The sequence below is a fragment of the Amblyomma mixtum genome, chromosome 10, assembly GCF_055824585.1.
Source record: "Amblyomma mixtum isolate Tamu chromosome 10, ASM5582458v1, whole genome shotgun sequence".
Taxonomy (NCBI): Eukaryota; Metazoa; Arthropoda; class Arachnida; order Ixodida; family Ixodidae; genus Amblyomma; species Amblyomma mixtum.
In genome coordinates this window covers 31,599,352-31,865,502 of record NC_143021.1, presented here as the reverse complement: position 1 = coordinate 31,865,502, position 266,151 = coordinate 31,599,352, and the positions used below count along the sequence as shown (strand labels likewise).

At 47.7% G+C, this 266,151-nt stretch overlaps 3 protein-coding genes and 1 pseudogene across 3 annotated transcripts; 1 reads left to right on the top strand and 3 right to left on the bottom strand.

Moving 5' to 3' along the window:
* Positions 1–32,803: 32,803 nt before the first annotated feature.
* On the bottom strand, positions 32,804–40,096 carry LOC149325539 (uncharacterized). Its single transcript, XM_089562700.1, has 5 exons — positions 39,995–40,096; positions 37,435–37,583; positions 36,670–36,737; positions 34,669–34,752; positions 32,804–33,180 (listed from the first exon to the last, which is right to left on the bottom strand). Exons 1-5 carry the CDS (start codon positions 40,049–40,051, stop codon positions 33,035–33,037), a joined length of 504 nt encoding a protein of 167 aa, XP_089418826.1. The 5' UTR covers positions 40,052–40,096; the 3' UTR covers positions 32,804–33,034.
* Positions 40,097–74,566: 34,470 nt separating this feature from the next.
* On the bottom strand, positions 74,567–76,630 carry LOC149325538 (uncharacterized). Its single transcript, XM_089563454.1, has 3 exons — positions 76,207–76,630; positions 75,930–76,092; positions 74,567–75,063 (listed from the first exon to the last, which is right to left on the bottom strand). The coding sequence occupies exons 1-3, from the start codon at positions 76,418–76,420 to the stop codon at positions 74,655–74,657; spliced, it is 786 nt and encodes a 261-aa protein (XP_089419580.1). The 5' UTR covers positions 76,421–76,630; the 3' UTR covers positions 74,567–74,654.
* Positions 76,631–88,151: 11,521 nt separating this feature from the next.
* LOC149325536 (uncharacterized) lies at positions 88,152–239,082 on the top strand. The gene is made up of 7 exons (XM_089564327.1): positions 88,152–88,187; positions 136,033–136,378; positions 174,301–174,404; positions 177,328–177,393; positions 179,302–179,376; positions 215,641–215,694; positions 238,935–239,082. The coding sequence occupies exons 1-7, from the start codon at positions 88,152–88,154 to the stop codon at positions 239,016–239,018; spliced, it is 765 nt and encodes a 254-aa protein (XP_089420453.1). The 3' UTR covers positions 239,019–239,082.
* LOC149325537 (U6 spliceosomal RNA) lies at positions 227,991–228,050 on the bottom strand (annotated as a pseudogene).
* Positions 239,083–266,151: the final 27,069 nt, after the last annotated feature.

Sequence of the window (266,151 nt, the reverse complement as noted above, 5' to 3'; positions counted from 1 at the left end):
TAATTACTGATTAATAACTAAATAGTAATTGACTGCTGAATTAAGGACGCTTAAGCTCCGCCTTTAGGAGCGGAACGCGACAGCGTGTTGTAGCGCTGCCAGGGAGTCCACGAACGCCACCACCCGTTCGGCATGATGCCTTGCTCTTTGAACGCAACGCTTTTTGCGGGAAGGAAATGGCGCAGTAATTCTTTTTCATCTCGGTGGACACCCGAACCACACCGTACAGGAAGGAAATGAGAGTGAAAGAAGGAAAAGAAAGAGAGGGCGTAATGAAGAAAATGAAAATTGCATTTGAGGAAAGGAAATTACGCAGTAACTGTCTTGCATATCTCGGTGGACACCCGTCATCGTCGACGAGTCACCCTAGGGGGTGAATGTAACTCCGTACGGACGGATGGGAGTACGAGCCATTAAAGGCTTTCGCCTTAAATATCACATGGAGGCTAGCTTATGCCCTCCATTCTGTACGAGACACTGGACGGATGGAAACAACTTTATTACACACAAAAAAAAAATCTTCCAGGGTGGTCCCCTACTGGTCCAGGAGTCCACGGGCTTGTGCTTCACGTAAAGCCCGATCCACTAGCCATTTCTGGCCGGCGGGCTGAGCGGTCCGTAAAGCAGCCTCCCAGGAAGAATGAGTGGGACTGGGGATGGTGGGTTCTGCCTTTGGGGAAGGACATTCCCAAAGGTAGTGGAAAAGTGTGGATTTGGGCACGCCACAGGTGTTACAATCAGGAGGAAAGGTGGGGTGAAAGAATGAGAGACGGTGGGGTGAACTAAAGCAACCTGTCTGTAACTGCCGCCATGTGGCGCTGGATAAGGGCGACAAGGTACTGTGGGGTGGTGGCAGTGTCATGCGGCAGAATTTGTAAAATGTGGTGATTTGGTGATATGTAGAGAGGGCCGATGGGGCTTCTTGCGCAGGGTTGGGTGCCTGATCCTCCGGGGTCCGGGAGGAGAGTTCTCGGGCCAGCGCATGAACGCGCTCATTACCGGGGATCGAGGCATGCCCAGGGACCCACGACAGAGTAACCGTTCGGTCGAGAGAGGTGGCCGTGGTAAGAATACGGTGTGTTGCCGGAGTCGCCACGCCCTTTAGGTAGTGGCGGTACGCGGCCTGTGAATCTGTGGAAATTTCGGTTATGTTTTTGTCAATGATGGAGTGGTCCATAGCAAGTGCGATGGCGGCTCCTTCCGCCTCTGCAGGCGAATTAGTTTGGATAGTAGCGGCGGCCCCCACTGTGCCGTCTTCATAGGCTGCGACTGCCGTGAAATATCCTGGTTTAGAATTTTGTGCCGCGTCGACATATAGGATATTGGAGCGGTTGCTGTATGTTTTGGTGTAATAGCTCGCTCGTGCCTGCCGCCTACCGTGATGGAGACTAGCACTCATATTGCGCGGTAGGGGCTTCTGATATATGTGATCCTGCGTGCGCGGAGAAATCATGTAAGGTGTAGGACTTGTTGGGGTGGGAATTGGTGGATTGAGACGTAGCTGTCGCAGTAGGCATTGTCCTGTTTCCGTGCGACTCAGGCGGACTAATTGGTTGGTGCGTTGAGCCTCTATTAATTCGATCACTGTATTGTGGGTACCAGTGGCCAGGAGACGTTTCGTGCTAACCGTCTGTGGAAGACGTAAGGCAGAGGTGAAAGCCGTGCGTATAAGGATGTCTGCCTGTTGTTTCCCGCTGAGTGAGTATGTGGTATGGAAGGTGGTATGTAATGACTGAGGCTAATGATTAGTGCATTTGTCATATTGAGGGTCTCGCGTTCCGACAGCACATGATTGCGTGCTGCCACCCGCCTGATAAGTGCAGCGACCTGTTTGGTCTGTCTCTGCAAGAGCTGAAGGGTGGCGGTTGCATCGAGTGTGTTGTTAATTAGAAGGCTGAGAATCTTCACTTGAGGCACAATGGGCACTGGATTCCCGTATATGTGCAGTTCAATCGGGGGGTCACTAGGGAGGGGTTTCAGCTGCAGGAGTTCCGATTTATTTGGAGAGCAACGGAGGCCTGTGTTTGCTAAATGAGTGGTCGTGATGTCTATGGCAGATTGCAGGATATCCTGGGCTGTTCCAAGGGATCCTCCCATTGTCCAGGGGGTTATATCATCTGCGTATATGGCTGTGTGGAGCCCTGGGACAGCAGCAAGGGCCTTTGCCAGTGGCGCTAGGGCAATGCTAAATAGTAAAGGTGATAGAACCGCCCCTTTTGGGGTTCCCCGGTTAGGAAGGGAGAAGGGCTGGGAGGCAATATCCCCAAGGTGGAGTTCTGCCGTGCGCCCCTGAAGGAAGGCCCGAATATATTGCCATATGCGGGTGCCACACCCCGTGGTGGCTAATGTCGTGAGGATATGGTCATGGCTTATTGTGTCGAAAGCGTTATGGATATCCAGGGCCAGTATGGCTCGCGTAGAGGCTGTACGACGCTTAGTGCAAAAGATGGACTCTTTAAGCGCGAGAAGTACGTCTTGCGCCGAGATGTTTGGGCGGAAGCCGAATTGAACGTTTGAGAGAAATCCTGTTGTTTCTAGGAACGGTTGCAGGCGATTGAGAATGACATGCTCGAAGAGCTTGCCGACACAGCTCGTTAAGGAGATGGGGCGCAAATTTTGAATAGTGAGGGCTTTGCCCGGTTTGGGTATGAATCGCATGCTGGCATGGGTCCAGGCTGATGGGAGCGTCCCAGCTTGCCAGTGGTTATTAAAGAGCTCAGTGAGTTCCTGGAGGGAGACTTCGTCCAGATTGAGTGGTGCCTTGTACGTTATGCCATCCGGCCCCGGCGCCGTAGAGCGGCGAATACTAAAGAGTGCTCGGCGGACTTCTTTTAAGCTGACGTCGGCATCAAGTTCTGGGTTAGGTGGAGGTAGATTGGGTGGATCTGCCGACTGAAGAGATGTGGGTATATAAGTGTCCCGTAGTTGGCCAATTACGTCGGTGCCCTTTTGTAGCTCTAGTTGTATTAGACGTGACACCCGCTGTGGTGGCTGAGGGGTTAGGGCGCTTGGCGATTGAGCCGGAGGACTCGAGTTCAATTCCGACCGCGGCGGCCGCGTTGCGATGGAAGCGAAACGCAAAAGGCACCCGTCTGCTGTGCGATGTTAGCGCATATTGAAGAACACGAGGTGGCCTAAAATTAATGCGCATCGCTCCCCTATGGCATCCATCACAGCCCATGTGTCAATTTGGAACGTAAAACCCCGCAGTTATTTGAGTAATTAAAGACATTGACTAAGGCAATTGCTGCTATAGTTAAGGTAAGACTAGATTTCAACCAGCCTAAAGAGCAGCTATGTAGGTTTTCGGTCGGGGTACTCGGCAATAGCACTCATGCTATCATGCTCACGCTATCGGCGATAGCATTCATGCTGTCGATCAAACTAGTGAGATATTCGCGGCATACATTTCCCGCTTATGGCATACATAGGCTACGAGGAAGTATTCGATTCAGTATAAACATCAGTGGCTACGCAGATGTTGCGGAACCAAAGTGTCGGGAGAGCATATGTCTCGTAAATTGTTAATTGTGGTGTTCAACAGAACGCTACGGACAATTTGAAATTGGCCTGTTTCGATAGATTACGGCACTCTAACAACAAATAGTCCACTCTCACCGCAAAAGGATGTTTTCCAAGCTAGAAAAGATCCAAAACCTACGCACAAGTGTCGCCATCATTGGCCGATTTCGCAGGCAAAGCGCGTCCGTTACATCGAATTGTGGTCGCGGATCTCAATGTTACATCGCTATTCACTTCACAACGGTGGCGACCAGTCCTGCTCGATGTAGACGTCACAACTTTGAAACGGATAGCGGTAAAATGTCGGAATTCTATTTCCTCAGCCATAATGCGTCTTTTGCTGCCAGAATGAGAAGGGTTCCTGATTACTTTAGACCGCTTCGGGCTCTTTGACGTGCATTGACATCGCACAGCGCACGGGCGTTTTATGCGATAGCGCGTAGAAGCCTCACCAGAGCAAAACGCCGGCGACGACCGTACAGTGTCGTCCAGAAAAGTCCTGATTTGCTGGTGGACAGTGACGTCATAAGAAACGTCACGAGAGTGGAGAAATCCCATTGATTGAAGGGATGTGACGTCACTAGACCAAAGAATGCCCGTTTGCAGGAGGGAAGCGACGTCACTAGACAAGATTCGTGAGTGTGAAGCCTCCGCATGCAGGAATATCTCGACAAGAGAAAGCTGATGGCATTGCCTTGCTAAGTCACTCACAAACTACAAATCATGATCAATGAGTTAGACAGGCGGAGCAGAACGTTGGGACTAAAAATTAACTTGCAGAATACTAAAGTAATGTTCAACAGTCTAGCAAAGCCGCCGCGGTGGCTCAGTGGCTATGGTACTCGGCTGCTGGCCCGAATGACGCGGGTTCGATCCCGGCCGCGGCGGTTGAATTTCTTTGGAGGAGAAATTCCAGGCCCGTGTACTGTGCGATGTCAGTGCACGTTAAAGAACCCCAGGTGGTCGAAACTTCCGGAGCCCTCCACTACGGCGTCTCTCATAGCCTCAGTCGCTTTGGGACGTTAAACCCCATAAACTAAACTAAACTAAACAGTCTAGCAAGGGAACAGCAGTTCGCAAGTGGTAGCGAGGTGCTGGAGTAGTAAGAGACCGCGTGTGCTCTAAATCCGATGACAAAGCCATCATCGCTCTCTTCATATGTCGCGATAAGAAAACGGACTTCATCAAGAAAGCTCGCAAGGCGCGCGTACAGACTACCCAGATTGATTTTCCCCCAGACAAAGCATCACATGTGTATGTGAATGACCATTTAACCTTTGAAAAGAAGAAGCTGTTCTCTAAAGCGCGCGCCCTAAAGAAAGAACATGGCTGGCAGTTTTTGTGGACTGACCACTGCACAATCAGGGAAAGGCAAACTGTCGACAGCACGGTTTATCGCATATCCTCGGAGTCTGACCTAAGTTTCTTCTCTTTTTCTTGACGCCCTTCTTCTATCTACCCATCTTTCCCGGTCACAATGCTCTCTCCTCCTGAGCTGAAAAGTTTACTAGATAAAAATCAACTTTCGCTGATTCATTTCAATGCGCGGAGCCTCCGCAAAAATAACGATGGCATTAGTAACTTTATTGCTTCGCTGCATCACTCGTTTTCTTTCTTTTGCATATCTGAAACTTGGCTCGCAGTTGACTCCAATTTATACGTTTTTCAATCTTATCAAGCTGAATATTGTCATCGCCCTTATAACAGTCATGGTGGCTCTGCCATTTTCATTTAACCACGTGTCACATATACTCGTAGACATGACTTACCAATTAATGCTGTCTACTGCGAAGCTGTCTGGATTGAAACTGATTCATCATTTCCTGGTAATCATAACAATAAACTAGTCATAGGCTGCATTTATCGATCTCATTCATCTTCTGAGTCCGATTTTATTGATTCACTTGATGCAATCCTTCGTAAGCTATCCAGCGAAATAAACAAGTATTAATTATGGGAGACATAAATATCAATCTTCTCGACACCAGCTCCTCAACATACAAAGCTTATACGGATTGTTCTTCTGGCTACGGTTTTGAATGCCTAATTGAGTCTCCTACAAGAATTGCCTCTCATGGCACTAATTCGCTCATCGACCATGGACTTTCAAACTTATCGCTTCCCCTCATTTCGGAAGTAGTAGGCGTCGAAATTACTGACCATTTTCCTATTTTCGCATCCATTAACTCCACAGCATCCTACCCCAACCCTTCGTACTTTACGTCTGTATTTAATGACACAACTTTTATTGAATCGCTATCTGCTACCGATTGGTCAGTTGTTTACAACCTTCGCGACCATGTGCTGGCACTTGAGTACTTTTGCACGTCTTTCCTTCAGGCCGTTTCCTCTAGGACTTCTACTGTCAAATGTAAAAAGAAATACAAATTCGCATTTAACCCTTGGATGACTAGTGCACTTCTGGAGAGCATTCGCAAAGAAAATAATCTGTATAAAAAAAATTAAAAAACAGCCTTTTAACCTTACGCTTGCAGCCCGCTATAGAAAATACCGCAACATTTTGAGTTCTCTATTAAGCCTTGCAAAAAAACGTTCTTATGAGCGAGCGTTCATCTCAAACAAAAATGATTCCAAGAAACAGTGGAAACTATTCAACGAATTTTTAAACACGCGTTCTCTGAAAGGCCATATATCTAAAATTACTTTCAATGGCATATCATACAACCAACCTAAAGATATTGCTAATGCCTTCTGCAATCACTTTTTATCATTCTACAATCATCCACACCCCACTTCAGAGATAAGCGTGCCCCGCACACCGCATTCATTCTATCTCTTTCAGTTACCCCTGAAGAAGTACACCGCACTATTTCCGAACTAAAAAATACGAGCCCTGGCTTGAACGGCATTTATGTGCGCCATTTGAAATTAGCAGCTCCTCTTCTATCTAATGTAATCAGCTATATAATCAACCTGGTCTTCAAGACTGGAATTTTTCCTGATATTCTCAAAAAAGCAAAAATCATTCCAGTGTTTAAAAAAGGTGACAAAGAGCTTGTAAATAATTATCGACCCATCTCTATACTCTCATCGCTTAGTAAAGTTAATGAAAAGTTGTTTACCCTAAGAATAAATAATTACTTAAGTAAGTTTAACTTACTAAAAAATTGTCAATTCGGTTTTCGATCGCTAATTTCTACCAATCTGGCGTTGCTTTGCCTAACTGACTATATTAAACGATCACTGGACAGTGGTAAACGTGTTGGCTCTGTATTTTTAGACTTTACTAAAGCTTTCGATACGATTAATCACAATATTCTATTTACCAAACTTGAAGATTATGGCCTAACTGGTCCCGCCCTAGCCTTTTTAAAAACTTATTTATTAGATAGACATAACGTGGTGTTCGTGGCTAATGCATTTTCTGATTTTAAGGTTACTAACATAGGCGTCCCTCAGGGATCGATTCTTCCTGACGCACTTGCTGACACCCACTGTGTATTATACGCGGACGACACTACAATTTCGTCTTTTTATCAATCTATAATCTCGCTATCTGCCAAATTAAATGCATCTTTGGTTAGCATTATGTCCTGGTGCCATGATAATCACCTAATTATAAACCCTGTGAAAACTAAGTTTATGCTTCTTCGAACTAAACAAAAAATCACAACACACTTGCCTTCATTATCGCTTGGTCATACTTCTATTTCCCCTTGCGACAACATGGCTTTCCTGGGTATTCAACTCGATTCTCAACTGAAATTTCATCATCATTTGGGCCATGTGAAGAAAAAAACTGCATTTGGAATTCGTGCATTAATAAAGGCTCGTCATTTTTTTCCATCATCAGCACTCTTATCACTTTACTTTGCTTGTATTCACGCTCACATTAATTACGGCATTGTAGTATGGGGGAACACTTACAACTGTCATTTGCACTCTATCCAGCACATTCAAAATCAGGCTATTCGTATCATTACCCGCAGTTCACACCTTGTTACTGCTAGCCCTTTGCTTCGTCAGTATAATATTTTATCTGTTAGAAATTTATTTTATTACAACCTAGCCATCATATTTTTTATATTAATTAACAACGCACTTTCTTTTGAATTTATTGACAAATGTTTTTTGAAAAATTGTAACCCTACGTTACGAGATTTGCAGGTCAAAAAAATTTCTTGCTTCCCCAAGTTTTTACTAATTATGGAAAACGTCATTCTCATTTGGCATGCATTTCCCTGTGGAATAAATTTCCCCTGAGTTTAAAATCGGCTATGTCTTTGTCTATGTTTAAATCGAATTTAAAAAGTTTTCTTTTGCAGCAAAATGTGAAGTGAACTGCTTCTATTCGCTTTAGAAAATTCTTGTCCTTAATTATTTGCTAGAAATTTCTACCTTGTTTTTGTTTCTTGACAACTGTATCCTTGTATTCTCAATTGTTTCTTTATATGTCTTTTCACAACGCTGTATTTTGTACAATATTATTTATAGTGGGTTGTTATTCTTGTTTTGCTTGTCTGTTTGTTGTTGCCCTGCTAATCTAATTCATTCTCATTATATAAATGTTACTTATTTAAAATACCATTGTTATTACTGCTAATTGTAAATGTCTGTGATGCTGCTTGTTTTTCATTCAATTTAGTATTAATCTACCGGGGGTCCCGTGACACTCGCTTGACTTTGGGACCCTTGCCTGTATACTGAATTTATTCAACCAATTTGTACACAATAAATTCTTATCTTAAAAAAAAATATGTCTACTTGGGGCAGGCATATTGACCACTGAACCAGATCATGAGAGGGAAATAACTAGAAGAGTAAGAAGAGTGTGGAGCGCATATTGCAGGTTTTGTAAGGTAATGAATGGCAGTTTCCCATTATCCCCCAAGCGAAAAGTATACAACAGCTGTATCTTACCGGTACTCACCTATTGGCCAGAAACGTGGAGGCTAACAAAGAGTGTTCAGTTTAAGTTAAGGACAACGCAGCGAGCTGTGGAAACAAAAATTGTTGGTGTAACGCTAAGAGATCGGAAGCAGTCGGAGTGGGTGAGGGAACAAACGCGGGTTAATGACATCCTTCTCTAAATCAAGAGGAAGAAGTGGGCTTGGGCAGGGCATGTAATGAGAAGGCAAGATAACCGCTGGTCCTTAAGGGTAACGGAGTGTATTCCAAGAGAAGGAAAGCGTGGTAAGGGGCGGCAGAAAGTTAGGTGGGTGGATCAGATTAAGAATTTTGCGTGGATACGGTGGCCGCAACCGGCAAAGGACAGGGTTAATTGGAGAGACATAGGAAAGGCCTTTGCCCTACAGTGGGCGTAGTCAGGCTGATGATGATGATGATGGTTTCCTTGATTTCTGTATTCAGGCTCCATCGATATGCGGCAGTCGCACCCGGGATCGACCTCATGACCCAAGGATCAGACATGGCAGCAATTGAGTTACTTTAATAAAATTACAGTAATAAATTGCTTTTTTCGGTATGTATGATGAAATGGAGGGATTTTCTATTTGTTTGCCTGTTCGCGGCGAGAAGTTTACACTATGTATTCATTCAATATGGCTTAAGTTTACGACTTTTGCCCTTCAGAGGACCCCCTTCCAGCCAATGGAATCGGCCGATTCACATGAACCTGCTAGAGTGAGTAACGTGACAATGCAGCGAAGGGGCTATCCCCTTTCATCTGCCAATCCCAGCATTGTTACGGTAGCAGGTTCATGAGAAACTGCCGACTCCATTGGCTGGAAAGGAGTCATCTTACGGGGAAAATCCGCTTTTTCTTGAATTTTTTCCGACTAAAGCTCTGCCGAACTGATAATTAGTCTTCTTTAGAGGCTTCAAACGGCGAAAACAGCTCTCGGTAGCGAGGCGTTGGATTCACCAAAGTTTCTTTCCTGAGGGGTGTGAGAGCGACTTCTTTGGCCTTGCATCATGTTTTCTTCATTTTGTTTACATTGTCCTATTCTTCATCCAGGTTGTTTCTAATCTGAGATCCAGGAAGAATGTCAGAGTATACATCACAGGTGAAGTCAGCAACGCTGAAAATCATTTAGCGACAACAGGCAGAACTATATTCAGCAGAACTGCGACTGACCAAATCTTACTTCTACAAAAGATGGAACGTCTGACAGTGAAGCGAGAGGGTACCACGTGATCGCATAATGAGACTCATTTATATGACGCATGAACTAATTCAATATTTTATACGTGCAGTGTTAGCACAAAACTTTATTCCGCAAAATGGGACGGGGTTTAGGGGTTGGGGTCTTGAGCAGTAGGTGGTGTTCCTAGGTACAGGATCCCATTGGTTCTTGCTGCCTCCTCGGTCCGCTCAACCAGCAATAAAAAAAAATGTGATGTTGGTCGGAAGACGGAAGGTGGGCGTTGGAGTTAAAAAAAGGAACATCATTTGCTGAAGAGCATAGGTCTTTGTCGTCGTTGTGCCTCTCTTTGTAAGGGTGGGCGTTTTGAGAGATCCCATGAAGGTGAACCCGCCGCGCGCAGTGGTGGCTCAGTGGTTAGCGCTTTCGACTACTGAACCGGAGTTCCCGGGTTTGAACCCTACCGCAGCCGACACATTTCTGTCTTTCTTTTTTTCCTTGTGGTATGGTTCAGGTATCCATCGAGTTGTGGGACAGTTACTGCGCCATTTACTTTCCCCAAAAACCATTTTTCTTTTTCCCAGGAAGGTGAGGAAATGGAAGTTTGGAGCGATACATTTTAAATAGCGTTGCAGAGCTTCGCAGCAATGGTCGTTAGCAGAAACCTTTAGAGGTTGTTGCGCTGACATCGATGTACACGTAATGATGGCTGTGTCCATCATTAGGCCTCTATGAAAAAAAAACGTAGAAAAAAAAGCATATCTACGCAGCTGCACAAAATTTCAAAATGACACACAGCTGCCGGGCGGATGGAGTATGCCTCGCTGTCAAACTTTTCAAGCCATTTTACGAAGATGGAACGTCACATGGGACGTGCGCGCATCAGCAGTTAGCGTCGAGGTATCTATGACATGCCGAACTGCTTGGCTTGCTCGCAGGGCTTCGACAAGCGCGGCATCTAAAGGGCGGAAAGAAGGGATTTCTTAGATTTCTTCCACGGACACCATTGTCCTGACGATTAGGAGGAAATGTTCGAACCCTGTCTACGCACTGACGACCATTGAAGCGGAGCTCATATCCTTCGCTGCGTCAGATGCGTTTGAGAAAATATATTGTTTGACCCATATATGTACAGGAAGCATAAGAGAGATAATAAGCAGTCTGCTACAGACTACTGAATTTCCTTTTAAGTTTTATGTATACTTCAAAACGAGTGCAAATTTTATGGGATCAGAATGCTTTCGCGTGGTGTATTGTGAGCTCGATTGATGATTCGCTTTCGTACAGCAGGGCACCGTCCTTGTTGGAACGTATGTAACAGGAACAGGCGGGCTAAGTGCTTGTTCGAGCTAGAATGCATAAAGGAACAGTGCAAATGAAAAGAGGGACGTAAGAAGGAAACAAAACAGGACAGTGCGCGGAACTTCAACGGAGTTTTATTTCAGAGAAACGTCACATTTATACAAGTCTGGTAATCGCACCTGAAAGAATGACGAACAATACATCACGTCACTCTGGTATGTTGGCGTACGGGGCGTAAATTGCCGTCCAGATAGGTGAAATGTTTTTAATGCGTAACCATTACTTGCCTCATGCGTGGCCTGGACCGAAAGTGTCCACCGGAAGTGCCCACTTTCGGTAGACAGCTGCTCGAGCTTACACAAGTTACTCGGGCAAGCTCGGGTAGTAACTCGGCTAAGCTTGGGTAAGTTCGGAGGAGCGTCGCGCCAGCTGCGCGAGAGGTTGCTCGGGAAGAGCAACATGGGTCGCAGAATCCCTACCGGTGGCTGTGATAGATACACCCACCTGCCAGTGCAGTGGCGCATCGCTTAACAACCAGTGCGCGAATGCGAAGTGGTATGAGGACTCTCCGCCACCTATGAATGTTAAGTATCGAATGATCAGTCCTGCATATATGGGCATTAACCCACGGAGCTCCGAATGGTGTGCTATGGATGTTTTGGCATGCAGAGCACGTCAGGAGACTTTAAGCACCTCCGGTAGTTTTGTGGTCAGCATGACTGTTGTTTTCGTTACTCAGCCGCCAATTTCTTTCTTTATGCAATAAATACTCCTCGTAAATCTCTATGCTGCGTTGGGATGCAAACTTTTTGCAAGATTCGCGTGTTGCGAAGCCGAGGCGTGCAGTTACGGCAGCGGCGACAATGGCCTACCAGATGCACATCTTGTGCCAATGTGTGTACTACTGCGTGATGCTCCTGTAGTCCTACGCTCATGCGACGTTCGGACTGTCCTATGTAGCATTTGCCACGGTAAACTACCCCACTTTTGCACGGGACAAACCTGTCCACGTGCTTAATGCTGCGACCCTTCTTTTTATCTTCCTTGCATCATATCTACCTGGTCGTACGCTCGATCCTCAGTATTCCAGAGCACCTTGCTGGAGCCCTACGAGGCATATAATACTGATCCTGTGTTGCTGCTCATCGAACTTTATTTGTGGCTGGCTCGGTGTTGTCGGATGACCTATTCTAGTTAGCGATAATGTGTTGAATCAACGAAGATGTAAACAAAAATCTGTCTTGGACAATAAGTTTTCAGGATTTGAATCTAAATCCCGCAGTGAAGTAAGATTTTCTGTTTGTGGAGCATAAGAGACTTGCTCCGTATCGCCGATTAGAACACGCCGTAATTGATATTCCTGCTTCTGCGACAAAACGGGCAGAAGAGCATCAATTACGACTATATCTCTGTGTTCTCCTACATCACACAGCTATCGTCACTCGCGGCGCGACGACATCATCAGCACTTATCGCGACCTGGCTTGAAATGCATGCTTCAGTTAGCAGCATCGCACTTAGCAGCAGGGATTGTAGCCGCAACTTTGCGCGATTTCCGTCGTTTTGCGACGGAATCGCGCGTCGGTGCCGTCGCAAACCCTTTGCGGCAGAATTCCAACGAGTTGATCGCAATGCTGCACCGTCGGTGAATTATCGATGCGATCGCTGCGAACGGCCCAACCAAGGAGTAAGGAAAACTCAGGAGAGGCCCTCGCTATCCCAGCTGCACGGCAAAAATTTTGCCGGAATTCACGCGCTTTCTCAAGGGCTACTTGGAGTCTTTGGCCGAAGGCGCAGCCAATAATAGCGCCGGCCGCAGCGTCGTAGTCTGCTGCAATGCCTGCTGCGCATGGACAGGGGGAGCCGGCTTCAAAAAATGTGACCTAACCGCCTCTCCCGGGCGCAGCCGTCAACCAAAAGGATTTCAAGGGTGATAGGCTGCTCGGAGTTGCGTATCTGTTGACAAGCGCAAAAACGCTGAAATGTTTCATCGAACGTAAAGATGCAAGACAGCTCAGTGGAATTAGGCACGATTATAAAATAAACGTATAATAAGGTGTTTAACATTTATATTTGCCAAAGCCTTTCTTGCCCATGAAAGCTAGCCGCTCGCGCCGCACCGACTGAAATTGTTAGCGTGTGAAATAGCTGCTGCGAATTGCGCCGCAACGGGCTGTCGCAACGGGCTGGGCTGTATTTTTTCGTGCGCGTCGCACCATGTGAAACAGCCTTTACTCCCCTCGTCATTTTCAGGCTCGATTGCAGTTCTCTCAGGTGACAGCGTAGCGCTATATAAACGTGTTCACGAAGCAGACGCACAAGACAACGAGTTCCTTACTTCGTGAATGTTCTAGTGTTGCGTTAACTTGGTACCTTGGAAAATGAGGCGCCAATTAGCCCAGTAACAAGTTTTTCTGGGTCGCAGAGCTTCCTGTTCCGTTTGCGAAACTCAGGGAAGCTGGCATGTGTCACGAGGAATCGTTATCAATCAACGGAGTGTGCACTAGAGTTCCGTTTTCAAAACTTATTCAATATTCATGCTGCTTGTTCTTGATGGCGATGTCTGCATTTGTCTGTGAGGCACTTTTTATAAGTTGGTATCTGGAGACCGCCGGAAGAAGACTAAAAGTGCAGTCAGGACTCGAGCTCCTTACCAGCGAGGGCGCATTTCCTTCTTTGTGACTGACAGTAATGTATGTATGATGTGATCATTTAATATAGCGACGCGACGTGCCGCCATCTGCAAAAAATCATTCTGAACATCAGGGACAACAGTCTCAACAGTGTCGATATGATACAGCAGAAATAAAAAAACATCCACATACCCTCTCATGAGAAACTCGAGAAGTAAATGAAAGTTTGTTCTGTCCGGTTTCTATTCCCTCAATTTAAACCTACTGCTTGAGGCTAGTCAAATAGTCTGAAGCCAAAAATTGTGACACCGTAGGAATGCCGATGGAAGTAAGTTTTAGATATAATTAATAATGACGAGCTTTATCGAAAGCTTTAGTGAAATTCGGAAATATTAAATTGATTTGACCGATACTGTGAAAGGGCAATGCAAGTGGATGAATAATTGTTACTAATTGAGTCGCTGTCAAATAGTCGTTACGAAAGCTGTTTTGTAATTTAGATATGATGGAGTGCAAGTTTAAGAATTCACTCATGCAATTAGCAACAATGTGTTCGATCAGTTTACACCATGTTCATATGCGAGAGATTTTTCAACAGTTTTCCTAGGAGTAAACGATCGCCTTTCTTAAGTGCAGAAATTAATCGGCTGGTCTTCTAGTCATTTGGCAATATTTCAGTTCCAGAGGATGCTCGAAACATGATAATCAAAGCCTTTGCATGTGATTCAGCATACAGTCTAAAAAGGACGTCGTAATATTATCCGGACCACATATCTATTTAGTTTTCAAGTTCGCCATAGCGTAGAGAGTACCTCCGAGAAAGAAACAAAATTAACTTCTGAGTAATGGAACTCTGGGAATAGAAGCGTGTGTACTATTGCTTGAAAAAAAAAACGCTTTGAAAATGGCCAATAAAATGTTTCAAAATGGCTCTCTGATTAGTAACTGTTGAGTCGAAAACTGATATCTCGGACACAACCTTCTTTTTTCCGCTTATGTAATTCCAGAACATTATGGTGCATTCTTTTTCAAATATGGCAATGATCAGTTGAAGTGCACTGAATGGACAAAACTTTACTGCAGGTTCTTAGGGCTGCGTGCGGAAAATGCATTTTTAACGTTTTATTTTGCTCTTCTGGTTCATATAATGTCAGGCATCATCCAGGACACCTGTTTGCTAACTTTCTTGCGCTTGTTAGGCACGAAGTTATTAATGCAGTAATAGCGAATTTGCTTAAAAATGTCCCACACGATGCGGAAAGCAGTCTCAACAAAACTATAGAGAGAAAACTTTTCATATATTCTATTATGCAGGCATCACAGGAACGCGACTAACCTTTAAAACACTGAATCCAGCAATTCTTAGTTCCTAAGCGGTGAAAGAAGAACGGAAACACTTACCAGATGGAGGTCAGTGAGCTCCTGCTGAATATGCACTAATATTCAGTGAAATCATGACTCATGAGTACCAAATGTAAAACAGAACTACAAGATCTATGCACACGAGTTGGCTTGTCACCCGCTAGGATCATGTCATGCGCGAGCATTATATCAAACCTATTATCGATGTTTTGACTATGGCAAGAACATGCTTGAAGTGGTCCCCAGTTTACACCAGTAAAGTAAAATCAGTTTGAGTTTATGGGGTTTAACGTCCCAAAGCGACTCAGGCTATGAGGGACGCCGTAGGGAAGGGCTCCGGAAATTTCAACGGCCTGGGGTTCTTTAACTTGCACTGATATCACACAGAACAGGGGCCTCTAGAATTTCGCCTCCATCCAAATTCGACCACCGCGGCCGGGGTCGAACCCGCGTCTTTCGGGTCAGCAGCCGAGCGCCATAACCGCTGAGCCACAGCGGCGGACAAAGTAAAATCACCAGTTATTAGAATTACGCTTCATCAAAATAGCGACATATGTACTATCTCTTCAGAAGTTAACGAACCTGCATTGTTTGCTCCTCAGTCGTATAGTGGAGCACTTATGCCGCCCCTAAGCTGTACATCTATGGGGAGTAAGGAGAAACCTTGTCTTCACCTCCCAAGACGTTTTAATCATTAGGGCAGCCGAAGGCTCTACTACACACTTCAAACACACATAGAACTCTATCGGAGTAAAAAGAGATTAAGGTGTTTTCCAACGCAATACCTTTTGTAAAAAGATAGTGCGCTAGATGACCGCTTACTCCCTTTATACTCCTTTCTGTTTTGAGTGTACAAGTGAGAAGCAAAGCATGCCGCGTAGTTACTTTTGGGTAACACGGTACGTGTAGTTTCCTTCAGCAGCCTGTTGTGGAATCGGATGCCGTGCATAAAGAATAGAGCTATAAACCCAGCAAGATAGTTTTAAGGCACAAGCATTCAGGGCCAGTAATGTCGTCCGGCATCGCATCATCTGCATCATATAAACACGCATTATGCCAAAAAATGTTGACCCTTCTCAAGGCTTTTCAAGCAGTTTATTAAAGGGAAGGTGAGATAGTTTTTGAAAATTCGAGATTATTGAAAATTTGACTCTATGCACAGTAGTTGCTAACGTTTAAAACAGTGATGTAGTCATCGATTAAAACCACGACATTGATCAGGGTTCTCCTCACTTCGTCGGAGGAGTGCGGGGAAACTCGTGGTGACGTCATAGCTGCCAAAATTTCAGATGTCCTTTGCCTTCGTATACATGCTGCCATGCGTCTTCCGATGACACCAAGGAATGCTTCGTGAGCTTCACTTTCGACGACATTCCTTCTCTTGGTTCAAACAACCGCTTCTTCGCTGAAAATGTGACGCCGCCGTAAGTGACCTCATCATTGCGGCCCCCACCTGTCGCTGTGCAGGGAAGAGAATCCTGAACATCGACGACGCTTTAGTCTGCGATTACGTCTTCATTTCAAATGCCAGCGCGAAAATATTTCGCATGCTTTACCTGCAAGTTTCACTCATTCGGCTCATTTAAACTCATAGAATTCTAAAACCTCTTCAGTTTCCCTTTAATTGTGTGCGTGCTCTTCCAAACAGTGCTCTGTGGGACTTAGACAACGACAACAGTGCGGTCCTGGCTGCATTTGCCGGCCCAAGAAAATAGCTACTGCTTATGGACGCCTAAACTGCGTCGCTACTGGCTGGCTACTCCCGCGCGGCTTCGAGAGGACGTGACTTATTACATGGCAACGTCATGAGCAAGTTTAGCGGCAGTTGGGGAGTGCATTGAAGTTCAATAAAGCTACACAAATCACACCGAAACTGTTGCACTGGTGTGATGTAGGGACAGCTCCTGCATGTTCATAACGTGATATAAGCGCGAACAACACATTTACAAGAAGTAAGAGATGGTCATTGGTCCGAGTAGAACGCGAAAAAGGCGCTATTGATCCCTAGTCATCATCATAATCATCAGCCTAACTACAACCACTGTTGGGCAAAGGCATCTGCCATGTCTCCCCATTAACACTTCCTTTGCCAGTGGCCACCGTATCCCTGCAAACCTCTGAGTCTCATACGCCCACCTAACTTCCTGCCTACCCCTGCTACACTTGCCTTCTCTTGGAATCCACTCCGTTGCCCTTAAGGACTAGCGCTTATCTTGCCTTCGCATTACAAGCGCTACCCAAGCCCATCACTGTCTCTCTTATTCATTCTAGGATGTCCTACACGCGTTTGTTCTCCGACCGACTCTGCCCGCTTCCGGTCTCTTATGCTTATGTTGTTGGCGCTCGCTTCAGGTTTCTATGCTTTAGCACGAACACATGAGAGTGTATTCCAGAAACACGAACAGACAAAGAACAGACACACACCACAGTCTCCTGTGGTGTGTGTCTGTTCTTTGTTCGTGTGACAGCCGCGCGCCTTGGGGATTCCCCTAAGAATTGGACCAACACTGTTCCCACTTCGAGTTATTGATCCATTCGCTCGCGCTCTATCATATGCTAGCCGTCCCGGTTTGCAAAGTTGTATAGAGTGACTGTCCCGTTGAGGCGATGATCCCGGGTTTGAACATCGGACCAGGTTAACTACGAGGTTTCTGTGGAACCTGTATAGTTTTCCAATGTTGGCTGCGCTTGGGTGGATGCCAATGATTAATTCCTCCGTTATATAGAAATCTGCTCCACCTTGAGGGATTCCGGTAAACATTGGACCCCTCTAAAAGCATGACTTGCGCTGCAAAAGGCGCCGGCCGTCAGTCGCACTGAGGTCTGTCGTGACAGCAAACTCCCACGTTCTGCTTACGACCAAAGAAAGTGTTATCCACGTGGCCCGAGCTATAACTGTCATCTTGACATGAGGACGGTCGCCCATGAGTACTTGCGTGACTAAAGCGGTCCAGGTTTCGGAGCTCTGATGAGGAGGAGAAGGCAGCGACACCGTAACTGTGGTGCCGTACCACAGCTTCCCTCCAGCAGGACTTCAAAAGACCCAAGCAGCATTGGCCGATAGCCAATGATCGGTCACGGTTGGGAATCAGATTGGTTTCCAGTGTACTTGGATAAGAACCAACCTGTGTGTCAAAATAGGGTTCGACTACCGAGCAGAATTCCAGCGAAATTATACATATTGCTGTTTTACATTCGGAATGTAAAACAGTCACAGGAGTGTTTCACATTCGGTTGAGCCTTACCCTTTCCAGAATGGAAGATTAGCTTTCGCAATTCGACAGAATATAGGGAGGGTGAGAGCACATTCCATTAGTGAAGTTAGCGGGTGTTATGCTCTGTTTGCCACCTCTGGCAAATGCAATTTTTTTTATATGGAAAACATTAGATTGCTCGTCGACACGAAAACCGTTACAAAACTCATGGTTGGTCAAAACGACGGGATGTCATCAACGGCGGGAAAGTACGAAATGTTAGCCAGTACTAGTGATTACGTTTGCATCAAGTACAAAAGAATAGAATTAGACTAGAATTGAAAGATAAAAAAGAATTAGAATGGAATTGTAATAAAATTTCAATTCTTTCGCATTATGCGCATGTGAGCTCCTTAAGTGCCCCGTATTTATTTTTGTCTGTTTAAAGTGTGGCGTCGATGTTAAATCATCCCGGAGACCTGTGCATCCTTGCAGACAGACCAAATTCTAGTTACTGCTTTGTGCTCCGATTGACCCTATTAGCTCAGGAAAAGGACTGAAGTCCTGGTAACCAATGTGTGGCACTTATGAATCTGAAAGAAATAGAGTCGTCTCCGCAACCGCACTATAAAATCCCTTCGATGTCGCAAACCCGGCGCGAAATTCATTGCACAGGTCATGACGGCACTCAGCGTCAAACGTTCATAGCAGGCGACTCTTACCAAGAAATTGAAATTTTTTCGGTGCACAGTGTGGATCGCACAATGAAAATTAGGCTGTAGATGCTGTGGGCTGCTAAAGCAGATCCCCCGTTTATTTTATTTTCCCACTTTTCGGGTGGCAAAACTGAAAATTGCTCTAGGGCTTCCTCTTGTATTCAATGAGCTTAATTCTGTTATGCCTGCGTGGTGCAGGCAGATGCTATTGTTTTTATTCTGTTTGGTTGCCCCAACCTACTGAATATAGGTATATCTTACGGGATCTATTCCAAGACGGCGATGAAATGGAATAATTCCTTCCATAAACTTTTCACTGCGGGTTAACATGGGGACTTTAAAATAAGCGTGAACACTAAACAGCCACATGAAGATATCCTTTTCGAGAATGCATTAAGAATTTCTAGGAAGTTATTTCATCTTCGCGTAAGCTCTTGTTGGCGGCGCCATTCATGCATGAATTTTTATTTGGTTACAGATGCAGGGCTAGATACATCCTTATGGAATCTTTTTGCATATTACATCTATTTGCAGAACTTTTATCTTGCCAGCATATCAAAGTGAACATTATTACAAAGCTGTGCCCGTTCATTCGGCTACATAAATTAATGAAAGAATCGTAATACGCGCTTATAAAGGTTGCATTTTGTCGCGAAAAAAAAAAACACGACCACGAGAACTGCTGCTGGCGCAAGAAATCTGTCTCGTCGTCAGAGGCACAATCTCTTCGAGGCACCGTGGAAGCGAAACAAATGAAGTCGGTCACGCTGTACCTCCTCGTCGCTGGCGTTTCATTTATGCTCTCTGAGTAAGTGCAAAAGACTAAAGAGTTCCACCATAAGAGTTTTTCAGCAGAGAGAGCTTATCTTCTTCTTAAGGCAGAGTATGCGCAGGTGCATATGTACAATCACGTCCAACATTCTTGGTAAAAAATATTGAATAGTGGAAAATTGTTATGTACTGTTATGGAAATATTGAAGGTAATGGCCCATTCTTCCGATGCGTAGCAAAATCTTTCTTTTTTTCATCACTCCCATGGAGCAGTTCAGACTGCCGCAGAAAACCAATGCGTAGCGCTTCTTACGATATCAAAAACGTCAACAGCAAGAAAATGCAAGCCTGCCGACGAGAGATCTGCCGATATATTGGTTTTTATAGCGAAGTCCTACAGTATTTGAAAAAAATGCCATTCATAAACTCTTTCCCGTTCAAAATTGCTTTTGTCCAGAACAGTTGGGTATGCAGTGTTGGTGTCCGGAATGGACACTCCTTGTCAAAAGTGTACGGCCAAGGGGTTTGCTTGTGAGGCCTGCTTCACGCCCCGTAGTGCATCCTCAGCTGACGTAACCTCTCGAAAGAGGAATGGCTTTGCGTCTTCAATCCTCTCAGATCCTCTTAGACTGCTAGGTGTGCTAGGGAGTTCCGCTAAACATCATCATCATCATCATCAGCCTGACTACGCCCACTGCAGGGCAAATGCCTCTCCCATGTCTCTCCTTTAACCCTGTCCTTCGCCAGTTGCGGCCACCGTATTCCCACGAACTTCTTAATCTCATCCGCCCACTTAACTTTCTGCCGTCCCCTGCTACGCTTGCCTTCTCTTGGAATCGACTCCGTTACCCTTAAGGACCAGCGGTTATCTTACCTTCGCATTACATGCCCTGCACGAGCCCAGTTCTTCCTCTTGATTTCGACTAGGATGTCATTAACCCACCTTTGTTCTCTCACCCACTATGCCCGCTTGCGGTCTCTTAACGTTACACCTATCATTTTTCTTTCCATAGCTCGCTGCGTTGTCCTTAGCTCTAAGCTGAACCCGCTAAACAGCTTAGAGGCAAACCCCTTGGGAGCAAAGTGAGGCCATCTCTTTCCAATATTGGGCTGATTGCCTGTGCTGCTTGCGTGGTTAATTCGGTACGCGCTCTTACCGAATCTTCGCGGGTCTAGCACACCCAGAACGTGTCGCAGGCCGCGCAGCTGATGTGGCTGCGCTTCCTCGTCTTCGATGCTTCTCGGCGACGCAGCTTTGCGCGCAAAAAGGTGACCGCGGAAGTGCCGTTGACAGAAACGTCATCTTGCTGGCGAGTGGTGCTCTTTTCGATAAACTGAATGGCTCCGCTGAGCGGCAGTTCGATATACGCGCGCGTAAGTGCGACGATTTTGCATGAGGTATTCAATGGGACGCGTTCACTGTTTGACAGGGGCAATAATTTCATATTTATAGAACCGACTATATGTGCTTTTTTTTTCTGCCGTTAACATTCCTGATTGCACTCTTTGACACAGAGCTGGAGTCCCTCTGTCCCCTGGAGACTCTTTCAGACCAGCGTGTCCTGCTCATGTACGTGCTTGCCAATTTGAATGAAAGAAAAAAAAAAGGAACTAAGAAGGTGCGCCCAATTTCATTTCATTTTCATTTCATTCTTTATTTCCCATTCTCGCGGATGGAGGAAGCCGAGGTAAATTCTGCATGCAAGCAGCTTGAGAAATCCTCGACTCTCGTGCAAGCAACAGCAGCAGAAGCCATGCACACGCTTTATGTGGCACTTTTACAGGGTGAAAGGTCATAATTGGTATAATACAATAAAAAAATGTATATAACGCGAGGATCAAAAGACATGATTGCTTTAAAAAAAAGACAGAGATAATGTTGCAGCGTAAAATGTATAACAAGTGGCGAACATATTGATTAGAGGTAACATTTCATGAGAAACTTGAATTCTGGCACAGTTTAATTGAAAATTTTTATGCCTCTATTGTGAAAACTAGAAGTTTGGATAGGTGACACTGAAGCGTTTGATCGCCATTATTAGTACGGCACCTGGGAACTGTCCACACATCTGTATGATGAGTTGTACACATCTTTAAGCAATGTTTTCGAGAACTTTGTGCTCTTTATCTAATAAAGAATAGATAACAAAGAATTTAATAAAGATAGTGCGGTTTGGTATGAAAGACTCAACTGGTATTTTTGGATGCTGGAGTAGACATCGCGAATTGAATTTCCCTGAATTTCTTCTTTTAGCGTGGTTGATTACCTGAAGCATATACCCCTGTCTGAACACGGTAGTTGGATTTGCATTCTGTCCGTGGCAAGGTATATGATCTGGCTTTAGCTCCACCTGCGGTAGCCGATACGCATGGGCAGTGCCGCTTTGGAAGCTGGGGTCAAATGTATTTTTTTTTTCCGTATACCAGTGCGGTAGTTTCAGGTGGTGCCGGTTTCATCTAACTCGCACACTGCACTGTCGGCCGTATTGAGGTCGTTTTACATATTGCAACTATACGGGACGAAAGAAATTAGCACACTCGTACAGGCCACCATGCTATTATCGCGCAACGATAATCTCATGATGTCCTACTGAGCTGTCGGGCGATTCAGTCAGTTTCCTTTTCAGCTGCGCTCTTTGTCACCGCACTACGCGCCTCCGGTTATTCGTGCAGTTGCTTTTACTTTGCTGATACATTCGTAGCTGGCAAAATAACCAGCGCCATCCATACTAAAGCAAGTTTTTATAACCTGTCTGCACATTATTTCGCGGAAACATTGTTCTAATACAGCATACAACAGCTTGCTGGTCGCCATCCGGTTATCGGTTGCCCTTGTGAAAGCGATAGCTTCCGCAGCAACGAGGGAACAGAAGTGCAAACGATGTGTCTGGTAGTTGTTCAGGCATCTTTGTGGGAGCGAAAAGGAATAGGGCACAAAATCCAGTTAACTGCTGTCCTATCTGAAATCAAGAAGAATGAATAAACATGGGCAAGGCCTGTAATCAGAAAGGAAGGTTACCAATGGTTCCGCAAGGTAACACAGGGGAGTCGTTTGTGTATGGAACTTAGTTCTATATACAAAAGATTACACAAGAAATTAAGTGCAGCAGGAGGCGGCAGACGGTAGGCTGTGCAGGTTAGATCAAAGAAGTCTGCGTGGATAAGGTGGGTCAATTTCACGTAGAACTTGGTTGAGCTCATCTGATTGTAGAAATAGTTCCACCTCCCCTCAAACATAATGTGATCATTACCACTAGCACATTGTTAAGTTGCTACCGTCCACGTATGTGAAGGCATTAAATACAGACAGACAGCAAACTCCAATGTCAACGGCTTTGAAGAACTAGGAAAGTAACAAACAGGAAACTATGCTTGCACGCGATGTCCCAGTTTTTAAGCCCTGAAGAGCCCTTTGTCCTCCGGGAGAGCACAGTTTTCTTCAACCGTGTTAACCCCGAACTTAAATCCAATTTCTGCTCCAAATGCGGTTTTAAAAATAGTTATAAATGGTTACGCTAGTACGATAACATGGCTTACACCAGCGAAAAGCTGGCGCGGTTCCCCGGGTGCGCATCTAGCGGCTACTGTGACGCTCCCCCATTGGTTACCATGGCCGTCGACAGGTCAAGCGCGGTCTTTACCCGCTATCGCTGCCGAAGTTCTCGGTCATAGAAGGATTCCACCTGGCGCCGATGCTCGGTCCGGTCCCAGCGAAGAGCAGGTGCCCGTTCGGCTCTGCTTTGCCTGCGGCGAAGCTGCCTTTTAAAGGGGCTCTAAAGCAACTTCTCAGGAGAGGGAATAAACTCGACGAATCCGTACATTGTGTTGTCATGAACACTTGAGCCGAATAATACATTTCTATATGCAGCAAAGCCGCCGCAGTGGCTCAGTGGTTATGGCGCTCGGCTGTTGACCCGAAGGACGCGGGTTCAATCCCGGCCGCGACGGTCGAATTTCGATGGAGGCGAAATTCTAGAGGCCCGTGTGCTGTGCGATGTCAGTGCACGTTAAAGAACCCCAGGTGGTCGAAATTTCCGGAGCCCTCCACTACGGCATCCCTCATAGCCTGAATCGCTTTGGGACATTAAACCCCCATAAAACAACCAACAAGCAGCAAAGAACCTGTTACAACCGTTACTTCTGTTACAACTGTCTATATTACTACGGGGGAAAAAAGATACAGAAACCACCACAGGCGTGGGTCGGCTTTCCTTTTGCTGCGGCAGAGAAGTAGATCTAGGCAGTACACATGCATGTGATCGTGTAATTCTGGAAAGAAAAGGTAAGCGGGAGAAAAGAATGAAACGAGAGTTCCCCACTTTATTTTACCTAACTTTTTACTCCTTACGACAAAATCCTACCCTACTCCCCTCTAGAAAGAAAGAAATTCTCTATTTTTTGTTCGTTCTTTCGCTCTATTCGTAAACACGTATTTCGTCTTTCCAACAGTGTCGTGGCGGACAAAGACGAGGACAACCGTGCGGACGTGGATGCGTTTGCCGACCTCCGAGAGGAGCTCCCTTCTACGGACGGCTATGCCGCGTGGCGGACCGCTAAATGGCCCAGACTTCCTCCAGTCAGCAACGGGCCGTCAACATCGGTGGCTTTCATACGGAAGCCGGAATGGGTCGGAATTAAAAAAAAAAAAACTCGATAAAACTTCTTAATATACACCTAGAAACTGTTGTGGCAGAGCCTTTTGTCTTAGCTGTTACAATAAAAATTCCGCCGTCTAAGTTACACAGCGATCCCTAAATGATGAAGTAGGTAGAATAGTCACACTGAACTTCTTTCAAAGCACACTTTTTTGAGGCTACTGCTCGCGTTCCTCTTATCTCTTTCTGACGAGTGATCTAGGCATGTTGAGGCAAAAAGCTTCTAGGATAGCAAAAAAGCATTGAAGGTCCTCTTTACATGAACCTGTGTCTCATCACACTTTTCCTGTGAAAAATAGGCTGATAAAAAACGTTAAAAGACCATTAACGGTTCTGATTCAATTAATTCTCGGCATGATCAGTCATGCACGTAAACGTACGTTCAAATCTTAAGCAATTTATTTCTTCACGTAGCCTGAATAATTTGGCTGCTATGAACTGTACAAGCGTTTTTTTAGAAAGCTTTCATCAGCGGCGTGCACAAACTTGCAATATTAAAAATTGCATTTTACGCCACAGCAATTTAATTCGTGACGTCAAGAGGGGCGTTACGAATCCCCGGACTGTTGTTGACGGGTGCTTATAGGGACACCACAATGAAGCCTTAATTTTTTCGCTTTGGCATTTTTTCTTGTTTGAATCTTTGAAATAACTATAAACAGAAGTAATGTTCCAGTCAAACTTCGAAGCACTGTAACTTGAAGAAAGCCAATGTAATTTATCTGCTTTTGCCGTTCTTTGAGTGGCATTACATAAAAATGTCGTCGTGAGTCTCTGCGTGACCGCCGAGTGAAGCCTTCGGCGCCTACAGCGAGCCGAGCGTGAGAATTGCCCTCTCCCCCATATGAGAGGCGAGGGGAAAATCCACAATGGCAGAGGCGGAGAGGTGCAGAGAGGTTTGCCCAGCAACGCCCTCAAAGCGAGCGGCGAGTGCGGACAGATGGAAGGCGGCGCCGAAAGTCAGCGTGCATTAGCAGATTACGCCAGCGCGCGCGTATCATCGGCTGATCCAACACAGCGCGCCTAGTAAGGCGAAATGCGTATCATATAACTAATGTAAACGCTTAAAAAATCATTCACGAGCTATAAAAGCCAGGAGAAGTAAAGTGAAATTAACTGGCGCTACTTTTGCAATGCGGCAGAAGGCAAATGCGTCAAATGGATAAGCATCCAATACAAAAGCATCAAATGGAAAAGTATTACCTTAAAAGCGCATTCTGCTCCTCCATTTCATTGCACCAGACTATCTGCGCGTCTGTTAATTTTTCTTTCCTGCAAAAGGTTTAGAAGGGGCAGCCGTCAACTTTCTTTCGGTAGAGTAATAATCACTTGCATTACGTAAAAGCTCCACGTGAAAGCCTTTACATCAGCGCTTCATCAGGGCCGCTAACAGTGATAGAAATGTGTAGGAGTAGCGATGATGCGCGCTCTCTAATATTTTCGAAGCGGGCGACTGGGGCTCTAGCGGCCGCTTTCTTACGGAACGTGTTACTCGCATCAATCCGTGAAAGAGGAACGAGGAAAGAGGAAGCACCTGGGATACTTTAACGTGCACTGACATCGCACAGTGCACGGGCCTCTGGAATTTAGCCTTCATCGAAATTCGAACGCTGCGGCCGGGATCGAACCCGCGTCTTTCGGGTCAGCAGCCGAGTGCCATAACCACTCAGCCACCGCAGCGTGGTAAAGGTTCAAGAAAATCCATACAAGGACAACGGCTTTTATTATATGATGCGCAGTTCAAGTGATGTTTATGACATCATGCGTGATAACTGGGATGTCCCTTGCCTCTTCGGATGCAGCATGTCAAAAACAAATAAAAAACCCTCTAATTTTGATATGATTCAGAAGGTCAGCATTTTTGACGTAAACATTTCATGTAAACGTTGACGAATCCGATGGCACTCACAGCTCGCCATTTGTCAAATTAAGTGACATTTTTGTACCATATTATTTTAGCATAATAACGCAGCGATTAAATCGTCCCCTGCCATCATTTATCATACTCACGAAGGCAGCATAAGAGGGAAAATATTTTCTCACGGTTGTGGTCCGCGCATTAAGCGTTAGAGGCGTGGGTATATTTGAAGCGACAAATTACTGCCTAACGACGGGTCGAATAATTTTTCGACCATCAGCATTAGGAAGCACAATAGGTCGCTTAAGCAGTAGTCATGATGAAAGAGCAGAACTGTGCGCGGTTGTGCGCAGCCTAGCAACAGCTTCCTTCGAAGTGTACGAACGCATCGCCATGGCCATCGCTACTTCTAGACTGCATTGAGAGCTGAACACGTGACGAACCATCGCTGTAACCGCATTTTTCAGTCTTTAATTTGCGTAATGCTGGGTTTTCTTATGTTCAGCCATTTGAATCTGCGGATGTGTATTGAAATCACGATGAATATGTGTTCAAACGAAAGATTTGTTTTTTCTAATTTTGCCGGAAAACAATTGCGGCAGTGTTGATCTTTGCGGACCATCGTCATATTACGCGGCTTAAATATCAGCGGGACAAAGAAATGAACCAGGAAGTGATACTTACTGAGGCTAAGTAAAGAAGACAATCGATAGGTAATCCATCACTCGTCCCCCCACCGCAAAAGTAATTAACTTCAGTAATAATCAAGATCATCATCATCATAATCATCATCATCATCAGACCGACTACGCCCGCTGCCGAACAAATGCCTCTCCCATATCTCTAATTAATCCTGTCCTGCGCCAACTGTGACCCCTTTATTTTTGCAGAATTCTTAACGTAATTCACCCACATAACTTTCTGCCGACCCCTGCTACGCTTGACTTCTCTTGGAATGCACTCTCTTGCCATTAAGGACCAGCGGTTGTCATGCCTTTGCATTACATGTCCTGCCCAAGACAATTTCTTCTTGATTTCGGCTAGGATATCTTTAACCTGAGTTTGTTCCATGACTCTGTCCTTTTCCTGGCCCTTAACGTTTCACCTATCATTTTCCTTTCCATATCTCGCTGCGTTGTCCTTAACTTAAGCTGCATCCTTTTCGTCAGCATCCACGTTTCTGCCCCGTAGGTGAGTGCAGTCGTCCTGATTTTTAATAATATAGCGCGAGCGTCGGCCGAACTGCTGGTCAGCGCCTTATAACAGCGATAAACGTGCAACAAGGCGAGAGTTCGCGCACGCGCACGAAGGCAGAGCATCGTCTGCTACGCTCTTCCGAGCACGAGGCCACACGCGCTGCCTGCCTGCCTGCCGCCCTGCGATGCGTTTTTGTGCCTCTGATACACTGCAAGGGTGATTAAAGAGCTGTTTGGAACCCCGTTTATCGCGATCCAGGCAATGGTTTCAATGTCCTGCTATATTTCTTTCGTTTTGTTTTTGTTATCATAACTTTGCATCGCCAGGCTGGCCTGCCGTAATAGGCAAAAAAAGAAAGAAATCACGTCTCATGCAGTCTCACATATTAATCATGCGCATGCTCTCTACGACTTGGCGCGATCTTGCGAACTGACATTGTGGCAGGGCGTGTGTCCTCGTGCTCGGAACAGCGTAGCAGACGACGCTCTGCCTTCGTGCGCGTGCGCGAACTCTCGCCTTGTTGCACGCTTATTGCCGTTATAAGGCGCTGACCAGCAGTTCGGTCTACGCTCGCGCTATATTATTAAAAATCAGAGCGGCTGTACCGGTAAGATACAGCTGTTGCATACTTTTCTCTTGAGGGGTATTAGTATACTGCCATTCACGATCTTAAGAATCTGCCAAATGAGCTCCAACCAATTCTTATTCTTTTAGTTATTTCAATCTCGCGTTCCGGATCAGTGGTGACTACATGCTCGAAGTAGTCGTATTCTCTTACCACTTCAAGCACCTCGCTGCCAATAGTTAACTGATGTCCCCTTGCAAGACTTTTAAGCATTACTTTGGTCTTCTGCACGCTAATTTTAGGCCCACCATTCTGCTTTGCCTGTATAACTGATTGATCATGCTTTGCAGCTCATATCCTGAGTGACTTAGCAAGGCAGTGACATCAGCGAATCACAGATTACTTAGTTATTCTCGGTTAACTCTTATCCCCAACTGTGCCCAATCTAGGCCTCGGAACACCTCCTGTAAACAGGCGGCAAGTAGCACTGGCGAGATCGTTTTTCCCTACCTGACACCCTTCTTTATTAAAATTTTATTGTTGACCTTTAGAGTAGCTGTGCAGCCGTTGTAGGTATCATCCAGTATCTTTACACACCGCTCATTTACGCCATAATTCTGTACTTCCTGCATGACTGCTGAGGTTTCGACTGAGTCAAATGGTTTGTCTTAATCTATAAAGGCTATATCCAGGGTGTCCCACCTAAGACTACAAATTTTTAAAAACAGGCTTTTTCAGTTACAAGAGCGATTTTTTCGGCACAGTACGGCCAGCGACGTAGTGCATCAGAATACAGCTTAGACGTGCTAATTATGAGGCTGGTTAGTTATCTTTTCAACTATTACTGTTAGTCACCTTGGTTAATAAGAAGTTATTAGTCCAGCCTATGTATTACCCATATTATTTCAGAATTTCAATAACGTGGTTACCCTCGGTGCTGTCGCGCATCAAATTTTGGTTGCATCGTGCCAAAATACATGACATTTCTTGAAGCTTGCAGGCGAAGCAATCTTTCAAGTGTATGTAACTCGTCAAAATATCCAAAACCTATTGGGCCACTGCGCCGAGAGTAACCGCGTTTTCTAAATTCTAAGCACTGATACGGATATTACATACTTTCGGCTACATGTTTCTTAATAATTAAGGAGCGTAACGATCAATGTTAAAAGCTAAGTTAAAAGTTAGCACCTTCTAGCTCTATTCTGATGCGCAACACCGCCCACAATGCTATGCCTTAAATAGCACGCTAACTCAAAAAACCTAGTTTCAAAAAATTGTGTAAAGTCATAGGTGAAACACCTTGTTAATGGGTTGGTTATATACTTGGCGTTTCTCTATCCCCTGATTGATAGTGTGAACATGGTCGATTGTCTAGTAGCCCTTTAGAAAGCTTGTTTGATCATTTGGTTGACTGAGGTCTATGGTTGTCCTCAAACAACATCCGGTTAAGCTTTCTTGTGCTCTCGCCACATCCTCCACCTTCCATGGTAGCCCCCTTCCGGTTGGGGATCCCTCCGCTCTCTTTATATCCACCCCCTTCCGCGGTTAGCACCTTCCGGAGCTTCCCCGTGGTAACCACTCTTCGGTTAAGCCTTCCTACGCTTTCGGCATGTATTCCCTATTCTATGGCAAATCTACTCCTTCTTACAGGATAACTACCATCTGTGCGGTCCCCGTGACAAGCACCAGCCGGTTGCTCCTTCTTACGCTCTCGCCTTACTTACTCCTCCTTCCATGATGACTCTTCTTTCATAGATGATTCAATTCAATTCAATTTATTCTCCAGTTATACACTGGAACGTTCTCCGGGCTAAAAGGTCAAGCCAGGATCAATATTTGCTATGTGGCGCATAATTTTCTTTTGAAGGACACTGATTTTGTTTATGTTGGTTTGTGTTGTGGTAGCCCAAACTAGGTTGCAATAGTTTATTTGAGAGAAAAATAAGCCATAATATACTTGAAGCCTAGCTTTTACAGGAAGTAACATTCGACAGCGGGATAGCGCGCCAGCAACGACAGAAAGTTTCTTACAGATGTGACCGATATGAATGTTCGAGCTCAAATCGCTGTGAAACGTTACGCCTAGAATTTTATGTTGTTCTACAAGTTCTATAGGTTGGCCTTGATATTGTAGTGCGCTGTTCATCTTAAAAATATTATTTCCGGCGCGAAATAATATTGCTTTGGTTTTGGTAGCATTCCTCCACTCTAGCCATACCCTGCTCGTTCAACAGTTTAACAGTAACCACTCTCCTGATGATTACCATGACAAGGCACCCACCGCTTGCGCCGACTACTACGACATACCACTGCTACTACTACTACTACTACTACTACTACTACTACTACTACTACTAATGCTAATACTACTACTGTTTCCACTACTACTGCTACTGCACCCCTCTTCCTCCTACTACTAATATTGCTACTACTACTACTACTACTGCTACTGCACTACTACTACTACTACTGCTACTGCACTACTACTACTACTACTACTACTACTGCTACTGCACTCTTCCTACTCCTCCTCCTCCTACTACTATTGCTACTACTACAACTACTACTACTACTACTACTACTACTACTGCTACTGCACTACTACTACTACTACTACTACTACTACTACTACTACTACTGCACCACCACTACTATTACTCCTCCTCCTCCTCCTACTACTACTACTACTACTACTACTACTACTACTACTACTACTACGACGAAGATGCGAAACCAGGAACGGGTGCCTGATAGCTGTCGTAAAACCTTTCTAAAAAAATAGCGCTTAAGTAGCTCTTTGTATCGTCCCTGACCGATGTCTTAGAAATTTGTGCCATAAAACCTTCGTAAATTTTCCTAACTTGATTTTGTCCGTTCAGTGAAGTTATCCTTCCTGAAAGCCACTCATAAGCAGCTATAATTCGCCAAATCAGCAATTATTTGTAGATAGATTAATTTTCTTTAAAATTTCTTCAGAAGGCCAACCGATTTGCAGAAGCTGAACCTCACAGTCGTATATTACAAGAGGAGAAAAAATCGTGTTCAGTGCAATTTTACAGAATGCTGCAAAGAGATTAATTTAGCCTTTTTCCAGTGCTTAAAATTATAACTTGCGGCAAGCTTCGATCGCTGAGGCGAATACCCGCGTCTCCGCCGCCGCTTTGACCACAGCTTTGTGTCCTCATCGGCGAAGGCGCTTCGCGCTATCGCTGACTGCGAAGAATTACTCCGCCGGGGAGCAGGCGGCAGTATTGGATTGGAGCCACATAAATAAACCAATAAATGTGTATTGTCATCGCGCTGGCTGCCTGTGTGCGAAGGCTGCAACGGTGTTTTCAATATATTTTGGTACGAACAAACCGATCAAGGTCATTTTGACGGCGTGTGAGAAGACCCACTTTTTAAACAGACCCTGAGCATGATTGAATCTAGTTTTGTATTTAGTAAAAATCAATTGTGGCTTTCTTCAGCAGGAAACTGTTATACTTACGTTTTGCGATGCTCAACTGAGCACTTGGCTTCAGCGGCTGCACCTGAAGCCAAGCTGTAGCTCAAGTTTATATTCTCTCGCTGGTCGACCACCTGATACCGGAGACTTTAAAGTAGACAGAGGGGAGGAGGTTGGGTGATGGGCCACTACATGACCTCGTGTTCGTGCGAAGTCGTCTTCTGAGCGTCTGCGTGATGCTGAGTCACGCAGAGTGAATGCTCAGTAGTCCCCTCAGCCTTAATCCGTAGTAGTCACAGTAACAGCCAAACCGTGCCACGACCAAACTGCAATACGAGTTACATAATTGCACTTCAGACGATTTTTGTCTGGCAGCAAAAGCCGAATTTATTGCAGAGAAAATTGGATTTATTTATTTATTTATTTATTTATTTATTTATTTATTTATTTATTTATTTATTTATTTATTTATTTATTTATTTATTTATTTATTTATTTATTTATTTATTTATTTACAGAATACTGCAGACCCTAAGATGGGTCCAAGCAGGAGAGGCAGAAATTTTTTTCCGCCAGTCCATTAAAAATCTCGACATACGCAGCAAAAAAAAAAACTGACTGATTGGCGTTTGGAAGTAAATTGCGAGCTGTTTAGCCCTCTGGAATTCCTGACAAAAAAATTAGTCTTGCTGCATACCGTTTGCTTGGGGAAACGGCCGACGTGGTATTTATTTCGATTTTTGGCCTTGTCTAAGCTTGGTTTCCAGTAAAAGGAGCCTTCTGATTGTTAGAACGGGGTAATTAGTTAATACAGACGAAGTACAATTTACCATCGGTGTCCGTTTAACTGCATCCCAGGGTGCAAGACAATTGCCTGACCGTACAGAAGAGAAAAGAAACGACAGGGTGACTGCATATGCAGCAGTAAAAATGAACAGGCATCTAGCGGCCCATTTAATTTTTTCCGCTGAGCACCGAGAACATCGTATACCTGCTGCACACCACATAGATTGTGACTTCTGAAAGTCTGCTAACCTCTATCCTTCACAACTTAGTTATTATGACATTCTGGTCTTTCGCAGGAGTTTTCAGTTTCTTTCCGGCAACCGCAGTACTCTTGAGGAGTTTGAGAAAGTTTGTCTGCCGAGATTCCGGTACAGAGATTCCGGAGATTCGAAAGCCGAAGCGGTCACGAAGGAGTTTGCCAAACAATTCTGGGACTTTTCTTGCATTTGCTCTGTGTGTTGTCGTCTGTGCTTTCTTCATCGACCGCATGGAAGTAGGATCTGCTTGCCATTCTAAGCTGGAAGAGGCGTTTCCGACTGCCAGCCTCACTACATTATAGTTAGACACCACACACAGCTATTGTCGAATTTCGCTTTAGAATGCTGTGACCATAGTGTAGTTTTTTTTTCTTGCGTTGTTGCCGCCACGTTCGATGCAGGAATTACCGGCACACTACCAATGCATTTAACCAAGAATGTAAGAAAAGTTCCTTCTTCTTGCCTGTTTCGCACCACACCGTTGCCAGGCGCTCCGGTTCAGGGTTGAGACGGCCGACCCGCCTTACCTGATGTAGGAGACATGCAGCTATTCTACACTGCAGCGTTAGAGAAACTCATTCAATAGAAACATGGGGAACAGTGAGCAACGCAATGTATTCAACACAAAGCCTCCAAGGTGTTACCACGTAAGCGGACGACGTCTGGTACAGCAACTCCGCTAACCAGGGCGAACATCGTAGCGCCTAATAGTCCTCGGTATCGACTTCGTCATCCACGCAGAGGTCGCTGTCATGAAGCGGCACAATCACACCGCAAATGTCGTGAAACTGCTCAAGGCAGTGGACTGGTACCCGGTTTTCGACGGCCTTCGAAACCCAGAGTGTGCACTCTGCGAGGAAGAGAACGTGTGCGCGGCAAAAACGAACTTAAAAACAAAATGCACATTCTTTACAGCCAATATAAACAAGGACAGATCGAAGTAAGGACAAGAAGACTGATACCAAGAGCATTGCGCAGAAGAATACACAAAGCGCGATGTCCCAACTTCTTTCCGTCCGTGTCGCCACGCGTTTCCATTTAATACATAGTAAGATGCAGCACTAACCACTGAAGATGTATTCCTGGAAAACTAGACAAAAAGCTTCGTTTCTTTCACTGTTAGATCTAAGTACTCGGTTTGTTATTTCAACCTTAAACCTTAACCGTCAAAAAATGCGTTGGTGCTTCTTATATAGCTGAAAGCGATGCAGAGGTGCAAGAAATTATAATGCTTAGTTACACTGGTTGCTGACACACAGTAGAAAGGCGTTCGCTTGCGTTTAACGATTTTATATAGATGACCTCAAATTTGTCTGACGGCTAAAGCTTCCATATGCATCTAGCAAAATCCAGAAACTAACCTCAAACTTTTCGCCTGATCTACAAGATTTTTTTCGTTTTCTGGCTTGTTCTTCAGATGATCTATCTGTCGTGACGTAAAGCCATCCACACGCAAAGCACGGCCGAATAGGTGACACACTATGACGCTGCAACGTCGTCTATCTGAATTGAAATATTATGAATGCCTTTCATAAACAACTCTTAATTTACTTGTTGTTTACTGTTATAACTTTTGAAAATAAAAAAGCACTTTTTGCCAACTTTCCATGATTATAATGCCGATGCAGCTATAGGCGTCCTTGCTACCTTTTTGATGAAGCACACTGCTCGTAAGTTGTTAAGGTGGTTTAATACACCCGATAATTCCATGTTTTTTTTTTTCATTTCGTGTGGCACCATCGTTTTACCGATCATTCCTTCCTATTCAGGTGCCTACTGTACTTTTCACGGCTGGAATTCGCTGTAAGAAATGTTGTTATCTTTAACACCCCATGTTACTTCGACAGCCGCGTGTTTTTAGGCGAAGTTAGAGTCAACTACTTGCGGCTCCTGGCCGTTAATGAGACACTGAGGGCAAACTGAAGTTGGTATTTACCGATAGATTACCCTTTATAAAGACAAGGACGCTACCTTCACTGAAAACGGAGAAAAAGCTGCAAAAAAACAACAAAAATGAAGTTAAGATGTCACCATGACCCGCCGATGTCGCAATTAAACTGTGGGGAGTGAACACCTGCGAATTTTGGAGGCCAGGCTACATCGTCGTTCACTTGGAAAGCGGGGTTACGGAGTCATTTTTTGTGTAGATACCACGAGTCTGAATCAAGTAGCGGGAAAACATTTAAATCTCTTAGAAATAAATGAGTATTTTTCTGGAGGATAAACACCCATATACCCACAAAGAGCCACGGAACCGATATTTACTCAGCAAAAAAAAAAAATTTCTGCAGGGCTGTTTTAAGGAAGAGAAAGTCAGCTATTACTGAACAATGCTTACGGTCTGTAAAGTGCGGAACTTCTGTAATGGCGCAGTCCTTGTAGTCACTCCAGCGGAAGTAGGCGACTTCGACATCATTGGAGTCTGCGAAAAAGGGCACGTTTAAAAAATACCACCATCTACTCAGTAACTCGACTTCTAGCACTATGTGAGTCTATTCTGAGAGATTTTTTTTTGGTTTATACCAGTCATAAGGAAAGCATTTGTCGGTCTTTCTTTAGGCTGCTAGGAAGAAACAAAATTACACAGAAGCCAGTTCATTCAGCCTCTCAATATGCAAGCTTCTAGGTACAGCTTTCTGCTCTGGTATGTTCTTGCTCTCATACATTTACAAAAACCCCAAGTCACAAACCTAGCTGCCGTAAACTTGTGTCATAATCACTAAAACGCAAAGAGCATGACACAGCGACATCCAAAACAGCCTAAAACAACATATGGCGCGCTTTCTAAACGCCATGTTTGCCAAACAACGCATACCTCACTTTCCGCATTGTACGGGCTCTTAACACGCTCCTCACCTCAATAACAAGCGCATTCATCCTCTAGACGAGACTCTCTTCTAACGAGCTCCTCAAGCAGAGCAGTTCCGCACAGGTCGTAACACTGCGGGAGCAGTTCTAACAACTTCACCAATACCTCAAAAACCTCGCTCTTCTCGCCGCGCAAAATCTTCACAAGACACAAGGCCACCACGCTGCGAATGCGGCGGAAGCGCAGCTTTCCCACACCAACACTGAGACACCACACGCGCCCAATTAGGTGTACGCGCGACAGTACCGACTGCGGTGAACCCGCAGCACTTATTCACATAATGTACGCAGAAGGTACAATTTCCCCTTACGCAGGCCCAAACCCAGAAAGCGGGAGGAGCGGTTGACTAGCGAAATGCGGGAATTCTAACAGCCGCTGTTTCTGCGGCCGCTTCGGATAATCTCCACCCGTGGAAGCCTTGGACGTGGACTCGGCACAGTAGCTGCTAGTTGTATCGATGCAACAAAGCTCTCTCTTGGCTCGCGTACTGAGGACACTAGACTGACGCCTTTAAATAGACCTTCCACTCTTGTGACGCCAGAAAGGCGCTTTGCAGGCGTTGCTTTATAAACTCTACGCCTACTGACGGAAATGAAGATTCTCGGCCACTGGCCGCGGCGATCGTCGGCGGTGAAGGCCTCCAAGGCACTGCTCCGCTTCTTGCGAACCTCTTCTGGCTGCATGATAGGCTGTGACTTTAACGAACGCTGAATTTCCATGCGACTTTAATTTTCTGACACTCTCCTTTCTCTTTCATTTTTTTAATCCCCTCACCCCCTTCCCCCCATGTAGCTTAGCAAACCGATTATTCTTACGGTTAACCTCCATGCCTTTCTTCTTATTTCTTCCCCTCCTCCTCCTTAGGTTCTTAGAAAAATATTTCCGTAAAGAATCGCCGTGGCTCTAAGTTTTCTATCTAAACTCACTCGTTTACGCAGACAAGGTCATGACGGCTTTTCGTACATGCCCCAAATTATTAATTTTATTGAAACACCTTTCTTCGTCCGCTTTTATGAATGTGCGTTTAAGACGTCCACTATTAATGCTGTTTCTTGGAACAATGTACATGCAATTGCTCATGTCGAAACGCAGGTCCCCATCCACCCTTTATTGGCAGTTGTTTGCTTTCAGTTCTTTTTTTAGGTGCTTTTCTTGGTGAGGGTTCGAATTGAATTGTAGGGTTGAAGAGGCCAACAAATAGTTATGCTATTGACCTCCCGAGGTGTGCGAAACTTACTCTAAGCGGAACTTCATAACTGATTTGCTGCACTTTAAGTCGCGCGCTCCGTAGATGAAGTAATGGATATCACCTCTCTATGCAAAAACTGAAGTGAAAAGTAGTGCTATATCTGAAGTTACGCTTTTTTGTCCCTCTTGCTTCAAAGAGCTGCAGCCACTTCTTGGCGGTCAGAAAAAAAAATGACATCATAAGAATTACTTTAAGGGTCGGGAGTAGATCAAGACAATCACCTTGTCCTACAGTGAAGTTTGTAGCGTCAGGAGTAGCGCCGGCGGTGTGGTGGAAACCTACGTGTTTCCTGGGAAATAAGGAAAGCCGCGAGTTATGAACACTTCCAGCCGTCGTGTTTCCTTAAAAACTGCTCGAATGAGAACAAAAAGCAGAGTTGGAGCAAAGGCTGAGCAGCGGCTGCTTCCATTAAGCGTTAAAAGCAATTTACCTTTTAATGCTTGGGATACCATACCTCGTCATACAGTAAGGTGATACAGTAATGAAGTGGCACAGCAATAAGGTCATACAATAAGTTGATACAATAACGCTTGCGATACAATATGGTGGTGAGTACCGTGTCACCTGCAGCTATTATAAGAAAGGAATGACGCTTGACACACTCCTGTTAGTGTTCATAAAGCATATATATTTTAGGCAAGATCAGTCTATAGGATCGTCATTCCATAATCAAGGCTCTTTGGAGTGCCGTAGAGTGCGCTACCGTCTCAAGGCATGAGCTCGCACTAAAGGCCACCCCTGGAGGCGAGGGAACAGTGGACAGCTGGCTATTGCAAATTCTGACAAGAGGTGCCGCGCTCAAACCGGGCCGCACAGTCTACATATTGAGAGCAGTGAGGTAAGAGTAAGCTCCTGTTCTTAGATTTTGGTTCCTGTTAAAAAATCCTAGGCTCTGAAAAAGATATGTAGGCGTCCCTTGCGAATCTTCTCATCTCAATAGGACATGTCACGCACGAAGAATAATTAATTTCATACATCATTAGCACCTTTTGCCATCGCCGTCATTCAGCGACCACACATATGTCACCGTCTTCGCCACAGGGTCAAAATCTTTGCGTTTCGCCGTCAAGCATTCGAAGATGGTGTCGTTGTCTACGTCGGTTATGCCGACGCCGTAAGGAAAGTTGGCGAATACCTGAAACAGATATCCAAAAGGAGGGTGATTAACGCCCGGCACAAAGGCATTGGTGTTTCCATGAGGGCATTCTATATATTTCGTGACAGTTTCAGAACTTGAAATGTAAGTGAATGTAGAGGGCGGGAGTCATTTATGCTCAGGAAAAATCACCACTAAGTGCAAGAAAAATTACGAAACGAGTGAATTATGAGCAGTACAGGTACCGTATATACTTCCATACATGACGTTTGTGTTCTATTTCTGCTTCAGCTGTTCAACCACTTCAAACGAATTCCAGGCCCTGCAAGCTGAACATAGAAGTAGGCGCAAATTAATAATCTTTCGCACATTATAAACTTATAAGGACGCCGGGAGGTGTATTGAGGAGAAATTTGTTTTGTGGGCTCAGTTATTTGTTCCCCGTAAATGGCCTCAGCTTGGTGCAAAAGACAAGTCCTGCTTTCTTACACATCTCTTTGAACTGTGAGGCAACTGTGGAATATTGTAAAACTATTATAAACATACAGGTGGCAATGATGCGATCTTCAGATGCGTAGGAAAATCTTCCCTTTAATGTTTGTTCTGCGCTCCCGTAAAGTAGTTGGGATGGACATAGAAAGTAAACGGGATGCTTTTCAGAATAAACGCCAGAAAACTACAAGCATCCCGAAGAAAGGTCTTGCGTATTGCGATCGAGTCTTACGATATGCAAAAAACTGCATTCATGAACAACTTCCCATTGAAAGACTTTGCCTGTCCAAACTTTCTCGGCTGGGTATGAAATAATGGAAAAAAAAGACATGGTTGAATATGCCTCTTCTGGGTTTCCGGCTTCTAATACGATAACTGAGTTACGTTCCGAGATATTCACGGTCGCTAGACAGAAAGCTAATCCATTTTCACTGACTTTGCTAATAATGTTTCACCACTCGTTCCATAACACCGGCCAAAATTATCAGCTGCAGTAGCCCAGCAAAGGTGCTCAAATGACCCAGTAGTCGTTGCATACCTGAAATGCGTTTGGGATGTCGCGGGGCAGAACATTGGGCCCTTTGCCCGCATCGGAGGTGGCGATCAGCAATACCGACAAACCGGCCAAGACCACTGCTAGCGAACTGTGCATCCTGTCTTCTGGATACGCCTCTAAGCCTGGAGCCTGGATATTTAATACGCTGCACGCAATGGTCGCGCTCCCCTTACAAAAATGACTTTTGGGCTTCAGTTGAGGCCTTGTTGAGCTCCTGTTGAATCAACTGGAAACCAACATGAACTCAATGTATGTTGAGCCTACTCAACACCTGCTACACGGAATTTTTGTTGAGCGTAGTCAAGAGATTTACTGTTGAGCAATTTCTGTTGGATTTAAGTTGAATCATCTCAAGGCAGCCGTTTCTAAGCCTAACTAAATGAAATCATTTCGACATGCATCGTGTAAACAGAACCTGATCCCATTACACATATTAAGAACGCATGCAGCACCCGTTAAAACTCTCATAAACCGCTCAAAGTCATTTTCTCGCACAGAAAAAAGTGCAATATGCTCATTCAGGCATACCTACTTTGGAGGATTCGTATGTGCTATTATAAAAAGGGCGCTTAATTGATGATTTCGTGAAGTTTTTTTATGAATGAATCAAGGTCGTCAAATAATAGACCGTTGCATATGATCTTCATTACTTCTACTACACATAAAATAAATAAATATTAATAGTAATAACTGACATAACTTTGCTGATCGGCAGGCCATAACCTGCGCAGGTCCGGACACCCCTGAGTAGGACTATATAAAGGCGAAGCCGAGGATGCACTTAAGTTCGTAAGATGAACTCTGTCAGTTCTTCCTGTCTGGCCGTTACAATAAACTTCCCTTTATGTAGCCTCGTGTGCAGTGCTCCCATGCTCTTTATCTGATGGATGTGTAGGGCTAGGGTGTATGTATATATATTTATATACATATGTGTTTGTGCGTATTTGTGGAGCACTACGTCACAGGGAAATTGCAGCAATAAATATGAATATACCGACGAAAATTGCATTGGTAGTCGGTCGATCTGGCGCAATACGAATGTATTCCCAGGATTTTTTTCTTTTTTACCCCAGCCAAGATTCAGAATGGCGTGTTGATTCCCTCCCGTAATTCCAACATGAATTCAACATGAACGCAAAGCAGAAATTTCATTGAGAATGCTCAACTCTAGCACAGTGGCCACTTTTCCAATGAGTTTCAACTCGGCCTCAATAATTCACCAACACTAGCCTATCCTGGTCACAACAAAAATTCAAACATGGCGTGTTGAGTCTGCTCATGAGAACTTCAACACTGTCTCAAGAAGCATTTTTGTAAGGGTCAGTTTATACGAGAACTAGTTTTATACGCTTAGCTGCCGTTTGATTGATCGCAGCTGGAAGGTAATGGTCTTTCCACTCACCCTCAGCTGCAGTCCTGCTGAGTGTGTCAGGTGGTCTCCGCTTTCACTGTGGTTCATGGCGCTATTCTGGCTCGCGTGCTGGTCTCACAGGCCCAGAACAGCGTGATGTCGCCGGCTTTAGACATGGCCAATCAAGAAACAATTGTTATGATTTCTGTGTTGTGAAATCTGTCCCATGGATGACACAGGGGCCGGACTCACATCGAGTGTCTCATTTCACGATTGAAATAATCATGCTGTGCGTGCAATCCATGCCAGTCTCGTCCACCATCTGCACAACGTCGGATCAACTTATCTTTGTCCACTCGCAGCAAGGAATAACGGAGGGCAGCAGGATAGATCAGAGTAGCGAAACGGCCAATTCACTTCTCAAAAATCATTGAATTCGACACGCGTGGAGACATGATGGCTGAAATGTAGGACGCATCGCTTTCTTTCTGCCTGAGCTCGGTATTCGCGGACTGCAATAATTCAGCAATGTCAAAAATACCTCGGAAAAGTTTGGCCAGGAGAAAGAGCAACGTCCTGTTCGATGCGGCTTGCGAGTCGCCTGTGCGGTATTAGACCATCAATCACGAATGTGTGCCGCTGTTTTGGCGATCCTAATGCGATACCGATCGACGCGCGCGTGCGGTCGATGTCGAATTCGCAGTTTTTTCGAACAAATAAAGTATACGAGATGACGGTTTTAGTAGAAAAGGAGAGGAAAGAGATACCCCGAGAAAATTGGGTCTGCAAATACGTTGAACACAGTATTAAAAGCTTTGCGAACGCAATCCATTTTCCGCCTTTGCGTAGTCCACATCTCCCGGATTAAGGCTATTTTTAGCACACCTGTCTTCCGCCTATGCCGATATTGGTTGGCCGTTTAGAGATGTGTGCGGTAACGGCAATACTAGGCTTAAGTCTCTGTCCGCATTGCTCGCAAACACATCGTCTTTGCTATTTTTGTTCACGCATGCTCCCCTCCGCAGTTTTGACACTTTTTAATAGCTCATCGGAGCAAAATTGATTACCCTTTTATTGTGCTGGGAATTCTGTGAGATTTCAACTGCGATAAGAAATAACGGCCTGCGATTTCTGCTGATGACCAGCGAAAAGAGTCACCAACGTTTGTGTAGTGAACTGCAGATCTCGCAATAATATGACTTCGTAAAGTTATCGGAAGCGTTGTGCTTGAGTAACAAAGGCGAGCGCAGTGTACGTATGCATGAGACAGAACGAACTTGAGTATGCTCAGTACAACGGCCACCATGACCGCAGTTACAGCGGCCGCCATGAGTGAATAACGGTAGTTTCTGCGCAAAGTGCGGAGGAAATACTGATTGTTTCTTTTTCTGTGCAACAGCCGCTGTTAACGTTTACGAATTCAGAGCCCGTCAGACGTGCATCTGTAATGGCTATTGCGCCAGCCACATTCACTAAGCTCAAAATATTTTTAGGAATTCCGTTAGATTTAGGGCACGGCTTCCTAATATAATTATATTTTGTGAGAACTGCGAGGACACGGCTAGCAGAGCAGGAACGAGACGAAGGAAGAACAGACGCAGTAGATAACATCGTTTTGATTCGTGTCGTTTACTACGATGTCAGTTAAAGTTTTTACGTTCTTCATTAGCAAACATACTGACTTGTGAGGCGTAGACGCTGTGAAAAGTTGGTAAATTAATGCGCACAAGCCTAGCTGCTCCGCGTAGAAGGTAGTACGTGCAGAGGACCTTCAACTTCATGCAACGGAGGAAGTCCCAGCGCTCTTGATGAATGTTTTAACGTTCTCAGTTTTTTGTGTCGCCTTAATATTTCTACACAAGATCCAACATTAAAAAAGGGGTGAATTCTTGTGGCACAAAATCTTACGACTGCCTCTAGGATTAGGGATCTCATATCATCCCTTCGAGCAGTAGAATTCGTTGAAATACAGTGAATACGCCACTGTGAGAAATGGCCTAAATTTGTTCAGCCACTGCGGCCAGGATAATCGCGTTTTTAAAACTCTAAAAAGTGATATGGCTATTACTAACGGCCGGCTGCTAATATGTAATTGCCATCAAGTGCCTATCGGCAATAAGTAAAAAGTTAATTATTAGAATTTGGTTATTTAAAAAGAGTTGTAATCAGGCTAGTTGATGACTGTCTGTAGAAGCCATTGGTAATTGTGGCAAAAACCCCCCACACAAAGGAAGGACACACAGAACAGGACGATCGAGAGGTTATTTAATTTACTAACTAACACGATTCGTCTGTTAACTGACATCCGTCAACACTGTGATTACTATGCCGCAGAAAGCTTCTCGTTACGTCAAAAAAACAATTTAAAAAAATTAGTGGCAGGCTTCCACACACACACATACGCGCACGCACGCACGCACACGCACGCGCGCGCACGCACACACACACACACACACACCACACACACACATATACACACACACACATATATATATATATATATATATATATATATATATATATATATATATTGTAAGAAAGAGAGTTGGTGGTTGATGCCCCAGCAGCTAGCGCCGACGAAGGCGAGGAAGAAGAAGATAGGCGAAGCCGACGAAGTTCGGGTTTTGCGCTTGCGAACGCTGGCCTGCCGAGCAGCACCGCTGGGACAAGGACTGTGGCCGTCCACGCTAACTGTGCGAGTGTCCACATTACACTTGGTGGAGGTGCGGCTTGTTCTCCCCGTGGATCTACGCCACGATGCCCAGGCTACCAGGATCTACCACGACGTCCGACACCTCGGTCCAACCTGCCCAGCCTGTCATCTGTTCCGGTGCCGTCCGTCAGCGCGACCCGACGATCTTCAGCGGCACTGACGACACCGAGGTAGAAGATTGGCTCGCCTCCTACGAACGCGTGAGCGCATACAACAAATGGGATGACGTCGTTAAGCTCACGAACGTCATCTTCTACTTGACCGACGTCGCCAACTTATGGTTCCGCAACCACGAGGCAAATTTTACTACTTGGGCGGCTCTAAAAACCAGCCTGACTGACGTTTTCGGCCGCCCCGCTGTCCGAAAACTTCGTGCTGAACAACGGTTGCGCAGTCGTCCAGGGCGCCTTTCTCGCAGGCTAGGGCTAATTATTGACGGTGACTATACTCCGTTTCATACATAGCAGTCAACGCAGCGAAGGCTGCGGCGCCTGTTCGCGCTCCTTGTCCGCATCGTAATGTAGTGCGGTGAAAGTGAAAAGAGTAATGTACTTAAAATTAAAGTAAATGTTGATCGATATTGTAGTATAACAATAAAAGTGTTTTATATTGCAAAAAGATTGCTTTTTTTTCATGTTCTTCAAAACAGAGTGCCTTAGGTTTCTGGTTTTTTCCCGGCTCCTCCTGTATCAGGTTTTCGCAACTGCGCCGGCCAGTGATGTCGTGTGCTTTCGTCTTTTGGTTTCTGAGTCCGCGAAAATGGCACCGCTATTTCCTACTCGCTTGTTTTCTTCGCCCACTGCGGCTTCCAAAACATCTCCTGCTCGCCTATTCTCCAATCTGAAGTCTCCGAAAATTTCGAAAGACTGCAAGCAGGTCATTGTCGACGTTTACTCTAGCGTAAGGGAGCTCTTCCCGGAGAAGACTGTGCGTGAAAGGCCTTTGTACTGGAATAAGATCACCGCAAAAACGTCCTAGCGGGGTGACAATATCTAGCTCTCGCAGTGTTAAATATGACAGCTTTGCACTCAACGCCATCCGACTCAAGTTACATCGTATGTATGCCTGCCTTTTCCCTTCGAAGCAAGTAAACAGCGCTGTGTTTTTCAAAGTAGGCATTAGAGTTTCACAGTTTCGAGTTTCTACCTCATGAATCTGTTAAGAAAAATAAAAAAAAAACAGACAAGCCGGGAGTCGAGCCTTGGCCCCTTATAAAATGAACACACAGGCGCGCGCTTCGTACCACTCAGCCACGACGCGAGGCGGACGAATACATTTTGCTTGTTTTTTACAGCGGACTACTTTCGTACCTTTGGCAGCGTTGACTGCTATGTATGAAACGGAGTATAGAAGAAGCCGGTGTCCCCCGTAGAACTTCTGGCACTCAGTCTTGTTGACATCGTTGTCATCAGGCTCCCCATGATGCTCATTACCATCATCAATATTATTACTGTAATGCGGGGTTCAGTCCCAGGGCTTCTTTGCTGAAACGCTGAGCCGTAAGCTCTGTTCATATGCGGCATAGCTCCAGCTCCTTTTTTTTTTTTGTCGTCCTCTGACTGCGGTCTCGTTCTCTGGCACCAGTCTAGTCCATTACATTGCAACGAAGATCAAAATCTTGCATTCAGCACCATTACTGTAACCATCGTAGTAATGAATCATCAAGGTCAGCCTACGACTTCTCTGCAGGACAAAGGCTTCTCCCATAACCCTCTGATAACCATGCCTAGTGCCATACCTGGCAGCCTAATCCCCAGAAACTTTTTATGCTGCTGTTACAGGGCAGTTTCGATCCCGATCGATCGCCTTCTATCTCGATTGAAGTTCTGAGCGCGCTCCATATCCACCCCCCCCCCCCCCACCCACATTCTGCCGAACCCTCATTACGCTTGTCATCCCTGAGAATCCGTTCCGTTACAATAAGGGACGATCGCTTATCTTGCTTTTGCAATACATGCCCATGCCCATTCTTGATTTCATCTGAGGTGTCATTAACTCATGTTCATTCCCTGAACCATTCAGCTATCTTCCCGTCTGCTAAAGTTACACTGTAATGAAAGATCAAAGGCATTTTATGACCGCTAATACAGGTAAGTATGATGGCAGCCGACATCATCATGACAAGAATGGTTATGAGTAACATAATCGTCGGTATTCTTGATGATCATCACGATAATGATGAGTTCCATCGCATTGGTCACCACCGTCATCATGAGCATTCGTGGTATACTTATATGTGTGACGTTCCCGCCTGTCGGGGGTCAGTCACAATGCAACACAGTTGTTTGTTGCTATCTACGGGTTCTGCTGAAGCGAGGAGAAATGAGCCACACACAACGCCTCCGAATCAACCTAATTTATTCTCACTCTGCCTGAAGGTGAAACTGGGAATTCCGCTCACCGCTGTCTTCCGCTCATCGCTGTCACCGCTGCCTCGCTCTCGGCTGCTCTGGCGGGGGTGGCGCTCAGCCTGGTGGCGGTCCCACGTTTCGGTGACTGTGACGGGTTGTGGCGTCAGGCTTCTTGGGCGTCTCGGCTGGCGGTACTCTGACGGGTTGTGGCGTCCGGCTTCTTGGGCGTCTCGGCTGGCGGTCAGTTTTCAGCGGATGCCCTCGGGTCCGGCCTCACCGACTCCAGACCAGCGCGATCTGCTTCCGTCCACCTCGCCCGTCTCTGCCCGTCCTGTCCTTTGTCCCTTCTGTCCCCAACGCGTCTCTCTGAGGACTCTCTTTCTTTTTTCTTCGGTGTCCTCCTCGCCTCCCCTGCTGGGAGCCCTCTTGGTGCTAACTTGCCGGCCTCCCTCGCCACCTCGAGCCATTAGTAAGGCCGTTGCGTTTCAAGACACTGCTGGCCTGTGGGCCCGCGAACTCCGGGAAACTCTCTTTGCCGCGAGCGTCCCGGCCTACCCTCTGCGCCGCAGGGTGCCGGCCTCTTCGCGAACGCGGGTCTCATGTTCAGCCGAAGACGCACTCCTCTCGAAGTTGACATATTTATGAGGGTCACGGCTGTCCTCTCTCTTCTCGCATCAGAACCCGGGGTGGTCTCTTCCAAGAACCGCGGCTTGGACACGCGACCACGGCATTCGAAAACTTGGCCGTCAACGGACAAAGAGATTCCTCCTCTAGCAGCGGAAGAGAGCAGCTGCTCGGGGAGCCAGTCTGTACTTTCCAAGGAACTGGGGCCTTCTTTTCTTTTTGGTTAACTTCCCTTAATAAAGACCCAACTCCTAGCCTTCTCCGAGTCCACAGACCGTCCCTCGCAACAAGGCCGTCTGCAGGCGTGCATGCGCGCACACACAAACGCACAAACGTGCCTGTCTCTGTGCCAAAGGGGGGAGGGGGAGTTGGGGACGCGCTGCAAAACGGGCCGCAGGGATGCGTGTGGTCGCGCTGGGTCCCCGCGCGGCCTCTCCTCCTTAGCCCTCTGGCTATTTCGCACGTCTCTGTGTTGCGTCCGCTGCATTCCACACAACCGCCTGCGCTGACGGGACAGGGCGATAATTTTAAGCCAGACACAGTGTCTCTGGTGTTAGTCGATGGAGGGTTCTTTTGGGCCATGCCTAGGCCTCCCGTACGCAGTCCTTCACAACCCCCTCTTCTTATAAAGAAATTTTCTATGAAAATTTTGTGGTCACCGCACTTTCACAACCAACAGTACGTCGCAAAGTTCGCAACTCAATCTTATGGCAGCAGTCATATTTCGAGCACGACAAAGCTGCCAAACATCGTCGTCGCGCACAAGCACTGGTTTCACAACACGGCACAATGTGGGCGGACCCTCAGTCCCCCCAGGCAGAGGAGTAAATTTCACACGGCGGACAATTCCGCCTTCTAAGTAAAACACGCAACCGCAGAAAAGTCATGAGTACAGGTAAAAGTAGACGATTTTCCCCATTCTCTCTCGTCTTTTTCCTTAAGTCCAGGCTATTAGCATACAAAACAAATGATCGCAGCAGCTCGTAGGATCATCCTAGATTCCGAAATGTATTACAAAGGTTATATGTGATTATGGAGGGTATATACGCGGCCCGCGGCTTCTTAGAGCGTAGTTATGTGTTGGCAGGGGTATCCCCGAAGCGCGAGTCTCATCTTGATTGGCGAGCTCAAACAATACCTCCGGTGGGACGCTCTGCAAGCCATTTTCGGGGACATCGGTCGGGGGAGACCCAGAACTCTCCGTCAGGCGTGGTCGCGCCGAACTTCCTAGCGTGCTGGAGAAGGCCTCGGCACCTCCGGCATGACGCAGCCTATTAACATGGACTATCTTTTCTTGTGCAGACTGCGTGTGGCGGATGCGAACGGTCACGTTAGACAGGCCCTCCACTATTCGATACGGGCCGACCCACTGTGGCGACAGCTTTCTCGCAAGTCCCTTTGATGGGACCTCAGCGTGCAGATACACTCTATCGTCTACCTTGAAATCTGCCTCCCTGCTAGCATTTTCTAGACGCCTTACTCGTGACTCTGCGGCCGACCGGAGGGCCTCTCTTGCCGTCTTGTGCGCGTCACTCAGCCTTTGCGCAAGCTCAGCCTGGTAGTTGTCTAGGGTGCCATAGTGGCCTTTCGGTTCTTCATATGCTGCCCCGGGGAGCACTGGTTGCCTCCCGTAAAGTAGAAAGAAGGGGCTTTCCTGATTTCCTTCGTGGACGGCAGAATTGTACGCTGACGTAGCGAACGGCAGCCAAAGATCCCAATCGCGCTGATCTTTGTGTACGTAGTGCGAAAGGATCTTAATCGGCGTTTGGTTCAACCTCTCCACGGCCCCATTGCATTCAGGGTGGTAGGCTGTTGTCTGGAGCTTTTTGACACCCAGCAAGCGGTAAACACTCTGCATCAGCTTTCCGGTGAAATTAGCTCCTTGGTCAGTGAGTAGCTGTGAAGGAACTCCATGACGCAATACAACCCCTTCGACGAATGCCCTCGCAACAGTCTCAGCCTTTTGGTTTTCCAGAGCGAACGTTTCGGCATACCGCGTCAGGTGATCCACAAACACGAGAATGTAGCGCTTGCCGGACGTCGTACTCGGCAAAGGCCCTACGATATCCATGGCAGTCCTTTCGAACGGTCCGTTTACGTCCTGGAAAACCTGCAGTGGAGCGGGTTTCCTTCCTTTCGGGGTTTTTCGAAGCATGCAGGATTCGCAGTTCCTACAGTACTGAGCGATGTCCTTCCTCATGCCAGGCCAGAAGTACCCTTTGCTGACCCTCTGACGGGTTTTTCGGAAACCTAGGTGGCCTGCGCTCGGTACGTCGTGATGCAGCCGCAGGATTTCCCCTCTCATAGACGATGGAACAACGCTCCGACCCGTGTCATGCTCCTTCTCCCTGAACTTTAGAATACCTTGCCGATCCAAAAAATATCGGCCACCTTCCTTTCCCTCCGCGTTCTCACACTTGTTTACAATTTTCCTAATTGATGGGTCCCTCCTCTGCTCGTCGTGTAGATGGGACCACTCCACAGAGGGCAAAAACTGGGTTGCGCGGGTCACGGCAGAGCGACTGAGCGCATCAGCGTTCTGATTTGTCTTCCCCGGGCGATGAAGGACCTCAAAACTATATTCCTGGAGAAGCAGGTTCCAGCGAGCCAGTCTAGAGTTCGGGTCCCTGACATTCATTAGCCACTTTAGCGGTTGACAGTCGGTAACGATTTTGAAAGGGCGTCCGAAGAGATAGCAACGAAAGTGGCGTACTCCCCACACCACTGCTAGGCATTCTTGTTCGGTTGCTCCGTAATTCTGCTCAGCCGCGTTAAGCTGTCTACTCGCGTAAGCCACCGGATGTTCCTCGCCATCGTGCAACTGTGACAGGACCGCGCCTAAGGCATGCTTAGATGCATCAGTTGCTAGTATGAATGGTTGGCTGAAATCTGGGAAGCGAAGTACAGGTGCCTCCACAAGCTTGTCCTTTAGTTCCTGAAAAGCTCCCTCAGCCTGATGAGACCACGAAAAAGGTTGTTTGCTCGTTAGTGCGGTCAGTGGCTTGGCTACTGCAGCGAAATTAGGGATGTGACGCCTATAATAGGTGGCAAGACCAAGGAACTGGCGGACTTCGGTTTTGCTCTTCGGCCGCGGAAAGTTCTTAACACACTCTAACTTCTCTGGATCAGGCCGGACACCTGCGGCCGAAACAACATGTCCCAGGTATTTGACCTGTGGTTTCAGGAATTGACACTTGGCCGGCTTCAGCTTAAGTCCTGCCTCTCTAATGAGACCGAAAACCCGTTTCACATCCCGCATGTGGCTCTGAAAGGACTCACTATAAATAATGATGTCATCTAGGTACACATGACAAAGCTTGCCCAATAGGCCTGCGAGTATGACGTCGGCCGTTCTCTGCCATACTGCCGCACTGTTCACGAGTCCCATCGGCATACGGTTCCATTCGTAGTGCCCGGAAGGAGTGTTGAAAGCTGTTTTTTCTTTGTCACGGGGATCCATCTCTATTTGCCAATACCCACTCGCCATGTCCACAACAGTGAAATACTTCGCTTTCCCAAGCTGCGACAGGGTCTCGTGAATGTTTGGCAACGGGTAGGGGTCCACCCTAGTAACCTTATTAAGGTCTCTGTAGTCAACAACGAAGCGGTAACTTCCATCGGGCTTCGCTACCAGTAACGCCGGTGCGCCCCACGGCGACGTGGAATGTTCGATGACGCCGGCCCTGAGCAAGTCACTTATTTGTGTTTCCATCTCCTCCCTTTTGGCGAAAGGGATCCTATAGGCTCGACGGTAGACGGGAGGAGCATCCCCAGTGGGTATACGCTGCTTAATGGCTTGGCAACACCCGAGGTCCGTTCTGCTGGTTGAGAATATCGTGCTATTCTCCAAAATCAGACCCTCGATTTCGACTCTCTGTGGTTCCTCAATGTGAGAGAGCTCAAACATCCTCAGCAAACTCTCTCGCGTATCTGCCGTTTCTTCAGAGTTAATGTTTAGAATCGGCTTGTCTAACTCCACGTCTACCAAATCCCCGAGTAGCTTGTTTTTCCCGAGGCGTATGTCCTGAAGGGTTAGGTTGGCCACCCTGACGGGGATAGCCTCGTCTTCGCGTGTTGTAATGAGGGCGGGCGCTCCTACAAGTCCATTTACTTCCAGTCGAGACACCTCTATCACTTTCATCTGTCCGCTTGATACGGGAGACAAAGGCCTACAGGCCAGAATGCACTCACTCATCGCCGGCAGCACCGTAGTCTCGATCAGCGCGACGGATATGCTCCCCTCGGGCCCACCGCACTCGTAATCCTGTATCGCCGGCCTATCGCGCGCCCAGTTATCAATCGGGATATAAGCTCCGCCTACCCGAATCATGCCCTGGCTGAACAACATGTCTATCCGTTGGTCTCTTAATATGTCTTGTCCGATGATGCCGGCTACAGGAAGCATGACACTGTCGTCGCACACATAAAATTTACTAATGAACGTGTGGCTGCCAAGTGCCAAAGGTATGCGATAGACGCCGAACGTGCCTATGCGGTCTCCAGTGATGCCGATAAGAGTTATCTGGCTCTCGCACCTTTCGAACACATTCTCCCAGTTCGAGTCTATACCTGTCAGTGCACTGCGCTTTAATAGGCTGACCTTGGAACCTGTGTCCACGAGACACTTCACGGGTCTGCCTGCCACCTTGCACTCGATTATCGGGCTCGTCTCCCGGCATAGGTTCACTACTGTCTCGCACTGCCCCCGTTCATCCCGGTTGACGACGGAGGCCGTACTCAGTTTCCCTGCACCTTTGCTGTGGTCTGGTCCTCGTCGCGACGGTTATTAAAGTGGGTTCCTGACCCTGGCCTGGACCAGCGGGGCATCTGACGCGCCCGACAGAAGCGAGCGAAATGTCCCGGCCTGCCGCAAGAAAAGCAAACGCCCAAGTTCCCGCGCTGGCGGGGCTCCCCATTCGGTTCAGTCTGGTTGCGCATTCGGAGGCTTTCCTCTAGGAGTCTCTCCAAGCGTTCCAAGCGCAATCCGAGTCCGTCCTTCTCCTCCAAGTTTTCAAGCTGCCTGACAGTCGCAGCGCGTGTACGCAAAGTCTTCTCAATTTCCTCCTCCCTGGCTGCCACTTCCACAGCGTCGGAAAAGGTTTTGGGGTCCCGCGACAAAGCGAACCGCCGGACTGGGTCACGAAGGCCATTAAGAAATTGGGAAAGAAGCTGCTCATTTAGTATCTCATTCCTTACACTTTTCTTCGACGTGTCCTCGCCATCAATGTCCCTCAAGGTCTCCGCCCCGAGTCTCTTCAAACGGCTCGCGAAAGAGCGTGCATCCTCACTAACGTTTTGGTGCGCATTTAAGAATTTTTCAACTTTTGTGCTCGCCGGTTCGTTGTCGAAACGCTTTAATGCGAGCGTTTTGAAAGATTTGTATGTGGCAGCGCAAGCCACCTCTTCATCCCTCCATGCGAAATCCTGAGCCGCCGCGACCATTTTGCACCGTGCCATCCCAATCGTTTGTTTTTCCTGCCATCCTCCCATGTTGGCCACCTGTTCTAAAATTTGCAGGAAGTCCCTGATTTTGGGACCCGTGTCGTCCCCCGTGAACGTCGGAATCATACCGCCCAACATTACTGCACTAGCTCCAAACGTTCCGTCGTGAGAATTCTGCGATTGCGGTAGCGACATGTTGGCCCCTTTCTCCTCGGGTACGAGGGTGAATGTCTCGCACCACAACTTCAGCAAAATCCCACCGCTGCCACCACTTGTGACGTTCCCGCCTGTCGGGGGTCAGTCACAATGCAACACAGTTGTTTGTTGCTATCTACGGGTTCTGCTGAAGCGAGGAGAAATGAGCCACACACAACGCCTCCGAATCAACCTAATTTATTCTCACTCTGCCTGAAGGTGAAACTGGGAGTTCCGCTCACCGCTGTCTTCCGCTCATCGCTGTCACCGCTGCCTCGCTCTCGGCTGCTCTGGCGGGGGTGGCGCTCAGCCTGGTGGCGGTCCCACGTTTCGGTGACTGTGACGGGTTGTGGCGTCAGGCTTCTTGGGCGTCTCGGCTGGCGGTACTCTGACGGGTTGTGGCGTCCGGCTTCTTGGGCGTCTCGGCTGGCGGTCAGTTTTCAGCGGATGCCCTCGGGTCCGGCCTCACCGACTCCAGACCAGCGCGATCTGCTTCCGTCCACCTCGCCCGTCTCTGCCCGTCCTGTCCTTTGTCCCTTCTGTCCCCAACGCGTCTCTCTGAGGACTCTCTTTCTTTTTTCTTCGGTGTCCTCCTCGCCTCCTCTGCTGGGAGCCCTCTTGGTGCTAACTTGCCGGCCTCCCTCGCCACCTCGAGCCATTAGTAAGGCCGTTGCGTTTCAAGACACTGCTGGCCTGTGGGCCCGCGAACTCCGGGAAACTCTCTTTGCCGCGAGCGTCCCGGCCTACCCTCTGCGCCGCAGGGTGCCGGCCTCTTCGCGAACGCGGGTCTCATGTTCAGCCGAAGACGCACTCCTCTCGAAGTTGACATATTTATGAGGGTCACGGCTGTCCTCTCTCTTCTCGCATCAGAACCCGGGGTGGTCTCTTCCAAGAACCGCGGCTTGGACACGCGACCACGGCATTCGAAAACTTGGCCGTCAACGGACAAAGAGATTCCTCCTCTAGCAGCGGAAGAGAGCAGCTGCTCGGGGAGCCAGTCTGTACTTTCCAAGGAACTGGGGCCTTCTTTTCTTTTTGGTTAACTTCCCTTAATAAAGACCCAACTCCTAGCCTTCTCCGAGTCCACAGACCGTCCCTCGCAACAAGGCCGTCTGCAGGCGTGCATGCGCGCACACACAAACGCACAAACGTGCCTGTCTCTGTGCCAAAGGGGGGGGGGGGGGGGGGGAGTTGGGGACGCGCTGCAAAACGGGCCGCAGGGATGCGTGTGGTCGCGCTGGGTCCCCGCGCGGCCTCTCCTCCTTAGCCCTCTGGCTATTTCGCACGTCTCTGTGTTGCGCCCGCTGCATTCCACACAACCGCCTGCGCTGACGGGACAGGGCGATAATTTTAAGCCAGACACAGTGTCTCTGGTGTTAGTCGATGGAGGGTTCTTTTGGGCCATGCCTAGGCCTCCCGTACGCAGTCCTTCACATATGTACTATCGCTTTGAACATCACCATGATAATTACGCTAACTAAAATTATAGTCATTATCCTCATGACGATGATGGTGATGACTCAATGAGGTTGCATGGTACCCCTCGGGCTGCGCTCACCTGCAACGGGATGTGGTAGGCGTATCGCGCGCAGGCTTCGCTGTTGTAAAACTGCTGTTGACGTGGCTCGGGCGTCGACCAGCGTGAAATCAGCACCACCAGCACGCCCATGAGCCCGAAACCCCCGATGATCACGGCCACCAAGAACCGTCGGTCGCGGTGCAAGTCCGACAGGCGCACCAGCGCCGACGATGAATACGCTGGCGACAGCTGCCCTCCCACACTCCTCCTGGCGTTGGTACCCTGCGCGCGAGTGACGTCATAAGGCTGAGTGCGCATGCTGGAGCTCTTTATGCTAGCGCCATGATGCCGATGGTTACCAATTTCACCGCTACATCTCGTAGACTAGTGCCAGGTCTGGCAACTTTGTGTTTCATACTCTCAAGTTTCGCAGGGTGGTGGTTTCGTTTTTTTTTTCATGTTTCTGGCGAAAGCAACAGCCCTGCTAGCCAAAGAAAAAAGCATTAAATGTTACGAAAACTCCTTGAGTGCATACATATTCTGCGCTTCTTTAAGATTATAGTCAAAGATAAGCTCTTGTTTGTCACTTCGCGTAGGTTATAGTCAAGCATAAGCTCTTGTTTGCCACTTCGCGTGTTTTATTTTTTATTCTCTTGCGTCTTCTTCGTTCAAATATTTTGAAAACTATGTTTTGTACATGTTTTCTTCCTTTCCTCAAGTAAACGCATCCAGGGACAGCAAGTTTGCTGATGTGCAGCACCCGGAACCCACACCGCAGCCACCGTGCCACTATCAGATCATCAGCCGACTGCTATTACCTGCTATTCGTGGGTAAACTCACGTTGTCGATCTTGAACTCGTCCATTGAAACAAAGGGCCATGATATCTTCTTCATACGCTGGAAGAGCGACTGACGCCTGCGGGCTCCCTGCAACTTGAGACCATCCCTACCGGCGGCTTCTTTGCTGGGCTCCAGGGGCCTGATGCTCACCACGAGCTTCGAGTCGTGCGGACGAACAAGGACTGCAGCAATAAACACAACAGCGGCAGCATTTCAATGTCACTGGTACGTCTCAGCGATGTCATTAAAATCAGAGCGCCAATCGACACGAATGAATCAGTCCACATGCGCGTCCTCACCGTCAGCCCATATACGTCGGACAAAGGTTCACTGATCTGTAATTCGGGAAAGATACTCGACAATAGAGCATATTCACACTATCAGTAAGGTGATAGAGAAATGCGCAGAATACAACCGACCCGTATATGTAGCCGTCATTGATTACGAGAAAGCATTTGACTCAGTGGAAACCTCTGCTTTCATGCTGATAGTGCGCAATCAGGGTGTATAAGAGTGTCATGCGCAAATATTGGAAGGTCTGTATAGCGACTGTACAGCTACCATAGTCCTCTATAAAGTCATCAATTAAATTCCGATAAGGAAGGGTGTCAAAAAGGGACACAAGATCTCCGCAGCGCTATTCACCGCCTGTTTATAGGAGGCGTTCCGAGGCTTGATTTGGGAACAGTTCGGAATAATAGTTTTTGGAGAATACCTGAGTAATCTGTGATTCACTGATAACATTGCCTTGGTAAGTCACTCTAGACATGAACTACAAAGCATGATCAACGAGTTAGACAAGCAGAGCAGAACAGTGGGTCTAAAAATTGACAAGCAGAAAACAAAAGTAATGTTCTCCACTCTAGCCAGGAAAGAGCAATCCGCAATCGGTAGCGAAGTGTTGGAAGTGCTAAGGGAAACGCCTACTTAGGGGAGGTAATGACCGCTGATCCGGGTCGTGAGAGGGAGGTAACTACAAGGATAAAAATGTGGTGGAGTGCTTATAGCTGGTTCTCTGAGATCATGAATGGCAGTTTGCCAATATCTCTCAAGAAAAAAAACATACAACAGCTCTATCTTACCGGCACTCACCTATGGGGCAGAAACGTGCAGGTTAACAAAGAGCATTCAGCTTAAGTTAGGGACAACGCAGCAAGCTATGGAAAGAAAAGTGATAGGTGTAACGTTAAAAGATCGGAAGCGGACGGAGTGGCTGAGGGAACAAACGCGGGTTAATGACATCCTAGTCGAAATCAAGAGGAAGAAATGGACTTTGGCAGGGCATGTAATGCGAACGCAAGATAACCCGTGGTCCTTAAGGGTAACAAAGTGGATTCCAAGAGAAAGCAAGCGCAGCAGGGGCGGCAAAAAGTTAGATGTGCGGGTTAGATTAAGAAGATTGCGGGGGTACGGTAGCAGCTCGCAAAGAGCAGGTTTAATTGGGGAGACATGGGAGAGGCCTTTGCCCGACAGTGGGCGTAGTCAGGCTGATGACGATGATCTCTGTCCGGCAACAGCCGCGCGGGCGCCCTCTATCTCCGCAAGCTTCGTAATCTCATCTAAAGGCCTGACTCGCCGGCCCGGGCTACGTTTGCCTTCTCTTGGAATCCGCTCCACTTAGCTAATGAACCATCAGTTATCTATTCAGCACTAGATAACATCTAGCCCGTGCCCATTTCTCCTTGTTGATGTCAACGTGGGAATTATTAGTTTCTATATAGCGTAAACGTATTAGCGTAAACATAGCCGGACACGTGGGAACAACGTATACTGGCAAGCGTAGCAAGGGTGGGGTGAGGTCAGGTGGGTTGATGAGATGAAGAAGCTTACAGGGGGATAGGGTTCCTGCAGTTTGCATAGGGCTGTGTAAGTTGTGAATAAATACTGAAGGCCTTTTTTCTTGCAGCGGATGAAGTCAGGACGATGATGACACTTGGCAAGTGCATGACCCCGCTAATAACATCGCGGCTGTCAAAAATCTTTATTAACTGGCATTTTTTCCTTGTCCATGCTGTCATCCTCATTAGTATAACTCTCCGCTCCGGCCTCATTTCTCTTTAAGAATTCCCGCTCTTTCCCACAGGTCAGTGGTAGAAACTTCTAGATTATCGTTAAGCTGCTTTTTCTGACCTCAGTATGCTCACCGAACTCTGATCACCCCAGCTATTTCTTTATCGTATTTCGGATATGCTGGCGCTAGTTTGCCCACTTACAGTATTAAAACGAACGTCGGGCGTTAGCAGTGCTAGTTCGGAACTCGCATGCGCGTGTACAGTCACGTGAGTTTGCCGCGCCTGAGGCTGCGCTGCACGTTAACGCTTAGCTAACGAAGACATGTAATGGGTTTGGTTTTTCATGCTCTCCATCACCCGGACAACCGCTCAGGAACAACGCAGAGCGACAAGACAGACATGGTGCTGATTAACGACACGGTTTTATAGGTCGCGACCCAATATGTCATGCAATATTTCTGCTCTGCATGGTCCCTGGTGCTGTTTTCTGGTGACCAAAAATGCTGCCCTAAAATTCTCCTACGCACGCTCCACGAATCAAGCCGAGACCATTGTCTCGAACAGTACCGAGCTCTTGGATGAAACGAGATAAAGTTCTCCATAAAGAAAACGGCTTCGAATCCGGTGGTCTGATTGAGTGAAATCTCCAAGGTTACCTGACAGTCGCGCAGAGTGCTTCTGCTTGTCTCCTAGCTTGCTGTGATTGCCTTTATAAGCACCCTGCTTTTACAAAATAAAGCCAGTTGGAAGTCTGCGCTTTGTGTGTGTGTATTCGTGCCTTCCTTTTGTCCCGTCGTCTTCGCGCAGTTTTGTTTCGCTCTAAGCACTCAGTACTTCCCGAACAGACTTCTCCGGAAAACGGATCCTGGTACGGGAGTACACGTTTGCAATTATTTGCCTGGCGTGCCTTGACAGCTTGGATGCACGAACCTCCGAGAAAATGCGTACAGGAGAGGTGGCCGGGGCCGCTGAGCAGGACGCCATGTTCTCAAAGCTGAAAGGGAGCCGGACGGAAAGAGTAAACACGGCCAGGGTTGCGGAGACAGCGAAGACGTGAAATGAAAAAATACGGCAAGCGCAAAATACAAAATCACAGATCTCGATCGATTCGCACGCAATAGAAGCGTTTTTGTCGCGCTGATGACAAAAGTATTATCCATGAAGCCTGCCGGCAAAACATTTGTTATTTTTCTCTCACCACAAGTAACGCACTATTTTGTGTCATGGATGCAGGTTGCGGAAAAAGGAGCGCTATCTTTGGCAGCGTTGCACCTGATGTATGAAACGGAGTATCGACAGCAGGCGAACGCCGATGTAATCGATTGGGATACACGACAACGACTACGTGACCCAGCCTGCAGAAAACCCCATGCGGATACAGCTACACGTCGCTCTGAAATTTATAATGCCGTTTGTAGCAGCCTAACAGGGGATATGCTGCGCTTAACATGCAAAAAAAAAAACGGAACGACAGACACACGAACGCATGTTCTGCGTTTTCTGTATCAATTAAGCAATATAGCACCACTATATAGCCCTAACTAGCCCTTCTTCTTGCTTGGTTGGCTCAAACACACAATTTATTTAACGCAGGAAGGGGAGCTCTGATTTGGCCTCGTAACACTTTCGTTGCGTCACATGCCGAGTTTATCTCGAGGCACGACGTCATGCGTCTGAGTAGCACGGCCGTGTTTTGGGGGAATATGCCGCCGCGGTGGCGCAGTGGTTAAGGCGCTCGGCTGCTGACTGGAAGGAAGCTGGTTCAATCGCGGCCGCGGCGGTCGCATTTCGATGGAGGCGAAATTCTACAGGCCCGTGTGTACTGTGCGGTGTCAGTGCACCTTAGAAGACCGCACATGGTCGTAATCAACCGGAGGCCTCTAGTACGGCGTCTCTAATAGCCTGAGTCGCTTTGGGACGTCATACACCATAAAGCAAAAAATAACATGAGGACTAACAGTAGGGCGCGCGACACTGAGGTAAAAATGCGCTCTCACTATAGCCGCCATCCAAGACGGCGGTTGAGTGTAGTCTTCTGTTATCCAATGAAAAAATTGGACGAGAAACCAAGCTCGGCGTTAAGGGTGAGTTGCGATATATCTTTATTGGATTAATGAACCTTATACGCAGAAACATTATATCCCTGGAAGTGCTCATACCACTCCAGGCGCAGTGCAGCAGCATTAAGCGATGCACCCATTCTCTGCCATAGCCGATGCTGCCAGCGGTGGAGCTTGTGCGGCCCAGGTTGCTATTCCCGAACAACCGATCACGGCCGATGATTAATAAATGTAACTGCCACCTTTCACGGTGCGCAGTTTTCTCACAATGCGATGGGTAGGTTGTGATGGCGCTGCAAGGATACGTGACCTAAGTGGCCCACCTTTCTGCTAGATTGCTTCTCTTGATTTTTCGTGTTATTTTAACGCGACAGCGTTAAGGAACTCATGTTGCAGAAAATGTGAGCGAAAATCCACGAAAAATCCCGAAAGCAGCAACCTAGAAGGCGAGTGGCCGCCTACGTCACATGAACATGTGGCATCATCACAAACTTCGTCACAAACTTCCTACCGGGTTGTGAGCAAACTGCCCACCGTGACAGGTGGCACTTAATGACTGGTCGCTCGGGAAGAACAACCAGGGTCGCACAAGGCCCACCTGTAGCAGAACCTGCCATCCCAGGGCACTGGCGCATCGCTTAACCGCTACACCACTGTGCCATGAGATGTTTGAGGACTTCCGAAGGTCTATGCCAGAGAAGAACAGGTTCTGCATACACCAGAATTAATCCATCAGGCTGAGCTTCCCCTCCAATTCTGCTCACGGTCAACGACACCGAATCCGAAGGCGATGCCAGACCTTCTGCGACACGAGCTCCTTCACGCTCTCGCGTTAACATTCAGCGCCAACTGGTCAGCGCTGTTTCTTTATTGCTTACACACAAAATCAATTGATCCGCGTAAGTTCGGCACTCTCTTGTGAAGTCATTCCCTGAAAAAAAAAAAACTTGTCATTGGGTCTCAATCCCCGAAGATGACGTTTCCGACACCATCGCAATTATTCGCGGGGCAGCTGACCCCAACGCGCGTACACCAACCCGGCAGCGGCTCTTTGGCTATGAGGCGTCGACGGTTTGGCGCTACCAGCCACGTGCAGGGCATCTTCGGCGGCCTCGTGAGCCGGTGTGCGGTAGGGGCTCGATCTGCCGGACTTGAGGCCGCCGGGAGTATCGTGGCCGTGCGGGCTGGACTTCCAGCGGGCTCCGCTCCTTTGCTCGTCTGCGTGGTCTCTGGTTCGCTGGACCCCGCGGGCTTTCGGGCTGGCTGATGCAGTGCCTCTGCTGAGGCTGGGACTCCCGCGGGACTTGGGCGAAGGCGCTCGAGCCTGGAAGTTTTAGCATTTCATGTCCTGTTCACATGACCATAGTGCAGTGTCTTTAACAGGCAGTGCAGCACGCGTAAATCAACTCGTGTAAGCAGACACCCTGTCTGACAACAGCCTTTTCAAGCTTGCCTAAAAACAAGTCACATTGAATCGGAGCTATGCGCGACCCTATGCATATGCCTTCCTTCTAACCACAGCGCTTCCGATTCCGTTTAACGCCCAATAAGCAAAATATTTTAACGTGGCGTTACTAAAGCGGCAATCTTGAACAATTCGCCACTCTTCGCCATATCAATTCAGCCACTCTTGGACAAATGTGTCAATTCAGCCACCAGGGTGGCGACACTTGTTTGCGGTCAGCGGAAAACACGCCCTGCTGCGATCCAACCTTCCCTCTCCGCGTATGTCTCCGCACCACAAGATGTGCTTTTCCCCAACTCCAATTCTGTGCCATTGACTGTACAGCGATAATAATTACTGTGGCTAGGTAAACATTCGAACAATCACTACCGCCTGAGCCCCTGCCCGCTTACTGACTCCTGCTCGCTCGCGTTCGGGCATTTCCTTGACGTTATCGCTTTCGCGCTTAAATCTTCTCTTGACTCGCAAAGTTCCAGCTTCTGAGACTGCGTAAATCCGAAATGTACTTATGTGACTTTTAAGCAGGGTGCGGATATCGATAATGTCATAATTCACCAAAGGTTGGATTGCTCACCCTTGTGCTGAATAAATGCGTAGCGACAACAGACTATAGTTCGACACGATATTCATGAAAACGTGTTTACTGCCTGCGTGCCAGTTTTGTCTGACCCTACCCGACCCGACCTGGCTTCGCAATTCCATGCCATATTCCCTGCTTTGCTATGCCCATCTTGCCTGACTTGACCCAGCTGTCTTGCCTTGGCCATGACCTTGCCTGCTTGACTTGCCTTACTTAGCCTAAGCATGCACCGCTGCCTTGCCTGAGAGGACGCGACCCCACTTGACCTACCCTGACATGGCTTGCTTTAGATTGCCTGGCTACCTGCCTGCCTTGCCTTGCCTTGTGCTGCTTGGTATGCCTCGACCTGGTGTGGCCTTTCCTGACCTGGCCTACTTTGGCCTATTCTGTGGTGAAGTATTGTAAAGCAAGCGGCCAAACGCTCGCCGCGCTACTCTTTGACCTTGGTTTGAATCCAGCTCGGAGCGTTACAGTGCTTCAGTGCGATTTCGCTGCTTTCACGGCCTTTCGGCAGCCATGGGGCGATAGGCTACAAACGCCGTATTTAATTATTATCAGGTTGCCTTTTTGCACTATCTCACAACAACAATTACCTGTAAACAAACTGAACTCGATTCCTCAGGAAGAGTAGGTTACATTACTCGGCTATTGCTTTGGCGTGATGAAGTCCATCAGCAAGTGGCCATGGTACATTTTTTTTTTTGCCGTGTCCTCTGATGCGAATATCTGGTTAACGTGCCATCAAGCCCACCTCCATCGCTAATGTGGTCATGGTATTTGCCGTGTCTTCTGATGCGAATATCTGGCTAACGTGCCATTAAGCGCAGTTTTAGAGACTGCTGTGCATATTTTTCCCTGGCTGATTTTAACTCGCTATTTTAATACTGATCGCACGTAATATGCTGGTGATCGCTGCGTAAAGAAAACTTGCCCAAAAAAACGCATAAACCGCACAGAGAACAGAACAGGAGCTGTCTGTACGTGTCTCTTAGTGCAAGAGCATCAGATTTCACATCTTGTGATTTCACATACTGCGTCAGTCACAAAAGTCGCAGATTGATCGAGAGAAGTCACATGGTCTTGTGACGTCATCGCAACGTGACCACCGTGGCCCTGCACATCATGCAATTTCGCGTCCTGTGTTAGTCACAAAAGTCGCTGACTGGTGTAAAAGGCGTGACGTCATAAGATCACGTAACCATGGCGCGAAAAGTCAAAACTGGAAGGAGGGGAGTTTGCCGCCAGGAAAGGGTGAGACAAGCAGGTTGAGACGGGCTCTCGGCAGACTCATTCAGCGCATAATTGTGTGTGTAAATATATACGCCATGACTGTGCCAACATTATGTATGAGGTGAAGGAACTGACGCAGACATGTAGGAGCAACGTTGTTTTAAATGCAGTCGCATTCTACACTTACGGTGGCCTAAGCGCCGCCATTATTTCTTTGTGCAGTTTTTTCAACGAAAGACCAACTCGCCCAAGAACATGCTGTCTGTTGTTTGGTCCACACCACGGTGTATTATTCCACAGGAAAAGACTGTGCGGGAAAAGTAAATCAGTGCAGTCTAACTGGGGTGTGGTCCACGGTGTAAGAATACAGCACGGTGTAGTCTAACTGGGGTGTGGACCACGGTCTATTATTACACCATGGTGTATTCTTACAGCGTGGTTTACACCCCAGGCAGACTACAGGGCCGGCAACTGTGCTTACCGAGTGTGTGGACGCTGATCCTAGCGAAGCAATTGAAGGAGAGGAGCCACCTCCAGGAGCCGCTGCTCCCGGGACGTCTAGGTCATGATCCGGGACAAAAGAAAGTCCTGCACGCCCGCATGGCGATCTTCTGCCCTGTTCACTTCGTGGTGTAGCTGCGTCTTTGGTAAGCAACGAGGCTGCCATGGCACCAGCGGACCTGTCAGTTTCGGGTGAAGCGCCTTGAGAACCACTGCAAGACGGCCCAGAGCCACCTTTTGGCCCCTCTTCAATAGAAGGAAAGGAGCACGCTGCAGGCCTCGAGGCGGACGAAAAATCCGCTTCGACATCAGCAGCACTTGCGTCTTTTCCTGCAGACTCCATCTTCGCTTTTGGTTTGGTTTGGTTTATGGGGTTTAACGTCCCAAAGCGACTGAGGCTATGAGAGACGCCGTAGTGAAGGGCTCCGGAAATTTCGACCACCTGGGGTTCTTTAACGTGCACTGACATCGCACAGTACACGGGCCTCTAGAATTTCTCCTCCAAAGAAATTCTAGCCGCCGCGGCCGGGATCGAACCCGCGTCTTTTGGGTCAGCAGCCGAGCACCATAACCGCTGAGCCACCGCGGCGGCTTCGCTTTTGGAGGACCGCCCCCCTGGACGGAAACGTCTGAGCCCAGCCTCTTCGTGGTGTCCTTAGAAGCGACCTCGCCAGTCGCCTCTTTTGCGATAAGGCTTAGCGGCTCGGGGTCGGGAGAAAAAGGCGATGAGTCCTCCGCACCAATGCTGCCTTGGAAAGGACACCGGCACCTACCGCGCTCTGTTCTGCCGAGAAAAAAGAAGGTATCTTGTGGACGGAGCCGTTGGAAGAAGCCACGTCAGGAACAAAGGGTGACCGCGCAGCTTCTCCAAGAACGCCGATGATGATGATGATGTCTCAGGCTGAATGGCACATACTGTTGTTGTTGTTGTTGTCCTCTAGATAATGGCGCGTACCCACTGCGGGGGATTGGCCAAGACGCAGGCGGCAACTGATAGGTGCACAAAATGTTAAACAAGAAAATAATGGTTGGGAAAAATAAAATAATTATGATAATAATAGCAATTAGGAAATAAATGAAAGGATCTCAGATGTGTAATTGAAATAGGCTAAACAAATGCTGTGAGATCGGTGACTGAAATAGAGAACAGGGCTAAATATTCCACGTTTCAGAAAGCTTTCGTTCCAGAGGAATATTGATCATGAGAAAGTGCAGAGCTTAAGACGGCAGCCGTTTAATGTCTGTAAGGAAGTTTTGAACGGCGGAGAGCACATTCCAGTTGCTGTGCCCAAGGGAGGAAGCCCCAAGAGACAGAGCAACCCCGGCAGACAGACTTAGACTAAGTTGTCGTAACGGAAGCTCCAGCAGGCAGCTCCGTAAAGAGGAGAAACGGCGGCAGGTCAACAAGAAATGATCTATCGTTTCGGGTTCTCCGCAAAACGGGCACAATGGGGAGACCGCCAGAGCAGATCTATAAAGGTAGAAGTTTAAGTGAGGCACGCGACAACGTAGACGCGTGAAGGAAACCTCAAGCTTGCGTGATCGCCATCCTTTACTGCACCACGGGTAAAGGGGATGCCGGAATTCGGGAGAGGAGGTCAGAGCTGATGCTGCGAATTCTTTCAAGAGCAGATACCTGCGAAACCTGGCCGCCGTAATATATGCGCTGGGTGGAAGCACAGATACGTCTGGGCCTTGAAGAGATGCCTTCGACAGGGTATCGGCAACCTCATTCAAATGGATTCCTCTGTGCCCAGGCACCCAGACCAACCGTAATGAACACACGTGGGGTGGAACCAAGCATTTGAGTAACCGAAGTGCCTGAGATGTTGTAGACGCGGTGAGAGAGGAACACAACGATAATGAATCTGTCATAATTATGACAGATGACAAGGAGCTGTTTAATTTGCGCAACGTTAAGACTACTGCTAGAAATTCGGCCAAATAAATAGGGATGTAATCGGGAAGGCGGAGTGAGAATGACCAGTCAAGGGAGATGGAGAAAATGCCAACACCGGCCTTTTCTTCACACTGTGAGGCGTCTGTCGCTATGAGCACATGAGATTTAAAGCACAGCAGGTAATCCTGCAATAAACCGCTGAGCAAATGGAAAGGCATTAACTTTGCATGTTTTGGAAAGATGTCATCGAAGACAATCTGAATAGATGAAGAGTTGGCGCATACCGGACGGATGTCCGAAATGCGGTCGTTTAAGGGGTCAAGGAGGGATTGCACAAAACATATCTGAGGGGTACGGAAACGAGACCAGGATTCGTTGAAAAATGGCCGAGGCTGACGAAGGAAGATCAAATTGGAGGCATGAAGCGAAGAATCGCACATTCTTACGAACGTTTTCACCGTTAAGAGCCGAAATCTAGAAGTCAGTGATGGAATACGCGCTTCCAGGTACAAAACGGAATTCGCCACAAATTTTGGAAGGCCCAAACAAAGGCGCAACGCCTCCCGCTCCAAGAGAATCAAGGGGCGAAGTTTATACGCTGGCGCACCAGAGAATAAAACACAGCCGAACTCTAAGACTGGACGGACGTACTTTCTATAAATCATAAGAAGTGAGTGACTTCTCATGCCAGACCGAACACTGCTCAGCCTACGCAGCATACCGACTGCTCGGACTCCTTTCGCAGTGATCTGCTCGATATATGGGCCCCCCAGGAAAGAGAAGGATCATAAATTACTCCGAGGTATTTGACACTTTGCACTTGAGGAATTACATGGTTCCGGTAGACAGTAGATATATTAACTGGAGGAGAGAGCGGAAAAACCAATAAAACACATTTATTGACATTAAAGGCGTAGATATAGTCCAACGTAGCGCGCGCGCGCGCGCCGGCGGGCGACGTCGGCTACGTTACGCCGGCTACGACGGGCGCGTCGGGAAACCGGCCTGTCTTGAGTCTGGCGCGTCTGACGTGCCCAGCGCCTCAGCGCCTGCGGAGAACAGGTTTTTCCTTTTTCGCGCTCACCGCGGCCAGGCGAGCACGTTGTTTTTCTGCTGCTACCGCGCAAATTTCACTACTTGCAGAACGCGCAAATTTATTCGCGCAGTATGCCGTTGACGCACGAGGCGAAAAAGAAACTTGCACTAGCACTGCTAGTGCAGCGTCTTCGGCGCAAACGTAGGCGATCAATGTACATCAGAGAGATATTCGACAAGAGGCCAGACCTTGGCGAGTACCACCACCTGGTACAGGAGCTCCGGCGAGTGGACCCGGAGTACCATTTCAAGTATTTCAGGTAACATAAACAATTTTATAGTGCTCCCGCAATACATGTCGTGAAGACGTCAACGCAACAAACGAGGGACAGAGAAGATACATATCAAGTTCATGAGTGCTACTGTGTCATCTCTTCTCTCTCTCGTCCGTTTTTTGCGCTGACTTCTTCACGACATGCATCACCAACTAGTCCTGCAGCTTGCTCTCCTGTCCCGCGATACAGTAGCGTTTTCTAAAAGTTCCACGTGTTATATTTACTTTATCGGGTTTCGAGGCAAGGTGATGTGTAGCGACACTTCAGCACTGAGTTTTTCGTTCGTACCCGTGGCGTGCGTCGCAAGTAGCTTTATCCATTTCTTTTTTTTTTTTTGTGGTATACCTAGTGCTCAGGTACCAAAGTTACTGAGCGCGCTGTAGCGCTCTTCTGCCATAATCGAAACGACTTATATGGTCTGACGCAAATTGAAGCAACACGGGCTGTGTGTAATTGCCACTGCAAACCGGTAAGGTAGATTTTCAGTACAGTTTGTCTGTTCATGCAGAATGACCAAAGCATCTTTCGACCGCCTGCTGGACCTCATATACTTCAAAATTTTGCATCCTCCCAACCACCGCAGACCGATATCTCCAGGTGAAAGGCTGGCTGTTACACTGAGGTGAGTGTGGTGCTGAAATTAAGGCTGTGTATTTTGAACGGCATGTTACAACCAGAACTCACGAGGTCATCACTGCTTGAGGTGAAAAAAATTTGCTCTGCTTGCCTTGGTTCGCACATTTTGTATTGCTGTGAGCCTGTCACAAAGTCAAACAGCTACTAAAACAAGTCAAAATTCATTTTCTGCGAAACTATGCTCATCATATCGATTTTATGATTGCTGAACATTTATTTTATGACTGCTAAATGCTTACAGGTTCCTTGCCTCAGGCTGCAGCATACAAGACATTGGAATGTCGTACTGCATGCACACTTCAACAGTGTCGCAAATATTAAGGGAAACTTTGCCAGCGATATGGGACTGCCTGTCACCAGTTGTCTTGAAGTGCCCAACATCAGCACAGTGGCAGCACATCCAACAAGCTTACAGCACGAAATGGAATTTTCCCAACTGTGTTGGCAGCATAGACGGGAAGCACTTTGCCATGAGATGTCCGGACAACACTGGCTCTGATTACCACAACTACAAGGGATTTTTCTCAATTGTGCTTCTTGGAGTTGTAGATGCCGATTATCGATTCGTGCTGGTTGACATCGGAGCTGAAGGACGATTTCCAGATGGTGCTATTTTTAGAGAGAGCACCATCAAAGACCAGCTTGAAGACGGAACACTGGGTCTACCTTCTTCAACGTCCAGGTGGCCTCTGTGTATCGTGGGTGACGCAGCGTTCCCTCTGAAGACGTACTTACTTAGGCCTTACCCTGGGAAAAACTTAGAAGAGAAAAAAAAAGTCTTCAACTATCGGTTGTCTAGGGCACGGAGGTGCGTTGAAAATGCCTTTGGCATTTTGGTTGCACGGTGGCGCTCCTTTCTTTCCACTGTGGATGGAGAGCCTGAACTCCTAACCAATATGGTTAAAGCAGCAGTGTGCTTACATAATTTGTTAATGCAGGACTCTGCATACTGCCCATCTGGCTATAGTGATAGTGTGTGTGGAGAAAATGTGCAAGATGGTGATTGGCGCAGAACAGTTATGGAAGTAGGTAGCAGCAGCAACCACTCTACAGTAACAAGTAATCGGTCGACTTCAACGGCCATGGCCTTGAGGGATGAAATCGCTGAATATTTCATATCTCCAGCAGGCTCCCTTCCTTGGCAGCTGAATGTCGTTCGGAGGAGCTAAAAAGTAGCCTAAACCTTTACAAGACGTTGCATGAGCAACCATCTTGTGAATCTTTCTTAAACAGCGAAAGTAATGTAGCCTTACTGCAGTTTTATACCGTTCATTTTGTGTAAGCACCAGACAGACTTCGTTCTGTTCGAGCGCATCACTTCCCAGCTTGTTTTCCATGTCTTTTAGTAGTAATAATAACTCATTTTGTTGTCAAGTGTTGCTAAGCCTGTTCTATTCCTTAAATGCTGTCTGTTTTTCAAACGTGCTATTAAACATGACTGACATTTTGTTTTGACTTCACAATTTATTTGCATCACTTGTTTCTACAAGTGCACTTCATACTTTCATGTCATGCAGGTAACAGAAAGTTTATTCTAGGTGGAAGTAGCACATGGTTTATTTTGGTCTACTTGTGGGGTTTAAAGACTAGTGTTCTTTTGTTTCCTTCTTTCCAATGGAAAAAGCTTTAACAGTCTTCAGCAAGCACTGGCACTAAACCTGGGCCTTTTTGATGTACTGGCGTGTTGGTCATTTCCAAATTACATGCTTAACAACCTTCCAGTTAATTGGATTTTTTGAAAGATTGAATGGTTAATTTTGCAGTGTAACACCACCAAAATAAAATGACATTAAATAAATATTTTTATGCAATGAGGTGCATCAATAAGATACTGCTTTATTATGTACAAATTACAAAGTCGGTTCCTCACAGTCTCCCTTTATTTGTATACCCGTACAAGTGAAAAAATATTGCAGGCTACTGAGTATCCATATGGTACAGCAATTGAACACTGGTGTTCCATCACTAACATCATGTTTGACTTAAAATCACTTCATTTGGCACATAGCATAAAAAATACACACCTCAAGTCAAGAAATAAGAAAGTAGTGCACGCGAACAACAGCTGCCAATGAAATATAAAACTCTTAAAAATCAAGAATCAGCTAAAAGCAGAAGTAATAAAGGTCTGCAATAAAAACATTGAGATATGCACAAGCATTGTTGGAGCTAACATCACAGTTGATTCAGAAATTATATTACTATGCCTATAGCAGTAGCTAAAATGCGCATCTGGGTTTACACTGCAGCAAAGTAATGTAGCTGAACAACAGCTACCAATCAAATATTAAACCTGTAAAACGCAATCAGGTACTAGATGTAGCAGCAATGGGTTGCAATAAAAACCATCCTTTAAATCTGCACAAGCACTGTGTATCCCATCAGTGCTGTAACTGGACTAAGCACAGTATAATTAGTGAGCAGAGATGGCACAGGTCAAGCAAACTAAAAATAGGAACATGCTATCACATTTAAAATCACAGAACTAGAGCAGTTCCATATCATGAGCGAAATAAAATATGAAACATGCTATCACATTTAAAATCACAGAACTGGAGCAGTTACATATCAGAAGCACTTGAAGCATGTTGCGGCCAGTCTTCTTGCATTGAAATGAAAAAGTGGTATGATGCATATTTTATACATTCATAGCTAACATCACAGTTGATTCAGAAATTATATTACTATGCCAATAGCAGTAGCTAAAATGCGCATCTGGGTTTACACTGCAGCAAAGTAATGTAGCTGAACAACAGCTACCAATCAAATATTAAACCTGTAAAACGCAATCAGGTACTAGATGTAGCAGCAATGGGTTGCAATAAAAACCATCCTTTAAATCTGCACAAGCACTGTGTATCCCATCAGTGTTGTAACTGGACTAAGCACAGTATAATTAGTGAGCAGAGATGGCACAGGTCAAGCAAACTAAAAATAGGAACATGCTATCACATTTAAAATCACAGAACTAGAGCAGTTCCATATCATGAGCGAAATAAAATATGAAACATGCTATCACATTTAAAATCACAGAACTGGAGCAGTTCCATATCAGAAGCACTTGAAGCATGTTGCGGCCAGTCTTCTTGCATTGAAATGAAAAAGTGGTATGATGCATATTTTATACATTCATAGCTAACATCACAGTTGATTCAGAAATTATATTACTATGCCAATAGCAGTAGCTAAAATGCGCATCTGGGTTTACACTGCAGCAAAGTAATGTAGCTGAACAACAGCTACCAATCAAATATTAAACCTGTAAAACGCAATCAGGTACTAGATGTAGCAGCAATGGGTTGCAATAAAAACCATCCTTTAAATCTGCACAAGCACTGTGTATCCCATCAGTGTTGTAACTGGACTAAGCACAGTATAATTAGTGAGCAGAGATGGCACAGGTCAAGCAAACTAAAAATAGGAACATGCTATCACATTTAAAATCACAGAACTAGAGCAGTTCCATATCATGAGCGAAATAAAATATGAAACATGCTATCACATTTAAAATCACAGAACTGGAGCAGTTCCATATCAGAAGCACTTGAAGCATGTTGCGGCCAGTCTTCTTGCATTGAAATGAAAAAGTGGTATGATGCATATTTTATACATTCATAGCTAACATCACAGTTGATTCAGAAATTATATTACTATGCCAATAGCAGTAGCTAAAATGCGCATCTGGGTTTACACTGCAGCAAAGTAATGTAGCTGAACAACAGCTACCAATCAAATATTAAACCTGTAAAACGCAATCAGGTACTAGATGTAGCAGCAATGGGTTGCAATAAAAACCATCCTTTAAATCTGCACAAGCACTGTGTATCCCATCAGTGTTGTAACTGGACTAAGCACAGTATAATTAGTGAGCAGAGATGGCACAGGTCAAGCAAACTAAAAATAGGAACATGCTATCACATTTAAAATCACAGAACTAGAGCAGTTCCATATTGCCACGTATCATTGTAGTGTTTGTTCGTTCACGCTCAAGGCTGCAGGAAAGGGCTGTTATCATTTTTGTTCGTGACGCGAGAAGCGACCAGTCTAATCTCGATTGATCGCAGCCACGAAAGGCTGCATCTAGGTTTTTCCAGATTACTGTAGATGATCTTGTCCTGCTATCTGGAAGTTTCTTTGCCGGCTTTAAATTCAGCGATGCCGCGAGCGGCGGGCATTCGTAGTTCGACGATTGACGAGCACGCTTGTTGCTTACGCCGCCACCGAGTGAGTCAGTTCTTTTGCGGGCGCAAGTCAGCCCAAATAAAGAGCTTTGTTTGCAAGTATTTCTGGTGTCTTCCTGACCGCTGGACTGCCGTCACTACAACGTGACATCTGGTGGAGGTGCTGGGTAGCCTTCCATGTACCGGACACCCCCTACAAGCCGTGACGCCAGCCCTCTGAGTCATCAACCGCAGGACCTGAGTCCAGTCCACCGCGCTAGCCGACGCCTGCAAGGGGACGCACCAGAGTTCGGGAATCTGCCGGACCCTACCCGGAAGCGGAAGCCAGCCGCAACGTCTACCATGAGCTTGCCCCAGACGACGACTCCAATCATTCTTCACCAGCCCCGGGTGCCACCAACCTTCGACGCTTCGCCTGGCGCCGACCCCGAAGAATGGCTGGAGCAGTTCGACCGTGTGGCTATCTTCAACAACTGGGACGATGCCACAAAACTTAGGTACGTCTTCTTCGCCTTGGAGGGACCAGCAAAAGTCTGGTTTGAGAATGAGGAAGCTAACCTCACGAACTGGGAAACCTTCAAGGAGCAGCTTCTAAAGACCTTCACGAACGTCGTGCGAAAGGAGAGAGCCCAGCAGCTGCTACAGTCTCGCATACAAACACTACAATGATACGTGGCAATATCATGAGCGAAATAAAATATGAAACATGCTATCACATTTAAAATCACAGAACTGGAGCAGTTCCATATCAGAAGCACTTGAAGCATGTTGCGGCCAGTCTTCTTGCATTGAAATGAAAAAGTGGTATGATGCATATTTTATACATTCATAGCTAACATCACAGTTGATTCAGAAATTATATTACTATGCCAATAGCAGTAGCTAAAATGCGCATCTGGGTTTACACTGCAGCAAAGTAATGTAGCTGAACAACAGCTACCAATCAAATATTAAACCTGTAAAACACAATCAGGTACTAGATGTAGCAGCAATGGGTTGCAATAAAAACCATCCTTTAAAGGGACACTGAGGAGAGCACTATTAATATTTTTTTTATAGTAAAATCCGATAGTTCGGCATGTCATGGCTTTGTTGCCACTTGGCTGGCAGCGAAAGATGCATGTATTTCTAAGAAATTTGGATTCGAAGTTGAAAAAGTTTTTCCCGCCGCTCTGATTCAAACTTGGGATTCTCCTATGACGACACAGGACTAAGTGACGTGAAACATGACGTGCGCATGACGTAAAGCAGACTCCGTGATTTCTGGCAGCCAGCAGTGCGGCTATGGTGGCTAGCATAGTGCGGCCTAGCAGCAGCCGAAAAGAAAGCTACCGCCGGCCGCACGTTGAAGGCATCTATCGGCTATTGCGGCCGTCGCTACAGTCGCTTCGATTACGTTTGCACTGGCGTTTTGCCAGCGTTACGATGGATCTCGTTCTCGAAGTCGGCAACGAAGTTCTCGCAAATAGACACCTTTAGCATACCGTGTACCTTGTTACCGCTAGCGGAATACCGGGAGCCCGTCTACCGCCGGAAAAGAGGCGCTGATTGGTCCCGATGCTTCAGGAGCGCGCGTAGTTGCCGGGCACATGGCGCCATCTGGCGAGGTCAAGGACATTTGCGCATGCATTGGCTGCGCCTCGGGGATTTGTGGCTTCTCGGGTCCTAGAGTGGTTCTAGCAACACTGCTTTGTCCTATGACGACATCACGCTTGTACTTGCGAGTTTGGCCTGTGGCGGCGATACCTGTATTTTGGTTCTCGCTCTTTTCTACGTTACAAGAGCTTTGTTGTCAGTGTGAGTGGCGTTTTTGTAATCAGGAGCTGGTATTCTGTCGATACAAGCCAACTTCAATTTCTCCTCAGTGTCCCTTTAAATCTGCACAAGCACTGTGTATCCCATCAGTGTTGTAACTGGACTAAGCACAGTATAATTAGTGAGCAGAGATGGCACAGGTCAAGCAAACTAAAAATAGGAACATGCTATCACATTTAAAATCACAGAACTAGAGCAGTTCCATATCATGAGCGAAATAAAATATGAAACATGCTATCACATTTAAAATCACAGAACTGGAGCAGTTCCACATCAGAAGCGAAATAAAACATGGAATATGCAGAAGAACCGAAAACTGAGCGAGTTGGTGCATGTTGAAGATGTAAAAAACAGCGCAGCGACGACGGACAAGACAGCAGGAAGAAGGACAAGCGGTGACTAACAACGGAGGTTTATTGAAAAACCATCTATTAATACCCTCCAAAAAAACCACCAGGACGCATGCTACCCCACAGTCAGTTCTAATCATAGGAATCAAAATGCTTAATCTCACAGTCATGGAGAAGCACCGAGGCAGTGCTTACACACGTGTCACCATTCACGTGGATTTGATATGCGGCACACAGTTCCCTTGTTAATTTATCTCTATGCCTGCAAACAACTGTCGTCTCACAGAAAAGAGGACTGCACATTTTCTTATCGGGGCAAACCGGGATATCATTATTCAGGGGCAGTCTCTGTTATGTAACGCAAGGTTGGACGATGGGGGACCTTTTAAGGAGGGACGAGGGTCTTAAAACTAACTTTTTATTTATGGCTAGAATCGCATAAAATTTTGCACACAGATGCATTATTCTCTTCTGATTTCAAATATGTACGCTTGACCCTTTTCCATAAACTTTATCATCCTGTTCTGCTCCATAACGATTTTTTTCAATCACCTGAATCTCTTTTTCCACGTCGCGACCACCCGCTGAAAGTTAAACGCATATCATGCCACACTTCTTCTTTTGCTAACTGTTTCGTACCACGTACTATAGTCGACTGCAATAATCTACCATCACACATCGCTTCTGAAAGGGATCTTAACAAGTTTCAGGACCTTCTAACCCAAATGTCTGTTTAGCTTTACTAATTGATTGTACCACTTGCTACATTGAGCTGTTTTATTATTTTGTTTTGTTCCTGCAATTGTTATTGCCTCTAAAACGCTATCTGTTCTTTTTTCGTGTAAATCACAATGTATACTACAGGTTTTTGTTTGTTTCTTGTTTTGTTTTCTACATGTGCTTTTTGTATTTATGTATTGCACCTTGGTGCTTGCTCATTCTTATTTTGCGTTGTGTGTCATTGTTCCCCCCTATGTAATACCCTCGATTGAGGGCCTTTAGGGGTTTATTGAATAAATAAATAAATAATTGAGCTGGTGGTCTTAGATCTTACAAAGTCTAGAATGTAATTAGTTATTTCTTACACAGCTTTAATGAACTTTGTTGTCGCATTCTGTTGTTTTATTCACATGAATTGATAGCCAGAGAGTTCTCATACCCGATGACATTCTTCGTTTTTCTCTAAAGGCATGTCATCCTGATATACTATGTCGAGGGTTGCAGTATTTTACACTGCAACTCGTTAAGCTAATTGTAAATTGCTACTGATACATGGCCTAAACAAAAAAAGTAAGAATGTCATCGGGTATGGGAATTTGCTGGCTATCAGTTCATGTAATTAAAAGCAACAAAATGCAATGAGAAAGTTCATTAAAGCTGCATAAGAAATTACCTAATTACACTCTAGAATTTAAGATAACTTTTGATCTAAGACCACCATTATCACTACATTTTTGAAATCAGAAGAGAGAAACACATCTGTGTGCAAAATTTCATCAGATTCTAGCCACAAATAAAAAGGTCACTTTTAAGACCCTCATCCCCCCTTAACAAGGTATTACGCTGGCATAGGCGGGTGTTCACACAATTTCCGGTTTGGCCGATGTATTTCTTGCCACACGAAAACTCAACGTCACAGACTACCCTTTCAGCACATGACACGAACCTATTTTGGTGTTTTATCTTGCAGGCTCTACTACCGGTTGTTTTTTGGTTTTTAGCCTTTGCTTTCCTATCTACTATGGCACATATTTTTCCAAGTTTTTCCGGGGCTGAGAACAGCACTTGAATGCCATATTTGGCGCCTACACTCTTTATGAAGAAAGATGAGCATACGGTATAACCGCATGCCTCTTCATGCTGGTCTGCTCAGATGGATGGCAGTTCTTAAAAGACTTTAGTTTCCTCAGAATTTTATTGCATGCAACCAAGTGCATGCAAGCAAGTTAAATGTGGAATAGCCGTTGCATGTTTAGGATCAGCACTTTCAAAATCTTGTGTGCATGGAATGGCAAATACTTTTCGTCAGCAGGTTAGGAGATTACAATCAGCAGCCTTTCCAGAAGAGGTAATCTTGCCTGCATGCAATAAACTTCTGAGGAAACCACAGTCTTTTAAGAATTACCATCCATCTGAGCAGACCGGTATGAAGAGGCATGCGATTATACCATATGTTCATCTTTTGTCCCATATACTAAAGAGTGTAGGCCTCAGATATGGCATTCAAGTGCTGTTCTCAGCCCCGAAAAAACTTGGAAAAATATGTGCCATAGTAGATAGGAAAGCAAAGGCTAAAAAACAAAAAATAACCGGTAGTAGAGCCTGCAAGATAAAACACCAAAATAAGTTTGTGCCATGTGCTGAAAGGGTAGTCTATGACGTTGAGTTTTCGTGTGGCAAGAAATACATCGGCCAAACCGGAAATTGTGTGAACACCCTCCTACGCCAGCATCATACCTCGCTAAAAGGTCCCCCATCGTCCAACCTTGCGTTACATAACAGAGACTGCCCCTGAATAATGATATCCCGGTTTGCCCCGATAAGAAAATGTGCAGTCCTCTTTTCTGTGAGACTACAGTTGTTTGCAGGCATAGAGATAAATTAACAAGGGAACTGTGTGCCGCATATCAAATCCACGTGAATGGTGACACGTGTGTAAGCACTGCCTCGGTGCTTCTCCATGACTGTGAGATTAAGCATCTTGATTCCTATGATTAGAACTGACTGTGGGGTAGCACGCGTCCAGGTGGTTTTTTTGGAGGGTATTAATAGATGGTTTTTCAATAAACCTCCGTTGTTAGTCACCGCTTTTCCTTCTTCCTGCTGTCTTGTCCGTCGTCGCTGCGCTGTTTTTTACATCTTCAACATGGAGCACGCTAACGTGTGTTACCCGACAACAACAACAAAAAAAAGCTGCTACGATTTATCAGCCGTCGCATTCCTCCAGTATCTCCATGATCCGCACCTTGCACCTGGCTGTGGCCTGTCTCCCCATCCTTTGTAATGTCAGCCCAACTGATAGGCCAAATGCCTCAGTCTCTGAAATTTTGTGCTGCAGGTGGGACAGTACCTGCTGTTCGAACGCATCAGTACCCCCTTTTCTTTTTTTTGCTGATGGCTCCCTAGTTGGCTGGGAGAGGGGTGGTGCCATCCGGCCAGGAGCAGGCTCATCCTCGGGATTAGGCGGCTCTGCGGGCACAGGTGCTGAGGGCACATCTGGCATGCTCTCAGCAGGCGATGCTCTGCCGTGCATTATCTCGTTGAAGATAACCTCTGGTGAGGTATCTATGTCCCCTCCTGCCACTGCCGGGAGCTTTTGGAGGTTGCACACAGTTCTGCAACAAAGGAACAAATATACATGTCACTAATTCGACACCATGTTTTAGGATGAAAAAGAAAAATGCACTGCCTGCAATTAAAACAAAACTTTGTAATGCTGTGCTTAGTGGCAAGTCAGCTTTCCTTCCCAACCCTGACAAGCTATAGACTCCATGCGAGCAAAGAAAAACACGTTAAAAACGCAGGCAGACAGAAGATATGTCGAGAAGTGATGGGACCACCAAATAATTCTTCGGGAGAGAAAGACAAGTGACATAAGCTGCCGTGCACTTCCCAAGCTACTTCCTTTGATTACCTCGAAAAGTGGTGCACCTAGTGAGGTCCAGTTAGCATGGCAAACTTTTCAAATGATACATGCATAGCATTCCATTCTGAACCTGAAAAACTTGCTTCTTCCACAACACAAACGTGCAACCAAGAGTAAATGCTATAAATTTTACTGAAAATCACATTTTTTTCTGTAATGCACACCAGTAACAAGACCTAAACAACATATACAGCACAGCAGTGGAGCTTAGTAATTTTTGCACACTTTCTAACTTCAACTGAAAACTATAAAAGCGTGATCCAGATCGAGTGCGCTTTTTGTGAGTATTTCTTTTTTTCGCTTGCATTCCCAAACATTTTTAAATTCTTTCCATGTTCCGTGCGGGTCGCGAAACTGTTAAAGTAAATCTAGGCACCGCGTTCCAGTACATAAATAAAGTGGTAATCGAGCTATTTCTCGTTATCGCACATTCAGACATACGGTGCACGACTTAGCAGGTGTTCTCGATCTCGCACTCTGATCAACTAATCTAGCTACAAGACAAGGCGTTCGGTCATTTCCCCCACTGCGTTAAGCACCCGCTAGAAGGCTCACTTTCTTGGACGGCCGCAATTTCTGTAGAATTCCATCGCCGCGGAGAATTCCCAGGTGCTCCTCGACACGAAGCCGCTGCCGCTCCGCGTCGCCAAGTCGATGGCCTTCGCCTCCCGCGTGTACCTGTCCCGCAGGCGCTTCCACAGTTTGTGGCAATCTGCCACTGAAAGCAGCACGCATAAGGGAAACAATAAAGGCATTGCACGTCTTCGATCCGTGCATTAAGACAGGCAGTGCACAGTATGCACTGCAAATGTCGAGTCAATGAGACACTCACCTGTGTCGAGGCCGCATAGCTTGCGGATCGCCTCCCACGCATTTGCTTTCCTCTCCACATCCCTGTAATCTAATCGTTTCGTATCGTAGACGCAGGGATGTGCGCGGATTCCCTCCAGTAGCCGCTCCACAACACTACTTGACGGCTCGGCGCTGTCCATTGTATTCTCGATATACGAGGGCTCGCCGCTTCCGCTGTAGCTGCACGCCGCCATTGCCTCTGCGCGCAGAGAATGCTGGGATACGTGGCGGACGCTGCCTGGCGTGGTCGGCGAGAAATAGCCGAGAGGCTATTTCCGCGTCGGCGACGTTGGTCTGCGCCGGGTGGCGCTGGTTACGTCCACTGCGTCGTTGCGTTGAAGTATAGACGTCGGCTTTTCGCCAGCGTAACGTCGCGGAGACTGACGCGCGCGCGCGCGCGCGTTACGTCGGACTATATCTACGCCTTTAGGGACAGATTAATGTCTCCTAACCATTGGTCTAGGACATTCAGGTAGGACTGTAAGGACTCGTACAAAGAGGAAATGTCGTTCTCTGAAGCAAAAAAGGCGATGTCATCAGCATACACATAGGTGGACACCAGAGGACTGCAGGGAATACTGCTGAGTAAGATGTTGAAAAGTACAGGGGAGAGGAGCGCCCCTTGGCGCACTCCTCTCGCTTGTCGAAATTTCCTTGATGAAACACCGTTCTGGAAGCAGTAAAATTCCCTGTCAGCAAGGAATTCAGCAACCCAAGCCACAAAGTATCTCGGAAGTCCTACTGCCTGTAGTCTTTGCCAGAGCGTCCTGTGTTCAACGCTGTCATAAGCTTTAGATACATCTAAAGTAACAAGCGCTGCGTATTGGTTTCGGCGACGAGCTAACTGTATGCGGCTCTCCAGATCGGTATGGGCACACCATATAGAGCATCCTGGTCTGAAACCAATCTGGCAAGGGTTCAACAACACAGTCTCTGAAATAACAGACATTATTCTACCATGCAACACCCTCTCAATTAACTTAACGAGATTCGAAGTTAAAGAAATTGGCCTTATATTGTCTAACACATAACCATCTCCCTGCTTTTTAAGCACCGGGATAATCTTTGCTAGACGCCACTCATTTGGAATCCATGGCCCCTTGAGAGAGTAATTTATAAGTGGCAGTAAGTCGGTGGGAGATTCCTCGAACAAAATTTTAATCATAGAAGAAGTCACACCATCAGGGCCAGGGGCCGCGGGTGAAAGGCGGGATACAGTGTTCGAGAGCTCAGTCAGGGCGACCTCCTCGAAATCGTCCAAAGTGGCAAGAAATCTCTAAGGAGAAGGAAGAAGAGCCGTAAACCGGCGCTCAAGGCCTCTGCCTATCTTTTCCAGGGACTGTGCAAGTTGAGCCGGTGACTGAACTAGGGAGACAGCGTTCATGGTGGACGAGATTAGTTTCCTGGATTTTAGGTAATTGAATAAAGCGCGCCTATTACAAGATTTTGAAAGGAATTCGTAGCGTTCAGTATCGTGCAACTCCTTTGCACGAGATACGGTGCGCTTAAACGTAGCTGCAACGAACTTATAATCGATCCAGTTTTTGGGACACTGATTGTGGAGAAGTTTCTTCCAAGCAGCCTTTCGGCGCCTATAATCTCGAGCGCACTCTGCGTTCCACCAAAGGCACGGCGATGTTCCCTTATGTGCCTGAACCAAGAACTCCGATTTTTTACGAGCTCCATCCAGAATTGAACAAATGCGGATGGCATTATCTCCACTGTTGGAATGAGATAATTCCTGAAGGTCTGCTTTGAGGGCATTTTTAAAACTGTCGTAATTTATGAATCAAGGGGCAGAGGGGATTTTTTTAAGCTATTTATTTTGTGGTGTTGATCAATTTAGAATATTACTGAATATGTTATCGTTTTAAAGATAACTGATTAGAAAAGCAGAAGAAAAAACAACCACCTGCCGCCGGTGGGATCCGAACCCACGACCTCCAAATCACGCGTCCGGTGCTCTACCTCTGAGCTACGGCGACGGCTGTCAATTCTTCTGCTTTCGGGGGGTATTTATGTTTACAAGTAACCTAACCTTGAGAGTGTTCATCAGCGCCACCCACGTTCACAAGCGGCGGACGTAGAACGTCCTGAGTTACCGCAGGTGTGACGTAGGACGTCAACGAACGGCGAGGGTGGAAGCTGCGTGAGAACCCTCTTATGCTTCCTAAGGCGTCAAGGTTGCCAGAATCGAGGCCCTCGCTAAGCAATTAAGCAAACAAGGGAAGGGGATGAGGGGCTCGTTATAAATATGACAGAAGCCAACAGCCACAGAAACCAAGGCGCACAGGGGATTTTTTTTAAGCTATTTATTTTGTGGTGTTGATCAATTTAGAATATTGCTGAATATGTTATCGTTTTAAAGATAACTGATTAGAAAAGCAGAAGAAAAAACAACCACCTGCCGCCGGTGGGATCCGAACCCACGACCTCCGAATTACGCGTCCGGTGCTCTACCTCTGAGCTACGGCGACGGCTGTCAAAAATCCCCTGTGCCCCTTGGTTTCTGTGGCTGTTGGCTTCTGTCATATTTATAACGAGCCCCTCATCCCCTTCCCTTGTTTGCTTAATTGCTTAGCGAGGGCCTCGATTCTGGCAGCCTTGACGCCTTAGGAAGCATAAGAGGGTTCTCACGCAGCTTCCACCCTCTCCGTTCGTTGACGTTCTACGTAACACCTGCGGTAACTAAGGACGTTCTACGTCCGCCGCTTGTGAACGTGGGTGGCGCTGAAGAACACTCTCAAGGTTAGGTTACTTGTAAACATAAATACCCCCGAAAGCAGAAGAATTGACAGCCGTCGCCGTAGCTCAGAGGTAGAGCACCGGACGCGTAATTCGGAGGTCGTGGGTTCGGATCCCACCGGCGGCAGGTGGTTGTTTTTTCTTCTGCTTTTCTAATCAGTTATATTTAAAACGATAACATATTCAGTAAAATTCTAAATTGATCAACACCACAAAATAAATAGCTTAAAAAAATCCCCTGTGCCCCTTGGTTTCTGTGGCTGTTGGCTTCTGTCATATTTATAACGAGCCCCTCATCCCCTTCCCTTGTTTGCTTAATTGCTTAGCGCGGGCCTCGATTCTGGCAGCCTTGACGCCTTAGGAAGCATAAGAGGGTTCTCACGCAGCTTCCACCCTCTCCGTTCGTCGACGTTCTACGTCACACCTGCGGTAACTCAGGACGTTCTACGTCCGCCGCTTGTGAACGTGGGTGGCGCTGATGAACACTCTCAAGGTTAGGTTACTTGTAAACATAAATACCCCCGAAAGCAGAAGAATTGACAGCCGTCGCCGTAGCTCAGAGGTAGAGCACCGGACGCGTAATTCGGAGGTCGTGGGTTCGGATCCCACCGGCGGCAGGTGGTTGTTTTTTCTTCTGCTTTTCTAATCAGTTATCTTTAAAACGATAACATATTCAGTAATATTCTAAATTGATCAACACCACAAAATAAATAGCTTAAAAAAAAATCCCCTGTGGCCCTTGGTTTCTGTGGCTGTTGGCTTCTGTCATATTTATAACGAGCCCCTCATCCCCTTCCCTTGTTTGCTTAATTGCTTAGCGAGGGCCTCGATTCTGGCAGCCTTGACGCCTTAGGAAGCATAAGAGGGTTCTCACGCAGCTTCCACCCTCTCCGTTCGTTGACGTTCTACGTCACACCTGCGGTAACTCAGGACGTTCTACGTCCGCCGCTTGTGAACGTGGGTGGCGCTGATGAACACTCTCAAGGTTAGGTTACTTGTAAACATAAATACCCCCGAAAGCAGAAGAATTGACAGCCGTCGCCGTAGCTCAGAGGTAGAGCACCGGACGCGTAATTCGGAGGTCGTGGGTTCGGATCCCACCGGCGGCAGGTGGTTGTTTTTTCTTCTGCTTTTCTAATCAGTTATCTTTAAAACGATAACATATTCAGTAATATTCTAAATTGATCAACACCACAAAATAAATAGCTTAAAAAAAATCCCCTGTGCCCCTTGGTTTCTGTGGCTGTTGGCTTCTGTCGTAATTTATGAATGTGCGCCGTCTGCTGTTAGGAGAGGTCAACTGGCACATAACTTGGAAGCTGATCGGAAGGTGATCACTATTGGAGGCACAGTCAACTGGCGCCCAAGAGGACACAGTTATTCCGGGGCAAGAAAATGACAAGTCTAACGCTGAGCGAGACTGACCACAGACAAATGTGGGGAGCCCCGAATTTAAACCGATGAGGTTATTTACACAAGCCCAGTCCCATAAGAGCGTACCGCAGCGATCTGTTCGAAACCCCCACGAAACATGATGCGAGTTGAAGTCTCCAACAATTAAAACCTGTTTCCTGCAACTAGATAAAAACGAGTCAAGAGGCCGAACGTCATGCACACCTGTTGGAAAATATACATTAGCCAGAGTGAGTGGCTGATATCCAGGAATATTGAGATCAAGTGCCTGAATTTCACACTGCCTGTCCATATATTGAAATGACACAGTTGCCCTGTGACATACCCACTGCGGAGGATTGGCCAGATTGCGGAGCTTTTCTTCGTCTTCTTCGGCGGACTTTGAGTTGAGAGCGCGAGCTATGTCCTTACAAAGCATATCAAAAATTTCTGATTTAAAGTCAATGAGTTTAGGCGTCATACTCTGTAGGTACACTTCAAGTTGAGTTTGTGTAAGCACCAGCTAGGTTTATGATGCGTTTTGTCAAAAATGTTAAAATGCGTACAATATCAGTCACTGTTAACAGTTCTTTAATATAGCAAAGAAGTGCTAACGTATTACTCTCTGAACACACCTAAACAACAACGAGAAACATTAAATATACAACTTTAGCTGAAACGAGGAAGTTACCTTCGAGTACCAGAGTAACGGTTACTATGTCTGGCTGCTGACGACGACGAGGGTGAAAATTCTTAGGGATGGAAAATAGTGCCCACCGCCAATAGGTACAGGCTCAGCGAGCAGCTGCAACGAGCTGTCCGTGAGGCAAGTCCGATTATCAAGGCTGCGTTAAGAGAGCTTTCACTCGGTGAACAGCGTGAAATAAAAACACACGCGACGAATGCTCCGCTTACTAGTATTTTCTAACGAACGATAGGAAACCTTGCTAGCCTGCTGACATTTCTTTCCTGCTACGTAATTACGTAGGATGATACCGAGACTGACACTGGTATAAAACGTTCTATATTAAAATAAGGATTAAAATCTTGTGGTCATAAAAACAGTAAGCTTTTGACGCAATATTTCAACGTCTAAACAAGGTGCCTACCGATACGCAATGAGGAAAAAGTTACTCGCATGCAGTCTGCAGGTTAAATCGCCTTCTCTGAAGTTTGGAAAAATTGCAATCACAGGAGATAGCCTTGAGATGATGTTCACCGATATATTTCACTGAAAGCACTCAAGAGTAGCAAGATGAAATGTGTCATCAGAGGGAACAGTCTTTTTTGGTCCGGTGAACTGAGAAATGAAATGTTTTATTCCTATACCGTGGTTTTGCATTCCATTTTTTCTAAAAGTGTTGACCATATAGGCGGATACAACTCGAGAACGAAGGGGTCTTTCTCCATCAATGAACCCCTTTTCAGCCAATGGCTTGTGCGGATTCCCATGAGCCTGCTCACCATCATTACCGGCACCAGTATCGTTTCGGTGTTTCCGCATTCTTTCCTTCAGACAGCTATCCTATCCAACCCATGTCAGACAGGAGGATGAACTTTGCCGCTGTCGAAGAAAAACTCCAGCAAGAGTATTGGGGAAAACACGGAATTTTAAGTGTACATCGAGGATCTTGTTTACTCCATCCCTCACGGCGAGCTAATCTGTGCGGTAAGAGAACTTATTGACGAGTCTGGTGAATTGGCCTTTGAGACCGAACGTGGAATTCAAGAAAACAGATAGAGCATGGATAACCAACCGGCCCACTTTCACGCCTTATGGAATTCAAAGCTAAAGCTTTGTGGCGATCCTTCATATGTACTTATCATCGACTCTTTTAGAATTTAATAACAATTCAGAGCAATTAAATTCGCAAAGGAGCATGCGTAGCCCAAGTGCTTGAAAACGTATCGAGCAAAGTTTGAACACTCGCTTTCAAGTTTTCTGGATGGCGCGCGGGTGGTGCGAATTGTAAAACATATTGACGACTTTTTACTGGTTTTAAAGGTCGGACCAAATGACTATTACAAGGATGTAGTATAAGACACATTGGGTGCATTTAGATGCTTCTCATTCGATCTGAAATTACTTACGAATACTCACACCAAACTCGACCCACTTACCTGACTGTTACTAAAAGTTTCGGAAGAAAGCCATGTGTGCTAGATGTGCCCAACTGGAAGTAAAAAAAAAAAAGTACTGTGACATTGTAATTGTGAACACTCAAAACTTGTCAAGAGAGGCATTGTGAAGGCTTGATTCCAAAACATTGTGAAAAAAGTTGCTGTCATATACTGTGTAAATAAGTGTAACTGCGCTGGCCGAAAACCTTGCCTGATGCGGGCTTCCCATCAAGCATAGTGACAAAGGTGGCTGAATTTTCGCAAAGGAGATGGATGGCACTTTCCAGAAAGAAAAAAAGTTAATAGTGGCGAAGGAAATAAAATCAAGGTGCGCCATATTTGGGCCAAGTAGTGCACGATGTTAAAAAAATACTGGCGGCTTAGCATTACTAAGCATGAAATATTGTGCGAAAGCACAGTTCTTTTCAGATGGGCACGACCGCAATGCACCTGAAAGCGCAATTAATGTTTCCACTGCCCTAGGGAGCCCGTTATGCGCGTCACAACTTTTGCATCGTCAGTGCCAATTTACAGAATGCTCGCTGGCGGCCTATGCTCGTGTGCCGGTTTTCTGCAGCAGTGTTGTCAACGCCTACGCATATTACTCTAGTGCCATGTTTCTGCCACAACGTTGTTCACGCCAACGTATGCCGCGGACATCTCTCTTTCACTACCGCCACATAGCTCAAAGCCGTAATATTAGGCGTTGAAAAAGCCGATGTGCAATTCAGAACGCGAGTGTATGTTGCTCTTTAACATCAGGCGTGATCGGCTGCGGCGGAAGCCTAGTGCTCTCGTGCACTGGCCAGCGAAGCTCATCTGTTCGCGCCGTCGGGGATCGAAAACTCAGTGGCGGCCACATTTGTTTTATTTATTTATGGTTTGCCTAAGGTTCCCCTTAGGGCAAAATGTCACACAAACCGGTGAGCCGGTATGAACTCGCAAGGTAGTACTTCCGCTCTAAAAAGTCGCCATCTAATCCAGTGATCTAGTTTGTGCTCACTGCGAATAGCTGCGTGCCAGGAGGGGATAAAGGACGAAAAGATAGACATCTAGAGGCTCTGGTCAATGTGTGCACTGTAGGGAAGAACTTTTCCCGAAACAATGCCCGAAAGCGTACTTTCCTGTCCCCTACTGGAGACAGGCAGCCACCTCAGAGTCAGTGATCCACTCCCCCGCGGCTCCTGCCAGCCCAGAGACAATGGACGCTGCCTCAGTGACGACGCCTTTTCCTAGTCACCTCTTCTTTATTCATTAAAGTCTGTCTCTCTCCCTCTCTTTTTCTAGTCAGCCTCGGTCAGTGTAATGTCTTGAAGCTAGACTCTGGCTATCCTGTGGCAGCGTCGCTCGCTCCACCAGGTGAGCTCCGAGAGTGCTGGTGGCGTCGCTCGCTGTGGGCGCGGGCTAAAAAACAGCGAACACTCAACGAATGGGTCAGTACCCTCTGCACTTTATTCCCAAGCTAGAAAACTTGGAACCGGGTGCCATATATGTAGGATAAACATCTTTGTACAGTCGCGACATCGACGTCCTCCTGCTCTTCCGAGCTCTGCACTATACATCAACCCTTCGAGCAGAGGACTGCGGCTCTCAACCTTGGAATGAGGCCATCCGAGGGCCCCACTTTTAACCGCGCAAAAAATTAAGGCATTGCAAATTTATTCGTGCAGGTAACCGCGGGAATAACGAAAATGTCCCACAGAAGTGCGGCCATGTCCAAATTTTTGCAGGGAGCCTTCTGATTCTTAACAAAAAGATTCATGAATATGAAGATTGACGATTTTTGCGTCTCTGCGCAAGGAGCCCACTCGTTTACACTTTCTCTTTACTTTTGAAGAACGCTCGGCGCACCTGCCAACAACTCAAGATTTTCAAATGGATGTGGCCTAGCTTACTTTCTTAGACAGATCATTCAAAGACCATTCAAAATTTTTCTTCGCTTTGAGCGTAACCGCGCCCTGAATAGTGTGTACTCAGGCTAGGAACGCAATATCTTGGGACTGGAACAACATTGGATAGCGTCGGGGAGCAACGCGGTTCGCGAGCAGCTGCAGTGACTTACCCGGTGATCCAGGTCTCTCAAGTAAAGTTAGATTTACTATTGTCCATCACGGCTGACAGCAAGAGATCCTGTTCACTAGGTGCAGTGCACGATATAAAAGCGCCAGTTTGGGATTCTTCACTTTAAAGATAGCGCTAAGGGATCATGGCAAACTGGGGGCTTCTGATCGCACTTGCCGGCTGTTATGTAGTCTCGCAGGCGCGGGTCGAGAGCGGTACTTACATAAAGCGTTCTTTAGTGAGAGAAGGCCTTGATCCGTGTGATCACAAAAAAAGTAAGCTCTCGGTCCAATATTACGGCGTCTATGGCTCGTTGCGCGTAATCCCGCGCGCCAGGAGTAAAATGTTTATTGCATAAATACTTTCTGTCATATACCCGAACTTAAACTTCCCTAGATGCATGAAACGAAAAGTTTTGCAAAACTCTTCAGTGTTCTTTTATCATATCGAACCATATTGGTCAATACAGGAGCGAAGAACAGTTGTAGAAATGAGTTATGAGAGAAAAGAGCTCATTCTTATATTCTTGCTCTCTCCTTGCCTAGGCGTTAGAATAGCTGCAAAAGGAGCTGTCCTCGGCACCAAATGGGTGGCAAGTTGCACGCATGTCTACATGAATTATCCAGTAAACGTCACGCTCGCTCAAAAGGTAAGACAATATTGGGGTCGGCGCTGGCTTTGGTGAATGCTGGAGGAGGAATGAAATGATTTCTGCCATAATGCACCGGTTGCGTTCTATACGCGCTACACGTCACCCAATGATGCAGTTTATATGCAGCCGGGACAGTTGAGAGATAACACGAGTGGTAGTGAAAGAAACAGAAGCGCTGATTGCAATAAATATCAATGTTCGTAGCGATTTCCTACGTCACATAGATTGAAAAGGCTGCAATGGACGCGATAACTTCAGCTCTTACTTAGCATGTGCCGGCGGCAATCGCTTTTCGCCCGACGAGCGAACATAAAGCAGTGCCTATAAAATTATGAGAACTCTTAAGTCACATTATGAATGCGGAGCGAGAGAAGTATACTTCACATATGTCGCAGTCTCTGTTGCAACCTGTGTGTTTGCAGCAATTTCTTGGCAATTTTCGGCCCATCAACGCCCGTATTTGAACTTCTAGCTGCAGTAGCACGCATCTACTACGGCAGCTGCTGCTGCAGGGTAATATCAGCAGCTCTCCTCTCTGTTTTCAGTGTTTGCAATTAACTAACATATAAACGTTGGTTGTGTGTTGGGGTTTATGCCGCATAAGAGCCGAGGTAGCACAGAGCCAATCACTGTGTATGTAAGTGACGAATTAAACAGGGAACTTCAGAGAAATTGTCATTCATTTTTTGTTATTCAAAGAAGTTATCTGGTCTCGTGCATAACCCTTCTGTCCTGCATTTTCAATCGTTTGCTAGACAAGCACGATTTCTGGCGCCCTTGACAAATCTTCCTTTCACTACCATGACTACCGTTTCAAAGTTTAAGTGCAAGGATTCGACAGGACATCGTTTTCAAAGGAACGTGATGTGCTATAATACCAGTAGAACGTCAAGTAGTATCTATACTCCGTCGGCCCATTTTCAACATGCATTTTTTTTTAAATTACGCTTGAGGCGAAACCATGCTACTGAAACATCCGCTCAGGACGATAATAATTAAAGAGAACGGTAAACACCCGTCCAAAATCGGATTGTAACATCCTGTATTTACTGTCCACTAGTCTAAAGCTTTTTCATCCCTATAATTTTTCTAAGTGTGTTTTCGGGTAGCAAAACTATCGACCGATTTCTGCTGTACACGATCTGGATGCCTGTGACTCGGTAACGAATGGCAGTAGTAGTGTGTAAAACTTTCAACAGTTATGTTGCTGCGTTGACTGGGTGCAACTGTTCGCTCAAAAATTGAGCCCTCTGTTCCGAGTATCAATGTTAGTTGCCCCACGCAAGCGGAGAGAAGGCCGCCTTGTCAAAGTGCAAGAGAACTCCGCAGAAAATCGTTTTGTGTAAATATCTCCGAACTAATTACAGATGGAGACTATAGAGCAAAAAGACTTTTTTTTTACGGTAGCAAGTTACTAATGTGAAGCTTTCTAAGAGAATCTGTAGTAGTAGCTTTTATTACACCTGCTCGATGAGAACATTCGCGTTAAGATCACACCATGGTTATCAGGCTGTAACGCAAATATATGAGCGTCAGCTGTGGCGGGGAAGCAAAAAACTTTTTATAAACGAGCCTTGATGCTACTGGCCAGGTAATGTCTTTGCGCATTGTGAAGTTCACCAGGCGAACCGTCGCAGCCTGCACCCTCACCAAACAAAGAACATGTGGTGTCGCTACTCACGCAGCAGCCTTTGGCACCATTCCAAGGTCTGTGGTGCGGACGGCTTCGACAATGGCGCTAAACCAAGCAACGAAGTAAAAAGAGATAATGCTCTAAAGATTTAAAAACAAAGAACTCCCGCTATATTGTAGAAAGTACTATCCACGTCACCCTTCTCTAGAGCGCTCGAGCATAAAAAATGACTCCTTGTCGCAGCTTCAATGATTTTGAGACAACGCTTGCACGGAAGTAGAGCTCCATGTACTTGCAAACAATATGATCTCTAGTACTTTGCTCTCAAACTATGGCAGCTTTCAAATTTCAGCTTTTATTGGATGGAGCACACTGTTCTACACAAAGGCGACGCAGACTGTGCACGCTTAATCATAACGTGGCTTCTACAAGAATAATTTAGTCACTTTTTTTTTCCTGGCAGAATGAAGAATACAGAGGGAGTGCATTAAAGAACAATTGCGCTGGCTACATCTGCAAATTGTGATACCAAGCGCCAGAAAAAGATGTTCATTAAGGATCAAAAACTAATATTCTTTGATATGGTGAGGTGTTATTCTACATGAAAGTGTTGACAAATATACGTTTCCTAAGACAAACCCACCCTCTGAACATTTTAGCTTTCGTAATCAACTCTGATCTTGATCTTCATAGGCGATGCCGTCGTATCCATGGCATGCTTATATGTTGCAAGAAAACCCAGCAATTCTTCGCACAGTCTTATTTTCGCATTGGAATTGCAAAACACGCCAAAGTGCTTATTTCAGGATATGGTACAAGCAACATAATACACAATTTGAGCAGGATGGTTTTACCTATCATAATATCTTCATCTAAATCAGCTGAAACTCTTGAATGTACAAAAGCGGTATCGGCGAATGCAAATTAGTTGAATTACTGGTTTTGGGTGCAGGATAGTATACCTACTTGCCACCTTACTCTGAATGTGAGAATTAGGACACCATCTTAACTCAAGCAATATGCCGTAGACTTGGAGACATTAATTTTCTGAACTAAAAAGTTTGCTCAACGACATTACACGGTTTTTAAACCTACGTTAGCCTGTGCTGTACGCTAACCAAGAATACAAGTTCTTTTTCGTGGTAAAAACGTGACCTTTATAGAGCAACCCCTCGTAAAGGCTTACTGCTTACGAGTTCAGAATATCCGCAAAGCGTGCAAAGATCAAACGAAGTTTTGCACATGTTAGAAGGCATCTTGAAACTTTTCTTAGGTTTTTCATCAATTCTAGATTACCAGGAACTACTGCCTTCCACTCCGAATGTGCTACGACAAGTATGGACACTTCTACAAGCAGGTAAGAAATGAAACATTTTTAAGGCGGAAGCCTTTAATGTCTCATCGTTGTAAGCAGCAGTTCTCGACAGAAAATGTCACGCTTTTCAATTGGTGGAAACGGTCGTGACGTCACAGTGCGCGAATTTCAAACGGGGCCAATTGTACTTTGCCTAGTAACCATGCAACCAATTGAAGGGATCGTATAGTGATGCTCCAATTAAGTGGGACTGAGCTTAGTTAATCTCTTAATTACCCAATTAGCATAATTAGCTTTACTAGTCAGGCCATATAAATAAATAAAACCGATTAAGAAATTGGTCGAGCTCAGGAATCGAACCCCGGTCTTCGGCGTGAGAGACGAGCATGCTATCCACTCCGCCATGCCAGCTCGACGGTTTGGAATGAACAAAGGCGCGTCTAGTGAATACGGTGTCTTCACTCACTCTCATCTTCCTCCATTCCCTTCCCGCGAGGTTTAGGTGTCCACCGACAAATGAGAGAAAGATACATTTCCTTTCCTCAAAAACCAATTTACTGACGAGCGAGGCGTAGAACCGAATGGGCGATGGCATTCTATGGACTCCTTGGCAGCGTTGCAAGACGCTGTCTCGTTCCACTCTTAGGGGCATCAGTGACCACACTTTAGGTCAAAAGTGCCCCCCCCTGAATTTTGTGAGACAGTTACTGCGTAATTTCCTTTCCCCAAATACAATTTTCATTTTCTTCATTACGGCTCCTCTTTCTTTATCTATCTTCTTTCACTCCCACTTCCTCCCTTCCTCTACGGTGCGGTTCAGGTGTCCACCGAGATGACAAAGAATTACTGCGCCATTTCCTTTCCTCAAAAAGCGCTGCGTTCAAAGGGCAAGCCATCGCGCTGAACGGGTAGTGTTCCGTGGACTCCCTGGCAGCGCTACAACGCGCTGTCGCGTTCAACTCCTAAAGGCGAAGCTTAAGCGCCATTAATTAGCAGTTAATCAGTATTCAGGCATTAATCAGTAATTAACCATTAATTAGTGATTTGTCATCACTTAGGAATTAGTACTCAATTATATGTGACGCCACCGGTGCCACAGAAACAGCGAAGGTGGTGCGGAAAACGCTTCCGCCTCTACCCACTTTAGACAGTCAAAGTGCCCCCTGAATTTTTTTCTCATTAACGTGATAAGAAAAATCATTAGAAGAACGCTCAAGAAAAGATTTCATTTTTTTTCGAAAATCCATTCTGTACGCAGTTGCGCATTGTTTACAGTGCGCATCTTGCCAAAAGATGTCTGATTTCAACGTGCGTATAGCACAGAAAAAAGAAACATACGAGCGCTTATAAACTGCTGCTAAAGAATTCGAAAAATTTTGAATAAGTAAGGTCGCACAACTTTTCTGCCCGGGCAATACGTTGTCGTCACTAGAGAGACCTGAGTACGACTGCGTAGAACATTTTAAACTTAAAATGTGACTGCACATGAGCCTACCATAAACTTCTCTTGGACAAATAAACTTCTCTTGGGCCGAATGCAAAGCTTTTAAAGCGCGACCCTTGATGTGAAAAGCTTGCCACGCAAGAAATTAATAAGACCAATTATTGAATATGTTAAGATCGCATGCACACCGCAACTTATCGCCGGGAGTTGAATCGAGTTAAACGACTCACTTCTAGACACCGAATGATGCATTCAGATATAAATTTTTTCCGAGGGTGATTAATGAATGGAATCCACTGCCAAGTCCTGTCGCCATTTGTTCCTGCGTGAGTGGTACTGCCACCAGTTTAGATAGTAAAGCGCGGCTGGAGGGGCTGAAATTTAGTGACGGTGTCCTGCGCTCAGCAACCGAACGCTGCAAGCAAGAATTGTATATCCAAGAACCTGACTTGAAAAAATCAGGCATTAAGGAACTGGTGCAAACAAAAAAAATGTTTTATTGACGCGAGTCACGAATTCTACTGCGTCTTGGCATAGAATGATTCTCAGGCTGTTCGCCTGCGAATACTATTTGGCCTGCCCTTTCACATGCTGCACTGAGTCGACTGTGAGAGGAATTGCCTTCGAAATAGGAAAGCAGAGGAGTGCTCTGTATGTGTTCTTGAAAAAGGAAATTGTCAACCCTCAACTCTTTCGCCATTTTCTTCAGTTTTTCTAAACCTGTATTGCACGAACATTTTAGGACAGCAATCTCAGCATAGGCACTCAAGGTCTTTTGCGCTGTTTTGCGAAAGGTGATGCCGCAGTTAGCATTCAAGGGTTTAAACGACACCGCCCAGAAAAAAGTATCGTGGTGCAATAGGCATATAAATATAGTAAGGTAAGCCCTCTACAAAGGAGAGGAACACGCTCTTTAGTGTTTTGGTTCACCGCCTTATTTTTTTGCCCTGACTCTGCGGCGGGAAGGCGTCGTACTTCACTTGAGGTTTCACTCACTGCACACGAGGTTCATTTTAATTAATTTCAGGAGAAGTGACTTCTGCGCACACAAGAAAAATACCACCGCCAGTGCTACGGGAGGCTAATCTTTCATTCAAGAGTACCTTCTCTTTTTCTTCAATCTTTTCTTTTTCCTTCTCTCTCTTCAGTCTCCTCCGTGACGATCTGCTGAGACTCGTTTCGATTCACTTCATCATTCACTTCATCACTGTCGTGCGCGGGAGCCTGCGGCCAGCACACACAAGCTTGGTTTCGCTGGTGCGGGCAGTGCCGAATTTTCTCACGTCATCACTACTTATACTCTAGCGCCAACAGAAATCGGTACCTGCAGAGTGGAGCTCCCAACAGAAAGAGCTCTGCGCAACCAAAAACGGATGCCGGCATTGCTGTGCGCGCTGTATTAAGAATTTATTTTGGGTGGGAGCCATGAAATTTTTGTCGCTAAAAAATCATTAAATCATGCCTTCGGAAAGGTGGACCGATAAAGGCTTCACACCTTTCTACACTGATAGTTTTCGGCTAGAGCTCGTGCCATGTGGCGTATACACATCGAGTGTCGCATGCATAAAATACATACATGTGTGAAGAAAGCTCTTCATGACTGTTCACAACTCGATCTTTTAGAATATGACGGCATTCAAGAACAGCGTTAACAAGTGCTTGCGGAACTTCTACGAGGTATATACAAAGCTGAACCCGGTAAGATTTTGTGCCATGTAGACTTCGTATCATTTTAACTTCTCTGCCACTGTGTGTTTCATTCTTTCGTTGGGTTGATATTAGTGTTTTTATTTCCTTAGTTTACCTAAGTGGACAGTGTTCCCACAACAGCAATATTACTTTCTTCACCCGTGGCCATCAACACCAATTAGTCGTTGTAGCTAGGGTAAATAAAGGGTGACAGTATTTTTTTTCGCAGCTAAACTTAAATACCCGCATGAGCTGTCTCACATGGGTACACTGAAGCAAGTTTCTATAAGCGCCATTGAATTACTCCTTATCGCTTCATCCTACATGGGAGCCACTTTAATATCTGACGGCACATGAAAACGTCTAATGAAATCTAGATGTTACCAAAAGGATAGTATGAAAGTTTCATGTAGACACTGATTGTTGCAGACAAGACGCATCGTATAGGCGAAGAAACACAAAACGCAGGGCCTAACGCATGATTGAAAAACCCTGAAAAAACTGCTACATGCTGGCAAACAAGCCTACATGTCGAGAAAGTAACCAATGAAAGCAATGCCATCTGCAGAAAACGATTACGTAGCGCGAGTGGCAAGAACAAATATTTCGGCTGCGCCATGCAAACCAGTCACATCGAATATGTAAATATATGAGAAGGACATGCGTACTGCATCCACCTGTAGCAATACAAGGCGACTTGGTCGCGAGGCAAGGCCGCAGTACATTTTTTTTTTCGGAGAACACGTACCCGTTAAACTTTTGCGGCCTACAGTAAACAGCAATGAACCAGTTACTGACAATTGCAAAGAGCTACCGCATTCGATTGCATAGAGATCAATGGACAAACTCACGGAGAACATTTTAACAGCAGACTCTGCGGCATCCAAAATTTAAGGGGACAGGGTAAGCGCTATTCTTGCCATGTATTTTAGGGCACGTTTTGGTGCACTTTTCTCAACAGCACATCGAGGTAGCGCCTACCAATCGCTTCATTCTTATCGCTGCTTTATGCTCTTTCGACTGAACGTAAGGTACCGAAGACAATTAAAATACTAATTTCGGATTATTTTTTCCCGCGAGGACGCAATTTAAGGCCATTTCTGGTGTAATTTCTGTCTATAAAATCAAAACAGAACAATGAAGAGGCCTAATTTTGATTCAGTGTATTCCCACGTGCTCATACAAAGCAAATACAAAAAATGAGACTTCTGCCTCTTATTGTTTTGAAGATATTGGTATTATCGTAACAAAAAACTTGTTTTGAGATAAAAATGTAAAGTAAAAGGTAATTTTGTTACCAAACTTTTCGCTTTCCCAACACTGCCGACCAATTTCTTCCATAAGCATGACCTCCATAGTAATTATTTAGCTTCTCTTACTTTTCTTTCTCCCTGTAGTTTAGTTTCCTTCGCTTCTTTTTTTTAGTTGCTATGCTGCCCAGCGAATAGTGAAAACTTCTCACCAGTCACTTCTCTCAGTCGGTGGAAAGTGTTACTGCTTCAGAATAGCCACAAGGCCTCCAGAGCCTTTGCTGTTGCTATTTTACCGCCGTTGAATGTATACGAAAGCATCTGTCGAGCACACCTTTGTACCTTTTGTACTAAAGTGGCATTTTTTTAGCTTTCTCTCAGATTATGCAAATGAAGGACTAATATGCTAGCATCGAGCCTAAGAGCTCGAAGACTGTTCCTAAATATGTTTTTACTTCAACTGAACTAAAAAACATTCAATTTCTGTCATGTAATCGTATTTCAAAAGGCTGGTAAGACACTGCCTCTACGAAAATGTGGCCTGGCCACTCTATTCCTCATTTCGAAAGCTACTCTTTAACAGGAATTATACAACGCAGGAAGAAGTGCAACACTAAAAAAGATTCAGAAAAGAGTCCAGTATTAAAAATGAAACAAAAGTGAAATTTGAATTTTTTTATTTTTCTCTAACCTGTGCCCTTATCAGTTTAGCTTGTATTTCCTCAAGCCAACAGCCGGAAATATTTCTGAGAAGGGCTGAGGAACCAAGTCTTCACAATAAATAGTTGATGACCATGAAACAGCTTTACGCCGCCTTCCTTTCGAACCTTGTCAGTTATAGACTTGAAAAAGTTACCTGTATACACCTTGCCCAAAAGATAGCCGGATCGTTTAAAAACATTAATCATCCATTTGGGAAAATTTTCTCTGTAGCTTGTGGTCGATTTTATTTTGGTCGGATCGATTAGTGCTCTTAAGAGATTCCAGGTTCTCCGTATACTCCTCGCAGCGAGCGACAGAATTAAAAACCAGGAAGAACAAAACGACAAGATCCCACACAAAATTGTGTGGGTACCGGGGCACACGGGGGTGGCAGGGAACCAAGAGGCCGACAGGATAGCTCGAGGATACATTACTTTCCGAGCATCCGATGAGCCCGCGGAACTCGCGCCAGCACCCAGGGATTACTCGGCCATACTACAAAACTACAGAGGCAGAAGATTGCGGTATCCCCCACCGCACAAATCTCTCAGCAGAGAGGAAGCTGTCACTTGGAGACAATTACAAACAGGCTCTTTCCCAAACCTACATATACTAAACAAAATGCACCCTACCATATACGCGGACAAATGTCCCTGGTGCGACGGAAAACCTACTCTCTATCACATCACATGGGCCTGCCAAAAGATAGACGTGGTCCCCAAAATACAAAACCCGAGTGCGGAGCAGTGGGAGACTCTGCTGTCCAGCGACCGCTGTGAAGACCAAGAAGGTCTGGTACAGCGAGCTCAACGGGCGGCAGTGGCCAGCGGAGCCCTGGACTGAGGGCAACCGACCACTGATTAGAGGCGGACGACTTCGACAGAGAAGACTCCTGGGGGTAAAAGCAAGGAGAAAACGTGTCTGAAGATGCTCCCAAACCGCAGGAAAAAGAACTAGAGTAAAATAAAGTTTTTCCTTCCTTCCTTCTGTAGCTTGTACTGTGCGGTGCTTTGTTTGACGGCTTGCAATAGAGCAGCTCTTTAATCTACAGAATGCCTATCGTTCTTTCGGATGCTCAGAAACGCATCCTAACGCTTATTGTTTTGCACTGTTTCGGCTACCCCTATATATATATATATTGTAGCGAGGACAGTACTGGCACAGATCACAGTTTCAGCGAACTTCCCGCACTTGCCGCGATGGACAGAAGCTAATCCGGAGCCATTGCATACCACTCATTCGCATTTTCACACGACTGCATTCGCTGGTGTCCTACCGTATATTCTAGTTAGCTGAATTGATAGAGTGCTTCCGCTGGTGTGACGGTGGTCCCGACTTCACACCAGGATAAATTTGTCTTCAACTAAGAATTTCCTGTGGACACTCGATAGCGTACCTCTTAGCCGTTTGGCTCCGCTTTGGTGTATATGACTGAGTAATTGCTAAATTATCCTTCATTTAAACCGACAACACATCACGAGTGTGGCAGCGATGTTATTATGTACGGTCGAAAACAGGAGAGTTGTTCCAGAGGCCTGCCTGTCTCAGCGGTCGGTCAAGAGGTAGATTCCAGGGCTGAGGTTCTCGGGTGCCAGTGACGCTCTTGCCGACGGTTCTGCGAAAGGTAGAGTTTTAGCTGCGCGGATTTGTGCGCTCGCTCCGCTCAGCGAGCCAGCGGGAGCGCTACTACGCATGCGCGAAACGCTCAGGCGGGAGCGCGCGAGCCAAGCGGAGCCCGGAGAGGCGCGACGAGCGGGCCTCGCGCAAAGCCTTCTGGGCTTGCGCTAGCCGAACCATACGTAAAGATTCAACATGGCAGCCGCCAGCGCTACTTTTTTTGCAACAGGAGCAGGTCTTGCACGACACTTTTCGGAATGGCGAACATGTTGCAGGCGGTGTCGGATAACTTGCAAACGCAAATCGATCACCATCGACGCTCGCACGCATAGAGGATGAACACATCCTCCAGACAACGCTACAAATGCGTCCACGCGCACTCTGAGAGGGATGGCTTGCGTGGTCTGGACATGGTTCTCAGTTGGAGACTTTTCAATTTTTCGTAATACGAAAACTTCCCTCAAAGCACCACTGTTGCCAAAAAGCATACAGCAAACGTAAACAGCTAATATTTCTTTATTCACACATTAATCAGAGACCCTTCCTTATAACTATTTTATGACAAGTCCATTTACCACCACTAGGAGGCGCAACGAGGTGCATCTCCTCACGGAAGACCGTGAGGAGACGCAGCGCTAACACTCGACTCTTGCGCGACGCTCCGCTGCGGCTCCCCTGGAGACTGCCAGCGGAGCGGACAGTGAACCCGCTCTGCTAAAACTCTCTAATACCCTGAAATGTGCCCAGGATGACCGCAATGGTTGCAAACCCTCGCGGTTCACAGCGATACCGTACAAAGTTGTACGGAGGATATGTGGCGATGGCTGCGAGGCGCGGTACGGTTCTTCTCGGGCCGGAAGTGGCGCGTGGAACATTGCAGTTCTGCCCCTCCGGAGCGAAGTGTCGTTCAGATAGCACAGCCTGCAGTGAGCATTCAAGGCAGACAAGATCAGCGTTCCGGCGTTCAACCTGTAGGGCAAGGTCTTCGTTCACCATTCGTCCGACGAAGAAAGCAACAAAGCAAAGTCAGTTTGCACAGCATGTTTACTGACGCACGTAGTATGATGCTTGGCTTCTGCCTTGGTACCTTCTGTGGGGGCGATGAACTTCAACATCACAAGTGCGGCGCAAACTGCAGCTCCTCCCGCTCATATGGAAGCTTGCACATAAAGACTTAGTCATATATTAAATAGTGATCGTGTATGCCTCTGAGGCTCTGCGACCTCGGCCAAGCTGTATGTTTCATATTAGGTGCAGATCATTAAATGTCCATCAGGGGATCACTTTAAGCCTACTGCACACACAAAGCTCTCTTGGTGACGTGAGTAAACAAAACAAGCACGAGAATTCTAGACTAAAAAACTGCCGACGATTACGTTATTTCCTAATGCGAAATTTCAGCGCAGCTCTTAAGGTTTTTCACCTTTTCGATACATTGAGGCAAAGAATGCGCGCAATACATGTATGTACAATTACAGACAGCTTTTTATTTTTCAGACATAATTCTTCTTCAATAAGCACTCCACTAACAGTAAAGTTACACTGAAGAGAGATTACAATACAAAAGAAATATTGCACTTAAAGTGCATTACCACAAGAGAGAGAGCCAAACAAACAAAACGCAATTTGTACACTGAACCTTAAACGGTGGCTCGGTTGTTGTTGTTGTTGTTGTGACTGAGAGAAGGATGAAGAGGAAATTGCACGGGCCTGCTACTGGCTCGAGCCAAGCCACCACCGCTGCCACGTGCAGGTAGAGGAGAGTTAAAAGATCAGAGGAAAGAGAAAAAGGAAAGAAAAGACGCGCGTCGCAGCAACAACTGCGTCCGCCGGAGCGGACGCTGCTCAAAAAGAAGCGGCCGAAGCCGCGCTCGCCGAAGCGAGAACAGATACTCCTCGCGGTGGCTCGGGCGGTAAACGCCGTCCTTTTATAGGCTCGCTCCACGTCTGTCTGTTCTCCGCGCCAAGGCAGGCGTGCACATACACACATAGTCGGTTGTGCAGCCTCCTGCTCCTTCACGCGCTGGGGGCGCGTCCTCATTGGTCGAAGGCCAGGAGTGGCTTCAAGGAGCATCCTGAACTTTCTGTCACGGCGCCGCCGCCATCGTGCGAGTGAAGAGGTGAGGGCATCTCTTAGCGCACGCAAGGCTATGCCCTCTCCGTCAACATCGCCTACAAACGACTCGCACTGTCTAGAACAATCGACAGCAATCTCCCCGCGCGCCGCGTCGGCGAGCGGTGGGAGAAGGCGCAGCCACACACTCAAGGCTAGTCGCTCTCCAGGGATTCTTTCTGCACCGTTTTACGACGCGCGCCGGCGAGAGCCGTACGCGCGACGCTGTTCTTTTTTTTTTCTTGCTAAAGAGGAGAGGAGGTTCAGCTTTAACCCTCTCCAGGTTACAACGGACAACGGCGACGTTGAAGCCGCGAAACGCAGAAACGGGCGCCTAATAGCTGCGCTCTAAATCTCCTGAGTATTTAGCAGCATAAATTCGTTTCAGCGGCTGTTCAGTAAAAGGGACATGCTTATAAAATGTATCAAAACTCAGTTGATATAAAAGTAACCCGACAGGAAGTGGACAGAAAATTCCAACTTATATTTGTCTGCAGATAGTGAACAGAAAGGGTTTCAGAGGGACTTTCGGATTTCGGTTCTTTTGTAGAGTATGGATGCAGCGGCGCAAGGCTTGACAAAATGCGGATCTACACAAAATTGTTCCGCATTTATTTTCGCACACAACGTAAGTTCATGCGGCTTGTATGCACCCCATTTTATCCGCAACAAAACATTTACTACTATAATATCAACTCTTCCAGACCTACCGCTTCTATGAAACGTCGAAGCATGACGTGAATGTCGACTCCGTAGTGGTAAGTGCATAAATAAATCTTTCTGCAGAAGTTTTCTGCGAGGCTAAATAAATAAACTTTGCAGTTGAAGAACACTTCAGCTTTGCTGGGGAATTGCGTTTCCCAGATTTGTTTTTTGTGTTGAAAAGGGTGAAACATTTATGTGGTTTACAAAATTTCAGCTCACTTTCCGAGGCTATCCGTCACGCGCCTGTGTTCCTTTATATGTCCACTCCGTGCACAAATACATGATACTCTGGTGCCGTTCACCTTGGCACCTGTGTTTTAATCTTTCCATCGTCATCAGCTATATGTTCACTTTTTGCACCATTAATAGGCAATGGCGATTTTCAAGCGCTTATTTAACGGCTACGTCTCAGGCACTTATACAGTGACCATAAATATCCTGCTAGCAGTGGTTTCTTAGTGAGAGCCATCAGTGAAAAGCATCTCGGCTGCTGCTTTTGGCGAATGTGGAGATAAATATGCAATAGAATTTCCACTTTACCCTTTAGGACTGCCGTAGAACCTTTTATTGTTGTTCATCTCCTAAGCGGCCCACACGCGGTCTGATTAGAGTACTTTGTGACACGAGAGGTGCCCAAATTTCTTTCACAGAAATGTGGCCACGCGGAAGTGTTTGACTGCTATGTTTGAGATAATCGTAGATGCTTTCTGTGCCTAGGTCGTAGTACCTAGGAAAGGTCGTAGTCATCCTTAAATTTAGTCTGGCCGAGTGCGCCAGTGCTTGCAATCTGTGAATGCGCTGAGTGCAGTTGCTGTCATCTCCGCCTCCGAGATGTTAAATTGTTTCTGAGTACGACTTTGCCCAATAAATAGTTTTCGAGTACCACCAGATTTTCCCAATGACATTATCCCTGACTGTCATCACATGCGCGCCCGTAATAAAAGTGGCGGATAGCCGTGCGGCAGTGGCTCTGAAGATAGACTGCAATCCTTAATCATCCTCTTCGGTGTTCCCTACCGTCTCGAGTCATCTTCCCTCCAAGGGCTGCAGAGGGAAGGTACAAAGAACGGTTGAACCGGTGAGACCCAATGGAAACACTCAATTCGTGGAGCGTATAATGAAACTCGGGCATGTCAACTTTAGCTCCAAATACAAGCGGGGACGCGGTCTCCAAATACAAGCGGTGACCGGAAGAGTCTCTTGACGACCTGGGATACATTTAAAAGAGAGTTTCTAAAGACCTTCACGAGCGTCGTGCGGAATAATAAAGTTCAGGTACTACTGCAGTCCCAAATTGAGCTTCCACATTAGGCCGTCATCGCCTATTTTGAGGATATGAAACTCGTGTTTCGTAGCGCAGGATTCGACATCGGCAAAGAAAAAATTGGGAGGGCACTTAGGTCTGCTTACGGAGACGAATGCGCAAGCATATCTTTGATCTTGTTTATTTTTTCTGACTCATAGCATATATTGTGGCATTTCATCATATTTTCGGTTACGACATACTACACCACTTCGGCATTCCAGTAATGACATACTCCACCATTTCGACATTTCCTGTTACGTCACAATCTTAACACGAAAATTGACTTTTGGCTTTTAGAGGAGGAAAGCTCTTACATCTCGACATCTCAGTGAGCACCTCAACCCCGCCTTAAAGAAAAAGGTAACGTCTCAGAAAACATGCAATTGAAGGTGCTAATATCGTCGGTCCAAACCCATGTCTAAAGTTAGCCTGCAACTGGGCTGAAAAATTCATGCTATATGCAAAGAGAAATGCTATGACACCACCAGGAACGCTGTAGGAGGAACGGTTTATTAAAATTTTGATGCGAATATAGTAACCAATGCTGCCACCACATTTAGGTCAGCCAGTGATGCCAACGCTGGGATTTTATCTATACCTTCAGCAATTTTTAGCCTTATTTCACGTACGGCGTTGGCGGTCGCACGTTGGCCGTCTTTTCCCTTAATGGCAGACGGGTGAGGGCATTGGTAGTGTACGCGCCGGCGCGACGAAGCGATTCTTCCTCATTTTTCGATTCGCTGGATTGTTTCATGCTGGAGTCGTACCCCACTTTCATAGTGGGCGATTTCAATGGTGTCCTCGACCCCTCACGCGATGTAGACGGCCCAGGTCAGGGTCGGCCTTACGCCGCTGCGCGCTCCCTACGAGCCCTATGCGCGCAGTTCCGACTGTCCGACTCATGGGTCTCAGTGCACGGCCACAACTTCGGGGCCACGTGGGAGAGAGGGAGGTCGGCCAGTAGGCACGATAACTTTTTGCTCCCGCCCGTCCTCGCGCGATATGTAGCTTCATGCGAAGTACTCGAGTTTCCCGCGGGCACTCGGCGCATCTCCGACCATCGACCGCTGTCACTAGTGCTGGATTTTGGCGGGTACGCCCCACGAATAGACTTGTGGCGAATTGACGCCAGCCTACTGACACATTGGTCGAGTGTCACATCATTGCAGCGTGCGCTGGGTACTCCGGGCGCGCGCGCTAACCAATCAGTGCCGTGGGACGAGAGAAAGTTCGAGTGGCCTGCACTCCTTATCGCGGAAGGCCACCGGCGAAGAGCGCGCGTCCCCAGCGAACTCAATGAGACGCTGGCTCGCATCCGCATAGTTAAGAGAGGCGCGCCGCTAACGTTTGCTATGCGCGACTCCTATAACGTATTGAAGGCTCGCTACGAGACGCTGTTGCGGCAGTCGTCGCGCGCTGCCAGACGGGCCGGGCCCGGACAGCGCCTGTGCGGTGCGCGTGGTTCGTGCGCGTTGTTCGTGCGCGGTGTCCGTGCGCCATGTTCGCGCGTGATGTGCGTGCGTTATGTTCCTGCGCGACGTTTGCGTTCGAAGTTTGTGCGCGACGTTTGTGCGCGTTGTTTGCCGCATTGCTTGTGGACGATGTTTGCGCGCGGGTTTTTGTGCTCGGTTTTTCACCTGGCGTGCTTGCCCCGCACGTAAGGACCCTCTTGAACCTTTTCGACACTGTGTGTTTTAAACACTTGCGTTCCCTGTGAGTTGCATGCACAGGGCGACATTGGCCGCCGTAATGTATCTTTGTTTTTGTAGAGGGACGGATGTCCCTTTTTGATCGAGGATCCAATAAACTTCTCTTAAGTGCGTGAGAAGTACTACTTCCTGTCGACACATTTTGCGGACACGCTGTGTGCACAACTTCCGGTGACGGCTTTTCCATTGCATGGGTCATATAATGTTTTCTCTTTAGTAAAGCCAGGTTCCTGATGTGTGGTATCCACACTCCACCACTTCGTCGTTTCTAGTTATTTACATCACAATCTGAATGCGAAAATCGGTGAATTCGTAAATTGGTTTTTGAGGAAAGGAAATTGCGCAGTATCTGTCTCACTTATGTCGGCGTACACCTCAACCGCGCCGTAAGGGAAAGGAGGGAAGGTAGGAGTGAAAGAAGAAAGAGAGAAAGAGGTGCCGTAGTGGAGGTCTCCGAAATAATTTCGACCACCTGGTGATCTTTAACATGCACTGACATCGCACAGCACACGGGCGCCTCTTGCGTTACGCCTCCATCGAAACGCTGCCTCCGCGGTCGGGTTCGAACACGGGTGCTCCGGCTCGGTAGACCAGCGCCTTACCACTGAGCCACCGCGGCTGGTAATACGAAAATAGGGTTTTGGCATTTGGCTTTTAAAGGTGGAACAACAACAATGGATCAAGGGAGCAGAGTAGGCCTAGGCGAAGAATGCCGCCACTCCCCAGAAGCGACTACAAGATCATTATTCGACCTAAGAAAGGACTCATGGTGAAGTCCCTCACCACCCACCAAGTAGCGCGCGCCATTGTCATGGCGTGCGGCCAGCAATGCAAGGACGAGGACCTACTTGTAAGGCTTCGCACCGGATCCAATATCATTATATTTAGCACACCGCACGAGCAAACGGCTCACCTAGTGCGGCACATTACCCGTCTCAAATTCGACGGAAAGACTTATGATGTAAACGCTTACGTGGCAGCACCGGAAGACGTCCTGCGCGGCGTCATCCACGGTGTAGACCCAGGTAACCCTCCTGAAGAACTCAAAGCACACTTACGAGTCAGAACTCAAGGAGTGACCATACTTCAGGCAAGGATGCGCGGACAATCCAAGACGGCAGTGCTCACGTTCGACGGCCCAGTCTTGCCGAAATTCGTCATATATTACGGAGGAGAAGGAGAACGAGAAGGAAAACTTTTATTTCTATTTACAGTGAGAGGTCGATGGGGCGAGCCGGAAGGGCCTGCCCCTTACAAACACTAGGAGGGATCCTTAGTCCGGGATCCCTGTAGCTTCCGCAGCGGCCCGGGCTCTAGCTACCAATGCCTGTTGGGCATGGAGTTCGGAGCAGCCGCGCAGGGCAGCTTCCCAGTCCTCTCGAGTGGGGTGGAGGTGGGGTGGGTAGGCAGGATTGGAAGGGCATGCCCACACCATGTGGTAGGTGTCCGAAAACTCCTCCTCACAGTGTGGGCACGCGCCCGAGAAAGAAGAATTGAAGTGCTTAAGTACTGCCGGGCACAGTACAGTATTGGTATAGAGGCGGAGAAGCCAGCGCTCCTCCACCCTGGTGAGGCCTTTACAGGGACGGGGATAGAGACCACGAAAATTTTGATAAAGAGAGGTGATCTCTTTAAAGGTGATGGCCGGATTGAAATTGAATTCCGGATCAGGCTGCGGATGAGGCGACGCCCGGTGAGTAAGCGCGCGGGCGGCAGCGTCGGCTGCCTCGTTCCCCTCAAGACCCGCATGAGCCGGAGCCCACACAATGGTACGATGGGTCGGAAACCCTGTGTATTCGCATGCGTGGAGAATTTTGAAAGCACGGTCTGTAATATACCGTTGCTCAATATTGCGGCAGGCGCCCCTGGAGTCCGTAATAATGACTCGGGACTCTGGATCTGCGGCGGCCAGTGCAATGGCGATCTCTTCCGCAAATGTAATGTTTGGGGCACGGAAAGTAAGGCCCTGAACTGTAGTGTTTTGGTGGATGACGGCCGCCGTGTACCAACCCCCATGGTGTGGGCCGGCCGCATCCACACAGAAGACACCTGGCTTATGGCCATATTGTTGAGAAATAGCCTCCGCCCGCGCGAGACGGCGACCATCATGGGTGTCTGCAGTCATGTTCTTCGGAAGGGGTCGCACCTGGAGTGCAAAGCGCCAGGCTTCAGGGATGCGGACCCGTTCTTCTGTATGTGTTGCGTAGGATATGTGTAAGCGGGTCAGAAGGCGGCTCCCCGCAGGTGTTTTGCTAGGCGCAAGTATTGATTGTTAAGATGAGCTTCTCGTAACTCCCCAAAGGTGTTGGTCATCCCCAGACCGAGGAGACGCTTGTTGGACGTCGTTATGGGGAGGTCGAGCGCTCTCTTATAAATCTTGCGGAGAACTACTTCTAAGGCATTCTCATCGCATTTGCGTAGGTGGAGGTAGGGAGCCGAATATAAAATCCGGCTGGTCACGATTGCATTGGCCAGCCGCAGGGCATCTTTGCACCGTAGTCCCCCCCTTTTATTGGACACCCGGCGGAGCATCCGACCCACCTGGTCCCCCACCTTACGTAGCTTGTTTAGGGTAGTGTCTATCTTGCGCCTATGATGAATGAAAAGCCCCAGTACCCGGATCTCCTCGTGTTCAGGTATCGGTCCGCTAAGTAGGGAAAGGGCAATTTTGGTTGTGCACTTTGAGTTGGGGCGTATGTGCACAAATTCAGATTTGCTCGGGGAGCATTCAAGACCACAGCGACGAACGTATTCGTCCACAATAGCTGCCGCTTGTTGCAAGTTGGTCTCGATGTCTCCAACCGATTGTTGTGTTGCCCAGAGGGTGATGTCGTCTGCATACAGAGCGTGCCGCACACCGGCGACCTCTGCCAGCTGGGTAGGGAGCTTCATCATGGCCAGATTAAATAGTAATGGCGAGAGGACAGCTCCCTGTGGGGTCCCTCGTGTGCCAAGTTGATATGGGCCATATTCTGTGTCTTGCAGCCGGATATAGGATTGGCGATCTGTAAGGAATTGTTTGATATAATTGAAAGTATTGCGCCCACAGTCTGTTTGCGACAAGTGGGATAGGATGATCTCGTGGGTCACATTGTCGAAAGCCCCCCGCAGGTCAAGTGCGACGACTACTTTATCATTGCTGGGGTGCTCGACGGGGTCGAGAATCTCCTTGTGAAGTTGCAACAGTGCATCTTGTGCGGACCGGTGTGGGCGGAAACCGTACATGGTGTCTGCGAAAATGTTTTGCTGTTCCAGGAAAGCCGACAATCTGTCGCGGACCATAGTCTCCATCAGCTTCCCCACACACGAAGTGAGGGAGATGGGCCGGAGGTTGTCGGTGTTAATGGCTTTACCTAGCTTGGGAATGAAAGTTACTAGGGCCGTTTTTCAATCGATGGGGAGTGGTGTTCCTCCAATCCGTATAGTGTTGAAGTAATCGAGGAGAGTTTCGTAGGCGGGATCTGGGAGGTTGGCAATAAGCTTTACCGTCACCTTGTGCCGGCCTGGTGCTGTACCTCGCTTCATTTTAGCCAGGGCCGCTTTGAAGTCATGGAGCTGGAACGGTTGATCCAAATCCGCGTTCTCGGAACCTGCATACGAGTACGCCTGACCACGGGGATCCTGGTGTATACTCAAATATTTGTCGCGGAGCGCATCGGCCAGTTTGGCCGTGTCTCCAGTGAAGTTATGTATAGCCCTTTGAAGCTGTTTTTGTGTCTCAGTACGGGTTTGTGCCGGATCAATAAGGGCGCGGAAGAGGCGCCACGTACTCCCACTCGACATTTGCCGAGCTGCAGTGTTGCATCGGTGCACCCAATTGGAGTTGGCGAGTTGGGCCGCATATTGTGCCGCCTGTTGGGTGATATCCGCGATGCGAATTTTGAGTTTCCGATTGTGTTTTTGACGGCGCCACCAGCGGACTAGGCTGTGTCGTGCCTCCCAGAGGTGGAGGAGGTGGTTATCCACCGCTGGGCTCGCCTCTGAGAGTTGAACATTTTGCTCGACTGATTTCAAGTGGGATACTAGGTGTTGGGACCACGTTGAGTTTCCTTGGTTGTTGTAGCGTCACGTGGTCAGCTGCAGCGCCTCTGATGTGGAGCCTCCACCGCCGCGGCCGACCACGCGAGCCGGCAGCCCATCTCTCCTCTGTTGTCACGTGGTCAGCCGCCGCGCCTCTGATGTGGACCTCCACCGCCGCGGCCGACCGCGCGAGCCGGCAGCCCATCTCTCCTCTGCTGTGACGTCATGTTGTCACGTGGTGTCACGTGATCACGCTAAAGGTCAATGGTAGCTCCACCGCCGCGCCCGACGGGCTGTAGTGTAGCTCTACTAATATGCTTCCCATAAAAAGCGACGCCAAAACCCACAGGAGGAAGAGGACGGAGCGACCAACGCGGGCGACCACCCAAGCGATGGCTCAGCTCAGAGGGAGAGACATCGAGGAGCCGATCGAGGTCCAACTCCTTCCCGCCTCTACCACAAGCCGGCCCACAGGAGGGGGAGACACAAGAGAAAAAGAAAAAGAAGAAGCTTTCCCAGACAAGCGACGGCAAGGTGAGCTGGGCTTCTATCACTGCTTCGCACTCGGTAGGAAAGGGTAGTGACATTAACAACACAAACAACAAAGACAGTCGCGTCACAGAACCGAAGGACGCGAGCAGCGATGCGCTCAGACGCGAGCTAGAACTCGCTCGAATCAAACAAAACGAGCTCGAACGCAAAGTTGAGGAACTCACAAAAACACTAAAGGAACAACAGCGGGAACTCGACACGACTAGAGCACTTCCAAAACGACAACCACAGGCATCGAACGAAGGAGACCTTGAAACACGAATGCAACAGATGATGCAGCAGATGATGCAGGACATGATGCAGCAAATCCAATCGCAAATGCAACAGATGCAAGTACATATCCAAGGGCAGATCTCAGAGCTCAGAAGCGCTTTTCGGAAACAAAAACATACCGAAAACAATAGGGAAAGGGCGTACAACCGTCCAGCGCTAACAGCTTTCGAAAGCGAACAAGGCAACAGCAGTAACGCGTAAACGTGATCAATACGTATCGGCAAGAACAAGAATACTTAGAAATTTGGCAATGGAACTGCAGAGGCTACCGCAAAAAGCAGGCCCTCTTAAAACAATATATAAACGCACAACTCACACCTCCTGATGTAATTGGGCTCCAAGAGACTGGAATCAAGCCGACCTTACAAGGGTACGAGGTTTACGAGAGTCAAAATGAAGGAAAAGCGGCCGTTCTAGTCAGCAAAACCATTACCGCCATCAGGCACGATACCATCACCGACACCGACATTGAACACGCGCTTGTTGAACTCATTCCGCAAAAGCGAAAGGGACGCAGCACGTTCTTACTGAACGTGTACAGCCCACCGAGACAAAGAAAAGCCAAACTCTTCGAACTGTTTTATGGAGCGCACAAGTTGGCCAAAGAAAATGCACTCATCATCGTAGGAGATTTCAGCGCCATGGACAGGACTTGGGGATACCAGAAACAAGACACCAAAGGAAGAACATTAGTGGAAGTAACGGAATACTTTGGCTGCAATCTAATCACAGATCCTGCGACCCCCACGAGAATCGGGAATAGCGTGAGCGCGGACACATGCCCGGACCTCACCTTCGTAAGGAAGAGCAGGGAGTCACAGTGGGAAAACATGATGGAAAATCTAGGCAGCGATCACTTTATCCTCCGGACACGAATAGCATCCGACACCTTAAGACGCCAGATTGGACAGGCGAAAATCACTGACTGGAACGCGTTCCGCGGGGCTTGCAACAAATATGAAGGCGGTATCCAATCACTGGAGGACTGGAGCAGCATGCTGAGAGAAACGCGACAACGAGGCACAAAAAGTCTAAGGAGAACGACAGCAACGCCCGAAGTAGACGCCCACCTCCTCAGACTATGGGAAGCGAGACGCAGTCTCACCAAAAGATGGCGGAAGCAAAAACACAACAGGAAACTAGAACTAAAGATAGCAGAAATTACGGCAAAGGCGGAAGAATACGCGATGCAACTCGCGAAACAAAATTGGGAACAACTCAGCGACTCGCTTAGGGGACCTCTAGGCACGGCCAGAACCTGGAATCTCTTAAGAGCACTAATGGATCCGACCAAAATAAAATCAGAAAACAATAAAGCCATCCACAAGTTCATCCACTCCTTCGAGGGATCAGACATCGCCCTACTCTAGAAGGCACGAGAAAAATGTTTCGGCGATCACAACCCCCCGCGATACCAAGGAACGTATCGAGGAGCCGAAAACGAGAAACTCGACCGCCCCATAACTGTGGAAGAGGTTTACGCGGCCATAAGAAACACCACCAGAAGCACGGCAGCCGAGCGGACAGAATCGACAACGCCCTTATCCGCAACCTGAGCGACGACCTCATACAAGAGCTTGTCACCTTTCATAAAAAACATTGGGAGGCGGAGACGGTTCCCGAAGATAGGAAACACGCCGAAGTAATAATGATACCTAAACCTGGTAAAAAGCTACAAATTGAAAACCTCAGGCCCATATCACTCACGTCGTGCCTTGGCAAGCTTTACGAACGGGTTGTAACTTTAAGACTGCAAAAGTACATAGCAGACAACGACTGTGTACCACATACCATGTTCGGCTTCAGAGCGAAGCTGTCGACGCAGAACGTTCTCCTCCAAATAAAAGAAGATGTCCTGCGAAACGTACCTCGGAAGGGAGAAAATGTCATAATGGCCCTGGACATCAAGGGGGCATTCGATAACGTCAGCCACGAAGCGATCCTTACGGGCCTAGACAACCTGGATTGCGGACGCAGAATCTACGGCTTCGTCAAAGACTTCCTGTCCGATAGAACTGCCACCATCGGCATAGGAGACCTTCAATCGGACAAAATTCGCACTCCAAACAAGGGAACACCCCAAGGGTCAGTTATCTCAGCCCTACTCTTCGACATAACTATGATAGGCCTAGCTCGAAAACTAGAGAACATCGAAGGCATCAGGCATGCAATGTATGCTGACGATATAACAGTCTGAACAAACACGAGCTGTCTCGGAGAGAAGGAAGAAGGGCTACAGCAAGCGGCCTCTTGTGTAGAGCAATACCTCGCAGAAAGAGTACTCGCATTCTCGAGCGAGAAATCGGAACTGCTGAAAGTCTGGAGATTCAATTAAAGTCAGACCGTCCCAACCAACGAGGACCTAAAACTCAACGTCTACCTAGAAGCGACGCCCATACCCGAAAAGACAACAATAAGAATTTTGGGCATGTGGGTTCAATCCAACCAGCGCAGTACTCACACTTTTACCCTACTGAAAGCAACAACGCTACAGGTCGCACGCATGATCACCCGCATCACCAACAGGCGACATGGCATTCGTGAAGAGGACACACTAAAACTAGTCAGAAGCCTAGTAGTTAGTTGAATCACGTACAGCCTACCCTACCGGTGCCTCAACAAAAATGAAATACAACAAGCGGATGCCATTCTACGCAAAGCGTATAAGAAAGCGCTCCGACTACCACGCAACACGTCTCCAGAAAAACTCATGGCCCTGGGATTACATAACACCTTTGAGGAGCTACGAGAGGCGTAGCGTGAGTCGCAAACACTCAGGCTGTTGCAAACAACGACAGGAAGAGCGCTCCTGCAGAGGCTCGGATACCGCGAGCAGATGCGAGAAATTTCGAGGACAGCAACGATCCCCGACGAGCTTCGCAAGACCCTCAAGGTAGCGCCAATACCAAAAAACATGGATCCCAACCTTCATCGAGGCAGAAGAGAAGCGAGGGCCGAATTCATCGAGAAAACATACGCTCCTCAGCCACGACCGTGTGTACAGACGCGTCTTGGAGAGGAGAAGATACCAAAATCGCTGTAGCGGCGGTGGTCGATTCGGCGATAAGCGAAATGACCAGCGCGTCTCTCCGTGGCTGCACAGCTGCAGAGTCCGAGGAAGTAGCCGTTGCTCTAGCGGTGGCGGAGGGCTATTGAACCGGGCGGTCACTAACAATACTCACGGACTCTCAAACAGCCTGCCGAAATTACATGAATGGCAGGATAGGTCGTCACGCGCTCCGTATACTCCTCCCAGCGAGCAATAAAATTAAAAACTAGGAAGAACAAAACCACAAGATCCGACACAAAATTGTGTGGGTACCGGGGCACACGGGGGTGGCAGGGAACCGAGAGGCCGACAGGATAGCTCGGTGGTGGTGGTGAAAACATTTATTACGAATGAACAGCAGGTATGTTTGGATCAGCCCGTAAAGGACCGATCCTTACAAACACTAGGTGGAGGTCCCTAGTATGGGACCCCAGTGGCGGTTGCCGCCGCCCGGGCGCGCCCGACTAAGGCTTGTTGGGCCTGTAAGTCGTGGCAGCCGAGCAGGATCGCCTCCCAGTCCTCCTGGGTTGGGTTGGGGTTGGGGGGAATAGCGGGGTTGTAGGGGCAGGCCCACACCATGTGATAGGTGTCAGAAGACACTGCACTACAGTGTGGGCAGCGTCCGCTAAAGGAGGGGTCAAAATGTTTTAGCGCTGCCGGGCACAGCAATGTATTGGTGAGAAGGCGGAGAAGGAGCCGCTCATCCGCCTTCTTCAGGCCTTTACATGGGCTAGGGTAAAGGCGATGACAATTTTGATAATATGTTGTAATATCTTGGAATGTATAGACCGGATTAAAATCGCGTTCCTGATCAGGTGGGGAGGAGAAAACAGCCCGGTGAGAGAGCGCGCGGGCGGCTGCGTCTGCTGCCTCGTTTCCTGCCAACCCCTGATGAGCAGGGGCCCATATGAGGTAACGGTGTGCGGGGTCCGTATCCTGTATGCAATTTTGGTACATTCGATAGGCTAGGAAGGGAGTGCAGCCTTGTTCGACGTTCCGACAGGCCCCTCGCGAGTCGGTGATTATGTATTTTGAATTGGAATGTGAGGCCGCGAGAGCAATCGCGACCTCTTCTGCTTGTGTTACACTGCGGGCTGTGAAAGTTAGGCCGTTAACTGTGTGGCTGTTGTGAACTACCGCGGCCGTGTACCATCCCCCGTGGTGAGGGCCGGAGGCGTCCACGTAGTGTACACCTGTTTTGTTTCCATAATATCGGGCTAGCGCTTCAGCTCGTGCCAGGCGCCGACCATTATGGTCTTCATGTGACATGTTTGCTGGAAGACGCCGCACGTGGTGGTGGTGGTGAAAAACATTTATAATGCAATAAATATTTACAGAGAGGTGAATGGGATAGGCCCTATTGGCCCTTTCCCCTAACAATACTAGGTGGAGCTCCTATTCCGGGGCCCTATTGGCAAGCAACGCCGCCCGCGTCCGGTGAACAAAGGCCTTTTGGGTCTTTAGGTCCTGACAGCCGAGCAGGGCCGCCTCCCAGTCTTCTCTGGTGGGGTTGGGGTTGGCGGGGATAGATGGGTTTGACTGACACGCCCAAACCATGTGGAAGGTGTCAGCCACCTCCCCACAGAACTGGCACGCGCCATCAAAGGATGTATTGAAATGTTTAAGCACCGCCGGGCACAGTACAGTGTTAGTAAGAATTTTGATGAGGAGGCGCTCATCAGCGCGATCCAGACCCTTACAAGGGGCCGGGTAGCGCCTGTGCTCCTCCCAAATCACCGCACGTGGAGGGCACGTCTCCACAGTTCCGGGATGCGAAACCTGTCTTCCATTGGAGGGGTGTTGGATATGGAGTCGAGCAAGAAGGCGGCGACCCGACTGCGTTAGCGATAAGCGCGTGTACTGGTTTGTAAGGTGCGCCTCCCGGAGCTCACGGAAAGTATTCACCACCCCAAGAGCCATAAGCCGGCTGTTTGAAGTAGTGATGGGGAGGTAGGATAGCTCGCGGTGGTGGTGGTGGTGGTGGAGGATACATTACTTTCCGAGCATCCGACCAGACCGCGGAACTCGCGCCAGCACCCAGGGAATACTCGGCCATACTACAAAAATTCAGGTGGCACTTTGACTGTCTAAAGTGCGTAGAGGCGAAAGCGTTTTCCGCACCACTTTGACTGCTTCTGTGGCACTGGTGGCGTCACATGTAATTGAGTACTAATTACTAAGTGATGACAAATCACTATAACTAATGGTTAATTACTCATCAATGCCTGAATACTAATTAACTGCTAATTAAACACGCTTAAGCTTCGCCTTTAGGAGTGGAACGCGACAGCGTGTTGTAGCGCTGCCAGGGAGTCCACGGAAAGCCACCACCCATTCGGCGCGATGCCTTGCCGTTTGAACGCAACGATTTTTTGAGGAAAGGAAATTGCGCAGTAATTCTCTGTCATCTCGGTGGACACGGTAAGGGGTGAGGCCCACTATCATCCCTCCTTCCCTACTTCAGCATGCGCCCTATGTCCAGAACCCTTCGCCTCTTCCCTCCACATCGTTTCCCTCTGCCCGGTGGACCCTCCCCCGCGGGACCTAGAGAACCTCAAGACCTGGGAGGACTGGGAGACCCTGCTGCGCTCGGAGGACCCGGCCTTGCAGACCATCGCAACCGGCCGGGCTGACAGTGTTATGGACCTTAGGAACATAAACACTTGAGTGCAGTGGGGTCGTGCGGGCAACATATTATCAAAATTGTCATCGCCTTTACCCTAGCCCATGTAAAGGCCTGAAGAAGGCGGATGAGCGGCTCCTTCTCCGCCTTTTCACCAATACTTTGCTGTGCCCCGCAGCGCTAAAACATTTTGACCCCTCTTTTAGCGGCAGCTGCCCACACTGTAGTGCAGTGTCTTCTGACACTTATCACATGGTGTGGGCCTGCCCCTCCAACCCCGCTATTCCCCCCATCCCCAACCCAACCCGGGAGGACTGGGAGGCGACCCTGCTCGGCTGCCACGACTTACAGGCCCAACAAGCCTTAGTCGGGCGCGCCCGGGCGGCGGCAACCGCCACTGGGGTCCCATACTAGGGACCTCCACCTAGTGTTTGTAAGGATCGGTCCCTTACGGGCTGATCCAAACATACCTCCAGTTCATTCGAAATAAATGTTTTCACCACCACCCTGGGGCGTGCCCTGAATTCCTTGTGCAATAAAGTTTTCTCTCTCTCTCTCTCGGTGGACACCAGAACAAGACCGTAGAAGAAGGGAGGAAGTGGGAGTGAAAGAAGAAAGACAAAAATGGCCCGTAATGAAGAAAATGAAAATTGTATTTGAGGAAAGGAAATTACGCAGTAACTGTCTCACATATCTCGGTGGACACCCGTCAAAATTCAGGGGGGGGGGGGTGAGGGGGGGTGCACTTTTTTGACCGAAAGTGCGGTCACTGATGTGTGGTGAAGATGTTAAGCTTCGCCTCTAAGAGTGGTGGTGGCGGTGAAAACATTTATTACGAATGTACAGGAGGTATGTTAGGATCAGCCCGTAAGGGACCGATCCTTACAAACACTAGGTGGAGGTCCCTAGTATGGGACCCCAGTGGCGGTTGCCGCCGCCCGGGCGCGCCCGACTAAGGCTTGTTGGGCCTGTAAGTCGTGGCAGCCGAGCAGGGTCGCCTCCCAGTCCTCCCGGGTTGTGTTGGGGATGGGGGGAATAGCGGGGATGGAGGGGCAGGCCCACACCATGTGATAGGTGTCAGAAGACACTGCACTACAGTGTGGGCAGCTGCCGCTAAAGGAGGGGTCAAAATGTTTTAGCGCTGCCGGGCACAGCAAAGTATTGGGGAGAAGGCGGAGAAGGAGCCGCTCATCCGCCTTCTTCAGGCCTTTACATGAGCTAGGGTAAAGGCGATGACAATTTTGATAATATGTTGTAATATCTTTGAATGTATAGACCGGATTAAAATCGGGTTCCTGATCGGATGGGGAGGAGAAAACAGCCCGGTGAGAGAGCGCGCGGGCGGCTGCGTCTGCTGCCTCGTTTCCTGTCAACCCCTGATGAGCAGGGGCCCATATGAGGTAACGGTGTGTGGGGTCCGTATCCCGTATGCAATTTTGGTATATTCGATAGGCTAGGAAGGGAGTGCAGCCTTGTTCGACGTTCCGACAGGCCCCTCGCGAGTCGGTGATTATGTATTTTGAATTGGAATGTGAGGCCGCGAGAGCAATCGCGACCTCTTCTGCTTGTGTTGCACTGCGGGCTCTGAAAGTTAGGCCGTTAACTGTGTTGCTGTTGTGAACTACCGCGGCCGTGTACCATCCCCCGTGGTGAGGGCCGGAGGCGTCCACGTAGTATACACCTGTTTTGTTGCCATAATATCGGGCTAGCGCTTCCGCTCGTGCCAGGCGCCGACCATTATGGTCTTCATGTGACATGTTTGCTGGAAGAGGCCGCACGTGGAGGGCACGTCTCCACAGTTCCGGGATGCGAAACCTGTCTTCCATTGGAGGGGTGTGTTGGATATGGAGTCGAGCAAGGAGGCGGCGACCCGACTCCGTTAGCGACAAGCGCGTGTACTGGTTTGTAAGGTGCGCACGCGACAGCATCTTGCAACGTTGCCAGGGAGTCCATAGAACGCCATCGCCCATTCGGTTCTACGCCTCGCTCGTCGGGAAATTGGTTTTTGGGGAAAGGAAATTATCTGTCTCTCATATCTCGGTGGACACCTAAACCTCGCCGGAAGGAAAGGGAGGAGGATGGCAGTGAGCGAAGACACCGTATTCACTAGACGCGCCTTTGCTCATTCCAAACCATCGAGCTGGCATGGCGGAGTGGATAGCGTGCTCGTCTCGCACTCCGAAGACCGGGGTTCGATTCCCAAGTTCGACCAATTTCCGACTCGGTTTTATTTATTTATATGGCCTGACTAGAAAAGTTAATTAGGCTAATTAGGGAATTTAGCAATTAACGAAGTTCAGTCCCACTTACATGAAGCATCACTCTATGATCCCTTCATTGGTTGCATGGTTACTAGCCAAAGCACAATTGACCCCGTTTGAAATTGGCGCACTGTGAGGTCACGACCGTTTCGACCAACTGAAAAGCGTGACATTTCTGTCGACAACTCCTGCTTACAACGATGAGACATTAAAGGCTTTCGCCTTAAAACTATAGAGGCAGAAGAATGCGATATCCCCACCGCACGAATCTCTCAGCAGGGGTGGTATTCTCCCGGTGTCGCCTTTTGCGACATGTCGCATTCGCTCTTCGCTGATTGGCTCGAGCCGCGGTGAAGGCGGCGTGACGACACGGACCCGCCTTCCTGCTACGTCATCGTGACGTCGCCCCAATTTACTACGCTTAGTCGAACAACGGAATGCGCTGAAGCGATTCGCGCGGGCGACGCGTACGAACGCAATCGGCAGTTGCGGCTTTTGCGCCCTTAGCGTGAAAACATGGCGACGTCCTTTCAAGCGAGAGCCGCCCGCTTCAGCCAATTCAGCAGTCCTTGCGATTCCGGTCGGCATGTCTACCGGCAACTACTGGTGTTGTTACTTTTCGCTATGACTTACCTTGCTTCGACGATAAAGTTTAAGCTGTAATTCAGCCTAGTTTTTTAGATACGCTCTCGATTCTGGAGCGCTCAAGCCTAATGGGACCTCCAGCTACACTGCTACCGTCTGTAACTGCCCGAAACGCAGCCGAAACCTAGCACAACCATCCGGAACGAAAGAAAAATAGATTTGGAGCTTTTTCGCGGTGTTTTATAGACTTAAATGAAATAAAGCGAGTTTATATTAAATTTGCAAATGTTTTTTTGAACATTAGCCGTCATGTGATGGCAAATATTCTTGCTATAAAAGATACGAAACTACTGCTGCTAGTGAATCAGCAGTGGTAAATTGTCGCTTCTCGGAGTGAATGAATGCACCGCAGACGAAAGTACCGGCGGCTTTTTCCGTTCCTTCGAGCATCTGTAAGCACTTTATTAGGCCCCGCCCATATGCGACATGTCGCAAAAGGCGACACCGGCAGAATACCACCCCAGAGAGGAAGCTGTCCCTTGGAGACAATTACAAACAGGCTCTTTCCCAAACCTACATATACTAAACAAAATGCACCCTACGATATACACGAACAAATGTCCCTGGTGCGACGAAAAACCTACTCTATACCACATCACATGGGCCTGCCAAAACATAGACGTGGTCCCCAATATACAAAACCCGAGTGCGGAGCAGTGGGAGACTCTGCTGTCCAGCGACCGCTGTGAAAACCAACAAGGTCTGGTACAGCGAGCTCAACGGGCGGCAGTGGCCAGCGGAGCCCTGGACTGAGGGCAACCGACCACTGATTAGAGGCGGACGACTTCGACAGAGAAGGCTCCTGGGGGTAGAACCAAGACATCTCTGAAGATGCCCCCAAACCACAGGAAAAACCATTAGTGTAAACAAAGTTTTCCTTTCCTTCCTAAAGGTGGAAAAGGCACAGTAGCTCTCACATATCGACAATTGGGTGAGCACCTCTACCGCGCCTTAAGGAAAAAGGTAATGTCTCAGAAAGCATGCAATTGAAAGTGCATATGTGGTCGATCCAAACACATATCGCAAGTTAGCCTGCAAGTTGACTGAAACATGTAAGCTATATGCAAAGAGAAATGCTATGACAGAACCTAGAACGCTGGAGGCGGAACGGTTGCTCGAAATTCTGATGCGAATATAGTCTCCAATGCTGCCACCACATTGAGGTCAGCAAGTTATGGCATCGCTGGGATTTCATCTACACCTTCACTTTTTAGCCTTGTTCGCGTGATTAAATATGACTATGAGAGGTATTACTTCCTGTCGGCACGTTTTGCGGACACGCTGTGTTCAAATGTTCCGGTTATGGCTTTTCGTTTGCATCGGTCAAAAAAAAGTCAAATCCAGAGGCACTTTGGCTCTATAAAGTGCTGAAAGACGAAATCCTTTCCTGGCGCACCGGTTTCCATTGATTTGTTTACCTTTCTTTATCATTTTTGTTTATTATTTTTCATTTATATTGATATTTTACTATTTTTTATTTATTTTTTTATTTTTTTTTCCGTGGGTGACTTCATTTCTCCGAATCCGCGCACTCTGACGTCATAACCATTTCGACGAACCGAAAAGTGTGACACCTCTGCTGACAAGCTTTTGCTCACAGAGAGAGAGAGAGAGAGAGAGAAACAACTTTATTGCCATAGATTGGCGGGATTTAGGGCAGGTGGGCTTGGTGTGGCCCCCAGGTGGCGGCGACTTCCTGGGCCCACGAAATGAGTGCCAGTTGGATGCTCTTGTCTGGCCTTCTGAGGAGTTGGTTCCATCCGTCTTCGGAGGGAGCTGGCAGTAAGGTTCGAGGGGGCGGATTTCCCGCGCAACCCCAGAGGATGTGAGCCTGGGTGGCGATTTCTCCCTGGTAACAATTTTGGCAGACGGGGTCGTATTCCCCGTCTGTGATGAGTGAAAGTCTAGAATGGCTAAGGATGGAGTGTGTCTGCAACCTGCGGAGCAAGGTGGCTTGCGCTCGATTCAAGTCGGGGTGTGGAGGCGGGAACTGGCGTCTCATCTCTCTGTAGAGGTTGGTAATTTCGGCAAAGGTCTGGGGAGCCTCGGCAAGAGCGTCTGGGTCCGTGGGGCCGGCCGCCCGGTTGGTTAGTCCTCGGACTAGTCGGTCGACCCCTTCGTTTCCAGAGTTTCCCGCGTGGGCGGGTACCCAGACCAGATTGATCTTATGGTCGGGAGTGCAGCCGCGAAGGATGCGTGCAGCGGGGTGGCAGATAAAACCTGCCGAGTAATTTTGTATCGCTCTTTTGGAGTCACTGAGGACTGTGCGCGTACGTGGGTCAGCGATGGCCAGCGCGATGGCGGTTTCTTCTGCCGCTGTCGGAGAGTGAGCTACTACTGTGGCGGCGGTGACGATAGTAGATTGTGGCGTGGTTGCACAAGCCACGTATGTGTTTGCACTTTGCCGTGCAGCATCTACATATATTGCGTGTTCGTCGGCAAGGTATGTGGCATCTAGTGCTTGGGCTTTCAGCTCACGGCGCGTATCATGGCGGCCAGGTAGCATGTTTTTGGGGATTGGTTTTATAACTAGGCGGCTATAGACCCCTACCGGAATGGGCGTCGTGGGGTGGACGTCGCCTATGGGGTTGATGTTGAGACGGTCAAGTATGAGCCGCCCGTGTTTAGTGCGTGAGAGGCGGTGGATTTGGGCGGTCTTGTGTGCCTCTATGAGTTCTGTGAGCGTGTTGTAGATGCCGAGTTGGAGGAGGTGCTGTGTGCTGGCGTACTGAGGTAGCCCCAGTGCCGCTTTGTACGCTGAACGTATAATGCTGTTCACAGCTTCCTCGTCCTTCCGGCGGAGGTGATAGTAGGGGTAGGAGTAGACTATCCTGCTAATGAGGAAAGCTTGCGTGAGCCGACAGAGGTCATCCTCCTTCATACCTCTCCGGCGGGTGCTGATGCGGCGGATAAGGCCGTTGATCTGATTGGCTGTGGTGCGGAGGCGCTGAATGGCCTCCGAGTTTTGCGTGTTGTTCTGTATTAACATACCCAGAACGCGAATGGTGCGGACCGGACGTATGGGATGGGTGTCGACTTGAAGCACAATAGGTTCTTGCGGGTCGGGTACGGGCAGGCGAGCTCGTCTGTCCCTGATGACTAGTAATTCGGACTTCGTGGAGGAGCATGTGAGCCCGTTCGCCTGTACAAAGGAGTGTACTTTATTGATTGCTGTTTGGAGGGAGTTTTGCATTTCCCCGTCAGAGCCAGAGTTGGTCCACAGGGTCATCGGCATATATTGAGTGTTTAACGTGAGGTATCTCTTCCAGGAGCGGAGGGAGGTCTCTCATTGTAGTGTTGAAAAGGAACGGAGATAGAACTGCTCCTTGTGGTGTTCCTCGGGTGCCTAGTGTGATCTTCTCGCTGTGGAGGTCTGCAATGTGAAGTTCTGCTGTACGGTTATGAAGAAAGTCGGCGATGTAGTTGTAAGTGCGAGTGCCTACATTCATTTGTGAGAGGTTTGCCAGGATGGAAGCATGTGACACGTTGTCGAAAGCCTTGCTGACATCTAGGCTTAGGATGGTTCGTGTAGCTCGGATGGGTCTCGGATCGAGGATGTCGTGTTGGATTTGCCACATAATGTCTTGAGTGGAGAGGCCGGTCCTGAAGCCGATCATAGTGGGGGGAAAAGGTCCTCTTGGTCTACATGAGTGTGGAGTCTATTGAGTCTATTGAGTATGACGTGTTCCATGACCTTTCCCAGGCAGGACGTGAGCGAGATGGGCCGAAGGTTGCCCAGCTCGAGTCGTTTGCCTGGCTTAGGTATGCTTCCAAGTGTCTGGAAGGCAACCCTCATGCCAGTGTTGGTTGAAGAGGTCCGTGAGTGCCTCGACGGACTGATCTTCGAGGTTACGAAGCATCTTGTTGGTTATGTGGTCGTCGCCAGCGGCCGCGGTGGTTTTAATTTGGTTGAGGGCGGCGCGGACTTCTCCTGCCGTGATGTCGGCGTCCATGTTGGTGTTCTGAGCACCCGTGTATCCTGAAGGGATGGGAATTTCAGTGGAAGTATTGATGTATTTGTCTTTCAGGGTAGCGAGGAGTTCCTCATTTGTTCCCTGAAAAGCGTGTATGACACGGGTGAGGTTCTTGTGAGATGTTGATTTGGTGTGAGTTGGGTCCAGTAGATGTCTGAGCAAGGACCACGAGTTTTTGCATCCTAACTGGCCGTTAAGACGGTCGCAGGTTTGATGCCATTGCTCCTGACTCAGTTTGATGGAGTAAGCTTCGATCTCTCGCTCGAGGTGAACGAGACGGAGCTTGAGGGGTCGATTGTGTTTTTGGCGGAGCCAGCGAGCGCTAAGACTGCGCTGGGCCTCCCACATGTGTATGAGTTTGGCGTCGGGAGAGGGGCCATCCTCGTCCTGGGTAGTCGTGGAGGTGGCATTGGCGGTGTCTTCGAGCAGCGAGTTTGTCCATGTGTCCAGGTCGTCTATGGGGGCCGAAGTGCGTTTGGCGCGCACGTATCGGAAGGCGTCCCAGTTAGTGTGCCTGATTGTTCGGTTGGGGGCTTTGCTGTGTGTAGCCGTGAAGGTTGTGCTGAGAACATAGTGGTCGCTACCTATGTTCATGCCGAGGTTTTCCCAGCGTGCCTCTGGGATGTTGCGGGCGAAAGTGAGATCGGGGCAGCTGTCCTGTGAGACACTGTTTCCAATCCGAGTAGGCCTGTCGGGGTCTAGGAGTAGTGTCAGGCCCAGTGTTTGGGCTGTCTCCCACAATTTGGCTCCCTTACGACCGCATGCTTTGCGGGGGTAGCCCCACTCGGTATGCGGCGCGTTGAAGTCACCTAAGATGAGTAGCATCCCTGTTTGTGCAGTCGCGCAGGCCTTACGAACGAGGGTTGCCACTCGTGTGCTTTTGTCGCTAGGGGGGCTGTAAACGTTGAGGATGTGGAGCGGGGCTTGTGAGCGGCTGTTCGGTAGGACCTGTACGAAAGTGTGCGGAACCTCGGGGTAACTAAGGTCTATATGATTAGCTGCTAAATTTCGGTGGACCAGGATGGCGATGTTGGGCCGGTGGTCTGGTGTCGTTTCTTGGTTATATGCGGCGTAGCTGGTAAGTTTCGTGTCCATGTAGGTTTTCTGAAGTGCGATCATGTGGGGGGTGTGCGGCTGGGCCTGGAGGGTGTGCTCCAAGGCTCGCCGCTTCGCCTTGAAGCCCCTGCAGTTCCATTGCCAAACTGTGAAGGGGGAGCTAGCCATCGCGTTTCCCGTAGGGTTCGGGGCGCTGTGATAGCACGACGGGTGATTTAAGAATGCCGCCTGCACGTGAGCGCGCGGTTGCACTCTCCGACGTGGCGACAATAATGGGTGCTGGGTAGTTAGGAGGGGTTGTCGACTTTAAGGGGGTTGCGGATGTCGGGGGATTCGTGAGGGTATCGAGCCTGGCATGAAGGGTTTGGGTGTTGGCTGCCATTGCGGCGCAGCTTTCTACTAGACGGTCAATGGTGGGGGCGAGTCGAAGGGGGGCACCCTCGAATTGGGCCATTCGCGTATCAGCTGCCTCGAATTTGGCATCTATGTCTGCTTGTGAGGAGGGGGCAGGTGCTTTACGCTTCGTGCGCTTAGACTGCTCAGTGTCCATGCGTGGATCACCTACGGGGTCGGATGTGGGAGCGTGAGCCACCTGCTGCGGTTGCAATTTGGGGTTTGCCTGTGCTGATTCTAGGCTATGAATTTTAGCGTTTGCTTTGGCAAATTGTAGCTATAGTTCCTTGACCATGTCTGCCAGCTCCCTTACCTGTGAATCTGGTGGAGAAGCGGTGACTTGTGCAGGAGTCTTCCATCCAACTTGTTTGGCTGCTTTGATCTCCGGCCGGCCTTGAGAGCTGGCCCGAGAGCTGCGTGAGGCGGATGTGGAACGGCTGCGAGCGCTACTGGAAGGGCTGTCGCTGCCAAGCGGGGGGAAGGAGTCGTCCCGCAGTAGGTTGTGGTCGCCGCGTTTGCGGTCTCGGGACCGGGACTGGCGTCCGGGGTTTGCCGAGTTGGAGCCGGTATCGGTGTCAGTGACCAATGGGGAAGACTTGGGCCGAGTGGAGGACGTGAACCGGTATTTGCAGCTTCTGCTGCCTGTAGGGTGGGCACCTTTGCAGACGATGCATGAGGCTTGGCACGTGGGCGGTTGGCCAGCTGGAGGAGGGTCATGGGCTGCGCCACAGCGTCGGCAGGTTGGTTGTCGCGGGTGGGGGCACACATCCGCCCTGTGGCCTAGCTTCCGGCAGTTGAAGCATGCCTCCGGACGGCTTTTGTAGGGGAACACCTCAAAAGTGAAGCCGAGGTACCTCACGTAGCGGGGTAGCTTGGCATTAGCGATAGTCACCACGAAATGTCGTGTGCGGCCCATGCGGCGTGCGGCGACTACGGGGAGATCGGGGTTTAGAGCTTGGAGCTCAGCGAGGATCTCAGCGTCGGTCTCGTGACTGTAGGCTCTATATATGATTCCTCGCACGGAGTCATCGGGGGCTGGGGCGTACGTGGCTACCAGGATGGCGTTGAAGTCAATGGTTAAAGTTCGTATTTTACCATACAGGAACGCCCGTTCTTTCTCCGGTGTGCTGATGGTGACAGTGTTGTTTCTGGGGTGGACGCGGACTTGGTCGGCGGTGATTGCAAGGCGGCCGTCGATCTTGGCGGCGTTGTAGATGGCCATCGCCAATTTGGCCGGGCCGACTGCGTTGAGGTCGACGGTGCCTTGCGGTCGGAAGACGATTTTGTAGTCCTCTATAGGCAGGCGAGGAAGTGGCCGTCTTTTAGTTGGCGGTGGTGGACGGCCGCGGGGTGGTTGGTCTGACAGGCCAGTGGTGGCTGCGGGCGTTTGGGTGGTGGCCGGCGGCGTTGCCGGTGGTGGCGGGCGTCTGTAGCGGCGTTGCATTTCGACTGCCGTCCAAGTGCCATCGGCCAGCTCCGCGGCGGTAACATCCGTGCCGGTGACTGTGTACTGCATCTTTAAATGCAGGGAAGCGCCGTCGAGGCGAAGCGGGCGTCGCCGCCGCAGGTGGGAGCAGAGCACGCACTAGGCGTGCTGAGCCGTTAGGCCTAGCTCCCGCGGTCTGGCGTGGCCGCAAATCGGCCGTAAAATTGAGGGCACTCGCCTGAAAGTGGTTAAAAGTCCCACAGGTGACGCCGGATCGGTGGCGGGCCGTCCTGTGAAAAATTGGTGGCTGTAAATAGCCGGAAACTGGTGAAATCGCCGGGAAATCGCAGACAGCATATAAGATGCGTCTGCTCGCTCCGAGCGCAGTCGACGTTCCCTTTTGCTCACAACCTTCTGTCGACAACATTGTGTCGGCAACGATGAGGCATTAAAGTCTTTCCCTTTATAATGTTTTCGCTTTAGTAAAGACAGCTTCCCTGCGTGTGGTATCCAAAGACTCTTCGACGGTCTCATGCGTAACACATCAAAAATTCAGGGGGCACTTTGACTGTCTAAAGTGCGTAGAGGCGGAAGCGTATTCCGCACCACTTTCGCTGCTTCTGTGGCACTGGTGGCGTCACATATAATTGAGTACTAATTACTAAGTGATGACCAATCACTAATTAATGGTTAATTACTGATGAATGCCTGAATACTAATTAACTGCTAATTAATGACGCTTAAGCTTCGCCTTTAGGAGCCTGGAACGCGACAGTGTCTTGCAACGCTGCCAGGGAGTCCATAGAACGCCATCGCCCATTCGGTTCTACGCCTCGCTCGGCGGTAAATTGGTTTTTGAGGAAAGGAAATGTATGTCTCTCATATCTCGGTGGACACCTAAACCTCGCTGGAAGGGAAAGCAGGAGGATGGGAGTGAGCGAAGACACCGTATTCACTAGACGCGCCTTTGTTCATTCTAAAGCATCGAGCTGGCATGGCGGAGTGGATAGCATGCTCGTCTCGCACGCCGAAGACCGGGGTTCGATTCCCGAACTCGACCAATTTCTTACTCGGTTTTATTTATTTATATGGCCTGACTAAAAAGTTAATTAGGCTATTTGGGTAATTAAGCAATTAACAAATCTCAGTCCCACTTACTTGGAGCATCACTATACGATCCCTTCAATTGGTTGCATGGTTACTAGCCAAAGTGCAATTGGCCCCGTTTAAAATTCGCGCACTGTGACGTAACGACCGTTTCGACCAATTGAAAAGCGTGACATTTCTGTCGACAACTGCTCCTTACAACGATGAGACATTAAAGGCTTCCGGCTTAAAACTGTGCAAACGTCTACCTTCAAGATGGCTTTGGACGCCTTACACACTAGTACAACCACATGGCACAAACCGGCTAAAATCACGATACGAAACGGTTCTCTCGTAGCCCCCAATATACAGATGATGTGCTGCAACAACTCACCGTGCTACCTGCAACCAAGCAATCAATCAATCAATCAATCAATTTTATTTCCTTAAAGACCCCTTTTCAGGGGCATTACATAAGGGGTGGGTACAACGTTTGGTGCGACAAGGTAATCATGCGTTATGATGATGACAAAAAGGTGTTAGCTCTGCGTGCGAAGTTCGCGGGACAGCTTATTCTTGCAATGTCAGCGGGAAGGCCATTCCAGTCCGCGGCGGTGCGTGAAAAAAATGAAGCTGCGAAGGTGACTGTGCGTGCACGTGGACGGCTGATCTGGAGTTGATGGAGAGTGCGGTGAGATATGCGTGCCGGAGGGACCATGTAGGGTGCAGTTCGTAGATGGCTGTAAAAGAACTTGTGAAATAATAAAAGACTGGCTGTGCGGCGGCGCAGCTCGAGTGGCTGTATGCCTGAAAGCGATTTCAGATATGAAACACTCGTGCTGTAATGATATGAAGAATGAATAAATCTGACTGCGCGGTTTTGCAAAATTTCTAATGCGTTGGTTAGATAAGCTTGATGTGGATGCCAAATGGGTGATGCGTATTCTAATTTCGATTTCACAAGTGTTTCGTAAGCTAATAACCTAACATGCATTGGCGCATCGTGTAGATGACGTTTTAGAAAACCAAGGGATTTGTTAGCTGAAGAAATGATGTTAGTTATATGCGTTTTCCAGGAGAGGTCAGCGCACAAGGTTACGCCTAAATATTTGTATGATTCTACTGGCAGCACGGGAACGGAGTCTATGTGATAGAAGGGCACGAGTGGGTTACGGCGGTGATGAAAAGAGAGTACGTTGCATTTGTGAGGGTTAAGCTCCATTAGCCAAATTTTACACCAATCCCGAATATTGTTAAGGTTGTTTTGGAGAGATAATTGATCAGAATTGTTATTAACTGCTTCATAAATAACACAATCGTCAGCAAACATGCGAATTTTACAAGACACATGCGAGGGCAAATCATTTATGTATATTAAAAACAAAAGGGGACCTAGTACGGAACCTTGAGGGACGCCAGAAGTTACAGGAAGGAAGCTGGAAGTGTGTTCATTTACAAAGACGGACTGAGTGCGGTTAGTTAGGAATTCTTTAATCCATGCAACAACATTAGGATCGATATTAAGGTTAGATAACTTGTACAACAGGCGTTTGTGGGGAACTTTATCGAAGGCTTTTTTAAAATCAAGAAATATAGCGTCAGTTTGCAGGTTAAGATCTAGGTTGGCATGCAAGTCATGAATAAAAAGGGCTAGTTGAGTGTCGCAAGAAAAGCCTTTCCGGAACCCGTGCTGCGCAGGATGAAAAAAATTGTTCGAATCCAAGAAGGCAATGACATGGGAGAATATGACGTGTTCCATTAGCTTGCAAGGCACGCTTGTTAAAGAAATGGGGCGATAATTTAATGGAGAATTTGTGTTACCGGATTTGAAGACTGGAATGACCTTCCCATTTTTCCAGTCACGAGGAAGTTGGCCAGAAGAGAGTGACTGCTGGAATAGCAAACATAAGTAACTGGCACTGGTGAGTTTCGTATTCTTAAGAAATTTGGCGTTGACATTATCGAAACCGGCCGAAGATGAAAGTTTCATTTTATCGATTAGTGACAGAATTCCCGATGCGTTAAATTCAACAGGTGACATAACATTATAAATAAAAGTGTTTGGCACAGAAAAGGGGGCATCATATTCATTAGTGAACACTGATTGAAATGCAACATTGAACATGTGAGCACACTCTGCATGACTAAGCACGTCTCCTGCTTCATTTGTGACACTGATATCGCATTTGTGTTTTCGTGTTGAAGGTGTCCCAGAATTTTCGAGGATTAGTGTGTAGTATTCGGGGCAAGTCTTTGTTAAAAAAGGAACGTTTGGCGTTCCGAGCAGATGAATTATATGCCTTTTCGGCTGCGTAATACTTGTCCCAGGCCGCCTGGTTAGTTTTTGCTTTGGCTGCGCGAAATAGACGCTTCTTTCTATTCTCCAAACGTTTTAGCGTTTTAGTGAACCATGGTTTCTGTGAACTCTCTCGGAAGGTGAACTTAGGAATGAACTGATCAGTTAGTTCAGTAATTTTCTTCTTAAATATAGTCCAATTTTCTTCGATAGACCGAATATGAAAATTAGTTCGGAAAGATTGAAAGAAAGCGTCTAGTTCACGATTAATCTCTGCGTAGTCACCCTTATCGTACAAACGGATCGTCTTTTTAAAAGTTTGGTTCCGAAGCGGGGTTAAGGCTATATCGGTATGAATTACTTCGTGATCGCTTATTCCAGGAAGAATCGTGACTGATTTAACACTTTCGGGATGACTGACGAGTAGTAGGTCTAATATGTTAGCGCTCGTTTGTGTTATTCTTGTTGGCGCCAAGATAACTTGTGTAAGGCCAAAGTTCAGGCACACTTCTATAAAATTTTTCGCTTCCACCGTGCCTGATGCTGAAGCAGTGTTAGTACTCCAGTCAATATCCGGGAAATTAAAATCACCAAAGAGAAGTATATGCGACTTTTGATATTTAGCAGTAAGTTCACACAGCAAGTTAGTAAGTTTCTCTGAAAAGTCCGGAGTACAATGCGGGGGCCTGTAACAAACACCGAGAAGAACCGACTGAGGAGGACAACGGCAGAAAAGCCACATTATTTCTAGATCAGACGAAATGGAAATGATTGAAAATGGTAAATCATTAGAAAAACCAATGAGCACTCCTCCGCCACGAGACCCCTGACGGTCCTTACGAAAAAGCTTAAAGTTAGGTAAGTCTGCCAGGACCTCATTGTCGTTAATTTCGCTAGTCAGCCACGTTTCAGTTAGTACGAAGATGTTGCTATTGGACGAACGAACAAGACTCGAGATTTCTTCCCGCTTAGAAATGAAACTGCGGACATTAGTGAAAAGTACGGAAAAAGAAAGAGTAGACTGAGGCGACTGCCTGGACGCGGGCGTGGGGTGAGGCTGTGGGGTGCTTTTTCTAGGTGGCTGCTATGATATTTCCTTAACAGTTTCCGAGGATTCGTCATAAACGTACCGTGCGCGACCGATAAACAAGGTTTTATAGCTCAGTTTATAAGCTGTAGATTTGGTTTTTGCAAAAGTGATAAGCTGTTTTCGGGCCTTCCTAACGGCAGGCGAGAAGTCTTCACCGGCGCTATATACAGTATCTTTGAATTTTTTTCCATTAGACAGAATTTCCAGCTTAGTTTTGTGGGAGTGAAATTTTGCGATTATTGGTCTGGTTTTTCCAGCTGTGTGACGGCCGAGGCGATGGGCGCGCTCGATATCGTTTGAAGCAACTGTTATATCTAAGGTAGTGGAACAAAGATGGATTACAGCTTCCTCAGATTGTGTGTAAGTTTCTGCGGGGTCATTATCAGGGATACCATAAAATATTAGATTGTTTCGACGTGACCGGTTCTCAGCGTCGTCAACACGAGCCTCAAGGTTTTTTATATGAGCACACATTTCTGTTGTCGCTGTCTCCATCGAGTCTAGTCGCGACTGCAGCTCAGTGATAAGTTGGTTTTGTGCCTCAAGGATACACATGCGTGCTGTTAAGTCTGCGATTGCCGTGTCAGTAGCCGTAAGTAATCTCTGACCTTTAGCACGGCATACATCAAGAAATAAATTCGTTCCATAATAAATTAGTTTTTGTGAATGGCATACAGACCAAGCTATTCATTTTCAGAGTCGTTTTAAGTAAATACGTAATGATACGCCGATTTTTTTTTACATTTGCTTTCGCGTGATACTTGTCTATGTGCCCCATTGCTTGTATGTCATCCGCTAAATACCTGGGAGTTGATTGCAATGCTGAGACGCACAGGAACACGCATATATCCCATGTGCACACCAAACTCTTCCCACCCCATGCAAAGGGCTGGGGAAGGTCAACGAGCGGGTACTCCTGCGCCTGCTCACCAACACGATGTTGTGCCCGGCAACTCTGCAACATTTCGATCCTCAATTCGACGGGCGGTGCTCACACTGTGGGGAGGTGTCTGACACCTACCACATGGTGTGGGCCTGCCAGCAGAACCCATCCCTACCCCCTATCCCGAAACCCACCCGAGAGGACTGGGAGGCGACCCTGTCCGGTTGCTGCACCCTCGAGGCCCAAAGGGCCTTAACGCAGCGCGCCCGGGCTGCGGCAAACGCCAATGGTGTGCCTGACTAGGCATCCCACCTAGTGGTTGTAAGAGCGTGACCCTTCAGGTCCCGACCCCCAACACCTCTCTCTATGATTAATAAATGTTTTCACCACCACCACCCACTGAGTATCGTAAGATAGCTTGTTTAATGTACTGCTCTAAATCCCCCTGTCACTTGGAAATATTCAAATATTACAAATGGTCTACCTTAATAGATGTTGCGTTACTGTATTAGCAGTCTTCATGCCTGCTGTAGTTAATGGCGTTTGTTAACAGCCTCCTCAGATGTTTCCTGGAATCTGTTTGCTATGATGGCTTTGCCTTTCAATAAAAATACATTCAGACACCTGCAAATTCTTAGCTTTGATATTTTATATAAATAAACCTGTACCCAAATATACCCCGAATGAATATATTTTCACTGTCCCTACCCGAGTTGAAAACTTCGCCCGAGAGAACGCTTTATTTTGCGTCGCGCTTGCACTATGTAAGTGGAATGGTCATCATCATGACGAATGGTTTAGGCGATGATAGTGTTCGGAAAGAAATTATTTCGGAGCAGTCACCTGAATCAATCGCCTGAATTATGTTACGTTATGAGGGGAGGTGCATGCTCTTTCCGCAGGTGTTTCTTTTAACCAGCTGAAAACTTCAGAGAAGGAAGGGAAAACTTTATTTACACTAATGGTTTTTCCTGCGGTTTCGGGGAATCTTCAGAGACCTCTTGGTTCTACCCCCAGGAGCCTTCTCTGTCGAAGTCGTCCGCCTCTAATCAATGGTCGGTTGCCCTCAGTCGAGGGCTCCGCTGGCCACTGCCGCCCGTTGAGCTCGCTGTACCAGACCTTGTTGGTCTTCACAGCGGTCGCTAGACAGCAGAGTTTCCCACTGCTCCGCACTCGGGTTTTGTATTTTGAAAACCACGTCTATATTTTGGCAGGCCCATGTCATGTGGTATAGAGTAGGTTTTTCGTCGCACTAGGGACATTTGTCCGCGTATATCGTAGCTTGCATTTTGTTTAGTATATGTAGGTTTGGGAAAGAGGCTGTTTGTAATTGTTTCCGAGTGACAGCTTCCCCTCTGCTGAGAGATTTGTGCGGTGGGGGATATCCCATTCTTCTCCCTCTATAGTTTTGTAGTATGGCCGAGTATTCCCTGGGTGCTGGCGCCAGTTCCGCGGTCTCGTCGGATGCTCGGAAAGTTATGTATCCTCGAGCTATCCTGTCGGCCTCTTGGTTGCCTGCCACCCCCCCGTGCCCCGCTACCCACACAATTTTGTATGGAATCTTGTCGTTTTGTTCTTCCTGGTTTTTAATTCTGTCGCTCACTGCGAGGAGTATACGGAGTACGTGACGACCTATCCTGCCATTCATGTAATTTCGGCAAGCTGTTTGAGAGTCCGTGAGTATTGTTAGCGACCGCCCGGTTCTATAGCCGTCAGCCACCGCTCGAGCTACGGCTACTTCCTCGGACTCTGCAGCTGTGCAGCATCGGAGAGACGCGCTGTTCATTTCGCGTAAAGACGAATCGACCACCGCCGCCACAGCGATTTTGATGTCTCCTCGTCTCCAAGACGCGTCTGCATACACGGTCGTGGCTTGAATAGCGTATGATTTCTCGATGAATTCAGCCCTGGCTCCTCTTGTTCCTCGATGGAGGTTGGGATCCATGTTTTTTGGTATTGCCGCTACGTTGAGGGTCTTGAAAAGCTCTTCGGGGATTGTTCCCGTCATCGACATTTCTCGCATCTGCTCGCGGTGTCCGAGCCTCTGCAGGAGCGCTCTTCCAGTCGTTGTTTGCAACAGCCTGAGTTTTTGCTACTCAAGCTGCGCCTCTCGTAGCTCTTCAAAGGTGTTATGTAATCCCAGGGCCATAAGTTTTTCTGTAGATGTGTTGCGTGGTAGTCGAAGCGCTGTCTTATACGCTTTGCGTATCAGGGCATCCGCTTGTTGTATTTCGTTTTTGTTGGGGCACTGGTAGGGTAGGCTTTACGTGATTCCACTAACTGCTAGGCTTCTCACTAGTTTTAGTGTGTCCTCTTCACGCATACCATGTCGCCTGTCGGTGACGCTGGTGATCATGCGCGCGACTTGCAGCGTTGTTGCTTTGAGCAGAGTAAAAGTGTGAGTACTGCGCTGGTTGGATTGAACCCACATTCCCAAAATTTTTATTGTTGTCTTTTCATGTATGGGCGTCCCTTCTAGGTAGACGTTGAGTTTTAGGTCCTCGTTGGTTGGGACGGTCCGGTTTTGCTTGCCTCCCCATACTCTCAGCAGTTCCGATTTCTCGGTCGATTATGCGAGTCCTCTTTCTGCGAGGTATTGCTCTACACAAGAGGCCGCTTGCTGTAGCCCTTCTTCCTTCTCTCCGAGACAGCTCGTGTTTGTTCAGACTGTTATATCGTCAGGATACATTGCATGCCTGATGCCTTCGATGTTCTCTAGTTTTCGAGCTAGGCCTATCATAGTTATGTCGAAGAGTAGGGCTGAGATAACTTACCCTTGGGGTGTTCCATTGTTTGGAGTGCGAATTTTGTCCGATCGAAGGTCTCCTATACCGATGGTGGCAGTTCTATCGGACAGGAAGGCTTTGACGAAGCCGTGGATTCTGCGTCCGCAATCCAGGTTGTCTAGGCCCGTAAGGATCGCTTCGTGGCTGACTTATCGAATGCCCCCTTGATGTCCATGGCCATTATGACATTTTCTCGCGTCCGAGGTACGTTTCGCAGGACATCGTCTTGTATTTGGAGGAGAACGTCCTGCGTCGAGAGCTTCGCTCTGAAGCCGAACATGGTATGTGGTACACAGTCGTTATCTTCCATGTAATTTTGCAGTCTTAAAGTTACCACCCGTTCGTAAAGCTTGCCAAGGCACGACGTGAGTGATATGGGCCTGAGGTTTTCAATTTGTAGCTTTTTACCATGTTAAGGTATCATTATTACTTCGGCGTGTTTCCAATCTTCGGGAACCATCTCCGCCTCCCAATGTTTGTTAACAAAGCTGATGAGCTCTTGTACGAGGTCGTCGCTCAGGTTCCGGATTAGGGCGTTGTCGATTCTGTCCGCTCCGGCTGCCGTGTTTCTGGTGGTGTATCTTATGGCCGCGTAAACCTCTTCCACAGTTATGAGGCGGTCGAGTTCCTCGTTTTCGGCTCCTCGATACGTTTCTTGGTTTCGTGGGGGGTTGTGATCGCCGAAACATTCTTCTCGTGCCTTCTCCAGTAGGGCGATGTCTGATCCCTCGAAGGAGTGGATGAACCTGTGGATGGCTTTATTGTTTCCTGATTTTATTTTGGACGGATCGATTAGTTCTCTTAAAAGATTCCAGGTTCTGGCCGTGCCTAGAGTTCCCCTAAGCGAGTCGCTGAGTTGTTCACAATTGTGTTTCGCGAGTTGCATCGCGTATTCTTCCGCCTTTGCCCTAATTTCTGCTATCTTTAGTTTTAGTTTCCTGTTGTGTTTTTGCTTCCGCCATCTTTTGGTGAGACTGCTTCTCGCTTCCCATAGTCTGAGGAGGTGGGCGTCTACTTCGGGCATTGCTGTTGTTCTCCTTAGGCTTTTTGTGCATCGTTATCGCGTTTACCTCAGCATGCCGCTCCATTCTTCCAGTGATTGGATACCGCCTTTAGATTTGTTGCAAGCCCCGCGAAACGCGTTCCAGTCAATGATTTTCGCCTCTCCAATCTGGCGTCTTATGGTGTCGGATGCTATTCGTGTCCGGAGGATACAGTGATCGCTGCCTAGATTTTCCATCTTGCTTTCCCACTGTGACTCCCTGCTCTTCCTTACGAAGGTGAGGTCCGTGCATGTGTCCGTGCTCACGCTATTTCCGATTCTCGTGGGGGTCGCAGGATCTGGGATTAGCCTGCAGCCAAAGTATTCCGCTACTTCCACTAATGTTCTTCACTTTATGTCTTGTTTCTGGTATCCCCAACTACTGTCCATGGCGTTGAAATCTCCTACGATGATGAGTGCATTTTCTTTGGCCACCTTGTGCGCTTCTCAAAACAGTTCGAGGAGTTTGGCTTTTCTTTGTCTCGGGCTGTACACGTTCAGTAAGAACGTGCTGTTTCCCTTTCGCTTTTTCGGATTAAGTTCCACAAGCGCGTGCTCAATGTCGTTGTCGGCGATGGCATGGTACCTGATGGCGGTGATGGTTTTGCTGACTAGGACGGCCGCTTTTCCTTCATTTTGACTCTCGTAAACCTCGTACCCTTGTAAGGTCGACTTGATTCCAGTCTCTTGGAGCCCAATTACATCAGGAGGTGTGAGTTGTGCGTTTATATATTGTTTTAAGAGGGCCTGCTTTTTGCGGTAGCCTCTGCAGTTCCATTGCCAAATTTCTAAGTATTCTTGTTCTTGCCGATACGTATTGATCATGTTTACGCGTTACTGCTGTTGCCTTGTTCGCTTTCGAAAGCTGTTAGCGCTGGACGGTTGTACGCCCTTTCCCTATTGTTTTCGGTATGTTTTTGTTTCCGAAAAGCGCTTCTGAGGTCTGAGATCTGCCCTTGGATATGTACTTGCATCAGTTGCATTTGCGATTCGATTTGCTGCATCATATCCTGCATCATCTGCTGCATCATCTGTTGCATTCCTGTTTCAAGGTCTCCTTCGTTCGATTCCTGTGGTTGTCGTTTTGGAAGGGCTCTAATCGTGTCGAGTTCCCGCGTTCCTTTAGTGTTTTTGTGAGTTCCTCAACTTTGCGTTCGAGCTCGTTTTGTTTGATTCGAGCGAGTTCTAGGTCGCGTCTGAGCGCATCGCTGTTCGCGTCCTTCGGTTCTGTGACGCGACTGTCTTTGTTGTTTGTGTTGTAGATAGAAGTTTCTATTTTTTCGGTTTTATTTTTTTACGAATTTTCTGTTTCTTTAGACATTGTTTAGTTTTTATTGCAGTCATTCTCTTGTTGACATTTACTTGCAATATTCTATGATATTAAGAACTGCCTTTATAGTAGATTTCTTTCATACATGCCTGTATTTATATTCCTAGTAACTGTACCAAGTCGCTTACCTTCTGTGAACTTTCATTTGTCTTCCTTTTTCTTTTTTTTCTGAGAGCTGTGTGGAACAATTTTCTCTTGCTGTATGCCATGCTGCTATGTAGAAAAGGGCCGTGGGCCTTGTCAAGCCCATAAAGAGGCTTTTTGTCCCCGACCCTCAGCATTTTGGCGATGCTGAAATAAAGATTTGATTTGATTTGATTTGATTTATGTTACTGCTTTTCCTACCGAGTGCAAAGCAGTGTTAGAAGCCCAGCTTACCTTGCTGCCGCTTGTCTTCTTCTTGTTCTTTTTTTTTCTTTTTCTCTTCCTTCTCCCCCTCCTGTGGGCCGGCTAGTGGTAGAGGCGGGAAGGAGCTCGACCTCCATCGGCTCCTCGATGTCTCTCCCTGTGTGCTGAGCCATCGCTTGGATGGTCGTCCGCGTTGTTCGCTCCGTCCTCTTTCCCCTGTGGGATTTGGCATCGCTTTTTATGCGAAGCATACTAAAATAGCCCAACCCAGCTCCTCGAGCGCGGCGGTGTCGTTACCATTGACCTTTCGTGACCTCCATGTCATACCACGTGATGCGTGACGTCACAGCAGATGAAAAACGGGGGCCCAACTCGCGCCGTCGCGCGAGGCGTCGTGACCAAGGATGACCACGTGGTGCGTGACGTCACAGCAGATGATGATGATGATGAAAACGTTTATTAAAGCCTTAGTTGAAGGGAAGGCTGATCGGGTCCCTAGTCCGGGACGCCGTTGGTGAAAGCCGCTGCCCGTGCTCTGGCGACGAGGGCTCGTTGTTCCTCGAGGTCCGAGCTGGACAGGGCCGCCTCCCAGCCCTCCCGCGTTGGCTGATTTATGATCTCAACGCTGTCATTTTTCTGACAAGCCCATACCATGTGGTACAAGTTTGCCTTCTGGCCACAAAATCTGCACTGTGCCGAAAAGCACTCGGGCTCAATGGCGTGAAGCGTAGCTGGGTTATTGAAAGACATAGTTTGCAGCCTGCGAAGGTGACATTCCTCTGATTTACTGAGACCCTTAGCGGGCCTCGGGAGTGTCTGCCTTTCAAGGCGCAAATGTTGCAATATTTCTGAATATGTCGTTAGCGGAGAGGGGAAGCCAGAATCAGGAAGGGAGGACGTAGAAGGATGCCGGGGAAGAAAAGCTCGGGCCGAAGCGTGTGCGCGCTCGTTTCCTTCAACTCCCTGGTGGCCTGGTACCCATATTAATTCCTTCCGTTCAGCTGAAGTCCTACATTGACTAAGAATTTTGCAGGCTAGCGGCGTGATTCTGCCACGCATATAGTTTCTATAAGCCGCCTGGGAATCTGTAACTATGTATTTAGATTCGGAGTGCGTTGCGGCTAGAGCTATCGCTACTTCCTCCATAGCCTGTGTATCCCCGTTACGAACTGAAAGCCCGTCCACGACTTGCATTTGGTGCACCACTGAGATTGTTGATATTCCTTGTACAGGACCCGCAGCGTCCACGAAGAAGGCTCCTTCTTTTGTTGAATAGCACTCGTTCATCTTCTTGCTCCTCGCCACTCGTCTAGCATGATGATGCTCCGGGTGCATGTTTTTGGGAAGCGGAAGCGTAAGGAATTTGCTCTTCCACTCTTTAGGTATATCTTGTCTCCCAGCCACTTGCTGCGGAAAGCTAATGTTTAAATCTTCTAAGACCCTGCGGCCGGTCGTAGTTGTGGCCAGTCGCACTACCTGGCTTGTAAGATGGGCGCTAATCAATTCATCAGCCGTGTTGTGTACCCCTAGTTTTAGTAGGCGCTCCGTAGATGCTTTCATGGGTAGGCCGAGTGCCGTCTTATAAGCCGTTCGAATGATAACGTCCAGGTGGTTTAGATCGGTCTTCCTCAAACGAAGGTACGGGGCCACGTACACTATCCTGCAGATGACAAAGGCCTGTATTAGTCTAAGGGTATCCTGTTCTTGCATGCCGTTTTTCTTGCTTGTGATCCGAGATATCATACGGATGACTTGTTCGCACACCGTTCGGAGCTTGGTGATCGCTGCTGCGTTCACACGCTTGTTGTTAGTGAGCAGCCCCAAAATCCGTATTGTTTCCACCTCGGGAATAGGTGTATCATGGACCGAGATTTCCAGCGATGCAGTATCCCCCTTCCCTCGCAGGACGAGGAGCTCCGACTTGTCCGGGGAACAGCGCAGTCCGCATTCTTCAGCATACTTTTCAACCGTACTGGCAGCCTCTTGGAGGGCCTCCACCATCTGTCCCATGTTTCCCTCCGTTGTCCGTATGGTTATGTCATCCGCGTATAGGGCGTGGTGGATTCCCCTTATGGCATTAAGTTGTTCCGGCAGGTGCATGAGGGCAACGTTGAAGAGCAGTGGAGAAAGGACTGCTCCCTGAGGCGTCCCCCTAGTGCCCATGGGTATCGCCTCGGACCTCGTGTCGCCAATCCTGATGTGCGCTTGCCTCTCTTGCAAGAAAGCCTTGATGTAATTAAAGGTACGCTTTCCGCAGTGAGTACCCTGTAGATTGTCCAGAATCTTGGAATGCTTCACGTTGTCGAAAGCCCCCTTCAGATCTAATGCTAGTATGGCCCTACTGTTTCGTTTGCGCGGGGGATCGATAACCTCCATCTTCAGCTGCAGTAACACGTCCTGGGTTGACAAGTGTGCCCTAAACCCAAACATTGTGTGAGGTATAATATTGTGGTCTTCTATATACGTAGAAAGTCGCATGTGTACCGCCTTCTCCATCAGTTTCCCGGCGCACGACGTAAGCGAGATGGGCCTGAGGTTATTGATGTTCACCTCCTTTCCAGGCTTGGGAATAAAGCTGACATCAGCCGTCTTCCATGCCTTGGGTAACTGTCCACTTTTCCAGCATTCGTTGATGTACTGAGTGAGATGTTCAAGCGCTTGCTGATTGAGATTGACAAGCAATCCCACCGTCATCCTGTCGTTCCCTGGCGCCGTGCCCCGCCTCATGGCCATAAGCGCCGCCTGTATTTCCTCGACTTCGCACTCTCTGTCCAGGTCCGGATTGTCCATACCCTCATAATCCCGTACTGGCTCGTTGTCTTTCACTGTACAGAGGTACTTGCTCACGAGGGCTGCAACTAGCTGCTGGTCCGTGCCCGCGAATTCGTGTAGGGCTCTCTTGAGATTACGTTGCTGATCCCCGCGAGACTTAGAGGGCTCTATCAAACATCTTAGAAGACTCCACGCCGCCTTGGTGCTGAGGGTGCCTTTCATGGAGTCGCATTTGGCCAACCAGTTGTTTTTGGCCAGGGATCGTGCATACTCTTCTGCTTGCAAGCTTAATTTCGCGATCTTGATCTTGAGCTTGCGGTTATGTTTTTGCCTTTTCCACCGCCGTGTGAGACTTCTTCTGGCCTCCCATAGATGTAGTAGGTGGTTGTCAATAGCCGGGACTTCTTCTGATGTCTGAAGCGTACGTGTGAAGCTGTCCCTGACTCTCAGCAGCGACTCAGCCCACTCCTCGTACTTTTCAATGGGCGCGTTGAGCGTAGAGTCTTCCGCCTGTCGGAAGAACGACCAGTCCGTGAGCCGTGCATTTCCTCTCGGTCTGCGATGCTTATTGTAGTCGAGGCAGATGAGAAACGGGGCCCCAGCTCGCGCCGTCGCGCGAGGCGTCGCGACCAATGTGTTTCCTGCTTCTGCCGCTAGGTGCGCTGTAGTGAACACGTGATGCTGGAGCGGCGGTATACAAGGGGGTGCGCCTGCCTCTGCTAGGCGTACACGGGATAGAGATGTCTCCTGGAGACAGGGCTGCTCGTTGGAATGAGAAGCAAAAGTTGCGGCGTGCTACAGAGACTGATGAAGAGCGTGAAGAACGTCTAGCCAAGCGGCGTGCTCGATATGCAACTCGGCGACAATATGCTTCGCATCTGACTAGGCTTAACCTAAGCTAAGCCTCAGCCATTTTTTTCAATCTCTCTCGGCACTCCTTGGATCCGATCCGGTGTGCCTCGCCATAGATTATGCACTTGGACGCGCACTCGTGGTAGTCGGGCGGGTTTGAAACTCCGCACAGTCAGCACACAATAATGATCGGTGTGGGCCACACGTCGGAGCGGTGTCCTTGCTAGAAGCAGACGTAACACACTTGCCTAGTGGGGCTGTTCTGGTAGCATGGTACTGTACCTCCGTAATATATGACGAATTTCCGCAAGACTGGGCCGTCGAACGTGAGCACTGCCGTCTTGGAATTTGCGAGCATCCTTGCCTGAAGTATGGTCACTCCTTGAGTTCTGACTCGTAGGTGTGCTTTGAGTTCTTCAGGAGGGTGTTGCGAGGTACGGGCTGTGGACTCGGTGAAGGCACTGGTGAAGGAACTGGGTCTTTATTCACAAAATTTGACCCAAAAGAAAAAGAGGGCCCCAGGCCCTTGGAAGGTACAGGCTGGCTCCCCGAGCAGCCGCCCTCTTCCGCTGCTGGAGGACGACTCCCTTCGTAGACTACCGTGCGTTCACTCTGCTCCCTCGAACGCCGTGCCCACGTGACCCAGCTGAGCGTTCTTGGGAGGAAGCGTCCCTCTGCGCTGACGGTCGTGTTCTCCAACGCCGTGTCCCCGTGTTCGCGTCCCTCGGCTTTTGCGTTCGCGTTTTGGAACGCCGAACATGAGACCCGCGTCCGCGACGAGGCCGGCACTCTGCAACGCCGAGTATGGGGCGGAACGCGACACAGCACAAACAGTTTCCGGATCTCTGGCCCACAGGCCAGCAGTGTCTTGCAACGTAACAAGGGGTACCTGGGTCGACACCGTGGATCACGCCGCGCAGGACGTCTTCCGGCGCTGCCACGTAAGCGTTTACATCATAAGTCTTTCCGTCGAATTTGAGACGAGTAATGTGCCGCACTAGCTGAGCCGTTTGCTCGTGCGGGGTGCTAACGATAATGATATTGGATCCGGTGCGAAGCCTTACATGTAGGTCCTCGTCCTTGCATTGCTGGCCGCACGCCATGACAATGGCGCGCGCTACTTGGTGGGTGATGAGGGACTTCACCATGAGTCCTTTCTTAGGTCGAATAATGATCTTGTAATCGCTTCTGGGGAGTGGCGGCATTCTTCCCCTAGGCCTGCTCTGCTCCCTTGATGCATTCTTGTTGCAGCCTGTCGCATCACCCGCTAATTTTCCATCGTGAGGTTCGGCGGCCCGGCCGGTTCCCGTACCTTTGCGTTCTTTTCGCCTTTGAAGTTTTCTCTGCCTTTTGATTGTACAAGCTCCCAGCTGGCATCATTGTTTTACCCGGCTGGCTTCGACGAGGAGTCGGACGGGATCTCGACCTCACTTCCCACGTCGGCGTCTCCGAAGCCGTCTTCATCCATTTCTTGGAATTCGTTGAGAAGGACATTTGGTGATTGTAGTGGCACATCGTTGTCTTGGCTGGGTCCCGCCATATGGTCCATCTTTGAAACGGCGTCGATGCTAGGCGTCGGCGTCATCGACACGGTTAGCGGCCCATGCTCTCACGATGTCGAGCTGGGTGGCCCGTTAGGGCTAGCGGTCCGGCGCCCGCTTTATAACTTTCAAGTCCGGTAAAAAGCCGAAAACTGGCCCTACCGCTTGAAATTTCTATCCTGGGCCTCCAGCACTTGATATCTTTCCGTTCCGAAGAAAATCTGGTGGCGAGAATGATTTAGTCTGGTCGAATTCGGTCAAAATGCGCGGAACCGATGCGACGCGCGTCCGCTTGCTTGAACCGCCGTGTAGCGTCCCAACTTCAGTGAGAAACTCTTAATGAGCTGCTGCGTTCAGATCAGCCCTTTTATAGTTTATGAGAATGCTAATTGGCTACTCTGTGTGAATAGCTGAAGCTTGAAATTCATCAGTTTTCATATGTATTCATGTTTGTTTTAGTCCCGATGATTCCATCTGTCAGGCACGGCCCGTAAGGCTAGGTGCAGCGTACGCAGTCGTTGCCTTCGGCAAATCTGAATTTGTATTTTGTTCATTTCAAGAACCGTCGCGGTGGCTCAGTAGTTAAGGCGCTCGGCTACTGAGTAGGAGTACCCGAGTTCGAACCCGCCTGCGGCGGCTACGTTTCCATGGAGGCGAAACGCAGAAGGCGCTCGTGTGCTGCGCGATGTCAGTGCACGTTAAAGATCCCCAGGTGGATACCTCTTCCTTTGTTCTTTCACTTCCTCCTTTATCCCTTTCCCAACGGCGAAGTTGAGGTGCCCACTGCAATATGCGAGACAGTTACTGCGTCATTCCCTTTCCTCAAAACCAAGTTTTATTTTTTTTTTCGCTTGACGAATAGAGAAAGTGTTCTTATTCCCATTTGGTTTGGTTTGGTTTGGGGGTTTAACGTCCCAAAGCGACTGAGGCTATGAGAGACGCCGTAGTGAAGGGCTCCGGAAATTTCGACCACCTGGGGTTCATTAACGTGCACTGACATCGCACAGTACACGGGCCTCTAGAATTTCGCCTCATTCGAAATTCTTGCCACGAAGTGGACTGTTTACAGCGGGAAGGCGTACGACGAAAATGCAAGGCATAACTTCATACCTATAGCTATGGAAGCTATCACGCACTTCAAATTTGCAATATCGTCACATGCGCCACGTGCTGTGAGTGCTGTTATCGTAGGCTGTACCGGACACTCTCTGGCCTTGAATCTCGCCCTTGAATCCCGAGGGGGAGGGGGATAGGTATCTCTCTCTACCAACTGATGACACCAGAACCAGTCTTAAAATTTATTCGATGTCCCGGGCACAATGCAATGTCCGCGTCTGTGAGGGTGCTGGATGCTGATGCGCGTAGCGATCCCTACTGAAGCGTTCTTTAGAAGCAGCTTACATGGATGTACTGCACTACAGAGGGCACACGATCGTTGAAAAAATATGTGAAACTGTTTTTCCACAGCTTTTTGCATAGCTTACGTGATATTTCGCTCTGATTTGCAATATCACAAACGAAGACCACTTGATTTCTACTTTTACATATGAGTTGTCCTCCACATTTTATGCCTATGAAGCATACGGAATATACTTCAAATTATGCCAATGATAAGTAGTTTTTCACTATAACTGTAAAATATTTTCACTCAAAAACAAATTTTCTGGCAGCTGGCTTCCCAGAAATTTTCTGTAATGTTCGTTTTTCTTTTTGCAGCTTTTTTGCATTTTAACACATATCTTTTGTTTCTATATAAAAAGAAATTGTGGGAAATTTCTGGGCTTGTGTTTTTCCTGTTGTTAACCAGACTTTCTGTTATCAGCTAGTGATATTTTGAGTGAAACATTTGTTCACATGTTATTTAAGTGTACATTCTGATTTGTGTAAAAGTTAAAAAAAGAAAACAAGTAAGGTTATATTCGAACTATGGAGCTCAGAAGCGACACAATGCGGGAACTTTTCGTGCCAGGCAGCGCTGGTTCTTGCAGGCTCCTCCTTGGTGTCGCTACCAGACATCCACAGCTGGGGTGGTATTCTTCCGGTGTCGCCTTTTCCGACATGTCCACTTAGCTCTTCGCTGATTGGCTCGAGGCGCGGTGGTGGCGGCGTGACGACAGCGCATCCGCCTTACTGCTGCGTCATCGTGACGTCGCCTCCATTTACTGCGCTTTGTAGAACAACGGAATGCGCTGAAGCGGTTCTTGGGGGCGACGGGCTAGGAAATTGATACTAGACGCCATGGATCCCACTCTCCTTGACTGGTTCTTGAGACGCGAAGAAGAGTGCCGTGTCCGCGGATATCGCGACCCGTTTGCATTGCCCGACGAATCTTTTCCGCCGCATTACCGGCTGCCGAAGAGCACAGCACTCTGGCTACCGTCTGTTGAACCGGGCTACCGATCGACATACGAACTACTTTGCACCGTCGTAAACAGTCGACGAAAGCAGACGTTGCCCGCTGCGACGAGATGGCCTTGGCAGCGTTTGCGCTCGCGGCTTTCAAGGCGTTTTCATGCGCGTTAGCGCCATGAAACAGTGTCCGCACGAGCCAAGAAGGATTTAAAGAATATTTTTTCTGCATCTCTTTCTCTTTGACCGCGTGACACTTTGCCCACAGTGACGGGATTTGAAGGTGCAGGCTCCTCTCCCAAGCAATGCAAACCTGGGAATCCAAGCACCAGGCCGGGGCATAGCTTGTACCCATTTTGAGAAAACCGGTGGGTACCCGGCCGGCGGCGGGAGTCGAACCCACCACCTCCCGAAGCCTAGGCGGGTGCTCTACCACAAGGCCACGGCTGCTTCTATGACTCCTGCTGTTGCTGCTTTTAGCGCTTCAGTACAGGCGTCAGAGTGTAGGCGCTGAGTTCTTCCCTGCGGTAGGGTTTCTTTGTCCTCACGTTTGAGGAAAAGGCGTTGCGCTTGTCTGGCTTCAGCAGACTGCGAGGTCGTTCGAAACTGGGTGTGGCCCGCAAGGGGCGCAGCGGGGTTTACGGAGCTTCTCCCAAGCGTGCACCCCTAAAGGAAGCCGAGCGCCAGGCCGGGGGACGCTTGTACCCATTTTTACCGGTGGGAGTCCGGCGGTGGGTTCCGAACCATCCACCTCCCGCAGCCGAGACGGGCGCTCAAACCACTCGGCCACGACGACGACTTTTGTGACGACTTTGTGAGGACTTTTACAAACACACAACTGAACAAATAAACACCTCCGTGTTGACTTTCACATCTTTCAACCACCGACGCGGCTGGAAAGTGCACTGGACGAGGCCATAGGGCATGCTAGTGCCCATGAATAGTTACCTCACACGCTAAGCAGACACAAAACGTACATGACAACTTTCATACGCGCATTATTGAGGAATAACGCCAATTGATTTGTCGACATTATTTTGCAGACACCGACATGACAAGCGCCATTTTCTTCTCGGCTTAAACCGCAATCCCAGTCGTAAAACGAATGGTAAATTTTAATAGGTGCCATCAGCCTTGCGTTGTAAATCCTTATTTACTGTAGTACGTACATTATGCTGCTTGAAATAAAAAATAAACATCTCTGCAATTATTAACAACTTCTAATCGAAAATAGGAAACTACTGCTGCTAGTGAATTAGCAGTGGTAAATTTTCGCTTCTCAGAGTCAATGAAAGCACCGCCGACGAAAGGCCCGTGGGTGTTTTCCGTTTTTTCGAGCAACTGTACGCACTTTTTAGGCCCCGGCCTAATGCGAGCAGTCGCATAAGGCGACACCGGGAGAATACCACCCCTGTAGTGGCTCTCCTGGGAGGAAAGGGCAGGTTTATGATGAGTGCACGAAAATATGTCAACCATTCAACCCGATAATGAATAATGATATATTCGCAATTTGCCTAATAGGCCTATACAGCGCATGTCACCGCTCTGCACTGAATCAGAGAGAAATAGCATTGACCTATAGTAACCTGCAGTGTCTGCTGTTCTTGCGAGGACAATATTTTTTTGCCCGCATTCTGTGCCGTAGTATCTAGGTTCTTACACATTTTAGTGATCCAGCGCGGAGGCTCAGTGGTTATGGCGCTTGGCGGCTAACCAGAAAGAAGTACTTGCAGCTGGGCTTGTTGGTGCGCATTCGTGAAAGACATGAGAGCGCAAAAATGGCAACACGGACGAGTAAGGGAAGAGGAAGAGCGCTCGCCCGGTTCCCTTACACGTCCGTGTTGCCATTTTTGCCCTCTCATGTCTTTCACGACCCGAATTACGCGGGTTCGATCCCGGCCGCAGCGGTCGAATGTCGATGGAGGCGGAACTCTAGAGGCCCGTGTACTGTGCGATTTCAGCCCACGTTAAAGAACCCCAGGTGGTCGAAAAATCGGCATCCCTCCACTACGGCGTCCATTATAGACTGAGTCACTTTGAGACGATAAATTCCCATAAGCAAAACATTGTAGCAGTGCGCATAATATGGTATAAATCGCAAAATCACCGTTAACTAGTGGGCGGCTCTTCGAACAAAGCATGATTCCAACACTACTTATATGAACACGGAAAAATCCCGCTATCTGTTGTGCCATGTTTGGGTCTCAAACAGCAACATTTAATAAGCCTACATGCGGCAGCCAGCAAGTAAAGGTCATCCCTCTCATTAAAGTACTTCAGGTTCATTTTTAGCTCCATTTTTGTGCATGCGCCAACGGGCGTAAAGGTTCGCGCAATGTGAAGTGATACTGGCGAATGCAAGCTACTGCCGGCGAGTCGCGCACCTGTAAATGCTAAAAAAAAATAATAAACACGGTTTTATGGCACGCATGTACACTAGTATTACAAGAGCACTCGCTAACTTCGAAACGTCTCGGTGCACGTCCTCATGGTTTACCCTTTCTATATAAGTCGCATCATCGAGTGCATTCATGCACACAGCGGGAACTATCCAATCAAAATAACCACTGGGATAAGCGTGGGCGCGTGTAGTCATGCGTTATAGGCTCTCTAGAATTCAATCGGACAGGATCGGACTTTCGTACAGAACACCAATAGAACAAGTGTCACCCAGACTTCGCGCACTTTTACGTGGGAAGCTCCCAGACACCCTTAGAGCGTGGGGGGGTAGCGGTCTCGGACTCGAAGGAGATGCCCTCGACTCAGCGTGGCAAGCTCAGCGGAGACCAGCCACCAAGTGACAAGAGGTTTTTGGGCGTTCAGTGCCCAACTTTCGCTGGTCGCAAGCCAGAGAATGGGTCGGAGCCAAAGGTTCACAAAACAAAACAAAGTTTATACAGCAATTGCGACGATACAGAGGGTTTCACAAGCACTAGTACAAAGACAAAGTGATTAGCAACACAATGCAACTCGTGCGAAGTCAAACTCGAGAGAGAATACAGTACAAGGGCAATATTGCACCTAAAGTGCACTAACACAAGAGAGAGAGTTAAACAAACAAAACACAATTTGTTCACCGGGCACTACGGCAGTCCGGCGACCCGAGTTCCACGACCATGCCGTCCCGCAGACTGGCGACCGTTGCCTCGTTTGTCCGATGCTGGCCGAGTGGTGTTTTCCCGGGAGTCGAACGGGAAGCTTAAACGGCGGTCCGGACTGACTGATACCGGTCAACGCCTTCTTTTATAGGCTCGCTTCCACGTCTGTTTGTTCTACGCGCCAACGTAGGCGCACACATACACTCAGCATCTCCCGTGTAGTTTCCCTTCCTTTCTCTCGCCGGCCGCGCGTCCCCATTGGTCAGAGGTCGGGGGTCGCGTCTCGAAGTTTCGAGCGTATTCCGGCGTGGCGCCATTGTGGCGGCGTCGCCGACGTCCGAGTGCAGAGGAGGGGGGACATGTCTTAGCGCAGGCAAGGCTTCCCCCTCTTCCCCCCGTCAGCTGTAGAAGCAACTCGGATGTTCTAGAGAAATCTTCGGCGTGGATGACTCATCCCCTCGGCACACGCCGTGTCGGTGAGCGGTGGTGGAGGGGAGAGAGAGCACACGCACATAGGCTAGGTGCTCCGCGGGGGTTTCCTCCTCTCCCGTTCGTCTCGTGTCGGCGAGACGCATCCGCGCGGCGCTGTTTTTCTTTGTTTGCTTCAAAAATGCGCGGAATTTTGTGACACTGCCCCTTCCTTTAAGAATATTGTGTAACAATATTCACAAATCACAAAATTCGCGCGCATATGCATGCGCTCACAAAGTCAGTGGCGAATGCCAAAATACATACATCAATACCATGATGCTTTCATATACATAACACATTACAATAGACAGATTGCACTCCAAAACACGCCGCAGTTCCGCGGTACATTTCGCGCGCACATGCATGCGCTCACAAACTACTTGTGGAAGTACATACACCACTACAATGATGTTTTCACATACACAACACAGTGCAATGTTCACAATGCACATAAATACACGCCGCGATTGGGCAGTACATTAACACAAGGCTACAAACATGGAGCACGCAAATACAAGGTACACTTTCGTCTATACTTTCAAGTTTGGACTACACAGCGGGCTCGGAACAGGATTGTTTCGTTCCAGCTTCCGGCCGCACTTTTAATTCTCTTACGCACGCGACTCTGACCTTTCTTTCTGTCGCGAGCTCTGTTCTTTTTTTTTCGCCTTGTGCTGAGGCTTGTCTTCCGTACGCTGTTCTGTCCCAGAGTCCTATTCGTACGGCTCTCTCTGTTTCTGCTCAAGCCTCGAGCCGCGCTCGTGGTTCTCTTCCTTACGCGACTCCTTCGCTCTGTCAGGGTATGCCTCTTCCCTTTCCGCCCTGGGAAATTCCTTCATATCCCACGTGTATAAACAGGTTTCGGGGCTGCATGCACATGCGAACAAGACAATCGACATGTTCCAAGGCACTTGCATCATAACGCAGAGGCTCACGATAAGAACAGGTGTGAACACACTCCTGGTCACCTTCCCGAATTCGACAGTGCGGCAGGAAAACAGCCGAAGCAAGGTGCCGATCAGCACTAGAATCGTTTCCACAGTCTGCCTTACAGTGGGTTTGGCAGAAACTCCTGACACATTGTTTCCGCGTGTCCTCCTCTGGTTTTTCGTTCCTTCCTGCGGCGTTCGTGCTCCGCTGCGGCCACTTATTGGCTTATCCGCCAGCTTCTCACAGCTGCTTACTTCGTTCTCGCATGTTTCTTGCGAAGAGGGTTTCTCTTGCACGGAACGTTCCTGCGCTACATTTTGCCGTTCTTCCTTCTTGGGGGATTCTTTTATTTCTTCCTTTCTTGCGCTAGCTCGCTTGCGCTTCCTTCGCCGCTTTTTTTCCTGTCGATCACTGCGACGCTCTGACGTGCAGGATTCGGATTCTTCGCCGTCGCGGCTACCGTCTGGGTCCTTGGGAAATTTTGCTCCCTTGATGTTACCCAATATGAGGTCGTATATGAGGCGTTCCATGCAAAGTGCAGTCAGTTCTCCGCTGTAGTAGGGAGTCTGCACCTGCACTCTAGCTTCCGGTAAGCGCTTAAATGAGCCGTCTACTAGGCGCACGAGGCTCTTCGATCCAGTGAGATCCTTTTCTTGCACCAAGCCTCGCTTTATGATGACCGCGCTGCTTCCTGTGTCTCGCAGCACTGAAATTCTTTGCGGCCCTACTTTCTCTTCCGAGACAGGCATCCTGTGCATTCCGGCTTCGGGTCGCGCGTTCACTACGGCGTTCACGACGGGCACCTTCTTGCCGTTCTTCAGCTCAACAAAGCCGTTTTCGTCTTCTTCCTCCAGGTGTTCACCTGAGGCCCGCACGCACGATACCTGGGGAACGGACTTGCCCGGGTTGGAACAAGCCGCGGCTTTGTGCCCCTTCTGGCCGCACTTAAAACAAGCTGCAAGGCTACTGTTCGTAGCGCTGTTGCGGCAGTTAGATGCGTAGTGGCCTGTCTTGTTGCACAGGTAGCACTTCGGTGGAGGCTTTGGGCTGGATCGAGTATCGCGGCTGTCGGATTTCTGTGCGCTTTCTGAAATTGCATTCTTAATTTTGGTCAGATTCGTTCCCCCTTGGGCTTCAAGAAATTGGTCGGCAAGTTCTAGCATTTCGGAGAGGGTCTTGGCCCTTCTCTCCTTGAGGTATAGCGCCAAGTTCGGGTGACAACTGCTCAGGAATTGTTCCTTGATCAGCAGCTCGCGAAGTGCACTATATTCCTGTGCGATTTCCGACAGTTCCGTCCACCGATCGAAATAGTGGCTTAATCGCGCCACATATTGGGTTGCCGTTTCGCCGTCTGTGGGCTTTCCTGTCCGGAATTTGTCCCGAAATCCCTCGGTGGTGAGTCGGAATCGTTTAAGCAAAGCGGCTTTCACCTTGCTATAACTTGCTGCGTCTTCAGGAGACAGTCGCCCGAATACACTTAGTGCTTCACCGCTAAGACACGTGCTAAGAACGGTAGCGCATTCACTGTCTGACCAATTCTGGCTCACTGCGATCCCTTCGAACAGCTTAAGGAATGCGTCGAGATCGTCCCTTTTTTCATCAAATCTAGGGAGCAACCTGCTGGCATCTATCCGGAAACTGCTACATTCTTCCCTAGTGCTATGCACTTCAGCTGAGTGGTTCGCAGCACGTTGCAGTTCCAGTTTCGCGGCAAGCAGCTTCATTTCGCGTTCAAATTCTCTTTCTTTTTCGTTCTCGGCTTCTTCTCGAGCCTTCTGCTTTTCTTTTTCAATTCTCTCTCTCTCTTTTTTGGCTTCTTCTCGAGCCTTCTGCTTTTCTTTTTCAATTCTCTCTCTCTCTTTTTCGGCTTCTTCTCGAGCCTTCTCCTTTTCTTTTTCAATTCTCTCTCTTTAGTGGTTCACCAATTTACGCAGACCGGCTCCGGACAACCCCATCTGGGTGCCGACCTCTACAAGCTCCTTTAAATTCATATTTGGAGACCGAAATCTGTACTCAAGGCAACGAATACCTCTCCACGGTGAACCTCGCTAACCGCTTCGGCGCGGCACCTCACAATATCGCTCTGCTACTAGCACTCGTTTACGATTCGTAAACTCCTTCCGACTCTTTCTCCGTTCTCTGTGCTTCCAAACACCAAACGTCCTGTCGCAGACGCCTGAATATATTGTCACCCACACTTCGCGCACTTTTAAGTGGGAAGCTCCCAGACACCCTTAGAGCGTGGGGGGGTAGCGGTCTGGGACTCGAAGGAGATGCCCTCGACTCAGCGTGGCAATCTCAGCGGAGACCAGCTACCAAGTTACAAGAGGTTTTTGGGCGTTCGGTGCCCAGCTTTCGCTGGTCGCAAGCCAGAGAATGGGTCGGAGCCAGAGGTTTACAAAACAAAACAAAGTTTATGCAGCAAAGATACGATACAGAGGGATACACAATCACTAGTACAAGCACATACAAAGTGATTAACAAACGATGCAACTTGTGCAAAGTTAAATTAGAGAGAGAATACAATACAGAGGCAATATTGCACCTAAAGTGCACTAACACAAGACAGAGAGTTAAACAAACAAAACACAATTTGTTCACCGGGCACTACGGCAGTCCGACGACCCGAGTTCCACGACGATGCCGTCCCGCAGACTGGCGACCGTTGCCTCGTTGGTCCGATGCTGGCCGAGTGGTGTTTTCCCGGGAGTCGAACGGGCGCGCTTCGATGAAGCTTAAACGGCGGTCCGGACTGACTGATAGCGGTCAACGCCTTCTTTTATAGGCTCGCTTCCACGTCTGTTTGTTCTACGCGCCAACGTAGGCGCACACATACACTCAGCATCTCCCGTGTAGTTTCCCTTCCTTTCTCTCGCCGGCCGCGCGTCCCCATTGGTCAGAGGTCGGGGGGTCGCGTCTCGAAGTTTCGAACGTATTCCGGCGTGGCGCCATCGTGGCGGCGTCGCCGACGTCCGAGTGCAGAGGAGGGGGGACATGTCTTAGCGCACGCAAGGCTTCCCCCTCTTCCCCCCGTCAGCGGTAGAAGCAACTCGGATGTTCTAGAGAAATCTTAGGCGTGGATGACTCATCCCCTCGGCACACGCCGTGTCGGTGAGCGCTGGTGGAGGGGAGAGAGAGCACACGCACACAGGCTAGGCGCTCCGCGGGGGTTTCCTCCTCTCCCGTTCGTCTCGTGCCGGCGAGACGCGTCATCGCGGCGCTGTTTTTCTTTGTTTGCTTCAAACATGCGCCGAATTTTGTGACAACAAGGCTGTCGCAAAACAAAGTATAAGACGTTTTATAACCGGGTGTTTAAGTGAGCACTTTCAATTTCATCAAAACAGGCTTTTTGGGATAAATACCAGGCTTTGAGAGCATTGTATTACCAGTGTTGGTGGACACCAGAAAATTGGTGAACCGGCTTAAGTAGCAAGCTGGTTAACTAATTTATAATAATTAACTTTTCAACTATTAGAGTAAGGCGCCTTGTCGCAATTAGAGATTTGTAACCGGTCGTTAGTAACAGCCACATCAGTTCTTGTATTTCCGAAAACGCGGTTACCATTGGCGCTGTGCCTCATTAAATGTGGCTTTTCTCGACTAGTTAAGTGCACTGGACAGTTTGCTTTGCCTGCATGCTTGCAAAAGCGCACGTTATTTTCGCGCGGCGCAGCCAGGTTTCTTCGAGCTACAGGGGCAACGGTAATCAAGTTTTCTAAGATCTAAAATTGATATGGCTTTTACTAACGACCGGCTACAAATATCTAATAGACGATATGCGAAATTGCTTGCGGTCTGGCAACACCGCGCCCACAACTTCCGGTTTCCATCTTGGCGCGGTCGAGCTCGTCGAGCTGGTGCATCTTTTGCTATGCGTACTTTCTTCTTGCGAGTGGAATTTCAACAGGCAAGCTTCAGCTGCTGCGTTGTTTTCACAGCTGATCTTCGACCAAATGTAGGTGCTTTCAATAAGCGCCAGCTTACTCCTACCGCATCCTCAGCTTCGCTTGAAGTCTGGCGCTGATGATCGCAATAATCCGCACTCGAAAGTGGGTTGGAAAGTCGAACCGTGACCGTGTGCTGTTGTCGTTTTAATGCTCGCATCAAAGCACCAGTTCAAGCATCACGCATTATCATGGCTATTTTATTCCCAGGTAGACGCGAATTCATCTGGTAGGGTAGCGAGCGGTTATTTTGCGGTGAGTGCGCACGTGTGTTGACAAACTTCTGTGACAGTGCGAACTTTCGTTCGCGCCGACGCCAGGAGCTTCGTATAATCAGTATAATCACACAAGACCCTCGACCAGCTGCGTAATTCGATTCCTTTACTGTAATGCGCAATGCGCATCCGCTGTTTTCAACGTCACCGTTTCAGAGCCCGGCGTCGGTTGATTTTCGCCACAATTCGTTGAAACCGCGTCCTGCTTAAGACGCATGTCAGTCGACATTAACAAGAGGAAAGTAGGCATGCACATATAATTCAAAATATTGTAAGCAAAGACGCAGCTTTTTTTTCAGATAAGCACTGAGCCACCGCGGCGGCATGATTAGAGAAAGATGTTACAGCTGTAGGTGCATGCACGGACTCGATACGCTGGTCAAGCTGTGTGTGCAGGGGCAAAATTAGCATGTTCGGTTGCTTCCGAAACTTAATTAGCTTACTCCAAAACTTGGACAAATGGCTTTGTTGCGAAGCAAGCTGTTGGAGCTTGCCACAACGATAATAAAATCTGATGGCCTGAAGCGTTTTCAGAACACTGTTGCACGTAGTTTCTAGCTTAGACATGCGTCCCTCCTTCATAATAAAGTAGCTATATTATTCGCTTCTTTTTTTTTAGATTTTCGTCGCCGCAGTTATCGAAGGTATAGGAATCCTCAAGAAATCAACCATTCGCACCTCAGTTTTTATACGTAGGGTGTATTCTTCACAAAGACTCCTTAACGCGCATAACATATGCGTATATGGTCCAGAGAGTTTGCTCGCCCTTCTAAAACTAATTGAACACGGGAAAAACTTAACTGAACACGATATGATTGAAACAGCGCAAGGCCGAAGGCCAAAAAAAAAAAGAGAGCAGAGGAAAGGAGGAAAAGGACAACACAGCGCTGAACTAGCAACTGACATTTATTTGGCACGCTGCGCGTATAAATACATTCAGGCACCAAAATAGAAAACAACGCATAGAGCAATTCATGCACCAGGATCCCTGCAAGCAAACACAAACTAAGAAGTGCGATTCAGGAAGCGAAGTTCTTTTTGTGATAAAGACACTGATGCAGCACTTACACATGTATCACCATACTTCTTGATATTCGAAGCCTCGATAATTTCCCGGCAAAGCTGGTCTTTGTTCCTTGCAACAACTCGGCAAAAATTAAACTGTTTTTTAGCAATGCATGACAGAGAATTAAGTAACCGCTTAAATGGCACAGCTGTTGCGGCAGTTCGTCGCTTTGTGGATGACTATCTTGTTTTACTGACTTGTGACCGCGAAGCTTTTAGTAGGGAAGTGTCCAAAGTTTGTGGTGTATTTTCCGCTGTTCTTGCCCCTTTGGACGTAACTCATGAAGTTCCTGTAGAGGACACAATTAGATTTCTAGACTTGAGCCTGAAGTTTTCACCTTGCAGTGTGTGCTGGTCCTTCGAGCCTAGGGCCAATAAACCGTTGCTACCTTACAGTTCCGCGCACTCGAAGCTTGTTAAAAGAGGAATTGTCATGTCAAGCTTCAGGAGTGCACTTACAAAATCCTGTCTACATCTAACCGAACGCAGCTTTAGTAACCAGGTAGAGAGGCTTTCTGCTAGTGGCTATCCGCTTCACGTGCTTTCTTCTGTGGCCGACGTTTTGTTGAAGAAACTGAAATGCTCCGCCAGTTCTGAACGTCAAACAAGTAAGCGAGTAGCAGCCATTCCCTATATCCACAAGATATCACATAATTTGAAAAGTGTTGGTAAAAGAGTCGGAGTGGATGTTGTTTTTTCGGCCCCCGTTAAGTTATCAAGCTTGTGTACGCGTGTCAACAACCCAGGGAAAACTTCCCCCGATTGCCCCAAAAACCATGAATGCAAATTTGTGAAGTGTCAAAAAAATGTCGTGTATTCCATTCCTCTCACTTGTAATAGGTTTTATATTGGCCAGACTGGACAGTGCTTAAATGATAGGCTCAGGCAGCACCGCAACAATGTAGATAACAAAGAGTCTCGTAACCTTAGCATGCATTGCCGTGAATGTGATTGCACCCCACAGTTTAATTTTTGCCGAGTTGTTGCAAGGAACAAAGACCAGCTTTGCCGGGAAATTATCGAGGCTTCGAATATCAAGAAGTATGGTGATACATGTGTAAGTGCTGCATCAGTGTCTTTATCACAAAAAGAACTTCGCTTCCTGAATCGCACTTCTTAGTTTGTGTTTGCTTGCAGAGATCCTGGTGCATGAATTGCTCTATGCGTTGTTTTCTATTTTGGTGCCTGAATGTATTTATACGCGCAGCGTGCCAAATAAATGTCAGTTGCTAGTTCAGCGCTGTGTTGTCCTTTTCCTCCTTTCCTCTGCTCTCTTTTTTTTTGGCCTTCGGCCTTGCGCTGTTTCAATCATATCATGTACAACCAACTCGCCCATCAGCTCGTGCTTTTAACTGAACACGTAGCAAACTAAGCAGTAATCGGCATATGGTTCTTCGAGTGAACTTATTTCGCCACGGCACAAGCGATTGGCCCGCTCAAAAAAATTACCTTCTCTATTACGTTGTTCAAATATGCGTCTATATATATTCACGCCCGACCGGAGAGTTGATAAATGCACGAAATCGGCTTCTAATTTTGATCAGAGACAACAAAGGCTATGGTCCTTATCTGAATTTAAACGCAAATCACCTCGAGAGATTTGTCAAAAATCAGCGCAGAAAGCGAAAGCTGCGCACTGATCCGCGTGCTGACACATGATACCTCGCATGGCGTTTTGTGTTACTAAAACGTTGGGACGGAGTAAAAAAATAGAAAAGTGAAAAGCTTGAATGCGCCTAGTTCTGGCACGCATCGTAGTGTCTTTTCACAGTGGAGACGGTAGCGCAACACTGCATCGGCATTTTACTTTTCAAACGAAGCGCAGCCGTTTTAACCCAACGCTGGGCAGCGGTTTCGTTTTCTGTACCGTGACAACATGGAGGACTTAGTTCTCGGAGCGCCGAGAGATGGCGCTGCGCATTTCGCATATCGTCTATTGCAACTACGTGCCCAACTCTGCTAGTTAAAGAGTTAATTTTCAAAAATTGGTAAACCAGATTGCTACTTAAGACAGTCCATCAATTTTCTGGTGTACACCAACACTGGCAGTACTATGCCGCTAAAGCTTTACCCAAAAAGCCTGTTTCTGATAAATTTTTTAAAGGGTTGGTTGTATCACATTCCTTATTAATACAAAAATTATACTGGTACAACATAAATGAGAACGTTATTAGGTGGATAAAGGAATATTTGAGCGTTAGGCGTCAATGTGTTGTTGTCAACGGGAAACAATCGCATGAGGTGGCTGTAACATCAGGGGTACCTCAGGGATCCGTCTTGGGCCCATTACTGTTCATAATTTACATGAATGACATCTTTTCAGGTATTTCTTCATACATGCGTCTTTTTGCGGACGATTGTGTATTGTATAGAATTATTAACGATCAAAGTGACTGCGATGCATTACAACAGGATTTGTGTAAAGTGGCCCAGTGGCGTGAGAACTGGGGAATGCATATTAACTTACAAAAATCTGTACATATGTGTTTCACTAAAAAGAAGGTTCCCCATATTTTCACTTATAACATAAATAATAGCAGACTGCTTTCAGTGTTGGAATTTAAATATCTTGGTGTATATTTAACAAGTTCAATGTCTTGGCATCGCCACGTGGATTTCGTTACTGCCAAAGCCTGTCGTGTTTTAGGCTTCCTGCGACGTAACGCTAAACTTTTCCCTTTAAAGACTAAAGAACTGCTGTATAATACAAATGTTAGAAGCATACTTGAGTATGCTTGCATAGTCTGGGATCCTAAAACCTTTCTCGACGCTCAAAAGCTGGAAAGAGTTCAGAATTTGGCCGTTCGTTTTGTTTTCAATAAGTATGGGCGATATTTTAGTGTAACGAGCGCCAAAAATCTTTGGGTTGGAACTCACTTCAAAAACGTAGGAAAGTACTGCGTTTAAAATTATTTCATAATATATTTCATTCTATAACTGGAATAGACAGAACCAAATATATAGCCAACCCTGATTACGTGTCTTTAGGAAGAGATCATTCACTAAAAGTTAAAGAATACAGGTGCCGGACTGACCTTTTTAAAATGTCTTTTTTCCCCAAAACGGTTTCGGAATGGAACAAGCTGCCTGAGGAAGTAGTGTCCATATTATCAAATGATTCACTTTCTTCCATGCTGTGACATATTTTGTGTATAAAAATTCCGTGTTCTTTCTATCTCATTGTTATCTTTTTTTGTAACCGCCTGCACGCGGTGGCATTTGTGTACTTTTTCTTCAACCCACCCACTGTAATGCCAGACAATGGCGCTGTGGGTATGATGATAAATAAATAAATAAATAAACACCTGCTATACCAAGCATGAGGAATATACACAGCTTACCTTATTTTGCAAAGGGTACGGTAGATAAAACCAGCAAAGGACACACTTGCACTACAAACGCGACCATCTAGGAGAATGCAGGACCACAGCAAAGCAACAGAAGACAGGGCACACTGCACAGATTCATCAGTGGAAAAAAATTGACTGTTTGCACCATTTTACCTTCTCAATATGCTAACTGGTTTAGCTTTGGTTTTTTGGTATTTAACGTCCCGAAGCAACTCAGGCTATGAGGGACGCCGTATTGAAGGGCTCCGGACATTTCGACCACCTGGGGTTCTTTAACCTGCACTGCCATCGCACAGTACATGGGCCTCTAGAATTTCGCCTTCATCGAAATTCGGCCGCCGTGGCCGGGATCGAACCCGCGTCTTTCGGGTCAGCAGCCGAGCGCCGTACCAACTGAGCCACCGCGGCGGGGCAATATGCTGACTGATTTATAATGAGTCGCAGGCATTTTAATAACTTTTTTGTATAGCAGAGGGCCAAATTACCAGTACTTCCCTTAGCAAAAACTAATACGTTTGGAATACACGGTGGGCTACTTAAATTGTATTTTAAACATATTTTGTATTCATGAATGCGGTAAAAATATGAAGGAAATAGGTTGCTGAAGTTTCGTGCTCGGTATTTCAAATATATTCTTAAATTATGCCAAAAACACCTCACTTAAAGCATACTTCGAGCACATTTCAAATACGTGAAAAAATATGTATGCAGTTTTAGCATCTTGTCAGTGTATTAAAAGTGTATATTCGGATATATGAAATTAATTCATCCAAATATACCTCAATTCTAAAAAACGGGCATCCTTGTAAACGTATATGTATGAAGTTTTAGCATCTTGTCAATGTATTAAAAGTGTACTATCGCTAATAGCAAATTAATTCATCCGAAGTATACTTCAATTCTAACAAACGGGCAGTCGTTTCAAACGCCTTTGCAGCACACTTCTAGGTGCCGCTGAACAGTCGAGTGCTCGAAATCGCGTTCAAAAAACGACATTTGCGTGTTGTCAACGTATTTACATGTACGTCCGTAAATACGCAATTAATTCGTCCAAAGAATACTTAAATTCTAGCAAACTGGTAGTCCACCTTAACATATTTTCAGCACACTTCGAGCTGCCTTTGAACAACCTAATGCTCGAAATCGGGTTTAGGGAAATCGCATTTTGGTGTTGGCAATGTTTTTAAAGTGTACTTTCGTAAATACGCAATTAATCCGTTGAAGTATACTTCGATTCGAACAAGTGGGCAGTCCGCGTAAGCATATTTGCATTACACTTCAAGCTACCATGGAACAATCTAGAGCTCGAAATGACGTTTCAGGGAACAGTGAAAAGTTTTCCTGTCGTCCTTTCGTTGCGATATAGTAATCATAGCGCGGGAACAACGCAGGACAAAGACGAGACGGGACGAGAACGCCTGCATTGTTCCCGCGCTATAATTACTGTGTTGCAATGAATTACCAACCTGCCCAAGCCTTTTCTGTTCTGAAATCCTTTCCTTTATGGTAACTTCTGGCAGGAAGGTAATCGCCACTTATTTACACTACGTGCGGAGAACGTGATAGCATGATACCGGCAAAGACGCCTTGGGTATTTCCGGGCCCGAATATGCCAGCGAAAAGCGCCACGACCGGCAAGGCCGACCGCCTCCCCAGACGCCGGTGTACCTGCGGGTTGACAGCTCGACTCCTGACATATTTCTGACGCAAGTTTCGACTAGCAGTTCTGTTCTAGATCGCCTCCCGATTCGAACGCGACCAGTAGGGCACTTCTCGGATAATTTTTGGAATCACAGTCTTTGGGCAAAAAAGGTCTCACTGGTCAAGATAGTGCGTCGCACTCCGTGGTTAAACATAAGCCAAGCCAAGTATGGCGTCTGTCGGGGCATTTGTTGTTTCCTGCGGCACTTCCGTCATGAGTTGCTATGTAGCTATCCTTGCCGTTCCCATGCCGTCACGTGACCTTATAATCTCATATAGATCGTGATTAATGATAACTGCGCTTGTACAATTTGTTCAGCAGTTGAAGCATTAACCCGTCTCATTCTGTGAAGGCGACCAGCAGACCTTTTTTAAGCCGAAGTGAATATATTGTCACGTGCTACGCATGGGCCCTGAGGAACAAAGAAGATGTGAGCAGGCTGGAAGAAAAAGAAAAAGTCCAGTATCCTGCCGCCGGCGCACCAGGCTCTTCTCGACCTACCTTGTAAATAGTATTTGTAAATAGAACCTGTAACAATATTCTTAATGTATTAAATGTGTATTTTTGGTGTATTTCTAATGTAATCTAATGTATTTAATGTATATTTTTAGTTTTTTGTCAAGCTGTCAAAAATGCAATTTTCACGTATTTTTTTTATTTTATTTATGTACATACTGCAGACCATGGTTAGGTCCAAGCAGGAAGGGCAGGTGCACAAAAAGCAAAATTATAGCAACAAAAATACAACAATACAGCAAAGATAATGTAGTAAAACAACAATACACCAATGCAAGACAAAGCAGAAAAAATACATAATAGGCAATATCAAAGATGGCTCAGGAACGCGTCTGATTTTCAGGGTTGATTAGGTTCGGTTAATGAGTTCCAGTCGGATATGGTGCGTGGAAAAAAGGAAAACTTGAACGAGTTAGTCCGGACAAATTATGGTTTTAAAAGAGCTTTGTGATAGTGTCGTGTATTCCGTGTTGGAATTTTAAAGAACGTTCAAAATATTATTCCTAGTATACTTAGAAAGCTTTCGTATTCCAGTTTAAGCATTGGGACAAAGAAATGTGAAATAAATATGAAATTAATACAATATGTTTGAAATGCATTTTAAGCACATCCTCTTTTTCGCTAAGGGTTCCGTTGCAGCTCTTTTAAGAACCCAAAATTACTGGTTTTTTTTTTTTGCTGAACAAGTTAGAGTTATAAATACTTAATAGATATTCACTGTATGAAAACCGAAAGCTTCTCTGAAAATGCTTGTAATTTTGCACACATTTCTTACAGCGTTAGGGAATTTGCCCAGGTACGCAACTGAAGCACGCCCTAATACATCATTGCAATTTCTTTTTCAGAACTGCACAAACAAACTTGATTACCCTCGTGACGCCGAGGTGTGGATAGCGCTTCTTCGTTGGGTTCGCGAAACGTTGCTCTAAAAACCACACCTACTGCAAGAAAACGTACTCTTCAATAAACCGCTCTCAGCATAATACACGTGTAGCGAACTACTTTCAGTCTTTTTATTGCTGCAGGGGGCAAATGTGTGGCAGCGACTTTTACTACCTCAGCTGTCGCGTGCTTTAAATACGGTTTTGTTGAACGTTTTGCCCTGGCAACACTGCGATTTAGAACCAGAACACTTCCTGCTTGAAGAGATGCGTCCACAACTGGCGCACCACCGGCAGACGTGCCTATCAAGCACTGCGCAGTGTGCTTCGCTTGCCGCGCTGCCTCATCAAAACCAGGGCGACCCGCATCGCATGCATCAGCGCTTCTGGTCCTCTGGCATTACTGGCTGCAGTGAGCGATTTCAGGGATGTGTGTGTGTGATCCTTCTGCGTCACGCAAAGAGAAAAATTCCCAGAAGAAAAAAGACTGCGCGGACCGCATTCCGGCCCTGTATGTGACACTGAAACTAAACCTGATATTGATAAATTAGAAAAGGTTCAAAACCAAGCTGTCCGTTTTGTTTTGAATACTTTCATCACAAATTTCAGTGCGTCAGCAGCGCAGAGGTCATTATGATGAGTTTCACTGCAGAAACGCAGATGTGTACTTAAACTGAAATTTTTACATAATATATATCATTCTCAAGCAGCTATTGACTATGACCATTATTTATTCCCGCCAGACTATACAATATCTGAAAGAAGGGACCAAACTTTCAAAGTAAAAGAAATTAAATGACGGATACAACTCAAGAACGAAGGGGCTTCTGCCCCGTCAATGAATGCATTTCCAGCGAATGGCTTCAGCGAATTCCCATGAGCCTGGGAGCACAACAATTGAGGGTTATGCGGCACTTCCGCAGAACTCGAAATAATGGCGGATTCGAGCAAACTTTTCTCCCTGCGGGAGCATACGTGTACAGGGCGTTTTTATATTGGACAAACCGGCGGGTGCTTAAATAATTGTTTATGAGAGCACGCGCGTTCTTTAGAGGAGGCGGGGGGATGAAATCTACCAGTTCACGGCCGCAGTTGACAGGGCTGTTGCCTACAGTTCAGCCATAATCAGACCACAGGTTGAAGGAAGGGGAACCTTGAAAGAGAGCTTGTAGAGGCGGTTGCCATCTTACATTCGCAACCGGATCGGTGTAGTTCAGCAGGATGCGTTGTTGGGCAAGTTGGTTCATATTGCATTAGAAAGGTGGGATGCGCACATGGAACAATCAGAAGAAAGATGACGGGACGGGCGCAAACTAGCAACTGAGGTTTATTCAAGGAATCGACTTTGATACACCTGCATGTCAGCACTGGCAACAAAAGGGCATCAAAGCAGGTAGGGCGGATAAAAAACGAGATAAAAAAACTAGGTGGATTCAGGTCATCATGTTTTCGAGAAAACATGCCTCTCTATTATAAAGTTTGACGTGTCACTGATGCACTCTTTTCCTTTCTTTTTGATGAAATATGCCTCGAGAAGTTCCCGTGCTTTTCGTTACTGCACTTGCGTAGAATCTTGACTTGTGTCAGGAGAGGCATGCATTTGTGTTCTAGGCAATGTAATGGTAAGTGACGCTGCTCCTTTCTTTCAATGGACCTTTCGCTCTCACGAGTGCGAATATTGATACAGCGGCCTGTCTGTCCTATGTAAACCTTACCACATGTTAATGGAATCTGATATATTACGCCAACTTGGCAGTCCACATAGCAGTTCTTATGTTTCACGCTGCACTCATTTTTCTTTTTTCTAGAAGCATGTCTTCCAATGCGGGCACACAGGTGACTCAGCTTGCAGGGGGCCGAGAAAACGAGTGGGACGCCGCGCTTGTTACCCACTCTCTTGAGATTGTGTGCGGTCCTGTGAATGTACGGAATCACTAGTGGCCTCTTAGATTGGTCATACAATCAGTGTTTACTTTCAGAGGAGCTTTCAACTTCTTTGCCAGTGCTTCAATCATTGCAAGCACAACTGCATCAGGGAAACCAGCCTCTTTCAATCTTCGTACCTGCATATCGAAGCTGGCCTGCATGGCATGGGAACAAGACTTTTTTAAAGCTTTCTCGATAATCTGTTTGGCAATGGCCCTTTTCGCGGTTTTAGAGTGAGCGGAATCGTAGGGTAATCATTGTTTTTTTTGTTGTTTTTTCTGCGGGGGCAAAAACACTAACACACATGTCCAAGAGAGAAAGTAAGCTTAAGATCTAGGAACTGGACTGCAGAGTGTTATTGGCAGGGAGCTCATAGGTTAAATCTGAGGTGTTACTCTCTATGATACTTAGCATTTCAGCAATGGCATGGACATACATAAAATCAGCCCGTTTCATCAAGAGGATAAGGAAATCGTCAACATACCTAAAAACATGGACAACATCACTGTTCAGTACACCAGTCAAGGTGCGGTCAATGCTGGATAAAAAGATGTTGCACAAAACTGGTGCTACGCCCGACCCTGTGCATACTCCCTGCCGCTGCAGAAAAGTCTGATTGTCAAACGTTATAAATGTAGCGTCTAAGTAAAATTCTAATAGAGCTAGGAAACTTTCTACAGGGATGCCTGTTGAGTTCTGAAAACCTAAGGATCCGTTGGTTTCAATGCAGCTACGAACGGATTCAAAAAGCGGCTGATGTGATATGACATAGAATAAATATTCCACATCAACAGAAAAGCCAAATCCGACAGTGTATTTTGTCTGCATAAGCGCTATGATGTCCTCAGAATTCTTTGTGGCGAAAGGATCGTCAATTTTCAACATGTTCAAATGCTTCTCCAGAAAAAGACTAATTTCATGTTGCAAGGTTCCTTTTTCGCTGACTACAGCTCTGAAGGGCACTTCATTCTTATGCGTTTTAGCGGCAAAGAACACCGACAGCCTATCTTGCTTACTGCTCTTAATTACATGGCAGGGTTTCATTAATTCAAGATCACGTCATAAAGAGGCTGCATCATTCTTTACATGCGTGCATTTCATAGATACCCTTTTAGAGTTCTTGACCACAGTTGCTGTTACTTTTTCTTTGAAATCTCGTTGAAAAAAGAGACTGGTTTCCATGATGTGTTTGTGCTGGCAGTGGTTGAAACGCTGGCAATGAAGTTTAAAGCTCCCATGAATGTAAACACTGATATGTCTAACCAATATAAGAGGCCAGTAGAGATCCGCATGTTCACAGAACCGCACACAATCTCAAGAAAGTGGGTAACTAGCACGGCGTACCACACATTTTCTCGGCACCCTGCAAGCTGAGTCACCTGTGTGCCCGCATCAGAAGGCGTCCTTCCAGAAAGAAGAAAAATGCTGCAACCACCATCCCCTTCGTCGAATGCGGTTACTGCGACGCGCGTCTATTCTTTTTATATCTCTTGCTACCATATCTTTCAATTCTCTTCTATCCGCACGTGGCAGTGTAGTGGCTCAGCTACAGCCAGGCGGTAGGCCCGTGTAGGTTTCCTTTTCATCCTTCTTTGTAAGTCAGTCAGTCAGAAAAATTAGTGCGGCGTGAAACATAAGAACCGCTATGTGGACTGCCAAATTGGCGCAAAATATCAGATTACATTAACATGAGGCAAGGTTTAAAGATGACAGACAGGCCGCTGTATCAATATCCGCACTCGTGAGCATGAAAGGCCCATTGAAAGCAACGAGCAGCGTCGCTTACCGTTACATTGCCTCGAACACAAATGCATGCCTCTCCTGACACAAGTCAAGATACTGCGCAAGTGCCGTTACGAAAAAGCACGGAAACTTCTGGAGGCATATTTCATCAAAAAGAAAGGAAAAGATTGCCTCAGTGACACGTCAATCAAACTTTATAATAGAGAGGCACATTTCCTTGAAAACATGATGACCTGAATCCACCTAATGTTTTTATCTCGTTTTTTATCCACCCTATGTGCCTTTGATGCTTTTTGTCGCCAGTGCTGACATGCATATTGTAGCGTACTTGTTGACGAAGGGGGGCTTTAATACAAGGCAGGAAGACAGACAAGGCCAGGCAAGCTGGGGCAGCAAAGGCAACAGATTAATCACGGCGCGAACCCTACTTCGTCGTCGTCGTCAGCTATGCGCCACCTGGCAATACTAGGTGGCATTATTGAACCCTTGTGAAGAAAAAAAAAAGGGCGCTGTCTTTTTTTTTTTTTTATTCGTGAAGTCTGCCTTGAGGCATAAGTTGAGAAAAGGGGGAGTGGAATGTAGGTTTGTCGACGTAAGGGTAAAACAAAAAATAAACAACTGAAGCGAGCGAAAACATGAACCCGTTGCGTCACCATGTATAGTACGGCTTAAGCCGCACAACGTGCACAATCTCAGAGCCGGGCCGTCGGCGTCGCGGTTGCGCAGCACCGTCCGGAACCACTTCATAGTTAACCTCACTCACACGCCGTACCACTCTGTAAGGGCCAAATAGCGGCAGAGCACTTTGTCACTCAAGCCTTGGCGACGGACAGGAATTCACACCCAGACGTGGTCACCGGGATTGTAGTCAACCTGTCGGTGGGGAAGGCTGTAACGGCGCGCATCCGCGCTCTGCTGTTGCCCGATGTGCACGCGGACCAGCTGACGTGCATCTTCAGCACGTTGGGCAAATTGTTGAGCATCTGGGGCGAGTTGGTCATCCTCTGGACACGGGAGCATGGCATCAAGCATTCTCTGGACTTCGCGTCCGTACACAAGGCGAAACGGGGAGAAGCGCGTAGTTTCCTGCAGGGCGGTGTTGTAGGCGAAGGTAACATACGGCAGGACCCCATCCCAAGTTTTGTGTTGGACATCTACGTACATGGACAACATGTCCCCAAGGATCCTGTTCAATCGTTCAGTCAAGCCATTGCTCTGCAGATGGTAGGCTGTGGTCTTGCGGTGCGTTGTGCAGCTCAGCCGAATGAGGTGGTCGTTTAGCTGCTCTGTAAACGCCGTCCCTCTGTCAGTAATCACGTGCGAAGGTGCGACATGGCGCAAGACGAGGTTGTGCATAAAAAACTCTGCGACTTCGGAAGCTGTGCCACGAGGGATCGCCTTGGTCTCGGCGTAGCGAGTCAAATAGTCGGTAGCGACTAAGATCCACTTATTGCCGCCCTGCGACAAAGCGAAAGGGCCGAGGAGGTCCATGCCAATTTGGTCGAACGGAGCGCGAGGGGCAGTAACGGGCTTGAGAAACCGCGCCGGCTTAAGTGGTGGCGTCTTCCGGCACTGGCATTCTCGGCGGCTTCTGACGTAGAGTTTGACAGCAGCAGAAAGTCCAGGCAAGTAGTACATGTTCCGTACTCTGGCGAGCGTACATGAAAAGCCCAAGTGGCCAGACGTGGGCTCATCGTGGCAGGCGAAAAGAATGTCAGCCCGGAGATCGGCTGGAATGAGGAGAAAGTAAGGTCTATGGTTGCCTCTCGAGTTCTTGTACAAAACACCTTGCCGCAAACAGTAGGATCCAACACGTGGAGAGGAGGGGCGAGGTATAGCCATATAGCTACCTTCAAGGGCGTCAATGAGAGGGCGAAGGTCCACGTTCGCCCTCTGCCGGGCTAATAGGTCGGAGGCGGTGAGAGTACCAAGGAAGCCGCTGTAGTCATCGAGCGCTGCGTCGCCATGATCAACTGGTGCACGCGACAGTGTGTCGGCGTCTTCGTGTCTGCGGGCGGACTTGTAGACAATAGTAATGTAAAATTCCTGAAGCCGTAGGCTCCAGCGTTCCAGGCGTCCAAATGGGTCTCGCAAATTTGCCAGCCAGCATAGGCAGTGGTGATCGGTTATGACTTTGAATGAGCGGCCGCATAGATAACGGCGAAACTTCATGGTGGCCCACACGACCGCAAGACATTCTTTTTCAGACGTGGAGTAAATGCTCTCAGCGCGGGAGAGACTGCGGCTAGCATAGGCGATGACCCTCTCAAGGCCCTCTTGGTGTTGAACAAGGACGGCGCCAAGACCAATGTTACTCGCGTCAGTGTGGATCTCGGTATCGGCAGCTTCGTCGAAGTGTGCAAGAACGGGCGGTGTTTGAAGGCGCTGGCGGAGCGTAGAGAAAGCGGTCTGTTGCTCAGTGGTGCAGATGAAGGAGGTGGTATTTCTGGTGAGGCGTGTCAACGGCCCGGCAATGGTGGAAAAGTCCGCAGTAGAGCACCGATAATACGCACAGAGACCCAGGAAGCGCTGGACAGCTTTCTTGTCGGTTGGAACAGAAAGACAGGAAGCCGAAATTCACTGTTCCGCAAGGAAGTCTTCAATGGCAGGGGGCCGGTGGCCAAACCGGGGTCTGGGCGAATCGGCTCGAAAGCCCTGCAGCCCGAGGCGTCGATAAGAGCAATGACGGTAGAGATGACCTGGTTCTCCGCAGTGAAAGCAGAGTGGCCGGTTGTAAGGTGTGCGCCAGACTTCGGCCTTCCGCAAGGGTGCTCGGCGATCGTCGAAATGCTGCACTGGTGGCACGGGGGACCGGGACACAGGAGGCGTTGCCGGAAACGGTGGCTGCGAAACGGCAGCCGGGCGCCTCGCAATTTCAGCATAGGTGGGGCGGTGGCAGTCTCCTGGTAGAGGAGGTGTTTCGACAGCAGGAGCCCTGAACGCCTGCTGCACCTCCTCGCGAACAAGAGCAGAAATCGAACCTAGCGCAGGCTGCGAAGGGCTGCAAAATTTCAGGACCTCTTCACGCACGATGGTGCAAATCAGTCCGTGCAGATGGTCAGGGTGGATTCCCGGAGTTAGCAAACGATGTGGTGACAGCAGCAGCATGCACGGGCCGGTTGCATGTCGCAGAACGTTGTTGCAGCACCTTTTCCGTCGTTGTGGCCTTTGTAAGGAATGTACCAACGGTCGATGGTGGGCTGCGCACGAGCCCTGCGAAAAGCTGTTCTTTGACGCCACGCATGAAATGCCGGAGTTTTTCTTCCGGCACGGCCAGATCAGCTCTCCTGAATAGGCGCGTCATGTCCTCGACGTACATCTGAGCACTTTCATTCGGCAGCTGGATGCGAGATTGTAGTGCAGGCTCAGCTCGTTCGCGAAGATCCACGCTTGTGTAGGCCTCCAGCACCCGACGACGGAACTTATGCCACGAGATTCCTCTCGGTTTTCAAACCAGGTTCGAGCACCATCCTCGAGGCTGAAGTAAACGTTTCAGAGTTTGGCTGCATCGTCCCATTGGTTAAACGCAATTACGCGTTCAAAGTGAAGGAGCCAGTCCTCCACATCGTCAAAAAGTTCCGCACAGAACGTCTTTGGAATCCGCGGGGTCTGCAAAGCGTAGTGGGATGGCGCGGCAGCGGCGGTTTGCAGAGGAGGAGGAGCGGCTGTCGTCATGGCGCCGCTCTCTAATAGTCCAACCTCCGAAGGCAGTCCCTGGATGCTCCGACTGAAGCGATGATTAATACCAGGCACGAAGACAGACAAGGCCAGGCAAGCTGGGGCAGCAAAGGCGACAGGTTGATGACGATGGTGATGATGTCCTCAGGCTTAATGGCACAAACCCACCTGACCTGGCAATACTAGGTGGCAATATGTATAAATGTCGATTCCTTGAATAAACCTCAGTTGCTAGTTTGCGCCTGTCCCGTCTTCCTTCTTGAGATTGTTCCATGTGCGCATCCAATTTTTCTAATACGATTCAGAGTGTTAGCTCTCCTTCTGTTTCCATCCTCCAAAAAAGATTGGGTTTCTTGTCACCTGACCTTTAGGTTCCTTTGCTTGCCTTTTCATGTGCATTTCGTCTTGTATGCTGTGGTTTTTATGTCACCAATTCCACATGCGGCTGTCTTCTTTCAAGTTCCAGAACTTGACTTTTATCCTTTTGATATTCAACTCGTGTCAGTTATGCTCAGCCCATTCTTTTCTTCACTTCCACGTGCGGGTTGCTGTCTTTTAAGGTTTGCGAAGGTCTTTCGTTGTTTTGGTCTACATTTTATGTCGTCATCTTGTCTTACTAATAGTTTTAGGGTCTCATGAGCGACCTTCTATAAAATCCGTTATTTTAAAATAAAATTTCAATTCCAAGTACCGCCATGTGATGTCGCCTGCCCCCGTCCTGTTTAGCTGCGATTTTCAGTCGTTATGTCTCACCAACTTGCCTACAACTTTACTCTCCTAGCTTATTTAAAAGAACACTGGTTAAGAGCAGGGAAATGCGCCGCCACCTCCATGGCATAGCAAGAATCGGCGCTATTAAGTCGCATCTTTATTGACTCGTCCGCATTGACGACACTGTCACGTCCACTTTATCACGTTGTCAGGAGGCCTTCAATCTTAACAACATGGAACACGAGGGAACGGGAAGTAATGTAGAAATAGAGGAGTAATGGTGCGAGTGCCGTCGATGTCACGCAGTGGATGAGATGCGACAATCTTAGCGTCCGTCGCTTCGCAAGCCGACCAGTCAGACTGAGAAGCCGCTGTGCGCAGCAACTTTGTGTTGTGTTGGGTTTAATGGCGCATAAGCGACTAAGGCTATCATGCGCGAAGCTCAGGGTATAGAAAATTGTTTTATGTAGGATGTCATACAAAAGTCTAAATGAACGGCAGAGTAAAGGGCCTAAAAAGTTAATTCGTGCAACCTAGTAAAAATATAAGACAAAATTTTAAAAGGGACTTATCGTAAAAGCTTTAAAGGGATTCGGTAATGTCAGCAGCCATCCTTGGCTCAGCAAGGATCTCGAGGTCCCGAACCGATGGAATAGGGACCTCAGCCGTCTTCTCAGGAGTGAGAAAGTGGCTGAGGTGTTTCATAAACAAGTAAGGCAATGGGTTGAAATTTATGGTTTATCGAGAAAACCAGCTTCTCTTAAAAAGCTAAAAACGAAACTTACATCTATAAATGCATTGTCGCCCAAGAGTAGCATTGGATGGTGAGGAATTGTTCATTCTAAAATTGAGTGAAGTGCTTTTTTCTTAGTGTTTCGAGTTTTGAACATGATAATAAAATATGGATTAGTGTGAGTTCGTCTCCACATGTTTCACAAAAAGGTTTGTCTTGTTTCGTCATTAGGAAGTAATGTGTCAGGTGTGTGTGTCCTATGCGGAGCCGACATAAAATTACCTTGCAAGGGTGGAAGAGCGGGCTAGTTGGTAGTTCATCTTGGGGAAAAACACAGCGCACTCCTGAGACACGGACGAAGAAAGGCAAGACGATACAGCGCTGACATCAACTGATTATTTTATTGTGGAGCAACATATATATATATATATATATATATATTATATATATATATATATATATATATATATATATATACGTTCAGGAAAGTGGGCGGGAAGACATGGGTAGCAGCTGCTGTGTTTGCATGCGACCGAAAGATAACAAACTAAAATTGAAAACAACATGAGGGCAAGGGTGACCCTTGGAGGCAACAAAAAATGAAAACTAGACAAGATAAAAAGACAAGTGGAGGGGCGATTAAACGGATCACGCTTAAAAGAATGACGCGAGCAGGTAGTACAAGAAACAAAAAAACACTAGGAGATGACAACAAGTGAAGAGAATGCACTAAAAGGCCAAAAAGACCATTAAAAAATTTTTAAAACCGATAAAAGAACCAGAAGGGGCGTTATTAGATTATTTGAGCCAGGCATAGAGCAACTTTAATGTGTAGGATTCCGACATACGTCTTTTAGCCTTTTTTACCTTTTGGACCAGGTTGTTTTCTGCCTTCTGCTTTAACGCCCCTTTTGGTTCTTTTATCGGTTTTAAAATTTTTTTAATGGTGTTTTTGGCCTTTTAGTGCATTTTGTTCGCTTGTTGTCATCTAGTGTTTTTTTTTTTGTCTCGTACTGCCTGCTCGCGTCATTCTTTTAAGCGTTATTCGTTTCATCGCCCCTCCACTTGTCTTTTTATCTTGTCTAGTTTTCATCGTTTCTTGCCTCCAAGGGTCACCCTTGCTCTCATGTTGTTTTCAATTTTAGTTTGTTATCTTTCGGTCGCGTGCAAACACAACACCTGTTACCCATGTCTTCCCGCCCACTTTCGGAACGTATATATATGTTGCTCCACAATAAAGTAATCAGTTGAAGTCAGCGCTGTATCGTCTTGCCTTTCTTTGTCCGTGTTTTAGGAGTGCGCTGTGTTTTTCCCCAAGATAAAATTACCTCCTTAAAACGCTTCTGGTGCGTACAGGTCGTCCATTCCCCTAGGACAGGTTTTACGTAATGCACCTTGTTGTTTATTTCATTGTCCTAAGTTGTCTGCCATTTAGCTTTCAAGTTAGAATGCATTAATTTCATGCAGTCTCTATGGGGTGTACTGACTTTTTTGATTTCGTGACTGTGAGCTTCAGCAGCATACAAGTCGGCTCTTTCATTTCCAACTATTCCAATATGGCTCGGTACGCAGTAGAATTTTATTGTAAGCCCCTGTGTTGTGATTTTTTCTATGTTGTGTATTATGCTTCCGATTAATGGTTCAGCCGCATTTCTGGGACGTAAAGCTGGGAACAGGCCGAGTGAATCAGTGTAGACGATACTCTTTTCGATACTGCTATTTATTATTCTACCAACAGCTACAGAAACAGCATAACATTCGGCAGTAAAAATGGACGTACACTTTGGCAGTCTTACTATTTTTTTTCCAGTCTCCTTGTACCACCGCGCTTCCGACATAATCAGCTGTTCTTGAGCCGTCAGTGTAAAATTCTTTGTGGTAAGCATATTTTTCTTGCAATGTCAAGTATTCCTGTAGTATGTGTTCGCGTGGCGTTTGTTTTTTTTTCGGAAAATGCGTTAATGTAAGGTCACATACAGTGGGCAGGCTGTACCATGGGGAAGTGGGTCGTGCACTGAGGTGACGTCAGGGAGGGTATCCAGTAATCCTATACTCTGGCAACTATCCACGAAGCGGAGTAGTAGAGGTCTGATTGACTGGGGTCTGTTGTTGAACAGTATTCTGGAGGTGCACTTTGTAACCATGGAATAACAGAGGTGTTTCGGCAGGGAACGGATTTGCAGCCAGGACAGCAGCTTGGGCATGTTGGTTATTCATTTGTGACGGAACAGCGCAAAACACCGGGACAAGAGAGCATCGCTTGTCTCTTGTCCCGGTGTTTTGCGCTGTTCCGTTACAAAGGATTTGCAGGACATGTGAGCATAGTTCTTCTGTCTGTAAGGGAGGGTTCATTGGTTTCGACATACTATTTATGGGGGATGTTCCATATGCGCCAGATGAGAGACATAAACCAAGGTTATGTACTGGGTCCAGTCTCTTCAGATATGATGGCGCAGCAACTTTAGAAGAGCAACTTAAGCATAGGCTTTGAGGGACGTTCGCGGATGATGAAGCTGCAATGGGGTTACAAATTATAATTTGATCTTAAGAGATAACTAATCCTTCTGTAGCACGTAAACTAACATTGCTAATAACGGATGCTTCGCGAGTTTCTTTTCGTCATCAGCAGCAGCAGCTCACTGCAGAGCAAACTTACTTATAAAGAGTCCTAGAGGCACGAGGTTTTTATTGTGTGTGTGTGTGCGTGTGTGTGTGCGTGTGTGTGCGTGTGTGTGTGCGTGTGTGTGTGCGTGTGTGTGTGCGTGTGTGTGTGCGTGTGTGTGTGCGTGTGTGTGTGCGTGTGTGTGTGTGTGCGTGTGTGTGTGCGTGTGTGTGTGCGTGTGTGTGCGTGTGTGTGTGCGTGTGTGTGTGTGCGTGTGTGTGTGTGCGTGTGTGTGTGCGTGTGTGTGTGTGCGTGTGTGTGTGCGTGTGTGTGTGCGTGTGTGTGTGCGTGTGTGTGTGCGTGTGTGCGTGCGTGTGTGTGTGTGTGTGTGTGCGTGCGTGCGTGTGCGTGTGCGTGTGCGTGTGCGTGCGCGTGCGCGTGTGCGTGTGCGTGCGCGTGCGCGTGCGCGTGTGCGTGTGTGTGTGTGTGTGTGTGCGTGTGTGTGTGTGTGTGTGTGTGCGTGTGTGTGTGTGTGTGTGTGCGTGCGTGCGTGTGCGTTTGCGTGTGCGTGTGCGTGCGCGTGTGCGTGCGCGTGCGCGTGCGCGTGTGCGTGTGTGTGTGTGTGTGTGTGTGCGCGCGCGTGTGCGTGTGTGCGCGTGTGCGTGCGTGTGCGTGTGCGTGTGCGTGTGCGTGCGTGTGCGTGTGCGTGTGCGTGCGCGCTTGCGCGCCCAAAGCTTCAGTTTGCGATGTCTTTCTGAATAATTCAAAAGCACGGGCTCTTCTGCGGCAGATTTGACGGTAGAGTAAATACTTCAATTGCGAGGTTCTCAGCGACAATCACCTTATCTCGCAAAAAGAAACATAACTTGAGTCCCCCAACGCTTACCTATCAGTCTAGCGCAGCTGTTTTTTTCTTCGGTTCTGTGTAGTGTCCGCAGAAGGGACTACCTTCCAGTGGCGGTGAAAAGTCGTCATCCAGTCTCCGGTAGACAGGCCGCCGCTTCCCCCGCACATGCCCTATCCACTCTTAATGGACGCCAAGAGTGATCCCGCGACTAGGGGCAAAATAATCAGCGTCCAAAATCCCCCTCCCAAAAAAATATCCCAAAGTAGTCACCACAACCACATGTTCGCTCTCTCAGCTTGCCCGCCGGTGTTGACGCAGGAATCTGACGGTTCGGCTTCCGTCGCCGACGAGTTCCGGCGTCCCGCTCCCGACGCGCGAGAGCCATCGGCGCCGTAATCACGCCGTGTCCTCGTAGAAAACAAACCAGTTCTTCTGGTAACGCGAGCATATGTAGCAATTAAGAGAAAGACAGGAAGAAACGCAGAAGGAACGCACACGGCTAATCAAGGGCTTTCACCCGTCCTACTACGTTTAACTACGTTAAAACAATTTTTTGAAATCAAACCGCCGACATCCACTCTCTGTCAAATCCAGGGCAGTTACCCTACTTATGAGTATTCTAAAAATCAATATGCTTTAACGTAAGTGCTATGTAAGGAGAACATTTACAACTATCTCCATGTTACGCTGTCTAGAAGGCTTCAGATATTTTGTGTGTGTTATATGCCTTTGTGTTGCCAAGAATAGAAGCATCTCCCAAACGTGTGAAACATTTGCCGGTGCATCTTCTGGAGTGCAAATCAAGATTACTAGTATTGCCGTCCGCAGTATCAGCTCGGTGTTTGCGCATTCTTTCCTTCAGACACTGTCCTATCCAACCCATGTCACATAGGAGGGCGAAGAAGTTTTCCCGCTGTTATAGATCAACTGCAGCAATACCTATTAGGATTTCTACTTGATCCCTCACGATGAACTAATCTATGCGGTAAGAGAACTTATTCACTAGCCTAATGATTTCGCCATTGAAACAATATGTGGAATTCAAGAATACACCTAGCGCAAGAAACGGGGCGACAAAAAGAGAAGAACATACCATGAGCGCTCGCTCTGTGTTGTTCTCTTTCTGTCATCCCGTTCCTTGCTCTAACTCTTTGCATGGATCACCAACAGGCCCAAATTCACTCCTTATGGAATTCAAAAGTAAAGCTTTTTGCCTATCCTTCCTATGTACTTATCACCTACTCTTGTTGATTTTAATAATGGTTCAGAGCAATGAAATTCGCATCCCAAGTGCTTGGAAACATACCTAGCAAACTTTGACCGCTAGCTTTCAAGTTTTCTGGATGGCGCGTGGGTGGTGCGAATTGTCAGCCATATTGATGACTTTTTCTTGGATATAAACATCAGACCAAATGACTACTATTCGGATGTGCTATAAGGCATCTTCGACGCATTTAGACGATCCTCATCCGATCTTAAATTACTTACGAATATTCACGTCATACTCTTTCTGTCCACGAACCAATTAACCCTCGGCCCTCAGTCCCCAGCGGCTGCGGAGCAACTGACCAAGGCGGCGGTCAGATCTGTGACGCAGCGGAGGGTGCTAAGAATCTCTGGCTCCGGACAGGCCGCCATTGGAAACCGAACCTGGCAACGTTTAACGCAAGAACCTTATCAAGTGAGAATAGCTTAGCAGTGCTGTTGGAGGAATTAGCCGGTATTAAATGGAATATCATAGGGCTTAGTGAGGTTAGGAGGACAGATGAGGCGTATACAGTACTAAAGGGCGGGCATGTACTGTGCTATCGTGGATTAGCAGATAGGCGAGAACTAGGGGTGGGATTCCTCATTAATCAGGATATAGCTGGCAACATCGAGGAGTTTTACAGTATTAACGAGAGAGTGGCAGCTATCGTAATTAGGCTTAATAAGAGGTACAAGCTGAAGGTGATGCAGGCCTACGCGCCTACATCAAGCCATGATGACCAGATAGTTGAAAGCTTCTATGAGGATGTGGAATCGGCAATGACCAAATTAAAATCACAGTACACTGTACTGATGGGCGACTTTAATGCAAAGGTAGGTAAAAAAGTAGGCTGGAGACAAGGCGGTAGGTGACTATGGCACAGTAGGGGAGAGGAACAGTAGGGGAGAGTTATTAGTAGAGTTCGCAGATAGAAATAATTTACGGATTATGAATACCTTCTTCCGCAAACGAGCAAACAGGAAGTGGACGTGGAAGAGCCCCACTGGTGAGACTAAAAATGAAATAGACTTCATACTGTGTGCACACCCATGCACCGTAGAGGATGTGGAGATCCTCGGTAAAGTCCGTTGTAGCGACCACAGAATGGCAAGCTCTCGTGTTAGCTTTGATTTGAAGAGGGAACGGAGAAAACTGGTAAAGCGAAAGGCTATTAACGAGTTAGCCTTAAGAGGGAAGGTAGAGGAATACAGAATGTCGCTGAAAAACAGATTTTCCGCTTTAACTGAAGAAGACGACCGTAGTGTTGAAACAATGAATGATAATCTTAAAGCTGTCGTTACAGAGTGCGCCGCCGAAGTAGGTGGTAGGATGGTTCGACAGGATACCAGCAAGCTATCTCAGGAGACTAAAGACCTGATTAAGAAACGCCAAAGCATGAGGACATCTAACTCCACAGGCAGGATAGAACTAGCAGGGCTATCGAAGTTAATAAATAAGCGCAAGGTAGCCGATATAAGAAAGTTTAACATGGATAAAGTCGGGCATGCTCTAAGGAACGGAGGTAGCCTAAAATCAGTGAGGAGAAAACTGGGCATAAGTAAAAACCAGATGTATGCGCTAAAAGACAAACAGGGCAATGTCATCAGCAATATGGATAAGATAGTTGAATTAGCCGAAGAGTTCTACACAAATCTATACAGTAGCGAATGTAATCATCAAGCTACTGAGGGAGGCAGTCGAGCACAGCAATGGGACATCCTGCCAGTAACGAAGGAGGAAGTAAAGAAAGCCTTAGGAGCTATGCAAAGAGGGAAAGCAGCTAGTGAGGATCAGGTAACAGCAGATTTGTTGAAGGACGGAGGAGAGATTGTGCTACAAAAACTAGCCGCCCTGTATACGCAATGCCTTGTGACCTCGAGAGTACCAGAAGCTTGGAAGAATGCTAACATTATCTTAATTCATAAGAAAGGAGACGTCAAGGACTTGAAGAATTACAGACCAATCAGCTTATTGTCCGTTGCCTACAAGGTATTTACTAAGGTAATCGCTAATAGAGTCAGGACAACATTGGACTTTAGTAAACCAAATGTTCAGGAAGGCTTTCGTAAAGGATACTCGACAATAGACCACATTCACATCATCAATCAGGTGACAGAGAATTGCGCAGAATATAAGCAACCTCTATATATAGCCTTCATTGATTACGAGAAAGCATTTGATGCAGTGGAAACCTCAGCTGTCATGCAGGCATTGGAGAATTAGGGTGTAGAAGAGTGTTATGTGAAAATATTGGAAGATATCTATAACGATTGCACAGCTACTATAGTTCTTTATAAAGTCAGCAATAAAATTCCAATACAGAAAGGTGTCAGGCAGGGAGACACGATCTCGCCAGTGCTCTTCACTGCCTGCTTACAGGAGGTATTCCGGGGACTGGAATGGGAACAGTTGGGGATAAGAGTTAATGGAGAATAACTGACTAATTTGCGATTCGCTGATGACATTGCCTTGCTAAACCACTCAGGAAAAGAACTGCAAAGCATGATCAATCAGTTAGACAGGCAGAGCAGAATGGTGGGGCTAAGAATTACCATGCAGAAAACCAAAGTAATGTTCAACAGCCTAGCCAGGGAACAGCAGTTCACAATTGGTAGCGAGGTGCTGGAACTAGTAAGAGCTGATGATGATGATGATGACTCTGTCCACTTATCTGGCGTACTAAATTTTCGGAAAAAAGCCATTTGAGCAGGATGTGCCCATCAACAACTCAAAAAAGACACCTTGTAATTGTGACCGCTCGCAACTTGTCAAGAAAGGCACTGCGAAGACTTCCTTCCAAGACATTCCGAAAAGACGTTGTTGCCATACTGTGTAAATCGGTGTAACTACGCAGGCCAAAACCATGCCTGATGCGGGCTTCCCATCAAGAATAATGATAGAGGTGGCTGAATTTTCTCTAAATGAGGTGAATGGCACTGTCCGGAAAGAAAAGAAGAAAGATGATAGCGGCGAAGGAAATAAAATCAAGGTTTGCCATATTTGAGCAATGTGGCACACAATGTAAAAAAAAAATTTCTAGTGGCTTAGCATTCCTAAGCACAAATTATTCTGCAAAAGCACAGTTCTCTTCAGGTGGACACCGCCGCTATGCACCTGAAAGCGCAGTTAAGGTTTCCACTGACCCAGGGAGCCAGCTATGCGCGTCTTCAACTTTTTCATCGTCAGTACCAATTTACACAATGCTCGCCGGTGCCTATGCTCGTGTGCCGGATTTCTACAGCAATGTTGTCAACGCCCTATGCGTATTGCTCTAGTGACGTGTTTTTGCCACAACGTTGTCCACGCCAGCCTATGCCGCGGACATCTCTCTGTCACTACCGCCACACAGCTCAAAGCCCTGATATTAGTTGATGAAAAAGACGATGTGCAATGCACAACGCGAGTGTATGTTGCTGTTCAACATCATTCTTGTGCTCTCGTGCATTGGCCTGTGAAGCTCATCAGTTCGCTCCGTCGGGGATTGGGATCTCAGACGCGGCTACATTTGCTTCATTTATTTATATTTTGCCTAAGGTCACCCTCAAGGCAAAGCGTCACACAAACCGGTGAGCCGGTATGAACTCGTAAAGTACTACTTCCGCTCGAAATAGTCACCATCTAATTCAGTGATCTAGTTAGTGCTCCCTGCGAATAACTACGTGCCAGGAGGGGTTAAACGACGACAAGATAGGCATCTAGAGGCTCTGGTTCGTGTGTGTACTGTAGTGAGGATACGTTTCCCGAAAGAATGGCCGAAAGCGTACTTTCTTGTCCCCTGCTGGAGAGAGACAGCCACGAGCAGAGGCAGTGCTCCTCTCCCACGCGTCTGCTGCCAGCCCGTGACAATGGATGCTTCCGCAGTGACGATGCCTTTTCCTAGTCACCTCTCCTTTATTCATTTAAGTCTCTCTCTCTCTCTATTTCTCTGGTCAACCTCGGTCAGTGTAAAGTCTTGAAACTAGACTCTGGCTACCCTGTGGCAGCGTCGTTCACTCCTTCATATGAGCGGCGAGAGTGCTGGTGACGTTGCTCGTTGTGGGCGCTGGCTAGAAAACAGCGAACACTCAACGAATGGGTCACTACCCTCTGCACTTTATTCGCGAGCTAGAAAACATAGAACCGAGGCCCTATGTTGGATAAGTATCTTTTGTACAGTCGCGACATCGACGTCCTCCTGCTCTTCCGAGCTCTGCACTCCACACCAACCCTTAGAGCAGAGGCCTGCGGCTCTCAACCTTGGAACGGGGCGATTCGAGGGCCCCACTTTTAACCACGCAAAAAATTAAGGCATTGCAAATCCATTCATGCAGGTAACCGTGGGCATAACAAAAGTGTCTCAGGGAAGTGCAACCATGTCCAACGTTTTCCACGGAGCGTTCAGATTCTTAACAAAAGGATTAGTGAATTTGAACATCGACGATTTTTGCGCCTCTTCGCAAGGAGCCCACTCGTTTACATTTTATCTTTATTTTTGAAGAACGCTTGGCGCACCTGCTGACACCTCAAGAGTTTCAAATGGATGTGTCCTAGCTTACGTTCTCAGAGAGCAGATCATTCAAAGACCATTCTAAATTTGTGCACGTTGCGAGCGTAAGCGCGTCCTGAATAGTGTGTACTCAGGCTAGGAACGCAAATTCTTGAGACTGGAAACACATTGCAGAGCGTCGGGGAGCAACACGGTTCGCGAGCAGCTGCAGTGACTTACCCGGTGATTCAGGTCTCTCAAGGAATGTTACATTTACTATTGTCCATCACGGCTGACAGCAAGAGATCCTGTTCACTTGGTGTTGTGCGCGACATAAAAGCGCCCGTTTGGGATTCTTCACTTTAAAGACCGAGCTAAGGGATCATGGCAAACTGGGGGCTTCTGATCGCACTTGCCGGCTGTTTTGTAGTCTCGCAGGCGCGGGTAGAGAGCGGTACTTACATAAAGCGTTCTTTGGTGAGAGAAGGCCTTGATCCATGTGATCACAAAAAAAGTAAGCTCTCGGTCCAGTATTACCGCGTCTATGGCTCGTTGCGCGTAATCCCTCGCGCCAGGAGTAAAATGTTTATTGCATATATACTTCCTGCTATATACCCGTACTTAAACTTCCCGAGATGCATGAAACGAAAAGTTTTGTATAACTCTTCTGTGTTCTTTTATCATATCGAACCATATTGGTCAATACAAGAGCGAAGAACAGCTGTAGAAATGAGTTATGAGAGAAAATGGCTCATTCTTATATTCTTTACTCTCTCTCCTTGCCTAGGCGTTAGAATAGCTGCAAAAGGAGCTGTCCTCGGCACCAAATGGGTGGCAAGTTGCACGCATGTCTACATGAATTATCCAATAAACATCACGCTCGCTCAAAAGGTAAGACAATATTGGGGTCGGCGTTTGCTTTGGTGAATGCTGGAGGAGAAATGAAATGATTTCTGCAATAATGCACCGCTTGAGTTCTATACGCGCTACACGCAACCCAACGAAGCAGTTTAAATGCAGCCGGGACAGTTGAGGGATAGCGTGAGTGGTAGTGAAAAAAACAGAAGCGCTGATTGCAATAAGTATTAATGTTCGTTGCGATTTCCTACATCACATAGATTCAAAAGGCTGCAATGAACGCGATAACTTCAGCTCTTCCCATGTGCCGGCGGCAATCGCTTTTCGCCCGACACGCGAACATAAAGCAGTGCCTATAAAATTATGAGAACTCTTAAGTCACATAACGAATGCGGAGCGAGAGAGGTATACCTCACATATGTCGCAGCCTCTGTTGCAACTTGTGTGTGTTCGCAGCGATTTCTTTGCAATTTTCGGCCCATCAACGCCCGTATTTGAACTTCTAGCTGCAGTAGCACGCATCTACTACGGCAGCTGCTGCTGCAGGGTAATATCAGCAGCTCTCCTCTCTATTTTCAGTGTTTCCAATTAACTAACATATAAACGTTGGTGTTGTGTTGGGGTTTATGCCGCTTCAAGAGCCGAGGTAGAACAGAGCCAATCACTGTGTATGTAAGTGACAAATTTAACAGGGAACTTCAGAGAAATTGACATTCATTTTTTGTTATTCGATGAAGTTATCTGGTCTCGTGCATAACCCTTCCGTCCTGCATTTGCACTCGCTTGCTAGAAAAGCACGATTTCTGGCGCCCTTGACAAATCTTCTTTTCGCTGCCATGACGGCCGTTTCAAAGATTAAGTGCAAGGATTCGACAGGACATCGTTTTAAAAGGAACGCGATGTGCTATAATACCAGTAGAACGTAAAGTAGTATCTATACTCCGTCGGCCCATTTTCAGCATGCATTTTTTTTAAATTACGCTTGAGGCGAAACCATGCTACTGAAACATCCGCTCAGGACGATAATAATTAAAGAGAACGGTAAGCACCCGTCCAAAATCGGATTGTAACATCCTGTATTTACCGTCCACTAGTCTAAAGCTTTTTCATCCCTAAAATTTTTCTAAGTGTGTTTTCGGGTAGCAAAACTATCGACCGATTTCTGCTGTACACGATCTGGATGCCTGTGACTCGGTAACGAATAGTAGTAGTGGTGTGTAAAACTTTCAACAGTGATGTTGCCGCGTTGACTGGGTGCAACCTTTCGCTCAAAATTTGTGCCCTCTTTTCGGAGTATCAATGTTAGTTGCCCCACGCAAGCGGAGAGAAGGCCGCCTTCTCAAAGTGCAAGAGAACTCAGCAGAAAATCGTTTTGTATAAATATCTCCGAACTAATTACAGATGGAGACTATAGAGCAAAAAGACATTTTTTTTACGGTAGCAAGTTACTAATGTGAAGCTTTCTAACACAATCTGCAGTAGTAGCTTTTATTACACCTGCTCGATGAGAACATTCGCGTTAAGATCACACCATGGTTATGAACCTGTAACGCAAATTTTTGAGTGTTAGCAGTGGTGTGGAAGCAAAAAACTTTTCAGAAACGAGCCTTGATGCTACTGGCCAGGTAATGTCTTTGCGCATTGTGAAGTTCACCAGGCGAACCGTCGCAGCCTGCACCCTCACCAAACAAAGAACATGTGGTGTCGCTACTCACGCAGCAGCCTTTGGCACCATTCCAAGGTCTGTGGTGCGGACGGCTTCGACAATGGCGCAAAATCGAGCAACGAAGTAAAAAGAGATAATGCTCTAAAGATTTAAAAACAAATAACTCCCGCTATATTGTAGAAAGTACTATCCACGTCACCCTTCTCTAGAGCGCTCGAGCATAAAAATGACTCCTTGTCGCAGCTTCAATGATTTTGAGACAACGCTTGCACGGAAGTAGAGCTCCATGTACTTGCAAACAATATGATCCCTAGTATTTTGCTCTCAAACTATGGCAGCTTTCAAATTTTAGCTTTTATTGGATGGAGCACACTGTTCTACACACAGGCGACGCAGACTGTGCACGCTTGATCATAACGTGCCTTCTACAAGAATAATTTAGTCACTTTTTTTTTCCTGGCAGAATGAAGAATACAGAGGGAGTGCATTAAAGAACAATAGCGCTGGTTACATCTGCAAATTGTGATACCAAGCGCCAGAAAACGATGTTCATTAAGGATCAAAAACTAATATTCTTTGATGTGGTGATGTGTTATTCTACTTGAAAGTTTTCACAAATATACGTTTCCTAAGACAAAGCCACCCTCTGAACATTTTGGCTTTCATAATCAACTCGGATCTTGATATTCGTAGGTGATGAAGACGTATCCATGGCATGCTTATATGTTGCAAGAAAACCCAGCAATTCTTCGCACAGTCTTATTTTCGCACTGGAATTGCAAAACACGCCAAAGTGCTTATTTAAGGATAGGATATAAGCAACATCGTACACAATTTGAGCAGTATGGTTTTACCTATTATAGCATCTTCATCTAAATCAGCTGAAACTCTTGAACGTACACCAGCGGTATTGGCGAATGCAAATTAGTTGAATTACTGCTTTTGGGTGCAGGATAGTATACCTTCTTCCCGCCTTATTCTGAATGTCAGAATTAGTACACCATCTTAACTCAAGCAATATGCCGTAGACTTGGTGAAATTAATTTTCTGATCTAAAAAGTTTGCTCAACGACATTACACGGTTTTTAAACCTACGTTAGCCTGTGCTGTACGCTAACCAAGAATACAAGTTTTTTTCGTGGTAAAAACGCGACCTTTATAGAGCAACCACTCGTAAAGGCTTACTGCTTACGAGTTCAGAATATCCGCAAAGAGTGCAACGATCAAACGAAGTTTGGCACATGTTAGAAAGCATCTGGAAACTTTTCTGGGGTTTTTCATCAATTCTAGATTAGCAGGAACTACTGCCTTCCACTCCGAATGTGCTACGACAAGTATGGACACTTCTACAAGCAGGTAAGAAGTGAAACATTTTTTCTCATTAACCTGATAAGAAAACTCATTAGAAGAACGCTGAAGAAAAGATTTCATTTTTTATCGAAAATCTAGTCTACGCACAGTTGCACATTGTTTACAGTGCACATCTTGCCAAAATAAGTCTGATTTCAACGTGCGTGTAGAACAGAAAAAAGAAACATACGAGCGCTTAGAAACTGCTGCTAAAGAATTCGAAAAATTTTGGATAAGTAAGGTCGCACAACTTTTCTGCCCGGGCAATACGTTGTCGTCACTAGAGACACCTGAGTACGACTGCGTAGAACATTTTAAACTTAAAATGTGACTGCACATGAACTTACCATAAACTTCTCTTGGGCAATAAAGCTTCACTTGGGCCTAATGCAAAGCTTGTAAAGCGCGACCCTTGATGTGAAAAGCTTGCCACGCAAGAAATTAATAAGACCAATTATTGAATATGTTAAGATCGCATGCACACCGCAACTTATCGCCGTGAGTTGAATCGAGTTAAACGACTGACTTCTAGACACAGAATGATGCATTCAGATATAGATTTTTTCCGAGGGTGATTAATGAATGGAATCCACTGCCAAGTCCAGTCGCCATTTGTTCCTGCGTGAGTGGTTCGGCCGCCAGTTTAGATAGTAAAGCGCGGCTGGAGGGGCTGAAATTTAGTGACGGTGTCCTGCGCTCAGCAACCGAATGCTGAAAGCACGAATTGTATATCCAAGAACCAGACTTGCAAAAAGCAGGCATTAAGGAATTGGTGCAAACACGAAATATTTTATTGACGCGAGTCACGAATTCTACTGTGTCTTGGCATAGAATGATTCTCAGGCTGTTCGCCTGCCAATACTATTTGGCCTGCCCTTTCACATGCTGCACTGAGTCGACTGTGAGAGGAATTGTTTTCGAAATAGGAAGGCAGAGGAGTGCGCTGTATGTGTTCTTGAAAAACGAAATTGTCAACCCTCAACTCTTTCGCCATTTTCTTCAGTTTTCTAAACGTGTATTGCACGAACATTTTAGGACAGCAATCTCAGCATAGGCACTCAAGGCCTTTTGAGCTGTTTTACGAAAGGTGATGCCGCAGTTAGTATTCAAGGGTTTAAACAACACCGCCCAGAAAAAAGTATCGTGGTGCAATAGGCATATAAATATAGTAAGTAAACCCTCTACAAAAGAGCGGAGCATGCTCTTTAGTGTTTTGGTTCACCGCCTGGTTTGTTTTTGCCCTGACTCTGCGGCGGGAAGGCGTCGTACTTCACTTGAGGTTTCACTCACTGCACACGAGATTCATTTCAATTATTTTCAGGAGCGGTGAATTTTGCGTACACAAGAAAAATACCACCGCCAGTGCTCTGGGAAGCTAATCTTTCATTCAAGAGTAGCTTCTGCTTTTCTTCAATCATTTCTTTTTCCTTCTCTCTCTTCAGTCTCCTCCGTGACGATCTGCTGAGACGCGATTCGATTCACTTCATCATTCACTTCATCACTGTCGTGCGCCGGAGCCTGCGGCCAACACACACAAGCTTGGTTTCGCTGGTGCGGGCAGTGCCGAATTTTCTCACGTCATCACTACTTATACTCTAGCGCCAGCAGAAATCGGTACCTGTAGAGTGGAGCTCCCAACAGAAATTGCTCTGCGCAACGAAAAACGGATGCCCGCATTGCTGTGCGCGCTGACTTAGAATTTTTTTTGGGTATGAGCCATGAAATTTTTGTGGCTAAAAAAATATCAAATCATGCCTTCGGAAAGGTGGACCGATAAAGGCTTCACACCTTTTTACATTGGTAGTTTTCGGCTAGAGCTCGTGCCATGTGGCGTATACACATCGAGTGTCGCATGCATAAAATACATACATGTGTGATAAAACCTCTTCATGGCTGCACAACTCGATCTTTCAGAATATGACGACATTCAAGAACAGCATCAACAAGTGCTTGCGGAACTTCTACGAGGTATATACAAAGCTGAACCCGGTAAGATTTTGTGCCATGTAGACTTCGTATCATTTTAACTTCTCTGCCACTGTGTGTTTCATTCTTTCGTTGGGTTGATATTAGTGTTTTTATTTCCTTAATTTACCTAAGTGGACAGTGTTTCCACAACAGCAAGATTACTTTCTTCACCCGTGGCCATCAGCACCAATTAGACATTGTGGCTAGGGTAAAAAAATAGTGAGGGTATTTTTTTTTCGTAACTAAAATAAATACCCTCATGAGCTGTCATACTTGTGTACAGTGAAGCACGTTTCTATTAGCGCCATTCAATTACTCCTTACCGCTTCCTCCTGCATGGGAGCCACTTTAATATCTGACGGCACAAGAAAACGTCTAATGAAAGCTTCATGTTTCCAAAAGGATAGTATGAAAGTTTCATGTAAACACTGATTGTTGCAGACAAGACGCATCGTATAGACAAAGAAACACAAAACGCAGGGGCTAACGCATAATTGAAAAACCCAGAAAAAACTGCTACATGCTGGCAAACAAGCCTACATGTCGAGAAAGTAACCAATGAAAGCAATGTCATCTGCAGAAAACGATTACATAGCGCGAGTGGCAAGAACAAATATTTCGGCTGCGCCATGCAAACCAGTCACATCGAAAGTGTAAATATATGAGAAGGACATGCGTACTGCGTCCACCTGTAGCGATACAAGGCGTCTTGGTCGCGTGGCAAGGCCACAGTACATTTCTTTTTTTCAGAGAACATCTACCCGTTAAACTTTTGTGGCCTACAGTAAACAGCAATGAACCAGTTACTGACAATTGCAAACAGCTACAGCATTCGATTGCATAGGGATGAATGGACAAATTCACGGAGAACTTTTTAACAGCAGACTCTGCGGCATCTAAAATTTAAGGGGACAGCGTAAGCGCTATTCTTGCCATGAATTTTAGGGCACGTTTTGGTGCATTTTTCTCAACAGCCAATCGAGGTAGCGCCTACCTATTTGCTTCATTCTTATCTCTGCTTTATGCTCCTTCGACTGAACGAAAAGTATGTAAGACAACTAAAATACTAATTTCAAATAATTTTTCAGCAGCGAGGACGCGATTTAAGGACATTTCTGGTGTAATTTCTGTCTATAAAATCAAAACAAAACAATGCACGGGCCTAATTTCGATTCAGTATATTCACACGTGCTCATTTAAAGCACAGACAAGAAATGAGTCTTCTGCCTCTTATTGTTTTGAAGATATTGGTACTAGGTACTATCGTAACAAAAAACTTGTTTTGAGATAAAAATGTAAAGTAAAAAGTAATTTTGTTACCACACTTTTTGCTTTCCCAGCATTGCCGACCAATTTCTTCTATAAGCATGACCTCCATAGTAATTATTCAACTTTTCTTAGTTTTTTTCTCCCTGTAGTTTAGTTTCCTGTGCTTCTTTTTTTTACTTGCTATGCTGCTCAGCGAGCAGTGAAAACTTCCCACCAGTCAACTTCTCTCAGTCGGTGGAGAGTGTTAGTGCTTCAGAATAGCCAGAAGGCCTCCAGAACCTTTGCTCTTGCTATTTTACCGCCGTTGAATGTATACGAGAGCATCTCTTGTGCACATGTCTGTGCCTTTTGTACTAAAGTGGCATCTTTGTTAGCTTTCTGTCAGATAATGCGAATGAAGGACTAATATGCTAGCATGGAGCCTAAGAGCTCTAAGAGTGTTCCTAAATATGTTTTTACTTCAACTCAACTAAGAAACATTCAATTTCTGTCATGTAATTGTATTTCAAATGGCTGGTAAGACACTGCCTCTACCAAAATGTGACCCGGCCACTCTATTCCTCATTTCCAAAGCTAGTCTTTAACGGGAATTATGCAACGCACGAAGAAGTGCAATACTAAAGAAGACGCAGAAAAGAGTCCAGTATTAAAAACCAAGCAAAAGTGAGATTGAATTTTTTTATTTATCTTCAACCTGTCCCCTTAGCAGTTTAGCTTGTATTTTCTCAAGCCAACAGGCGGAAATATTTCTGAGAAGGGCTGTGGAACCAAGTCTTCACAATAAATGGTTGACGTCCGTGAAACATTTTTACACTGTCTTCCTTTCGAAGCTTGTCATTTATAGAGTTGAAAAAGTCACCTGTACATACCTTGCCCAACAGGTAGCCGGATCCTGTAAAAACTTTAATCACGCATTTAGCAAAATTTCCTCTATAGCTTTTACTGCGCGGTGCTTTGTTTGACGGCTTGAAATAGAGCAATGCTTTCATCTACAGAATGCCTATCATTTTTTCGGAGGCTCAGAAACGCATCCTAACGCTTATTGTCTTGCCCTGTGTTTCGGCTACCCATAAATATATGGGTAGCCATATGTATATATATATATATATATATATATATATATATATATATATATATATATATATATATATATATATAGGAAGGGTAATGAGGGGCTCGTTATAGATATGACAGAAGCCAACAGCCACAGAAACCAAGGGGCACAGGAGATTTTTTTTTAATTTATTTATTTTGTGGTGTTGATCAATTTAGAATATTACTGAATATGTTATCGCTTAAAGATAATTGATTAGAAAAGCAGAAGAAAAAACAACCACATGCCGCCGGTGGGATCCGAACCCACGACCTCCGAATTACGCGTCCGGTGCTCTACCTCTGAGCTACGGCGACGGCTGTCAATTCTTCTGCTTTCGGGGGTATTTATGTTTACAAGTAACCTAACCTTGAGAGTGTTCAACAGCGCCACCCACGTTCATAAGCGGCGGACGTAGAACGTCCTGAGTTACCGCAGGTGTGACGTAGAACGTCATCGAACGGAGAGGGTGGAAGCTGAGTGAGAACCCTCTTATGCTTCCTATGGCGTCAAGGCTGCCAGAATCGAGGCCCTCGCTAAGCAATTAAGCAAACAAGGGAAGGGTAATGAGGGGCTCGTTATAAATATGACAGAAGCCAACAGCCACAGAAACCAAGGGGCACAGGGGATTTTTTTTTTAAATTTATTTATTTTGTGGTGTCGATCAATTTAGAATATAACTGAATATGTTATCGCTTAAAGATAATTGATTAGAAAAGCAGAAGAAAAAACAACCATATGCCGCCGGTGGGATCCGAACCCACGACCTCCGAATTACGCGTCCGGTGCTCTACCTCTGAGCTACGGCTACGGCTGTCAATTCTTCTGCTTTCGGGGGTATTTATGTTTACAAGTAACCTAACCTTGAGTGTTCAACAGCGCCACCCACGTTCATAAGCGGCGGACGTAGAATGTCCTGAGTTACCGCAGGTGTGACGTAGAACGTCATCGAACGGAGCGGGTGGAAGCTGAGTGAGAACCCTCTTATGCTTCCTATGGCGTCAAGGCTGCCAGAATCGAGGCCCTCGCTAAGCAATTAAGCAAACAAGGGAAGGGTAATGAGGGGCTCGTTATAAATATGACAGAAGCCAACAGCCACAGAAACCAAAGGGCACAGGGGATTTTTTTTTAATTGATTTATTTTGTGGTGTTGATCAATTTAGAATATTACTGAATATGTTATCGCTTAAAGATAATTGATTAGAAAAGCAGAAGAAAAAACAACCACATGCCGCCGGTGGGATCCGAACCCACGACCTCTGAATTACGCGTCCGGTGTTCTACCTCTGAGCTACGGCGACGGCTGTCAATTCTTCTGTTTTCGGGGGTATTTATGTTTACAAGTAACCTAACCTTGAGAGTGTTCAACAGCGCCACCCACGTTCATAAGCGGCGGACGTAGAACGTCCTGAGTTACCGCAGGTGTGACGTAGAACGTCATCGAACGGAGAGGGTGGAAGCTGAGTGAGAACTCTCTTATGCTTCCTATGGCGTCAAGGCTGCCAGAATCAAGGCCCTCGCTAAGCAATTAAGCAAACAAGGGAAGGGTAATGAGGGGCTCGTTATAAATATGACAGAAGCCAACAGCCGCAGAAACCAAGGGGCACAGGGGATTTTTTTTTAATTTATTTATTTTGTGGTGTTGATCAATTTAGAATATTACTGAATATGTTATCGCTTAAAGATAATTGATTAGAAAAGCAGAAGAAAAAACAACCCCATACCGCCGGTGGGATCCGAACCCACGACCTCCTAATTAGGCGTCCGGTGCTCTACCTCTGAGCTGCGGTAACCTGCGGTAACTCAGGACGTTCTACGTCCGCCGCTTATGAACGTGGGTGGCGCTGTTGAACACTCTCAAGGTTAGGTTACTTGTAAACATAAATACCCCCGAAAGCAGAAGAATTGAGAGCCGTCGCCGTAGCTCAGAGGTAGAGCACCGGACGGGTAATTCGGAGGTCGTCGGTTCGGATCCCACCGGCGGCATGTGGTTGTTTTTTCTTCTGCTTTTCTAATCAATTATCTTTAAGCGATAACATATTCAGTAATATTCTAAATTGATCAACACCACAAAATAAATAAATTTAAAAAAAAATCCCCTGTGCCCTTTGGTTTCTGTGGCTGTTGGCTTCTGTCATATTTTCATGGAAGACAGTTGGGCTAGTTGGTGTGAATTCGTTAATGACTGCGACATTGCAACTAGCGTGGAAACACAAGGACAGCGACACAAGAAACCGACGGGACAGCACGCTAGACTTCAACTGACGTTTTAATGCACACATAACAGATTTTTACACTTCTATTCGGTGCATGCTCAGGAGACTGTACCCCCGCCCCCTTCTCTTTATCACGAAGCAGGTTGTCAAGCAAACAGTAAAGATTTAAACCAAATTGACGCGCAAGTTTTTCGACAGACTCTTTTCTCGTGAGGGCTACTGAGGGTGTGCTCACGCACTTGTCCCCTGCCTTATCAATGCAAAATGCTTCAAATATCTCCCTATCACCCTGCCTATGAAGCCGCCTCAGCACTCTCGTGTGGCTAAAGAGTGGAACGCATTTTTCTTCATTTCCGCCTGTTGTTTTGACTTCGCATTTGCGGCAATGTGCGGCCAAATGGCCCCCCGCCATCAGAGCTGCGACTGTAGTCCGGTGTTTTCGTAGCCTTTCGTTCAGGCACTGGCCTGTTTGGCCAATATAACATTTACCACAGGTCAGTGGGATAAGATACACCACACCGATGGTGCAGTTCACAAACCGCCTGGCGTGTTTTGTTGCGCAGGTTTTTGCCTGGTAAGCATTGTTGACCATTCGGCACATCCTAGACAGCTTTTGTGGGGCAGTCAAAACGACAGGGATGCCGCACTTTCCCGCGGCCTTTTTGAGGCGATGGGACAAGTTGTGCACGTAGGGCACAGGCACCGGACGTCCCCCCGGGCCGTCATTGCCGCAGCCTGCTGTCTTGCGTCCCTGTCGGAGCTCTTTAATAAGGCTCTCAGCGACAGACGCCAGTATGCTGTCAGGGAAGCCAGCGCTACGCAGACGGAGCACTTGCTGCTCAACACTAACGTTCACTTTGTGCTCACAAGACTTCTGAAGAGCGGCTCTTAGGCAGTTCAGTGCTATCCCTCTCTTTACGGTTCTCGAATGGGCCGAATTATAGCTAAGAACAGGTTTTTTTGAACGAGGGAAGTATGTCCAGCATATTGAGCTACTACTAAAGCTAATGCTGAGGTCAAGGTAACGTAAGCAACCCTCATCAGGAACCTCACGAGTAAAACTCAGACCCTTACCACATTTTTGGAAAACACTAAAAACACTCTGCACAATGTCATCTCTTCCATCAGGTGTCACACTTTTTAAAACAACAAGATAATCATCAACATATCTAAAAATTTTTGCAACAAAAGTCTTGTCCAGACGCGAAAAAATTTCTTTGTCAATAGACGCTAAAAACAAGTCGCTTAAAACCGGTGCAATACGCGAACCAATACATATGCCTTGCTTCTGCAAGTAAGAAGCATTGTCAAACTCAACAAGTGTAGAAGAAAGGTAAAAGCTAAGCAATTCTAAAAAGTTATCTACTGAGATCCCAGATGAATTTTGGAAGACAGTCACACCCAGCGCTTCAATTCGCTCTCTGACAGCTGTGCAGAGTTGTGTCTGTGGTATAGAGTAAAAAAGATCTACTACGTCAACGGAAAAAGGCATAAAACGCATCATAGGTTTTTTCCTGTCTCGAAAGGAAGTCTATTACCTGATTGGAGTTCCGAATTAAAAACGGGTCCTCCGGAGTCAACAAGTTAAGGTGTTTTTGTAGAAACTTGGAAAGCTCTCCCTGCCAGCAGTGTTTTTCAGTAACTATTGCCCTAAGAGGAATCCCTTCCTTATGGGTCTTAGCCGAAAAAAAAAAGCTCAGCCTATCCCTTTCCGAGCCCCCAATACTTTTTCCGAGTTTTTCAAGGTTCATATCTTGGCATAGGGCTGACGCTCTTTTCTTCACTTTAGAAGGATGGCTCATAATGCGGACGAAATTCTTGCTTATAGCTGCGGCTGCTTTCTCACCAAACACTGACCTAGGCATAACAACAAAACCGCCCTCTTTATCAGAGACAAGCAAAGTTAGTGAATTACTCTTTAAGAACTCTACCGTATTTTTGACCGCTAATTTTTTTGCAGATTTTAAGGGACCTGAGGGAAGACAGTCGACGGCATCTGACACACACCTACACTTTTCTTCACTGCTAGCACGGTTCGCTATGTTCCTTACAATACCTATAAGAGAGGCAGGGTTCTCTTCGGGCTCAATGCAAAATTTTGGACCAAGTTTTAACACTTCTTCGACCTTATTAGTGAAGAAAAGAGCGTCAGCCCTATGCCAAGATATGAACCTTGAAAAACTCGGAAAAAGTATTGGGGGCTCGGAAAGGGATAGGTTGAGCTTGTTTTTTTCGGCTAAGACCCATAAGGAAGGGATTCCTCTTAGGGCAATAGTTACTGAAAAACACTGCTGGCAGGGAGAGCTTTCCAAGTTTCTACAAAAACACCTTAACTTGTTGACTCCGGAGGACCCGTTTTTAATTCGGAACTCCAATCAGGTAATAGACTTCCTTTCGAGACAGGAAAAAATCTGTGATGCGTTTTATGCCTTTTTCCGTTGACGTAGTAGATCTTTTTTACTCTATACCACAGACACAACTCTGCACAGCTGTCAGAGAGCGAATTGAAGCGCTGGGTGTGACTGTCTTCCAAAATTCATCTGGGATCTCAGTAGATAACTTTTTAGAATTGCTTAGCTTTTACCTTTCTTCTACACTTGTTGAGTTTGACAATGCTTCTTACTTGCAGAAGCAAGGCATATGTATTGGTTCGCGTATTGCACCGGTTTTAAGCGACTTGTTTTTAGCGTCTATTGACAAAGAAATTTTTTCGCGTCTGGACAAGACTTTTGTTGCAAAAATTTTTAGATATGTTGATGATTATCTTGTTGTTTTAAAAAGTGTGACACCTGATGGAAGAGATGACATTGTGCAGAGTGTTTTTAGTGTTTTCCAAAAATGTGGTAAGGGTCTGAGTTTTACTCGTGAGGTTCCTGATGAGGGTTGCTTACGTTACCTTGACCTCAGCATTAGCTTTAGTAGTAGCTCAATATGCTGGACATACTTCCCTCGTTCAAAAAAACCTGTTCTTAGCTATAATTCGGCCCATTCGAGAACCGTAAAGAGAGGGATAGCACTGAACTGCCTAAGAGCCGCTCTTCAGAAGTCTTGTGAGCACAAAGTGAACGTTAGTGTTGAGCAGCAAGTGCTCCGTCTGCGTAGCGCTGGCTTCCCTGACAGCATACTGGCGTCTGTCGCTGAGAGCCTTATTAAAGAGCTCCGACAGGGACGCAAGACAGCAGGCTGCTGCAATGACGGCCCGGGGGGACGTCCGGTGCCTGTGCCCTACGTGCACAACTTGTCCCATCGCCTCAAAAAGGCCGCGGGAAAGTGCGGCATCCCTGTCGTTTTGACTGCCCCACAAAAGCTGTCTAGGATGTGCCGAATGGTCAACAATGCTTACCAGGCAAAAACCTGCGCAACAAAACACGCCAGGCGGTTTGTGAACTGCACCATCGGTGTGGTGTATCTTATCCCACTGACCTGTGGTAAATGTTATATTGGCCAAACAGGCCAGTGCCTGAACGAAAGGCTACGAAAACACCGGATTACAGTCGCAGCTCTGATGGCGGGGGGCCATTTGGCCGCACATTGCCGCAAATGCGAAGTCAAAACAACAGGCGGAAATGAAGAAAAATGCGTTCCACTCTTTAGCCACACGAGAGTGCTGAGGCGGCTTCATAGGCAGGGTGATAGGGAGATATTTGAAGCATTTTGCATTGATAAGGCAGGGGACAAGTGCGTGAGCACACCCTCAGTAGCCCTCACGAGAAAAGAGTTAATCTATCTGTCGAAAAACTTGCGCGTCAATTTGGTTTAAATCTTTACTGTTTGCTTGACAACCTGCTTCGTGATAAAGAGAAGGGGGCGGGGGTACAGTCTCCTGAGCATGCACCGAATAGAAGTGTGAAAATCTGTTATGTGTGCATTAAAACGTCAGTTGAAGTCTAGCGTGCTGTCCCGTCGGTTTCTTGTGTCGCTGTCCTTGTGTTTCCACGCTAGTTGCAATGTCGCAGTCATTAACGAAGCTGTCATATTTATAACGAGCCCCTCATTATCCTTCCCTTGTTTGCTTAATTGCTTAGCCAGGGCCTCGATTCTGGCAGCCTTGACGCCATAGGAAGCATAAGAGGGTTCTCACTCAGCTTCCACCCTCTCCGTTCGATGACGTTCTACGTCACACCTGCGGTAACTCAGGGCGTTCTACGTCCGCCGCTTATGAACGTGGGTGGCGCTGTTGAACACTCTCAAGGTTAGGTTACTTGTAAACATAAATACCCCCGAAACCAGAAGAATTGACAGCTGTCGCCGTAGCTCAGAGGTAGAGCACCGGACGCGTAATTCGGAGGTCGTGGGTTCGGATCCCACCGGCGGCATGTGGTTGTTTTTTCTTCTGCTTTTCTAATCAATTATCTTTAAGCGATAACATATTCAGTAATATTCTAAATTGATCAACACCACAAAATAAATAAATATAAAAAAAATCGCCTGTGCCCCTTGGTTTCTGTGGCTGTTGGCTTCTGTCATATTTATAACGAGCCCCTCATTACCCTTCCCTTGTTTGCTTAATTGCTTAGCGAGGGCCTCGATTCTGGCAGCCTTGACGCCATAGGAAGCATAAGAGGGTTCTCACTCAGCTTCCACCCTCTCCGTTCGATGACGTTCTACGTCACACCTGCGGTAACTCAGGACGTTCTCCGTCCGCCGCTTATGAACGTGGGTGGCGCTGTTGAACACTCTCAAGGTTAGGTTACTTGTAAACATAAATACCCCCGAAAGCAGAAGAATTGACAGCCGTCGCCGTAGCTCAGAGGTAGAGCACCGGACGCGTAATTCGGAGGTCGTGGGTTCGGATCCCACCGGCGGCATGTGGTTGTTTTTTTCTTCTGCTTTTCTAATCAATTATCTTTAAGCGATAACATATTCAGTAATATTCTAAATTGATCAACACCACAAAATAAATAAATTTAAAAAAAAATCCCCTGTGCCCCTTGGTTTTTGTGGCTGTTGGCTTCTATATATATATATATATATATATATATATATATATATATATATATATATATATATATATATATATATATATATATATATATATATATATATATATATTGCCACGCGCTTAACGCGCCGCGCGGCTTCCGCGCTGAATCGAAGACGACGACGAAGCGGCGGTAGACTTTCGCGGCGCGCTTGTTCTTTTCGGTGTCGTGGACGCTGGCTCTATAATTAAAAGAAGGCTCCCAGTCTTGGGTTCTTCCCGACGCCTACCTTCACGGCTCCTCTGGTCGTGACACTGGTGGAGGTGCGACCGATGCTCCCTACTCCTGAGGACGACTCGACGCGTCCGCCTCTTGTGACCACCCCTGTCCATCGTGCCAGCCGGAGGATCCGAGGCCTGTCCCCCGAGGCCCTTCCTATTGTCAGCGCGCCTTCAACTACCACTCCACTCATGGCGACGCCACTGCCCGCCCTGCCTACGACTGTCCCTGCAGCCAGCCCCACCTGTCTCACCCTTCAGACTCCACGCACGCCTAAGCCCTTTCACGGTGACCTGTTTGAAGATGCCGAAGACTGGTTGGCTCACTACGAACGGGCCGAGACCTTTAACTGCTTGGACGACGCTACAAAGCTGCGTAACGTGTACTTCAGCCTTGAAGACTATGAAACCATGAGACTACTTTCTCTACTTGGCTGGACTTTCGACGTCAGCTCCTGAGTATGTACGTCAACAGCGACCGCCGGGAGAGCGCAGAGCGCACACTGTCCTCTCGAATCCAGCTTCCCAATGAGGGTGTTGCCATGTACGTCGAGGATGTGACGCGTCTTTGCCATCGCGCCGATCTGGCCATGCCTGAAGAAAAAAAGCTGCGGCACCTGATGTGCGGCGTAAAAGAAGAGCTCTTTTCCGGCCTCGTGCGGAACCCGCCCAACACCGTCGCGGAGTTTCTGGCCGACGCCGTGCACATGGAGAAATTGCTGCAGCATAGATCCCATCAGTACGACCGGCAACTGCGTCAAACTTCGACTCAGTCAACGTTGGACCGGTTCGACCATGAACCCAGGACGAATCCGGACTCCCTTCGCGAACTCATCCGTTCCGTGGTCCGCGAGGAGCTGCAGCACCTTCAAGCCACCTTTGCCCCTCGCGTAGATTCCGCCACCAGCGTCACTTGACTTCATTTATTTCATGTACTGAAAGTACATGAGGGGGCGAGAGAAAAAAGCTGCCTTACGGGCAGCTTGACAAGCTCGCACCCCCTTTACATATGGACAAGGGCAGACACAGTACATGCGCAAAACATCAGGAATTACATATTTTGTAAAGCCATTAGAGTAATTAGATAACAATTATTACCAAAACACATGACAACTCTATAAATACTGTAATAACATGCAAATTTGACAAACCAGAGAGTGGCAATTTTCCATTTCCGTGTAAAAAAATGTCGACATAATACACACCACTTTCACACAGACATACACATTAACTGCATTCATCATAATTCATATACCATAAATAAAATCAACTGTGCAAGACGTCAAGGTTTCTAATACGTTCATGCATTGTATGGCCTTTATTAAGATTATTTAATAGTCTTGGAATTACATTACACAACATTTGCATTCCATAGTTTGTTCGAGATGAGGGAACTTCCCAGAGTTCTGTGTACCGCGTGTGATATGGGTGAATGTTGTTACCTATGTTTGCTAACTGCAAGAGGAAGTTACTTTGTTTCTTATCTTTCACTAGGGCCTTGCATAAACAGAAATCATAATAGTGTTCCACGTTTACTAAGTTAAGTTCTTTAAGAAGTGCAATAGATGAACATATTGGAGGTGAGTTTGTTATAATTCTTACCATTTTCTTTTGAACGCGACCAAGTTTAGCAATATTTTTACATGTACTATTTCCCCACACGAGAAAACAGTAACGTACAGTGGACACGAAAAGTGTGTGGTATAGCAAAAGTCTGACGTTAAATGGAAGTACGTCGCGATTTCGATAAAGCAAACCTGTGGTGCGAGCTAGTTTAGTTATTATGAAGTCGAATTGCAAGTCCCACAGCATGTGCTCGGAAAATATAATTCCTAGAGTTTTGAAGTTACGATATCTATGGGTTTTCCATTTAAGGAGAGATAACGGCCTTGTTCCAGTTTCTTACCTTTTGATCTGAAAACTACAGCTTTTGTTTTCTTAATAGTAATGGTTAGTCCATTACTAAAAGACCTATCAGTTAACTTAGATAAAACTTGGTTGCCACAGTGGAAAAGAGAGTCAATATCACTATCTGCAATAAATAAGCTGATATCATCAGCATAGATTATATACCTTACAGACTGATCAATTTGTGTGATATCATTTATGAAAATGTTAAAAAGAAAAGGCCCCAAAATACTGCCTTGTGGTACACCGAATGATGTTGTTTTAGTCGATGAAACCCAGTTATTTAGAGATACGTACTGTTTACGGTTCTCAAAGTAAGACTCCATCATATTAAGTGCGACACCACGTATACTATAAAATTCTTACTTTTTCAAAAGTAAGTTGCGATTTAAGGAATCAAAGGCCTTACTGAAATCCACAAATATTCCTAACACAGAGTTATTTTGTTCAAAATTTTCTAGAATGTATTCTTTTTGATTTAATAGGGCAAGTTCAGTTGAGCGATGTTTTCTAAATCCAAATTGCGAGTCGGATAATAAACTGTGTTTGTCTGTAAATGACGCAAAGCGAGAAAGAAGAAGACTCTCTAAAACCTTTGAGAAAATAGGTAATATTGAAATAGGCCGGTAGTTGTCTAGGTTGTTCTTATCACCTTTCTTATAAAGGATATTGACTCTAGAAATCTGTAACTCACGAGGAAAAACGCCAGAATTAAAACAAAGATTAAAGATATAAGTTAAAGGTCTGGCAATAATGTCCGCGACAAATTTCACTGGTCGAACTTGGATATCAATAACATCAAGAGAAGTTGTGTTTTTTAGTTTCAAAGTTACTGTTTGAACCTCAGATTCTATTACAGGGTTTAAGAAAATTGATTGCGCACACTTATTAGTCACGTAGTGTGCATTGTCATCAACGATTAATGAAAAAGGCAGATTGACTAAGTAGTCATTGAAAGTACTTGCCAGTTCCCTTCCAGTTACAATTTTTCCATCAATATTTAGCTCAGTGACTGGAATTTGGGACTTCCCGGTTCCGAAGAGTGTATTTATCTTTTTCCGTGTTGCTGCTGAGTCCGAACCTGTCATAAATAGATTATTAAAGTATTCTGTCCTGGCACGCTTAATTTCCTTGTTAAGTCGATTACGGTACTGTTTGAATTCTTTTAATTGCTCAGGATCACGCTCTGTAAGAAATTTAGCGCACATAGAGTACTTAACTTTAATTTTCTTCACAAGATCTTTATTAATCCACGGCTTTCTAATTTTTCGTGACTTTTTCTATTCTTTCTTCAGAAAATGCTTTGCGTATATTGCTGTGAATAGTGAAAGAAATCTGTCAAAGGAATCATTAGGATCATCCGTGCTAAATACATTACTCCAGGACAAGTTTAATATTTCCACCCGAAAACTTTCGAGCTTTTGAGGTGAAATACTTTGCACGAACATTGGAGATTGAGATTCATCACAGTGATCCAGAATAGCCATGAATATTGTAAGGTGGTCACTGAGATCACAGGACAATACTCCAGCTTTTGTATTTGCGATGGTTGAGCTAGTAAGAAAGATATCAATTAATGTTGCAGATTCAGCAGTTACCCTCGTAGGTATACTAATAGCGTTCATTAGGCCGAAACTTTCGAAAAGCCATTTTGTTTCATTTGCCATTGATGAATCTACGAGCATATCTATATTAATATCACCGCCACAGACTACATTTAATTTATTACTTCTGCTGTACTCAAAAATATACTCAAGGTGCTTGAGGAAGTTAGGAATACTAGAGCTTGGAGGACGGTAAACTACCGAGACAAGATAACCGTTCAAATAAACAGAGTACTTCACAGTCGGTGTCACTACGCGTGAGGGCTTCGATAATGTCGCATCTGTATGTGTTTTTCACTAATAATGATACACCGCCTCCACGCCGCGTTGGACGATTTAGGTAGAAAACGTTGTAGCCTGGCAGAGTAAAAACATCTTCGTCTGTATACCATGTTTCGCTGAGCATGATCACATCAAAATGAAAGCCGAGCTGGCCAAAAAGTACTTGTAATGGTACATGCTTATTTTTTGCTGATTGTGCATTTATATAAATAAATTTGATGCCGGATAAATATTCTTTTCCGAGGTGCTTACTTAAGTCGCTAGGAATAGTATACATGAAAGAAAGACCGCAGTCTGCCGAAGTTTTTGTCTCCTAAGCAATAGCTGTCAAATCGTCCTTTGACCTCACAACCAGAGCCGAGTCTCCTTCGATACCCCTGACAAGAATTTTGCCGCTGCTGTGCCAAACAAATTTGAAGTTTTTTTCTTTCGCCCATTGCTTCGTCAGCCACAGTAGTGAACGTGTTTGTTTGGTTAGGTTTGCCTGAATGTACGTCGATGAATTCTCATCCTTTAGTTGCTTGCGTTTTTCAAACCACTGTTCCCTCAGAGATTGCTGGGCGAAGCGAACAATTACCCCTGGGGTTTTATCCGCTTTTGAGGGCAGACGGTGCATTGCAACGACATCACTGTCTTTCAGTTCGGGAAGGCCAAGCGAGGCAGCAAGTGTGTTAACTTTAAGACGAAGATCTTCGTGTTCTGTCTTCTGTATGCCATGAATCTCGAGATTCAGCTTTCTGTTTTGCCATTCCAGTTCATCGACGTCTTTCTTTATACTTTTTATTTCTTCACTTGTCTCCTTCTTTTCAAGTGTTTCAACTCGCTCTTGGACTACCTTCATGTCTTTTTCTTGTTGTGCCATTCTAGCCAACACTGTGTCGTACTTATCAGATAGCAACTGCATGCTTTTCTCGAATGCACTGACTGTGTCTTTCATGCTCTTTACGTCGGCTTGCAGCTCGGCTATCGCAACGATGTTCATGTTATCGGCTGCGGTTTTTTGTTTATCTCCTCGGCATTGCGGACAACGCCACTGCCTTCGAGTTGCTTCACCTTTTGATTTCAAAGTTTTCTCAGAGATACCAGCGCAGTTTCCCGAGTGATAGGAATGAGAACATTCTCTGCAGGTTATGTAGGCATCGTCACCAATCGGCAAACCACACTCAAAGCAGCAATCATCCTCATCTCCACTCATTCTTCGCTACAAAGAAGGGCAATGCGGCGGCAGCACGTGAACAAAGGTAATCGCAAATGATTCCAAGAAATGATGTGGCCACAGACCTGTAATACAGAGGGTAGCCTTTTAGGACGTGCTCCGCCTGTACTGCCGCCACTGCCCAGAGTGCCGAGAACGCCGCTGGTTCCTTCTTTTATAGCGGTCCGGGGCTGCGCTGCTCGAAAGTCACGTGCTTCAAGCTGCGATGACGCTCCAACTTAGCTGCACAGGGCTGACAGCAGGTGGTGATGACTGGCGGTGGATACGCGTAGTCCGGTGATAAGCCGTCTCCGACCTTCTCTCCTGGCTATCGGCAGATCTGTAATACAGAGGGTAGCCTTTTAGGACGTGCTCCGCCTGTACTGCCGCCACTGCCCAGAGTCCCCAGGGCGAGGAAGTCCAAGGAAGTCCGACGCCTGCCGGACTTCCGCGAGGAAGTCCGGCAGGCACTCAGGGCACAAGACGCTGCAGCTGTGCCGGCGCCGCAACTAACCCCATACGATCCTGCGCCGTACCCGACTCCTGTCCAGCCAGTCACGTACGCGGACTTCGTGCGCCGCGCGGCCCCACCTCCTGGGCCTTCGCCTTACACCGCACCATTGGTCGCGGTGCACTCTGCCCAGCCGACTCCTTACTGGGCGGATCGGCGCACGGCACCGCGGAAGACTGACCTCTGGCGGACTCCGGATCAACGCCCGCGCTTCTACCACTGTGGTGAGGCCGGCCATCTCTACCGGCGGTGCCCCTATCGCGAAATGGGCCTACGCGGTTTTTCTATTGACAGCCCCCGTCCACGCCCTGGAGAGCGCCCTCAAGACATTGCTGAGTATGTCACCCGCCAGCGTAGTTCACCGTCTCCTCCGCGCCGCGAGTCGCGATCGCCCTCTCCACGCCGGTCTTCGCCATCTGGGTCCCGTTTCGCCCCAGGACAACGTGGTTCCTCGAGCCCTCGTCGGGAAAACTCGCTCCGGCGGTCTTTGGAGGCGAGGCCGCCGAACGCCGTTCCGACGCAAAGCTTCCACCGCCGCAGCAACTGAATCGCCCCGACGTCGCACGCCGCATCGCTGCAAAGTTTTCCCCGACGCGCCTTTCGTATCGCCGCGATGCCGCAACCCCGATCGCCGACCCGCTTCCGCCGCCGCACCGACCCAATCACCCCGACGCCGAACGCCGCATTGCCGAAGAGTTTCCCCCAACGCGCCGCTTGAATCGCTCCGACAGCGCAACCCCAGTCGCCGACCAGGTTCCGCCGCCGCACCGACTGAGTCCTCCACAACAGCCATCGACGGGCCGTGCTGAATGCAGGGTCTCCTTGGATATCAATGTTCTCGTCGACACAAAGGAGGTCAGCGCGTTGGTCGATACGGGCGCAGATTACTCTATCCTTAGCGGACGGCTTGCGACGGCCCTGAAAAAAGTGACGACACCCTGGGACGGCCCCGACATACGCACGGCAGGCGGACATCTTGTCAAACCACTCGTCATGTGTGCGGCCCGGGTTACGGTTCGAGGCTGCACATTCGTTGCCACTTTTATCGTTCTCCGCGAATGTTCTCGCGATGTCATCCTTGGCATCGACTTTGTTCGCGAGCACGGTGCTATCATAGACCTCCGAACCGCTTGGTGACGTTTTCTACCGCAATGGGGGGGAACGCGGGCGTTCGCATGTGGACGGACGCACTCCACATCGGCTCCGTGTCTTTTCGAAGATTCCGACCCAATTTTCACGCGGGCCACCGAAACTTTTCGGCTACATCGACAGATAACGTCACCTGGACCACGGCGACACCACTCTTCAGCCGGTAGGACTATTTTTTGGACTTTTATCGGACTTTTTAGTGGCCACCTGCGGCCGGGAGCGCTGAGCCTAGCGTAAGCCTAGCGCGCTCCCGGGGCGGCCCCGTGCGGTGCTTGCGTGTCTAGACATCGGCCAGCATGGAACCCCGGGACGCAGACGACCCTATCATGAATGAACCTACCCGGACCTCGGCCCAAGGTTCGGCGAATATTGAAGGTACGGACGAATCTCCTGCCGCGCCGCCGGTCAATGCGAGCCCCGGACTCGGGGACGCAATGACCGAGGCCATGGAGACCTCGCCACCGCAGCGGGACGACGGGGCCGACATCGACCCACTGCAAGACGAAGACATGGATCGTTGGGAGCTTGTTTCTTACAAACGGCGCCTAAAAAGGAAAGGCTCGAAGAAAGGCTCGAAGGGGCCAGGCGATCCCCGGGAAGAAGCAAGCAACAAGATAGCGCCGACAGCCGCAGCTGGCGGAGCAGAGACGCAAGCGAGTGGCGTGCCACGCTTTACATTAAAACCCCATCTGGCGGGAGCGCAGCGGCAGATAAGGCCACGTGCGCCGCCGCTACCGAAGGTTGATATCAAGATCATTTATCGCCCCAAGGGAGGCCTAAAAATCAGCGAAATCCGTGTCGACCAGGCAACGCAAGCCCTCGTCGCAGCCAGCGGAGGAAAGATCAAGGAAGAAGACATCATCATGAGACTCCGGCCCGGATCGAACATCATGATTGCGAGCACGCCCGACCTGGACATCGGCGACGTGCTCAGGAAGATCGAAAAGCTCACGATCAATGACCAGACCTATGCAACCAACACCTATCCAGCCCTACCGGACGACCTGAAGCGTGCGGTAATCCACGGCGTCATGCCGGGGCAATCACCGCCCCTACTGAAATCGAGGCTGCGGCTTCGATCCCAAGGTGTGAAGATCCTGGAAGCGAGAATGCTGGGCAAGTTGGAAACGGCGCTCATCACGTTCGACGACCTGTATATCCCGCAGTGGGTCATCTACCGCTCCGGAGAATTCAAGACCTACCCATATCGTCCTACGAGGCAGATCTGCTACGCGTGCGGAGAGCAAGGCCATCGTTCGGACGTCTGTCCAACGCCGAACACCAAGCTCTGCAGGACGTGCGGCACACACGACCCACCAGAAGGCCACCCGTGCAAGGCCAAATGCATGGTGTGCGAAGGCGACCACGTCACCAGGGAGTGCCGTCGACGCCTCAAGGCTACTGACGAGCTCTGGGGCAGCACGACCGGCGGCCGGCAGTCCCGGATACAACAATGGCAGCAGCAGCAGCAGCAGCAACAACTACTGCCGCAGCAGCAGCAACCGCAGCAGCAGCAGCGGAACCCGCACCTGAGTCGAGAGCGCCGATTCAGGTGGCTTAGCTCGCAGCGGGACCATGGCCGCTCCTCGAGCCGAGGCCGTAGCACCGTGCGAGATCGCAGCCAGAGCCGATCCAGGGATGTCTCTTTCCCGCCGCTCAACCGGTCAACGGCCAAGCAGAAGCAGCAGCAACAGCAGCCGCCGCGGAAACAACAGAAGAAGGGCGGCGTGAAGGTGAGCTGGGGAGCGGGCTCTCCAAACCCACTGATTCCGCACTTGGATCAGGATAATATTACGCGTCACTCAAAAGAAATTAAAGCTCTAAGAGAGGAGAATGCACATCTCCGAAAAAAAATCGATGACCTCATTAAAGAGATGCAGGCTCAGAGAACAGGGCACGTACCGCGGCCCCCGACCCCGGCGGCCGAAGTGCAACGATCTCCAACCCCGTTAGCAGTGAACCCCGAAGAATTAAGAGCTTTTATGCAGCGCATGGGATTTCATGATTCGCACCGAAGGACAGTTCCGCCAAACTCATGCAAGATTAGATGCCATGCAGGTCAAACTCAACGTGTCAGAACAGAACGTCACATTACTACAGCAAAAAGTTGCGTTGCAGGACCAAAGTTTCCGCAACCACGTCAAAAGTCAAACTACGCAACGAATAACAAACGAGGCCCGGGACAGGCTCATACACGAGCGCCGTTTCGGAACTGAAGGCTCCAATCAGAACAGTGCCCAAAACCATGGCTAAACAAACTCCACTAGAAATCTGGCAATGGAACTGCAGGGGGTACCGCCAAAAGCAGGGACTCCTAATGCAGTTTTTATATACGCAAGGCTCCACACCCGATATAATAGCTTTACAGGAAACTAACACGACACCGTCACTCAGGGGATATACGTGCTACGATAGCGGACGCACAGCAACCTTGGTCAGCAAAAAGTTGGTAGCCATAGCCCATGACCCAATTCCCAACACCAAAATTAAACACTTAGTGACGGAAATTATTTCCAAAAAGAAGCGTAAGGAAAAGAGTGTGTTTCTCGTAAACCTCTATAGCCCGCCTCGCCAGCGGGACGCGAATTTTGATTCACTCTTTCTAGGGGCCAGCAAACTTGCGAAAAGCAACTCGTTGCTCATTGTAGGCGACTTCAACGCTCGCGGACAGCAATGGGGATACCCCACTAATAATCACAAAGGTATACAGGTCGAGGACGCGGCGGAAGCGATCCAATGTACCCTCTTAACAGACGAACTTCATCCCACGCGCCTTGGCACTTCGATCTGCCCGGATACGTGTCCGGACTTAACGTTTGTCAGGGGAGTGAAGCACGCAACGTGGGAGAATCTGCTGGAGAATCTAGGCAGTGACCACTATATCCTGAAGACCACGATAGCAGCCACCAACATCAAGCGCAAGCTCGGCACGGCCAAGATCACCAACTGGCCGGCTTTCCGCAAGGCTTGCGCGGACCTGGAAGGGGGGATTACTTCCATAGATGATTGGTGTCAACAACTTAAAGACATCCAGAAGCGGTACACTCCGGAAGTGGATCGCACCGAGCAAACGCCACAGGTGGACCCTCGGCTCATCAGGCTATGGGAGGCACGTCGAGGACTCACCAAGCGCTGGAAGAAGCAGCGCTTTAACAGGATGCTCAAGCTCAAGATCGCAGAAGTCACCAAGATAGCGGAGGAGTACGCGACCCAACTGGCCAGGCAGAGCTGGCAGCAGTTCAGTAGCTCGCTGGACGGCACCCTCAGCACGGCCAAAACGTGGCGTATACTCAAGACCCTCCTCGACCCTACCCAAACCAGGGCCGAAAGCGGGAAAGCTATCCGCAGACTCGTCCACACCCTCGAGGGTACGGAAGAGGAACTGCTAGATAAGGCCAAAGAGAAATGCTACGGCACGACCTTGCCTGCGGCATACGCGAAACCATACCTGGGGAAACCGAACACCCACTTAGACAGGCCGATCACCAGGGAAGAAGTGCTCGTTGCCATAAAGGCATGCACGCGCAACACTGCGGCGGGAGCAGACAAGATCCAGAACGCACTCATACGCAACCTCTGCGAATAGCGGTCGACCAACTGACCACCTTCCTCAACGGGCACTGGGCCGCAGGAACGGTACGTGAAGAGTGGAAGCATGCAGAGGTCGTAATGATCCCCAAACCGGGTAAGAAACTCCAGATCGAAAATCTCCGACCTATCTCACTCACCTCCTGCCTAGGCAAGCTCTACGAGCGAGTCGTTACTCGGAGGCTCCAAAGCTACATGGAAGACGAAGGCCTGTACCCCCACAGTATGTTCGGCTTCCGAGCCCACCTCTCCACCCAGGACGTCCTCTTACAACTCAAAGAGGAAGTCATCACCAACGTCCCGAGCGTAGGCGAGAACGCGGTTATGGCCCTCGACATCAAAGGAGCCTTTGACAACGTTAGCGACACGGCTGTAATGGAAGGACTAGACAACCTCCACTGCGGCGAGAAGATTCACAGCTACGTGAAGGCCTTTCTCTCCAACCGCACTGCAACGGTTGGGCTCAGAGACCTTCGCAGCGCTAAATTTTCGACCCTCAACAAAGGCACACCTCAAGGGTCCGTCATGTCGCCACTACTTTTCAACGTGGCCATCATCGGCCTCGCGAGACAACTCGATAAGATCGAAGGCATACAGCACGCAATATACGCTGACGACATCACGGTCTGGGTTACCACTGGGTCGCTCGGCCAGAAAGAAGAACGACTGCAAGCAGCGGCTACCTGCGTGGAAGAATATGTCAGTGCACGAGGCCTCGCCTGCTCCACCAAAAAATCAGAACTCCTGCGATTCCACAAAGGGAAACACAAGGAAGGGTCCCTCAATGTCTCCCTCGAAGGACAGCTAATTCCCGAACGAGACAAGATACAAGTCTTGGGAATGTGGCTGCAGAGCAACCAGCGATGCGGCCGTACGCTCGGCCTTCTCAAGCAATCGACCACTCACGTCGCCAGAATGATCACGCGCGTGTCGCAGAAGCGGAGCGGCATGCGAGAGGGGGATACCCTGCGCCTGGTTCAGAGCCTGGTGGTCAGTCGCGTGGGTTACGCCCTCCCGTACTTCAACCTCAACAAAGGAGAAGTGGATAGTACAGATACCATACTCCGCAAAGCTTACAAGACAGCCCTGCAACTACCAATGAACACCTCCAACGAAAAACTACTCGCTCTTGGAATTCACAACACCCTCGAAGAGATCAAAGAAGCCCAACTGGTCACGCAGTTAGCTAGGCTCCAGCAGACTCCTACGGGGCGCTCACTCCTTAGGCGACTGGGGCTAGGCGGAACTGCGGAATTCGAGAATCGTACTGCGAGCATACCGGACGCAATCCGCCAGACGCTAAAGGTTCGCTTCCTTCCCCGGAACATGGACCCCAACTTGCATGCGGCCAGTAGGGCAGCCCGGGCGAGGTATGTACAACAAAATCTAGCTACAAAATCCACAACGGTATACACGGACGCGGCTCCGTATACAGGAAGCTCACATAACAGCACAGTGGCGGTAGTTATTGATTCGAACTTAAAGGAATTAGCTAGCGCCTCAGTGAGGGATTTCACGGTAACCGAAGGAGAGGAGCTGGCCGTAGCTCTAGCGGCGGTAGCCGGTTATCGAAGCAACATGTCCCTTACCATCCTTGCAGATTCGAGAGAAGCGTGCCGTAACTACATGAACGGCCGCATAGGTCGCGCCGCGCTCCGGCTCCTCCAGAGCGCGACCCCACCAAAAGTCACACATAGCATTTACTGGGTGCCAGGACACACCGACATAACGGGGAACGAACGCGCCGACGAGGTAGCTCGAGGGTATACGAGCCGAGCTTCCTCCCAATCGGACGATCTACCCGACCGAGTCAGCCCTACGTACTCAGACATTCTCAACTACTATAAGGGGGTGCGGATCCGCTATCCGCCGCCTCATCCTGATCTAAATCAACTAGAGGCAGTGTATTGGCGAAGATTGCAGACAGGAACATTCCCAAACCTGCATATCCTTAGCAAGATTTACCCGACGCAATATCGGGACACTTGCCCGTGGTGTGGCAGCAAACCATCGTTGTACCACATCACGTGGGAATGCAGTAAGAACGACAGCTTTCGCAAAGACCCGAGTGCAGAACAGTGGGAGAGCCGGCTCTCCAGCGGTGATCTGGGTTGCCAACAAGGTCTGATCCATCACGCCCACCGAGCAGCGAAGCTCAGCGGAGCCCTGGAATAGGGGCACCGACCCTGTGAGAAGAAGGAAGATGGACCTCTTCTTTCTCGTCCGCTACTAGCACCTTTCTAAAACAATAAAAGTCTTTCCTACCTACCTACCGCAATGGCCACAGAAGAACCTGCGCACCAGGGTTCTCGGTCCGCCCTGCGAGTCGCCGACGATAACGTTACGGTGCCACCACGTGCCAGCATTCTCGCTAGAGTTACCTGCGACGACCCACATAGGGGACTCCGGGTTGTCGAGCCTAATGTCTCCCTCGTACTCACTACGGGGGTTGCGGTGGCACGGGGCCTTGGATCCCTTCATGACGGTTGTACAGAGGTCCTTGTCACCAACTTCTGCAATGAGCATCGACATCTGTTCCGTGGCACAGACATCGCTTACGTCGACCATGTTCAGGAAGTGGCCGAATGCTTTGCTTGTGTGGAGGACGCACCTGGAGCTGACGCCGAAGCGGTCACCAACGTAGACATAAATCCAGGCCTTCCACCCACTGAAAAGAGGCAACACCAGGACCTCTTGCGGGACTTTGGTGCGTGTTTCACGTCGTCGTCTAAAGTGCGCCAAACATCGATAGTTAAACACCGCATTATCACGCATGAAGGAGCCCGACCCATCCACCAGCAGCCCTATCGTGTGTCCCCTCGTGAGAGAGATGCTATTCAAACACAGGTTGAAGAGATGCTCACAGACGGCGTCATCCAACCGTCAAGCAGTCCGTGGTCGTCTCCTGTCGTCCTCGTGAAAAAGAAAGACGGGACACTACGGTTCTGCGTCGACTACAGGAAGCTGAACAGTGTGACCAAGAAAGACATGTACCCGCTTCTGCGTATCGACGACTCCCTCGACCGACTTCGTCTAGCCAAGTACTTCTCTTCGGTCGACCTCAGAAGTGGTTATTGGCAGATAGAAGTGGATGAGAGGGACCGTGAGAAAACTGCCTTCATCACACCGGACGGGCTGTATGAATTTCGTTTCCTCCCATTCGGGCTCTGCTGTGCTCCTGCCACGGTCGAAAGAATGATGGACACCGTTCTCACCGGTTTGAAGTGGCAGACCTGTCTTGTTTATCTTGATGTCATCGTTTTTTCCGCAACGTTCACGGAACATCTGCACCGCCTCAGGACTGTCCTCGAAGCCGTTCGATCCGCCAACCTCTCCCTCAAACCAGAAAAATGCCACTTTGGGTTCACCGAATTGAAGTTCCTCGGGCTCGCCATTAGTGCTGACGGAATCCGCGCTGACCCAGAGAAGCTTGCTGCCGTTGCTGCCTTTCCGGTTCCCCCCCACAAAAAAGCAGTCCGACGCTTCCTGGGCCTGTGCTCCTACTATCTCCGCTTCATTAGAAACTTCACCCAGCTCGCCAGCCCCCTGACACTCGTAACCCGTGTTGACACGTCATTTTCCTGGGGCAACGAACAACAGACTGCCTTCGACGAGTTACGACGCCGACTCCAATCGGCGCACATCCTGGCACATTTCGACGAAGATGCTGACGCGGAGGTGCACACGGATGCGAGCAACGTCGGTCTTGGCGCCGTTCTAGTACAGCGGCAAAATGGTGTCGACAAAGTAATTGCCTACGCCAGCCGCGCACTGTCGCGCGCTGAGTTTAACTACTCTACTACGGAAAAAGAATGTTTGGCGGTAGTCTGGGCCGCCGCTAAATTCCGCCCATACCTGTATGGTAGATCGTTTTGTATCGTCACCGACCACCACTCGCTGTTGAAGTTCACCACTCGCTGTGCTGGTTGAAAAATTTAAAGGACCCTTGCGGCCGCCTAGCACGTTGGGCACTACGCCTGCAAGAATTCGATTTCACCGTCACCTACAAGTCAGGCCGGAAGCACACCGACGCTGACAGCTTGTCACGTGCTCCCGTCGAACCTCCTCCAGAAGGCACCACCAATGAAGATAGCTTTCTTGGAGCGGCCAGCACGTCTGAGCTCGTTTCCAGACAGCGTGCCGACGCCGAGCTGGGTCTGCTCATCGAACATCTCGAAGGCGGGCGCCCTGAAATACCACGATGCCTATCTCGTGGACTATCATCGTTCTGCCTGCGGAGAGGGGTGCTTTATAAAAAGAACTCTACTTCAAGTCCGACAACTTACCTGCTTGTCATACCGTCTGATCTGCGGGATGAAGTCCTCCTTGCCTGCCATGATGAACCCACTTCCGGCCACCTTGGAGTTACACGCACCTTATCTCGAATCCGGAAGAAATATTACTGGCCCAACCTAACTTCAAGTGTCAAGCGTTATGTCCGGACATGCCGGCAATGCCAGCGGCGGAAAAAACCCGCGCTCAAGCGTCCTGGACTGCTTCAGTGCATCGAGCCACCACAAATACCATTCGACAAAGTCGGCATGGACCTTCTGGGGCCATTTCCTCTCTCGTCGTCCGGCCACAAGTGGATCGTAGTCGCCAAAGACTACTTGACCCGCTACGCTAAAAAAAAGGCCCTTGCTCGAGGTACTGCCGCCGAAGTTGCCCACTTCTTTATGCACTACATCGTGCTTAGACACGGCGCCCCATCGGCCATCATTACTGACCAAGGCAAGGCGTTCACAGCCCGACTCCTTCGAGACGTCTTAACGCTTAGCCATGCTGCGCATCGACCAACAACAGCGTATCATCCCCAAACCAATGGTCTAACAGAACGGCTCAACAAAACATTGGCGGACATGATCTCGATGTACGTCGACGTTGAACACAAAACCTGGGATGAGGTCTTGCCGTACGTCACCTCCGCATATAACACCGCGACGCAGGAAACCACCCAGTTCACCCCGTTCCGTCTCGTGTATGGCAGAGAGGTCCGCATGATGCTAGACGCCATGCTGCCGTATGGCGACGCAGAGCTCCCCCCTGAAGCAGGCCACTTCGTGGAACAAGCAAAGCAGGCCCGTCAGCTGGCCCGCTTGCACATCAAGGACCAGCAATCCGCCGATGCCCACACTATAACCTTCGGCACAGGGACGTGCACTACGAGCCCGGCGACCACGTGTGGGTGTGGACACCCGTGCGCCGCAAGGGATTGTGCGGAGAATTTATAAATAGGTATTTATACCGCCGCCTGAACAGCGTCAACTACGAAGTTGTCCCCCATGGAACTGTGATCGTCGGCCCTCAGCGTCAAAGGCCTGAAATTGTGCATGTAGTGCGCTTAAAGCCGTACTTTTCGCGTGACTGAGCGCTGTGTTCATGCTGTGTTTCTTACGTTTTTCCCCTTACCCCACGTGTCACCTTGACTCTCGCCGCATCTCATCTAGCGCACATTGTATAGTTCACCTCACCCCTTTTCTTCTTGTTCTTGCTCCTCCTCCTCTCACTGTACATACCCCATTCCACATCGAGACGATGTTTGCTTTCGCGGGGGGGGAATAATGCCACGCGCCTAACGCGCCGCGCGGCCTCCACGCTGAATCGAAGACGACGACGAAGCGGCGGTGGACTCTCGCGGCGCGCTTGTTTTGTTTGGTGTCGTGGAAGCTGGCTCTACAATTAAAAGAAGGCTCCCAGTCTTGGGTTCTTCCTGACGCCTACCTTCACGGCTCCTCTGGTCGTGACTATATATATATATATATATATATATATATATATATATATATATATACATATCCCGTAGAAACCTTAATCGTGCATTTAGCACATTTTGCTGGATGGTTGTTACTGCTGGTTGCTTTGTTTGTTGGCTTGCAATAGAGGAATACTTGATCTACAGAATGCCTATAGTTTTTTTCTGAGATATGTACGCACCAACAAACCAGTATCATCATTTTACGTCTTACCATACGCGAAAAAAATACAGATCACTGCGGCAACCCACAATGGGAGGATGCGAAAGCATTGAAGCCTTCTCGGCACTCGTCACCTCTCTTTGCCTCTCTTTATCATGTCGTTAGTTAGTTTAACTACTTAATTAGCATAACTATCTTATGCTTTAATTAAAGATCAATTTATTTGCTGTGATTATACCTTCTTTTATCTCAATCAACCATTTTTGTTTTTCAAAGTTAGCTTCACGGCTGCTTCCCCGTCCCCTTACCGTATCCCCGTCTAGGCTATTCAACCGTCCAATGGTTTTTGCTGGTAATTAATTAACTAATTATTCTCGGCCAATGAAACTTTTTTCGATTAATTATCACTCATCATATACATTTCAATTCATTTGAAACATTCTTTTGCCTACTTTTTCACTATTTTACCGTCCGCAACTGTTCTCCCGCCCACTCACTTTATCGACGTCTGCACTATATCGACATTTTTCGCCATTTTTCATACTAATTAATTAATCAACCTATCCGCATAATTTTTGCGCAGTGTCCTCACGTCATCCTCTTTCGATTACAACCACAAGTTTGATGCCACGTTTTTTGAGAACGTCAGAATTGCTGCGGGCCAGTGTGGCGGACACGTTTTGGTGACACGACCCCGCCGCATAGCCTAGACATTATTTAGCATTAAAAGGGGACATATGTGTCCAGTGATGTGGTTCAAAAATGTACCTTGTACTCTCTTCTGCTGCCGACAATAAAACTACCACTGAGTGATCTGTCGCCACAGAACGGGTGATCAGCCTCGGAAGAAAGGCTGGTAATTTCTGGGCACAATGCTTCGACAGCTTTATTCAAGCACACTTCAAATAGGGCCCTTTTTACATTTGGCTTGGTTCATTCCTGTGGATACATTGAGCAACTTTCATTTTGCACCTATTAACTGGGCCTGTGGTTTACATATTACTAGACTTCGAAAAACAATTTTAAACATGAAGCTTTAACGATGTCACTTACATATGCGTCTGGAACTATGTTTCGGGTAGTTCTTAAATGCAATGGCACTCCGAATAATGCGGTGTTTTCTAGCCGGAGTTACCCTAGAAGTCCCTAACACCTTATTCAAGGTGGATTGTGAACAGTATGTGGACAAGATAGCTCAGCAATACTATTGAGCAAAAAACGCAAAACACACAGGGCATGTGTGGGGAGAGAAATTATGCTACTCAAATAAGTTTCGTAAATCTTTCACACAGTTTGAGTCTCAGCACTCAAATGATGCATGGATGCTGTCGAATAATACCCCCCCCCCCCCCACACACACACACACACTGTAATACTCTCCGCTGGAGGGCCTTTAAAGGTAATGTGAAAAAAAAAATTTAAACCTAATACGCTATGCAAATAAGTTTCGTAAATCTTTCACACAGTTTGAGTCTCAGCACTCAAATGATGCATGGATGCTTTCGAAGAGTACCCCCCCACACACACACACACTGTAATACTCTCCGCTGGAGGGCCTTTAAAGGTAATGTGAAAAAAAATAAATTTATACCTAAGGAAAATATAATTCTCCCATATGCTTCCTCTGCAGTCGAACTGTAAAATGAGCAAATAACTCGATATGCCGTGACCAAATAACTCCTCGCGCGAATGGCAGAACTAAAATCCTATAAAATAAAGCAGTTAGCCATCACTTAGTTCTGCTTCATTACAAAATGCAATATGGCGAGCCTCAGACCATCGTACACAATTTACATAAAAGTGTAAATCAAAAACTTAGTTACCACCGCTGTCTTCTAGAAAGTGCCTTTAAAAATCATCGTAAGAGTTCTGTTTCACATTCATGGAGTGATCCTTAAGATATACCGTTATCAACCCTGCATAGATATTTTGACCCAAGTTAAAAGCTTTTTGGCCAACTCGTCTTATACAACAACACAAAAAGTTCCATTACACTTTACAATGGGTAACTCGGGCTCATATTGTATGCTAGTCGTAGCGAACAGCAATAATGAGCTCATCACTGATTGCGTTTCGGGCAATTTTTCTGGCATTTCGAGAAATTTTGTTTCACACCCCTCAAAAAGAGGCGCAGATTAATTTGTTTCTTCAAAGCGTTTCGTTGCTAACATACCACCGAAAGCAAAAAAAAAACATATTCGCTTTCAGGAGTAATAGGTTTCTGTTCTGAGTCCTCCATGCCTTCACCAATTACCATACGTCTCACAATGTAGGAAGGAGCCTGAATGCGATAGACCTGCACTTTAGCCTGGGTATGGAAGTGTTTCCTCTGTAATATATTATTTTTACTGTTATTGTGCATTGCCCTAGGAGAATCATCTCCCAAATATGTTGTTCACAAGGCAGCTAATAGAAGTTTTCACTGGTTTAGCTTAACTGCAGTGGCTTGAACTCTCTAGTGGAGGATACCTGTCCATACGTGCAAAGTGCCGCAAAGATAAGTAGTTTGCAAACGTGTAACATAGGCATTATTAGGCTTTAAAGAGATGAAAATCTCACTTGTACGCAACTTGACAGAAAGTTAGCGTAGTTGACGCTACCAGCTACATCTGTCTACATCTGGAGTAAAAGCGCAGTGAATGATACACAGAAGGCACCGCAGGCATACCGTCCATACTATACAATAGTAATGCATTTCATTTGAGAACTGGGATGTGATTCTGAAGTCTCGCCGTGTTAAAAGGGAGTAGAGGTAGTTTTCACACAGCACTTGCACAAAGACCTCTGGCCCTGCCTCCGCCTTCAGTATTCCTTGGTTTGGGCCGCTTCTTTCTTCGAGCCGAATGTGCTCATAAAAAGGTCAACCTCCCACACCACTCTGAAATGTCACTGCAGTCTGACTATGCATATCAGCCTTTACAAAAGAAGTGCCCTGTTTAATACGTAAGCATTTCTAGGCTACGTCGGCGGGGTTCGTGTCACCATAAGTTTTCTGCAGCAGTTGTGAGGTTCGCAGAAAAGCCAGCATCAAACGAGTGATTGTAATGATTTGAGGATGATGTCGCAAAAAGAATAATGTCGATAGGATGATTAGTAAATAATTAGAGCCAAAAATGTTTGAAAAGGGGGCGGAGCTGGGGCAAAGCATGGCGGAAAATTTGAAAAATAAGCAATTATGGGCGGAGCCGCAGCGTGGCACCAAAATTAGTAAAACCCAAATAGGCACTGAGGTGAAACAAGGGAATAATTGGAGTAATTTGGTTCGGTTTGGTTTATTGGGGTTTAACGTCTCTAAGCGACTCAGGCTATGAGGGACGCCGTAGTGAAGTGCTCTGGAAATTTCAACCACCTGCGGTTCTTTAACGTGCACTGACTTCGCACAGTACACGGGCCGCTAGAATTCCGCCTTGGAGTAATTTTAAATGCAATCAATTAATTAATGATCAAAAAACAGAAATCGTGGGTACGGTTGTGCATCTAAGTAGTGAGCCGTTGTTAGTTAGATGGATTAAATAGACCATAAGTAATTGAGTGCAGATCAACGAATCAGCGACCAATCAATCATCGATCAATTAATCGATGATTAATCAATAGAAGAGAATTAAATGTTTAGTCAGTGTACTAATCACCATAATTTTAATGTAATTGGGAACACGGTGGGGATGAATCAATGCAGTTACTATGGAGCGAATGACGTAACGTCGAATGTCAAGGAGTAAAGTTAGGGTGACGTCAGTGGGCGGCAAAGAGCGCGCCCGCCGTGTCGCCTCCGTGCCAAGGGCGCTGCCATGGAGACGACTAATGTGCATGCGCGCCTCCTTGGTTCGGACCACCGTGACGTCAGCAGTGGCGTGATGTGTTGGTGTGAGGACCAAAAAAAAAGAGGGGCAAAGAGGAAAGAGAGCAGGCGTCAATGCTTTCGCATTCCTCCAATGCGGGCCACCACAGCAGTGATCTCAAACGTTTTCCTCGTTCAGGCGCTGACTGCATCACAAAACAACAGTCAAATCAAATCAGAATCAGTTTTATTCAAACAGTTATTAAAAAATACATGCGAATCATCTGGGCCCTCTGCCTTCTCGGCTAGACATGGGCCCATGCAGGAAGTGCAAAAAAATATTATAGCGAGACAACTCAGTATTATACAGCAGTTATGCGACAGTTATGTACAAATAAGAGCGAAATACTCACGAAATTATACAATAGTTAGAAGGACAAAAACAAAAAAAAATAAAAGAATGAATGCATCCAAAAAAAACACTGATTTATAGCGGAGTCGAATATTGCTGGCTCCGAAAAACTTCTTTATTTCGGCGATTGAGAATGGACCTGTTTTTAAGTTAGCTGGCAGTTGGTTCCAAATTTTAGCACTGGCATAGGCAATAGTTCTTTTACCGTACACATTATTCACAACTGGAAGGTTAAAACGATAACTGAAAAATTTTCTAGTTGGACGAGACGGATATAGGAAAACAGATGATGGGAGTGGGATGTTATGGTTCAGTATATGTATAACCACGCAAGCTAGTTTGAAATCCCGCATAGCAAAGAAAGGTGTAATGTCTAGGTCACCAGAGAGCGGAGCGGATCTATCTGTGCATTTACTATGTGTTATTATACGAAGGGCTCTTTCTTGTAAACTTGCTATTTGATTAAGTGTTAAACGTAAGACCCCAGGACTCTATACAGTAAGTCATATTGTTTTCAAAAAGGCAATAATACAAAATTTGTAATGTGCGAAGCGAGAAGACAGTACTTCTTATATCACCTGATAGACAGGATAAAGGCACATTCATGTATTTTGCTGCTGCGAGCTGGTAAATATTCTGCATTGCCTAGTGTTCGCAACTTGGCAAACATCGACGAAGATTAGAGAACTTGAAACGCGTTAACGTTCACCGTTTGTCAAAATTTGTTACATTGTAAGACGGCCACACAGGATTGTTCACCACTGCCACATTTTTTACTTCAACTGCTTCTCTTCACTAAACATCTGTTTCTATTTAGGCATGTGCATTACTGCAAGCAATTTTCGAGAGAGACTGCATTTGCAGTGGCAGTCTGCGCGTCAAAATCTAACAGACTATCAGAACAAGACGATGAATCCGCAGCCCATGAAATGCGTTATGCCATGAAAGTCAAGAGAAGGAAAAATAAACGCAGACAAAAAAAAAACGAATTTCATATGGATTCGTTTCTCAATTCTACAAATTTGATTAAAATAAAATGAAATGAACACAGAGTCTAGTTTATCCAAAAAAATACAATCTTATTGAACCAGTTGTAATTGCGCGTGTGTCACTAGAAGCGGTGTTTCAGTATAACCGGTGTTGCATTCTAGCTCATGCTATACCAGGTGGGAAGAGGTGAGCAGGAACTCCCCTCAAAGGCCACATCACACCTGCCATTGTTGGGAGGTGTAGGCTTCACACAGACGACGAAGCCGGACAGTTATCGCCATTATGACCATACTAATCTCTCGCATGATAACTCAAGCTCTGCCCTGCCAACGTTGCGCTATTTCGAATGGTTAAAGGCAAAGTAGTTCGGTTCTGGTTACATTCGCTTCATTTTCTAGGAGAGAAGTATGTCAGGCAATTGAATGTAATCAACAGGTGGCCCGTTTATGTTAGCACTTATTTCAAACATAAATTTGCTTGGCATGCTTGAAATCTTGGTTGTCCATGCCAGAGATAAACCAAGTGAATTGAATAAGTACCTGCCAGTTCCTTTACAGAATCTGCTCACAATAAGGAGAAGCGTCTTGAAAGGTCTTGAAGGGTGTATTGCTCGGTGCCCCCTCCCTTGTCGTCTGTTTGCAGAGTAATGTGCAGCGGGGAAGCTGCAGGTAGCCTCACTACAATTTGTTTGTGAAAAATGGCAAGACATCTGTATGTCGCTCAGAGAAAATGATTAATGCAGCGCAAAAAATTATTCTGAATTCGTCTTTTTTACCGCGGGAACTCGACCTACACGCTCCGAGAATGCTTAGAAACTACGAATTCCCGATTAAATCGGATGAAACGTGATGGCTCCCGCCTTTTTTTTTTTTTGAGTGACATCCGATGGTCGGAGGAGTCAACCAACGGTTTGAGTGCCTTTCAGCCAGTCGCGTTACAGCTTTGTTTTCGCTTTTGTTTTTTAGGTTTCCGGGAATAGTTTCAGTCGCAGACAACCGACTGCAAACTAGGCCCACGGAAACAAAAATACTGGTGGACTCTTTCCTTTCGCAGGTCATTCCGCGCATTACTTCGTATGACTCCGCCAATGCACAGTGGCTAGCCGCCACGCGGCTAGCTGAAAGGTACTCTACGCGCCGGTTAACCCTTCTTACTATCAGAGGTCAGTTCAAAAATAAGCGCGGTAGCTGGGACATTTAATCCAATTTAATAGAAAAGTCGGCCGCACAGAACAATGTTTCTAAGTTTCAAAGGTTGCTTAGAGCATGTAGAGTTCCCGCGCTAAAAAGGCAACCTCAGAATCCTCTTTAGTGCAACTTCAAAATCATAGCGATATAGAGGCCAAATGCTCTCCGAGAGATGTAAACAGACCCAACGTTTAGTTAAGCGCGTACAAAAGGATAGCACTCCAGCTACGCAGTCTTGAATAAAAATCTGAATAACAGCGTAAGAGATAGCTCCACAAAATAACTTCCGCAATGAAAGCGTTAGAAAAAAAATCAATTTATTGACTTCTATCTGTAACCGATTAGAAGGCTTCATGACAGTAAAAATGAATGATGTTAACGCGGAAGTGGAAAGTACCTGGTTGTGCACAGGAACAGTATTTTCATTCGTAAACATGACCAGGGACGATGGGAATTTAAAAGTTTTTCGCAGTAATTTAGAAGTGGTTTGCAGTAATTCCAATGACCCTCGTGTTCCACATTAGCTCGCTTCAGTAACATAAATGACCTGACGTTCCACATAAGAATTCAAAATGAAAATTCAAATATTCCGCGTTCTACTTATTATGGAGTGAATTCGCCGGAAATTGCACTTGTTCCAGTGAATATGAACAGCCTGCTCAGTTTATCGAGAACGTGAGTGGAGCCAGATTAACAGTATGACTGTTGCCTGAGCGGAAGGCAAAGGAACAAATCATGTATTTGCGGTGATGGGGACAGCTCTCAGAAAGGTGTTTGTAGAGTATCCCAAAATGGTGCCTTAAAAGTGGGTCCCCTGATTTCGTGTTTGTTTTTACAAGGGGCAAAGCAGCCTAGAATACCAGCGGCCATTTGCAACCTTCGGTATGCAAGCCGGCGCGCAGCGAAGAAGTAATAATTATTTATAAATGAAGCTGTCATTTCTAAACCATTTAAATTTTCACACCGATGTTCAGGAATGGTGCTTGAGTAACGTCCGCACTGGTCGCGATGGACAGAAGCTAATCCGGAGCCATTGCATACCACTCATTCGCATTTTCACACGATTGCACTCGCTGTTGTCCTACCGTATATCCTTGTTAGCTGCATTGGTAGAGTGCTTCCGCTGGTGTGACGGTGGTCCCGATTTCACACCAGGATGAATTTGTCTTCAACTAAGAATTTCCTGTGGACGCTCGATAGCGTACCTCTGTAACCGTTTGACTCCGCTTTGGTGTATATGACTGAGTAATTGCTAAATTGTCATTCATTTAAACCGACAACACATCACGAGTGCGGCAGCGATGTTATTACGCTGCGCTACGGTCGAAAACGGGAGAGTTGTTACAGAGGCCTGGCTGTCACAGCGGTCGGTCAACAGGTAGATTCCAGGGCTGAGGTTCTCGGGTGCCAGTGACGGTCTTGCCGACGGTTCTGCGAAAGGTAGAGTTTTAGCTGCGCGGATTTGTGCGCTCGCTGCGCTCGGCGCGCCAGCGGGAGAGCTACTGCGCATGCGCGAAACGCTCAGGCGGGAGCGCGCGAGCCAAGCGGAGCCCAGAGAGGCGCGACGAGCGGGCCTCGCGCAAAGCCCTCTGGGCTTGCGCTAGCCGAACCATACGTAAACATTGAACATGGCAGCCGCCAGCGCTACTTTTTTTGCAACAGGAGCAGGTCTTGCAGGACACTTTTCGGAATGGCGAACATGTTGCAGGCGGTGTCGGATAACTTGCGAACGCAAATCGATCACCATCGACGCTCGCACGTATAGAGGATGAGCACATCCTCCAGACAACGCTACAAATGCGTCCACACGCACGCTGAGAGGGATGGCTTGCGTGGTGTGGACTTGGCTCTCAGTTGGAGACTTCAATTTTTCGCAATATGAAAACTTCCCTCTAAAGCACCACTATTGCCAAAAAACATACAGCAAACGTAAACAGCTATTATTTATTTAATCACACATTAATCAGAGACCCTCACTTTTAACTATTTTCTGACAAGCCCATTTACCTCCACTAGGAGGCGCAACGAAGTGTGTCTCCTCACGGAGGAGAAGCAGCGCTAGCACTCGACTCTTGCGCGACGCTCCGCTGCGGCTCCCCTGGAGACTGCGAGCGGAGCGGACAGTGAACCCGCCCTGCTAAAACTCTCTAATACCGTGAAATGTGCCCAGGATGACCGCAATGGTTGCAAATCCTCACAGTTCACAGCGATACCGTACAAAGTTGTACGGAGGATATGTGGCGATGGCTGCGAGGCGCGGTACGGTTCTTCTCGGGCCGGAACTGGCGCGTGGAACATTGCAGCTCTGCCCCTCCGGATACCTTTCGCAGATAGCACAGCCTGCAGTGAGCATTCAAGGCAGACAACATCAGCGTTCCGGCATTGAACCTGTAGGGCAAGGTCTTCGTTCACCATTCGTCCGACGAAGAAAGCAACAAAGCAAAGTCAGTTTGCACAGCATGTTTACTGACGCACGTAATAGGATGCTTGGCTTCTGCCTCGGTACCTTCTGTGGGGGCGATGAACTTCAACATCACAAGTGCGGCGCAAACTGCAGCTCCTCCCGCTCATATGGAAACTTGCACATAAAGACTTAGTCATATATTAAATAGTGATCGTGTATGCCTCTGAGGCTCTGCGACCTCGGCCAAGCTGTGTGTTTCATATTAGGTGCAGATCATTAAATGTCCATCAGGGGATCACTTGTAAGCCTACTGCACACACAAAGCTCTCTTGGTGACGTGAGTAAACAAAACAAGCACGAGAATTCTAGACTAAAAAACTGCCGACGATTACGTTATTTCCTAATGCGAAATTTCAGCGCAGCTCATAAGGTTTTCCAGCTTTTCGATAGATTGAGGCAAAGAATGCCCGCAAGACATGTATGACAATTCCAGACAGCTTTTTATTTTTCAGACATAATTCTTCTTCAAGAAACACTCCACTAAAAGTAAAGTTACACTTAAGAGAGATTACAATACAAAAGAAATATTGCACTTAAAGTGCATTACCACAAGAGAGAGAGCCAAACAAACAAAACGCAATTTGTACACTGAACCTTAAACGGTGGCTCGGGCGGTAAACGCCGTTCTTTTATAGGCTCGCTCCACGTCTGTCTGTTCTTCGCACCAAGGCAGGCGTGCACATACACACATAGTCGGTTGTGCAGCCTCCTGCTCCTTCACGCGCTGGGGGCGCGTCCTCATTGGTCAAAGGCCAGGAGTGGCTTCAATGAGCATCCTGAACTTTCTGTCCTGGCGCCGCCGCCGTCGCGCGAGTGAAGAGGTGAGGGCATCTCTTAGCGGACGCAAGGCTATGCCCTCTCCGTAAACATCGCCTGCAAACGGCTCGGACTGTCTAGAACAATCGAGGGCAATCCCCCCGCGCGCCGCGTCTGCGACCGGTGGGAGAAGGCGCAGCCACACACTCAAGTCTAGTCGCTCTCCAGGGGTTCCTTCTCCACCGTTTTACATCGCGCGCCGGCGATAGCCGTCCGCTCGACGCTGTTTTTTTTTGTTGTTGTTTTTTGCTAAAGAGGGGAGGAGGTTCCGCTTGAACCCTCTCCTGGTTACAACGAACAACGGCGACGGCGACGCCGCGAAACGCAGAAACGGGCGCCTAATAGCTGCGCTCTAAATCTCCTGAGTATTTAGCAGCATAAATTCGTTTGAGCGGCTGTTCAGTAAAAAGGACATGCGTATAAAATGTATCAAAACTCAGTTGATATAAAAGTAACCCGACAGGAAGTAGACAGAAAATTCGAACTTATATTTGTCTGCAGATAGTGAACAGAAAGGGTTTCAGAGGGATTGTCGGTTTTCGGTCCTTTTGTAGAGTATGGATGCAGCGGCGCAAGGCTTCACAGAATGCGGATCTACACAAAATTGTTACGCATTCATTTTCGCACAGAACGTAAGTTCATGCGGCTTGTATGCACCCCATTTTATCCGCAACAAAACATTTACTACTATAATATCAACTCTTACAGACCTACCGCTTCTATGAAACGGCGAAGCATGACGTGAATGTCGACTCCGTAGTGGTAAGTGCATAAGTAAATCTTTCTGCAGAAGTTTTCTGCGAGGCTAAATAAATAAACTTTGCAGTTGAAGAACACTTCAGCTTTGCTGAGAATTGCTGTTCCAAGATTTGTTTTTTGTGTCGAAAAGGGTAAAACATTTATGTGGTTTACAAAAATTCAGCTCATTTTCCTAGGCTATCCGTCACCTGCCTGTGTTCCTTTCGATATCCACTCCGTGCACAAATACATGACGCTCTGGTGCCGTTCACCATGGCACCTGTGTTTTAATCTTTGCATCGTCATCAGCTATATGTTCACTTCTTGCACCATTAATAGGCAATGGCGATTTTCAAGCGCTTATTTAACGGCTATGTCTCAGGCACTTAAACAGTGACCATAAATATCCTTCAAGCACTGGTTTCTTGGTGAGAGTCATCAGTGAAAAGCATCTCGGCTGCTGCTTTTGGCCAATGTGGAGAAAAGTAGGCAATAGAATTTCCACTTTACCCTTTAGAACTGCCGTAGAGCCTTTTGTTGTTTGTTCATCTCCTAAGCGGCCCACACGCGGCCTGATTAGAGTCCTTTGTGACACGAGAGGTGCCCAAATTTCTCTCCCAGAAATGTGGCCACGCGGAAGTGTTTCACTGCTATGTTTGAGATAATCGTAGATGCTTTGTGTGCCTAGGTCGTAGGACCTAGGAAAGGTCGTCGTCATCCATAAATTTAGCCTGGCCGAGTGCGCCGGTGGTTGCAATCTTCGAATGCGCTGAGTGCAGTTGCTGTCATCTCCGCCTCCGAGACGTTAAATTGTTTCTGAGTACGACTTTGCCCAATAAACAGTTTTCGAGTACCACCAGATTTTCCCAATGACATTATCCCTGACTGTCATCACATGCGCGCCCGTAATAAAAGTGGCGGATAGCCGTGCGGCAGTGGCTCTGATGGACTGCACTCCTCAATCATCATGTTCGGTGTTCCCTACCGTCTCAAACCGTCTTCCCTCCAAGGGCTGCAGAGGGAAAGTTCAGTGAACGGTTGAACCAGTGAGACCAAAGGAAACACTCAATTCGTGGTGCGTATAATGAAACTCGGGCATGTCAACTTTCACTCCAAATACAACCGGGACCCGGCACGATAACCGGAAGAGTCTCTTGAGGATCTGGGATCCATTTAAAAGAGACTTTCTGAAGACCTTCACGAGCGTCGTGCGGAATAACAAAGTTCAGGTACTACTGCTGTCCCTAATTGAGCTTCCACATTAGGCCGTCCTCGCCTATTATGAGGAAATGAAACTCGTGTTTCGCCGGGCAGGATTCGACATCGGCAAAGACAAAATGGCTGAGGCTTAACTTGGTTAAGCCTGGAGAATGCGAAGCATCATCGTGTCGCGTAATTTGGAGGCGCACAACCACAGCGACGGCGCGAGGTGGGCCCCCGTTTCTCCACTGTCGTGACGTCATCGTGTCACGCGGTGTGACGTCATGTATCACGTGATTTGGAGGCGCACAACCACAGCGACGGCGCGAGGTGGGCCCCGTTTCTCCACTGTCGTGACGTCATGGTGTCACGTGCTGTGACGTCATGTATCACGTGATTTGGAGGCGCACAACCACAGCGACGGCGCGAGGTGGGCCCCCGTTTCTCTACTGTCGTGACGTCATCGTGTCACGTGGTGTGACGTCATGTATCACGTGATTTGGAGGCGCATAACCACGGTGAAGGGCTGAAGTGGTAGCTAAAGTAGTATGCTTCGCATAAAAATTGGGAGGGCACTTAGGTCTGCTTACGGAGACGAATGCGAAGGCATATCTTTATCTTGATTATTTTTTCTGACTCATAGCATAGAGTGTGGCATTTCATCATATTTTCGGTTACGACATACTTCACCACTTCGGCATTCCAGTTATGACATACTCCACCACTTCGACATTTCCTGTTACGTCACAATCTTAAAACGAAAATGCACTTCTGGCTTTTAGAGGAGGAAAGGTCGCAGTAGCTCTCACATCTCGACATCTCAGTGTGCACCTCAACCCCGCCTTAAAAAAAAAGCTAACGTCTCAGAAAACATGCGATTGAAGGCTCTTATATCGTCGGTCCAAACCCATGTCTAAAGTTAGCCTGCAACTGGACTGAAAAATCCAAGCTACCGTATTTTCCGGTGTATAAGACGCACCCTTGTATAAGACGCACCTGCCATATATGCAAGCTGTCACTGAAAAAGTTCGTATATAAGACGCACCCGTGTATAAGACGCACCCCAGTTTACCCAGTTAGGCTAGTGAGGCTTAATTAAACACGCTTGCGCGACTATCGCGAAATGCACCGTACCTGTGAGCAATCCTTAAGCAACGCTAAGTGATCAAAAAAGGCAACACTCACGCCATACCCGTCCACGTTTTAGCAAAAAAAGAAAAAACGATACAGCTCCCCATATGTCCATAACATTTTATTTCCACTTGAAACCTTCGAAGTCTTCATCTTCAGATGCGCTATCAAAAGGTTCACCCATTTCTGGAAGCAACTCGGCTGAAACATGCACTACGTACACGAAGCAAAAAAAGTTGCAAAGGGTGACTAAAAAAGAACGCCGGCTTGTCTTGACAATGGCGAAAAGCACGATTGTCACCATCTTTTGGCGCTTCTCATTACTTTTGCTTGGGGCCTCCGAAACAGCCGCGCGTTTGTGATCCCGGAAGTCGTCATCCCCGCCGTTTGATGATAAAGATCACCTAGAATGTCGCGCACGGCGGTCCCGGTATTGAAGTATTAACCGTGTTACAACCGCGTTATTGGTAGTGATATTTTTTATGTGAAGAAAGCTTGAGCATGAACCGGAGTAATCGATGAACTCGCAAAAAAAAGATGAAAAATTCGCATATAAGACGCACCCTTGTATAAGACGCACCAGAAAGATTTTAGAAAAAAAGCCGCGTCTTATACACCGGAAAATACGGTATATGCAAAGAGTAATGCTATGACACCACCAGGAACGCTGTAGGAGGAACGGTTTCTCAAAATTTTGATGCGAATATAGTAACCAATGCTGCCATCACATTGAGGTCAGCCAGTGATGCCATCGCTGGGATTTTATCTATACCTACAGCAATTTTTTAGCCTTATTTCTTTCCTTCGTTCAGGTGCACATTGTACATACGGCGTCAGCGGTCGCACGTTGGCCGTCTTTTCCCTTAATGGCAGACGGGTGAGGGCATTAGTAGTGTACGCGCCGGCGCAACGAAGCGATTCTTCCTCGTTTTTTGATTCGCTGGATTGTTTCATACTGGAGTCGTACCCCACTTTCATAGTGGGTGATTTCAATTGTGTCCTCGACCCCTCACGCGATGTAGGCGGCCCAGGTCAGGGTTGGCCTTACGCCGCCGTGCGCTCCCTACGGGACCTATGCGCGCTGTTCCGACTGTCCGACGCATGGGTCTCCTTACACGGCGACAACTTCGGGGCCACGTGGGAGAGAGGGAGGTCGACCAGTAGGCTCGATACGTTTTTGCTCCCGCCCGTCCTCGCGCGACATGTAGCTTCATGCGAAGTACTCGAGTTTCCCGCGGGCACTCCGCGTATCTCCGACCATCGACCGCTGTCACTAGTGCTGGATTTTGGCGGGTACGCCCCACGAATAGACTTGTGGCGATTTGACGCCAGCCTACTAACACATTGGTCGAGTGTCACATGACTGCAGCGTGCGCTGGGTGCTCCGAACGCGCACGCTAACCAACCAGTGCCGTGGGACGAGCGGAAGGGCGAGTGGCGTGCACTCCTTATCGCGGAAGGCCGCCGGCGAAGAGCGCGCATCACCCGCGAACTCAATGAGACGCTGGCTCGCATCCGCATAGTTAAGAGAGGCGCGCCGCTAACGTTTGCTATGCGCGACTACTATAACTTATTGAAGGCTCGCTACGAGACGCTGCTGCGGCAGTCGTCGCGCGCTGCCAGACGGGCCGGGCCGGGACAGCGCCTGTGCGGTGCGCGTGGTTCGTGCGCGTTGTTCGTGCGCGGTGTCCGTGCGCCATGTTCGCGCATGATGTGTGTGCGTTATGTTCCTGCGCGACGTATGTGTGCAACGTTTGTGCGCGACGTTTGTGCGCGTTGTTTGTGCGCGTTGTTTGTGCGCGTTGTTTGTGCGCGTTGTTTGTGCGCGTTGTTTGTGCGCGTTGTTTGTGAGCGTTGTTTGTGAGCGTTGTTTGTGAGCGTTGTTTGTGAGCGTTGTTTGTGAGCGTTGTTTGTGAGCGTTGTTTGTGAGCGTTGTTTGTGAGCGTTGTTTGTGAGCGTTGTTTGTGAGCGTTGTTTGTGAGCGTTGTTTGTGAGCGTTGTTTGTGAGCGTTGTTTGTGAGCGTTGTTTGTGAGCGTTGTTTGTGAGCGTTGTTTGTGAGCGTTGTTTGCGAGCGTTGTTTGCGAGCGTTGTTTGCGCGCATTGTTTGTGCGCATTGTTTGTGCGCATTGTTTGTGCGCATTGTTTGTGCGCATTGTTTGAGCGCATTGTTTGAGCGCATTGTTTGTGGATTATGTTTATGCTCGATGTTTGTGCGCGGGTTTTCGGCACTCGTCGCGCGCTGCCAGCCGGGCCCTCGTTCAGGGTAGGCCCGTAGCCGATCCATCGGTCTTGCGGCAGGTTCGCGCTGGAGCCCTCGAGGAGGATGCGCCCGCATACATTGCGGAAATCGCACTTCCCAACGGGTCCATGAGTGGCAGCGCCACGGACATCCGCGACGTCCTCAGACGCCACGTGTCCGAGCTGTTCGCCTCCAATGACGAGCGGGCGGGCGACCCCGCGTTCCGCGACGCACTCCACGGTTTCTGCCAGGGTCTCCCCGTAGTTGAGGACGAGCTCTCGCAGCAGCTCTGCGCGCCGGTGACAGGGAGATGAGCTCCGCGCCACAATAGCAAAAATCAATGCTGCCTCGGCCCCCGGATCTGACGGTATCCCCGTCAGTTTTTACGCAAAACTTTACGACGTCTTAGAGGGTTCTCTGCTCGATATGGTCAACACCTTTCTGATGGACGGAGCTCGACCGGAGTCTTTCAGAGAGAGCCGAGTCACGCTCATTCTGAAGCCCGGCGGGTGCCCATCTGAGCAGCAGGCGTGGCGCCCGATGACTCTGTTCAATGCAGACTACAAGGTCTTGGCATCACTGCTGGCGAACAGGTTGAGCGCGATTCTGCCCTCGGTGGTCAGCCCTGCGCAAACGTGTAGCGTGCCGGGCCGTTCCGTGTTTTCCGCTCTCGCACTTACTCGTGACTTGTTCACGTTCACCTCGACAGCGGGGATCCCGGGCTGCTTTGTCTCGCTTGACCAGTCCAAAGCTTTTGACCGTATCGAGCACCGGTACCTGCTAAGTGTACTGAAGGCTTCCGGTTTTCCATCGGCCTTCATAGCGAGAGTCGGGCTCCTTTACTCGGGGCTTACGGCCCGCCTGACAGTAAACGGAGCAATCAGTGCTCCTTTTTGTGTTTCTCGAGGGATTAGGCAGGGCTGCCCCTTGTCGCCCATGTTTTTTGTTTTGTGCCTACATCCACTCCTGCGTCGCATCGCCGGGAGCCCGTCCGTGCGCGGTTTCCCACTGCCGGTCCACGGCCAGGTGAAGGTCTCGGCATACGCCGACGATGTGTCCCTGTTCCTGCGGGACAAGGACAGCTACGTAGCGTTTTTACGGCTGTTTGAAGTGTACACCGAGCTGTCCGGCGCACTGCTGAACAGGGGCAAGAGTAGAGCGTTGCGCTTCTGCGCGTTCTCCTCAGACCTGTTGTGCGACGTACAGTGGGTTTCGGCCGTGAATATTCGGGGGGTTTATTTCCTCGCGTCCGGTGAGCCAGCTCGCGAGACGTGGACTCGTCTTAGAGAGACCGCCGATCGCGCGTCGATGTGCGCACCACTGTATTATGTCGCTCGCGTTGCCCACCCACCCCGCGCCTTCACGCGCCGTTTGGCCACTTGATATTGCTTTATTTATTATTACTTATTTATTACATATACCTGCAGCGCCCAAAGGTATTATTGCAGGGGGGAAACACAATAACTTCTGCTCATTTGGCCGAAAGTACACATAATAACAGAAATGCAATCACACAACTAATACATGAGGAAAAACATGCACTGAAGAAAGACAACCACGCTCCACAAATAAAATAACACTAATGAAATGAAAAAGACACGCGCAAGACAACTGCGCGCCACGTCACACATCAGATAAAAATGCGCGGAATTGACCTTCCGTGCAGCACTCAGTGACGCCGGCTGGTAGCCTGTTCCACTCATTGATCGTCCGTGGAAAGAACGAGGTTTTATAAACATCTGTGCGACACTTAATCTCTCGGATCTTCCACTGATGATCAACTCGTCTAGAAAAAAAAATGACGTTGAAGCAGATACCGGTCTTTGTCAATGCTCAGCTTTCCAAAATAGATGCGATGCATGATTTGTAATCTCAAATGTTTCCTACGGTTAGCTAAATATCCCCAGCCAAGGTGGTTTTTAAGAGACGTGACACTAGTTGAGAAGCTGTAATTATTGGACACAAATCTCGCAGCATTATTTTGGACGCCCTCGAGCATATCACATAAGTAAGCAAACCGGGGGTCCCATACAGGACAGGCATATTCAAGAATTGGTCGGATGTAAGTGGAATACAGGAGTTGTTTGACATTTGACGGTGCGTTATTGAAATTTCTTTTTAAGAAATTAAGCACTCTGCGGGCTTTAGACGTAGTGTACTCAAATTGCTTCGTCCATGTTAGATTACATGAAAAATAAACTCCGAGGTACTTGTATTCAAGTACTTTTTGCAAGGGAACATTACGTAGTGAGTAATTTGTTTGTAATGGGGAACACTTTCGAGTGAAAGAGACAAACTGGCATTTTGTGGCATTCAAAGACTTCTGCCTTTTTGAGCACCAGGACTGGATGGAATCCAAGTTTCGCTGTAGTTTTAACGCATCAGAGGAATTTTCCACAACAGTGTAAACGACACAATCGTCAGCATAGAGCCGAACTTTGCAGGTAAGATCCAAAACAATATCATTGATATAAATCAGAAAAAGAAGGGGTCCAAGAACAGACATCTGTGGTACACCTGAGGAAACGTTTACATAACCTGAGTGCGAACCATTAATCAAAACACGCTGCATGCGGCCCTGAAGATACGAATGAAGCCAATCGATGACACTGGGGTGCAGACCAAGACAACTTAACTTATGTAACAATAGTAAATGAGGTACAGAGTCGAAGGCTTTCTTAAAATTTAGAAATACGCAATCTATTTGAGAGCCACGGTCAAAGGAAGAAACCAGATCATTACTAAACTCAAGCAACTGAGTAGTACAGGAAAAACCCGACCTAAAGCCATGCTGAACTTCTGTAAAATACCCATGAGAGTCAAGGTGTTTTATGACTGCGCTATATATTATGTGCTCCAACGTTTTACAGCACACACTCGTTAAAGAAATCGGTCGGTAATTAACAACAGAGCTTTTTGAACCACTTTTATGCACTGGTACCACATTAGCATTTTTCCAGTCATTTGGCAGAGACGCCGACTTAAGTGATGATCGGAACAAGATGACTAAGTAGTATGATATTTCATTCGCGCAAGACTTTAAAACAAAGTTAGGAACACCGTCAGGACCACCGGCAGAAGATGAATTGACATCACTAAGCAATTTTGACACACCTTGGTGAGTAAAAACCAATTCAGACATGGTTTCAGTGACAGATTCACGAGTTAACGGAAGTTCTCCGATGTAGTACATTGGCGCAAAAGAAGACTGAAAAAAAGCATTAAAGCAGCATGTCTTATCACCATCATTAGTAAAAACTTCACCATCATGGTCTAAATTCGGTATTCCGACTTGTTCACGTCCATTGTATTTCAAAAACGTCCACAATTCCTTAGGATTATTACGCAGTTTTGATCCCAAGACCTTTAAAAAGCTATCCTTAAGAGCTTTAATTTCAGTTTTTAGTGTACTGCCAACAGCCCGAATCGACTGCAATACTGCAGGGCACCGATTTTTTTTTGTATGATTCTAGGAGGCGATGTTTTTTCCTGATACGCTGTCTGGTTTGCCGTGTGGTCCACGGTTTGTCGCGGCGGCGCTTTCCGGAAAGGCTTTTAGATGGGATATATTGATCAATTAGGCATTCCAACTTATTCTTGAATACTTCCCAAAGGGAACTACAATCTAAATTCTGGTTAAGATCAATAAATTCAGGAAGGAAAGACGCAAGTTCGTTCCTCATTGACGTATAGTCTCCCTTATTAAAAAAGAAAACCTTTCGTGGTCGACCTTTTGAAATTAAGTAAGGAAAATGCCGAACATTAGCGACAACACAACTGTGGTCGCTTATTCCCGGTGTGACCACAGTGTCACGCACTACTGAAGGCCGGTTGCAGAACAGTAAATCTAACACTGAAGATGAGTGCTCAGTTTCTCGTGTAGGTTCAGTGACGTACTGATATAGGTCATTAGTAGTAATTAATTCATAAAAAGATGAAGATAATGAAGAATGATTCGCACGAAGAGGTTTGTAGTCTACCCATTTGAAATCAGGCATGTTAAAGTCCCCACCAAAAAGAAAGTCATTTTTTAAGCTGAGTAGAAATTCAGACAACGAACTGAAAGCGTCAGGGTTGGTAGCGGAAGGAGGACGGTAGACAGAGCCAATAGCCAATTCTTTCCATTGCTTAGGCGAATATTACACCATACTGACTCGCAAACAACTAGAGGCGCTGTTATTAATGAAGAGCTAAAACATTGGTCAATAAGTAAGAACACCCCCCCACCATGCAAGTGCCGATCGCTACGGTACGAGTCATAACCGGTGGGAAATACTTCACAGCTGAGAACGGAATTATCCAGCCATGATTCAGTGCCAATTATAACATGAGGTTTTACAGAGGAAACAAGAGTAGCAAATTCATCAGTTTTATTTTTGATACTCCTGCAATTCACGACGAGAGTTATCAATTCAAAATTTGATGACGCCAAGGGCACAGATTGTAAGGTGGGCAGTTGCCTCCCTTTCTGTCATTCTCGAAGCTCGACGACACGGTCATGTTCAAAATCATAGACAAAACACTTTTTGTTGCCGATAAGCTTATCAAATCGTAACTTGGAAGGAAAAGCCAGGTCACGTGCGTATTGTGAAAGCATGAAGCGTGCCTTTCTAACTGCGGGCGTGAAGTCTTCGCGTATGGCATACTTAGTGTCCTTTAGCTTAAAGCCGCACGATAAGATATTGTCTTTGACTTTATAACTACAAAATTTAACGACAATCGGTCGGTGCTTTCCTACACCAAAGCGACCTAGTCAATGAGCCCTTTCGAAGCTTTCAGGTGGAACATTTTGGTTAAGATGAGACGAGAAGAATTCGCGCACATTTTTTTCAGATTCAGACCAACTCTCTGTTGCGGAATCATTTAGACCTAGGATAAGCAAGTTATTCCTGCGGGACTTATTAGAAACATCTTCAAAACAAGCCTTAAGTTGAGCAACCTCTCTGGTCAAGGCGTCAACACACGATGATGCGTTTGAATCACAAGCCCTTGTGGCCAGCCGTGAGGAATGCATGTCGTTTTCTAGTGTAGCGATCCTGCCCAATAAACATTTTAAAGACGTACTTGTAGCGTCCTGCTGCTGTTTAAGCATATGCAGTTCCTGAAGGAACTACGACTGGCGAAGTTCCAGTCGTTGTATGGCAGCGTGAATGCCATCAATGGCTTCATTATCCGAATTCATCTCGTGTGTATCGAAACCGGGACCGGGGCTGCTCTCGACATCACCGCATAGCAGCAGTAAAAGTTTACATAAAATACCATGACCATACTTCAACTTAACAACACACTTTTTCATAACACACAGCAAGTTGTCGGGGCACGACACCGCAATAATACATCGATTGGAACTACAATAGCATGCAGCGGGAGACCGGTAACTAACCTGGGCGAAAAACAGTGGTAAGCGCATGGCCGATGCGATGTCGCGCCCCAGCTGGCCGGCTTGCAACTGGCGAATCCGCCCCTCGGAGATAGTGCTGCTAGTGCGTCCTTGTTGCCAGATCAGCAGTCAGTGTGAACGAAGCCAAACTGGGAGGCAGACGCGCAGGTGGTAGGCAGCAGCTTGTCATCGAGGCATCGTCAGCAGCAGTCGAGCTGAGGTTGAACTCGACAGGCACATGCTTGGGTGCTTTATCCAACGACGATATATCCACGGACGACCAAGAAAAAAGGGCGTGGGACAGGACCTGGGCGAAAAACAGTGGTAAGCGCATGGCCGATGCGATGTCTCGCCCCAGCTGGCCGGCTTGCAACTGGCGAATAAATATCCGCCCCTCGGAGATAGTGCTGCTAGTGCGTCCTTGTTGCCAGATCAGCAGTCAGTGTGGTCGAAGCCAAACTGGGAGGCAGACGCGCAGGTGGTAGGCAGCAGCTTGTCATCGAGGCATCGTCAGCAGCAGTCGAGCTGAGGTTGAACTCGACAGGCGCATGCTTGGGTGCTTTATCCAACGACGATATATCCACGGACGACCAAGAAAAAAGGGCATGGGACAGGACCTGGGCGAAAAACAGTGGGAAGCGCATGGCCGATGCGATGTCGCGCTCTTTTGGGCAGGAAAGACGGAGTCTAACGCGCGCGCTCCTCCGGCTTCCCACTAACATGGGGGGATTCAGCCTTCCTCACTTGCCTACGATATGCAATGTGCTCGCTTTGCGGGCGACCAGTGACCTGGCTAACCAGGGCGGCTACCCGGGTAGGGTGCTACTGGCTTACCTACTCGGCACGTCGCGCTCCCTTTTTTTCTCTGAGCAGAGTAGCGGCCCGACAGCCTTGCAGCAGCCTCGGTTTTACCAGAGAGCCTGCCAGACGCTCAGGTCCCTCACCGCAGCACTACCAGAGGTAGAGTTATTTTCAACTCCCGCCTCTCGGGTATGCGAACTCCTGGCCTTCAAAGAAGCCCCACAGGAGATTGGCGATAAGCAGAGAGCTGCGATGGCGGGACCTGACGTCGTCATCTCTTCCCGCAGACGTGCGAGACTTCGGCTGGCTGCGGGGCTGGCGGGCCCTGCCTACGGCAGATCGCCTGGCGGCTTGGTGCGTGGCCCCCTCCTCTCGATGTACGCAGTGCGGTCTTGAAGAGACATTGCCACACGCGCTCTTTGAGTGTTCAGTACCCAGGACATTTTGGGCCCTCATGTCGAGAATGTTCGGGGCGACACTTGGCCCCAACTAAAGGTTCCGCGACCCCTTTGTGCGTATGCTTCTTTGTGTCGGGGCGTTCGTAATGTGGCGCCAGAGAGGTGCAGCGGCTCTACAAGGACGACCGCAGAGGGCCATGTATCCCATGTTACAGCGGGTGCGTGCGCGCATGTTGGCCCAAGCGTGCGCTGACCTCGTGTCGCTTGAGGAGCACCAGTTCCTTCGGCGCTGGTCTACCCGCTTCATCGTCGTAGGCAGGGGCCGTGTGACAATGCGGCTCCTGCCATATTAAGTATGGCGCGCCTGTGAGGTGCGCGTGGTTCGTGCGTGGTGTTCGTGCGCGGTGTCCGTGCGCGATGTTCGCGCGTGATGTGCGTGCGTTATGTTTGTGCGCGTTGTTTGTGCGCATTGTTTGTGCACGATGTTTGTGCACGATGTTTGCGCGCGATGTTTGTGCGCGGGTTTTTGTGCGCGGTTTTTCACCCGGCGTGCTTCCCCCGCACGTAAGGACCCTCTTCAACCTTTTGAACACTGTGTTTTTGAACACTTACGTCCCCTGTGAGTGTGTGTGCACCGGCGACATCGGTTGCCGTAATGTATCTTTGTTTTTGTAGAGGGATGAATGTCCCTTTTTGATCGAGGGTCCAATAAACTTCTCTTAAGTGCCTGAGAAGTACTACTCCTTGTCGACGCATTTTGCGGACACGCTGTGTGCACAACTTCCGGTGACGGCTTTTCCTTTGCATCGGTATTATAGTGTTTTCGCTTTAGTAAAGCCAGCTTCCTAATGTGTGGTGTCCACACTCCACCACTTTGGCGTTTCTAGTTATTTACATCACAATCAGAATACGAAAATCGCCGCCGCGGTGGCTCAGCGGTTATGGTGCTCGGCTGCTGTCCCGAAAGACGTGGGTTCGATCCCGGCCGCGGCGGCTAGAATTTCTTTGGAGGAGAAATTCTAGAGGCCCGTGTACTGTGCGATGTCAGTGCACGTTAAAGAACCCCAGGTGGTCGAAATTTCCGGAGCCCTCCACTACGGCGTCTCTCATAGCCTTAGTCGCTTTGGGACGTTAAACCCCATAAAACAACCAAACCAGAATACGAAAATCGGCCATGCTAATCTTCTCTGTATTGTTCCAATTGTAGTATATGTACTTTGCAAGTAAAACGAATCGCGGCGGCTGCCGCTTATCTTTCTTTTTCAACCAGCGTCCGCTTCGGCGGACGCGGTTGTTGCTGCTACGCGCGTCTTTTCTTTCCTTTTTCTCTTTCCTCTGATCTTTTAACTCTCCTCTATATGCACGTGGCAGCGGTGGTGGCTCGGCTGGAGCCAGTTGGCAGGCCCGTGCACTTTCCTTTTCATTCTTCTCTCAGTCGCAACAACACGAAAATAGGTAAATTGGTAAATTGGTTTTTGAGGAAATGAAATGGCACAGTATCTGTCTTACATATCTCGGCGGACACCTGAATCGCTCCGTAAGGGAAGGGAGGAAGGAAGGAGTGAAAGAAGAAAGAGGGAAAGAGGTGCCGTAGTGAAGGTTTCCGGAATAATTTCGACCACCTGGGGATCTTTAACGGGCACTGACATCGCACAGCACACGGGAGCCTCTTGCGTTACGCCTCCATCGAAACGCTGCCTTCGCGGTCGGGTTCGAACACAGGTGCTCCAGCTCGGTAGACCAGCGCCTTACCACTGAGCCACCGCGGCGGGTAATACGAAAATCGGCTTTTGGCATTTGGCTTTTAAAGGAGGAAAGGGAACAGTAGCTCTCACATATCGACATTTTGTTGAGCACCTCAACCGCGCCTTAAGGAAAAAGGTAAAGTCTCAGAAAGCATGCAATTCAAAGTGTATATGTGTCCGGTCCAAACACATATCGCAAGTTAGCCTGCAAGTTCACTGAAACATGTAAGCTATATGCAAAAAGAAATGCTATGACACCACCCAGAACGCTGTAGGCGGAACGGTTGCTCAAAATTTTGATGAATATAGTCGCCAAAGCTGCCACCACACTGAGGTCAGCAAGTTATGGCATCGCTGGTGGTGGTGTGATATTTTTATTTGAACATCCTTTCTGTTAGGCGTTGAGTACATCCTGGGCCAAGGCGACGAGGGCACTTTGTAGTCTCAGATCCAGGGAGGCGAGCCAGATGGTGGTGAAAACTTTTATTTTGGGAAAAAGAGTTTGTGAGCCACAGAGTGGCCCCGCTACATGGTCGGCGTCCCTTGTCCGGGACACCGCACGACGAGGCCCCGTCTCTCGCCCGTTTCACCAGAGCCCTTTGGGACTCAAGCGAGGAGCAGTTGAGGAGGGCAGTCTCCCATGCCTCTCTGGAAGGGGTAGGGGAAGGGGGGAGGTGGGGATTTTGAGTACATGCCCACACCATGTGGAAGATATCACAGGTCTCCCCACAGTGTGGGCATCGCCCATCCGTGTTAGGATCATAATGTTTTATTATTGCAGGACAGAGTAGAGTACCTGTCTGCAGGCGCCTTAAAGTTCGCTCCTCCGTCTTACTCAGCCCTTTTGCAGGGGCCGGGAAGAGGCGGTGGTTGTCGCTATAATGTGTTAATATTTCCCTGAATCGCAGCAGCGGCTGGTTAGTCTCCGAGCCAGAAGAGCTGGGATGAGGAGCCCGGTGAGTAAGCGCTCGGGCAGCCGCGTCAGCGGCCTCATTACCTCGTAAGCCCTGGTGGCCAGGAGCCCAAATGATTCTTTTGGGTGTTGGATCAGTGGCAGTCCGTCGTAGAATACAAGCAGCTAAGGGGGAGATCACCCCTGCCAAGTAATGTTCACATGGTTTTGGGCCACGTTGGGGGTGGGGGGAAAGGATAGGCGGGGGACTGGAAGGCTGCGTGACACTGTGTAAGGCAGTGTTCTATGTCTGCATATGTGTGTGGACAGTTTGGGCACTGAGGTGTGGAAGTGTACCGGTATAGGTAAAGTTTGGCTGGTGTATGTAGGAGATTGAGCTGTATTCGGCGAATAATGCGAGCTTCACGGATCGATAAGGATGGGTGCGGTGGTGGTAAATCAGCTAAATCCAATTTCTGCTGCGCGTAGTATGCGTCGACAATACGTTTGTAAGTCCTGACCGCCTGCACCGTCGGTGGGCTCGTCCATGGGATCCCCGGCGCCCGGTGTATAGTTTCGCAGGCAAGCTGGTGAGCCAGCTCATTGCCGGGGATGCCCATGTGACCAGGGATCCACCGAAGGGTCACCGGTCGTGGGCTTAATTCTAAGAGGGCGGCATCTAAGGCCGATCGGGTAGGGAAAGGGAGGGCTCTTTCATGGAAGGCACGCAGAGCTGCCTGCGAGTCTGTATAGACAACGTATTGGGGGGGCGGGGGGTAGGGTGGCAAATTGTGTAATGGCATCGGCGATACCGTGTATTTCTAGGGCGAGCGTGGAGGGTGGGGAGGTGTATGGACCTGTTGTGTGAGTGCTGGTTGTAGAGAGGGAAGGGTGGAGGAAGAAGGCTGCTGTGGAACCCGCGGTTTCCGTAAGACAGGCGTCTGTGTAGGCCACCGCCGCAGCGTCCAAAGGTGGCTTGTGGTTGTATGCGTATGCCTAGCGGCGGCCGGCGTGTGTGTGTGCGGACATGTTGCGTGGAATGGGTGCGAGGCGGAGGTTAGGGGGATAGATCGGAGACTGCGGCCGGTCTGGGAAAGAGATGGGTGCGTAGGGAGTCTGGGAAAGTATCCACCGTCCAGCTGGTGTACTGGACAGGCGGATGATTTGTCTCTCCCGGTGCAGGTTAAGGAGGGCTTGAAGAGGGTGGAAGAGGCCTGTTCTGTACAGGGTGTCTGTAGAAGCCTGAGGGGGGAGTCCTAGTGTTGCTTTATATAGTGTATTGAGGGCCCGGGTTAGTTTGTCTTGTTGTGTACTTGTAAGTGGGCATTGTAAGTGTGTACTTGTAAGTGGGTGGCATCGCTGAGATTCCGTCTACACCTTTAGAACTTTTTAGCCTTATTCCAGCGATTAAATATGACAGGTCACGTGAGAGGTACTACTTCCTGTCGGCACGTTTTACGGACACGCTGTGTTCAAAACTTCCGGTGACGGCTTTTCGTTTGCATCGGTCAAAAAAAAAGTAAAATCCAGGGGCACTTTGGCACTCTAAAGTGCTGAAAGACGAAATCCTTTCCTGACGCACTGTTTGCCATTGACTTTCTTATCTTTCTTTGTTTATCATTTTTCTTTAATATGCTTCATTTATTTTGATATTTATTTACTAAATTTTTATTACTTTGTTTTCTTTTTTTTTCTTTTTTTTTCGTGGGTGACCTCATTTCTCCGAATCCGCGCACTCTGACATCACAACCATTTCGACCAACCGGAAAGCGTCACACCTCTGCTGACAAGCTTCTGCTCACAACCATCTGTCGACAACATTGTGTCGGCAACGATGAGGCATTAAAGTCTTTCGCCTCGATAATGTTTTCGCTTTCGTAAAGACAGCTTCTCTGCGTGTGGTATCCAAGAGACTCTTCGACGGCCTCATACATAATTCATAAAAACTGTGCAGAAATTCCCTCCAAGAAGCGTCTACCTTCAAGACGGCTTTGGACGCCTTACCCACTAGTACAACCACATGGCACAAGCCGGATAAAATCACCATACAAAACGGTTCTCTCGCAGCCCCCAATATACCGATGATGTGCTGCAACAACTCACCGTGCTACCTGCGACCAAGCAATCTCTGACCTTCAGCACGGCATACATCAAGAAATGACTTCGTTCCATAATAAATTAGTTTTTGTGAATAGCACACTGACCAAGCTATTTGTTTTCAGAGTCGTAATGATACGCCGTAATGATACGTAATGATACGCCGATTTTTTTTTACATTTGCTTTGGCGTGATAATTGTATCTGTGCCCCATCGCTTGTATGTCATCCGCTAAATACTTGGGAGTTGATTGCTATGCTGACACGCACAGGAACACGCATATATCCCATGTGCACACTGAGTATAGTAAGATAGCTTGTTTAATGTACTCCACTAAATCCCCATGTCAGTTGGAAATATTGAAATATTGCAAATGGTCTTCCTTAATAGATATTGCGTTACTGTATTAGCACTTTTCATGCCTCCTCTAGTTAATGGCGTTTGTTAACAGCATCCTCAGATGTTTCCTGGAATCTGTTTGCTATGATGGCTTTGCCTTTGAATAAAAATGCATTCAGACACCTGAAAATTCTTAGCTTTGATATTTTATATAGATAAACATGTACGCACATATACCCGGAAAGAATAATTTTTCATTGTCCCTACCCGCGTTGGAAACTTCGCCCGAGAGAACGCTTTATTTTGCGTCGCGCTTGCAGTATGTAAGTGGAATGGCCATCATCATGACGAATGGTTTAGGAGATGATAGTGTTCGGAAAAAAAAATTATTTCGGAGCAGTCACCTGACCCACTCGCCTGAATTATGTTAACTTATGAGGGGACGTGCATGCTCTTTCCGCAGGTGTTTCTTTTAACCAGCTGACAACTTCAGAGAAGGAAAGGAAAACTTTATTTTCACTAATGCTTTCTCCTGCGGTTTGGGGGCATCTTCAGAGACGTCTTGGTTCTACCCCCAGGAGCCTTCTCTGTCGAAGTCGTCCGCCTCTAATCAATGGTCGGTTGCCCTCAGTCCAGGGCTCCGCTGGCCACTGCCGCCCGTTGAGCTCGCTGTACCAGACCCTGTTGGTCTTCACAGCGGTCGCTGGACAGCAGAGTCTCCCACTGCTCCGCACTCGGGTTTTGTATTTTGGGGACCACGTCTATGTTTTGGCAGGCCCATGTGATGTGGTATAGAGTAGGTTTTTCGTCGCACCAGGGATATTTGTCCGCGTATATCGTAGGGTGCATTTTGTTTAGTATATGTAGGTTTGGGAAAGAGCCTGTTTGCAATTGTCCCCGAGTGACAGCTTCCTCTCTGCTGAGAGATTTGTGCTTTCGAGGATATCGCATTCTTCTGCCTCTATATAGTTTTGCAGTATGGCCGAGTATTCCCAGGGTGCTGGCGCGAGTTCCGCGGTCTCGTCGGATGATCGGAAAGTTATGTATCATCGAGCTATCCTGTTGGCCTCTTGGTTCCCTGCCACCCGCGTGTGCCCCGGTACCCACACAATTTTGTGTGGGATCTTGTCGTTTTGTTCTTCCTGGTTTTTAATTCTGTCGCTCGCTGCGAGGAGTATAGGGAGTACGTGACGACCTATCCTTCCATTCATGTAATTTCGGCAGGCTGTTTGAGAGTCCGTGAGTATTGTTAGCGACCGCCCGGTTCTATAGCCCTCCGCCACCGCTAGAGCAACGGCTACTTCCTCGAACTCTGCAGCTGTGCAGCCTCGGAGAGACGCGCTGGTCATTTCGCGTAAAGACGAATCGACCACCGCCGCCACAGCGTTTTTGGTGTCTCCTCCTCTCCAAGACGCGTCTGCATGCACGGTCGTGGCTTGAGGAGCGTATGTTTTTTCGATGAATTCGGCCCTGGCTTCTCTTGTGCCTCGATGGAGGTTGGGATCCATGTTTTTTGGTATTGGCGCTACCTTGAGGGTCTTGCGAAGCTCGTCGGGGATCGTTGCCGTCCTCGACATTTCTCGCATCTGCTCGCGGTATCCGAGCCTCTGCAGGAGCGCTCTTCCAGTCCTTGTTTGCAACAGCCTGAGTTTTTGCGACTCAAGCTGCGCCTCTCGTAGCTCTTCAAAGTGTTATGTAATCCCAGGGCCATGAGTTTTCTGTAGACGTGTTGCGTGGTAGTCGGAGCGCTGTCTTATGCGCTTTGCGTATCAGGGCATCTGCTTGTTGTATTTCGTTTTTGTTGGGGCACTGGTAGGGTAGGCTGCACGTGATTCGACTAACTACTAGGCTTCTGTCTAGTTTTAGTGTGTCCTCTTCAGGCATGCCATCTCGCCTGTTGGTGATGCGGGTGATCATGCGTGCGACTTGCAGCGTTGTTGCACTGAGCAGAGTAAAAGTGTGAGTAATGTGCTGGTTTGATTGAACCCACATGCCCAAAATTCTTATTGTTGTCTTTTCGGGTATGGGGTTCCCTTCTAGGTAGACGTTGAGTTTTAGGTCCTCGTTGGTTGGGACGGTCCGGTTTTGCTTGCCTCTCCAGACTCTCAGCAGTTCCGATTTCTCGGTCGAGCATGCGACTCCTCTTTCTGCGAGGTATTGCTCTACACAAGAGGCCGCTTCCTGTAGCCTTTCTTCCTTCTCTCGGAGACAGCCCGTGTTTGTCCACACAGTTATATCGTCAGGATACATTGCATGCCTGATGCCTTCGATGTTCTCTAGTTTTCAAGCTAGGCCTATCATAGCTATGTTGAAGAGTAGGGGTGAGATACCTGACCATTGGGGTGTTCCCTTGTTTGGAGTGCGAATTTTGTCTGATCGAAGGTCTCCTATGCCGATGGTGGCAGTTCTATCAGACAGGAAGGCTTTGACGAAGCCGTGGATTCTGCGTCTGCAATCCAGGTTGTCTAAGCCCGTAACGATCGCTTCGTGGCTGACGTTATCGAATGCCCCCTTGATGTCCAGGGTCATTATGACATTTTCTGCCGTCCGAGGTACGTTTCGCAGGACATCGTCTTGTATCTGGAGGAGAATGTCCTGCGTCGAGAGCTTCGCTCTGAAGCCGAACATGGTATGTGGTACACAGTTGTTATCTTCCATGTAATTTTGCAGTCTTAAGGTTACCACCCGTTCGTAAAGCTTGCCAAGGCACGACGTGAGTGATATGGGCCTGAGGGTTTATATTTGTAGCTTCTTACCAGGTTTAGGTATCATTATTACTTCGGCGTATTTCCGATTTTCGGGAACCGTCTCCGCCTCCCAATGTTTGTTAAGAAAGGTGACGAGCTCTTGTATGAGGTCGTCGCTCAGGTTGCGGATTAGGGCGTTGTCGATTCTGTCCGCTCCGGCTGCCGTGTTTCTGGTGGTGTTTCTTATGGCCGCGTAAACCTCTTCCAGAGTTATGGGGCGGTCGAGTTTCTCGTTTTCGGTTCCTCGATACGTTCCTTAGTATCGCGGGGGGTTGTGATCGCAGAAACATTTTTCTCTTGCCTTCTCCAGTAGGGCGATGTCTGATCCCTGGAAGGAGTGGATGAACCTGTGGATGGCTTGATTGTTTTCTGACTTTATATTGATCGGATCGATTAGTGCTCCTAAAAGATTCCAGGTTCTGGCCGTCCCTAGAGATCCCCTAAGCGAGTCGCGGAGTTGTTCCCAATTTTGTTTCGCGAGTTGCATATCGTATTCTTCCGCCTTTTCCGTAATTTCTGCTATCTTTAGTTTTAGTGCCTGTAGTGCTTTTTGCTTCCGCCATCTTTTGGTGAGACTGCGTCTCGCTTCCCATAGTCTGAGGAGGTGGGCGTCTACTTCGGGCGTTGCTGTCGTTCTCCTTAGACTTTTTGTGCATCGTGGTCGCGTTTCTCTCAGCATGCCGCTCCATTCCTCCAGTGATTGGATACCACCTTCAGATTTGTTGCAAGCCCCGCGAAACGCGTTCGAGTCAGTGCTTTTCGCCGGTCCAATCTGGCGTCTTATGGTGTCGGATGCTATTCGTGTCCAGAGGATAAAGTGATCGCTGCCTGGATTTTCCATCTTGTTTCCCCACTGTGACTCCCTGCTCTTTCTTACGAAGGTGAGGCCCGGGCATGTGTTTGTGCTCACGCTATTCCCGATTCTCGTGGGGGTCGAAGGATCTCTGATTAGACTGCGACCAAAGTATTCCGCTACTTCCACTAATGTTCTTCCCTTGATGTCTTGTTTCTGGTATCCCCAACTCCGGGCGCTCAAACCACTGGGCCACGAGGACTACTTTTGTGACAACTTTGTGACGACTTTTACAACCATACAACTGAACAAATAAACACCTCCGTGTTGTCTTTCACATCCTTCAGCCACCGATGTGGCTGGAAACAGCACTGGACGAGGCCATAGGGCATGCTAGTGCCCATGAATAGTTACCTCACACGCTAAGCAGACACAAAACGTATATGACAACGTTCATACACGCATTATTCAGGAATAACGCCAATTGATTTGTCGACAATATTTTGCAGACACCGACATGACAAGCGCCATTTTCTTCACGGCTTAAACCGCAATCGCACTCGTAAAATGAATGATAAATTTTAATATGTGCCATCAGTCTTGCATTGTAAATCCTCATTGACTGTAGTACGTACATTATGTTGCTTGAAATAAAAAAATAAACATCTCTGCAATCATTCACAACTTCGAATCAAAGATACGAAACTACTGCTGTTAGTGAATCAGCAAGTGGTAAACTGCCGCTTCTCGGAGTGAATGAAAGCACCGCCGACGAAAGGGGAGGAAGCGTTCCCCCCCCCCGCCCCTTCGAGCAACTGTACGTACTTTGATAGGCCCCGCCCTAATGCGAGCTGTCGCAAAAGACGACGCCGGGAGAGTACCACCCCTGTAGTGGCTCTCCTGGACGGAAAGGACAGGTTTATGATGAGCGCACAAAAATATGTCAACCATTCAACCCGGTAATGAAAAATAATATATTCGTAATTTGCCTAATATGCCTATACGGCGTATGTCATCGCTCTGTATGGAATCAGACAGACCTAGCATTGACCTTTAAAAACCTGCGGTGTCTGCTTTCCTTGCGAGGGCAATATTTTTTTTGCCCGCATTCTGTGCCTTATCTGGGTTCTCACACATTTTAGTGATCCAGCGCGGAGGCTCAGTGGTTATGGCGCTTGGCGGCTAACCAGAAAGAGGTACTTGCAGCTGGGCTTGTTGGTGCGTATTCGTGAAAGACATGAGAGCGCAAAAATGGCAACACGCACGAGTAAGGGAAAAGCACGAGTTCCCTCGCCCGGTTCCCTTACTCGTCCATGTTGCCGTTTTCGCGCTCTCATGTCTTTCATGATCCGAAAGACGCGGGTTCGATCCCGGCAGCGGCGGTCGAATGTCAATGGAGGCGAAATTCTAGAGAACCGCGTACTGTGCAATGTCAGTGCGCGTTGAAGAACACCAGGTGGTCGAAAAATCGAGATCCCTCCTCTACTGCGTGCATTATAGCCTGAGTCGCTTTTGAGACGATAAATCTCCATCAGCAAAACACTGTAGCATTGCGCATAATAGGGTATATATCGCAAAATCACCGTTAAATTGTGGGCGGCTCTTAGAACAAAGCATGATTCCAACACTACTTATATGAACACGGAGGAATCCCGCTATCTGTGGTGCCATGTTTGGGTTTCAAACAACAACATTTAATAAGCCTACATGCGGCAGCCAACAAGTAAAGGTCATACCTCTAATTACAGTACTTCAAGTTCATTTTTAGCTCAATTTTCGTGCACCCGTCAGCGGGCGTATAGGTGCGCGCAATGTGCAGTGATACTCGCGAATGCGAGCTACTGCCGGCGAGTCGCGCACCTGTAAAAGCACCTGCTGCTGGGCTAGTTGGTTTTGGTTCATATTTGAATAGGTTTTAGGCGCAAAAAACAGACAGACACATAGGTAGGTAACAGGACGAAGCGCCAACTTCCTTCGTGGCGCTTCGTCCTTTTACCTACCCATGTGTCTGTCTGTTTTTTGCGCCTAAAACCTATTCAAATATGCACCTGTAAAAGCTAAAAAAATAATAAAACGGCTTTATGGCACCCATGTACACTCGTATTACAAGAGCACTCACTGACTTCGAAACGCCTCAGTGCCCGTCCTCAAGGTTTAGCCCTTTCTATATCAGCCGCATCATCGAGTGCATTCATGCACACAGCGGTAAATATCCGATCAAAATAACCACTAGGATAGGCGTGGGCGCGTGTAATCATGCGTTATAGGCTGTCCAGAATTCAATCGGACAGGATCGGACGTTCCTACAGAACACCAATAGAACAAGGCAGTCGTAAAACAAAGTATAAGACGTTTTATACCGGGTGTTTCAATTTTTTCAAAACCAGACTTTTTGGTTAACATGTTTTGGCGGGCTAGTTGGTTAAGCATCTTGAATAAACACCGCGAACGACGACAAGCACAAGAGAGTCGTCCGTTTCCTTGTCTCTTCTGCTTGTCGTCGTTCGCGCTGTTTATTCAGCGGCATAGTATTACCAGTGTTGCTGAAAACCAGGAAATTGGTAAACCGGCTTCAGTATATAGCAAGCTGGTTAATTAATTTTAATAACTAACTTTATAACTATTAGAGTTAGGCACCAAGTCGCAATTAGAGATTTGTAGCCGGTCGTTAGTAATAGCCACATCAGTTCTTGTAATTCCGAAAACGCGATTACCATTGGCGCTGTGCCTCATTAAATGTGGCTTTTTTCGACTAGTTAAGTGCACTGGACAGGTTGCTTTGCCTGCATGCTTTCGAAACCGCATGTTATTTTCGCGCGACGCAGCCAGACTTTTTAGAGCTACAGGGACGAGGGCAATCGAGTTTTACAAGATCTAAAAATTATTATGGCTTTTACTAACGACCGGCTACAAATATTTAATTGTGACGACGTGCCTAACTCTGCTAGTTAAATAGTTATTGTCAAACATTAGTTAACCAGATTGCTACTTAAAACGATCCATCAATTTTCTGCTATACCAAGCATGAGGAATATGCACAGCTTATCTTATTTCGCAAAGGGTACGGTAGATAAAACCAGCAAAGGATACACGTGCACAGCCAAGGCGACCATCTTGGAGAATGCAGGACCGCAGCAAAAGAACGGAACACAGAGCACACTGTACAGATTCATCAGTGGAAAAAAATGCCGGTTTGCACCATTTTACTTTTTCTACATGCAAACTGGTTTTTAACGAGTCGCATGCATTTGAATAACTTTTTTGTATAGCAGAGGGCTAAATTACTGGTACTTCCATTGCAGCTCTTTTAAGAACCGAAAATTACAGTTTCTTTATGAGCAAGTTACAGTTATATATACTTAATGGATATCCACTCTATGAACATCGAAAGCTTCTCTAAAAATTCTTGTAATTTTGCACACATTTCTTACAGTGTTAGGGAATTTGTCCAGGCGCGCAACAGAAGCACACCTTAATACATCATTGCAATTTCTTTTTCAGAACTGCTCCAACAAACTTGATTACCCTCGTGACGTGGAGGTGTGGATAGCGCTTCTTCGTTGGGTTCGTGAAACCTTGCTCTAAAAACTGCACCAACTGCAAGAAAGCGTACTCTTCAATAAACCCCTGCCAGCATAATACACGTGTATCGAACGACTTTCAGTCTTTTTTGTTGCTTCAGGGGGCAAATGTGTGGCAGCGACTTTTGTACTGCCTCAGCTGTCTCGTGCTTTAAATATGCTTTTGTTGAAAGTTTTTGTTCTGGCAACACTGCTATTTAGCCCCAGAACACTTCCTGCTTGAAGAGAAGCGTCCACAACTGGCGCACCACCGGCAGACGTGCCTATCAAGCACTGCGCAGCGTGCTTCGCTTGCCGCGCTGCCTCATGAAAACCAGGGCCACCCACATCGTCTGCATCAGCGCTTCTGGTCCTCTAGCATTACTGGCCGCGGTGAGCGATTTCAGGGACGTGTGTGAGATCCTTCTGCGTCACGCAAAGAGAAAATGTCCCCGAAAAAAAAAAAGAGTTGCGCAGATCGGATTCCAGCTGAGTATGTGACACTAAAACTAGACCTGATATTGATAAATTAGAAAAGGTTCAAAACCTAGCTGTCCATTTTGTTTTGAATACTTTCATCAGAGCTTTCAGTGTGTCAGCAGCGCAGAAGTCATTAAAATGAGTTTCGCTGCAGAAACGCAGATACCTACTTAAACTGAAATTTTTCCTTAATTAATGCCATTTTCAAGCAGGTATTGACCGTGACCATTATTTATTTGCGCCGTACTGCAATATCTGCAAGAAGGGACCACATTTTTTCAAAGTAAACGAAATTAAATGCAGAACTAATTTATTGAAAATGTCACTTTTCCAAAAACAATCACAGAATGGAATGAGTTGCCCCAGGAAGGTGTTTTATCCTTATCTAATGAGTCGTTCGCCACACTGCTGTAATTTTAAGTTTGTGTTTGTTTGTATCAAATCATGCTGCATTGTATTTTCTGCGAATTGTTTCCTTCCTTTTCTGCCACTATGTCGTATGATTATGCTGTAACTCTCTCTCCCCACTGTAATGCCAAACAGGCATTGTGGGCAATGTGATAAAAAATAAATAAATAAATAGAACGCTACTCGATAGCCATGACGAGTGATTTTTTTTCTATTTTGCATAGAAATCAATCCAGCTAGGGTATTCTATGTCTTAAGTACACGGAGACTACTCCGCAATATAGACAGGCATTTCCATATCTTCGTAGGAATGACCCCACCTCCGCATAAAATTGCGGAAGACATACACATGCGTCAAGAACCGTCACTCGTTCAGGAGGCCGGTGCTACGCAGCAAAAACCCCCCGCACTAAGGCGCACTGTTCACTGAACAGAGACAGATGAACACGGTGGTTCTGCGTGCCATCACGTGGCTCTTCCACAGGCTAAAAGGTCGAATCAGCATTATCAGATCGCACGCACTCCTGGAGTCTTTCGGGACAGCCAAGAACCTTATACTGTAAGGCGATGCCTCAATGGCCTGCTACTTTATGGATATTGGTTGACATAGTCTGTGCTAGTGAGAGAAAGGTGAAATGGAGGGGATAGAAAGTGATGGGACGGGTGATTAGATGGATATTGAAAGCGATAAGGAGGTGATGAGATAGCGATATTGAGGTTATAGAGGAACTCGAAGCAGCAGCGGCGGCGGAGCTTTCCGTGACGTCAAGCTAGGTGGCGCGACCGCACACAAGGTGAATGACGTATGCAAACTCCGGGAATAAAAGGAAAAATAAAAATTAATTAGAAAATAAAAATTTGAATAGCGAAAAAAGGCTTTTGTAGTTCCTTCAAAAATAGCCAAGGTGTCGTTAGTGTGGTCAACTACTTCCTTACGCATTGAAATCTTGCTCTTGCAGAGCATACACGTCACTTTAGACTGTGAAGCTCTACTTCTCGCGTTTACAGTCTCAGCTTTATGCGTTAGGTTGTTGCGACTGAAAGAAGGATGAAAAAGAATTTGCACCGGCCTGCCCACTGGCTCGAGCTGAGCCACAATCGCTGTCCCGTGCAGACAGAGGAGAATAGGAAGATGTGAGAGGAAAGATTCAGAGAACAGACCCGCATCGCAAGAACCGCGTCCGCCGAAGCGACGACTCCTGTTGTAACAGATACCCCAGCGGCCCCTCAACCTCCCAGAGTAAGTAGAGGAAGTAGATTTCAATCGCAGCACCGGGAGCCGCATTTCAACAAAGGCGAACAGGCCAATCAATGCTGAACAAAAGCACGTTTCAACGGGAAAGAGCGCAATTTTTCACATAATGTAAGATTTCAGTATAACATCCAGTACATCCGCAGATGTCCCATTGGCAGGCTTCAATTTTTTTGCTGGAGTTTCAGGTAGGGAAGCGTGAAGATAAAGCGGCTGAGGACGAAGGCATGAATGAGACGACGTAGGTCATACTCCCTCATGCCCCGGTGGTGTGCAGAAACGCGGCAGATTAGGTGGGATATCGACACCATTGTCTGCTTGAATTTCCGTATGGTGAGTGTGTTTTTCCCGTTAATCTGGATGTGGAGGCCCAGTAAACGGAGAGCGTTTACCTCCGGGATGGGCCGGTTTTTTAATGTCACGGTGATGGGGGCTGCGGGGCGGATTATGAGGAACTCCGACTTCTCCGGAGAGCAGGAGAGTCCGATACTCCGCGCATGTGTTTGGGTGAGGGTAGCTACCGACTGTAGAGTGTTCTCTATGTCTCCATCACTGCCACGGGTGGTCCATAACGTGATATCATCGGCATAGAGCGTATGTCAAAGGTGAGGGATGGTTTGTAGATTGCGGGGAAGGGGAATGAGTGCTACATTGAAAAGAAAAGGGGAGAGGACAGACCCCTGGGGGTGCCTACCCCACTAAGGGTGTATGGGGTGGATAAGTGCTTCTAACGCCGGCTTTGAAGGCCAGAATTGACGGTCCTCCTAGTGGCGCCATCTGTCGTAGACAGAGCAAACTACTAAGCGCCGCTGCCGCGCGGCGCGCCGGCGGCCCTGTCATCTGGAAGAGCGCGGCTGAAGCAACGCTGTTCAAGGTCATCCGTCCCTACCAACCGGGGCTACCGACGAAGCGAAGCCTACAGTAGTATTGCTAACGCAATAAAATAAAGACGACGTGCCACCTTGTCTCTAGCCCGTGCAACGCGCAGGGGATCAAGCTAGTTGGCTTCCAAATTGGCGATGGTCAGACGGTTGGTCTCAACTCTCTCCCTGCTCTTAAGTATCTCGCAAAGGTATTGCACAACAAGAATAAAAATAATTAGGCAGTAGTTTAGCTCTGTTTAAGCCTGGATATACAAGCGAGAAGCTTCGGTTACACTTGGTTTGACGTCATGTCTGTCGCAGGTCGTGTACAATGCACTGGGCGCACCACGATAACGGTGGAGGCGTTCGGCTGTCCACACACTGCCTGTGCGGAGGCGGAGGACGAGACGGAAATTGGCGCAGTTAAAAAGACGCGTCTAGTGAATGCGGTGATGTCTTTGAAGGGTGCTTTAGAAACATGTACTGTGGTGTCCATTCCTTTCAGGTGTACACCAAGATATGAGACAGGCATTTCCTTTCTTTAAAACCAATTTTCATTTAATTTCGTTTTCCATAAGGCCCTTACGGCGCTGTTCGGGTGTCCACCGAGATATGAGAGATCGTCGTTTCCTTAAAGCCAATTTTCATTTCATTTTCCTTCCTTTACGGCGCGGTTCGGGTGTCCACCGAGACATGAGAGAGAGGCGTCGTTTCCTTTCCGTGAGGTCCCTCGGTCCCGGCACACGGCATACGCGAATCTCGGCTCCGACCCTCGTAGTAAACCTTTTCGCTTCAAAACGAGACCACTGACCTTTGCCACATTGGAAGCCAGCAAGCTCGAGCCCGTCCCAGTTGGCGCTGGCTCGAGACAAGGCGGCACTTGGTCCTTTTGTCACCAAACACCACAACCAAATCCGTCAACATCAGATTTGCTTCAAATATAACGGCGCAGTCTTCAGCAGTCTGAAGTAAAGGCACTGTATTGGTAAAACCCGTGGTGGTGGTGGTGAAAAACATTTATGGGCAATTAAATTTTTACAGAAAGGTGATTGGGGTAGGACCCTATTGGCCCTTTCCCCTCACAGTACTAGGTGGAGCCCCTATTCCGGGGCCCCATTGGCAAGCAACGCCTCCCGCGTCCTTTGAACCAAGGCCTTTTGGCTCATTAGATCTTGACAGCCGAGCAGGGCCGCCTCCCAGTCCTCTCTGGTGGGGTTGGGGTTGGGGGGGATAGATGGGTTAGACTGACACGCCCAAACCATGTGGAAGGCGTCAGACACCTCCCCACAGAACTGGCACGTGCCATCAAATGATGTATTGAAATTTTTAAGCACCGCCGGGCACAGTACAGTGTTAGTAAGAATTTTGATGAGGAGGCGCTCGTCAGCGCGATCCAGACCCTTACAAGGGGCCGGGTAGCGCCGGTGCTCCTCCTTGTAGTAATCGGTGATTTGTTTGAATGTAATGGCCAGATTGTCTGATTGGGAGTACCCTTCCAAGGACAGGGAGATAGCCCGGTGAGTGAGTGCGCGGGCGGCCTGATCGGCCTGTTCGTTTCCCTAGAGTCCCTGGTGACCGGGGGCCCAAATCAGGTTGCGTGGAGTTGGATCTTCAGATCGACAGCTATATTCCAGTATGCGCCAGGCAAGCGGGGGAGCCCAGCCCAACTCGTAGTTCCGACAGGCCCCTCGCGTGCAAGATTTTACGATGTTCGCATGGGGGCGGTATTTGTGGGTTTGTGCCGAGTGAAATAAAAAAAATCAAATAAATATTCGCGACTGGGATTCTAACCCTCAAAGGGCGAAGCAATCCGCTTCGCTGGCCACTGCGCGAGGTTACTAGTCTATCGCATCAGCCAAACATGCCTCGTATTAAACTGCAACACACTCTCGCGCTGTGCATTGCACATCGTATTCTTCATCAACTAATACAGCTTTCAAACTAATATTCGCACTTTGAGCTATGTGGCGGTACTGACAGAGACATGTGCGCTGCGTGCGTTGGCGTGGACACGGCGCTAAAGCAATACGCGATGGCGTTGACAACAATGCTGCAGAAATTCGCCACTCGAACATAGGCCGCCGGCGCACATTGGGTGAATCGTAACTGGCGTAACTGGCTCCCTGGGTCAGTGGACATCTCAATCGCGCCTTGAAGTCCGAGGGGGGATGTCGACTTGCAAACAAAAACTGCGCTTTCGCGCCATATTTCATGCTTAGCCAATTATAAAGCGTCATCCATCTTTTTTATTTATTTAATAAACACTACCAGCCTCGGTAGGCCCAGACGGAATGAGCAGTATATTATGACTAGAGACCGGATTTTAGGCAAATGCCTATTTTTTTGAACGCTTCGTAGGTGCACCATTTTTGCATATGAGCACGAATTAGGTGTTGATAATATGTTTAATACTCTTTTTATAGTGCCTATAAATGCCTATTTTGGGTGTCAGTGCCTATAAATGCCTAATTCCGACGTCGGTGCCTAAAAATGCCCTATTTTACAAAAAAGAGGCCTGAAATACGCTGTGGTTTTGCTTTCAGATTCTGTTTGCTTTCGAATTCATTTCGGTTTTGATTAGAACACACACGTGGCGACATTAGATGACCTCGTCAGTTGGCTGTGGTGAACACTGCACCTACGCCGGCTGTGTACACAATACCAACCACGTCCGCCGAAAATATTGAAGCAACCTTTTTCCTATTTTCTGCCATTTTGTCGTGGCAGCTTGTTGATGACTTTGGCTGTTAAAGTGGTAGTTGGCCAGATGGCACCACATTTCGGTTCAATTCCTGTGTGAGCGAAGACTGAATTCATTGTCCGATGCTTTGAATTGACAATGTTTCTATCAATTTCTAAATACATGGCCTCCTGTTAAGGTGTTTATTGTTTCTACTTTTGTACACGACAAGCGAATTGTTTGTTTCGAGGTATGCCAAAGTGTTTTAAAAGGGTTGGTAACCGTCCCTTTTGCTCTGCTGAAGCATGTCTATTGTACGAAAAGTTGCCCAACAACCTTAAAAAAACGGCATCTAATGTTCGCACCTTGCACCGGTTCGCACCGGTCCCAAATCATTCCTCCTGTGTTTTTGTTTTATTTTACGGCAGATATTTCGCGCTGAAGTTCGGAACTGTGTGCACTTTTAATAAAGTTTATGTGCCTATTTTTCTCCGTTAGATGCCTAAAATGCAATTTTAGCCGCCTATTTATGGCGCCTAAAACATGCTTTTTAGTGCCTAAAAATCCGGCCTCTAATTATGACATAGAGCCGAGTTAACATTTACCAAACAAAAACGATTTCATTACTTCAAATGATTTCTAACAAACGATTTCAATACAAGGAACATCAGCAATGACACTCCGCTCTTCTCTAGTGCACAGTGAACTCTGGTGAATATCAGGCTGCAAGATGGCACGCCGGTGCAAGTCACTACACAACACGGCATCCCGGTACAGGTAGAGCTGTTTCCATTCCACAGTGCATGCTCGCAGGAAGCGTGATAAGTTTGTATAAAAACTGAACAGAGAAGTACGAAAGAGCCGTTCGGCGCGACAGCTGGCCAATAAACGACGTTGACACTGTCGGCGTTAAGCATGCAGGAAGTAAAGCTGGCTTCCTGCAGGTGCTGACACGTGTTGGCCCACTTCAGGGTACGGCTGTAGACAACTTTTTCTTCATTACAGGCCAAGTTGACCGCTTCAAGTTCAAGCATTTCTTAATTTCATCATCTTTGAAGATGTTCTCGTACTGCTAAACGCATCTTGCAGAAATATAGCCCCGTGTGCGGCTTTCTCTGGGGTCGACACGTCTCGACTGCAGGCTGAACCCAGAACGTTCGGTGTCCCCACTCGCCAGTAATGATGGTTTCCAAGGGAGAAGTGGTTATGAAGGTCATGCAGGCCGCCGGTGTTGGCTTTGCACACATAATGCGCACTGCATTCCTGCGATCGATTCGCGCCCTGTGAAATCGCGGCCATGTAGAGCGTGCAGTGATTGCTTTCACATCTTCCACATGCAGTTGCCTAATTAAAGGTGTGGTGTCAATTGCAGCTTGTGCTTGCATGGCGCGGTAGATGCAAACGGTTGTTGTCGCTTCACAGCAGTGGCGAAGGTTGAGCAACGCTGTAGCATTTCATTTCGCTGCAGAATAGTTGCCGGCTCCCGTTGTGTGCCCTTTTTGGATCACATGGTATCACTGTCTATCAAGGCATTGTGATACAACGACTCTAAGGCGGGAGAAGAGCCTTGGGCCTAAGTGATTACAACTTGCAAAAATAACTTCCGCGATACAAACTCAACCGGCAGCAGAGAGGAGCAGCAAATAGTCGATGAAGAAGCTCCAAAGTCCAACCCACCTCCCACGGTGACGTCCCCTCCATTGCATGCGGATATACCGTCTTTCAATAGCGATCCCTCTCGTACGGCCTGCATGAACTTTCTCGGGGGCCATATTGCAGCAAACTCGTTACTGATTGAAAAGCCTGAAAGGGGCATGTTAAATGGTTCCTTAAACTTCCCAATTTCAGCAACCCGATTCTTCACCTCACAAATTGGCATTCTATTAATTAAGCTTATCAGACGCGATTTTTCGCTTTCGCGCACCGAAGACAATCCTCGTCAGTCGTGGTCAAAAGCTCTTCGTCCTTGTGACCTTGGTGAGCGTTTCGAAGTTTATTGAACAAATTACCAGCACCTTTTGCCCCTCGATCCATATGAAAGTGGGTGATGGTCCATTCGCATACGCAAGGCAGAACAGAATTGTCATCAAGGGCGCCCTCGAGCTCCTCTAATGTGTCCAGATGGTCTCCTGGACGACTTATTGTAACCATCGATGTCAACTGGCTCCTAAGGCAAACAGAGAAGGGCATAATACAAAGCAGCCATGTGCCGTACACGACGACACGGGCTTTTAACTTCGTGCCCGGATGCGGCTCATTTGTAGAGGTGCCAAAAATTGACGCTACCAGGAATAAAGCCTCCTCGAAGACACTCGGCACACTACGTGCTCTTTTGTGTATTTTTCAAGCAACTGCAATGCTTACTGCACAGCACGACAAACATGAAAAGACGATAACCATACAAGGCAAGCTGCCGATGGCATCTAATAGAGATAGTACCCGGGTATGATTGGCTCTGGCGTAAAATGTCTCCTAGCCGACATCCACCTCCGCCAAAATGATCACCCTTAATATTCCGTAATCAACGTCAGTCTGTGCAAGAATCTTATCAATCCGAAAAAGCAACAGGTCCGAATATACTCTGGGAATGGTTCCGTAGGCTGTTATTGTGGTTGAAACATTTATGTTCCTCAAGAGCTTCATGAACATCGACTGGTACTTTTGAGTGCACCAGTCACCGAATGTGGCCTTTATGCATGCAATGCGGACAGTTTGTCCCGAAAGATTCCTTGAACTTTTCTCAACGCTTCGGAACTTTTGTCTCCGGGGATAAGGTGCTGACTGTGAGCACACAGCTTCCCGCCGCGCTTCTTTGAAACGGGGAAGTCCACATGGATCCATTTCGCTGATATATAGCACTCACGAAGTCACAAGCAGTGGAATTCTTCAACAGCTCGGCAAGAGATTTCTTGTCTTCGTCTTCGACAAAAAACATCCACTCCGTCATGATGCCGCTGCGTTGCCTGTGCTCCAAGAAACGCACCCTATTCGTCAGGTGAACACTACGAAGAGACACTATTACTGTGGTTGGCTTCTTCACAGCTCTGTTTCGATAAAGTAACAATTCCAGAGCCCCACCAGCGGATTTCCATGCAATCGATCGGCAAGATGTAAGCTTCAGCCACTGCACAATGGGGGATCGCATGTCATACCCGACGAGACGAAAACGACATCAGCATCCATTGAAGTAAGGTTTCGTATATGCGCCATTAAGCTTGACGGCATCATCATCGAGTGCTCTGTCGTTTTAAACACATTGTGCTGATCTGATGGGAGCGATGTACGAACAACTGAAAACAAGATCCCAAGCAGGAGAAGCCTCGATCGCATCGTGCCACTTTTGTAACAGCGCCTTTTTTGTTAGGCAAGAGCCTTACGTTCAGTAGCCGTTCCTTCCAGCCACAAGCTCTTGCCAGGGCTCACAATGCCTTCCAGCGCCGCAGTGAACGGCAACGCACAGAGACGTGCTCGACAGGAAACTAGCTACCCCTTAGCGGCGAATAAAGTGCAGCTTAATAGGCGACAGCTTTCGATCAATCTTTCTTTCGCGTTATTTCCATACGATTAGAGCCCTCCGAGACAACATCGTGTCGGCGTCATATCGATAGGTTTTCCCGGTGCTCAGGGTGTCTGGTACACATCTAAAAAATTGGACGCCACTGCTATTAAGACCGTCCTTAAAAGAGAGATGGGAGCGCAGACGCAGTTTATGTAAATTTAACTCCGGCTGCTTGCTTCGCTGCACTTTTGCGCGATATCATTAAAATTTCAGCGGGATGCCAAGTTGGTGGAATGAACGAGGCATTGGTGGAATCGATTTATTTTTGTTCATTTTTTTCTGTCAAACCCCCTGTCAGCTCATCTCCGTTCAAGTGGATGATTCTGTTGTCCTGTGCTGTGTTTAATGGCAGATATGTAGCTGCGGCCGTGGTGCGCCAAACTCAAGGTTCAAAGCATGCGCAATGTTTTCTATGTTCAACTGTTCAATGTCGCTGACGCAAAGATTTATCGCTTTGTTTTTACGTCATTCGAGGCTGTTGTGCTTACCTTGTAGAATTTACCGTCTTGAAGTTTGGTGTCACCTTATAATGGACCATGGCCGACAGCGGCGACCATTCTGTTCGACGAACGTTATGCATGCTTCTTGTGTTCGCCGCCGCCGTATCATTCAGTTCTATGTGTGCTCTAGTTAACCTGATGATCATTTTCTTTCGGAAGCCTTTTCGCTGCCTACCTGACTGCTGGACAACCGTCACTACTACGTTACAATATATCTGCTTGGAGGGAAGAAGGTTAAGACTGCTTTTAATATGCTACAACCCCCTTAGAACTTATCTTATTTTAAGATCGAAAGTGGGCAAGAAATTTCCCCAGCGTAACATTGCCCTCAGACTAAGCTGTAGGGCAAGATATGAGAAATGTTTCTTTCTTAGTTTGTCGAGTTTTTTTTCACGGCAATAAGACGTAGTTTGGGCGCCCCTGCTCTCTGCCTCGTTCACATGTAGAGTAGCCTTGTTTTGCTACAATCAAGTTGCGCTTTAAATTAGGGTACAATACGAATTCAGCATTGAATGACTCGTTATTTTCATTCCTTCGCGGTCAGATTCACTGTATTCAGTTTCTTCTTGGCTTCGTGGTCCCCCGAAGACTGTCATTTCCCTCTCAGTTTTCGCTGCACACATTTGATGCGACCTTTATGCACTGTATTTGCTGTATATTCATGTTGTAATTGAGCATTATGGGACGCTTTTGCGTGCGAATCACCTCTCTCATTACCGCTGATCAAAAACGTAGTTACTTACCCAGCAGACCTTAATTGCATGTCCCTGCGTTTCCGCTGTTATGACATTACATATGATACCTCTTAACGAATGGTTCTACGGCATTTCTGGAATTTAGTACTCTAAATACGCTGAGCGAGTCGGTATAGATTTTTTTATGTTCTTAATTAGTATTTTTTCTGCAGCGATGAAAACTGTTTAGCATTTGACAGTGAGATGTGATACGCACTGAGGCTACTTCCCTATTTTATCCACTTCAACTCGTATAACAGCACTTCAAGTGCCAAGATCTGCATTAGATACATCTGTGTAGATAGCTGTGTAGTTCTCGTATGTTTCATTTAGGGCAAAGAGTTTTTGAAGGACACATTCTAGTCCAGTTTGCTTACTGTGAAAGTGCGTTAAGGTAATGTCGCATACAGCATAGAAACTGTTCCAAGGTGGAAGTGGATCCGGACTCCAGGCAACATTTGGAAGTGCTTCCGTTATGCTTCATTCTTGCGATTTTTCTTCAAACCGCGCAAGCAGTGGCCTGATAACTCTGGGTATGTTGTTAAATAGCGTTCTCGGTGCTGTTTCTGCAAAGATAAGGTTATTGACATAGATGTTTTGATAATGAACGTATTTTGATGACGTATGCGCACGTCGATTTGGTTCTGCTGGAAGCAAGTGGTGGTTCGTTGGTTTCCACATACTCTCCACGAGTGATGTCCTACATGCGCCGGTTGAAAGAGGCAGACATAAGTTGCGTAGTTGCTCTAGTTTCTTCAAGTGGGATGGTCTGGCAGAACCATAAACTACGCGGACGTAATCTAAACAAGAGCGTACGGCAGAGTGATCGATATGCAAGAGAGAAGTTCTATCGGAACCCCGACGTTTTCTTGAATGCACTTGGAGGATATTGTGGGTTCGAGATATCAGTTATTTAAGCGGCGTAAGAATGTGTTTTTTTTTTTTTTTGTCGAAAGTAATGCCGAAAAGTTAGTGTTCTTGTTTAACTAGTAGCGATGCTTCATATAGGATCAATTCGATTCAATTCAATTCGTTTATTTTTCAGAGCGGTACAAATAAAAACTCTGAATGGTCCCCTGGGCTAAAAGTTGCGCAGAGCAACTTGACGAAGGTCCAGGGGCCACCTTACAAGACAGCAGTCGACATAGATTAACAAAAACTACGCTCATCAAAGATCACATGGGAAATGTATAGGTAATGAAGCATGTTTCAAAAGCATACATACACATGAAACAAACAGTGAGACAATAAAAAGAAACAGAAAAATAATTTGTTGACATGGAAGCACACGGCCAAAGGACAATTAGTTTAAAACTAAGGCAAGACAAAACAAATCAGGGTTACACGTTGGAGTTCAGTTGAGGAGTTCAGAGAAATAATTTTTAAATTCTTTCTTAGATGGAAAAAAACCCTTTTAGATATTTGTTTAGAAGTGATTCAACATTATGCTTTAATAAGTGAAACTTGTTGTGGGTGCGGAAATAGGTAACTAGCCAGTATGGGGGATTTCTAGTCAATACATCTGTTGTTCGCTGTTGTAATGTTGTAACAGTTTTAAGAAAATTTGCAGACTCAGCGGATAAATAATAAAGCCAATTTAAGAGTTGATATTCATAACTGTGCTGGAAACGAATGATTCCATAATTCGGAAATAGGTTATTTGTAGATGCGTGTATTCCAGCATTAGCTACATAGCGCAAAACTTTCTTCTAGAGCACATTAATTTTATCTGTGTTTCTTTTTGTTGTTGAGCTCCACACAACACTGCAATTATTTATGTGGGGTGCAAATAACGCTTGTTACAACAGGAGTTTAACTCTTTCGGGAATCAGGTACCTGCAGCAGGACAGAGTGCCTGCAACAGCAGACAGCTTCTTGCAGACGTTATTAATGTGGTGATCCCAGTTTAGGCGAGAGTTAAAAGTAACGCCATGAACCTTATGCTCATCTACTATAGTTATATCTTTATTCTTATAACTGATCTTATTTTGAAGTGTGAAAACTTTATTTCTTGGTTCTTGGTCTTGGACCATATTGTCACGAAACTGGCTCAAATAACCGGAGTCATAAGTCGGCTCAGATACGTCATTCCAAGAACAGTAAAGTTACTCCTCTATAATTCACTTTTCTACTCCTATTTAAACTACTGCCATCTAGTGTAGGGCACAGCTACGGTTAGCTGTATTCAGCGTATCTACATTTTTCAGAAAAAGTTTCTTCGTCATGTTTACAATGTCCCCTGGGACTCGCCAAGCAAAGATCTCTTTCTACAAAGTGGTGTGCTAAAAATACACAACTTGTATAAATATCGCTTGAGTGTCCGGTTTAAACTCGAAACACGTAGAAATGTAAACCACATACGTAAACTTGCTGAACTACATACCCGAGATGCAAGCTACACAACAAGGTATGCGGAGACATGGATAGTCCCGACCCCACGGTTAAACTCGGGTAGAGAACGCCTGCAGTTCACTCTTCCGTCCCTGCTAAACGCGTATATATATAATAATTTTGACCTTTTCAGTTCGTCAAACAGGTCTTTGCGTGCTTTGTATGCTAGCATGTAGAATTTTTGTTTTGTGCTTTTTTTTTCTTCTTTCTCTTTTTTTTTCTTTGCTGTCATTACCTGTGTCTACCCAATGTGAATATTGTGTCAATATTGTATAATGTTCTTTCGTTTTCTCTTGTACCTGCTCATTATTGTATACTTGTTATCACGCTTTGCAACTGCCTTTTGTATTAAAAGCCTTGCTGTCAAGCTGCTGCCAAGCGAAAGGGGGCTGCGGCTTAGTCAAGCTGTCTCTCAGCTTTTTCTGCGCCTCCGCTGTCTGTATCTTTACAAGGCAGAAATAAAGAATTTGATTTGATTTGAAATAGTCAAACATTTGTCTTAGTGGGATTGATTATTATGCAGTTAGACTGGGACTACCCAGAATGGCGTAGGTCGGCAAGTCCCGTGTGAGTGAGCACAGAACAGGTTCAGTTTCCTGTGGAAGGAACTTCAGAAGAAGGCAGTTTATAATCGTCTGTACTTATCTCTCGATCGCTGATAAGCTGAGAGATAAGCGCGCAAATAGCGGTCGCCTACATCAATTGCATTCATGACGGACTTCGCATTTACTTTAGCTACCAAATTCATTTTTGCTATAGAGTGTGGCAATTAAAAAACCTCATTGAGGTGCACCATTCTCCTGGACGAAGTACACATAAAAGGTCGTACCTATAAAGACTTAAAATGAGCGATCTATCAGGAAGCCCCTCAAGCAGTTCGTTATTCTCCCGCGGATCAGTGAGTGCACATTATCTCAATAGCATAGGCCCAATCACGAGACACAACATAGTCTTCTGCGTACACACCCCTTCCTTAATTAGCTTCTGTCTAACGCCATGCATACTCATTAGCATACAGTCGCGAGCTACCGCATTATATGAAAAAGCACACGAGAAGCGTCTAAAACAAAGCTTTAACCAAGCAGCACGAACGTGCCTGATTTTCCTTTCCGGTACTATTCCCATGCAATAAAGAATAAATATCGCGTATCCGGTACTTATCTGTACAAAAAGAGGATATGGTACCGTTTGACTTAATAATGCTGATAGGCCTCCACTGTATATGGCGCTCCAGAATGGCAGACTACCACTGTGACAAAAACGCAAGACCTGCCCGAACTTACCTTCGGGAAAGCATGGACTGGTTTCTGGCCATCCAGAAAGCCGCTGCCGAACCTCCAGAGTGGCTCTCGAGACTAGAGCCGCTGAGCAATTTGCGTGAATTTTAATCTGATCAGAGTCATGTTGACTGACCACGACAGTGCCCTGTGTATGTACATTGCGTTTAATGTGTTTTGTTGATTGTTTGTTTTGCTGAATGTTATGTGTCAAAGCCAAGCAATAAAGAAAAATAAGTGCCTGGGTGGTGTAGGGTTAGCGTGTCTGACTCGGAGTCCAAGGGACCGGAGTTCAAATCCTTAAGGTATGACGCCACTTTTTTCAAAATTTTTTTAATTTTTTAGCATTAAATTTTTATTTCACATTTACCTTATAAAGCACCATTTTATATGATATTCAAAAGCACAAAAGAGTGAAAAAAGCCATTCTGGCATTTATTATTCACAAAAAATTGCCCAAACATGGCTGTTATGCAAACATTCATAACTGGTAAATGAAGAGCAGGAATTGCAAACTTTTCGGCACAGCGTTAGCCAACTAACCATACTGTGCAACCAACTAGGATCTTTGCCATCCGATAATTAAGAAAAAAGTTATAGCAAAAATGCTAAAGAAAACAAAAAAAATGTGTCATTTTTGCCTACATTCCTCCACATAAAACATGATTATATCAAAACTCACGATTCGATTTCATTTATGCTAGTTCATTGCACAGGCTAGTAACAAAGGAACGAGTGTGCAAAGTTTCATTGAAAAATATTTATGCATTTGGAAGTTATCACTGTTTGCGCAACACGAAATTGCGAAAAATAAAGTTTTCAGGAAAACAAGATTAAAGTTTTTCAATCCTTGTAGAAACAAGATCATCATGCCCTAGGAAGTTAAAATCCTCCAGGTTCATAGCTAGGGCCCTCCTTAGCTGACACGAGCTCTCTTTTGGCATTTGTTGCTGCCCGTCTTTTCTTGCGGAGATGTTTTGCCTCGCCCGTTGATTGACGCTGGGCCTTCGTCACACGGTAATGGTCACTGGTGCAACATGCTACGAGAGTCTGGAGGCCAGGTTCGATGCCTGCTTCCCTGAAAATATCTGCGGTACTTCTGCTGCCATCATTGAAGGACGAATCCGGTAGCATTCAAAGCGATAGCGTGAAGTGCGCGCAAAGTAAATAACTGAGACGCTTGTAGCGTCTTGCATCCCTCTTGTGGAAATTTAAAGCAATGTTTTAAAAAAAGGAAGCCTTACAAATTGCCTCTGAATAATCTTTTACATATCAGACTAAAACAAAACGGGAAAATTTTCAATATACGCCGCTGATTATCGCTGAGTTATCATTTTCTGTTACCAAACCATATCAGTTTCGGTTTCAGAACTGTACACCATCTGTTCGAAAGTTGGCTATAACTTTTGAACAAATAAAGATACGAACTTTATTCATGCTGGAAAACATTTTCGAATGTTTTGGGATTCCCGAAATATAAAAAAAGAAATAATGTCATTTTTACAAAAAAACGATTTTTCAAAGGTGGCGTCATACCTTAAGAATTACCCCAAGTTTTTTTTTTCAGCACAATTCATATACTTTTGCACTTACATATCGTAACGACGTTGCAGTCATGTGCCACCTTAAAACCTTCAATATATGCAATGTTTTAAACACCTTTCAATTTCATCTCTCTACATGTGACGTCAGATATTTCGACCAGTACTCAGTTTCACCACACAACAACGCCGCCGATGCGACGTAACATTTTGCGCCGAACCGGAGTCTTAAAGCACTCGCTTTAATTTCAGAACACAGCTCCTCAAAACACATCTCCGAAGCGGTCAACGACCGGAGCAAGGGTGCAAGCATCCTGCCTGCCCTAGGCGACAGCAAAACCTGCCCTGAAGCAAGCTTACACAGCTACCTTTTAATCTGAAATATCCCGTAGAACACGTGAATCCATCACGAACTCGTTCTGTCTAAAATTCCGCGCAAAGATTTCGATGCGGTGAATAACGCTGAAACCATGTTTCATCTGCCCGGTGAACAGCCTCGGTGTGACGGCCCCAGGGGGCAGGGCGAAGCGTCAGGTGGCGTGGTGTCAGTCGCAGTAATTGCTGCTATGTCCATGGCAATCGAATCCAACGATGACGGTATGCTGCATATTAATGCGATAGCGTCCAAGGCCCCGTTGTCCAGAAAATCCGGTGTCGGCGTCATCGGCGTCGGTGTCGTCGACGAAAAATCACGAGCATGGCTCTGGCAGGTGGTGCCCGGAGAGCAACCTAGGAGGTAGACGAGCCAAGTAGGTCACGTGACTTTGAGGCGTCACCATAACCTGGCCACCGGATTGTGAGCGAACTGCCGGCCGTGGCAGGAGGCAGTTAAATTAATGATTGGTTACTCGGGAAGAGCAACCTGGGTCGCACAAGGCCCATGGCTGGGAGCACTTGGCATCGCAGGGCAGTGGCGCATCTCTTAACCACTGCAGCACTGCGCAGGAGGGGTATGCGGACTCCCAAGGATCTACGAATGTAATGTAGAGAATCACCTGCTGCTTATAAGGGTATGAACCCTATAGGCTATGGCGTCATACCCTTAAGGCGGAGCTTAAGGGCCCTCCATTTTTTATTGCGAAAGCAATACTGCTCGCAGTTTGAGCCCCTCAGCGTCGTCCCGGCGGTGTAACCACGTTTGACCTTTAGCATGACCTCCGCTGTGACGTCACGCCAAACGGAGAGAGACAGAGCCCCAACTCGTCTCATCGCGGTCGTCCCAGCGTAACCACGGTGCGGCGAGCAGCAGCTGCGCGGCGCTGCCGCGAGGAGGCGCTCGCTGTGATTACGTCACGCCAGAGGGAGAGAGACAGAGCCCCAACTCGTCTCATCGCGGTCGTCCCAGCGTAACCACGGTGCGGCGAGCAGCAGCTGCGCGGCGCTGCCGCGCGGAGGCGCTCGCTGTGATTACGTCACGCCAGAGGGAGAGAGACAGAGCCCCAACTCGTCTCGTCGCGGTCGTCCCAGCGTATAGTGAACTAGAATGTATTCTAGTGGCGTGAACGGCGACGCCCAGGCACGCCGTTTTGCATTGACGCCGCGAGGTGGCGCCACTGCAACCTTCTCTAGCAAACGCTTCAATGCATTCGGGCTATTATCTGGCATATACCGATGTTTCTGTGCGCTTATTTAGTACGAAACGGCGATTCCTTCATTATGGAGATTTATTCGGAGCTGCACCTACATTAGAACGCGTTAAATTCGAAATTGAGCTTGCCTTCACGGCTGCACTAGCTGCGGAAGTGCTCACCCCTTGTCATTTACTGGCGTTAGCTACAGCTGATATCGGACGAGTGATCGCACACTACAAAGCATCCTGGCCACGGCAAGTGCTACAGGCAGTGCATTCTGTCCAGCCGTGCAGGACCCGCCTTCTTAGAGGGCAAACTCAAGTATCAGCGAGAAACTCGCGGCGCGCTGTTCCCTAGAGTGGCCGGCTGACAGGCGCACGGGTTTTCGCTTTTCTCGTTAGCCGCGCGCGTCGGTTCAAGTACCAATTTTTTCTCCTTTTTTGGAAATAAAGCCTATTGTAGTATGAAATTCGGCATTTTCAGACCAGCAGCCGCGAATTCTTCATTAAGCAGGATACCTGCATATTGTTAGGCAGCTTGGCAATTGCAAAGCTAAAGAGCAGCTTTGAGATGTTACGTTTTTGGATTTCATCCATGGTGCTAGTAGCTTGTTTCAGCACATCAAAAACTTTTGTATTGAATCCAAAGCGTGCCTTGTAGCAACTAAGATACTTGCGAAGAGTTGTTTTAGAGGGTAATGCAAGTATGTTCTCTTTTCGCATGTGCTCATAGAGCTTTGCACTGCTCATTTTCATCACTATGCACTCCAAAACCCACTGTGGCGAGTACTTCATGCCTTTCGGACTCTTGCGTGATGACGATTCAAATACGTGGTGTACCGCTTCGCGCTGTTTCGGAGGAAGCTTAGCGACTCTGGCAGCAAAATCTTCGTTCGCAATCTTTTTGTTTTTTGCCGCCATCGCGACCAGCCGCTCTTCCATGGAGGTGGTGCGTTTTCTCAGAGGAGCTGTTCTTTCCTTTTCCAGCTTGAGCCGCAATGCAGACGCTCTCTCTCTGGTGGGTGCCGTCTGTGACTTTCTTGTAAGGAGCAACTTTCGAAGGCCCTTGCATTCAGCGCAAGGAGTTACTGAAAATTCAAATATTTGACCATAAGAATCACATGTATATAGACAGGAACTAATATAGCGCAGTTGTACTTTAAAAAAAAGGCTAAGGAGCCGAACTTACCTTCTTGATATACTTTTCCTCGACATTTTGTGCTGAAAATGCCACGCCCACTCACAATGCTTGCCGCCCGTAGTTTTTCTGTCAAACGCTCCGTTATTTTACTGAAGTCTGTGTCCAGCATGACTTCCTTGCAGACACAAATTCCCTCTGTCCCTCGCAGCGCATTGTCCGCTTCTGCCAGCGAACACACGACAGTGTCACTACATAACGCACCTCTAACGAATACTTGTGCGCGCAGTTCATCTCCCGTGGCAGCAAACAAAACAACCTTGTCATGAACAACCTCAATTCTAGGGCTTGTTTCTATGCTTGTTGTCGCAAAGCCAAGACTTGAGGCACCATCCTACATAAATCGGCACCAGTACTCAGGGGAAATTTCTAAACAACGAAGTGCACGAGTCGTGAACGCTTCGATTCCCGATGAGTCCACAATTTCATTGTCGTCGTTCGCTGCGCTACTGACACAATCCTGGCGCTTCTTCTTATTTGTTGACACGCTTGCTGGAGCTGCTCTTTTCTGCTGACTCCTTGCTCCCACGGGCTTTACGGAAAGATAGGCCGGGCAACCAGGCAAGAGCGTAGGCACCGCGTCAGGTGCCAGCGATGGCTTACCGCGTGGAATCCGCACTTGGCTGCCGTTGATAACATGAACGTAGACGCGCAAAATGAGATGCGGCTCAAAGTGGTGCTCGCATACCGCAGCGGTTTCTGTGAAAGGCTTGTCTTGTCTTCACAAACTCCGCTCCCACTTTTTTCGATGCTCCTCTTCCCTCGGAGCAGCAAACAAGGATGCTTTGGGAGCTCCCGGATAGCCGCTTCGGCATCCCGGAGCAAAACAGTGAGAGTCCGTCTTTCTCTTTGCCATTGCGTACTTCACATGGTGCTTTCGAAGAGATATAAGACGTCTTCGTTGGTGCTACGCGAAACACACGTGAAATTTCAAGGCGACAAGCAGAAAAATGTGCGCAACGTACCGAATGCAAAGCCGCACAGACTTCGACCGCGCGCGCGCGGTCCTAGAAAAGAGACCTGCAGCGCCACCAGCGGCCGTCAGTGGCGTCCGGCGTGTCAAGAGCGCCCATTTCCCTTCCGTTCGCGCCACTAGAAAGTATTCTAGTTCACTATATCCCAGCGTAACCAAGCTGCGCCGAGCAGCAGCTGCGCGCCGCTGCCGCGAGGAGGCGCTCGCTATGATGACGTCACGGCAGACGGAGATATATCGGGCTCCGACCCGGCTCGTCGCAGTCGTCCCGGCGTAACCACCCTGTGCGTTTCAGCCAGGCCATGTCGTCCGACATGCACAAGGCAAGGCTGCAACGATTTCTTTCTCTCAGTCGCAACAACATCAAAACAAAATATAAAAAAATACCGAAGACGCTTTGAGTCGCCGCGCAGCGGCGGCCGGTAGCCACGCGTGACCTGTAAACGCGGCGCATTGCGTTCCAAGCACGAGACCAGTGAGTTCCTGCAAAACAAGATCCAGTGGCGTGCTGGAGAGCTTGCCGATATCCGCAAGCTTGGAAAATCAGACGTCGCGGCGCTCACCTTCGTGGGCAAAGTGGTGCCGCGATACGTTCATTACAACTCAGAAGTCACCCTTGTGCGTGCATAGAAGAAAGCGATCCCGGCGTGCGTGCGGTGCGGTACTGTGGGACACCGAGCGGACGCATGCCCCTGCCCGGATCAAAAGTATGGCTTTTGTGGCAGTGCGGTGTCGACCGTCGACGGGGAAGACACCGCATGAGTGCACTCCGTCCTATGCAGTCTGTGGGCAAGCCCACGCCACCAACTCCCGAGACTGCACGGGGAAATTCAGGCAGCTCAAGGTACCCGGCCGCAAGGCCAGGCGCCCAGAGCTCCTGGAAAACAGCGACCTGGTCGGCAGCCAAGTCATCCTAATTCAGGTGCCGGTGGCGGAACGCCGCGTGGGGCTGACGCCATCGACAAGAAAACGTCATCATCATCATCATCATCGGTGAAGTCACCGCCCGGGAACAAGACTAGGCCCCCACCGCTACCGCCCAGCGGCAGGGACGCTGGCCACTTCCCTGCGCTCAAGACAAATGGCGCTGCCGGCGCCCGGGCATCAGCGTCTCAGCACGGTGAACAACAGGTGAGCAGCTGGGCTGAGATCACCTCTTCCTCCTCCCATTCCCCCTCCTCCCCCGTCACCGCACTCGACGCGGAATACAAAAAACAGATCGACGTGCTCCGGGCACAGAATGAGCTTTTGCTCAACAAAATTCAAAATTTAGAATCAAAATTGGCGTCCGCCGCTCCGAGCCCGCAGAACTCGGACGCAATGGAGAGCGGCGCGGAGATCTCACCTGCCCTCGTGACAGCTATCTTCGCGATGGAGGAGCGCTTAACCTCAAAAATTACGATCTATGATCAAGACCGCCATGGACCAAATCTTGACCAAGGTCAAATCTGCCGTCCCCGCGGTAGTATCAAAACACATCTTGGGCAACCCCCGCCTCCTCCGTCGGACGGGGCCCATTAGGGACGTATTCCGTCCTTCAAAATTCAACCGTCTGATTATTGATTCGGACAATGAGGACAGCTGCCCCGCTCCTTCCATCATCACCCCCTTGATGGCGCAAGTAGCTGGCTCTGGGGCAGCCAATCCCTCCTCCTCCGCCAAAAAAAAATTTAGATCATGGCGAGACACCTTAATCAAAGGAGTGCCGCCATCTCCAATTTGGCCATATCAACTTCCATAATACAATGGAACTGTAGAGGCTTTAAAAACCGCACTAAGCGGGCCAATTTCCGCCTCTACCTTGAAACCTTCGAGTCCCTACCAGCCGTGGTTGCCCTCCAGGAGCCAGGCCTGGGCGCCACACTTTCAAATTACACGACGTTCCAACAGGATCCCGCGTCATGTCTTCTCGTTCACAAAGCCTACACAGCCAACTTAGTGGATCTCGACCTCAAGCTCGAGTATTCCTAAGTAATGGTGACTATCCTACCACTCCGCCGCAGGGACCCGCCGTTGCATATACTCAACGTGTACTGCGCTCCCAAACTCAAGCGAGTGACTTTTGCGGACCTCTTTAGCCGCGCACTAAGAGTAGCGGGCCGCGATCCCCTGCTAATTGTGGGCGACTTTAACGCTCCCAGTCAGCTGTGGGGTATCGCAAGGAGGAGTCGCGCGGACGTAGGCTGGCGGAGCTTGCGTCCACGTTGGGCCTCACCCTCCACACGGACCCCGTACCCCCAACACGACTAGGAAACTCCGTGGCACGGGATAAGTGCCCGGACTTAACCTTCACTCGCAACATACGACACGCAGACTGGCTCAACACCGAGGAGACCCTCGATAGCGACCACTGCATCATTAAAGGGAAGCTGAAGAGTTTTTCGAATTCGTTAAAATGCTCACGTGTGGATGTGGGAACTTTATAAATAATGCGGGTAAATTTTTTTTATAGATTCATTACTTAGGAGCGACGTAATCGCCGTTTAAAATTACGCGGTAGCTCCGCCCCCCGCGGTCCGCCGAGCGCTGCTGATGACCCTGACGATGCGAGCCAAAACCGGAAACCGCGGTGTGGTGACGTAAACACCGGTGATCCGGCGCTTCACAGCCTCCGCGGCCGTGCTTGTTTCTGCGTGCGTGCCATCATAAGGTGTGCAGCATCGAATGAAGCGGTGGACCCATCATGCCGGCGTTCTGTGCAGCCCTCGGCTGCACGAGCATCCGCGGCCGCGACGATGTGGTCTTTCATTATTTCCCTCAAAAAAAAAAGCTCTCCGCGAAGTGAGTCGCTGCTGTGAAGCGAAGGGATTTCAAGCCGTCAAAGACAACAGTGCTATGCTCTGGCCTTTTTCATGATTAGAACTATCGCCAGAGCCTGTCAACAATGCATTCACTGGGCCTGTCAACAGTCAGCTCGACTGAAACCCGGTGCAATACGTCTGTTTTCTGATAATTTCATTAATTTCTTGGCAGCACCAGCAGTATTCTTCAATCTACACTGGAATGCAGAGGACGGAGGAACACCTGTTTTGGAAGTAGAGTGTTTACAAAGACATCACTCAACTGCCAGGAATACATTTCTAATAACGCATGTAGTCGTAAAGAATTGCCGACCGCCGCATGGCTTCATACATTAATAATAATATAATATAATTGTGCGCCAAGTGTGCTACAGCCAGCCTTGCGATTCGTCCTGCTCGGTTGCAGCACGAGTCCATCTAGTTAGTGAAAAAATCCCTTGCCGCTAGATCTGAGAACAAGCACGATAAAGGCGGCGCAAACGGATGAACGTATTACAAGGACTTGTAGCATGAACCAACTCGCCTAAACAAGGATTTTAATTTACTGCTAGCTCCCATCTTGGCACACAAAACGGAAGGCGCGCGTTTGTCACCTAGACGAGTTTTGTCGCAAAGCGCTCCGAACTTGTCTGTTATGAATCGAGCCGGCATGCAGCTACTGTGAAGTGGTGCAAGCATAAAATTTGCGTGCAAAAAGAGCCTGATAACTTCTTGCGCATGCCAATGATCTTTGTGGATTACAGGCAGATTTGCGGCAGCACTGACAAGCGGCAAGACAAAAATGCCGACGATCGCATCCCGCTTACATTGTATTAGGAAAATTACGTCGGGCAGTGCTATACTGCATTTGCTCGCCTCAAAATTTATCCATTGTATCTCTGAATGTAGTTTGGCAAGAAGAGTATACTTACTAAAGTCATTTCCAACACGTGGAGATGCTGACACTTCGCTTTCGTTCGAGTCAAAATCACGGCTTGCGCCAGCATCGTTTCTTTCTTGGAGAGGTTTGCTCTTTGCAATCGGTTCTAACATGTAGGGGATGACGCCAAGATACTCCGGGTAATCTTTGATGTGTTCCATCGTCAAATAAGGAAAATAACAACCTCGAACCGCCGAGCGCCGCGGTTTATGTGCAGCGGCGGCGGCCGAGCCGACCGAGCCAGCGCCATTGTTGACGTCACGAGGCGCCCAACCAATCACAGGCGGCAACGAGGCGCGCGAGCACGCCCGAGGCTGCTGCTGCACTTCTCGCCAAAATAAAATAGGTTTGAGCTTTCTTTTGCCTAATTTCGACGAGAAATTCGAATTCCGAGGGTGTAAAACTGTAAAGTGCATCTCTCCACTCAATTTTTCTGGGAAACCTTTCAGCATCCCTTTAACACTACACTACGCACACGCCCCCTCAAGCGTCCCCGAACACAAGCCCGTATCCCAGATTGGACGAAATTCAGGCAAAATTTTATCTCACTTGATAATACACCCATTTCCGCACAAGGCTACAAAGCATGGTCCCAACAGCTGCTGGCACACCTTTCCTCGCATGAAACACACATCCAGCTCTCAGAGGCGGTCACGGACGTGGATAACCACCTTCTACACCTCTCGGAAGTCCGTCGCAGCCTCGTCCGCCGTTGGCGACGCCAAAAGCACAATAGAAAGCTTAAAGCTCGAATTGCCGAGCTTACCCAGAAAGCGGCAGAGTACGCGGCCCAACTCGCCGACTCCAACTGGGTAGATAGATGCAACACGGCCGCGCGACAAATGTCCAGCCGAAACACGTGGCGTCTCTTTCGAGCCATAATCGACCCAACCCAAACACGAACCGAAGCACAAAAACATTTGCAGCGAGCCATGCACGCTTTTCCTGCCAACACGACTCAACTGGCACAGAAACTTCGGGACCAGTATCTGCGTACAGCCGAAGACCCCCGTGGATCTGCGTACTCTTATGCAGGCAGAGAGAAAACGGAGCTGGATCAACCTTTCCAGCTCCATGATCTGCGGACGGCTCTCGCCAAAATGAAACGGGGCACCCGCCAGGACGGGATAAGGTCACCGTCAAGCTTTTCACGGACCTGCCCGACTGGGCATACCAGTCCCTCCTGGAATACGTCAATGCGATTTGGCGCGGGGACACCCCCCTGCCAATCGAATGGAAAACGGCTTTGGTCACTTTTATTCCTAGAGCTGGCAAACCAATTGACACAGATAACCTCCGCCCCATCTCTCTCACCTCATGTGTGGGCAAACTAATGGAGACGATGGTGCGGGATCAGTTATCTACATATCTTGAACACAAACATGTCTTTGCGGGCACCATGTTCGGATTCCGCCCACACAGATCCGCACAGGATGTCCTCCTGCAACTCAATCGGGAAGTCCTTGACCCCCTCGAATGCCCCCATAATGACCGGGTAGTACTCGCCTTGGATATTAAAGGGGCATTTGACAGTGTAACACATGATGTCATACTCACTAACCTAAGTCACACAGACTGTGGCCTCAACACATTCCGCTACATAAGCCAATTTTTAATGAATCGTCAATCCTACATTCTAATTCAAGATAGAGAGCATGGTCCTTACCTACTCGGCACGCGGGGAACCCCTCAAGGCGCGGTACTTTCCCCGCTGCTCTTCAATCTGGCCATGATGCACCTGCCGGCCTAGCTGAGTGGTGTCGCCGGCGTGCAGCACGCCCTGTACGCCGATGACATCACTCTGTGGGCCACGCAGGGCAGCACAGGGGACATTGAAACCAGCCTGCAAACAGCGGCGACGATAGTAGACCGCTAAGCCCGCCGCTGCGGTCTTCAATGTTCCCCTCAAAAATCGGAATTTGTGCCCCCCCCGCCCCTCACAGAAGTGCACAACTAAAATATCTCTTTCTCTTGAGAGTGGTCCCATACGAGAAAGTGATAGGATACGGGTACTCGGACTCTACATCCACAAACACAGGCGGCCAGACACTACATTGGCCAAGCTCCGTAAGGTGGGGGACCAGGTGGGCCGCATGGTCCGCAGGGTTTCCAACAAACGCGAAGGGTTACGAAGTAAGGATGTCTTGCGGCTGGCTAACGCCTTCGTAACTAGTCGAATTCTCTATTCGACTCCTTATCTCCACCTACGGAAACAAGAGGACGCCCTTGAGGTCATCCTTCGCAATATTGTTAAACGTGCCCTTGACCTCCCCGTCACTACTTCAAACAGCCGGCTTATGGCCCTTGGGGTGTTGAATACTTTCCGGGAGCTCCGGGAGGCGCACCTTACAAACAAGTGCACGCGCTTGTCGCAAACGGAGTCGGGTAACCGCCTTCTTGCTCGACTCCATATCCAACACACCCCTCCAATGGAAGACAGATTTCACATCCCGGAACTGAGGAGACGTGCCCTCCACGTGCGGCCTCTTCCAGCAAACATGTCACATGAATACCATAATGGTCGGCGCCTGGCACGAGCGGAAGCGCTAGCCCGATATTATGGCAACTAAACAGGTGTATACTACGTGGGTGCCTCCGGCCCTCACCACGGGGTATGGCACACGGCCGCGGTAGTTCACAACAGCAACACAGTTAACGGCCTCACTTTCAGAGCCCGCAGTGCAACACAAGCAGAAGAGGTCGCGATTGCTCTCGCGGCCTCACATTCCAATTCAAAATACATAATCACCGACTCGCGAGGGGCCTGTCGGAACGTCGAACAAGGCTGCACTCCCTTCCTAGCCTATTGAATATACCAAAATTGCATACGGGATACGGACCCCGCACACCGTTACCTCATATGGGCCCTGCTCATCAGGGGTTGGCAGGAAACGAGGCAGCAGACGCAGCCGCCCGCGCGCTCTCTCACCGGGCTGTTTTCTCCTCCCCACCTGATCAGGAACCCGATTTTAATCCGGTCTATACGTTCAAAAATATCGCAACCTACTATCAAGATAGCCATCGCCTTTACCCCAGCCCATGTAAAGGCCTCAAGAAGGCGGATGAGCGGCTCCTTCTCCGCCTCTTCACCAATACATTGCTGTGCCCGGCAGCCCTAAAACATTTCGACCCCTCCTTTAGCGGCAACTGCCCGCACTGTAGTGCGGTGTCTTCGGACACCTATCACATGGTGTGGGCCTGCCCCTCCAACCCGGCCATTCCCCCCATCCCCAACCCAACCCGGGAGGACTGGGACGCGACCCTGCTCGGCTGCCACGACTTACAGGCCCAACAAGCCTTAGTCGGGCGCGCCCGGGCGGCGGCTACCGCCACTTGGGTCCCAAACTAGGGGCCTCCACCTAGTGTTTGTAAGGATCGGTCCCTTACGGGCTGATCCAAACACCTCCTGTCCGTTCAGAATAAATGTTTTCACCACCACCACCGCCACCGGTAGCCACGCGTGACCTGTTAACGCGGCGCACTGCGTTCCTTCAGTTGGAGGCTCTGCGCTTTTGCTTTTGCAACCTACCATGCTTAACCAAAGCTATGCCCCCGCCAATTTTTTTTATAATAAATGCCTAACAATTATAACGTTTCTGTGTAAGTTTGGCGCAAGTGTAAATGCTGTTTTTGAAGCGGTGGTGGTGGAAAACATTTATTTACACATACACTACTAGAGATTATGCATGAGCTGACCCATAGGGGGCAGCCCTTACAAGTACTAGGTGGAGATCCCTAGTTCGGGACCCCAGTGGCGTCGGCCGCTGCCCGGGCTCGCGTGACCAAGGCCCGTCGGGCCTACAGGTCAGAGCAGCCGAGCGGGGTCACCTCCCAGTCCTCCCGGGTTGGGTTGGGTTTAGGGGGGATAGCAGGGTTGGAGAGGCAGACCCACGCAATATGGTAGATGTCCGAAGACTTCACCGGACAGTGCGGAACTGCTTGAGAAAGAAGGTTTGGTTTGGTGTGGTTTGGTTTATAGGGTTTAACGTCCCAAAGCGACTAAGGCTATGAG

What these genes read in the sequence shown, in the direction of transcription:
- LOC149325536 (XM_089564327.1), top strand. Translation starts at nt 88,152, where the DNA reads ATGTGCTACGACAAGTATGGACACTTCTACAAGCAG. An exon ending in ACATCACGCTCGCTCAAAAG is followed by an intron (nt 174,405 to 177,327) that starts GTAAGACAATAT and finishes CATCAATTCTAG; the next exon opens with ATTAGCAGGAACTACTGCCT. An exon ending in ATGGACACTTCTACAAGCAG is followed by an intron (nt 177,394 to 179,301) that starts GTAAGAAGTGAA and finishes TCGATCTTTCAG; the next exon opens with AATATGACGACATTCAAGAA.
- LOC149325539 (XM_089562700.1), bottom strand. Translation starts at nt 40,051, where the DNA reads ATGAACCACAGTGAAAGCGGAGACCACCTGACACACTCAGCAGGACTG. An exon ending in CAGCAGGACTGCAGCTGAGG is followed by an intron (nt 37,584 to 39,994) that starts GTGAGTGGAAAG and finishes TATCTGTTTCAG; the next exon opens with GTATTCGCCAACTTTCCTTA. An exon ending in AGTTCCGCACTTTACAGACC is followed by an intron (nt 33,181 to 34,668) that starts GTAAGCATTGTT and finishes TCTTCCTCGCAG; the next exon opens with AGTGCACACTCTGGGTTTCG.
- LOC149325538 (XM_089563454.1), bottom strand. Translation starts at nt 76,420, where the DNA reads ATGGCGGCGTGCAGCTACAGCGGAAGCGGCGAGCCCTCGTATATCGAG. An exon ending in GCTATGCGGCCTCGACACAG is followed by an intron (nt 76,093 to 76,206) that starts GTGAGTGTCTCA and finishes TGCTGCTTTCAG; the next exon opens with TGGCAGATTGCCACAAACTG. An exon ending in AATTGCGGCCGTCCAAGAAA is followed by an intron (nt 75,064 to 75,929) that starts GTGAGCCTTCTA and finishes CCTTTGTTGCAG; the next exon opens with AACTGTGTGCAACCTCCAAA.